At 52.3% G+C, this 268,858-nt stretch overlaps 4 protein-coding genes across 9 annotated transcripts; 1 reads left to right on the top strand and 3 right to left on the bottom strand.

The window, feature by feature from the left end:
• Positions 1-14,047: 14,047 nt before the first annotated feature.
• On the bottom strand, positions 14,048-16,962 carry Egr3 (early growth response 3). Of its 2 annotated transcripts, none has more exons than XM_048330603.1 (2): positions 16,795-16,962; positions 14,048-15,497 (listed from the first exon to the last, which is right to left on the bottom strand). In XM_048330603.1, the coding sequence occupies exons 1-2, from the start codon at positions 16,946-16,948 to the stop codon at positions 14,488-14,490; spliced, it is 1,164 nt and encodes a 387-aa protein (XP_048186560.1). In that variant the 5' UTR covers positions 16,949-16,962; the 3' UTR covers positions 14,048-14,487. The 2 variants fall into 2 exon arrangements, with proteins under 2 accessions (XP_048186560.1, XP_048186561.1); XM_048330604.1 differs by lacking the exon at positions 16,795-16,962 and adding an exon at positions 16,320-16,366.
• An 18,604-nt stretch (positions 16,963-35,566) lies between these two features.
• Pebp4 (phosphatidylethanolamine binding protein 4) lies at positions 35,567-209,582 on the bottom strand. 4 transcript variants are annotated; one of them, XM_048330431.1, is made up of 8 exons: positions 209,514-209,582; positions 200,865-201,078; positions 196,667-196,797; positions 192,599-192,725; positions 126,703-126,801; positions 48,311-48,356; positions 45,835-45,948; positions 35,567-35,809 (listed from the first exon to the last, which is right to left on the bottom strand). In XM_048330431.1, exons 2-8 carry the CDS (start codon positions 200,916-200,918, stop codon positions 35,715-35,717), a joined length of 666 nt encoding a protein of 221 aa, XP_048186388.1. In that variant the 5' UTR covers positions 200,919-201,078; positions 209,514-209,582; the 3' UTR covers positions 35,567-35,714. The 4 variants fall into 4 exon arrangements, with proteins under 4 accessions (XP_048186388.1, XP_048186390.1, XP_048186387.1 ...); XM_048330433.1 differs by lacking the exons at positions 200,865-201,078; positions 209,514-209,582 and adding an exon at positions 201,608-201,679; XM_048330430.1 differs by lacking the exon at positions 209,514-209,582 and having other exon boundaries at positions 200,865-201,427.
• A 6,523-nt stretch (positions 209,583-216,105) lies between these two features.
• LOC125339522 (rho-related BTB domain-containing protein 2) lies at positions 216,106-242,098 on the top strand. 2 transcript variants are annotated; one of them, XM_048330712.1, is made up of 11 exons: positions 216,106-216,236; positions 220,256-220,334; positions 228,506-228,707; positions 229,386-229,489; positions 229,729-229,914; positions 231,025-232,043; positions 232,332-232,450; positions 234,438-234,588; positions 238,167-238,255; positions 238,939-239,044; positions 241,369-242,098. In XM_048330712.1, exons 2-11 carry the CDS (start codon positions 220,279-220,281, stop codon positions 241,584-241,586), a joined length of 2,250 nt encoding a protein of 749 aa, XP_048186669.1. In that variant the 5' UTR covers positions 216,106-216,236; positions 220,256-220,278; the 3' UTR covers positions 241,587-242,098. The 2 variants fall into 2 exon arrangements, with proteins under 2 accessions (XP_048186669.1, XP_048186670.1); XM_048330713.1 differs by lacking the exons at positions 216,106-216,236; positions 220,256-220,334 and adding an exon at positions 224,291-224,635.
• On the bottom strand, positions 241,700-256,584 carry LOC125339733 (tumor necrosis factor receptor superfamily member 10B-like). The gene is made up of 11 exons (XM_048330996.1): positions 256,507-256,584; positions 254,301-254,397; positions 251,632-251,745; positions 250,784-250,895; positions 249,838-250,085; positions 249,073-249,095; positions 248,483-248,653; positions 247,188-247,245; positions 245,936-246,307; positions 243,638-243,754; positions 241,700-242,244 (listed from the first exon to the last, which is right to left on the bottom strand). The coding sequence occupies exons 1-11, from the start codon at positions 256,582-256,584 to the stop codon at positions 241,700-241,702; spliced, it is 1,935 nt and encodes a 644-aa protein (XP_048186953.1).
• Between the last annotated feature and the right edge of the window lie 12,274 nt (positions 256,585-268,858).

Below are 268,858 nucleotides of genomic sequence, written 5' to 3'. Positions count from 1 at the left end.
TCTCGGTGGCACGAGGCAAAGCACTTCACACATATTAGATAATAGATTCTGCACAACAACTCCTCTATTTAATCTCCTTTTTTTTTTTTTTTTTTACAGATAAGAGATATTGAACTAATTGCCCAAGGCCATGAGGCTTGGCCATGGGAAGAACTGGCATTTAAACCCAGGTCGTCTGAACTGCCTTAGAGCAGAAGGTAGAAAAATGCTGCAGAGTGGTAGACACCATGGGGTGGCATTCACGGAAGATCCCCTCCACCTGTCATCTATTAACCTTTGCTGCCCCCCCTTCCCAAGGATGATGCCTTCAGTAGGATGGAGATCTACCCAAAGTTCCTCTTGCCAGGTCAGCTTGCAGCTGGCGTATCCCCTGATAAGAGAATCCAGTGATGGAGGTATGATACCCCCTTTCCCCAGCCGAAGTCATAGGCTGTCTCAGGTGAGCAGGGCTCCCAGGAACCCGTGGCTTTCGTAGGGAATCCTTAAACATCCTTTACATGATGAGCAGGCCAGAGTGTGGGAAGGACTGCCCTAGCCTGACCTCGCTCCAGCCCGGCTGCCCAGTGTCCACCCCCCTGCTACTGTGGCTGAGACAGCCCCCAGACACCGGCAGGACAGGTGGCAATTATGCCCGGGCACTGATTACACCGCAGGGCCAGCAGTGCTCCAAATAGCCCAGTGGCCCGGCCTCATGGAGGGAGTGGGGGAGGAGAAGGGCCTCACTGGGAGGGACAGGGCAGGACTGGGGGGGGGCATGGTGTGTGGATGTGTTGAGAAGGGCTGGGTGGGTGGAGGAGGACCTGGGACCCTCAGGGAAAGAAATGAGGTGGACTCGGAGCGATTGGATGAGGCGCCTGCCACTCAGTGTGTGGTCTCGGAGAAAAGGTGGTGTCCAGCATGAGAGCCCCGTGGAGAGGGCTCATTGCTATAGACCAGGAGCCGCAGTGCCATCTGGTAGCCCCGGCCTGCTGAGTTTATGGATGACCAGGAAGGCGTCCCCCAAAGCAGGCACATAGCAGGGAAGATGAGAGGCTAAGTAAGGATGAGGCGGGCACACAGGACACCAAGTCCTCCTGCCTGGGAGGGCCAGGCCGAGCTACTCCAGTCCTTAGGCCCTCTTCCTGCCTTACCATCCTCAGCTTTGCGTCGGTTGAGCTTTGTGTGGGATTGCAACCGTCCATTCCCAGAGCTTTCCTTCAGGGTCTTCTTCAACCAGATGCAAAGACAGGCAGTTGCAGGTTCATGATTGGGGGTGGAGTTAGGGGTTGGTAGTGGGGCTGGCCAGTAGAGCCAGAGTCTTTTGGACGGATCAGTGCTGGGTCTTGAACTTGGGGCCTCGTTCTGGCTTGGCTGGTGCTTTACTTCTGGAGCCACACTTCCATATCTGTGTTTTGTTTGTTTGAGATAAAGTCTTGCAAACTTTTATGCCTGGGCTGGTTTTGAACCTTGATCTTCCAGCCTCTCAGCCTCTCAAGTAGCTAGGATGACAGTGTCTCGCCTGGCGGAGCATCGTGTGGAAGGACGGTCCTCAGGGCAGTCGCCCTCCATGCCCAACAGCTCTCCCTCTGCAAAGGATCCTTGTGTTCTTGCATCCAGGTTTCCCAGATACAACAGCCAGAAGATACAACGGGGCCAGAAGCTGGCAAGGCCAGAGCCTCTGCAGAGGACCAGAGCGGAGACAGCCCCATTGTTCATCTGAGTTCCTGGCCCCGAAGCCCCTCTGCTGGGGCGAGAGGCAGTTCTACGGGGAACCTCTCCGACTCCCCGCGCTCGTCTTGAAGCTGGCTTCTTCAGAGACTTGCTTTCGGGTGAGCAGCGCCGATGCTCAGAATGGCAGCCAGAAGGCATTGGAGGAGATAAAAAGGGAAACGAAAGACACCCCTTTCACCATGTACCCCACTCTTGTTTTTTCTTAGGCATTGATTTCCCTTCCCGTTGGGGGAGTATACGTCCATAGCGAAACCCTGCCTGTCTGTTGAGGGAGAGGGGCTGAGCTGCTGGACCCCACCTCACCCCAACTTCCCTCCCTGAAGTCACAGCGTCCAGGAAACCAGGGCAGGGGTTGTCTCCACAATCACCAACTTGGGGGAAAAGCAGGGCAGACACTGGTTCTCCAGAGGCTTATGACTGAGGGGTGGCCATGACGCCCGGTGTGACCCCCTGATGCCTGGTGTCTGCACAGTTTCCCTTCCCTCCAGCCAGGGACTGAGTGCCCACCAGGTAGCACCTGCCCAGGAGCCGCCTGTGCGTTCTGGGGACCTGGGTCGGGGCAGGAGGCTGTCAGTGACTCTCAACCACTTCTCCTAGCAGCTCTGCTAATCCAAATAAGATAGGGAAAAGGCAGTGGGAGGAAATGATAGTTTCATGGTTATTTTCAGAAAGGAAACAAAAAAAAAATTGCAAACAGGAGCACACCCTGCATTTTGGTACAAAATCTAGGAGTCTCAGGGAAAAGAACCCACAGTTCTTCCTTCTTCTTGTCCTCTCACCAGATGCTTAGTAGGGGTAGCCTGAGGAGTGGGGGGGGGGCCTCGGAAGGCCTCCCCCCACCCCCTCCCCACGCAGAGAAAGGGAGGGGAGGGGCTGGTGGGAGGCAGGTGTGGGAGAAGCCAGCCGAGACCCTTCCTGCAAGGCTACGGGAGGCATCTTTGTCCTGTGGGCCCCCCCCTTTGTGGGTGGAAGGGCCAGGGGGGCACGGGGAGGGGCTGGGCTGAGGCTTGTAGAGCGCAGGGGCAGGAGTGGGACTGGTGGGTTGGGAGGGTGTGTGTGAGAGGTACAGTGCAGAGAGAGGAGAGAGGGAGAGGGGGGCGGGAGCACGGCGGTGCGTGCTCCCGGCGGAGTAGGGCTGTTGCGTGCTGTGTGCACGCATCGCATCGTGCACGGGGCCTCAGCTCCCGCACACAGAGGCTTCAGAGGGCCTCGTGAACGCAGGCTGGCTGCGGGCCCCCAGGTCCCCCTCCCCCCACACCCCGGGTTTTGCTCTCTCCCCTCTGGGTTTGCCTGGACAGCATGGGGTGGGGTGGAAAATAGGACTGTGTGGCTGTGATTATCTGTGTAACAGTGAACAAGGGGTCCTAAGTGCTATGGGAGGGGGGGCGGCACTGAGGTGAGCAGGACTGCAAGGGTGACCTTCGGAAATTAGCTGGCTCGTTGTCCTGCCCCGAGGGGGGAGAAGTATTATCCCGTTTTATGCATGTGTCATCTGAGGCCAAAGGAGGTCCATTGCTCTGTCCAAGTTCCCACGACTGGTCAGAGAAAGAGGTGAGTAGGGAGATGGACGGAGAGCCAGCTCAGGTAGGCAGTGGGGTGGTCTAGCTGGCGGCAGGGGGCGATTCCAGGGGAAAACCAAGGTAGACTGAATATCCGGGAACTCCTGGTCCCGGGAGGCCCGTGGGCTTGGAGGCTGTCCACACGAAAGGACGAGCCTGCTGAACCAGCCCAGCCCTGGGACCCGGGAGGGCTGGGAGGAGATGGAGGCAGTGACTCAACCCATCCAACACAGACTTGACCTAGGGGAGGTTGGGTAAGCGGGCAGACGCCATAGTGGGGTGAGGGATGGAATAAGTGGCTGATGCTGAAGATAAGGGCACGGAGGGCGTGCCAGCAGGGAGGCGCTGCCCTTCTGCGCAGCTGCCTTTGGGAGGAGCGCACTAGAACTCTGGGGATGGGAAGAATTGATGAGTTTTTGGAACCTCTAGGGAGGCAGTGGTTCAGATGGTGGGTTTGAGACGAGCACCCCAAATCCGAGGTCTCCCTGCAGGAGGAATTCTATACGGGACTCGAGGTGGAAATAATAGACTTTCTGGGTTCCTGATGCTCCCTCACCGGGACAGTGGCTCCATCCAGGAGCCAGCCGCCTCTTGGGGCTTTTCCATCCACATCCTTGGGTCCCATTGCTCAGTACTTCTGGCCTGAGTTTCGGGGGGGGGTGAGTCTAGAGACTTGATTAGTATTCAGTGTCAACTCACTTTACAGGCAAATATGAGAGCAAATGGGTTTAAAAACAAATTCTAAGAAACAACCACAGCCCAGAACATTTCCCCATGGGCTCAGAAAGAACCAGAGTCAGGGAATGAGGCCAAAGGACTCAGAGCTCCAGGAGGCCAGGAGAGGACAGGGAGCGGATACCTCGGAACAGTGGGAGGCAGGGTCTTCAGGTTTGAGCTCTGCCTTCTATTTCTGAGGCTTAGCCCTAGCTGTGAGGTGGAGGGATGGATCTTGTGCTCAGAGTGATAGTCTTGGGACTTTTGCACATTTTAGAGCTGATTGTGCTGTGTGGTTCATTTTGTTTTCTTAAAGAAGGGTACTTCTAGACCAAGAGAGAGACGGTGACCTTGCCAATGTCATCTAGCTTAGTCCTAGTGTCAGAGCCAGGATGAGAAGGGAGGTCTCCTAACGCCTGATGTCATGAAGCCTAGAGGCACACACCTGTTGGCTGACGCTCATTCTCATCGCATGGAGATTTCACGAGATGTCGCAGCTGAAACTTCCGAAGAAGTAGTTTCCACAGAGAAGCAAGGATTGCTTCTGGTCTTGTCACCTCTGAGCCATCTGAATCTTGACTGGTTTGCTCAGCTGACCTGCTGAGTAGTGAGGAAGTTCAGGTTTGCCTTCTAGTTTCCAGAATACCTTTCCAGAATAGTCACAAATAGAAATTTCCATATTTCCCTCTCCTGACCATTATCTGGGTCAAGATAAGTCTTTGCATGTTTTTTTTTTTAATATACTGGTACTGAGGTTTGAACTCTGGGTTTGGACACCATCCTTAGCTTATTTGCTCAAAGCTGGTGTTCTACCACTTGAGCCACAGTTCCACTTTTGGCTTTTTTCTGGTTAATTGGAGATTAAGAGTCTTGAGGATTTATTCTGCCCAGGCTGGCTTTGAACTGTGATCATCAGATCTCAGCATCCTGAATAGCTAGGGTCACAGGTATGAGCCACTGGCACCTGGCAATCTTTGTATAACTTTACATCCCAACTGATCCTTTTCACAAACCCGTGAGTTAGGGTATCAGCTTCCTGGTACACATTTGGTATCGAAGCTCAGTCAAGTGAAGAGATTCATCCTGGTCCAATACAGGAAGAGAGGTAATATTGGCACCGAAATGACACCTTTGCCTTTTGGCAGAGAGGCTAGATGTCTTCCTCTAACAGTGGCAAAGGATGAGCAAGGGAGAGAATAGAGAAGGCTGAGGTCTGTCTGGGTCTGGGGCCCGAGACTCCAAATGCCTGACAGGAGAAGGGTGTGGGTGCCTTTTCCTCCCGTGCTCCCACATCAGGAGCTGTCTTTGGTATCTTAGAGGATACCTGGACCAAGGGACCAAGGGAGTCTGGACACAGAGTCCCCTTCTTCCAGCTCCAGAAAAAGTCTGCCCTGTAGCAGAAAGAAGCAAACCAGAATGTAGCGGAGGGACATGTCATCTGGGTTGGACAACCTCCACCAAGCCAGCTGGGTCTACTTCACAGATGCCAAGCCTCGTGTTGTTCCCTGGTGCCCGCGGCCACTGGGGTAATTCTCTTCTTCCTTCAGGAAAGCAAAAGGAATAGGCAGCCCCCGGGGCTGTCAGAGGAGGACCTGGACTGGCTCCTCTCGATGTGAGTCCGGTGGGGGTGATAGAGGCGGCCTCCTGGCACAGCACCTGGCATGCAGGCAATACTCTGAGGTATAGTAGTTTTGTTACTACGAGAGACCTAGAAGACGACTTTTCAGAGCTGCTCCTGAAGTTTCCCTCCTCTCCTATCCTCCCACCCTTGTCTTCTACACCCCATTCTGCACCTTCCTTCCTTCCACTAGACTCCGCTGTAGGTGCCTTCCAATCAGGGACCATGATGGCCTCAATCTCCGTGTATAGAAACCATCTGTTTATGGGCCCACCTCCTCGGAGAGATCCCTCGGGCAGGGGATATGACTTGTTCAGCTCTGTACAGTGTGATCGGCTTCCCCACTGGCTACCGAGCACCAGGCCTGACTTGATTCAGACCCGAGCGGATGAACGAGTGAACGAGACACGAAGAAGCTCTGGAGGATGCTACATCGTCAGGAAAAGAAGGAGACCAAGGGGAACTGTTGGAGAGACATGAGCTAGAGGACCAGGAGCAGCCAAAGGGGAGGGAGGAAGACATTTTTGTTTTCCCTTTGGAATGAAACTGCTTAGAGGAAGAATTGATAAGAATCTAGGGTCACGGAGAGACTCCCCACTCCTTTTTTCTGCTGTGCTTTCCTCCATCTCCCATGTCCAAGTCAGACAAAACACATATCATTTTATTTCAGACCTGTTCTGCCCTGAGGGAGGTTGAGCTTTGAGAATATAGTACTCTTTGGTTCATAGCTGTATCTCACTGCGTAGAAGAAGGTGTTGCAAGTGGTGGGTTCTGGACAGATAAATATTTACTAAATAAACAGTGAATGCCTTTCCCGGAGACCCTCCATCATTTGGAAGAGGACCTGCAACCCCAGCCCAGTTCTGACTAGATGTGTGAGGAGTTCACGGGTAAATCATGAACTTCCGCAGGCCTCCTTATCTGAAAAGACACGTTGGACTAAGTGACTCTGCATCTAGGGGGACCTGCCCAAGGAGATGGAATGAGGGAAGGGCCCTGAGTTCTGTTGTTCTCTGAGAGGACATCATGCCATTGAAGCTCTAGATGTCATTCTACTTCCAAACTGACTGGGCAGGGGAAGCACTACCAGCCCTTCTGTTGCAAGCTGAGAACTGGCCCGAGGGCTGAGGTCAAAGATGGATGACTAAGAGGCAGCCCGGAATCAAGGGAGAGGGATGCATGGAGCAGAACTTGAGTGGCTGCGTTTTATTCAAATCCTTGATAAGGATCAGGAAGCAGGTAACAGCCCAATGACACATTAATTAACTTCGCAGATGATACTGGATCAGGAAGGTGTTACATCCACCCATCTTGGTGAGAGAGAGGACAAAAGGACCAGGGAAGGGGTCAGGAACCAGGCCAGGAAATGACAACAATGAACCCCAGCTGCAGCCAAGAGGGGAAAGGACCTGAGCTCTCTCAGGGTAGATGAGACAGGCACCGAGGCTCCATGTTCAGAATGGTGGTTTGTAGTGGACAGCAGCGCTTGACGAGGGCGACATGGCCCCCTGGCCATGTTTGAGTGGATGCCTTGATCCCTGAAGGAAACAGAGTCCTTTTTTCTTGACAACTCTGTTTAGAGGATGGGGGCAGGGGACAAGAGTGAAAGATGAGCAAGACAATGTTGATGGGGCACCTATAGTGACTTGGGTACCATATATGCACCCACATGACCTCATTTGAACTCCACAACCAAAAGAGGTGGAAACTAAGCTTCAGGAAGACTAGACTTCATCCTCTGCCCCCCTGCAAGGATGTGACAGAGTGGAGACTCAGATCTAGGATGGAGATCACGATTCCAAAACAGGTTAAAAGCCGCAAGGAACAAGGGATGGCTTCTGAGTTACCCAAGTGCCACTTAACTTTCAGAACTGAGATCAGAGTAAGTAGGAAGTGCCCCAAAGGGAGATATTCTTTGGCTTCTCGGGGTCCCCTGAGCATTGGAAGTTTAGAGGCACTTTAGTTGGGATACCCTGAACTTCCTAAGCAGCGAGAAGTGGGGGAGAGCACAAGGAAAGAAGCCCAATGGAGAAACTTAGAAGGGCAAAATACAAGAGTAGAATGTCCCAGAACTTTTTTAGCTTGGAGGCTCAGCTCTGTTGTGATCTCATTAACCTCTCTCTCTGGTAGGGACAGGGTGCTAATGGGTTCTGGGCCAATGGGTGGTTGGCCGGTGGTGATACAGGCCCACGGACAAGGGGAGTGTGTCCTGAGGACGGAAGCTCCGGCCCTAGGGGTGGCATGTCTCTTCTCTTTCGGAGAGCGCAGACATGGAGGCATTCCTGAGATGTCAGCCTGAACTCAGTGGGCGGCCCCAAGAGCCCGAAAGTCTGCAGCTGAGCAGTTGTTTCTGGGTGGGCCACAGTGCCACAGTGAGAGTTCCAAGGCAGGCAGGGTGAGGGAAGAAAGGCAGCTTGAGGGACTAGCGACCCCACTTCCTGCAGGATGAGAAGGGATTCTGCCACTGTAGCGAGGGGGTCGGGGAGTGGTGGGGGCCCGAGATCCCAGGCACAGGAGGGAGCAGAGAGGAAGGCCTGAGTTTCAGGAAAGGTATCTGAGACCCATTGATGTGTGTGTGTGAATGTGTGTGTGTGTGTGTGTGTGTGTGTGTGTGTGTGTGTGTGTGTGTAATCTAGGGACCTTAGGATCAGAGCAGATCTCAGTTAACCAGGACAGCCATATGCCTTGACCTTGAGAGGACGTTCTGGAGATGTCCCCAGAGGCAAGGACAGGAAGCAGGTTGAACAACGTTAGAAAGCCATCTGGTGGTCTGACTCCCACCTAAGCCTAGCAGTTAAACCTTTTTGTTGACTTTCTTCTTGTTTGCAGCTTTGTGGCTATAACCTGTTTGTATTAGCTCCTTCACACCAGGACACTTTCTTTTCGTCATCTAGAAAGAAATCAAGTTTCTATCCTGGAAACAAAGGCCCCTGGTGGCCAGGAAACGTGACAAGGACTAGCCCAGCTCCAGCCCAGAGATGACCCTGCCATGATGGGAGGGGAAAGAAAGGCAGGCACTCCTCTGTGCAGGAAGACTCAGAGCCTGGTTCCATCCTGGCCAGGTATGGGCATAGCAGTTGGGGAAAGCCTTGCTACACGGTCTCCCCACCTGGCCTGCTCTCAAAATGACCGATCTCAAGAATAGTAGACATGAGGGCAATGGAAACCTTTCAGCCAGACGAAGGGCAAAGCTTCAAGAATGGTGAAGCTGGGAGAAGCCACCGAGGCCATATGACCTCCTGGCCCCTGTGATGATCAGTGGTTTAAGACTTTGTGTCCCTGTTCCAGGGGCTGGGCTGCCTAAGGATCTCTAAGCCTCACTTGGATCTTTCTCCTTCTAGAGATTTCTCTCCTCGCTGTACAAAGGCTGGCTTTTCTGAAGAGACTCATTGGTTCAGATTGAGGATGGTAACTTGTTTTTAAAATCCCAGTGGCACCCACTGTATTTCCCCTTAGTCATTAAGACCTTACCAGTATGGTTTCTAGCCTTTGGGACACACAGAAGCTTCTTGTGTTCCTCGGGCTTACTATTCTAGAACACCAAGAAACACCCCTCAACTAAGGCAGGCAAATTCTGGACTAGGAAAAGGAGCACAGTAACAAGTTGCCATAAATTATGGCTTTCATTCACCAGAATCTATTTCTTTCGAAATACTTATGAACACACACACACACACACACACACACACACACACACACACACACCCCATCCCACATCCACCATACAAAACCACAGTGCTCCTTGCCCCACATTTTGAAGAAGTATCTTATTTATACCTAACCAGAGTTTACCAAGTATAATGTTGCAGATTCTCACTTGCAGTATGCCACTCTAAAGGTGGTACGTGTGTGTCTTTGGGTGAAGTATGTTTTTGTTTACTCCCCCAAACCTCAAGGATTGTTTGGAAAGAGCTCTACCTCTATTCCATCTATACTTTTAGGCCTGCTTTTGCTCCAGGGACTCTTCTTTGCCAAGACTCCATCAAGACTTTGCCAAGACTCCTGGAAGTCCCATCCAGCCCTTTCCTCTACGATCTCTCTCTCATCCTTAAGTTTCAGGGTTGAGTCTCCTCTCTGTGTATTTTCAAAACCCAGGCAGGTTGGGTAGCTGGTATGATGCTATCTGGGACAGCCTTATCTAGCTACAAAGTGTGAATCAGTGATTACACCACAGGGGGCTGGTGCCAGCCAGGCGGGCTGCCATATTGCCAAGTAACCCAGTAGTTGAACCAGGTTGGGTTGAGTAAGACCCACCAATAGGAAATGAGTTTGTTAATCCTGCAACACAGTACACTGTTGACAAAAGTGTAACTCTGAAGGTCTGGTTTGGTTGGAGAAGGTGCAGGTGGGGCGGGATGCTAACTATGAAGACATCAGTGATAGTATCTTCAGCTGATAATATTCACTGGAAAAATGACACTGAAATTTAGAAGGGAACCGTATAGCAGGGATAGATTATAGGTTCAGTTACTAGAACTTTTTGGCCATCTGTGTCTTAAATACTATATGTGGCTGCCCATAAAGCTACAATTTGGAGTTCTTTGTTCTATGAGATGAGAGAAAAGAATTCAAGATGGCAGCCAGTGACCTAGAATTGTGTGGGTGCAAAGATTTAAGCTTCCATATTGCATTCTCTTTATTCATCTCTTCAAAAACATTCTTTCCTAAGGCCACAGCCCACCTCCTCCACCCAAGTCTGGCTTCAACTCCTTGGTAACTATAACCAATCAGGAATATAACTCATATTTCTCACTGTGATAACCCTGTTCTGGGAAAGTGAGCAGGGCAGTCTCAAAGCAGGGACACATTTTTGTGACTTTGGGCTGGTTTGATTGGCATTTTTATAGCCCAGTGTGATACACCAAGGCCCTAGATTTTGGTGAGGCAAATGCTAGACACAAAGCAGAGATGCAGAGGCAGGTTTTCTATTGAGCAGGCAAGAAGAAAGGGAGGGAGGGAAGACTTGGCCAAAGACTGATCTCCTTTTTTTTTTTTTTTTTTTTTTTTTTTTTTTTTTTTTTTGCCAGTCCTGGGGCTTGAACTCAGGGTCTGATCATTGTCCCTGGCTTCTTTTTGCTCAAGGCTAGCACTCTGCCACTTGAGCCACAGTGCTACCTCTGGCTGTTTTCTATATATGTGGTGCTGGGGAATTGAACCCAGGGCTTCATGTATTCAAGGCAAACACTCTTGCCACTAAGCCATATTCCTAGCCCCCAAAGGCTGATCTAGAACTAGCTTCACAAAGACAGCATTCTGAATACTACAGGGAGAAAGGCAAAGGAGGATGGAGATGCAGACAAAAGGAGAAGGACATGTATGTCCCTAAGAGCAATGGAGAGAGTCCTAGGCTGGCCAGTAAGGCCAGTTACAGATAAGGAATGATCTGGGAAAGATAGCTTGCAGGGCAGGGGAAACACTGCCTTTGTGGGAGATAGAAATCATACATAAGATGTGACAAGTTGATTCTGCAAAACTTTCCTTCTGTGTTGTCCTTAAATCCCTCTGGGTCATAAGAGCTGATCTCCCAGCGTAATATTTCCCAGGCACAGACGCGTAGTGAGGCCTAGGAGAGTCCAGTCTAAGTAGAATTAAAGTTGTAGAACTTTAAAACCTGATTCCCTCCCCCTCCCCAAATTATCTGACCACAAAGGAGCTTCAAATCTCTCTGGTTATCTTGCCAACCCTGAGGAACCCCTGTCAAGTCTCCACCTGTTTTTCAGACTTCAAAAGCTTCTTAAGCAAGAGAATTACTCAGTATGGCTGTAGAGGCCCTTCAGGGCCCTGTTCCTGAATACCCTAAGACCATCACAAAATCAGTTTGCGAACCAAGCAATTTACCAATTTGAAACAAGAGAAATTCCAGAAGAGTCTAGAAAAGTCTAGACACTATTAGCCCTGACTCCCACGAATTTATTCAACCTAACCTGTTCACGTAATTCCTCTGGCAGCCTGAGACTCGCAGAATGGATTCCTATTCTCCCAGAGACCCAGAAAGTGCTCAAAACTGGATTTGAACTACCAGAATCTGCACAAAATTCTGACCAACTTCCAGGGACACGGAATTCCACATTTCCACTGAGGTTTTTCAGAGCAAGAACAGCAAAACCAGGCATAACAACCTATCAAACAAGCCACCAGCCAAAACAAAACAAGACAAAAAAACAAACAACAACCACCACAACAAAACCCAAGCCAAACCAAAAATTTTATGCTATGAAAACAGGAAATAAAATAAAGAGATTTAAAGGCCAGCTGAGTGTCAGCAAACACAATATATTTACTGTATTGGCATTTGCTCACAGTGCAAATGGTACAACATTACACCATTTCAATATTTCGGTTTTTAAAAATGCTGTTTTCATTAACTATTATATTGGCATAACAATGTGACAATAGAGCAAATGAAATGTTGGTGAAGAATTTCACCTCTTCACAATATCAAGCATTTTTTAAACCTTAGTATAAGGTACTATAAATCCAAGAAATAAAAACATCCACAAAATATATTACATCTGGTTTGTCTTTTTCTAAGTACTCAACTTTATACAAAAGTCTTTCAAAAAATATCATTCCCCATAGGTTTTTTTCCTGTTTAAAACCTGATTATTTTTTCCCCTCTCAATTCACATAAGTTAGAGTGCATTTTCTTTTGTTGGTTTTTTAAAACATGCAGACATATAAAAAATCTGGATAGCACAACCTTTTGGCAACAAAGTTATTTTTCTCTTAGTTTAGCTTAAATGTCTGAGAACAGTTTTATTAAAACAAAGGAAAACTCAGAGTTATCATGCAGTGACATGCATAATCAAGAAGGAGCAAGGAAAAAAATATTAAAGGATATTTGATTCCTCCTTCCAGTTTTGAAGTGACCAAAATTTGTCTTTTTTTAAATAATCATCACATTATAAAAAGTATTCAGCAAAATACTGTATCTGCAAAGAAAGATTTTACCCTTCCGCTGAAAAAAATATGGGCCCTCCTGGTAAACTTCATCTTCGCTCCTTCTACAAAAAGCCCAAGTACCTGGAAATTCACAATCCCTTGCTCTTTTTCCCCCCTTCCCTTTTCACTAGAGTCCTTTTAGCATTATTTATCCACCACCAAAAAAAAAAAAAATGGTGCTTTTTATTTTTAAAAAAAGTGGGAAATGCATAAAGTGACTTTAAAAACAGACATTCTGTAAACTCCAGACTTTTGTTCCTCCTCCCTGGGCAGCTTACATGCCACAGGAGAAATGACACCTAAAGGGAACAGTACATTCAGTCAGAACTGTGCTGGAAGCCGTGTCACAGAGCACCCTTCCCGACTTCTCCACTTCCAAAGGGGCCACCCTGTGTGAGGAGGGGCTGGGCAGGACTGCTGGGGAAAGAGGGGTGCCTGAGAAGAGGTGAGGTAGGGCCGGGAGAAGGTGAGACTGGATAGAAACGCCTCATTCATCAGCATGGATTAATGCCAACATCCCCACGTATCTTTGAGGACAATTTGGACAGAGATAGGTGAATGCATACATACACACACATACAAGTATGTGTGCCTATATATCCATACGCATACGTAGATATAATCTCATCAGTTAACATCTTCATAAAAAATAAAGCATTTAAAGCTGCATATGCCTACAAATTCTCTTTATTCCAGTGCACCGCACTGGGGAACCGAGTACCTTTAGAGATTTGACTGCTAGGAGTACAAATTGTGTGCAGGTCATATATATATATATATATATGCATGTGTGTGAACATACACATACACATCATAAACATATAACTTCTACCTGTTTGGTTGGTCATGACAGAGGGCCAAAGAACAGAGCCATCTTTCTCAAGAATGGGAGGAAGGAGAAATGGGCAGGAGAGAAAAAGCAGATGGGTGGTTGGCTGAGGCCTGCCTATCTGGGGAAAGATCTTGGGAAACCTTAGGAGAAGCTGAGAGGGGAGAAAGGTAGAAAAGACAGGGTAAACTCAAGAACATAGTTGGGGCAGTGGGGTGGGAAATACTTTTTCTTTTTTTTAAAGGCAGGCTCAGTGATGGTGGCTCTTTCTCCCCAGGTTAAACTGCCCCCCTCCAGGACTAACAGGGAAGCTCTGGGAAAAAGAGGGGCTCTGAGGGGTCAAACCCGGAGCGGCAGTAGCACCGCGGCGGCAGCCTCCGAGGCATTTCTGTAAGAAACATTATTTCGGAGCAGATGGAGGACCATCCACTCCGGCCACGTTCAGGCCCCCAGCCTGGGACATCCCCCATCCCCCCACTGGCGGCTTGGGGACCCGATGTGGGGAAGAGTTTGGGGCAGACACGGCCCAGTTCAGCTCAAGAGTCTCACACACGCGTGCGCACACACATACACGCACGGATACACACATACACGCGAGCACGCACACCACTCGCGCGCATCCCCCCTCCCCCCGCACCCAGGCGCGCGCGCGCGCGCCGGCAGCAAGCTCTGCGCTTTGGTGCGCTCCTTACCCCTCCCCCTCTCCGGTCTTCGAGGGGGAACCCTGGGAGAGACGGGGAAACACTGAGGTGCTTGGGTTGAGCGAGGGTTAGGTGGGCCCCGCCTTCAGCCCCCCGCAGGTTCACGGCGCGGCCCACAGGCCCCTGGATCAAGGCGATCCCAACTGAACAAAGCGGGCTAGACGCCACCTTTCCGCCCCCACGCCTTGGCTAAGGGGGGAGCGGCGAGAGGAAGGCGCCTCCAGCCCCAGCCCCCGACCGCTGGCCGACGAGAAAGGGTGGGAACAGGTGGGCATCGAAGGGAAGCTAGGGGCCGCACGTCCATGGAGAGGCCAGGGCGCGGCCCCTGCGCTTCCGTGGCTGGCTTTCCCGCTGCTTTCAGGCGAGCAGCTAGGAGGCACTGGAAGGGAAAAGAGGGGATCTGGGGCCCGAGCCTCAGGCGCAGGTAGTGACCACAGGGGCCAAGGCCACGGTGGGCGCCGCGGATGCCGAGGGCGCACCCCCCTTCTCCGCCTTCTTCTCCTTTTGCTTGAGGTGGATCTTGGCGTGGCGTTTGCGCTCGTCGCTGCGCGCAAACTTGCGCCCGCAGAACTCGCAGGCAAAGGGCTTCTCGCCCGTGTGCGTACGGATGTGCGTGGTGAGGTGATCGCTCCGGCTGAAGCTCCGCATGCAGATCCGGCACTGGAAGGGCTTGTGGCCCGTGTGGATGCGCAGGTGCCGAGTCAGCTCGTCCGAACGGCTGAAGCGGCGGTCGCAGCCCTCCGCCGGGCACGCGTGGGGCCTCTCGTGGAGCGGGGTCTTGCTGGGCCGGTTGGGGTACTTGCGGGGCCTAATAGGCTTGAGCGTGAGTGGCGGCTGGGGCAGGCTGCCGAAGCCAGGGTGGATCTGCTTGTCTTTGAACGCCTTGATGGTTTCCAGAGGGGTAATTGGGGGTGGATTGACCCGGATGGGGTCCATGCCTTGGAAAGGCTTGTGCTCCGGAATGGAGCTCATGTCGTTGGGGTGGTGGTACAGGTTGTAGTCAGGAATCATTGGGAAGAGATTGCTGTCCAAGGCTGGCTTGGCCGATTGGTAATCCTGGGGGGAATAGGCGAGCCCAGGGTTGCCCTGGGGGTCGTGGAAAGACACGGGCTCCGAGTAAAGGTCGCCGCAGTTGGAATAGGGGGGCAGCGCTGGATACATGGCCTCCACGTCGCCCTGCGGCGGCTGCACCATGCTGGTCGTGGACGTCTGCGTGCTGAGCGCCCCTGAGGCCGGGGGCACCCCCAAGATGCCGGCGCTCATGAGGCTAATGATGTTGTCCTGGCACCAGTTGGAAGGGGAGTCGAAAGCGAACTTTCCCAAGTAGGTCACGGTCTTGTTGCCGGGGGCTGGCTGGAAGGAGCCCGAGTAAGAGAGTTCCGGGTTGGGCTTCTCGTTGGTCAGACCGATGTCCATCACATTCTCTGCGGAGAGCGGGGGGGGGGGGAGAGAGGGGAGGGGTGAGTGAAGCCGAGCCGGCTCGGGCCGCGGCGCCCAGGTCCCGGCCCAGGTGCGGAGGGTGCGGCCGACTGGAGTGCGCGGCGCGCGGGGGGAAGAGGAATGGTGAGGCCGGCGCAAAGCGGGCGGTGCCGCGCTCCCTGGCGCAACCTGGATACAGCAAAAATACTACGGATCGGGGTGTGGAGTGGCTTCGGCACACACACCGCACACGCCGCGCACACACTCACGTACCACACACGCACACACGCGCGCGCGCTCGCGCGAGAAGCATTGTTGTTCCTCGCGAGGTGGGGCGGGCAGGTAGCTGCAGCTACAGGTAGTTTCAGACCCGGAGCGCGCCGGGCTGTCGCTCTCCAGTGCACACAACTCGGCCTCTTCCCCCGGCCCGCTCTCCACTCCGGGACGCCGCGCTCTGACCGCCCCGGCGACGGCCCTCCGCGCGCTGCACCCGGGTCGCCGACCCAGAGCGCTTCGACGCTTTGTCCTCGCTCGGAGCGCGGAAGGGTGCCGCCCGCGAAGGGCGCTCTCCCCGCGCCGCCCCCGGCCCCAGCCTCCTCCGGCCTGGAGGAGCTGGCGGCTTGTGCGCAAGGGGAAAAAAAACCTGCCTCCAACTAGGGAGGGTGGAGGGTGGCGGAAAACCGGCCGGCGTCTCCCATCCCAAGCTCCCGGGGTCCCGGACTCGCAGCCCCCCGCAGCCCCTCCCCGGGCTCATCCCCTCCTTCTCCCCGCCGTCCCCACACCCCCACGGCTTCGCTGAACGCCCTGGAAAGGCAGCGTCGCAGTACCTCTCCCACCGCGGGGACTCCACGCCGCACATGGCTCCATCCCGGGTGGGAGGCTGAGGGAGTAAGGAGGGGGAGAGCGCGGGTGAAAACGACGCTGGGCTCCTCCCGAGAAAGGGGGCGACAGCACCACGCCTTGCGCTCAGCCCCGCGATCGATCGGGTCCCCTGCATGGGGAGGGAGAACCCCGGAGCTGCTCGCACCTACCTCCCCTCCGATCGGCGGCTGCCCCCACCCGGGAGAACCGAAGCCTCCACGGTGGCGTCGCTAACCAAGCCTTCCCGATCGGGGAGGGCGGGAGGAGTGGGTGGGCAAAGCAACTCGCCCCTCGGAAAATTCCAAGTGCGTCCCCCCCCCATCTTTCCATCCATCCATCCATCCACCCATCCATCCATCCATCCACCCATCCATCGCGGCTCGTAGCCGCCTCCTCCTCCTCCTCCCTCTTGCCTTCCCGGTGCCTCCCGGCCGCCCTTACCTGTAGCCATCTGATTGTAATGGGCTACCGAGTCGCTGCTGCCGGAGAAGAGGTTGAGCGCGCTGGGGATCTCCTCGGGGTACAGATTGTCAGGCAGTTGGTTTAGCAAACTGCTCATGGTCACCGGCAGCTTCTCGGCGAGTTTGCCGGTCATAGCCCTCGCGAGCCGCCGCCACCAGCGCCGCCGCCACCGCCGCCGCCGCTCGCCCCTAGCGCAGCAACCAGGCAAGCGGCATCCGAGAGGCGATCCGCGGTGCAGGGGAAAGGCATGCGACGGGGAAAGTTCGGGGGGAGGGGGGAGGGAAGAGGGGAAGGGGTGGGCCCGGGGAGGGGATCTTCTCTCTTTTTTTTGGGGGGGGAGAGGGTGGGTGGGTAAGGGGGGGGCAAAGGGGGTAATCCTCTTGCGTGCCTCTGCTGGTGCCGTGTGAGGCTGGGTCCTGGTGGTGGTGGTGGGGGGGGAGGGTGGGGTGTTGTACGGGGAGGGGGTGGGGGCTGGGCCGGGCTGGGGACGGGGGGGGGGGAAATCTCGGCTCGAGGGGGTCGGATGCGGCCTCTGTATTGATCTCACAAACAGACACACGCTCGCCGCCCCCCCCACCGCCGCCGCCCCCCGAGTTGCCGCCGCCGCCGCCGCCGCTGCCGCCGCCGCCGCTGCCGCCGCCGCCGCCGCTGCCGCTGCCACCACCACCACCACCACCACCACCAGCCCCGCCGCTCGCTAGCGAGCTCACTGCTGCCCAAAAGCTCCCAGCCAGGGAACTCCACCAGTCTATTTATCCGAGCCCCGGGAAAGCTCCGTGACGTAGCTGCCCATATATGGACAGACAAAGCCCAGCCGAAGGGGCGCGACGTCACAATGGAAGCTCCTCACAATGGAACCTTAGAAAGCAGGAAGCGGGCCGCGGCCGGCGGCGAGCAGCGCCCGAACCGCTAGCCAGCCACGCTGGGGAACAGGAAAAAAGAAAAGAAAAAGAAAACAAACAGAAAAGAAAGGAAAAGGGGAGAGAGCAGAGAGGGGCGCAGCGGAACGCGAAGCGCGCGCCGCGCAGTTAAACGCGCGCGCGCACACACGCACACACACACACACACACACACACACACACACACACACAGTAGCCAAGGATGTATGGATGCTGATTCGAGGTTTGCACGCCTTAGCGACTTGGGGTGTGGGGAGTGGGGATTGGGGGGGCTTCATGGTGGAGCTTGCTTGCACTGGCTTTGGGTACCCTCAAGCCAAGAGGTGAGTTGGACACGCGTGGCCCCAAGCCCTTTGACAGCACGGGAACTGACGAGGCACCCCGGAAGGTGTGCGCCCCATTCTGCTCCCGCAGCGCCCCCTGCGCCCAAGACCCTACTGTGACTGACGGGGCGGGGGGTAGAATGTCCCCCTTTGCAGAGGGCCTTTGGGTTCCATACCCCAAGAACTCTTGTGTGACTTCACCCTGACTCTCCGCCCACACCCCGGGCCCCCTCCACGCGCCCACCCGTGACCCTGTGTTGACTCCCGGCTGAACAAAGTAGCCGGTGCCGATTTGTAGCAGCCCAACATTTGCACGGGAGACAGGAAACCCCAGATATCTGGCGGGGTGTGTGTGTGGGGGGGGGTAGGGTCCAAGATGTAAGGCTTTGATGCTGAAGACCAGAGAATAAAGTTTGGGGGGATAGAAAACACGTGCACCAAATAAATCCCTGGTAGATTCCCTCACGGTTCCAAAACAACCCCTTTGGCCACAGGATGGCAGGAGGGCCCAGCGGGCCCGGGCTCCGTCGCTGTGTGTCTGGGGCTGCCTGCTAAGGGCCAGCGGAGTCACAGCGGGCGGGCGCCGAACCCACGGTCTCCCAGCCACCGCGGCGGCCTCCCCGAGTCTCCACCCACCCCCTCGCCGCCTCGGGGCTGTCCTCAGCGCTGCCTGCCGGCGCGCCCCGCAGTCCGGGGCGGCCTGTGCGCCTAGCCCCGAGCGCTGTCGCTGCGCGGAGCTGCCGCGGATCCCGGGGGCGGCCGCTGTGTGCCCCGAGGCCCGCTCCCGAGGCGCGCGCGGCCCGGCCGCAGGCGAGGGGGGAGGTGGGCGAGGGCGAGGGCGCGGAGGCGCGACCCCGAATCACACCGGCGGGGCGGGGGAGGATTCCCTCCTTAGGGGCCGTGTGGGCGCGGTGAATCCCGCGTCCCCCGCTGGCTGCCGACTCGGGCTTGGGGAGGAGCGTGCATCTTGGCGGGGGGGGGGGGTGTTGACAAGGAGGCGGAGAGGATCCCCCGGCCCCGCGCCGTGGGAGGTCCGCGCGGGCCGGGAACGTGTGGGAGGAACTCCGGAGCTGCGCGTCGGGCTGGGGGTGGATGACAGCCTCGCTCCCGCGGCGGGGAGCGGAGGATGGGAGGCCCCAGCCCCCGGAGCCTCTCTAGTTCTTAGGAAAGGAGGGATTCCCGCGGCCCGTGAGCCCCCATGGCGGCTACCCCCGCCTCTTCTCCAGCCAGGCTCCCCGTTCCTGGGCCGGGGAGGCCCAGCGCCCCCGGGCTCTCCTCCGCCCGCGCGGCGCGCGGCAGCGGTCCCGGGCTCCGGCCGGAATCGGGGCGTGCAGAGCTTCCCGCCCCCGGGTCCCTCCCGGCGGCCGGTCGGGGGGGGGGGGCGTGGGCGGCGGTGTGAGCCGGGCCCGGCGCGGGAGGGGCCTGGCGGCTGCTGGGAGGGTCGCGGGGCGGCGGGCCAAGCCGGGAAGAGCCATACAAGGAGCGGATCCGGTGACGCGCCGGCCGCGCCCCTTCTCTTTCTCGATTTGGCTGCCGATTCCGGTCCCTTTCATTTGCATATTTTGGCATCCAGTGGAAAAGGAAAGGGGAACGGAACCCGCAGCCTTTAAAGGAACCGCACAGGCTGTAGCGTCACCCGGAGAGGCGGGGGGAGGGGGGGGAGTGCGCGTGAAAAATTAGCCAGCGCCTCCGGCCTCTGGTCACCGAGCCTGGCAGTAGGGGCGGGGCGGGGAAAGGAGAACCGCCGGTCCCACCCCACCAGCCTCAGCCCCCACCCCTCCCGGGAGCTTCCTGCTGCGCGTGCACCTGGGGGCTGGGGGTGTGTGTAGGGGACTGGGTTCAGTTGTCTCCTCGGGTTCCTGCCCGGGGCCGGGACAGCTGCGAGGTGCTGAAGTCCTGGACCGGCAGCAGGTTCAAGATGAGTGCAGTGCCCTGCTTTCCCCGCGCGAGGCAGAGCTCAGCCTGCCTGCCAGGGTGGTGGGAAGGAAGTGACAGGCCTCCGGCCGGCCGCCCAGCTCAACTCGCGGAGACTCCGGAGCGCACCCTCTTTCCACCTCTTCCCAGGAGGGGACGCCGAGGGAGGAGCTGGAAGCCCTAGCTAGGCCTGTTTCTTGGGGGCCTCCTGCGTTACGAAAGGCAGAGGCAGTGGGAGCACTTTGGGGTCCTTGAAGGCTTTCAGGGTCCCAATGTTAATGTTGCCCTCCAGAGCTGGTGCTGCAGGGGACCCTTTGAGGCTAGCTGGACTTGTTGCTCTTAAGGAGCCAGCTGGTTTGCACCAGGGTCTTATTACCTGCTGGGCAGGATTGCATAGAAGTTTGCAGAGCAAGGCTGCTTCCATCTTCCTTCTTATTAATCGAAAAGAATAGGAGTTTGCAATTCCATTAAATAAAGAAAATGTTCACTGGGCTCACCTGTAATCCTAGCTACTCAGGAGGCTGGGGTTTAAACATCATGGTTAAAAACCAGATAGGCAGAAGAGTTCGTGAGACTCTGATGTCCAACTAACCAACAAAAAAGCCCAAAGTGAAGGTGTGGCTCAAGTGGTAGAAAAAGCTAAGGGTCAGGGCCTAGGCCCTGAGTTCAAGTTCCAGTACTGGCACAAAAAATACAAATGAAACAAGATAAAATATATTTATTAAGCTTCAATGTGACTTTGAGCAGACTTCTGAATTTCTTTGTTTTATTACTAAATTAAGATAACTACTTACCCATAGGAAAAATTAGAGAATCTTCAGAGAGTACTTATGCTAGACCCCTAACAAAAACTCAGCAAATGGCAGCTCTTAGGAAGTTCTGCCACAGAACCACCTTTCTCTCTTGCATGTCCCAGGAATGAATTGAGATGATACAGTAAAACAGGCCTAGTATGGTTCTACATGCCATTCCAGCATGATCATATATATATAAACAAGAAATACTAATGTTTATTATTTACTGAGACTAGGAAGTCCCTATTCGGGTGCCTGGCACCTGCAAGGTACTGTGACCATCTGGAGGTGATTAAGAAATGAACTCTGTTCTGTAGGAACCCAGACACTGGTTGAATTAGGATCTTATTAGCTGGTGGTGATACACAGCAGAGTACAAAGGAGTCACTTGATTGCTTTCTAACATTCTGCAATTTTTTTTAGACTTTCGGAGGTGATTTTTGTCTCCCCAGTATGTGGGGGGTTGGGGGCCGTTGCTCTTCCTCTCTGCCATGGAAAGGATTATGCGTGGAAAAGACCAATACAAGGGTGGGCCCTCCCTGCCTGATTCCTGTTCAGGTTGCAGTGTCATAGGCTTCCGCCACACCTTGAATTCTGGTGGCGGATGGACACAGAGACAACCATGGTTGTGGATGGAATAGTGTGTGGTGTTTAGAGTGGTTTGCAGACTCTTAGCATTCTCCCTTCTGATTGTCAAGACTGGAATTCAGCATTTAAAAATGTTTTTCTAGCCAGGTACCATGGCTCACCGCTGTAATCCTAGCTAGTCAAGAGGCTGAGATCTGAGGATTGAAGTTTGAAGTCACCCTCAGCAGGAAAGTCTGTGACAGTTTCATCTCCAACTAACACGCTAGAAGTAGAGGCATGGCTCAAAGTGGTAAAGCACTAGCTTTGAGCACAAACACTCAGAGACAGTGCTCAGACTTTGAGTTCAGTCTCAAGACTGGCACACCTACGCGTGCTGAGCACACACGTTTTTCTCCTTCCCTCCCCCTGTGTTTCTTCTCTCCCTCCTGGAGAGGGGCTGAGAGTATTTTGGTTTTATTGGCTGGCTCAAATGAGATTGCCCAGGGCCTAATTACCTGAACTCTAAGCCCTGAACTTGTTGGGGAACTAGTAGGCACTAGTTGAGGGCATCCTTTCCTGGAGCTGGTAAAGGCAGCCAGCCTCCGTACAGAAAGGCTGAGGCCACTTGGGCCCTGGTTACTGTCCCACAAACCCAGCTAGCCTCAGTAGCTGCACTTCCAGGGACTGCTACTTCTGAGGAAGAAAAAGGAAGGAGAAAATGTGGTCCTTGAAATCCACCACAGAAAACGGCAAAGTCACAGCTTCACTTGTTCCTTTGTTCTCTACATCCTTCTGCCCTTTGTACTCTAGCTTCTCTATTTGATTAATCAGAGTCTGTCTGTATTGTCTTCCTCTACCCACCCCCCAAATTAACTTAACGTGGAGTGTTAGTTATTCAGAGACTGTTGGCATTTTATTAATTTGTAGTTGGCTGTACTGGGGCTTGAACTCAGAGCCTGAGCCCTGTCTCTTAGCTTTTTTATTTTTTCTGAAGGCTGGTGTTCTGCTACTTGAGCCACAGCTCCACTTCTGGCTTTTTGGTGGCTAATTGGAGATAACAGTTTCATGGAGTTTCCTGCCCAGGCTGGCTTGAAACCTCAGCCCTCAAGTCTTAGTTGTCTTAGTAGCTAGGATTAAAGTTGCCTGGTGCTATTAGCATCTTTATTGAAAATACCCAATGGTAGCATTTAAATGTACAGTAGAGCACTTCACTTAGCATGAACAAGGCCTTGGGTTCTATCTCTAGCAATCAATGGCTCAATCAATAAATCAGTCATAGTATAATGTATAACCTAAAGAAATTAAGTCTAATACTTGGCCTCTGACCTGGAAAACTGTAGGTGCACATCAGTGCCGCTAAAATGGTATTCCTGCGAGGGTTTCATAGTGACCTTGACCTTGGTTCTCAGCTGATATGCAGCTGAGTATGTCTTGGGAGCTACAGGAGACTCTGGCATAAAGAACTTTCTGGCTATAGCCCTAGAAGATGGAGACATTGATAAATGATACCTGCTTTGCCCAGACCCTGTGGATTTACTTTCCTTTCTTCACTTTGTTTGTGTATGTGTGTGTGTGTGTGTGTGTGTGTGTGTGTGTGTGTGTGTTGGTACTGGGGCTTGTGGCAATACGGGGCTTGGTACTATCTCTTAGCTTTTTCGTTCAAGGCTGGTGCTCTACAACTTGACCTTCACTATTACGTTCAGCTTTTTTGGTAGTTAGCTGGAGCTAAGACTATGATCCTCAGGTCTCAGCGTCCTGCGTAGCTACGATTAGAGGCATGAGCCATAACAGTCCTGTGGGAGAGATGTTAGGACCACTCTTCCACACTTATTAAAGTGGGCGATCTGAGTGGTTGGAAGAGTCCGAGTACCTTGTTGGAGGTCATCTAATCACAAAGTGGCTGATCTGATATTTGAACTCACCCTATGTGATTCTGGGGGCGGGGGGAAGCTTTTAATACCACCCTTTCCCCCCTGTGATTGTTGTCTGGGGAAAGGAATGAGATGGTAGACATGAATGAGTAAAAGAATGAATGGGCAGAAAATCCAAGGAGAAAGCAATGAGGGGTAGAAAGACAAGCTGGAATGTGACAGCTCAGCATGCCTTTAGGTCTAGCATGGGGGTGGGGAGGGGGCAGAGGGGGAGCCTTAGCCTAGAGGACAGCACTCACCTCTCCAGGAGGGTCAGGAAGGAGCTGCATTTCTGCCAGGGCCTCTCTGTAGGCGTGAGAGCAACTGTAGCACTCCTCTGGGCCACTGGCTCCTCTCTAAGCCGATCACCCATTTTCCTTTTCAACACCTGATAGTGTCTAAACTCAAATTAACTCACAATTCCCTAGAATCAGGGTGTTTTGGGGTAATCATATTTTAGCTACTTTCCGGGAAAGTCTAGTAACTGAAGAAAGTTTTGTTATAAAGTAACATTGCTGAAAAGTGGCTTGACCCTGACACCCCTCTAAGATAGGAATCTTCCAATGGGTGGTCCAGGAGATGGAGTTCAGGATCCATCTTAGGCTAGGGAAAGGAGGGAAAGAAAGGCTTAGCATGTTAGGCTCAAGAAAAGTATCCTGTGGGTCAATGTCAAGTACTAGCCCAGCGTGGGAGGCAAGGAGTTCTGAATTCCACCAGAGATGAGCTTTGAGCCAGGCCCAGCTTATTAATTCATAGGTTTCTGACTCTGACAGGAGAGATGTGTTAGTTTCTGATCATGTTTCTGGGCCAGAGGCTGAGGACTTGTCATGGGTCATGGAGGGCAAGTGGAGTCATGTGCTCTGGGGTCCTGTCGTTCCCTTGGGACCCCCTGTGGGACAGCCCCATCTCAGCTGGGAGTGATGGTGTCTCTGCAGGAAGGGCTCTCGGGGGGATGGGGCTTTTTGGAAAGAGGAACCTTATGATTCGAAATGAGCCAGAAAAGGCATGTGGGGTGGTAGTGGGAGAGGCAGTCAGGGGGAGCAAAGAGAGGGTGGTGAAGAGCAAAGAGAGCTCAGTGGTAGTGTTGCTTTGAGGCTCTGGGTTCCATCTCCAGCATGGGGTCGGGGGTTGGGGGGAAGAAAAGAGCCAAGAGCAAGTTATCACCTCTGTGTCTTTCCATACAGTCACTTCTGGCTAGACTCAGGCTCTACTTTCCCAGCAGATGCAGAATCTGCTGGTTCTCCCCATCCTTTGGGTTTTTAGAGTGGGTGGTCATTCTTGACTTTCATATGATCCTAGCCTCAGTATCTTCCTTTGCCTAAATCAGCTGGGCCCTTTGCCTCACCCATCTGGGCGAGGAGATGGCTTTGGTGTCTTTGCTGCTCCAGGAGGAGAGGGCTCAGAGCTAGATGGAGCGCCTGGCTGTATTACATTCTCGTTCTTTCACCAGCCTACACAGGGTTTCCTGCCCTTTGCCAGGCTGGAGTTCTAAGAAAGGAAACTTCTTCTGCAGGTACTACTGTGAAGGACAGAGGCTGCCCTGGTCTGGGCCTGACGGGGGAACTATTGGTCCAGCTGGCGCTACTAAAGGCAGGCGCTCTGGTTAGGAAACCTTGACTATGTCACAGATCTCCCTAGTAGGGCTCCATCTCCCTCTTTCCTTTCTCTGATACTACAAACTCCTTTGCTTTGTTCAGAATTATTTGGCCCAGAAACTAACTGAAGATGCTATTCAAGCTTCCAGAGGGCAGTAGCTGAGTCGTATTCATCTTTGTTTTCCTAGTGCTTCGTAAGAGTTTCTTACCCCAATTCCAGATGTTCACAGATCCAAGTTGGTGATTTTTTTTTTTTTTTTTGGCCAGTCGTGGGCCTTGGACTCAGGGCCTGAGCACTGTCCCTGGCTTCTTCCCGCTCAAGGCTAGCACTCTGCCACTTGAGCCACAGTGCCGCTTCTGGCCGTTTTCTGTATATGTGGTGCTGGGGAATCGAATCTAGGGCCTCGTGTATCCGAGGCAGGCACTCTTGCCACTAGGCTATATCCCCAGCCCCAAGTTGGTGATTTTGAAACTAGACTGGCTTGAGGAGTGACAAGACTGCTTCCCCCTTCCCCAACTGGATCCTTTCGTTTCTAGCTTCAGCCCCCAACCAGGGCACACCATGGGATGGAAGGACTTCTCATCCCCCAGAATTTCTTTTTAGGGTGGGGATAGGACTCCTGGTTCTGGGGTGCACTGTCTCTCATGTTAATGAGCCCCCATTCTCCACAATACTTCCTGCTCCGTTCTGGAAGGAAGCAAACTTGTGACTAGAATTCTACTGCCCAGGAACAGGCAGTTCAACGTGAAGTGAGGAGGCTCTGTGGAAATGATCAAATAAGAGGCATGGTATAAATATCCCACAGGAGGTGTAAGTAGGAAGCTCAAGGGGGTGGGGCCCTTCGGGGTTGGAGTAGGTAGCTGTTCAGGGGAAGGTCTATTGTAAGAGGGTAAGGGGTGTAGTCAGAGCCTAGAGGAGGGGCTCAAATCCTGAAAGAGGAGAGGGAGGGAAAAGCAATGGAAGGGAAGAGGAGGGGAGGTTCCTGCAAGGAGCCATGGGTTTGTTTTTTCTTTCTCCTCCTCTTTGGGTTAACTTTATTATTTTCACCTTTAAACCTGGAACCCATTAATGTCATCCTTCCATGACTGGTCCCTTTGGGTTGCTGTTGATCATTGCTGTCTGGATGAATGAAGAGGCCTGAAGGTAGAGGTGGAGACAAGGAAACTCTGATACACACATGATCCTATTTCGACATTTGGCAGCTACCAGAATGTGCACCTGGTGAGGGTTGGCGTTCCTCATGCTCTACCTCAGTAGTTGGTCCCCGGCTCAATGAAAGTTCAATAAATGCCTTTTGAACATGGAATATGTCAAATACTCTCAGGCCTCATTCCTGAAAGGGAGCTAATTCCCAGTGAGAAACTGAAAAAGAAGAAGGAGCCTCAGGTAGAGGGTCCAAGGAACAGATACAAGGGAACAATGTGGATTCCTCAGCTAGGGGCAGGGTGGAGTGGGATAAGATTAATCAGACATAAACTCAAGAGGTAATAGCCTCATTAATTGAGTCGTAATGATCCTTGGCTTTTTTTTTTTAATCTTCAAAGCCAGGCACAAACTGTAATTAATGCTCCCGCCACTGGGAACAGAGTGTGCAGGGCGTGTGTGTGTGTGTGTGTGTGTGTGTGTGTGTGTGTGTGTGTTTAGTGGTGTGGATACTCTTAAGCGACAGCTATTCAGTCAGGGAAACTGAGGCATGTGTGTCTAAGAGAGAGGATATGAAGCTCAACACATAACTCAGGAACTTTGAGGCACCAAGAACCCATCACAAGAGCAGGCATTTGGAGATACAGGTCATAAACAGGGAGGGGATTCTGAAGACGGGCGGGCGCAGACCTGAGTATGGGTGGCAGTTGGGAAATCAGATTAGCTGGGGGACTGGTCCTACAAGAACTGGCTCAGGCCCAGGCTGTTCCCAGGGTAGAGTTGGGGTGTCCCCAGGGGTAGACCGTGTAGCCCCTCCCCCCAACAACAGTGTTCCAGAGGCCACACTGAAGTGGAGCTCAGAGCCAGGAAGGGATGTGGGGGTCCTTGGTGCCCGGCTGCGGGTCACCTTGCTACACTCAGTGACTTGTGACTCACTGGCGGCTCCCAAGGTCTCCTGGTTTCCTCATCGCAGTCTGGCTGCCCCAAGCCCCGAGGGAGTTTTTCATTAGGGTGATTACCCCGCCATCATTAAAAAAGCTGGTAAATCTCACCCAGGCACCCAGGCCAAGCCGCTGTCTCTGAACTGTAGTGTGGGTTCATAGGCCCCCTGGTCCGGGGCGGTGCACCTTGGCCTCCTTGGCGACCAGTTCAAATCTCAGTGTCTGTGTCCAAGGACCAGGGAACCGGGGCAGGAGCTACTGGCCTGGGCCATCGCTGGAACGCCACCCACCCTGAATGCCCCACAGAAGATGTAAGGTCTGTGTCTTGTAGCTTCACACTCCAAGCCTCCTTCCACTCGGCCACCACAACCTGTGCGCTGGTGCCTTCTACCAGATGGTACGCGCCTTCCAGCTTACATGTCTATTTATTGCTGTAATCTTTTGATAAAAATGTCTCTCTTGCCCCCGCCGCCACCCCAATATTTATTCCACAAGGGCACACATGACTTCTCACTTTATAAAAAAAACGAATCATTTATTTTGTGCTGGTACTGGGCCTTGAACTCAAAGCCTAAACATTGTCCCTTCATTTTTGCTGAAGGCTGACACTATACCACTTAAGCTATACCACCACTTGGGGTTTTCTTTTTCTGTGGTTAATTGGTGATAAGAGTCTTAGGAACTCTGAACCTCTACCCGCAGATCTCAGCCTCTTGAGTGGCTAGTATTACAGGCATGAGTTACTGCTCCTGGTTTGATTTTTTGTGCTTCTTTTTCTATTCCACTTCCTATCTCTTTCTTCCTCACCCCATGGCATTGGGTACCAGGCCCTGGGATCTGGTGTATCTAGCAGGCATTAGCATTGTTGTTTTGAATTACTAAGTCCCCTGAGGCACCAGCACTGCTGGGTGACCTCCCCTCCATCTATCCCCCCTCCCACATTTGGTAATTGTTAATTGTATACCTGCCGAGTTGTCCCACCTTAGGGGGAAGGCAGTGATGTGTTATGGGAAATGCGGGTTCCATGAGTGTTCAGGGTGGGGACAGACACAAAACAAATACAGGTGAGGTGTTGATAAGGAGGATGGGGAAAAATAAATTAGGTCGAGGGTGTGGACAGGGATGGGGTGTGCCCTGCCAGCTGGTCCTTCATCTTGGCAGTTGGCGCTACTGTTGGTACCACTGGCTTATGAAAGGATTGAATTCTAGTCTGTGGATCTGAGTTTCAGCCTGCCTAGGTATGGCTTTCTTTACTGGGTGGTCTGAAAAATTCTGCGTGGGATGCTTGTTTAAAAAAAAAAAGAAAAAGAAGAAAGGCATCAAGCTACACTATGGAAGGGCGGAGTCTGGAGGCCAAGTCACCTGCCATTTGACCCCCTTACCCTGGGGAATCAGCCCTTCTTCCTCTGGGTCAATTTCCCCAAGGCCTCCTCAGGGAGGGGGTGGCGGGTCCCCCCAGCCTCAATCCCAGAACCACACTCACGTCTTGCTTGAAGTCTCTCTCAAAGAGGTACGGAAGCTTCTGGCAGACCCCAAATGAAAGAAAAAGTCACTGCAATGGAAACTCAAATGAATCCTCTCCGATCGCCCTACTTCCCTCCCTCGGTCACACTTCCGGCTGCCACCACAGGGTATTTTGAGCTAGAAAACAAAGCGTCAGATCTATTTGAGCAACTTTTGTTCCATTGGAGTAGAAGGCCGGGGGCTTGCGGCTGTCCTGGGCTCGGCCACTTCCCCAGGGAACTGACGTGTTTCCCTTTCTCCGCCGAGGACCAATTTAGTAACTCAGACTGGCCACTTTTAGCTTCTCGTTTCCCTGGCTGGGCAGAGTACAGACGGGGAGGCCAGAGATAGGGCCACTGGGGGGATGGGGATGGGTCTGAGTGCCTGCCTTGTGAACTTCAGGGAAAGGTCTGGTTCTTTTCTTCTGTCAGAACCCTACCCCACCCCAAACCCCACGACAGTCACACAAAAGAAACCTCTCCTATGGCCACCAAAAATTCAGCATCAGGAGACTGGGAAGTGAGAGTTGTGATTTGGCCATGCCTGTGGTTCTCCAGGTGTGATACAAATGGAGGTGGTTCTCTATGACACAGGGGGCCTGGTATGTCTAAGTGTGCGCGCACGGATGGAGATTGCATGTGCACGTAAATCCCACGTGTGCCTTGGCTGGCCTGAACAACACGAGAATGCACAGCTCGCATGGATGTCTAGAAAGAGCTTGGCAGAGTCAATATTGTGGAGTGTCTGGCGGATGCGTGCACCATGTGATTTTGTGTGGGCTGCTGTATTTACAGTATGTGCAGGTTGCGTACAGTAGAGGTGTGTGCGGATGTGAGAGTGTACGCTTGTGGATGTGTGGATGGGCGGGGGGCATGGCTCGCGGAGAGCAGGAAAGACACGTGCGTTCTAGACCACAGTGGTCACTGTCCAGCCAGGCAAAGGCTGAACTGCAGGTCTTGTCCATCGATTGGGGCTTGAAGGCAGGCTAGGAAGTGCAGGTCTTAGTGTGGATGTCCACAGGAGAGCTGGCCAGGGCTCAGAGGCTGTTTGGTGCTCAGAGGTTCTCCGGTTTCCAGCCTCTCTCCTCCTCACAGACGTCTGTATCCCATCCCAGCTTCTGTGCTCACCTCCTCTTTCCGCTCCCCTTGGGACCAATTCTCAGGGGCCTCCCAATCACACAACCTGATTGTCTTGGTCCCTTTCTTTTGCTGTACAAGAAGAATTTTGAGCTAGGCACTGGTGGCTCACACCTGTAATCCTAGTTCTTCAGGAGGCTGAGGTCTGAGGACAGCAGTTCAAAGCCAACCCAGAGGAGATAATTCTATTATTTCCAATTAATTTCCCTCCTCCTCAAAAAAAGAGCTGGAAATGGAGGTGTCATAACGTCATAAAGCACCAGCCCTGAGCAAAAAAAGCCAAGTGAGAGCACAAGGCCTGCCTGAATTCAAGACCCAATATGGACACACACACACACACACACACACACGTACACATACATAACCAACCAACCAACAAAAACAAAACAGAAGAAAAGTCTCCAGGAAGCAGAGATGCTCTGGATAGAAACCCATTTCTTTGGCCGTGCCTGCCATGCCCAGCACAGGGCTGCGCCTCTGTCAAGCCTGAAGAACGGCTTCACAACCACCGTCAGTCATAAAGTGGGAAAGCTCTGCTCTCCTGAGGGTGACATGAAAGTGCACCGAGCCCGTTTCTGTCTGTGTGGGCATGGGTTGGACCTGGCAAGGAGAGGGTATTCGGGCTCTTAGGCTACTGCTCAGGCCCTACAGGAAGTGTGCTCTGCCGGATTACCTGCTGGTATCATGAGACCGGAGATGAACGTGAGACTCTCTGGCCTCGCTGGCTGCCTTTCTGACAGGCCCAGCCTCCTTCCTTTTACGTTTCTACCTCTGCCCAGCTGACTGCTGCTGCTGATGGGACAGAAGGCAGCTTGTGTCCGTGCCCTGCACTCGGTCCTCAAGTGCAGACTCGTGGCCTGTGGGCTCCTCTGTGCCTGGATTCCGATTCCTTAGGCTTGGATCTGGGGCAGATGAGCAAGTGACTTCCCTGTAGTTCTCAGCTCCCCACATTTGTGACCTGAACTTCAATCTGGTTTGCCCACTAGGGTTTTCTGGCTTCTGCAGCCAATGTACCGGCTCTTTTTCCTTCCTTGCTTCCTTCCTTCCTTCCTTCCTTCCTTCCTTCCTTCCTTCCTTCCTTCCTTCCTTCCTTCCTTCCGTGTGTGTGTGTGTGTGTGTGTGTGTGTATGCGTACAGACCTCACATGACTCTCAGCAGCTCTTGGGGGTGTAGGGGAAGTTAATCAGCAGGCACTATTATCAGGCTAGCTAGCAAGGTGGGGCGAGAGGCCCACAGAGGTCCTGGCGGGTACGCAGACCCCAGCCCCACTCCTGCCAAGAGGATCAGATTCTTGGGAAGGCTGGGGGGAGGAATGAAGCATGCTGAGTGAGGGGCTTTGTCTTTATAGGGAAATGCTTGCTAGTTGCTAAGGAACTGGGTGTCTTTCCTGATCCAAGCCTTCCAATGTTTTGCTTGGCTTGGGAGGGGGATTCTGGGACGGGGCTTGAGGCTCCCTTGGCAGTTGGTCCTATCCCTGGGGCTGCTGAGGCTCTGATGGGTCTCCTGGGAAAGACACTCCTGTGGGAGAGGTGCTTCCTTCAGCAGAGCTGAGGAGAGCAGGTGAGGCGGAGGCAGGGAAGGAGAGGAAAGCATACATCTGCTGAACAGCCCGCAGGCCAGGCCATGTGCTCAGGCATCTCCACTGCTAATCTCACCTAAGCATTGTAACCTATGCCTTGGGAGGAAGGCATTTATTTCCATTATACTGTTTATTTCACTCGAAATGGGCCTGAAACAGTTCAGTAAGATGTTCAAGGTCACTAGGCTGCCAAGTGGTAGATATTCCATGTGACTTGAGGACTCTTTGGTGAGAAAATGTGTGCTTTAGAAATATGCTACCAGCCATGCGTGGTGGTGCATGCCTGTAATCGACTCAGGAGATGGAGACAGGAGGATTAGGCTCAAAGACAATTCCAGCCAGTTATCAAGCGCTTATCTCTATAACAAGCTGAGTGTAATGATGCATATCTGTAATCTCAACTACTTGAGAAGAGGAGGAGGGTTTCTTTTGGTCAGTTGTGGGGCTTGAACTCAGGGCTTGGGCAGTGGCCCTGAGCCTCTTTGTGTTCAAGGCTAGTGCTCTACCAACTTGAGCCACAGCACCACTTCCAAGGATGATGATTTCCATCCAAAGCTAGTTGTGAGAAAAAGCGTGAGACGCTGTCTAAAAAAAAAAAAAAAATTAAAAATGAGAGAACTTGGAAGTCTATGGCTCAAGTAGCACAGTGCTTGATTAGTAAAATGAGGTCATAGGTTCATTCCCCAGTTCATTCCTAACCAACTGATTGCCAGAACAAAACATCTACATTAAATTTTCTTCCTATCCCAAGGCTGCTCAGTCCTAACACCTGGACCCATTGCCATCCGTGCTAACCACCATCACCACCATCGCCATTACTCCTACCACACCAATCTACCATCTCCACCATTATCGTCGCCTTTGCCTCTTCCTTGGTGGCTTTCTCTCCATTTCCACCTTTCTTCCTAAAGTAGCACGCAGGTGTGTGTCGGGGTGGGGGGAGGGGGGAGGTGGGAAGAGTGAGTCTGTGGGCTGAGCTGGTGGCCCCAGGTAGCTGTTGACACTGGGCTAACCAAAGCTCTAGCCTTCTACAGAAGTCATACCTGGTCCAGGATGGCTAAAACTTTAAAATCCCCAATGCTCCGCCTTCCCTCTTTGTCCCAGGCCAGCTCCTGAATAAATAAGAGACCTGACTTGTATTTTTATATTGCCCAGAGAGTCACATTAGCGTGTTGTTTACCTCTAAATACTAGTCAGAGGATTTGAGTTTACATCAGATTCCAGCACTACTGCTTAGTAAGCAGGGGATTCATTCCTTAGACTTAAGGGAATCTGTTGCCTTCCTTATCTCTATAGGGAAACCCCTCCTCAGTCTGCATCAGTAGGTTATTGTGACAATTCAATGAGCGAAGAGGTATGAAGAACCAGGTAGACTGTGAATTGGAGTGGGATATATTAAGTGATACGCAAAACTTTGACAGTGCCTGGTAAGGGGAAAGTTCTTGACAAATGGAATTAGATAATGACGATAAAATGTCACTCTTCTTCCTCCTCCCCCTTCTGCTTTTGCTCCTCCTCCTCCTCCTCCTCCTCCTTCTCCTCCTCCTCCTCCTCCTCCTCCTCTTCTTCCTTCTCCTCCTCCTCTTCTTCCTTCTCCTTCTTTTATGGGCTGGGACTGGAACTTGAACTCAGAGCCTGAGCACTGCCCCTTAGCTATTTTGGTCAAGGTTGGTGTTGAGCCACACAGCTCTACTTCTGGCTTTCTGGTGGTTAACTGGAGATAAGTCTCATGGATTTTCTTGCCTGGGCAGACTTTTGGGATGCTCAGATCTCAGCCTACTGAGACTCCAGGGCCTGGCAAAAATATCACTCTTCTTTTTCCTTGAGCAGGGGTCACAATACTCCTTTGTGTTTTTCTTGGCTGCTTCATTAGGGATCTCAAAGCAATTTACATGTTCATTTTGTCTCCTCTTGGAGGTGGTAGTGAAAACAGAAGGAGCAAGGGACCCAAAGGACTCAGCAGGTTAAAAAGTAGTCGAGTGGGTCCCCCAGTTCTCCTCCTGGCCCTCCTCCCTCTGACCCAGGCTGTCCTTTGCCGTGATTTCCAGGGGTGGCCTGACTTCAGACTAGAGCTAGGCCAGCTGTGGGGTTTTTCCCCCCCACTTTTGGGGTCCAGGTCTCTCCTGCAACTAAACTCAAAGCTCCAAACACCAATGCAAAAGAAGGGGTGGTGGTGGTAGGAAAAGCAAGCAAGCTGATAATTTCCTCGAAGGATAAACATCCGATTTTTTTCCCCTACTCAAAATAAACACGCTAGCCACAAGGAATTAAAAGCAGAAGAGGGGAGGATGTGTCTGGAATCGGGGGTGTTTTAAGCAAGCTGACCTTCTATTTATCCTGGCACCGGGTACCAGCCGGAGCTGCCAATTACACGGCACACTGGGTGGGGTGTGGGCAGTGGAGGAAAGTCCCAGGGGATAGGGGACCCAAAAAGTTTCTTCCAAGGCTGCCTTCCATGACAGTGTAAATGGACCCTTTCTTTTGCTTCTTCTCTGAGGTCTGCTCGCAGGCTTTCCCGGTGGGATGGAAGGAGTGGGGGTTCCTTTTGGTCCTGGGCTGGCAATCAATGCCCCTCTAGACGTTTGCTTCTCATATTCGAGATAATACTTGGATCTTAAAGCATGTTGCACACTCAAGTCGCCAATGAGAGTCTCTTTGGCTTACTAACTCTTGGGGGGAGACTAAGTTGTGGGATGGCAGGGAAGGGAGGAAGGGGTTCAGAAGGCGAGAGTGGAAAGAGAAGCTGTGGCTTAAACTCTGCAGAGGGTCAGCGACGGATGTCTCTGGGTGGGAATCCCTGGGTGGGAAAATAAAAAGGGGCACAGAGAAGTTTGTGGGGCTTAGATGCCAATACAAAATGAGATTCCTCCCAGCTCTCTGTGTGTGTACACGCATGTGCGTGCATGCTCACATGCGCGTGCATGCTTGAGCTCACGGCGTGTGCACTGTCTCTTAGTTTTTTGTTTTTTTTTTTCCTGTTCAAGATTTGGTACCACGTGAGCCACGGCAGCACCACTTCTAGATTTTTCTTTCTTTTTTGGTGGTTCATTGGAGATAGGAGTCTGGTGAGCTTTCCTGGTCAGGCCAGGTGCAAATCATGATCCTTAGGTCTCAGTCTCTACAGATGTGAGTGCCTGGCTCCTTGACAGCTTTTATTCCCCCCCCCCTGAGTTTTTTAAAAAGTGATATCATAAAGATGATATACACAGGAATTATAGCTACATAAGTCAGGTAAAGAGTACATTTCTTTTTGGACAATGTTGCCCCCTTCTCTTGCTTTATCCCCGTTTTCCCCTCCCGTCCCCACCCACAATCTGTGTAGCTCATGTTCCGCACGGTGTCTAGTGAGGACCACGGCTGCATTTGTTCACTCTTTGTCCCTCCATGTCTGTGTCCCTCCATTTCTGTGTCAGATAGACAAGCAAACAAGACTAAAAGAAAACAAAAATGACAACCAAGAAACAAACAAACAAAAACCCCTCTTGTTTCCATTTCCTGGAGTTCATTTGGATAACTATTTTCAGAGGTGCACAAGCACGGCGCCTTTGTGTTCCTCCGCTCCGAGTGGCCTCCTTCGGTCTCACGGTGTGTGAACGCCTAGAGTCCTGCATAACTTACCATGTCCCAGTGTCCCTTACAGCTTTTTAAAAGCACCCATCTGCTGGGATGCCTATTTCTTTTCCAGTCTATTGACTGTCTAATGATTTCTCATTGCTGTTTAGGATACAATCCAAAACAGACAGAGCATGGCGTGACTGTTGCCCACCTATCTATCCTATAATGTTTTCATCCTTGCGTATACTTCATTGCAGACTCCACCACTGGCCTTTCCTTTCCTGGAAGATGCCCCTCATGCCTTCACCAGCCAGGGAAGCTTGGCAGAGCTTTGGGGGTGCTCTCTACCCTTGTCTCTGCTCACGGAGTTAACCGTTGTCCTGCTCTGCAGCCCTGACACGAAACATCACTTCTAAGAGGTCTTGCCTGAACCTTCAATTCCCATTAGAAATCAGGCCCCCTCTAGCCCCTCAAGCACGGGTATCGGTTTGTTGGTAAGCTATACATCTCTTCCTACTGTACAGGAAGCTCCACGAGTCCCTATATTGGATGCCGTCTGCCCTGTTCACCCATGCTGGCCCAGAATGGGTGTGAGACTATTCACTGCCTGCCTGCTGTGAATGTCAGAGCCAGGAAGACCTTAGGTGACAAATCAATGGTCCTTGAATGCTTCTTTCTACCTTGATTTCACAGCCGAGGAGACAGAGCCTTAGGAAGGACGAACAACTTGTCAGTTTAGGCCTAGAGCTTTCCACCGCCTTGCTGTCTGACCAGCCCTCAGCCCCATCCGTTTGCATTTATAAGAAACACCCAAATCCCAGGGCTGGATGTTGGCTGATTCCTCCTTGCGGAAGGAAGACGGGTTAGGAAGCAAAACACCAAGACTTGGATGATATTATTTTTAATTTGGAAGAGAAGGGGTGCCTACCGAGAGGGTGTTCCATCCCCAGACCGATGGGTGACGTGGACGCACACCTGGGGTGTCCCCCAAACAGTTATCTCTGCTTGTCCTTCTTGGACTGCACGATGCCGCCTCCTGTTACAATTCCTGAACATTCTGGGTCTTGAACTGGGTGCTTGCTACAGGCTCCTTCAGCTGGTAGCGGGTCACAAAGCTGTCCATTTTCCAGGAGCCTGGGAGAAGGGATAGAACACAGGGAGGCCGTGAGACAGAACTCGTTCTTGAGAACTGGAAGAGGCCTGGCAGGGGACAGCAGGCGACGACTTAGGCCATTGGACTGTGCCTCTTAGCTACTGGTTAGTGGTGGCCCGGGGATGCTCACACAGCCCTCAAGAAGTGGCAGAGGGTTAGGTGCCTGCTTGGGCCATCTTGAGCCTCCTTCTCCAGGGCTCTTTATTTAGCACTTTTGTTTTTATACCTAGGCCGAAAGGAAATGCCAGTCAGTAAACATTTGGCCCTGTCTGCCCCCTACCCTTCTCCCTACAGATCTCCTGACCTGTCATGGCTGAGGACCCGCGACACCTGCTCATCTTGGCTTCTGGGGCTGTGATTGGTGGGGAAATCTATGCTCCACCCACAGACTTCTCCTCTGGACTCCCACTGACCCCTGCCATAGAGCTTCTTCCCCCAGGTGGAGGGAGAGGGGGCAGCCCTTGGATCCTGGAGGAGAAGGGAGAGAGGGAGGCTGGACCTGGAGAAGGCCAGTCACTGTACAGACTGGAGGGGACCTCAGAGGGGAGCCACCCCAATCAGGGTACATCCGGGGCAAGTATGGACACGTAGGGTAAGCGAGGCCCAGCCCTGGGCACTGGGGAAAGGCTGAGGAAAGTGGTCAGAGGCATTTTCCCACGCTCTTGTTTCCCAAACCCTGAGCCTCAGGCGCTCCGCCATGGCGGTTGCCAGGAAAATAAAGGAAGCCCTGGTTAAGTTTGGCTATCAGATAAGCAGCAAATGGCTGGTTGTGCAAGTGTATCCCACCTGTTGCGTGGAGCGTACCTACTACATTTTTATGTTTCGGTTTTTGCGGTTCATCTGGAATTTAAGTGTAACTGGAAGGCACACGTGTCCTGCAGGTTCTTGCGCTTTGGGGGTTTGCTTGCCCTTTATTTGTAAGTCTAGCAAAGGGGTGGAGGAAGCTCTTGGGGAAGGCCTGGAGCAGGGTAGTGGAGAGCAGTCATTTAGTCATTTATTTTCCATTTTATTCTCCTCCCCATCCCCTTTGCTTTTTCTTTACTGTGGAGGGCGGAACCCCAGGGCCTCACACGTGCTAGGCCCACACTCTGCTGCTAAAGCCACACCCCCAGACCATTTTGAGGATCTGTGTCTTAGGCCGAGGGGCGGGGGGCGGGGGGAGGGGCTCTAACTCTTGCTTCCTCTGCCTTAGCCTCTTGAGTAGCTGGGATTACAGGCATCCATTCCTAGCCAAGACCAAGACAGATAGGGTGAAAAGGAGCTAAGAGCCTAGAAGTTTTCTTAGACTCACCTAAGATTCACAGGCTGCTGTGTGTACACCCCCGTGGGTGTACATAAAAAGGGAGAAACTGAGTCTTTCTTAGCATTCCTCTCTCATCCCCAACTCCCCCCCCCCCGCCCTCCCCGCCGCCCAGGGTGATTGGCATGGCAAAGACATGCCAAAGGATAGAACCAATTATTTATTTATTTAGGTGCTGGTACTGGGGCTTGTCCTCAGGGCCTGGACCAATGCTATCCCTGAGCTTTCTTTGCTCAAGGCTAGCACTCTACCACTTGAGAGACAGCTCTGTTTCCAGCTCTTTGGTCGTTAATTGATTATAAGAGTCTCAGGGACTTTCCTACCTGGGCTAGCTTTGAACTGAGATCCTCAGCTCTCAGCGTCCTGAGTAGCTAGGATTAGAGGCGGGAGCCATTGGTACTTAGCTAGGCCAGGACGATTTTATTTTATTTTATTTTATTTGGCCAGTCCTGGGCCTTGGACTCAGGGCCTGAGCACTGTCCCTGGCTTCCTTTTTTCTGCCACTTGAGCCACAGCGCCACTTCTGGCTGTTTTCTAGGTATGTGGTGCTGGAGAATCGAACCCAGGGCTTCTTGTATATGAGGCGAGCTTTCTTGCCACTAGGCCATATCCCCAGCCCCATACCAGGATGATTTTAATCTCAGACTCCAGCAGTGACAAGCACAGGACAATAGTACTCCCCTGTAGGATCCCCTGTGTACCAGGCCGTGCTCCAGGAACAGTGCACACACGAACACTCGTTAAGGTGGGGAACCCTGAGTACCCGAAACCCACAGAGGGGACAGCAGAGGAGCATCCAGAATGAGGTTCTAGTGAGGAAGCTCTTAGAGGGCACCGACGAGGGCGAGGCCCCTTGACATGCCCTCAGTACTGCCTGACCCAGCGGCCGTGGGCTTGGCCAGGCCTTGAGAGCCACAGAGGGAGGGCTTGCAGGAGGCGACGTGGCCCAGGTGCTGAGAACTTGACCTCAGAGGCTAGCTGCGCTAGGTACTTCCATGACGTGGTTCTGTGTCCTTTCTGGTGCCCTTTCTAGATGCTGGGCCTAACCACAACCTCTGTAGCCCAGGATCTGGGCTGGTTGGGAAAGAATTCAGGTATCATGACCCCATGTGTATGCATGTATATGCACTGCAGTGTGTGTGTGTGTGTGTGTGTGTGTGTGCATGCCTGTGCAAGAGATCATGGTGAATTGGTGCATGGCACACCCAAGGGGACAAGGTGGCCTTCCCCATCGAGGAGGGGGAGGGCAGGAAGGAACCTGAGTGACAAGGAAGGAATTGAAACCCATCACGAGATCAGGGCAGGCGGGTGGAAAGAAATCCCCTGTGCCCTGAATGAGCCCTCATTTGCCAGACAGCTAGGCCTCCCCGAGCCTCAAGCTCTTTCTCAGCCCCATTTCCACCCGTCTTGTGGTTCTCAGCAACTTGGGCAGCTGCTGCACCCAGTCAGGGCCCTAGCGTCCGGCCGCCTCCTTCTCTGGCTCATTCAGGATTCCTTACACACCCCCACTAATTTCCTGCCACACAGGGCAAGAGGAACTGACCCCAAGCAAGTTCTAGAAGGAAGAGGGGTGAGTCAGGCCCTCAGGGGTGTGTGGGGAGACATGAGGAGCTGTGGCTTCCGTGGTCACCACTCAGAGGAAAACCCCTTCCTGTATGGCAGTGCTGGGTCCCGGAGCTGCAGGAGGCCGTTGCCTTGCAGGAAGGGGGCGGGAGGGCTGTACCGGTAGCCAGCCAGACTCTTCCTGCCATGGGCCAGAGGATTCCAGGAGGCGGAGGCCTATGGCATCCTGGAGCCGCCTAGCAGGGGCAACACAAGAGGCCTGGCCCCTACCCTTAGAGCCAGCTGCAGCAGCCCTACCTAAAGCTCACCCCCTCATTTACTGGTCAGTGCTGAGGTTAGAGGAGCTAGGGTGAAGTTTTGGGGGAGGGGGTGGTGAAGGGAGAGTTAGGAAAGCTCGTCTAAAGGCTGGGGGGTTCGGAGCCACGCCGTGCGCCTGAGCTGCCGAGCAGGACAGTGTGTGAACAGTTCTCCGAGTTAGAAATAGCCCGGGAACTCGTGTTGACCTTCACTCTCCACCTTCAGGCCCCAAAGCGATGGAGTTGGCTTAGCACGGTTTGGAGGTGGCTATTATATGCTGGTGGCCAGCTTTGTTGGGTCTGTTAGGGCTAAACAGGAAAGTGATGCTCTAACTAGTCTAGTCCTGACCCCCTTGCGGGGCTGAGGAAAATGGGGTGACGGGTTGTAGAGTATGTGCTGTGAGCAGAGGGAGCGGGGCCTGCCGAGGCCTCTGTCAGGAACGGGAGGTGGCAGCTTCTTCATCCAATCTCACGCTTGTCCTCCATGAATTCCTGTGTGTGTGTGTGTGTGTGCGCGTGTGCCAATACTGGGACTTGAACTCAGGGCCTTGTGCCCTTGCTTGGCTTTTTTGCTCAAGGCTGATGCTTGATCACTTGAGCCATACCTCTACCTCCGGCTTTTTGCGGACGGATTGGAGATTGGAGATGAGAGCATCAAATGACTTTCCCGCCTGGGCTGGCCTTGAACTGTGATCCTTGGATCTCAGCCTCCTACGTAGCTAGGATTACAGGCGTGAGCCACTGGTGCCTGGCCTCAAAGAGTTTCTGATAAAGCACAACCCCAGGTGAATTATAAACCAGTCCTTGGAAGGGAGGCCTGGGCCAGGGCACAGATGAGCGGAGTCTCTTTACTAGACTCATTCCTAGCCAGCACAGGACAGCTGCCCAGCCCCGCTCTAGCCAAGGGCCATTTCCCATCTGAATTGCTACTTGGTCCTTCCTTGCTGTCCTTGAAGTCTGTTTTTCTCTCAGTTTGGGATGAAAGGGTGGAGAGGCGGACAGAGGCAGGCCCCCATTCAGGTAGCTAGAGAGCAAGGCCCAGAGGGTTTGAACCCTTGGCAGTTAGTTGGCCTTCTGCTTTGGGCAGCTGCTGCCGTGACCCAGGTTCTGACTCTGAGCTGCCCTATGCTCTCAGACAAGAAAACGTATGGCCGACTAAGGTAGACACCCGTGGTTCCCCTGCCCCCACGCCTCCCCTGCTCTACTTTACCACTTGGCAGGTCACCGCTCCTGGTCCGGGGACAGAAGTGGCCCTGAAGAAAACAAGAGGAATCCAACTCCAACCTAATAACCGCCCCACAGAGAGCCTGGCTCTGGTCTGTAATTTGTCTGGCTCATCGGGGGCCGGCAGCAGTGATGGAACGCTGAGGCCTTTCTGCGGAGATTAATGATGTCCTGGCACTGGTAGGCGGGAGGCCCGAGCCTTTTATTTTTTGTGCCATTAAATGACATCCACAGACTTTCACTGAGGAGCTGGAAAGCCCTCGTTCCATCACATCCAATTACTCCTAGAGAGTATTTGCTGAGTGGCTGGTCCAGCCGACTCGAGAGGCTTTGGGGATGGAAGGACCACTGGGACTTTGGTCTGAGTGAGCCCCGGGGTGGGGGGTGGGGAGAGGGGGGGAGGCCGGGCCATGCCAGGGTAGCAAGGAGCTACCCTGCCTCCTCTGGAGGAGAGAGCCCAGGAGAGCTGGGCTTTTCTGCCAGCTGTGGAAGGGTGACTACTGACTGGCAGGTCTCCTTCCTCCCCTATTTGTGGCTGTGGAGGGAGAAAGTGAGAAGGGAAGGGAGCCCAAGATGCCAAGTTCACTCCCAGTAATGAGCTCCAATCGTTGGGAGTAGCAACTGCGTGCTGAAATGGGGTGCAATTTGGGGACCCTCTGTGGGCTTTCCACCATTTATCTAATATTTGCTTTGGAAGGATGATGTGTTGGCCTTACGGCGTGAAGGGATTTTAGGTAGTTTCTGGCCACAGGCGCCTGTCTGAGGGCTGCCCGGGGTTGGCCCCAGCTGGGTGGCTGTGGATGGTCCTGCCAGGTGGGTGGGACCCTTGGGAGGCAGAGGGGAGCTGCCTAGCACAAGCCTGCTCGGTGATCCTGGGCTGGGCCCTGGGGGATTCTGGGAACCTGGCCAGGTGAACCACCGTGGGAGGTCATGGGGTGGGCTGTGTTTGTGTCTGTGTGTGTGTGCCGGAGGGGGGCAGTCTGAGGATGCAGCTGCTCTGGAGACAGGGCTCCCTTCCTCTGAGGGCTCGTCCCTCCACACTTCCCCACAGCCTGCACTCCTTCCCATGCCTGCCTGGCTCCCTCCCTGCCGTGTTCCTCTCCTCACTGACTCCTGCTGCTGGTGCTACTGCCGGAGGCTCCACTGCTTCCATGCCTGTGGGCCCCCCCGCCCCCCATCCACCCAGGGGTCCTACAGGCGCCACAAGCCGTTTCTGGAGCCAGCTGCCACAAGTTAGCTGTCATCTTGTGGGGCACAGAGAGGAATTCCCTGCCTCACTCATGAGAGAGCACGAGGCCGGCTTGTGTTACTTCTGGGCAAAGTGGCTGAGGTACGGCACCACCTCGGGCTCAAGGCTGCAGGATGCAAATTGTTTCCCCGTCTGTGCCCACAGACGGGGTCCAGAAGTTTAGTGTCTGGGCCGAGGGAGGCACTGTGGGCCAGCTGGGGCGTGTGAACAGCCCTTCCCCAGGGCTCAGAACCATGAACCTGCGGATACCCATGCCTCTCGATGTTGTGGGCCCCCGTGGGCTTCACTCATGCCAGGTGGGGTGGGGATTCTGGGCCCTGTCCTGTCCACCGAGGCGGTGGGCTCAGCAAGGTGAAGGTCGGAATGTAGGGCAGGCTGGCGGAGACATGGCCTTGCCGGCTTGGGGTTGAGACAGGGAGGACGCGAAAGTAGAGAGCATCATGAGCGGGCACAGAGCTTACCGAGGCGGCTGCCTCTTCAGGTGTTGGAGGAAGCTCACAATGGAGGTACAAACTGTATGTGTGTAAATGGCTTGTGAATGTGTGTCTGTGAGACACACACACACACACACACACAGAAATGTCTGGGGTTGGTCTGGCCAGTCAAGCCTGCTCAGTTGTCTGTATTCATGTTCAGAACTCAGGTGCAAGAGCTCAGGAAGGGGACAGCAAATCAGTTCCAGGTCATTCCATGGTAGACCAGCTAGTCCAACCTGTCGTTTTGATGAGGCAGCAATAGGCCCAGAGATGTGAAGTGACTTGTTTAAGTTCTCACAATGAGGGTTTTTGTTTGTTAGTTTGCTTGCGCTGGTACTGGGACTCTCACTCAGGGTTTGGTGCTGTCCCTTGTTCCCCCCTTCAAGTCTGGAGCACTGCCACTTGAGCCACAGCTCTTTTCTCCTGATGGTTTGGTACTTAATAAGAGATGACAGTCATCCTCAGCTGGCTTTGAACCTTGATCCTCAGATCTCAGCCCCCTTCCCCCACCCCGCCCTACCCCACTGAGTAGCTAGGATTACAGGCATGAGCCACTGGTGCCCGGCTTCAGTGAGGGGTTGAATGTCCTCATCTGCTGACCCTTTCTATGCTCTTGTGCTGAGTCACAGGATAAAGAGAGATCCGAGGGCAGGTCTCACCCCTAGGCCCTGAAATGCCACCCATCACCCCCACCCCCCACCCCGGCACAGTCAAGGCAGATTCAGCTACAAGCACCTCAAGCTCTCTTCTCACTCTTTCCTGTCATTCACACACGAGTCTCTAGGGAGGGCAAGTACTCAAATAGGACTGGAACATGATTCCTAAAAGACTGGGTTTTGCCTGGTGCTGGTGGCTCACGCCTGTCATCCTAGCTACTCAGGAGGCTGAGACCTGAGGATCGCAGTTTGAAGCCGGCCTGGACTGGAAAGTCCATGGGACTCTTATCTCCAACGAACCACCAGAACGCTGGAAGTGGTGCTGTGGCTTAAAGTGGTAGAGTGCTAGCCTTGAGCAAAAGAGCTCAGGGACAGCACCCAAGCTCTGAGTTCAAGCCCCATCATCAACAAAAAGGAGAAAGGAAAAGAAAAATGGATGTCCTTCACATGTTTTTATGTTTTTTGTTTTCAGTGACTCGAACCCTGTACCACTTCGGGAGCCTGTAGGGCACTTCAGTTTCAAAACTGCTTTGCAAAAGTTCCTTCTAACTGCCCAGCTGGCTAAGTGAGCTGTCCCCAGGGATCTCCCCGTACCCAGCCTGACCTTTCCCCTTCGGTCTCTAGATACGGTTCCTGCCTGTTTACCTGGGACGTCGGAGCTGGTTATACCACACCTTCCCTCCCGGCTCCATTCCCACGGAGAGAAAATCAGACCAAGGCAAGTCCCTGGCCTGCATTCTCTGGCAAGGCCTTGTGCCCTGGCCTCCTTGAGTCAGCCCAGCCCGCGGCTCCCTGAGTCCCCAAGCATTTACGGTGTGCCAGGCCCTCAGAGCCTGGCATTGTGCAGAGACTGCCGTTTCTGCTTTTGCAATTGCCTTGGGTTCATTCATGCCAGCCCCTCAATGCCTCTAGCTTCCCCCCTCCCCCACCCCGGTTCCGGGAAACTCTTTTTCTTCAATCAAGGACTCAAATCTTCATCCACAGGGCTTAGCCCACATCCCTACCTTCTCCACTGAGCCCCAGGGTCCCAAAGATTTGATCAGCTACAAACGATCACCCCTTCCTTCTCTAGAGAGGAATTTAGGTCCGTGCGGGTTCATTGATTCACCCCGAAGTTATAGCACTAAACAGTAGAAATGCCATTTGCCTATCCTGTGTTAAAAGTACCTTTACTCCCTCCCTAGTTGAAGAGGTTATGCTGTCTGGGACAGAGGGGAACCCCTAACAACAAAAGGGGTTCCTTCAGCACGCCCCCCCCCCTCCGTCATCTTCAGTGACCTCACAGTCAAACGCATGCAAGGGAGCACTTGATGATAAGCTGCTTCGCGTTGTTACTAAATCGGTCCCCAAGTGGATGGTAAGCCCCCTGAGGACAAGGGAAAAAAAAATCCCTGGGCCCTGGGGATTGTATTTCCTCCACAGCCCATGGGGGGGGGGGCACAGCTGCATGGAAGGGCGGCCCCCCTGCCCACCCGCAACCCCCCACCCCCTGCCCCATGGCAAGGCCCGGGCCTCTGCTGAGGCTGCCATGTGGGAGCAAGTGGAGATGGCACGGGAGCCCACGGGATTCTGCCCAGATGCATGCCCACGGTCTCAAATTTTCCCGTAAACGGAAGGTGGGTCATGGGTGTGTTGTGCACTTGTAGTTCTAGCAAAGATCTCAAGAGATTGATAATGGGTTTCGGGTCCCACACATTTCCAGCGTGTCCTGGGCATTGTGATTCCCGGAGGTGAACCTGTGGTTGGATCTCTGGGGCCTCAGGACCCTGCCGTGGCGGGGTTGGGCATTCGAGGTCTCCCTTCACTGCCCTGTCACCCGCGGCTGCTCCTGGCACCAGGGAACGCTTCCCCTTTCCCCTCTCCCTCCTGTAGCAGAAAGCAAGCGTCTGGACAGGTTCCTTGGTGTGACCCTGTCTGAGTGTGATCCTGCCCAGGACAGTGGGTGTTGGGACCCTGGAATCTCACGAGGGTGGGGTACCTGAGACATTGCTTTATTTTGGTGCCAATCTTCAGGTTAGGAAGTGGCGTAGGAGACAGTACGAGTGACAATCCCTGGGCTGATGGAAGGGGCTTCCTGACATCTTTGGTAAGATGGGTACCCAGGATGCTGAAGAAACTTGTTTGGCCTGGGGGAGATACACTTTTTGCTCCTTTCTCTCTTTTGTATCTAAACTTGAAAGTGTGTCTTTGGCAAAGCTGTGAAAGAGTCTTGCAGGTTGGCAAGGGGCTGAGGGCATCCGGGGAGGGTTCATGGGTGGAAAGGTGGCACGGACTCAGTTTCTGTGCCTGGGGCCTTCTGCGATTTGGCGGTCTCTATTTGGCACCCATCTCAAGGGCTCTATCGCTCTGCCAGTACCTACTGCCTCTCTGGGCTCTGGCTCCCCTGCCTTGGGCCTCAAGCATTGGTATGTGACAATACCCGTGCTGGCTTCCCAATGGGTGGAGGTGGGTTGGGGTCACTGGGGGAGAGGAAATGGCAGCTGACACCTGCCCTCCCGTTCCTCTTGCTGACAGCCTGTGGGAGGCACCTTTTGCACCTTCCGATTGCCGCTTGTGCATTCGGCACAACCTTCTCTTTCCTCAAGCTGGGGAGGTGATGGAGTGCATAGGGATTAATTGATTTCCCATTTTCCTGAAGAGAAGTCTAAGGCTAGGGGAAGGGCGTGGCTCACCCAGGTGAGTCACCGCGGGCCTTACAGACAGAATGGAGAGGGCTAAGCCCAGCAGATTGGATTGGCCACCAGGAATCTACTGAAAATGGGTCCTTTCCAGAGTTCATGGAGGGGCTGCCCAGAGAAGCTGGTGGGAGAGGCGTGGCTGGCTGGGGACGTCTTTGCCCCACCGCTGAAGATGTCAGGGCAGACCAAGCAATTAGCCACCAATGAAGACAGACCGGCAGAGTGGCATTCCAGGGCCCTCTAGCACAGATTGGCCTCAATTACAGGGTACAATTACCTGTTGGGATGTTATGGGGTGCTGTCTGTACATGCCATGCAAAGTTTTTGGGGGGTGCTCCTTGGCCTATGGGACTTACTTCTGGGAGGAGCCCCCGTGTGAAGCCAACATCTCCTTTGGAACCCTCATTTTAGTTCACTACCAAGACACACCATCCTTTGACCCCAGTCTTTAAGACTTCTGGGTCGGGGGGTGGTCAAGGCTCTAAGTCCCCCATGAATGCACGAATCTTCAGTTTTGCCCTAGGGCCCACCTTGGCTATGGCATCAAGGATGGGAAGGCCTTACCTCTACTTGTGTTTTCTTTGGGAAGGAGAAAGATGAACTTTTCTTCTTGATGATAGAGGAAGAACTGGTAGCGGTGGAAGCCAGTGTCTACTGGCGGGTTGGGAGGAAGGTAGGCTGCAGGGCGAGAAAAGAATAGGCAGGTGGGCTCAGGGCAGAGGGGTGCTGCTTGTAGCCATCTTTAGCTGCTAAAACAACACAAAACACCCAACAAGAATCATCCCTGTCTTCTATGGTCCCCGCTGATCATCCTGGGGTTCCAGAGGAGTCTCCCCCATTGTACACTACTAGGATTACATCTTTGGTCTCTGGTGAGGGGGGTGGAGGTCGAGGGGAAAGGCTCCAGGCTAACATGAAGGTCTAAGGTGCTGGCATGGTTCCCAGGACTTTCTGGGCCAACGGGTGTTGGTGTTGTCCTGTTTTTGCTTTAGTCTATCCTGCTGTGTTTCCTGTCTCAAGAGAAACCTATCTTCCCTTGTGAGTGTGTTTGGCTGTGGGTTTTTATTTATTTTTTCAGCATTTCCTTATGAACTCAATCCCCAAAGAAGCCAGTTTCTTGGCTGGGTTTGGAAGGTCTGGAAGTGGTTATGGGAGTGGGTGGAACTGGGTTCAAAGGTTTGATCACAGGCCCTGTAGGAGTTGGGAGCTTAGGGCCTTGAGACGCTCATCTCCCTCCCCTTTACTCTTCCTCCATACTGGATTTTGTTTGGGGGCGGGGGGAATGGAGTGGAGACATCACTCACTCTTCCTCCCAAAGTGTACTGAAGAACCCATGGTTTTGCTGGCCCCTTTGGGGGTCTTCCAAGGTGGGTCTCTTTCCAAGAGTGCTTTGCTCCCTCCCACTCCCTTCCCCTCTCTCCATCTCTCCAGCAGGCTGGAGTCAAGAATCTTCCCAGGTTGGGTTTGGAAGGAGTGTTTTCAATGAGGCAGTGGGTGGGTGGGAGGGAGCACGGGTGGGTATCTCTTGGTTGTTCTGTTCCCCTCCTCCTTTCTTCTCCTGATCTTTAAACAAAAGAGCAATCAACTGTTTGGCACTGCTAAAAGTGTTCTTTACAGTGCACTTCCGGCCACGAGGCCTACAGCGTGCCAGCAGCGGGGGAATTCCTGACTCTTCATCTTTCCCATCGATGGTGTGTGTGTGTGTGTGCGTGTGTGTGTATCTGAGGGTTTACAAAGGGACCCGTTTGCTCTGGGTTGTTTTGGAGAGACTGGCTTGGTGTGTGTAAGTTTGGAGAAATCAGTGTTTCTTTTCTAATACTCCCAGTGCTGAATGCCCTGGCACTGGGAGCTGTGTGTGCACAAGTGTGTCAAGGGCAACTTCCCCTTAGTGCGTGGAACACTGGGGTTGCTGAGGACCCTCGAGGTGGGCATCTTCCACACTGCCAAGGACAAGATTCTGTGTGGACAGACCAGAGGTTGGTTCCTCTAGTCCGAGGGTGTTTCATCCATTGGGGATTCATCCCCGGGGGAGCTGGAGACTTTACCCCGTCACTAGGGCTTTGCTTAGAATCACTTTCCTGGTTGTCGGTGTCTCTCTAACCCTAGCCGAGATCTGATGATTGTGGTCCAAAGCCAGTTTGTGTAGGAAAGTCTGTGAGAATCTTCCCTCCAATTAACCATAAAAAAGCCGGAAGTGGAAGTGTGTTTCAAGTGGTCTCAAGTGGTAGAGTGCCAGCCTTGAGTGGAAAAAGCTAAGGGACGGCTCTCAGGCACTTAGGTCAAGCCCCAATCCTGGCATGCACACCAAAAGAACCATCGGGGCAAGGAAGAAGGGGTTCCCACCCATTGAGCCACTTGTTTGACCAGACCCTGGGTTAGGTGCACCACCTTCGCTTACAACTGTTTCCACTTTCTGGATGAGGAAACTGAGGCTCTGGGAGGTGAGACCAGGGCCCCAGGAGCCTGAGCCCGCGCCACTTCACAGACTGAGATATGGCTGTACTTAGACCCTTGTGTGCAGCGAGCTCACCACCTGAGCAGTCCCTTCCCAGGGAGCTGGAGCACACCTTGGGGATGGGGGAGGGGGAGGGAATGGGAGTGAGAGGGTGCTGGGAGGGGGAGAGGGCCTTGAAAGTTACAAGCACTCCCCAGTCCTACAGGCCCCTGTGATCAGACCCCAGCTAGCTCTGTCCCTTCCTCACCCTGTGACATAGGGCAGGCCTACTGGCCCCCAGTTTCATTCTCTTTAAAAGATGACTTGGAAGTGGCGCTGTGGCTCAAAGTGGTAGAGCACTAGCGTTGAGCTGAAGAGCTCAGGGACAGTGCCCAGGCCCAGAGTTCAAGCCCCACAACATACGTATGTATGTATGTATGTATGTATGTATGTATGTATGTATGTATGTATATGAATGACTTGGATGTCAACTGCCTCGCAAAGCAGTTGTGGAAATGACATCCGGCTCTACAGGTGGCCTCAAGAGCTGGTGTTTACACATTATAAAGTAGCTCCCACATCAACAGATGACCTGCCCTTACTTACCTGTTAACTCCTGGCCCTGGACCCTTCCTTTCTTTATGTCACTGCCCTGAAACGAGAGACGGGCAAGGCTTGGGTTACCCTTGGGACAGTGAAGGATGATCTCCCCCCCATTCTTCGGTCCCCCAGCTCTGCTAAGCTGCCTCACCCTCGAGGAGCAAGATGGAGGAGGAAGGGTATAACTGCTCTGGGGACTGGTGGAGAGGAGACAGACCGGGGCGGGGGGGGGGGTGTCCAGGGGATAGCCCTGGGGCATCTGGAAAGCCCTGATAGGATCTGTCTCCAAGGGCTGCACCCTGGGACTGGGCCCAGGACGTAAACTGCCCGTCTGGACCCTTCTCAGCCCATCTTCTCCCTGACGAGGGCCTCTCTCTCTCCCCAGCCTTCGGCACCTGAGGTCCTCTGAGCAAGCAGAGGGGCAGGGAGGGCAGCCGGGCCAGGCCTGCCCCACTCTGTAGTTCAACCCCATGGTTCAAGGGGGTTTCTTTAGCCTCAGTTTCCCTCCTCCTCTTCCTCCCTCCCCTCCTCCCCTCTGCTCAGTGTCTGTGGGATAATGAGGTGCTCCCCCGGGGGTGGGGGGGGGTGGGTGCTAATTACTGTTTGTGCAGAGCCGGGAGATGCTCAGATGAAAGGGACTGGAGCCGGGCCCCTGGGTCCGTGCCATGGCTCAGGGCCCCAGGCCATGCCAGGGAGCCCTGTGGCCCTAGGTGTGGGGTTTTATAGCCTTAATGATGGTGATTAGTGCGACTCTTAATTGATTCTGCCAACACCTAACTGTGCCCTGGCCCCTTTTCTACCCGGCCCTTCCTGGGGGCAGACCCTGCCCCTTGCCTCCTGGATGGGTTCATGGTGGGGGGGGGCGGTAGCAAGTGGAGGAGAAAGCTGGAAGTCTCACTCAAGTGATGAGGGCAGTGGGGACTAAGGATGGAAGAAAGCCAGCCCCGGCCGGCCTCCCACCCTTCCCAGAACCCCTCTGACCTCCTCATCTCTAGTTGGCACAGCCTGACTCTCTTTTTCCTCAGGCTTACTCACCAGGAGCTAGGTCCTGCTCGGTTGGGAGAAAGGGCAGGAGGCTGGAGGGACGGGTCACTTCTCCAGAGCCTTCTGTACTGGGTTTCCTCCACTCTCTTTTCTTCCCATCTTCCTATTCCAGTAGCTCTGGGGCACCCAGGGGGCTATAGATGCCCAAGCCTGCTTGGCCCTTTTCTGGGGGGGGGCGAGGGGGGGCAGGCTCTTGACTCCCCTGCTTTGGGGCCTTGCATTGTCTAGGGCTGGCATTGTGCCTGGGGCCCCGGGATGAGGATAAGAAGGTTCGGGAGCCTGGTTGCCTCTTTTCCCTTAAACTCCCGTTCTTTCCAGGCGACTAGGTCAGGAGTCCACAGGAACCTAGCAGCCACGGTCCCAAAATAGTTCTTGTGCTTACTGTGGCCCCGTGGAGGAGAAAGCTGGGGGCTGAGCCGGCCTGCGGCCCTGTGCCGGCTTCCCCTGCCTCCTCCTCTTTCCCCTCAGAGGCAGCCCAGCCAGCGGTTTGTTTAAACCAAACAATAAGCAACCCAGGTTGGCTGTTGATTTTTCAGTTCCCCACAGGCTTGGGTCCCACCCAGGGTGGTAAACAGGCCTCTCTTCTCCAAGGGTGGGGGCTGGAGCCTGCAGGGTCAGGGAGCAGCTGGTGTGGAGCCAGAGTCTCAGCCTCGTGGAAAGTCTGACTTGCAGCCTTGTTCAGGGTGGGAAGCCTCCCTTCATCCTTTTTGTTTTTTCTCTTATGGTCATGGGGCTTGAACTCTGGGCCTGGGTGCTGTCCCTGAGCTCTTCAGCGCAAGGCTAGCACTCTACTACTTGAGCCACAGCGCCACTTCCAGTTTTCTGGTGGTTAGTTGGAGATAAGAGTCTCACGGACTTTCCTGCCTGGGCTGGCTTTGAACCACCATCCTCAGGTGTCAGCTTCCTGAGTAGCTAGGATGACAGGCGTGAGCCCTGGGCGCCGGGCTTCCCCTTATCCTTTCACCCTGGGAGTGGCTTCTCGCTCATTGTGACCCTGGGGAAAGATGGCAGGCTCACAGAGGCCAGCCACCGGCCCGTTCTGCCTTCCCAGCTCCTCCTCAGCCTCTGTCTCTCTACTTGACTGAAGTTCTGAGGGCATTTAGGCTGTTCAAGCTCAGTCTTGTCCTGTGGACAGATGCTGTTCCTTGTTGGCAGGGAGGGCCAGGTAGCAGAAGGGCTTCTGTAATGAATGGACTGTGGTCTACTGGAATTGAGTTCAGGGTGGCTGCGCCTCTTTGGCTGTCAACCGTTCCTCAGGCTGGTCTTGTAGGGACTGGTCTGCTTACCATAGACTCAGCAATTGCCGTTGTAGGACACTAAATTCTACAGGATGAGAAAGTTGGGATGCAGAGACGTCAAACCAATTGTCCCAAGAGACTAGAGGCATGAGTGGGAAAAGCGAGAATGTTTGGGGAGGAAGGGTCCACGGGCCCTGGACTAGCTGGTCAACTGCTCAGGCCTTTTAGCCCACAGCTCTGCCCCGCGCCTTCCCACAGTGTCTCAGCAAGTCCGTCACTCTTCCCCTAGGCATCATTTTCGGAAGACCACTACTAAAATACAGATATTGACTGGGGATGGAGGCTCAAGTCCTGTGTGCAATCCTCAGCACTCAACCAAGCCTTAAATTGTACACAGCTAGTACCTGCAATGGATACGATTCCCTACCCCCATATATCAGCTCTCTTTAAATATCTTTGTGGGTTAAAAAAAAAAAATCTCCTGTGGGAGCTGAGTGCTGGTGGCTCATGCCTGTGATCCTAGCTACTCAGGAAACCGAGATCCGGAGAATTGTAGTTGGAGGACAGTTGGGTGGAAACGTGTACTAGACTCCATTTCCAAAAACGACCATCTCTCCATCCTCCAAAAAAGAAAGCAGGGCTGAAGGCATGATTCAAGTTGTAGAACACAAATCTAGCAAGTGCGAGGCTCTGAGTTCGAGCCTTAGAACTGCCAAAAGGGGGAAAAATAGCGTATGCAGCGTGATATCACTGTAGGAAGCTGGATGGAGATGAGTGAGGAAACTGAGAGGTGCTAGCACTGCCCAGGAGGCTGAGCCAGGGAGAGGACTTGGTGGGGGAGTTGGGTAGGGGCCCAGTGTTGGATGAATGCAGACCCCCACACCTGTTCTCTGAAAGATCCTGAAGGCAGCAAGGGATTGCTAAGACCACCCCCTGGGCAACCTCTCCTCACCTGCCCCGTCAGCTTCCAGGTGTGCTTGTACCTCTTTAAGATGGGCTGAGCACAGACCAAACCTCCTTTCCCTTCCCTTCCCTTCCTCTAGCTGAAGACAGGTTGACATTTTCCAAAAGAACTTATCTAAATGCTTCAGTTAAAAAAAGGAAATAATTATGGAAATTACAAACAGCGTAGACGCAGTTGGGTTTCTGATCCTCAGAAACATTGAAAAGGCAATTTCTCTTTCATTTCAATTTCTCTTTCATTTCTCCCTATTTCGAATTCATGATTTACCTTAAAAGTTTCATCGTGCATTAACTCCTTTCTTCCACTCCTTTCCTTAGGGTCTCAGCTAAAACACCACTTCCTAAATGAGCCTTCCTGGGCTACCCAATCAAATGTCACAGCCTACTAACACTTCCAACTCTCTTCCCGACCTTGTTTATATCCTTAAACTACAGTATCTATTTACAATCTAGGTATATACCTGGTATATTTCTAAACAATGTATCATGATATACAGATATATGTTAATCTACCCTTCCCTCGATAATGCAAACTGAGAAAGGCCACAATTATTTTTATTCTCTTCACTGCCGTAGTATCAGGACTTAGAACACGCATTGGCCCTAAAGCAAATAGCAATTACACGAAGATCCCATCCCACGTTGGTCTGAATGGCAATCATCAAGAGGACAAATAACAACAGAGGATGTGGGAGGAGTGGTCCTAGGCTGTGGGAATGTAAATTTCGTGCAGCCACTAGGGAAATCAGTATGGAGGTTTCTTAGAAAACTAAAGATAAAACTACCATGCAGTCCCAATCCGCCACTCCCAAGCGTATATCTGAAGGAACGTAAGTCTTCATACAACAGAGATACCTGTACACTCATGTCTCTAAGTTAGTGTTCACTATAGTCTAAGCTGTGTAATTAATGGATAAATGCATAAAGGAAATGTGCGTGGGTATATACCCAATAGACTATTGTTCAGCCATAAGAAAGGAATTTTGTAGAAAAATAGGTGGAATGGGAAGTTACCATGCTACGCACGTGGAATCTAGATTGTAAGAAGATGACATAAATATAAAGGGGGACTATTTGACGAGGAACCAGAGGGAAGGAGAAGGAGGAAGAAGATATTGGGGGTGAATAAGATTCAAGTATATGATATACATATATGAACGTAGAATAATGAATCATGTGAGTAGTGATTAAAAAGTAGGGAGATAAGAAAGGAATAGAGGGAGTGATACAATATGCTCAAAGATTATTATGGACTTGTTTGGAAATATCACCGTGAGATACCTTGGAACAATTAATGTACGCTAATAGAAAAGAACACAAAGAACAGGCATTGTTACATAACAGGTATCATAGTCCATTTGTGTTACAAATTCGTGGTGCAAACTACTTTGGAAGTGAAGAGGTTTATTCTGGTTCATGGTTCTGGAGGGTCAAGCTTGCCATTGATTTGGTGACCACCTTCTTGTGGGCAGAATCCCAAGATGTGTTGGAATTGCAGAGCAGGAGAAGGAAACATGCGTGTTTATACGCCCATGGTGGATTTTATAGAATGGCAGGACAGGTGACCCGGGGGGGGGGGTTGGGGTGGTGTTCATAGCGGGCATTCTGGGACCTTTTATAATCGGAGGCCTGCAGCAGGTAACTTTTTTCCTTGGCAGTGTTCTGTGGGGGCAGGGAGGCTGATTGCCATGATCTTCCTAGAGAGGGCAGGGGAGGAGTGGGAAATTGCTCCGTAGTACCCACCGGCATGCACTCAGGATTTAAGAATAGTAATCGGAGCCAGGAGCTGGGGGCCCATACCTGTGATTCTAGCTATCCAGGAGTCTGAGATCTGAGGATTGTGGTTCAAAGCCAGCCTGGGCAACAAAGTCTGTGAGACTCTTATCTCCAATGAACCACCAGAAAACCAGAAATGGTGCTGTGGTTCAAAGTGTAGAGCGCTAGCCTTGAGCAAAAAGCTTGGGGACAATGGGATAATACCCAGGCCATGAGTTCACGGCCACCCTCCCACCAACAAGAAACCCCAAAGAAACAAAAAAAACAAAGGACTTGCTTCGTTTCTTTTTGAGAACTTAGTCTTAGGGGTGTGTGTGTGTGTGTGTGTGTGTGTGTGTGTGTGTGTGTGTGTGATACTTATTTAGTCCATATTTCTAAGAAGTTTCTAGTGGTTATTCCCAAGGGCACTACCTCATGGTCTGATCTCATAAGACCCCATGCAGGGAAGGGCCAAGAGCAGGATCCTCATCCAACTAGGACTAAAGCAAAGGGGTAGGGGCGGCGTCCTGCCGTCTTTGCATGTCCTGGGTTGCACTGCACACTGTGGCATAGGGAACACTTCTCTCCCTTGCTACCTCGATGGGCAGCAGCGCTGACTGCTACTCTATGCTTCCTGTTTGTATGGGGACATCTGGTTTGTGAACACCAGTGGGTGGGAGGAAGGGGGCTTGGCTGTTGCTGGCCCCAGTAGGGGATACTGGCGGGCTGGTGTCCTCATTCCCTCGCAATTATCTACATGCAACTGCCGTCCACCTGGGCCTTTGCAAAGCCCCGGGTCTCAAGGTTGGCAGATGAGGAGCCGAGGAGCAACAACACATTTCCTATCGGGCTTGGGAGATGATTTAATCTTTTCGCTCACTTCTTTCCATTTGGATTCAATCATTTCTGCCCGAGTAGGAAGTGTCTCTTTTTTTTTTTTTTAAATTTCTGGGACAAAGCGCTCCCTTAACTTAAAAAGTAAGGCACCAAAAGATAAGCGAGGGGAGGATCAATGAGCAGAACAGCCCTTGGATAGAAAATGACAAAAACAAAACAAATACAACAACAACAATAAAAAAGAGCAAGAAAATAGAAACAGAGTCCCAGTCTCCCTGACACTGGCACTCGTCGAGAAAGCTCCTTGCTGTTTTGCACAGCTGCCTGCAAGCTGCCAAGTGGCAAAGGAGCCAGGAAAAGGCACAGCACTGGAAAGTGCTACCCCGCAATCTGTGTATTCTGCAATTAACAGAGGGGAAGCGAGTGGAAGGCCCTGACAGCTCCCAGACTCTGCGATCCCCAGGGGCCGCTGCTGCCAGGCCACCGAATGCCAGCCTGGAGAAGACCCAGCTGGGGAGATGTTGCCTGCTCCAAGAGAAAGGCTTCCATTCAGTTAATCCCACGGCCTGCTCTCCGGCCATGGGGCCTGGGGAAAGGAGGACTGGCCACTGAAGTGGGTGGTATGAGGCCCCCTAAGTAGTGGTAAGAAGGAGCCCACAGATCTGAGCCCAGTAGAAGCGGAGTGCTACCTGACCCGGGGCTGGAGGATGGCCAGTGATTTTCTTGTGCACCTGTTTCCATTAAGAAATGTCAAGATGGAAGTCTTGATGGATCCCCTCCCTGTACCATCATGGGCTCTTGGGAGGGCATGGTGAGTATCGTCACTGGGAATACAACAAGGGGTTGGCAGCAGCTTCGGCTATCTTGGCACCAGTTGGCAACAGGACTCTTGGGTTTTGAATCCAACCTTGGCTTGAAATCCGGAGTTGGTTGCTTCCCTACGTCTCCAGGTGCTAGAGTAGGGTGGAATGGGACGTGGCCTAGCAAGAATGACTGACTTCTTGCTGTTAGCTGCTTAGCCAGGGCGGTAGGACGTTCACTCAGAATTTAGCCACCCTTCATCACACTGAGATCACAGGCAAGATTTCCCAAGGCTAAGGTCAAAGCTGTCTGTGGCTCAAAGGGTGTGTGTTATTAAGCCGTATGAAGTATACATGCATGGTTCCCCAATAACTGTGTGTGTGTGTGTGTGTGTGTGTGTGTGAGAGAGAGAGAGAGAGAGAGAGAGAGAGAGAGAGAGAGAGAGAGAGAGAGAGGTCTGTGGGGTTGACCCTGAGGAAAATGACAGCTAGAGAGATTAGTAGATGAATGGATGTCAGGCCCCATGTTGGTGATGGGAATTTTTTTTATTACTTTATTTTTGACAGTCCTGGTCTTGAACTCAGCGCCTAGGCAGTGTCCCTGTTCAAGGCTAGCACTCTACCACTTGAGTCACCACACCACTTCCAGCTTTTTCTGTTTACGTGGTACTGAAGAATCAAACCCAGGGCTTCATGCATGCTAGGCAAGCACTCTACCGCTAAGCCACCTTCCCAGCCCTGGAAATATTTTTTTTAACTGTACATGTTTTGGTCTTTCCTCTTTTGTTATTGGTGATCGTACCCAGGATGTTGTGCTTGCCAGGCAAGCCCTTTTCCACTGAGCTGTATCCCAGTCCTAGAGATGGAAATATTAATGATACAGCTCATGGTATTGAGAGCTTATGGTCTAGTTGGGAAGATATATCATTAAGAAAACAACCACGCCAGATCTAAATGACTGAGGTCTCCAGGCAATGCTGAAGAGGAGCACAGATGAAAGAAAACATAACTGCTTAGGGCTGGTGATCAGAGAAGAGAGGCTATGCTTTAGGAGTTGAGGGATATGTAGGAGTTGTTTTTTTTCCCACTGGATCAGTAGGGAAGGGAAGGACAGTTTAAATTGAGAAAACGGCATAAGCAATGCCTTGGATGTGTAAGTGAGATAAAAGATTTCACAGGACCGGTCTGCCTGTCAGAGTCAGCCACCAGCGTGCGTATCTGGAAGAGACGCAAGAGAAGGCTGGTAGTGTAGGCAGGAGGTCAGGCTCAAATGTCAGGCAGTGTGTCTGATTTCTGAAAATCTCAGCTCTCCTCAAGCTGAATCCTGAGTCTACAGACCCCAGGCAAGGCCTTTGCACTTCCCGACATGTTCAACAGCTGTGTCCCAGGGGGATCATGGGGCTGCCTTAGCAGTAGGATGAGAAAATAGAGCGATGGGTAGGGTGAGACTTCGAGTCGCTACCTGAGAAACAGGTGGAAAGAATGCTTCTGAAATCTGTCACTGGTAGCTTCACTCAGAGTAGGTGAGTCTCAGGCCCTGACCCAGACACCTTCCCTTTATCAGCAATAACTTTTTGTTCCAGGCTATAACAGGAGTAAATATTTATTTTAGAAAAATTAAAGGAGAGAGAGAGAGAGAATATTTCTGGTTCATAGCACTGCCTTGAGAACATCTTTATTTTCTTTGCATTTGAATCTCAAAATCTCTTTCGTTGTTGTTTTTGCTTATGCCAGCACTAGGGCTTGAACTCTGGGCCTGGGCTCTTTCCCTTAGCTTTTTTCACTCAAGGCTGGTGCTCTACCACTTGAACCACAACTCCACTTTCAGGGTGTTTTTTTTTTTTGGTGCCAGTCCTGGATCTTGAATTCAGAACCTGGGATCTGTCCCTGAGCTTCTTTTGCTCGAAGCGAGTGATCTCCCACTTGAGCCACAGCTCTAGTTCTGGCTTTTTGGTGAGTAATTGGAGATAAGAGTCTCACAGACTTTCCTGCCCAGGCTGGCTTCAAACTCGATCGTCAGCGCTCAGCTTTCTGAGTAGCTAGGACTACAGGCATGAGCCACTGATACCCAGCTCCAAAAACTTCTTGTCATATAGGCTGCAGCTTCAAGGCTTGGTCCCTGTAGAATCTGCATTGTTGGGGACATACCTTGGGGGACTCTCCTGTGTGCTTGACTTGCTCTCAAGCTCTTTAGTCTAGAGTGTGAGCTGAACCCCAGTCAATTGTGGAGCCACCTTTTGCTCTCTGCCTGGTATGAGCCAGTTACCTTCTGGATGAGGCTTGGGCGGGACCAAGAAGATGTGGGAAGAAGGAAGGGAATCCAGCGCACAATGTATAGACTCATGAAACCTGTCCCGCATACGGCAGATGAGAAATACTAAGGCAGGTAGGAAGCAATCCCTGGGAGTGGATAGCTCCATGGGATTACTACGCACCAGTGTCAGTTTGAACAAAAGATAGTCGTTTCTACATACTCAGGACCTAAGTCAAAGTAGTATCAACATCAGTTTGTCCCATTTGTTTTGAATGGTGTAGGCAGCGAGGTATTTCCTCGTAACTCTATTCCCCTGCTGTTTTCTTCCATATTAGATTCTAAAAAGAATTCCCCAACTCCTATTATGGATCACTATCTTTTTTTTTTTTTTTTTTTTGGCCAGTCCAGGGTCATGGGACTCAGGGTCGGGGCACTGTCCCTGGCTTCTCTTTGCTCAAGGCTAGCACTCTACCTCTTGAGTCACCGCGCCACTTCTGGCTTTTTCTGTGTATGTAGTGCTGAGGAATCGAACCCAGGGTTTTCCGCATGCTAGACAAGCACTCTGCCGCTAAGCCACACATTGCCAGCCCGATCGCCATCTTTTTGAAGCACTAGTTCTCATCTTCTTCAACACACACGACACCGATAAGACCTCATGTCATTGTAAACACCCAGTGGTTGCCACCGTGATTTGACACCAACTGCAACATCACGAACTGCAAAGCGAATAGAAAGAAAGGCCCTTCAGACGTCCACCTGCAGACCTCCCTCAGAGCTCATGGTGGCATGTTGATGTCGTTGGTGGTCGCCCTCTAAGGAAGGGGGCCCAACCTCTGTGGAGCGCCTGGCAGGCATGTTGGGAGGGTTTGTTTTTTTTTCTCTTTTGCATTAATTAGCTTATTCCAGTTCCTGCCTTCCACGAAATTCCCTGCTAAAGCGTAGAGAGGTTGGGAGGACCCCCACCGGGAGGGCAAAGGTGCCCAGCTCTGCTTAAGGACTCGCCCTTCTTGATCTGATCTCTGGCAGCCACAAGAGCTAGGGAAATGGAGATGTCAGTCAACGAGCCACTCCGGACCCGGCACAGCCGTTCTGCTGGGGCCATCTGGGCTTCCATCCAATGTCATTACCAATTAGCGGCGTGACTTTGAGCAAGCCACTCCATTTCGAAGTGCTCAACTCTGTACCCATAAAAGTAGTGGTGATAACGACGTAGCCCTGGTTTCCTCAGAGTCGTTGTGCAGATGTAATTAGGAAATGGGGTGCTCTGAAGTCCAAGTGTAAGGGTCATTACCAGCCGAAGCTCCGGGCTGAACCGCGGTGAAGGCCGGTAGAGGGGGGTGGGTGCCCCGAGAACCCGCTCGACAGTGCTCTTGGGCTGTGACAGGCCCAAGACGTCTCTGGGCGGGCAGGGTCAGCTCATGAGGCTAACGGCTAACGCGCTAGGGCTCCTGGGTAACCCAGCCGTGACCGCGGCCCATCCCGCTGGGCCCGCGTGTACCGCATGATGTCTATTAATATGCCTTGATGAGGGGCATTAAGATCTCTTAATGACACCATCATCAGAGCCTGGCCTCTTTGCTTTGCTTGGCCCCTCTAACCTTTCTCTGCCGGCCCAGACCGTGGAGACAGACGCATTGTCACGGCCAAGCGCCTGGGCAGGCCCTCAGGAGGCTCAGAGCGGGGGCTGAGGAAAGGTGACCGGGAGACGGCTGGGGGTGGGGTGGGGTCGGGGCGGGCGTCCAGCAAGACAGACACAGACAGGTTCTGTGGTTGGATGGAAACGTGGCCAGAAATTGCGTGGGGATTGGAGTGAGGAAAGCAAAACAGTGGCAAGAATCTTTCCAGAACTGTTGAGGACAGACTGTTGGGGGACGTGGGGCTGGGGCTGGTAGGGCCCACCTCCTTGCCAGCCGCGGAGGGAGCCTGGGTGCAGGGGAGAGGGCCCGGGCTGGGCTGGGTGATGACTGCTTCTCTCACCCCCACACACATACACACAGACTCACCATTTGTTCACATAGCCAAAGTGCTCACACATCTGTGTGTGTACATTTACACACACCCCCCTATGGATACTGGCATGTACACACTTAAACCAATTTGTTCACACACACACACACACTTATATACATACAAAATGACACCCACACTCTTATCCACATGCAAAAGGGCTCGGCCTACAGGCTTACACGGCACACGCTAACACACTCAACGTGTTCCCACACATGCATTTCCCACAACTCTCACGACATGCTCATGTGCGTGCACACACGGTCACTGACGGCCACTTAGCCCCAGGCACCTACGGTTATATCCATGCGCTCACATACATGTCCACACACGTGCCCTACGCACACGCTCACACACACTGGCAGACGCCCTCTCTGAGGTGGTGTGGTGGAGGCCGGGCGTGAGAGGAGGACCAGAGCAAGATGGCGTTCAGGAAGAGACAAGGGCAGATCTCGGAACATGGGATTCAAAGTGGGTGTGGGAACCCACCACTGGCAGGACACAGAGTGGGACAGACAGACAGCTGACTGGTGCTGAGGTCTGTGGATTGGCCCTGAGCTGGGAGGGAGGGTCTGGGGGCCCGTGGGTGGGAGCTGGGGAGGGTTGCGGGAGAAGCAGCCGCGGGGACCCTGCACCCCTGTCCTGGCTGCATGTAGGAGGCGGCAGGTCTGTCTGCTGGCTCCAGCAACAACAATTAGGAAAGGGTTCAGTTAATCCCTAAAACAAACAGGGCTTGAGAAACTTCAACCCAATGGAGACTAGGAAGCTGCAGGGCTGGCTCCTCAGCCCTTATCATTCCCCATCTCTCACTTCCAGCACCCCATCTTTCTGGCTGGTGGCTGTACCCCCAGGGAAGACAGGAAGAAGAAATAGAAAGGACTTAGTCACTGGGAAGGGGCAACTAGACTAGACCTTTGCTCTATAACTCTGGCCGTAAGAGGGTTCCGGCAGGCTCCTGGCACCCCCCTGGCCTGATCAGGCTAGTGTTGGGAGCCCCCTGAAGGGCTGTGATTTCTGGTTTCTGGATGAGGGCTCTCTAGGTCCACAGAGTATGTCTGACTCGTCACTTTCCTCTTGTCCCTGTCCAGTCAGTCCTCGGTGTCCCCTCTAATTGGCTAAGAGGTGCTGTTTGCTCTCCCCCCCCTCCCCCCCGCCGCCCCTCACATCCTATTCCCAACCAGGAGGTGATCACCTCTCTCTGGCCTGCTCTGCCCTCCTCACTTTGTATTCAGAAGGTGAGGGTCCTCTTTGAGACCTGGTCGCATAGGCTGGGCCGGAGGGAGCCCAACAGTCAGGAACCTCTGTGATTCCTGACATGGTGTCCTCAGAGGTGAAAAGCTGTAGCGGAGCGCATGCCTGGGCTCCCTCTCGGCTTTCCCTCCCTCCTTTCCCATTCTCAGCTCTGGTGGGAAAAGGAAGCACAATCCAGACTTTTTTTTTTTTCCTGCTGTTCTTGGAACTTGAACTCAGGGCCTGGGCTCAGGTCCCTGAGCCTCTCTATGCCCAAGGCCAGTGCTCTACCACTTGAGCCACAGTGCCACTTCCAGCTTTTTCTGAGTTGTTTACTGGAGATAGGAGTGTCATCGACTTTCCTGCCTGGGCTGGCTTTGAACTGCGATCCTCAGATCTCAGCCTCCCGAGTAGCTAGGATTCCAGGTGTGAGCCACCGGCACCACGGCACCCAGCTACAATCCAGACTTGTGAACTTCTCTCCCTCTCTCCACCAATGGGCCTAGATCTGGGTGGGGGGCTGCTTGGTGAACAAGGAGGGAGGGTCAAAGGATAAAAGGAAGGAAGGAAAGAAGGGAGCAAAGTATGAAGGAGGGAGGAAGAGAGGGAGGAAGGAAGGATAACAAAAGGAAAGAGAGAAGGAAGGAAAGAAGAAGGGAGGAAGGAAGGATAAAAGAAAGAAAAGAGAGAAGGAAGAATGGAAGGGAGGGAAGAATGAAGGAGGAAAGAACTGGGAAGGAGAGAGTAAGGAAGGGAATAAGAGAAGGGCTCAATGGTGGGCACTTGAATCTGTCTTTTAACAAGCACCGGAGGTGATTCACATGGATGTTAGCGTCCAGACACCACCTGCCCTAGAATCTTGCTTCTCGGAGGCCTTGGGAACCAGAAAGGGGATTCACGCCTTAATAGACACGGCTTCCATGGAACCCTTTCTGAATCCTTTTTCCCACAATGCCCCCTTTCCCGTCTCTTTCAGACTCTGGCCCTTTGAGATTGCCCTTTCTTTTGTAGGGCCCGGCCAACCTTCGGGTCCTGAGGTGGTCTTCTCTCAGAGTGGCCAATTGGCGTGGGGTGGTCAGGAAAGGTGTCTCACCTTCTCCATCCAGGCCCTCTTGGCCACACCATTTGATGGGTGCGCGGAGGAGGTGCCTGTGGGCTCTTGATGCCCACTGGTGTTATTTCCCCAGACGATGGTCCTTCTACCTGCTCTGTGTGAGGGGATGGATGCTCGATCCCCGGGTGAGCAGGGACCTCAAGGACCCGGGGAAAGGAAGCGGCAGGAAGGCAAGGACAAGGGGCAGTTTCTCTTCCTGCAGTCTGTAGATCAGAGATAGGTGGATGGGGTGCTCAGGCTTGAGGGTCACCATTCTCCCTGGGGCCTTGGTCCTAGCAGACAGTCAACAGCCAAAGCCCTTGCTTAGTTCTCCCTCTTTCCTGATACCCAAACAAGCTGCCATCCCTGGTAAGCCGCCACCCTGCCCTCCTGGCTCCTTGGCTCTTCCCGAGCCTGTGGTTGGCCTTTATGTCTCTTCCTGTTGTGGTTCATTTGGACCCAGGGGAGGGTGAAAGGGGACCAAGAGAGGCCAGCCAGCGTCTGGGGCCAAGCGGTCATCATAAGGCCAAGGGCTTACTCTCATTTTGTTGTGTCACATTTTTTTTATAGTGCCCAGCGGCAAATGCCAAATGAGGAGCTTGGCAATTACAATGGGAAAAACAACCCAGACTAGCCCGGTAAACTCCACCCTGGCCTGACTGTTGGGCTCGTGGGTCTCTGGAACTATTAGGGACTGACATGATCCCGGGAGGGGAGGGGGGAGGAGGAGGTCCCGTATCCCAGGTGACCCTGCGGTTGTTGGTTAAGGGCTGCTCACGCCAGAGGCCCCTGGGTGCTGAGGAAGCCCAGCTGCCTCCTGGGTGCAGGGCAGCTTGTGGGGTTTGGCATCCAGCCCCAGTGGGGAACATCTTCATTCCCCAGGTGTTGAAACGAGTCTTTGCACAACTTTGAGGGCCGGGCCATTCCAGGTGGTGGTGGTGCTGAGGGGCTTGAGGGGATGGGAGGAAAGGGGACCAGGTGACGGCAGAGAGCAACCTCAAAGGGGGACAAGGGACAGGTGCTGACTCCCCAGGCCGGGCGGCCTGCTTGTCCTTCCTGGGGTTCAACCTGCCTCCTTCCAATCAAATCTCACTGCGGTTAGCCTGGAGTGGACTCACCCCGAGGCTGCAGGGCCTCGGAGGCCTTAGTGCAGGGGAGTCTGGGAGTCGGATCGCCTAGGCTAGGCCACAGGGAGCTGGGACAAACTTCTGCACAGAACTTTGTGCTGCGAGCAGTTAATTGCCTGGCGTCTGAGGCTGCAGCGTGCACACAAGCAAGGGGCCTGTAATGAATGCAAATGACAGCTGATTCATCTGCGGGCTCCAGAGGCCTGTGCCTCTCTGTGGGCTCTGGCCACGCTCCATTCAGCTTCCATGCCCCGTCCCAGTGGGTGGGCTCCAACCTACTGCCACGGGGTTTCTGTCTCCCCCCCTCCGGCCCCCCAGATCTTCAGTCCTACCATCCCACCGCACCAGATGGGATCTCGGGGCTCATCCTGGAAGAAGGGGCTTGACCTGGACCTTGTCACTAAGCAACCTCTTACAGGGATGTGCTCTCTTCTCTGGAGACAGAGGGTGAGCCGAGGTCCAAGCAGCGGCTCGGTGATTGATTTGTGGAAAGGGACTACATTGAGGAGGGAACCGGGACACCATCTAGCTTCAGGGCAGTAGCCCTTACGGACTTAGAGTCTTGATTCACACCCTCAGCCTTTAGCCACTTACGGACTGTGGCCATGAGAAGGTAGCCAGGCCATCAAATTCTTTGCCTTATGGGAAAAGACAGAAAGCGAGGCTGGGACAGAGTGCCCCTGTCTCCCAGTTCACAGGCACTGCCCTGGCTCCTGGCTGATGTCAACTCAGTCTGCATGTTTTGTGGGTGCCTGCTGGGTGCTGAGGGCTCTTCCCCTGGCAGGGGAGGCTTCCTGAGGGCTCGCAGTGCACTGAGCATCTGAGAGGAAAAAGATAGTACACCTGTGAACAGTCCTCAGACGAGGCCATGCCCGAGGGCCTCCTGGGGGGGAGGGCAGGGAGGACTTCCTAGAGGAGGCTGATCGATGACAACTTTTCAACTAGAGATGACTGCGGAGGAAGGTGGGGAGAGCCCTGCATTGGAGTGACAATGCCCCTTTCCCCTTGCTCCCAGCCCCCAAACCTGTGTCTACAACGGGATCCTTTCTCCAAGAAGCCACATGCCCTCGGTATACCCTCTAGGAGTTACTCGGCTCTCCCGTGGATTTCCTGGCTGCAGGGTGGAGGAGAGAGGAAAGATAGTGAGAATCAGGCCTGGGACCAAGGCCTCTGGCCTTCTGGATGCCCAAGCGGAACACGGTTTAGGGGAGAAACCCCTCAGTTTCTCCTGTAATCAAGAAGGGCCCTGAGTTCTCACTGTGGCCTCTAATGATGGGGTTGAGGTGTAATGAATATCTATGCGCTCATAAAACAGGCTAATGATGGCCCTCATTTCATGGACCCCTTTTATCCTGACTGTTCCCAAATGGAAAGGGACTGTCCTGGGGGCTGAGCCCCGGAGCCTGATGGCAGCTACAGACCATAGCTGTTTGGAATGGGGCGGGAGGAATCGGTCAAGGAGGCTGCCTTTCCCTCCTTCATCCTTCCCTGACTCAAACAGCCTGAGAATTGAAGCTGACGAGCAACCTTAGGGCATGACCAACCTTAGGAGCTGGGCAGGGGATGGGGAGGAAGGATGAACGCATACGCCGCTGTGAGTCTTAAGAATGGAACCCACGGAGCCCGGGGAAGAAGCCCATGGAGACTGAGAGAGCACAGCCAAGGCCTGCGGCGGCGGCACGCCCCCTTCCTCCCGGCAGGTGCTGATAGGAGCACTGAATCATCCCAGTCCCGTCCAACACCTGAGAGGAGCTAGACTCCGGAGGGAGGAGCTGGCCTGCTGAATCACCCACAACACCTGTGTTTTGCTTGGGAGGTCTCCCACTCGGGGACCAGCCAAGCCTGACCCTGTTTGGCTTCCTGGAGCTTGGTGAGATCACAGCCTTGGGTGTTGTGGCTGCAGGCCAGTGTGGCCTGCTATACAGAGAGGATTTTTTTTTTTTTTAAGAGGGATACTTGCTCCTGTGTTCCCAGGACGCGTTCAGTGAGAGAGACTCAGGCTGTTTTCTGAATCTTTACCCGCTAGGGGATTGTAGAAATTGGTCAAGAGAACCTAAAATCGGTAGGGATAAAACATAGAGTGGAAAGGAATCCAGCCCCGGTTGTCATAGCGACGTACCTGGGGGATGGCTGGGGGTTTTGGGGGGAGCTGCAGCAGCAGAGGGAGTGTGATGAGCACAGTCAGAGCCCCTCCGCCCCCATGTCCTCAGAGGATGGAGACACAGGTCACTTTGTTTCCCCCAAAGTTCTGCAACTGCCTAATTGGCCTTCTGTCCAGAATCTGGATTGGGCCCATGAGCCACCATGGCGGAGTGTGCAAATGGGAAGAGATTCATTGATGAGTCAGCCTGTAGCCTCGGTGTACCCATCCCGAGGCGGGCCCGGCCCTGCCTCCGGGTGACCTATAGATTATTGAGGTTAGCAGAGGGCAAAGGATCCCAAGAATGCTGGTTCCTTGCACTTTAATCCAACCTTCCCTTTGCGAGTCCTCTCCTCTGAGACAACCCCCCCTCCTTACAAGATGGGGCCCGCAAAGCAGTATCTCAGGGTCACACTCAACGTTGTACAGGACACAATAGTAGGGAAAGAACAAGGTCTGGAAAGGGGTAGGTGCTAAGTCCTTGGTGTGGGTGAGTCCCTTGGAGGTGGTGTCATGGCGGTCGCAGGGGGTTGACAACATCACTGATCAGCGCGTCTATTCCAGGGCCTTGTGGCATAGCCCTACCGGCCACGCCTCCCGCACTGGAAGGCAGAGACGGTCACTCCTGACTGGTACCTGCGGAGTGGAGGCTTTGAGAGGTGGTGGTCTCATCGGGGAGCAGCTATGGGGGTGGAATCTGGGTATCCTGGCCCATCTCTACCTCCTCCTGACTCACAACCTCATGCGCTTCTGTTCGCACCTCAGAACAAAGGGACCGTGTCAGGGAGCCAGTTCTGAAGGGGATCGCTGGCGTCCCCCGCTTTACCCGAGTCTCTCTGCGCCCCTGAACGCGTTCACAGCTTCCTCTCCCTTTTTCTGTATCATGCGAATTCCAGGGTGGGAAGATGTCCAGAAGGGACAGGCTACTTCTTGCCATAATTTGCTTAACTTAGGGGACCCTGAGCACCACTGTGGGGAGCACCGAGGGGGGGGGGGATGAGTCAGAGATGCCCCTTGCAACCTGATGTTGGAGACCTCTTGGGACATGGGACAGCCTGTAGGGTCCAGGGGTCCTGGAGTCCAATGGCTGGAGCGACCACCCTTACCTAGCCTGGACAGGAAGCTCTCATGACTTCTCGCTGAGCTTGGCTCTCCTGCTACACCCCAGAATTCCATGTCTGCCGGGCCCTTCATAATCACAACATCCCTGAAAGGTGGGAAACTGAGGCTCGGGGAAGGGCGGGCCTGGTCCAAGGGATGAAGTAGAAGAACCCGAGGGAAAGGCTGGCCGTTCTGACTCCATGGGGGTGGGGGTGGGGGGTGGGGATCTGCTTTTTGCCAGCTCAGCACTGCCTCTTAAATACCTGCTTAGGAAGATGTGGGAGAAAGTGACAAAATGGATTGTGTGCGGAGTCTAGGGAATGGATTCAAAGTATCCCCTGGTTTGATGGCAAGAGAGGCATTTTTATAGCACTGGATTCAGACAAAACAATGAAAAGGACGTGAGGGTTTCCCTGTTAGATGGGAACTCCTGGTGGAAAAGAGCAAAGGGCGTGTCTGCCACCGGGAGCCCAGGCGTGGGCCTGGGAGATGGAGAGAATGATGAGCACTTGGATACAGGTTGGCTCTTTAGGTCTTGCCACCACCCCAGCTCGCCATTGCTTTGCTTTAGCTGGTTGGTGTCTGCGAGTCCAGGCTCTGGGCCTTCTGGAGTAGGAAGGGAGAGGCCAGCTGGTTGGGTCTTGGGCACGCAGAAAGCCTGCGCTCTGAACTCTCTTCCTTCTCTCTTCCTCCTCTCTCTTATTCACCCCTCTCTCCTGTGTCTCTTGGTCTTCTCCCTCCTCTCTTCTTGCATCTGCGACGGTGGGAAAGCGATTCCCAGCCAACCCTGCAAAGGGAGCCGGCGCTACTCCGGGAGGGAATTATAGCAACGGCGACTTCATTTCATTGAGATGAAACGGAGGGAGTCGCTGTAACCGGGAGTGAGGCTCCTGGACATCGGAGCTGTAGGTGGCACCAAGCCTTGAGCCCACCTCTCAGAAGGCCCGGGGTAGGAGTTGCCCTTTACCTTGCCCAGGCTCACTCCCTCTCCCAAGTGGCGTTGCCTGGGCCCAGACACATGAAAGGAAGCAGAGGCCTGGGTAGTGCTTGGGCAAGTCACTTTCCTGTGGGGCACAGTGGCCTTTTCTGTACAATAATGGGTAAAGTTTTCTTTTTCCTTTTCATCTTTCCTTCCTTCCTTCCTTTCCCTCCCTTCCTTCTTTCCTTCTTTCCTTCTTTCCTTCTTTCCTTCCTTCCTTCCTTCCTTCCTTCCTTTTCTTCTTTCTCTTTCTTTCCTTTCTCCCCCCTCCCTCCCTTCCTTTCTTTGACTGGTACTGGGGCTTTAACTTAGGGCCCAGGCACTGTCCCTTAGCTTTTTCACCCAAAATAGGCATGTTGTCCCTGAGAGACACAGCTCCACGTTCAGCTTTTTTTGCTGGTTAACTGGAGATAAGAGCCTCATGGTCTTTCCTGCCTGGGCTGACTTTGAACTTCCAGCCTCAGAATCTCAGCCTCTTGAGTAGCTAAGATTACAGGTGTGACACACAGGTGCCTGGCTGAGGATAATTTCTTTCAAGCCTCTAGGGCCCGTGTTTCTTTGGACAGAAGTTTGTTGTGATCACAGCTTGTGGGACCGTGTGAACAGTGGGGGCAGGCAAGGTGTGCATATGTGTACACGCGTACACACACACGTGAGGCGGAAGATCTAAAAGATCCTCTAAAAGACCCTCTTTTCTGCCTGCCCCACTTCACTGAGCAGCCTGAGTTCGGGGAGAGAGTTCAAGGTTGCAGAGCCGGTGAGGAGGTTGTGGTAAGGCTACTCCTGGCAGGTGTCTGCCCCCACCTGCTGGCTTGGGCTGCCCGGAGAGTGCCCAGACTTCCTCCATGGCCAAAAGAGTCTCCCCAGCCAGGCTTCCCAGAGAGACCTCGGGGGCTTTCTGGGGGAATGTGTGTGTGTGTGTGTGCACCCAGGCTTTGAGCTGTCTGGAGCTGGGGCCTGGGTGGAGGGAGGAGGGACTCAGACTGTGGCTTATGCAATGCTTAGACTCAGTCAACTTGAGGAACTGGGACACACACACACACACACACCCCTCATTTCCTGTGTGGAGGGGCTGTGAGGATGGGAGATTAATCCGCCTTTGCTACTGCTCCCTCTTGCCAGTTCATTCACAGATCTCCCCAGATTTGGAACTGAGCTGGGGCATCCCTGAGATGGGCTGCTTGGACCTGGGCGGCCAAGGAACTGGGGTCCGATGTGCCTTTGAGGGGAGCACCTGAGGGCCAGGGGGGAAGCGCTTTGGTAGCATGCGGCCGTGGTGTGGGGAGCACAGGAAGCCCTCTCTCTCCTTGCCCCAGAAGGTGCCAGGCCGCTGGGCTCCTGGGCCACAGAACCCGCCTGGCAGAGTGTTGCATCAGAGTGAAACTGTGTGCGAGACGCCTCGGGGCAGAGGGCAACGAGGGCTCAGGAGCCCCATTTTCCAAACTCAAGGCGCTCAGGGCCAAAGCCTCGTCCTCCACGGGAAAGCTATTCTCCCCCGCGGCAGCCCCCAGGACACCTGAGTGCGCGTAGCTGGCCGGGGTCTCCCGGGGCGGGGAGCAAAGACTGTGATTCAGAGGTCGCCCGGCTTTCATCAGCCCTGAGTCAGACCTAGGGCAGGGAGGACGGTGGGAACAACTTTAGATGGTCTGGGGGCTCCCTAAGAATAAGAACATCCGAGTGTAAAAGGAGGAAGTCCTCCTGCAAGTTAGGATCCTCAGACCTCAGCTCCCCCTGTGCAGGGGGCTTTTCTCTCTGTGGCCACCCGCCCCTCCCTGCTTCCAGGAGGCTGCCACAGAGCCACGGAGCACAACACAGGTTCTCTTGGGCTTCCTCAGAACCCCACAATTCTACACAGAGGTCTCGCCTCATCGGGTGGGGGGGGGGGACGGTGGACGCGGTGGAGCCCTATTGCCCTGTCTGCATTTGCTCCAGGGCCTGTGCGTCCCTAAAAGGGATGGTTTTAGGGTTATGTAGGGTCTTGGCAAGGAAGCGGCGGGGCGTGTTCCTCTGTCTCCAAGCTGGCAGCGGCCCTGACTTCCTCTACTGCAGGAATAAGGGGGCTGAGGTCTGGCTGTTCTCCGCCTCGGTGGACCTCTTGGGAACTCTTCTTGCTTCCGATGTGAATGCAAAAGGTCCGGGCTCATGACCTCTCCTTACCTGTTAGGGCTGGAGGTCTCGCTCTACTCCAGGCCCTGCCTCTACCTGTTTCCCTCAATAGAGGTGACCCCGCATAGCAGTACGTCATCTCTCCCAGGTGGTCCCCACTTTCTGTGTGTGTGGATAAGGCACTTCCTGCTTTCCTTTGAGCAGACTCCCCGTGCAGGTGGGGCAAACAGGCAGCAGCGCGGGGGCCGGCGGGCCATGCCGTGGTGAGTTGGAGAGAAGAATCAGACTTTCCTGCTAGGGCTGGCTTTGAACTGTGATCTTCAGGTTTCAGCCTTTTGAGTAGCTAGCATTACAGGTATGAGCCACCAGTGCTTGGGAAACTTTTTTTTTTCTAGTCATGGGGCTTGAACTCAGGACCTGGGCCTGTCCCTGAGATTGTTCCCTGCCCCACCCCCGCCCAAGGCTAGTGCTCTACCACTTTGAGCCACAGCTCCTCTTTCTCCTCTTCATCCTCTTCTCCTCTTCCTCCTCCTCCTCCCCCTCCTCCTCTTTTTCCAGTCCTGGGGCTTGAACTCAGGGCCTGAGCACTATCCCTGGCTTCTTTTTGCTCAAGGCCAGCACTCTACCACTTGAGCCACAGCGCCACTTATGGCTTTTTCTGTTTATGTGGTGCTGAGGTATCGAACCCAGGGCTTTGGGCATGCTAGGCAAGTACTCTACCACTAGGTCACATTCCCAGCCCCACAGCTCTACTTCTGATTTTTAGGTGGCTAATTGGAGATAAGAGTCTCATGGACTTATCTGGCTGGGCTGGCTTTGAACCCTGATCCTCAGATCTCAGCCTCCCGAGTAGGTAGGATTATAAGTGTAAACCACCAATGCCTGGCCCAGTGAGGGTTTCTTTCTTTCTTTTCTTTTTAATAAGAAATTTAGGCTTTTATTTTCCTAGGGCTCAGATATGCATAGAATTGGGAAAAATTTACCTGGCAGGATTTTTTTCTTCTTTCACAACCAAGGTGGACAGTTCAGGGCCACACGACAAGTGTTTGATAAACGCCTCTTAGTCTGATGTTCTGGGTGACTCCTGTGTCATCCTTTCTCTTCTCGTTCTGGCCTTTGCCACTCCTGGAGGGCAGGTAACTAGAAAGGAGGATGCCAGGTGACTCAGTCTCCTACCCCTAGGGTCACAAACCTTCTTATCTCCCCTCAGTACTGAGACCTGAGCAAAGGACTAGGTCTGCACTGTGCAGCCATCCTAACTGTTGGAGAAATAAACAAGATGTTATTATGCCAAAGGGAAGGAGTTACATCAAAAGTATCTAAGAAAGGAAGAAAGCCAATTTTTTTCCCCTTATATGAGATGCATGGATAGGGGGAGAGAGGGGAAAAAAATGCCTGGGTAATTAACTTAATAGGTTTCTTCAAGAATGCCCTTGTGAGTGATGTTCAACACATTCAAGTGTTGACAAGAAGGCATTGAACTTGACGCCCACGCAGCGGGCAGAAGCATGCTCTCGGCTCCGAGACACACCTTCTTTGTCTGAAACTTGTAGTAAAACTCAGTGTGGAGTTGTGAAATCCGTCCCAGAGAATCCGTCCTGCGTGGGGGTCCAAGGGCAAGCTCCCTGATCTTAGGGAGGACTTGGGTGGGCGAGGACGGCCACCCTGGTTCAAGATCCTATAAATAGGAATGCGGAAGTGGAGGGCCTTGGCTCAGACGCGCAGAAATGCTCTCATATGTGTGTAACCACCCCAGGACCTCTGAGGGCTTTCAAGGCAGCCTGTGACTTTTTTTTTGGGGGGGGGGTTGGTAGGATGTTGGTGAGATGCGGCCCAGTCCCTTCCCCCCTTCCTTCTAGTTGCCTTGAAGAGTGTCTGATTCTGAGGAACCTATATGAGACCTTAGGGCTTCTGATCATAATGATCTAGTAGAAGAATCAGGAGGGACGTGTGTGTGTGTGTGTGTGCGCGCGCGCGCGTGTGTGTTTATATTTAAAGAGTACATTGGTTGCTCTTGGTTGAAGCCACAGGAGGAACCTAAGTCACTGGGATTCCTGACGTGGAGGAGAGCTCTTCTGCCTCCCAGGCCCTGGGTAAGGCAGGGCCTTGGTCTCGGGGCCTGCTGCACACGGACGGGCCTGCCTTCCTGTCTGCGTGTCTGTCATCCAGCCCTCCTGTCATCACCATCCACTCATCCATCTTCTCCTTTTGTGACGTTAGCTAAGCTCACACTTATCAGATCAGAATTTTCAGGCTGGGACCTGAAAGGCAGGGAACTCCATCACAATGATGGTGGCCGGATTTGGCAAATGGAAAAAAAAAAGGGGGGGGTAGGTGACACGAATGCCTTTGGGAAAGAACTTTTCTTTCTTGGATACTTAGAAAGCCTTTTGAAAATGAAAAGAACCCACATCCACAAGTACCTGGCCACCCAAAGGCAGCTCACCTTGAGGGAGCCATTTAAAACCCAGACGGACTCCTCAGGTCCCGTGGGCTTCTAGACTAGCAGAAAGACCAGCATTGCGCTTCACCTCAACTCCCATGCCAAGACCACCCGTGTTTACCCCGTGACAGGGACCGTGGCTGCCCTGTCATGAGTAGCCCTGGAGGCTACCCCTCATTTGCAAATGGCAGCCGAGAAAGGGAGCCCCACCCCCACCCACAACTGCCAAGACTAGGTTAGCTCTTTGCTTTTGTTCTTGGTACCAGCTCTTGATATGGGGGCTCATTTCTCCCCAGAGAAGCTAGTTCTCATGTACTCAATGCCATCATTCAGGAGGTGCAGGACTCTGGGAGTTTGCGTACACTCCTAACAAGGAAACGACTTCTCCATCTTTCTACCCCCTTTCCCATGCACTGGAACACACAACTGAAGAAAAGGCTGTGGTTGAGTAGAGGAAACCTGATCATTTCACAGTCCAGATACCCATTCCTTCACACACATACCCCATCTCTATTCTCCATCACAGAGACATACTGCTGCTGTTTCTCCTTGTCCTGAGCACTTAAGATGAGTTTCCTAAAGGCATGAAACCCACGGAATGGGTGAATCAGGCCCTGCACTTGCTTGTTTGATTAACCCATGTCAGTAGGTTGGCTTAGCACGCATTTACTGGTACAGTGAGGTCAAGGTTGCCACATGAATCTCAACAAGAAGTCAGCAACCAGTGGGACATCCTTTTGCATTGAATTCTCTTTGAAAATACCTCCTCCCCCTCCCCCCCCCCAAAAAAAACCAAGTGCCAGCGTCTCGTGCCTGTAATCCTAGCTACTCATGAGGCTGAGATCTGAAGATCACAGTTCAAAACCAGCCCGGGCAGGAAAATCTGAGACTCTTATCTCCAATTAACCACTGAAAAGCCAGAAGTAGAGCTGTGGCTCAAGTGGTGGAAGGCTAGCCTTTGAGCAAGAGAACTCGGGGTAGCACTCAGCCACGGGGTTCAAGCCCCAAGACTGACAAAAAATAAAATAGAAAAATTTGTTTTCTTCCCTAGGAGGCACCTGGCACGAGTGAAGTGGACTCCTGAGTCTTGAGACAATCATAAAATCAGATCAGTGATACTGGTGTGCTTTACGTGAACAAAGGGTGCTGGGAGGACTGCCAAGGGGCTGACGGTGAAGTCCAAGGCTTTGTGACAACGCTACCTTGTTGAAGTCCTTCCTCTCAGAGTTGCCACTCCTTGTAGGGGAGCTGGGGAGAGTTAAAAGCCAGAGTCTTGGGCTTTCCTATGCTGGTGGCTGTTTCAATATTGGCTTTTGGACTGAGACAAAAAAAAAAATCTCTGGCCTAGACTTCCCCACCCCTGTGTGGGCAGTGTGAGGGGCTGGAGTAGGGAGGCAGGAAGTGAGTCCAGATGGACGGCCTGGACAGCTGTGTAGGGAACAGAGCACATCTGTCCAAGTAGGAGTCTAGTGGGGCTCCGCCCACAGCCTCTCTATGCAGAGTGTGGGCTGGGCTTGGGTCCCAGATTTGGTGGGGGGAAGGGGGATAAAAATGATAGGAAGGGAAGGCCCAAAGATAGAGGCTGAGGCTGGGGGCTGTTCAGATGGTAACCAAGAATGTGTCTGAGACAAGGGACAAAGAGAAGTTGGTTGGGTGACTCAACGGTTTGGTGGCCGAAACTCACACAAGGTGCTCTATTTTCTATTCTTTCATTTGCTCTAATTGCCTTCCAATATATGCCGGTACAGCTTATCCCTCATAGACACCTGGGAGAGATCTTCGGGAGATAGAAGCAGGATTAGACTTCTCATTGGGAATTTGCCCCCAGGCCCCAGGGGATAAGTTAGCCTTTTTACTCTGTTCTGAGGGGGGGGGGGGCGGGGCGGAGAAAACTGTACACTGGCTTGGCCTCCTTGGGGCACACCTCCGGGTACACAAAGCTGTCCCCTGCCCACTTCACAGCCAGAGAGGCAGGAGGTGCCGAGACCCCGGGGGACTCTGGGGCTGGGAGACAGCCTACACCCGTGCCCTCTGCCACCCTCTCTGGTTTCCAGAGTGCAATGAAAGGAGAGCTCGTAGCCAGCTCAGCCGTGTGGCCCTGGGTGAATCATTCCTCCTCTCTGGGCTTTAGTGTTCTCCACGGACTAATGGGAACGCGAACCCGATGACCCCTGAGACCCCCTTGAATCCAGGAGGACGTAGGGCAGTGGTGGACCCTTTGATGGCCAAGTTGTGATCATGTCCTGAGCATCGGGGCTGAGGCCTTTGCCTTCACTCAGGCTTGGGAAAGAGAGTGTGTAGGGAGGTCCTGACCCCACATGTTGACTGCAGGGCTTACCCACCCGGACCTCGGTGACTCTCCCTGAACTGAGGGAGCCGGGGTCAGGAGGTCAGTGTGACTGATTTCTCACACATGTCTTAAACTCCTGCTGTTGGCTTTCTGTGTTCTAATGGGTGCAACAGAGGTGCCAATAGGCAGGCAAGGGCTGAAGCCCCCGGGGCTTGTGGCCAAACAAGACTGTCCACCTTGCTCTAACATCACCTTCATGGTCACCATCATCATCACCTACTATTAATATCGTTAAACATTTATTGTCCTCTAGCCGGCCAGGGCCGGTTGATGAATAACTGAACAGGAAAATCTGGCCACAAGAAATCAGCCCCATCCCAGGGATCTCTTGGCAGTAGTTGGTGAGCCTGGCCTGTACATAGATGTTAATCCTGACCCTTGGCAGGGGGTGCAGACAGCGGCTCAGTGCTCCCATGTTTGCCAGGGTAGTCTTCTTCACGGGGACTCCAAGTTCCTGCTACTTCCGTGTACCTGTGCCTTGTACGTCTCTGTTACCCAGGGGACAGCAAAAGGTGCTGGCTCGGTGCTGGCGGATAGTAATTATTGGAAGGATGGGATCTGATGCATTCAGCCATGGGAATGCACCTGGGCGCCAAGGGTGCTGTGAGCTGCTATGTCTGGGCCATATTTTGGGCCCATGCCGAGAGCCCTAGAGCCTTAAGTTGTCAGAGGAGTGTGGGATTGCTTTGGAGGTGGAGTGGCACGCCTCAGACAGGAGGTGAACTGCGGGCGCCTCCTCCTGGCCATGCAGGGGAGGGCTCCTGCCTGAGCCTCACCCCCTGGACGTCAGGAACGTGCCCCTCCCTGCCCCCAGACCCTTCCTCCCAGGAGGGAGAGGAGAGCTCCAGCTCTGGAAAGCCAACAGAGGAGAGCGAGGAGAGCGAGGGAGGCTGTTATGTAATCCGCTTCCCTCCTCATCAAAACTGGTGACTAATTCAGACAGTCTTGGCCAGATTGGCTGGGCAGCTTTGCTGTGAGCTAGCTCCGTGGAGCAGCACCAGTGCGAGGCTGGGGCTCACACCCTCTGCTGGAGAGGTCTGTTGCCTTGGTTTCCTTACTAACCGCAGCTCTCCCACACCTAGCCGCTGTCCTACTGCCCCTTATGCCTGGGCAGACCTTTCCTGTGCGGGTCAGTCTGGTTCCCTCCCCCCCCCCCCCCGCCGACCTTCACATCCCTTCCTGCCTTACATAAAGGCACCAAGATGGGCAGAGCTCATCTGTGTTTGTCCCAAGACCCAAGTGCCCCCGGCTCACTGAGGCCAGCCATTTGCCCTCGCGTGAGGCGGAGACACACCGGCCTCCTGCCCCTTAGCCAGTTAACCTGGGGATTTGGGCTTGTGGGGGATTTTATCAGGTAGGCCTGACAAAATCGGGTTCAGAAGTCACAACTCAAGGGGAAGGGATGCTGGAAATCTTTGGCCACCTCCCGTGGTTCGACCTTGCTTGAAGTCGTGGCTCCTTGAATCCAAGTTTCCCTGGGCATGCTGGGGGAACGGCCCACAGCACGGATGCTGTCCCTACTTCTCCTACTCAAAAGCAGGCGCGTGGGGCTCTCAGCCCTTCTCTACCTGTCTGTAAAAGCCGTCCCCAGGGGAGACAGGTGCGGGGCACTGGCACCAAGGTGGAGATAATTAGTGGATGCCAGGCCCACTGTGCATCAAGGGTGGTTTTATGCATTCCTTTGCCAAACAGCTCTCTGTCATTGACGGGCACGATTCTCATTCTACAGGTGAGGAAATGGAGGCCAAAGAGGAGTGGGGTGGTTCATCAGACCTGGTCATCTCAGCTGAGATGGGATTTGAACTTCCAGCTCAGCATCGCAGAGGCCCCCCGCTGCTCCCCGTGCCATTCCCAGGGCCTGTTCGGAGGGCCTGTGAAACGTTCGTTCCCACATCTCAGCCACAGCATGGCAACCGCCCAGCCAGCCCCAGAAGATAATGTAGCCTGTGTTCTTGCTGCTGCTTCCTTCCGCCAAACAGTTCAACAGACATGACCTCATTCTCAATCCCAGATGCCAGGAGGGCCCGGGAGGGTGGAGATCGGACCTAGGCACTTCCCAGAGGCGAGAGGCAGGCACAGAGACGCACAGAGGCCTGCCATTGGTCACACAGCCCGCTAGGAGGAACGCCGGGACTGAAACCAGGCTTCTTAGTCTTCCCCCAGGCAGTTACTTAGCCTGATAGTTGTAGCTGAAATCATCCCCCCACCCCCACCCCACCCCAGATCAGCAAATTGGGGTGCTCCTCTTGGGAGTTGACTCAGCAGCTGAAACAGCTCCAAGAGTTGAGCTTGTGTTAAAAAGGGAAATCTGAGATGAACAGAAATTCAATCCATATGGAGGGAGGGTGTCGCCACCATTGCTCCTTCCTGCACGACTAACTGCAGGCGCCCTTCCTGGGGTGCTCACTGTCTTTCCCTGCCCCCGGCTTCTCTCGCGAGAGGCTCTGGGCGGGCGTCAGAGCAGCTTGGTGTAGATAGAAGCTGGCCTTGAGGTCATGGCATCTGGGCAGGCCACCCACCAGCACTTCTGTTTTTCGCTCCGAAAGCAACCGTGCAAACTCTCTGAAGGAGATATGGCCCTGCCGGTATCATGAAGACATGGTATCGTGAAGGCACAAGAACGACTCCATCACCCATCACAAAACCCTTGCTTTCAGGCCTTTTTTAAAGTGGGTTGAAAAGCAAGAGGGCTGCACCTGGCCTGTCTTCTGGGGTCTGTGGCTCTGCGCCTGTCTCTCACTGCATGTTACCTGGGTGAACTCACTGCTCAGCAAGCTGTCTCACAAAGCCCAGCTAGTAGATGTTTGGGTCCCAGTGGGCCACGCAGAGTATTAGCTACATGTTATTCTTGTTGTTTACTTTCTTCTCTTACAACCTTTGAAAATTGAAAAACTGGTCTTAGCTCACAGCACTTACAAAAATAGGCTGATACGGCGGGGTGACAGTAATCTTAGCTACTCCAGAGGCTGAGAACTGAGGGTCACAGCTCCAAGCCTGTCCTGGCAGGAAAGTCTGTGAGACTCTGATTTCCATTTAGCCACCCAAAAAGTCAAAAGGGGGACTGTGGCTCAAGTGGTAGAGTGCTAGCCTTAATTAAGCAAAAAAGCTCAGGATAGAGCACAGGCCCTGAGTTCAAGCCCCAGGACTGTCACACACACACGCACACACACACACACACACACACACACACACGACTAATAGGGTTTGCAGGCTGTTGTTTGGTGGGGGGGAGGGGGGGAGGAGTTGTTCATCAGTGTAAAGGTGGGTAAGAGACTAGAACTAGACAAGAAAGGCCTAGAACCCAAGATGTGCTTAGCTGTGTGCCTTTGGACTTCTCTTTTAAACTCTGTCAGACTTAACTGTCTGCTCTATGGTTCTAGTAATGGGGACCAGTGCTTTTCATGAGCAATAACATGGACCATATACTGACCAGCCTTTGGGTACCAAGTGCTGTGTCTGGGGCTGTGTGCCCCTGGGCATCCCTCCCTCCAGCCAGCCTGTGCCATGCTGAGAAGCTGAGGCCCTTGATCTGTGGCTTGTGGGGGGCTGGGCCTCACCGTCATGGGTTGAGGGAGAAGCAATGGGTTCCCTGGCACCACCCAGCTGGTGCCATCAAGCAGCTCTTCCTGAAGGGCCCAGGTAGGGCTAGGCTCCCAGGAGACATGGTACCTGTGACTCGGAGAAAAACCAGTGATGTTTTCATCGTTTTCTGCATAACCTGCTTGTTTATTCACTGGTTATGAGCTGGGCACTTAGCTGCATTCATTAGCTTATTTTATGACAATCTGTGAGGAAGATGATCTTACTTCTCTTACAGACAAGGAAACTGAGAGCTGCTAGATACCATGTGCTCCGGGTCACTTAGCTGTTAAGTGATCAAAAATCTGAATCCACCAAGTTTGACTCCAGTGCCTTCCTTCATAATCACTGACTTATACTGCCTCGCTACATTACTTACCATTGCCCTCCCCCTCCCCCAACTACAATGTTCAGTTTATGGATCTGTAAATGTCTTATAAGCAGAACCATAACTTAGTCATCTTGGCTGTCCTCGAATGTGGTGTATGGTATAATACACATAGCAGGTGCCTAATGGATCCTTAACAGAATGAATTAGTAATGAAGAGGCTGGCGGGGGGGCGGGGGGGCTGGAGTGGCATTGCACCTGTTACTTAATGTCAACTGGGGTTTCCATTTGTGGCATGTGTGTAGGACTAATGAGGGACAGAAAGGGGAACTGTCAGGTAAACTGGGATAGAAAGTGGCGGACATAACACATGGCAGATAACTTGTGTTATGTCATGACACCTCTTGTTTCCATAGTGCCTCCTATTTGAGTGGTTCCCACTTCAAATACCCCTTCCCATAATGCCTTAGGTGCCTGCCCTAGAAGAACTGGGGCAGTGCATACAAAAGCCATCAGGCAATCAGTGCCACGCCCCGGGGAGGAGCTATGGGAGGAGCCCCGTGCTATAAAACCACCCTGAGAGTCCTCCACCGGACTCCTCTTTGGGTCCCCTCTCTAATCTGCTCTTAACTACTTTCCTTTCATAGCTTTCCCTTCACTTTCAAATACACTTGCTCTGTTTGCTTTAAGAAAAGAAAAGGTCATTGTGGGGGCTAAAGATACTGAGGAAGAGGGGGTACCTGAGAAAAGGCAGGGGAGGTAGCTGAATAGAGACAGTGTTGAGGGCACTGGAGCCCTGCAGAGGAAGGAGGTGCTGGCAAGGCCCGTCCCCGCCATCTTGGAATCACCAGCCCGGTGAAAGCAACAGAGTCCCTTTCCTGACCACAACTTGAGAAACATTCCCAACAAGCCCGGAAAGCACTTCATGCCTGAGCATCCTAAGCTCGGGATAACCGAGAGCTTGTGTCCCTAGACAGCTCCCGTAGGAAGGGCCTCCATCCTGTTCTTGTAGGATGGACTTGGGCAAAGAAGACTTCCCCTTGAAGGTAGGGCCTGTCCTGAGTGAGCATGATGAACAAGACCCCGAACCTTGTGGGCATTGGTTGAGGTCAGATGTGTACAAGGATGCGTATGCACTTCCTGTGTGCATTAGCCCTCTCTTACTCTAAGGTAAGTGAGGAGATAGCAATCAGATATTCAGTTTCTTCTCGGTCCTCTTGGCCCACGGAAGGTGGGATCTTGCGTGCCTAAGGCTTGGAGTCTGCCGGCAAACTCAGGTGGGCCTGTGAGGTCAGGCGTCCTGCCTGAGAGGAGACAGCCCTCCCACCTCCTGGACGCACCTGCGTGGGTTGCTGAGGGGTGGAAACTCTCTAGCTCTATTCCCAGTTCACTCTGGGGGCCTGGCTGTGTCTCCGGAAGGCAACCGGAAAGTGCCTTGTTTGCCCGGAAGAGACGCAAGGCATGTGTGGTTACAGACATGTCTGTGGGGGGAGGCGGGAGAGCCAGAAGACCCCCCTGCGAGTCGCATTCATACAAAATGCATTTCCCAACGTATCCCTCTGGCCTGCCGAGGCCCTTCTGCTCAGTGCTCTGTTTATACATGATAGACAACTAATTAACAGCCAAACCTCTTGAAAGGTCTTTTCAGAGGTAATGTTCTGACAGATTATGTCAGCAAGGAGCACTGATTTGTCTAAGCATGGATCACATTGTTTCAGATTGAATGAGGTGAATATTAAACTGCTTTAAATGTACTCTTCATAAAGTACTAATTACACACTCCCAAGGGAGAACAGCCAAGGAATACTAAACAGTAGAGAAGTCAACAGAGGGTTCTTTTTATAGTATGTTGCTGGGCTCTGTGTTTTTCTGTCTCCTTCTTTCTCGCTCTCTTCCCCCCCTCCTTTTTTTTTTTTTTACAGTAAAATCACAGCACGCTAAAGAATACACATTTATAGCACAAAGCTTCTCATCTAATTATATGGCAATCATTAGTTTTAAGCTGGATGCATTATATTTTCTTTGATATATTATGCCTGGAGGCATACTCTGCATTTATGGCTGCTACTGGCAGATTTTAGTGCTACCACCTTCTCTTTCCAAGCCCCAATTCCTCTCTACCCACCACCCTTTAACAAATTATTTAACCCCTACTGTTAGTTTGCTTATTGTCTCAAAGAAAAAAAAACTGTACAATTTAGATTGACAAAAGGGGGGTGCGGTAGAGAGAACAATACTTTATGTTAAAGAAAAGGAAATCTGTGTGTTCTGGGGAGGTGTGCAGGTTTTTTTTTTCTTTTTTATTAAGCAGGCAGTGTCCTGAATACACAATTTTTACCTACCCCACCCTAGCAAAATTCCTTTGCAACAAATCCTAGCAGATCACACTGAGTTCCCACTTGGCTAAGTTTCATTGTCCCTCAGGGAAGGAGATATTTATATGTGTATAAATAAATAAATAAATATACAAAGCAACACAGGGGTGGAAAGCCAGGTGGTAGGGGGGAGGAGGGCATGCATTCCTTCAAAATGTCTCTCTACAGATGTTGCCGATGGGTGAGGAAAAGTAAGGACAATGCTGACATGCCAGGGATTCTTAGATTCGAATTCCAGGACGGAGGAAAAGTCCAAGTCCCGTGGAGATGGAATGGCTGCGTGCGTGGTGACCTCCAGTGAGCCTGGCGCTGAGGATAAAGGAGACCGCAGGTCCCACAGGGGTAGAATTATGTCTACATGCATAGCAGAGCGGGGCATGGCGGGGCCATCTCTCTTTGATGGTATTCCTTTTCCTCCTCCACACTTCAATGAAGAACTGGGGAATCAGGAGTTGACGGGGATTCGAGATCTCCTGTGCTTTGTTTTTATAACTGAGGAACCGTGGCCTAGGGGGACCGTACACCTCCTTATCACAAAGCCACGTGCAAGTATGGCTGGACCCCGGGCTTCTGACTGCCGGCCAGTGTCCACTTCCACTGGAGTCATCCCAAGCAATCCATCTTCTATAAGAGAATGGTCCAAGGGCAAAGGACCAAAGGGACAGTTATCTTCTCGGAGCCCAGTGAGGCCACTCCTGCCATGGCTGCTGCTACCATCTACCGCGTCCCCACGTGTGGCCTTGGCCTTGGGTTCCCCTCCCACACAGGGGCCTGTCATGGGTGGAAGTGAATTCTGAAGTGGCCTCTAATCTGGCACCGCCCCTGCCGTTTACCTGACTTGGGTGAGTGATTTCGGTTCTTTTTCCTTTTTGCTTCCCCCCGGCTGTAAAATGAGAAGGATCTCGAGGGCATTTCACAGGATCTTGTGGGGAGGAGGAGAGATGGTGTATGTCACTTGGTGCCCAGCCGGCGAGGCTACCTTGGGTTGGCTGCTATGGTGAGTTCACCCTTGTTGCTGAGCCCTATCTCTGTAAAAGCATGACCTCAGAAGCCATCTCAAGAGCTACCATGGCTGTAGTTCTGCCTGGGCTTTCAAAGATTGAGATGAACTTTTCTCCTACGTGACTCCTTTCAATGATTTCATTCATTCACAGCACAATGTTTGCCAGGCCACCCCTGCACACCAGCCTGCGCTTGAGGAGTTCAAGCCCAGAGGAAGTTAAGAGGCAGTGCTCCTCAGATGGTGCACATGCTTCTCTCACTTAGCGCGATCTCAGACCTTCCCCACCCATTTTCCTTATGTGAAAGCATCCAATGAATGAGACTGGGAACAAAGGAAAATGCCAGTAGATCTGAGTTTTTAAAAATCCAACTGTACCCCCATCGTACTCGTTATTCAAGGGATTGGGGTTTCCCTGGGCTGGAACGGTTCCAGTGAACTTAATACATATAGAGACAGACAGACACACACACACACATGCACGCACACACACACACTCACACACACACACACACACACGCACCTCTTTCATCCTGGGTAAACTGATCCGGCTGCCTTTGTCTCTGCCCTCTTCCTTGGGATTACACTCTTCTCCTTTCCCTTCTATTGTACTGTATCCAGATCCAGGCTCCTCTGTTGAGCTGTCTGCTATGCTGGCTGGCTGATGACATGAATACTTTACAAGCCCTGAGGTGGCTCATGATGTCACTGTTCCCCACAGACACGGGCCCAAACCCAAGCACCACGGTCAGCTTTGGGGATGTGACTACTGTAGTTTCTGAGGGACCTGGGCCTTAAAGGTCTCCCCATGGGGACTTAGTGTGCTGTGTTTGTTGCCTTTGGATTCCTAGTAATTTCCTCCATCTGAGTTTTGGGAATAAGGTCAGATGGCACAATGGCCCACACACCAGGGGTCTGGTGTGTAGCTGGCTGATACTCGGTCCTGTGCTCATTCTTTGGCTGACGCCACCTTCTTGGTGAGCATCTGGGCTCAAGGGACAAGTGATAAATGGTGACCACCCTGTCTCTTCCTGGAAATATTTGGTGAGAGCCTCTTATCCCATCCCCTCTCCCCATGGTGGTTGCAATCTTTGGGGGTGCCCCTGGCCAGGAGGGTGCGTGCGTCAGTGGGAAGTGATGGGTGGCTTCCCCTGCCCTGGGCAGGCCCTGACAGGGACCTAGTGGAGCACTCCTTCATGGCTATGCCCTCCAGGAGTCGCTGGGGGAAGGGGGTTAGATCTTTCTTAAAACGTTATCTCGTAGAGACAAATTCAGCCACACAGGAGCCCAGTCCTGGACCATAGTAACCACCTCTAAGGGATCTGTAGCCTCTACCCTCATCCTTCCTCAGTCGTCACAACAATTTGACCTGGGCATTCTTCTATTGTAAAGCCCCTTGCACAAGACGAACATAGACACGGCATGGTGTGTGTGTAAGTGAGCTGCTTTCCTCTCACAGTCTGCGGATTGCCTCTGATTGGCGGACTTCCTCTCTTCCCTTTTCTACAACTTGAGGCTGAGTTTGTATTTGTATCCAGTCTGTTGTCTCACCACCTAATACAGCCTGGGTCCTGGATATGCGTTTGGAGAACCATGACACCGTGGCCTTCCACATTTAGGACTTAAAGCAAGAGACACATCCCAGTAGAATCGCTCCTCTCAGCAGTGTGGGAGGATTTGGGGGGGAGAGCTGGTGCCCCTCCCCAGCAGATCTAGACAGCCAGCTCCTTGGCCTACTCGGGTGGCCCATTAGCCACGCCCTCCTCCTTCCTGTCATGCTCCTATCTCCTTCCTCACGCTAGGCCTGTTGCAGTGAGGCCTTCCGGTGACGAGGATGTGACGGAAAGGCCATACTTTGGCTGGAGAGCCCCTGTGTGGGTAATGAGAGCCCAGAGGAGGCCATGTGTACTGGAAGGTGCTGCCCGTAGGTGACCAGCTCACAGTTCCAGTCCCTGCCTTTATGGAGTAAGGGGCCTAATGGTGGTTTGTTTAACTTTCTCGTTTACGAAAGGAATCTGGAACACCCATTCCACAGGGTTGCTGCAGAGGTGGAAACCAAACACATCACACTGGATGCACAACAATTGCTCTGCAAAGTTTCCAAGTGGGCGTTCCTGTGCTCCCCAAGATGTTCCCAAAGACACCAGCTCTTTAGGACTGTGACCTTGTGCCTTGACAAATCTCCACTGCTGACCTTGGAGAACGAGTGGAGTGGGTGTTGGTGCTCTTGGCGGGTACCCCAGAGTGTGTGGGACCGCAGTGACTACCTAGGGGACTCTGCTCTTTCCCTCTCTAACACTGGGCCTTACACTTCAGGTGTCACTCCTCAGCATGGCTTCTCTGTCCTTGTCCACAGTTGCTCAAGGTTTCCTGGCCCCTCTCCCCAGGGTGGTCACAGCATAGAGTAAATTGAGAGATTGCCAGTGTCACCTGATAGCTGTGTTGTCTTAGGGGCAAGGGGATAACAGCGCCATCTTCCTTACCCTGCCCAGGGGACGGTGAGAGCCCCACACAGGATCGTGACATGGCATGGGAGTTTTCCATTTCTCTGTAAGTCACGCTAAGGAACGCTGTGGATTCTTTTCCCATCAGAAGCAGTCACATTTTGTTTTTGTATGAGTCCTGGGGCTTGAACTCAGGGCCAGAGCAGGCTCCTCAGCTTTTTTTGGCTCAAGGCTACTGCTCCACCACTCGAGCCACAGCTCCACTTCCAGCTTTTTTTTGCTGGTTAACTGGAGATAAGCGTCCCGTAGGTTTCCCTTCCAAACCTCAGCCTCCTGAGCATTACAGGATCACCGGCGTGAGCCGCTGGCACCTGGCTGAGCGTCATACTTTTAAAGGGGACACTGAGCTGCTTTATGCAGTGCAGTAAACTGACAGGAGTGAAACTTCAGGGGGAAAGCAGTGGGGTGGAGAAGAGAGATATTTTGGGGGCAGGAAGTGGCCTTCCTTTCCTTCTGAAATCACACCACTTAGACTAGCAGTTCTCAGCCTCAAAGCTGTGACACACTGGTGTAGGACCAGCAGTTGTGAGATGTATCACAGACAAATATGTTACTAATAATAAAGTGTCACAGTTTTCGAATAATTCGCCCCCCCCTTTTGTAAATTAGAGGGAATTCGAGGTTATCCTTGTAACGTTGTCTGATCCGCTTTCATTCCCGTGGGATTTCTCAGGCAGGGTAGGAGACGGAGGAGCTGGCAGTTGAGCCAGGCCATATGCGACGCATCTGCTCCTAGGGCTACGGATGGCCTGGAAGAGGCGGCGCTTGCAAGCCCCTGACTGGGAGACAGACTCAAAGACCTCTGAGATGCCGAAACACCCGATCTGACTCACAGGGAGGAAGGTCCACTGCTTCCTACCGCCCCACAGGCAACTCCCATGGTGGACACCAGGAAGGGGCTGGCCACAGACCAACAACACATGATGTCATTCACATCATGCCCAAGAACATGCCCAGCCGGTGGCAACAGCAATCTGAATAATGTCCCCAAAGCACAAGTGGACAGGAAGGAGGCATCATGGGAGGTCTGCTTAGTGTATTGAAAAGAGTCCTACGGTTTGATCTTGGTTGGAGGTTAAAGAGTTAAAAAAAAAAAAAACACACCACAAGGTGTTGACTGAAGTCCTGTGTCCTTGACATATGCACCTGAAACTTCACAGAAATGTTTACCAACCGCCATGGGCTCCTACCCACACATGCCCAGGGAATTTTCCTACAGTACCAGTTGGAAGCTCCCCAAATGCTCTATGGCCTTGGGTGGGGACAGTGGGGGTGATGATGTTACCTTAGGGGTCCTATGACTCTAGGGTTCCCACTTTTCCTGGCAGTGAATGCTCACCCAACCTTCCCTAGCAGCAACTCCATCCGTTCCCTCTACTCATTGACTGTGTGGCTCTTCCAAACTCCCCCTGGCAGACAACTAGCTGTTCGGGGATGACATCTTGGCCGCAGTTTCCAGTGCCTACACAGACGGGACTCGCACCAGACACCTGGTATCTCCTGGTGACACCATAAGAACATGCATACTACGCAGCCATATTGCAAAGTGTTCCTTGCCTAGCGGTTGGGGTGCTCAGGGGAGCTAGCTCCCACCCCCGTAGCAGCCTCAGACCACAAGTCAGAGACCCCAGGACGCGGAGGTGACTGCTCCCAGGCCACTCGTGTGGAGCTCATTTGATTTCCTTTGTGTGTTACTTTTTCATCTACTCCTTCGGTTGCCAAGGAAACAGTGACACAGCCCAGGGTGGAGCCTCTGCTGGTCAATATGGAGTCTTCTGAGGCAGTTTTCAGGGAGGCAGGGCGGGGGTGAGGGAAGGAAGAAGAGATACCTGGGGAGGTCGTTAAGGCAGGCTGGTGGGGGGGAGGGGGGGAGGGGGGTCAGTTCACTGTTGGCCTGCTGGACACCCCAGTCAGGATGCAGCATCCACTTACAGCCTCGGAAGACCCGCCTTGGGCCGTGTCACCAGGAGATACAAGCCGATGGTTCTAGATGGTTCCTGTCTTGGTGTTCGTGTGGCCCGAGACAGTGAGATTCTGGGGGCTCTGCCAGGTCGGGGGGCTCTGCCAGGTCGGAGGCCTCTGCAGGCCACAGTCAAGTGAGGCAGCGGGAAGTGTGTTCCTGAGCACTGAGTGCTTTTGTGGTGGACTGGAGAGGGATTGGATGGAAAGGAAGATTCAGAGGCCCCTTCTCCTGTGTGCTCAGCACTCTCTGATACTCCAGAAAGGGGGTGGGGGGGTCCCTTGCTTCCCATCTTTACATTGCCATCGCCAATGACTTGGCGCCTGTAGGAGCTCCTACCTGTGCATTTTGGCTCCCTATGCCTCACCCTGCTGAGCCTCAGTACTGCCTCAGTCTTGGCTCCTGTTGGTCTGGCTTTCTGGGTGGGCCATTAAGCCATCCTTGCCTTCTGCAGACCTTCTTTGCTCCAGCCACATAGCCTCGGTGCCCAGGCTGGAAAGCTGGGTCTGGTCTTCAGGGCTTTACTTGCGGGGGAGGGGGGGCATTACAATGCTCTGTTCCCTTTTGGAAGCTCTAGCTCAAGCATTTGGATAAAGATAGAACAGTCTGAGGTCTGTCCTTGGCTTTCAGGCAGCAGGGCAGCCTGGGGAGTTGACAAAGGAGCCTCGGCGTGGTTCTTATTTCTGAGAAGTCTTCCTCTTCACAACCTGAGCGCTCTCCATGCTCCCCTCCCCGCCCCCACCCGGGGCATCATGGCCTGCCACAGAGCCCATCTTCTCCCCACCTCGGAGCTCCTGCCTGCCTGAGCCCTGTCATTTCCCTACCACTCAGTCTCAAAACCTTGGAGCTATTTTTGATTCATCTATTTCCTTTATCGCCCCTATCTAGTTACTTATCAAATGCTGTCATTTCTTCCCTCAAAATGTCTGCAGCATATGTCCCTTCCTTTCTTAAAAAAAATAAACTTCATTGTTTTTCTTCATATAAAGGAGAAATATGCTCAGCGTAGAAAATTTAGAAAATACAGCATCCATGCTCAAATTTTTTTATAAGAAAATTACCCACAGTTCCCTCCACTGTAGCTAACTATTCCTATTATTTGGATCCATGCCCAGTTAGTCTCTGGCCCCTGCTTACATGCCTGCTCCCTTCTCTTTCCTTCCATTGCTCTCCATTCCTGTCACCCCATCCCCTCCGGGTCCCAGATTCTCTCCTGTTATATTCCTTCACCATCTTGGCTAGTCTAACCCCTGCAAACACTGCCTTCAAACTCTTCTGTTTCCTATGTGTTGAATCCAGGGCAGCTATAAGCCTGCAGGAAATACGTGCCCCTCTGGGAAGAAGCCTACAGCTTGGCAAGCATATGGCTACTGCCTCTGTGGGAATTAGAAAGAAGGCTCTCCTGTAGGACAGAGGAAGTGAACGCTATGGCTTGAATAAGTCCCTCAAAGTTCCTGTGTTAGAAATTTAATCTCCAGTCCATCCGTTGATGGTGTTTGGAAGTAGTTACCTTTGGGAGGTAATTAGGTAATGAGGTCAGGAGCTATGATGTCACTGATGGCTTTGTAAGAAGGAAAGAGAGAGACCCAAGCTTGCATGCTCACTCTGTTTCTGACCATGTGATGTTGAGACAACAATGCCCTTGTACTGCCCAGACTCCAGGACCATGAACCAAATAAATTTCTTTTTCTTGTAAGTCACCCTTTCTCAGGCATCTTGTTATTGCCACAGACAATACCAGGACTGAGTAGGTGACTTAGTGGGCAGAGGGAAGGCTCCCTTTAGGAATGAACAATTGTAAGAGGTGGCCCTAGTTAAACCTGTCTCTATTGTAAGGTTGGCAAGGCCTATCTTATTAATCACAGCCCCCTCTCTTCTTCAGCCCTCGCTCTCCTTGCTTGGGCTCTCCCTCCTTGGACTCTCTGCTTCCCAGCATGTTCTGTCCATCTTCAATGCATACCACCCCTCTCCAGCCTTGTTTCCCCCTCCTCTCAGATGCTCACCCTTGGATGCCTGGCCCAGGGTCACACCTCAGGGGAGGTCACCCCATGTGCATCTTTGGGTGGGCTGGGGTCTGCGGCAAACAGAAGAAGGCCTGTTTGCCAGATCTTCCAATTATTATTAAATGTTACATCCCAATTTTTCAGTGTTGCCTACTGCAGTGCTCCTTGACCACCATATATGGAAGTTACCATCACCCATTTTATCTACCTAGCATATAGTGCATTACAAGTTTAGCAACGCAGCACGTGGTAGAGATCGTGGGGCTGACTGGAGCTGTGGTTTACCAACATTACAGGTTATCACAAGAGACGTTTATAGCATATATTGCTGGACTAGTTGAAAATCAAAACACAGAATTCTAAGAATGGTTTCTACTGAATGGGGATCATGCCTGTACCACCCTCATATCAAAAAGCCTATGTTGAGCTGGGCACTGGTGGCTCACTCCTGTAATTCTAGCTACTCAGGAGGCTGAGATCTAAGGGTCATGATTCTTAATCATCCAGGACAGGGAAGCCTGTGAGGTTCCAATTAAACACAAGAAAACTGCAAGTGGAGTTGTGGCTCAAAGTGGTAGAGCTCTAGCCTTGAGCAAAAAAGCTCAGGGACAGTGCCGAGGCCCTGAGTTCAAGCCCTACAACCAACAACAATAAAAGCCTACATTGTTAAGCTAGCACAATAACTCAAGACTTCCAAAGACCTTGCTTAAACAACTTGTCCATTCTCCTTGGATGAGTTCTATTCCTTCACCCTGAATCAACCTCTCCTCAACCAATCTGTCTCCTCGCATAGAGGTTGGATCTACCTGCCTGGGCAGTTTAGCATATTTGAGTCTGTGGGAAACATATTTATTTACTTATCCACTCAACAAGTAGGTACAAGGGCCTCTGCAGATTTTGCAGTAAAGACTCAATTCCAGGGTGTTCTTGAGCAAGTCACGTAACTCTTTTGAGCCTTTCTTTCCCACCTGAGAAATGGGAATTAAAGTATTTCTCAGCCCATTCACTTGTGAGAAGGCATTGGAATCATACCTGCGGCAGGCATTTTGTGAAGCCCTACGAACTGTCATGCCTGCCCCCTCCCCATCTTCCTTTGTTCATGGCTTAATAGTCTCATGGTTTTAGGCGGACTGGCTCCTCACGGTACAGAGGATGTGTCAGGCACTTGATAAAATAACTGAGTCACTAATAAACTGGACTGTAGGGCCATATCTACCTCCTTCAAAGGAAGAAATGTAATGACACAATAACATCGTGACACTTGTAATGACAAGTAGCCATGGCAAAGCTCCTACTCTGTGATTGACACGGGACTAGGAGCTGTACAATCACTGCCTTACTCCATCTTCACAGTAGCTACAGGAAGAATAGCCTGATGTTGGCCCCACTGAGGGGATCCAAGACTGAGTGCAATCAAACAACTTCGTCTGGGCTGTGTCACTGGTGAAAAAGCTAGACAGGAGAGGAAGGGAGCAGGGAAGAAAGCAGCACAGCAAGCCAGCAGGTGGCTTTGGGTCCTTAAGACAGAATACCTACAAAGGCATCTGGAAGAGTGTCGGGCAACCCGTAAGCATCCAGGCGCTGTACCTAGCACCCCTGGGCTCTAGCCTGTTAGATAGCTAGTATTATTTAATTCAAAGCTCGCGATAAGACCGTGAGGGAGGTATTGTTGTGCTCATTTTTACAAGAGAGGAAAAGAGCACTCAGACAACTAACTTTTGTGGGTCTGTCCGGGCCACACACTGAGAGACTGGCTCGGGACCCCTTTCCTCTGTGCTAGCTATGGGGTCTACAAAGTCTTCCTCAGATCAACAGGAAAGTCTAGAAATACTGCTGATAGGACTTCCACGGGCCTATTAATGGGAAGGTTCCTGTTAACAGCCTTCAAGGACCCCTCTGCCACAACCTACCTTTCTCTCAGAAGAACACCTCAGGGTGAGGAAGGCTGGGATCTCCAGAGCCAGCACAGGCTGGGTCCTCCTTGCAAATTTCAAGGGAACAAAGACTCCCAGAACCTATCTTGGCCTTCCCCACCCCCCACCCAACTTCTCCCCCCCCACCCAAAGAAAAATGAAAGAATCTGATAATTACTTCTATCTACCACCCAACTGTACTAATTACCAACCTATTTCTTCACAGTGTGACAGACACCAGCTCTGGAAAACACATAGAGATAAATTAGCACTAATTGGTTTTCCTCTGGCTGTTTGAATTAGTATTTAAAGCTCCAATTACAAAGTAGAATAATTGCTATTAATGTCCTATCGCAGTACAAAAGGCAGTTCTCTCGAGAACCAGCCCAGGTGTATGATTATTCTGATTACAGCATATTTAACCTGGCTCGTTAAGAGGGAGACACAGGGACAGAGATTCAATATGGCGGACAGGCAACTTCCGGCGGGGCTGTGGCTGGAGAAAGGCAGGTAGACGAGGAGGGAGGACCAGTACTAGGGGTTCTGGGAGTAGAAGCTGGAGGGGTTTCCCGGCAGGGCTTTGGGGGTGCAACCTGCCTTGTTCCCTTCAGAGCTTCCTGCCCATGCCTAGACCAGTCAAGCCTTCAGCGGGCCTGCTGCCCCCAGAGGTTGCATGGCCTCCGGGTTGACACAGATACCATTCCCTAGGCCTAGTGACTGGGCTTTGCCTCCATTTGCCAGGTGAGGCCTCCCAGTTACATCTTTCTCTCTCCCTGGTGGTCTTTGTTAGGGGGGGTGGCTTCAGGATGGAGGCCTGCTGGCTGCCCCCCCACACACATACACTGGGGGTGTCTTTGCTCTGCCTCTTTCACTCACCCTTCCTGCTAGGGTTTCTTTCCTGTTCCTCTACCGACCACCTTGAGGAGGGACTCTGAGAGGAGGAGGGACAGGGAGCACCGTGAGGACAGCTTGTGCAGAAGTGGAAGCCTCGGGCTCTTCACCTATGGTGAAATGAGGACAATGGCCATGAGGACTGAACGAGCATGGACGTGAATCGCGGCGTGGCATCCCCGAGCAGGGCGGGCGGGGGCCGCGGAGCTATGGCCGCGGCCGCAGCTGCCTGCCGCTGTCTCTCTGTGCACTCTCCTTCCTTTCGCTGGCTTCCCTTCCTGCCGCGTGTCGCCTTCTCCGTTTCCTCCTCGCCCCTTTCCTCCCAGGCTTTCCTCCTCATCTCTGGGATCTTCCCATTCACACTGGGATATTACGATCTCAATGAGTTCTTTCCTAGAGCAGCTGCAGTTAAGAAGGGAGGGCTATGTTTAACCCAAAGAAGTGAGTCACTAATGGTGAACTTTCAGGCAAACTGAGATGATATTTTGTGGGGGAGCGTGGGGATGTCAGAGCTCTCCCTCCAGAGCCCCCCGGCAGCTGTCTACTTGCTGACACACCGGTTTGGCGGGAGCCCGTGCCAGGCGCAGTCTGAGCCAGAGAGAGAAGGAGGAGGCCCACGGGGAGCGGGCAGCAATACAGGAATATGCTCAGCTCACGGGCCACGCCACGGAGGCTCCTGCAAGCCCAGCTGAGGCCGCCCAACCTGAATGTCAAGGTCACAGCAGGAGACTTGGGTGGGGCCCTGGGGGGTGGGGGTGTCTCATTGTGGAGCCGCTGGCAGGAAGTATCTTTAGCCCATCTGTCCCCACCAGTGGTGAGGATCCATCTGCTGGATTTCTGGGCTAGATATCCTCGAGGCTGTCCCAAAGAGTTCAGCCTCCCCCCCCCCCCACCCCAGGCTGGTCATTTTGACCTTTGCTGCCCTCTCCCCAGACTTCCTTCCCTGTTGCCACCTGGGTATCAGATCCCCCGCCTCCCAACAATGTAGGTCTGTTCTACCTTCTGTTGTCTTTTGGAGCCCTCTTTCCTGCTCTCACTGAGGAGCCCTCCCCCTTGGTCCTTCCAGCCTTTTGAGCCGCCTCCTTTGTACTCTGGGAGGGCAAGGGATGGAATGGCCTGTTTGGAGCAGAGGCCTAGGTTCCGCCCAGCTCTGCACTGAGTTATCATGTCATGTATTTCCATGTGTGTGTGTGTCTCTCTCTCTAGCCTCAGTTTCCCCCCAGGACCGTGAGAGATAGGGCTCAAGGTAATATGCTGGCTTTGCTTTTTTTTTTTTTTTTTCCAGCTTCATCTCTCTTCTTCTTCCTTCTCTTCCCACCCTGAGTCTCATATCCTCAAGCAGCCTGTATCTCTGGGCACTGGCCCTTCAAGAATCCTGGAGCCCTAAGAGGTTCGGCGTGGGGTGGGGTGAGGGGACCCCCCCCAAGGTGGGTGTCAGGGCCTGTTCGCCGGGGAGGAGCCCCTGGGTGGTCTCTGCCGGGTGGGCCCCGCTGTAGCAGCCCAGGCAAGGAGTGGTACTGCCAACCAATCCCTCCTTTACAACCATGCTGGGAGGGGCCGCGCAAGGGCCCGTGGGTGGTGTTCACGTATGGGGGGGGGGATTTCTTTTTAAGAGACAAGGTGGGTGGAATGGGGGAAGCCAGCTGGCTGTGGGCTCTATTTCTACTGACAAGGCTTTACCCTGTAGGTGTGAGGAATTCCAATTAAATATGCAGCCTATTTGTCTGTGTGTGGGAGAGGGTTTTCTGGAGGGAGGGGGACGGAGGCAGTGTCTCTGCGGCATACCAGCAAACCAGAAATTAGCTCTGTTCATCACAGGCACACGGGCTTCCCTCAGCCCTCCTGTGCACTCGCCCGAGTCGCGGGGAGGAGACAGACAGAGGAAGCGCGCGAGAGGTTGGGGAGGCGGGTTCCCGGCTGGAAGGGCTTCCGGAATCTCTGAGTGGGCAGGAAGGCTTGCCCGACTCCTTGGCTCTTGGGGTGTGGGGGGGTGGTTTTCTGTGCTGGAGGCACCGGCAGTGAGCTCCCCTGGACCATCTGTCCCCCATCGAGGGGTGGGCATAGTGGTCTGGGCTCACCCCTGGGACCTTGGGAGGGGGGCTCTGATACACCTGGGGGAGGGCTCGGGCTACTCAGGGAAGATGCTCTTACCCTGGTAGGGCCTGCCCTTTCTTCCTGCAGACCCAGGGCGGCCCTTCAGGGAGGGCTCATGTCACGGGGTGCAGGGGGGGGTACGTGGGTCTCTAGGGGGGGCCGTTTCAAACTCTTTTCCCTCCATCTCTCTTTTAGTCATGAATAGGTGGGAAACACCAGCATTCTTCAGGCTACCAAGGGCCATGTAGGAGGGCTCCGCCAGTAGTCGTTGAGTGTGTGTGTGTGTGCGTGTGCGCGTACCCACATGCGTGTGCGCCCCGCAGCTTGAACTCAGAGCCTCGCGCTCTTGCTCAGCCTTTTCGCTCAAAACTGATGCTCTACCACTTGAACAACACCTCTAGTTTGGGATTTTTTTTTTATTTTTTTTGCTGGTGAACTGGACAGAAGAGTCTCTTGGATTTGTCTGCCTTGGCTGATTTTGAACCATGGTACTCAGATCTCAGTCTCCTGAGTAGTTAGGAGCCACTGGTGCCTAGCTTTTTAATTTATTTATTTTGGTGTGTGGGGTGTGGGGGGAGTGGTACAAGGGTTCGAACTCAGAACCACTTGCTCTCACTTGAGTTTTGTTTTTTTTTTACTCACGACTGGCAGTCTACCACCACTTGAGCCACACTTCCATTTGCAATACAGTCTTTGGGCGGGAAAACGGTATGGCTTTGGGAAGAATTCTATGAGAACCCAGCATGTGAGGCCCTTTGATTGTTGGGGGGGGGGGCAGATACAGGCTCTTTGCCCCTGCCCGCTCTCCTGGAGCCATCCACCTTGCTCTTGGCTTTAAAAACCATTGGTCTTCCACCTAGCCTGCCAGGTACCACCGTCAAGCTCTCCATCAACCGAGTCCTCTGTCTTTGCTTATCTTTCCTTGTTGCAAATTCCTCTTCCTATCTGAAAACACCCAGGCCCTAGCTGTAAGTGCACTGCGTGTTAAAACACAGTTCCTTGTCACGCACGGAGCTAAGGAGCTGGCAGACATGGACGGAGAGAAGGAGAGCAGAATCGTTGGGTGGCTATTGTTCCAGTCAAGGTACCCAGGATCGGGGCTGAATCACCCCACTCCAGGCAACGTCTCCTGCTCAGAGTGGTGGCCAAGCGGGACCTGCTGAGCAGGGAGGGGCCTGGCGGGTGCCCTCTTGTCGTCAGTTGGGGTTGCTTCAAGGATGGCAGGTCCCACCGAGTCTGGAGGGAAAGGACCACAGAAGGGGCGACTGAGCAGAGTCGGCCAGGGAGCAGCTGGGATGGACATCCCTCCGGTTGCTCCAGGCGTCCACCCATGTCTCACCCTCCGGCTCCCGCCTTTCTTTTAGCTCCTCTCGGCTTTAGCCTCCCTTTGTGTTCCCTTTCTCCCTCGTGCCTCTCAGCATCCTTCCGTTTGCAAGGTAGGAAAGGAGTGTGTGGGTGTGTGGGTGTGTCGGGGGGACTCCACCAAGGGCCGCCTCTTGCAGAGTCCTGTGCCCCACATTGAAGTGATGGGGCTTGAGATGCGTTGGACAGACAGACAGACAGACCTCCCCCAACAAGCACATCTCTGTTCAGCACATGCACCTCCTGTGTCCGTAGAGAAATGGGACAGATACAGTGACTCCCACGAGAGGGACGGCATGCAGGGGAGCAGGTGGGGATCAGAGGAGGAGAGGCAGAGGACACTAGGGAAGAAGGGGTACATGTGCTTGGGCAGTATTGAGTGTAACGTTGGGCCTATTCCCTGCTAGCCCAATGGGCTGTGTGGCGCTGTACGGAGACTGACTGCCCTGGGCTCTATTCAGCCTGGGCCCTTGTTTTGGACTTGGCTGGATCCCACAGTGGTAGGAACTCCGGACTAGAGAACATCGCCCGGCAGGAAGCAGCACTTCTTTGTCTCTTTCTGCTGCCTGAGATGTGGATAAAACAGGCTCTTTCGACAGAAGTCTGGGCTTCGGGCCTAGAAGAGTGTGAGCAACCCACCACTGAGGTGTTTCCCTACTCCCTGCCTCATCGGTGACAAAAGAGAGGCAAGGTGTGACCCTGTCCCCAGGGGAACCCTCTCCTGGAGGAGGTCGCAGAACAGAAAGGACAGACCTGAGTGCCCACGACGGACCTGGAGACAGACAGACAGACGGGTGCTGGATTGCGGGCGGGGGGAGGAGGCGGTGGGTGGGGGCCTTAGGGGCTGACAGAACGCCCTGGGCCCCAGCCCACCGCGGGCATGGAAGGTGCCGGAATGGAGCTGTCTTCTTTGGGGACAGCCAGACTGTGACGATGAGGAGGTTCTGGCTGGGGCCTCCCTGCTGGCAGATCACTAGGAAGCTCACCCGCCCCGGCCCTGCTACTTCCAGGTCCCACTTGTCGCCTGTCACGGGGCTCCCGTCAGCTCAGAGCTGGGGGTGTCTGGGACACGGGGAAATTATGTGAATGGCAGACTTGTTCTGAAACCTCAGGCTTCCTCTTCCGAGGGAGGAGAGAAGCGGCCATGAGGTATTTTCCTGGCGCTAAGGATAACCTTGTAGGAGGCAGAGGGAATCCAATTAGACATGCAAGGCTGGGAGCCGCGCCGCGCGCGTGGGAAAAGGTTGCTTCTGGCTTTCTGGCTTCCCTGGCTCTCAGTGAGACGTTACAGCCTGGCTCCCTCCCTCCACCGCCGCCCCCCCCCGACCCCCACCCCATGCTCTACTTCTCTCCTCAGGCCATCATCACGCACCGACCACCGCCCCCCCCCCATTGGAGGCTGGGACGGTTCCCACCGAGAGGGATGCTACCAGAGAAGTGGCCATCAGGCTTACTTTCCCCTTCTCCAGTTGTCTCTGGAATTGGGGGGGGCATTGCCTCCCAACCCCCTGGAGCTGGCTATTCATCCCTGCGTGGCTGGCTTGAGTTCATCTGAGCACTGTAGCAAGAGTCCAGCTCTGCCCAGGCTCTATCTCCAACAGCCCGGTCAATGTGTTTTCATTCCAGACTGGATCCTGCTCCCGGGAAGGAGCCCCCCAAGGCTCCTCTCGGGGCGGTTAAGGGGGGCCTCAGGAGCGCGTGCCCTCGGCAGGGTCCTTGCCCCACAGCGAGTAACATCTGCCCCATCCCAGCTACTTCTCCCTTCTTCTCAGCCTGCGGTCCGGGGAGGCCTAAAGTCTGCCCTCCGGAGCTGGGCTGGGCACCACCCTTCTTAGTGAGATCTTCCCAGCCAAGCCTCTGAGGAGAAGGTTCTGGAAGTCCTTTCTGGTTACGTGATAGGCGCTGAGGCCACTTCCCAGCCTCCCTCACTGCCCCGGCCCTTGACTCTGCACTGCCAGGGCCGTTTCCTGCGTTCCTGGACCATCTGAAGGAAAGGGATCCTAGAGAAGGCCAAGCCAGGGCCAGTCTCAGCCCCTGAGGGCTCAGGGCCTGTAGCGGGCCTCCACGGGGCCCCAAGTCCTCTGCCATTCCGTGGCAGGCTGTCCTTGGGGGCGTGGGGAACTCCAATTAAACGTTCAACCCGTCTGCCTGTGTGGGGGGCCGGGGCTGTGGGGGAGGCAGCCTGTGCCGGTGCGTGAGTAATCCTCACAACACTAATTATGAGCCTCTGGGGGAGGAGGTGGGAAGGTGGGAGAGGGAGGCGGGGGAGGTGGGAACGGGGTTTCCTCACCCAGTCAGCTGCCTCGCAGCTCCCTGTGCCAGTGGTGGTGGCCAGGGGTGGGGAGTTTGCTTTCCCAAGAAGGCAGAGTCACGGAGTCCCAGTCTCCTCACGGGGTGGGGGGGGGGGGGGAGGCCCCGAACCCACGCAAGGTCCAAGATTCGCCTCATGTTTTCTGAGGACATAGAGTGTACCCCATGCTCTTGGTCCCACCACCCTGAGGGTAGCTGATAGCGGCTTTAATTTACAGTAAAAGGAAGCTGAGGTACAGAGCAATGGGCGACTGGTCAGGAGTCAAAGGTTACCTGGCTAACCTGGTCCGGCTGAGTGCATGTGCGGCTGCGACTCCAAGACCAAGGGCTCTCACTGTGTCGTGGAGCCACGAGGGCCACCTGCCCCCCATCCTACGGAGAGATGGAGCATCCAGGGAGAGGGCTGCACCCCCATTCTGCCTGCTCACTAAGAGGTAGAGTTCCTGGGCATCTGGGTCTGCCTCCATTGGCAATGTTCAATCATGGAGAAAGCATCTTTCCATTCCTAACCCTGTGCCAGGGACTGGAAAGGGCAGAAATGCCCTCAAAGAAAAGACATTCAGTTAAGCCTTGGAGTTCAACAGAAAGGCAAGAGGTATGAAAGATCCCCAGAGGAAACTGAGTCAGCTCAGATGGGAGCCCCTGTCAGGCAGAGTGACAGAGCTAGCCACCAGGATGGAAGAAGGAGTGGAATGGAGGACAGCAGCCCCTCAAGGCCGTTGGCGGAAATCTGCACCGTTCTCCTTTGCTGGGAGGGAGTCCAGCTCGCTGCTTCCAGGGGAAGGCCAAGTCAGTCCCTCGGGCCCTGGGGACCCTTTCCAGAGCAAGTCCAAAAAAAGTCAGGAAACAGAGCCTAAAAAGGAACGGAGGACCTTTGCCAACCCCTTGGACCTCTGCAAAAATGTTAGGTTGTAGGCCTTGAACCCCAAGCATGTTTTTCTTTGTCTATTAGGCTTCTGAATGTGAACACACGGGAGGTGGCTAGCTGGGTTTCATTTCCAAGGAGGACACACGGGCAGGACAGAGTTTTAACTGCCCATAGGGGATCTGGTCGGTTTGTGGCCGTGCTCGCTCACTTGCTTGTTTGTTCCCTTGCTTGGTAGTGTCTCAGGGACAGCTCTGAGCAGGACCAACCCAGCAGTCTTGCCCTTCTCACCTAGAGGCAGGGGACAGATTACTATTTCCTTCCTCTCTTGGGTCTTGGGAACAGAAGCCCTTGTTCCCCGGGCCCTTCTTTTTCCTGTAAGTGTGACAATATATATATCAGAGGAAATTGGGGGTGGGGGCAGCAAGAGTGCTTGTGGGTTTGGGGGCTACAACACCTCATAGACCCTTTCCTTCGGCGATGCCCACTTCTGGGATGCTCTCAAAAGGACAGTCTGGGACTTAAGATGGAAACCTGAGGGGGGAATTTCAAGGCCCAGGCCCAGCCTGCCATGCGTTTACCAGATGGGTCAGATGCCTAGATTGGGGCTCTTCCTCGACTGAGGATGTGGACAGAGGGTACTGAAGGGCTGGGTAGATTCCTCAGACCCCCAGTGAGCCTCATGTTCAGTGTCAGATTCTTTTTCCCCTTCCAAGAAAGGACCAGATGGGATCTTTGTTCCTTCAGCCTAACAGGAAAGGGACCCAGCATAGGCCCTGCCCTGCCCCAACCCAACCCGTGTCAGCTTTTGCCTGCGATTACACCCAAGGGGTCTTAGGGAAACACCCGCACAGTCAGGCAGGGTGGACACACTGCCCGTGTCCCAGGTCAGGAAATGGCCTCCAGCTTCAGTACCCTCCCCTCCCCCCACCAGTCAGCAAAAAAAAGCGTGTCGGGGTGAGACTCCAGTCCGGACCTCTGTTTTCCAGTGCACCATTCTCGATTGTGAGCTGACAGGTGTCTCTTTGTCCCCCATGGGGCTGACCCTGGGTTCCATGGTCTGGACAGAGGTCCCAGGAGTGTCTTGGGGGCTGGGGACAGTCTCCCGGTCCCCGCAGGGCATGGCAGCCTCCAGCCCATGACTGCCCTTGCCGGTGAGGGCTGGGATGTGGCGGGGGGGGGGGGGGGGGAGGGCTCCCCACAATCTTGTGGAGGAGTAGGGAGTTCCGGGAGAAGGGGGTGGGTGGGGCTGGTGGAAACTCCCAAGGCAGCCGGCAGCAGGCCCCGGCTCAGAACAGGGAGGAGGGACCCGGGGGTAGGTTCCAGGCTTTTCCCCACACTTCCTCAGGGATCGCTTTACATAACCAGGCCTGCTTAGTCACCGCTTTTTTACTTTTTTTTTTTTTTTTTGGAAACAATTTTCTCAGCATCACAGCTCCCAGTCTCCATCCCTTACTAGTCACCGGTGCTAGGGAAGTCCCTTTCCTCCCGTTCCCTAGGCAACCCAGCACATTTGCCTTTCAGATGCTCCGAGGCCTGGGCGGGGGTAGGAGTTCCCTCCCCCTGTACCCAGGCCTCCCACGCAGCCACGCCCACCTCAGCTGGCAATGTCAGGTGGCCAGTCCCCGGAGACGGAGACGTCCCCCGAAAGCTCGGTCCCCATGCTTAGCCTAAGGCCTCGTGCTGGGCCCTCCTATTCTGGGTTCTCGAGTTTGGCTCAGGCTCACAGCTGTAGCCCATGTCTGCAGGTGCCCACGTTGTACTCTGGGCCTGGCTGGGTCTCAGGCCTTTTTTGGGGGCGGGCGGGGTGGGGGGTGGTGAGCAGATCGGGCACCTTGGTCGAGGTGACAAAGTTAGGCCTCTCCCAGCAAGGCTCAGAAAACTTGGAGGTCTGGTCAGGCTGCCGGCACCCGGGTGGCTAGCAAGAGGGTGTGGAGTATGGGGTGGTCCTCCCTTCCTTCCCTTTGGCCCCCCTGCTGTTGCCAACGCCAGCCTTGATGGGGCTTCAGGCCAAGGCTTGGAAGGGGTAAGGGAAGACCTCTCACCGTGGATGCCAGAAACACTGGAGAGAGGACCCAGAAGGCCAGATGCGCCCCCCACCCCACCCCCAGACTTTGTCAAGGCAGTTGCAGTACTAGATTTTAGACTTAGGCCCAGTGCTTTCTCGAAAGGAAGCTAGGACTCTATCACTTGAGTCTATCTCCAGTCTTCCTTTCTTTCCTCTAGGCTTCCTTTCTTTTCTTTCCTCCTTTCTCTGTTTCTTTCTTTCCTTTTCCTTCCTTCCTTCTCTTTCCCTCTCTCCCTTCCCCCACCTCTCTGTCTGTCTGTCTGTCTCTCTCTTTCTTGTGCCATTACTGGGGCTTAAAAACTCAGGGCCTGGGCGCTGACCTTTAGCTTTTTTTTCTGCTCAAGGCACATGCTCTACCACTTGAGCCATACCCCCACTTTCCCGGTTTTTTTGTTGTTGTTGTTTGTTTGTTTGTTTGTTTTCTGACTGATTGGAGATAAAGAGCCTCACTGAGGGCTGGGTTTGAACCATGATTCTGAGATCTCAGCCTCTTGAGCATCTAGGATCACAGGCATGAGCTACTGGTGACTAGCTTCCAGTCTTCTTTTGTTTTAATTAGTTCTCAGGTAGGGTCTTGTGCTTTTTCCCTCAGGCTGTGATCCTCCTATGAAAGAACTCTTACAGAACTAGGATAACAGGCATGCACCACTATGCCTAGCTTATTGATTGAGATGGGGGAGGGTCTCATTAACTTTTCACCTGGACTTGCCATTGAACAGTGATGCTCATAACCTACTGCTTCTTGAGTAACTGTGTTTAGAAACTATACTATACTATACTATACTATACTATACTATACTATACTATACTATACTATATTAAAAGGCTGGGGCATTGGCCTTATTGATATAAGGCAATTGACCAGTGGGCTCAACGTTAAGAATTAACTGGGCACTCAAATGGGCTATATACATAGAGTAGTACAAAAAAAAAATCACAGAGCACATGGGAACCTTTTACTTATTCATGAAATATGTATTTGTGGATCGCTTACTATGTGCTAAACAGGCTGCCAGTCCTTGAAAAAAAACACCTTGGAGACCTCTTCTCCAGGGATGTGAGATCACCTAACCCATCCATCCGAGTTTTAGAGAACTGTAATTTTCAGTCAGGAACTGACTGTGGACCACACAGAGACACAGGGCGATACTGGTTGAGAGAAAAGCCCCTTCCGATGGCTTCTTCACGCAGGGGTTCTTAACCTAGAACTCACGAACAGGCTTCAAGAGGTCGTTGAATGACCAGAAAACCGAACACCTCAGTGTATGTCTGCATGAGCATTTCTCTAGGGAGAGAGAGGCCTGTTGCCTTCATCCAGATGAAGGTGTCAGGACCCTTTTATGGGAGGCGGGCCCAACTTCAGAAGCATCTGGGTATCTGGAGAATGCAAACCTCTCCCTCTCCCTCTACACGCGATCACAGTTGGAGATCAGCAGCCACAGTGGTAACCTGGTAACCAACCTCCCAGGAATCCTGGCGTTTGCTTTTGCCAGGGTCAGAGGAGAGACCTCCAGGATCTAGAAGGGGCAGCAGCAACCCCGGCTCCAACCTTAGCCCGGTGTCTCTTCTTCAGGAAGAAGCACACCCGGCTAAGTGCTCCTGCCATCCTCAGCTCGGGCTGCGGAGCGCGCGAGAAGGCTCCTGGGGGAAGAGTGGGTAACCTGGTACTTTTCAAGACTCTGTGTCCCCCATTCTCCTCTGCCCCTCTCCTTTAACAGGATTCGGGGCCTCCTGACTGCTAGGCAAGCACTCTGCCACTTGGGGTATACCCCCAGTCCTTTTGCTTTTAGTTTCAGATAGAATTTCAGACTCCACCCCCCACCCCCCTTCCAAATCCTCCTACCACTGCCTCCCAACTACCTGGGACTTGGCTTACTCTTTCCACTCTCTTTGTGCCACTTTCCCTCTGAGGAGGCATGGGTGTGGTCACCCAAGGCAAGTGGCAGGTATCTAGGGACACCTGCCCCGTGAATTCCCCGGTGGCCAGCCCCTCGACTCTGGCTCCAGGCTGGTTGGTTCACCTCCCATGGCCTTAAAGTCTGCACTTGTAGTGGGAGGTCACAGGCTAACACGAGGATCACGGAAGGGGCCTCTGGCCGGCGGCAGGTACCCCATATTGGTTGGTAGTTTTTGGTCCCTGCTCCCGTTGCCTTTGGCACCAAGGCAGGGTATTGCGGTGCTATTCAAGTGGAGACGGGTGCCCAGTGGGGGTGCTGAGGGGACCCAGGAAGGTTTAGGGATGAAAACAGTTTCGACAATAATACGAGGAAATTTGGGTTCGGGAATTTGAGGCAGAAAAAGAACTAGAACAGGCAGAAAGAGACAGAACAGGCAGAAAGAGGGTGCTTCTCTCCTGGTTGTTTCTGGTTTTTGTTTTTCAATCTGTCACTGAAGTCTGGACTTTTAAGGAAACTGAGGCAGAGGGGTGACCTGTACAACCTTTCTGGCCTTGAGTTCCGACCCTGTTGCCAACCTCCCGACCTCCCATCCCGGGAGGCAGTGCTAGGCTGGGTGCTGCCAGCCAGGAGCCTGATTTAGCTCATGCCTTGTTAAGAGAAGCTAATTAACAAACCTGCATTTAAATAAGCAGCCGCCTGGGTGTTTGTAACCACCGCCTTATTGAATTGTGACAAGTTATTAGCCCTTGCATGTTAAATGAAACAGAAGCAGCCAGGAAAAACCCCTAAATCCAATCTGCATAAAGCAGATTCCTGTGGAGAAAATGACGGCAGCAAACCTGGTTCACTCGCTGTCGCTTTGGGGAGAACTCCAGGCCTCCCTTCCTTCCAGGTTACATAACCCTCTGTCAACAGCGCAACACCAGTAGGAAGGCAGGGAGCGGAGGGGAGGACCGACCGTCACAGAGGCTCTGGGCCCCGTTCTGAGGAGGCCGGGGACACAGCCCATGTCCAGGCAGCACCTGTGTGTGCTGTAGGTGGGGGCCGAGCCCCCAGCGTCCACGGGTTCACGCATCCACGGGTCCACGCGTCCACAGACAGCTTTGCCATTCAGCTCAGCTCGTCCCAGGTCTAGAGGTCGTTCTTCCTGCTGCTGTGGGGGGTGACAGAGCAGCTCGGCCCAGACTCCTCCGAGGACCCTAGGTTGGTGACACCAGTGATTTCAGCTTGAGGGGGGAAAATTGGGTCTCCTACTGAGGACAGCAGGCCTTTGGAAATGGATCTGAGAATTCCCTGGCTTTGGGGGGCACCAGCTGGAATGGGGTCCTGACCCTCCCACCCCTCTCCTGCCCGGTGCCCAGATCCACCTGGCCACACCTGTTACTGATCAGGGGAGGAAGTCAGCCATAGCCAGGCGGGGGGTGGAGGGGGGGCAATTAGGAGTGCTGGGATCAGACCGACCTCATTCTGCTGTGCATCTTCTCTGAGCCTGCTTCCTTCTTAGAAATGGCAACGACGGCAGAGGACCCCGTGGTTCACGCCTGCAATCCTAGCTGAAAATCTAAGGATATTGGTTCAAAGCCAGCCCAAGCAGGAACTCTGTGAGACTCTTATCTAATTAACTACCAAAAGAGAGAGGGGGAAAAAAAGCACTGGAAGTGGAGATATAACTCAAGTGATAGAGCACTAGCCTTGAGCAAAAGTGCTCAGGGACAGGGCCTAGGCCATGAGTTCAAGCTCCAGAAATGGCACAAAAAAAAAAAAGAAAGAGACAGACAGACAGACAAAGAAAGGAAAGAAGGGAGGGAAGGAAAGAAAGGAACAAAGATAGAGAGAGGGGGAGAGAGAAAGGAAGGGAGGAAGGAAGGAAGGAAAAGGAAGGAAGACAGACAATAGCTAGCAGGCAGCATCCTGGGGCCTGTCCCAGGAGCAGTTCTAGAGAGTGCTATCAGGAGCAAGAGAGATGGGCCAATGGACACGCGTGGAGCTGTTTCCTCCAGGGAAGAACATGGCACTGGAGACAAGTGACAAAGGCTGAGTTTAAATCCCAGCCCTGCTCCATCCTAGACCTGGGACCCTGGATCAGCAAATGAACTTTCCTGAACCAGCCACCTTGGTGTAGCAGTGGGAGTGTGAGAGGAGGCGCGTGTGAAAAAGCACCCCATTGTGTATTCTGGCACACACTGTCCACAGAACGAGGAGAGGAGCTACGGCAAGAGGCTGGACATGGTTCTGCACTTTGCAAACTCATCTCTTCATGGCTTAAAAAGAAAGAAAACCTGCTAGGAAAGGGATGAAAGAGGATGAATTCCATTTAAGTAGATGGTTTCCAGCTTCTGAGAATAGAACAACAAAATCTGTGGAAATTGTTTTAGGAAGGGAGAGTAACAGAGGGGTGGAGATTAATTGGGGTATATTATGAACAGGTATGGAAGAGTATCAGCGAAATTTCTCCCGTATAACTAATGTAAGACAACAACAACAACTACAACTCGGCAGGGAAGCTTGAGAGTGTAGAAAAAGAATAAAAGTTGAGTAAGCTGACAGAAGGCAGCTCACGAGAGTATAATATGGGACAGCTTCCTTCAGGGCTATGGGGAAGGGAACTAATAGAGACTTTCAAGGGTCCATGTCTCTGGGTCCTATGCATGGAAGAGGAATGCTCTTTGATTGGAATTCTAATGTTGAAGGGTCTTGGGGAGTGGGTCTCTCCAGGAATATACTCCTAGTTCTAGAGCTTGAACTTGGGGCCTTGCATTCTTTTTTTTTTTTTTTTTTGCCAGTCCTGGGCCTTGGACTCAGGGCCTGAGCACTGTCCCTGGCTTCTTCCCGCTCAAGGCTAGCACTCTGCCACTTGAGCCACAGCGCCGCTTCTGGCCGTTTTCTGTATATGTGGTGCTGGAGAATCGAACCTAGGGCCTCGTGTATCCGAGGCAGGCACTCTTGCCACTAGGCTATATCCCCAGCCCAGGGGCCTTGCATTCTTGCATGGCTTTCCCCACCCCGCCCCACCCCCGCTTAAAGCCGGCATTCTACCACTTGAGCCACAGCTCCCTTTCTAGCGTTTTGCTGGTTAAATGGACATGCGAGTCTCATGGACTTTCCTGCATGGCCGGCTTTGAACTGCAATCACGAGATCTCAGTGTTTAGACATGGGAAGCTGTGCGAAGGGGGCTATCAGCATTCTTTTTTTTTGGGGGGGGGGCCAGTCCTGGGGCTTGGACTCAGGGCCTGAATACTGTCCCTGGCTTCTTTTTGCTCAAGGCTAGCACTCTGCCACTTGAGCCGCAGCGCCACTTCTGGCCATTTTCTGTATATGTGGTGCTGGGGAATTGAACCCAGGGCCTCATGTATACGAGGCAGGCACTCTTGCCACTAGGCCATATCCCCAGCCCCGGCTATCAGCATTCTGATGGGTGATTTTTGTCTTTATGGTACCCATCCCCTCTCCTTATAGTCAGGAACAACTCAGTGCAGGTTCCTAGCTGGCCACAGATGGCGGAGGGAAAAGGAGCATGTAACGAGTTAATATTTGTTTTTCTCCCCTGCTGCCATTCGGGTTCGGACATTGAGGTTACAGCTACTCAGGGCCGGAGTCAGTGACTTCTAAGCGCTTCCCCTTGCGTTCCCAACGGGGGAATGTGCCGGCTAAGGTGGCTTGCTAGACTGGAGGGGACTTCCAGGAAGGCCAGGCAAGATGGGATATTTAGACTCACCCTTAAAGGATGCCCTAGGCAGGGGAGGGGTGAGGAGAGAGCTTAACCGGGGCTGCTGTCTTCCTTGCAGAGCCTGCAGCAGCGAAAGACATTTCCATCTAGAGGTCCCGAGAGGGGGAGCACATGGGGAAAAGATGAATGGAGTAGGGGTGGGGGGTTGACAAAGGGAAAGTTGCCATGGTAGCGACTCTTGGAGGCAGTATGGCTGAGAAAGGCCTGTGGGTGAGAGAGAGGGGTAGGAGGAAGTTTCCAGAAGCCTTGGGTTACAGCAATGGGATGGGAACGGAGGTGGACTGCCCAAGGGGCAGGGATAACAGAGTGGGTGGCTTCTCGGCTGCATTCACTCTCGTAAACCTGCTCGTGGCTGGTCCCAGCCCCATCCTGCCTCAGTTTCCTCACCCGTAAAATGGAGGGCCACGGCTCTGTTCTGTCTCTCCTCAAACCCCAAATAGGATTGTCCTGGGGACTTCACATGCTATTGGTAGGAATCTAAATTGGTGGAAATTCTAAGTTAGGGATGGCATTTTAGTAACAGGAGCCTTTGAATGTGCGTTCTTGTGACGGTACTAGGGTTTGAACTCTCGGTTCCACGTTCGTTAGGTAAGTGCTTTACCACTTGAGCCACACCCCTGGCCCCTTCTGCTCTCGCTTGTTTTTCAGATAAGGGTCTCCTGCCTTTGCCTTGGCTGGCTTGGACTGTGGTTTCCCTGCTTGGATCTCTCTAGTGGCTTGATTACAGGCATGAATGACTCTCTCTGGTTCAGTCTTTGGCCTCTAAGGATTTCTCCTAAGAAAGTTACCATGGAGGTGAATGGAGAGCTGTGTATTCACAACTTTGCTCATTGTAGCCTTGGTGATAACATATATAAGGGGGGGAGGGGGAGGAGAAGCGCTACAACCTAATGTCCAACAGCAAAAGGATTGGCTGAGTAAATTTTAGTACATCCATATGGTAAACTACTTCTGCAGGAAAAATCATGGTTTGCAAGATTATGTGTTGACATGGGAAAATGTTAATGATATATTGCTAAGTAAAAAAGCAGACTACATTACAGAATGTACAGTATGATACATTCATTTTCAAAATTTTTGATTAGGATACAGACCAAATCTTTAATTAATGTCATTTTTTTCCCCTCCCTTTCTCTTGGCAAGCAAAGGAGTATTATCTGGAATAATGTAACTAGAAAATGAAGCGGAGAGACAGAGTTGCACACCAAGTGTGTGCTTGGAAATTTTCAAGTCATTGGGATGGGGAACAGGCTGTCAGTGAATGGAGGGAGTGGAGAATTTGTGAAACGCGGACTTTAGAAGTGGAAATCATGTTGGATTCATGGAACCCCGCTTCCCGGCTTCACAAATAAAGGAAGCTAAGCGGGTTGGAAGTCTAGGGTGTGGAAGGAGTGTGGGTGCCAGGTAGGCCTCTCCCAACTTTCCTCTTCGGTGCTAACTGTCTGCCTGGAGGCAGGCTTTGTCTTCCCCCAGGAGGCCGCACATGAGCTGCTGTGCTTCCCATTCCCCCCTCTCCTGCGAGAGAGGGTCCTATGCAGGGCCTGGACCCCTGCAGTGGCTCCTAACACATCTCCTTTTCCTACCCTGTGCCCCAAGCAGCCACAAGAACGCACCCCTCTTGCTCATGTCCCAGCCGCTGCAATACATGCAGAGGTAAACCCGGAGCCCTGGCCAGGCCTGCCTGCACCCACGAGATCCCTGGCTCGCTCGCTCGCTCTCCTCTGCGCTAGCCCTGGTCTGGACTCCCTCGTTGAGTCCATACCAGCCTCCCAGCGCCTCCCGGGGCCCCCAGGCAAGTGCCTGTCTCAGGCTCTTTGCACTGGCAGCTCCTGCCTTTGAGTTCTCTTCTCCCGGCTGAGCCCCGTTCCCTCAGCAACCCCCAAGTCCTCATTCTAATATCACCAGTGACCCACAGACCGCCTCACCCCAAGTCCTGTTCCCGAGTACGGAGATTTTACATTGCATCGCTTAAAAAAAAAAATAGAACTGGAGTTTCAACTCAGAGTCTCACTAGACAAGCACTCTATCATTTGGGCCACATCCTGATTTCTTTTTTTTTAAACTTACTTTTCAGATCGAGTCTCTCGCTTTTGCCTCAGATGGCGATTCTCCCCGTTCTTCCTCCTGGACGGCTGGAATTACAGGTATGTACTTCCACCGCCGTCCCTATGTGTCCTCCTCCTCTACCCAAAGCGGCCAGGATAGAGGGGGTAGAGAACAACCACTCCAACACATTTGTTGAATGAATAGGAAATAGGCAAAAAAAATTTTAAAAAATACCAAAAACTTGGAAGCATTCCCCCAGTCAGCAGCACAGCATGCAGAGAAGTTTAAAGATAGTGCTCAGTAGCAGGGACCTCGGTGCTCGGGAATAAGAATGGAGATGAGAGTCTCCAGGGAAGCTTGGCTTTCCATCGCTAACTCTCGGTCCTCATTCCCCTACACCCTTGAGCCTCCCTTTTTAGCCTTGTGGGGGCTGGTTGCCGATGCATTCACTCATTCATTTCTTCATATCACACACACACACACACACACACACACACACACACACACACACACACACACACGCTCAGAGCTAGATGCAATTTTGACCTTAAGGAGACGGTAGATTGGCAGGATGTGGACGAAGCTCCAAGATGGTGAAAACGTTTCCTAACCAGGCAGACGCCACCCGTCAAGGGAGGAGACACCCCGGGATGGAGGGAGAACAGGAAGTCAGCATGAATTGAATTGTGGGTGGGGTGAGAGGAGACCGTGGAAGGCAGGCCTGTGGAGAAGGCACGGAATACGGCGAAGGCTGAGACGTAGCAGGGAACTCTAGAAATATCCAGAGGTTGCCGCAGCTGGCCGAGGGCCATGGAAAGGCTGGGCCCAGGAATGACCTTCAGGGGTCTCGTGGCTTCCTTGGAGGCCTTGGTGTTCTAGTTTCAGATTTGTACATTTTTCAGGCTGCTGGAGAAACGGAGAGCTTGGCTCCTTTCTTAGCAAACAGACGGGGTTTAATTGCTGTTTCTGTCAGTGTAGTTGCAAATACCATATAAAAAGGGCTTTTTGGCTAATTGTTTTTAGAAGAAAAATTCAAGAACTATGTATAGATATTATGCATCCAGGGTTCTTTAAAGATCAAACTGTTTCTATTACCCTTACACAAAGTGTTTAGCGTGAAGCTCTGGAGTGGGAGAGAGCTGGGGACACGCAGCCGTTCCCCCGGGGCTCAGGGATGCTGGGGCCCTGTGACAGCAGTAACTTTGTTCCTCAGAGAGAGGAAGAAGTGGAGACAGCCAGGCCCTTGGGTTGGCCCGAGGCCCAGAAGCATGGATGCTTAAGCTGGGTAATTTCAAAAGGCACCATTAGCCTCAAAAGCAGACCACCATCCTCTACATGCATGTAAGGGGAGGCTGGATTGTGGAGGGGTTCCTGGGGTCAGACTGCTAGGAGCTGCATGATTTGAGGGGCTGGTGGTTGGGGAGAGGGGAGAGCAGGAGGCAGCCTGTGCAAGGGAGACTCAGCGCTTCCGGCTTGTCTCCCCCGCCCCCCCCCCCCCCCCGCCCAGCTCTCTTTCCTTACCCTGAAATGGTACAGAGAGGATTTTTAGGCTGCACAAATAAAGCAAATTCATATCTATTCCTTGCCATCCTGTCTTCGTGTTCAAGCCTCCCAGATTTTAATTTGGGAGCTTTTAGAAAGGCAAATTTATTTGTGACACCATCCAAAGTCTATTTTATTGGAATTCTATTCTCAAAGGATGCATTTGACTCCTGAGAAAGCGGCGGGCTTCTCCCTTTGATATTTTCCCAAATGCTTGTGTGTGTGTGTGTGTGTGTGTGTGTGTGTGTGTGTGTGAACACAGGCATGAACATTCAGTTTTTGGATCTTCCACATAGCTTATGTATAAACACATAATGCATATTCACTAGGCAACCACAGAAGTGTGTGTGTGTGTGTGTGTGTGTGTGTATTCATCTCATCACATATATGTGCAATACACCACAGGCTCCTGTGAGCCAATATTTAAGTTTTGTGCATTTAATGTATTCAGCAAATATTTAATAAGCCCTCATGATTCACTAAATAGCATCCTAGGCCCTGGGCACTAGTAATGAACAAATCAGACAACGTCCCTGCTCACATTTAAATTCGCTTTTTTGTTTTCATGGCTGTTGTTGGTGGGGAGAGAGGGGTGTGGGTTGTGCCAGTACTGGGAGTTGAAACCACGACCTTAGGTCTTCACTCAGCTCCTCCGCTCATGGCTTCATTTTACTACTTGAACCAAAGCTCTTCTTCGGTCTTTTTTTGCTGGTTAATTGGCGACAAACGTCTTTTGAGACCTTTCTGTCCCGGCCGGCTTTGAAACTGGATCCTCAGATCTCAGCCTCCCAAGTAGCTAGGCTTACAGGGTGTGAGCCACCAGTGCTGCCTTTCCATTTCTGTTTCGAGGACATGTCTGCGCATGCTCCCTCCTGTACTTGCACATGGTTGCAATTTCCTAACACTTATTAATACCTGGACTTGAAACTGTCTCCCTTGCCTTAGTCCGCATTAGTCCTCTTGTAAAATTTTCTTCAACATTCTTTGTGGGTCATTTTTCTCCTTCTTAGGGTGCACTTTGGAATAGCATTAAGAGCCAATAAAATCAGTTTATCAAGTTCCAATAAAAAAAGTCCCTTTTTATCAGCAACAAGCATATGTGAAAATTAATTTAGGGAACATCAATGCATGAACTTACGATCTGTCTATACATGCAGGTCTTTCACTCTCGTGAAATGCTTCACATCTATGGGGTAATAGTTTTTCCAGCCTTAATTAGCATAAATCTAAATAGATTTATCATATTTTCTGAACCCCGCATCCACATTGATAAGATGGTGTGTGGGTGTGTAGGTGTGTGTGTGTGCGCGCACTTCTAAGCATCCAGAACAATTTAGGAGGTATAGTTTGTATTCTGAATGTAGACAGATCACTTCTGTGGTTATGAGGGCCACAGGTGGGAATATGTAAGGTGGACACCGTACTGGACAGATCCCAAAGGGGCAGTCTCCCACCCAAAGTCCTCCATACAGTCTCCGGCAACATGGCGGGCACTGGGTTACCACGGATGGGAAGGAATTAAGAGTGTGATCCTGGTTCTCTGCAGTGGGGATGGCCAGCTGTGACTCAAGTTGGTACGAACACCATGCTCTTCAGCCAGTGGGTTCTCCCTGTTCCTCTGGCAGTTCTCCAAGGGTGTGTGTGTGTGTGTGTGTGTGTGTGTGTGTGTGTGCGCGCGCGCACGCGCGCGCCTCATTTCCCCATGGAGATTCTGAGTTCCCGAGGGCAGGAATTTAATCTTAGCCTTTTAGAGCTTCCCACAACACTCAGCAGAGAGCTGAGCTCAGAGAAGGTGCTCAGTAAATCCTGGCTGGGTTGGAACTGTCTTGCTATTCCTGCTATCGACAGCATGGGCCACAGTAAGCAGTCAAGAAGGAATCTTCTAGACAAGCCCTCTGTGTTGACTGTGGGGTGGGGGTGGGGGGGGGGAGAGGATATGCCAACCACAATGGCTCCAATCTCTGCATACCTGTTGCCTGAGAAGACATTTTTACCACAGACCAAGGAATAAGCCTGGTAAAGAAAGTCAGCTCCCCAGACGTTGACTGCCCAAAGGACCCTGCACGTAAGTTATGCTACCAACTCTTCCTTTTACCTGGGAGCTCACTGAGGCCCAGGGAGAAGAGTCATGAAGTCACCAGAGTCAATGAACTCGTGGCATTGGCTTCAGTGTAACTTCGAAGGTCATGTGGTGTCCTTCAAGCCAAGTTTGGGTAACTGGAGAGGACTCTGTTTTGGAAGAGAGTATTTTGGGGCCGGGGGGGGGGGGGGGACGGGGAGAGAGGAGGTTCACGGGAGAGAAGGAAGTTGCTAGTGGCAAGTGGTGGTCGGTCCCTTGGAGGAGGCTGCTTTTGGAAGATCATCTTGACCTGAATGCACAATGCCTGTATTGTCACTGCCTGGCCAGGAGAAGAAAGTGTGCAAGGTGATGTGGCCATAGTGAGAACTCGTGGCCAGGATGGTGGTCAGGAAGAGCTGGTGCTTCTGCACGCAGGGCTGGACAGACACCGGTGCACGAGGGAGGTGAGCCAAGCCTTCCCAAGGGGCTGAGAAACTGGGCTAAGCGCCCCGGGACAACTAGGAAACAAGCCAGCGTGGAATCGGGTGCTAAATTGTGCATCACGAGGCTGAGTGCTAAGTGGGAGGAATGGGGTGGGTCTTGGAGTTGGTGAGGAAAGTCACGCTAGAGGAGATGATTTTGAGCAGAACTAGTTAGAAAGAGCAGAGTTCAGAGAGGAGGGATTTTTAGGTGTATCACTTGTGCCTTTTATTTTCTGCAGTTTATGATGCTTCAACACCCCCCTGAGGTACACTAATTCTGGGGAGACTGCCCATCCAGGGCTCATTCCTGTGCCCTGTTAGCAACCTGTCTGCCTTCCACACACATACACACCAGTCCTGAGCCCTTCCCTCATCCCTCTGCAATATTCCCCCTGCCCTAAACCGCCCCATGGCCTGGAATCAAACAGCCAAAGATGGCCCCCTGTGTCCACCCCATGGCCATCGGCCCTATGCTGACCGGCCCACATCCTAAGCTTGCTCAAGCTTGCTTGGCCCGCCTGTGTCGGGGGCCATACTCTCCACCGACCCCTCTGCTTCCCCACCCACCCAGAGCGTCCGCACCTGGCCTTGTGGGGTGTGGCACCCGGGCCTCTTTCTCTTGACCCTGTAACAAAAACTTCTTCAAGGGCAGTGGTCTCTCCACATCATTATTCACTCACAGTTACCAGGTGAAACCTGGGAACTCTCAGGACATTGGGGGAGCGAGCAGTCATCACATCTGGGGGTCACTGGGATAGAGGAAGGAACCGACTTTGCAGGGAGCTAATTCCCTGCTCTGTTCCCTGAGTGGCCGGGACGGTATTCTGATATTATCACTGCTTTGAGTTTGGGGTCCCCCCCCCCCGCCCCCGCCAGCCCATCACCTCTGTCCTCCTAGGCTGAACTTCAATTGTGTTACGACACTTTCCCAGCTATTAAAGAACTAAAGCCAATGAAAGAGGGAAGCGTTGGGGATGGGGCTGGCATTGAATGGGGTGGGAGAACATTTCTAGAATCTCTGATTATGTTTCTCAGGGGCCACCTGAGTCTCCAAGGAAGGGAGAGATTTAGGAGGTGAGAGCAAAGGAAAACCAAGTAGCCCAGGGCAAATGCCCCCCCCCCATTCTTCTCCATTACAGTGAGATCTGAAAGGTGCTTCCTGGGCCTCGCTGTCCCTGGAGAAACCACCCCAGGACTATCAACTACGGGCAGGATACAGTAACCAGAAAGACAGGGAGGACTAAAGGTTAGCCCCCCTTGATTCTGGCCCTCCATCTGCACTGAGAAGTTTGAATGGCCACTGGCTTTAGAGGTGACTTCCAGGAGCCTTCTTGCTCAGGAGACCTAGGAATCTATGAAGCAGGAAAGAGTCCCTCCTCTTTGCAGCCAACCTCGTTCCAGCTTCAAGCACACCTGTGTCTCTCTACTCTTCACAGGGAGGGAAATAAAAGCCTTCCCAGAGACTTGTGGGAAGGCTGGCTCCAGCCCATCTACCTGGGCAGATGGTGCCTCCGGCTGCAAGGTCTCATGGGAAGATTCATCAGTGCCCTTGGGTGGGGAGTTCCAGGTTATTCATTGGAATGGGATCTGAACCCGGGCCAGGGGTGTGTCAGCTGTGCATGGGGGGAGGGGGAGCTGTACTGCCAAGGACAAGGACTGCAGAGGGTAGCAGTGCTGCTCAGAGCCAGCGTCCATGGCTCCAGTACCTTGAGGGAGAGTTCCCATTTTGGACCTCCCTTTTGTAACCTAGGAATAGTCTAGAATTTGGCTATCACAGCCTCAGGAGGTAAATGTGCACATCTTTTCTTGGTCACTCTCCTCCTTGCCCATCCCAATCCTATTTACCTTCAGAGAGACCCCTAACACCCCTCTTTCCAGCCCACCCAAATCTCTCTGAGGGTAGGTCTTTGTCCTGACCTTCCTCTTCACCCCTGCAGCCTAGCAGAACACAGGACTTGTGGCAGATACTAAGGTGGGGGGGAGGGGGCTGTTGGTCCATGAGATCGTACTAGGAGAAAGATTCATCTTGGATCTGAGAAGACAGAGCCCTTTGCCCCAGCCAGGAGGTGGGAAACAGGGGAGAGATGGGGGTACACACTAAGGCTATGTATGGACTCTCTGGAGCCTTGCATCTGCCCTGTGAGGTGCAGGCTGCATTTGCTGTTTAGAGATTGGGGGTCCTGGAAGGAAATAACAGACCCAGGCCCATGTGTGGTCCTATCTTGGTCCCACCACTGTATCTCGCTCCCTTCTGGAGCAACGTTGGCCTGCTTACTGACACCTCTTCCTGATGGGCAGCTGGTGGGTGGGGCCCCTTGTCATCACGGGAGAGCTAAGGGTCACAGCCAGAACGGTTGGCCCCTGACACCTTAGGACTGCTTCCAATGAGGTGCACATTTCTTTGGGGGGAAAAGAATATTTCTTAGGAAAAAGCAGAACCTGAGCTCACCTCCTGAAATGGCTTTTCAGAGGCACGTGTAGACGGGCATCTGCACACATGCACTAAATACACATACACACACACACACACACACACCCCTCCCCACCCAGAGCCACAGCCCACAGCTCCCAGCCACCTCGACCCTCCCCCCCACCCCCCACAAGCCCCGCTCTCCCTCCTACCCTATATGTGCAATCTTGTGAAAACTCCACCACTCTTAAGGTTAATAAGGCTCATTTGCTTAAGATAGCACCTGTTTCTATGGTGACTCCTGCCACCCAGAATCTGTTCATCAACTGCGACAAGAAAACAGTGACTTCCACCCTCTTGGAAAAGGAAAAGAGTGAATTCTTAGCCCCAAAGCCTGACAGGCCAGCCGCCGAGGAGCTCTGGGTATCCAAGTCCCATCCCCAGCCCACTCTACCTCCACAGCCGCTGCCCTCCCGAGCTCTGGCCCCCCTCCCTCCTCCTCTTTCTCAGAACTGGAGCCTGTGGTGGACCCCCCCCCACACCTGCCTCCAGCCACAGGGCATGACCTCCCCCCAGGGTGGGCAGGAGGTCACTGCTTCTCTCCCACAAGATCAGAACGGTTCAGGCCTCGTGCCTGCTCAATGGTCCACTCCGGCCCTCTGTCATGTAGTTGAGCTTTTGCCACTCTGACCCAACACGAGTCCCAACTGTGGGTCACAAATCACTAGGGAAGTGGGTTCCCCAGCAGGTGTGACTAATAATAAAGCTCTCGCGAGCGATTCGCCTTTTAGAAGAAATGAGAGCAGCCTTGGCCTTCTCCCTCTAATCCTGCCACGCTCGCTGGTGTGCACAGAGGCTTTGTGGATGGGGGAGAGCGAGTGTGGGGAATTGCGTAGAACTTACAGCTTGCTTTTGTGGGTTCCGAGGCCCAGGGGAGCTAGCGATGCGTATGGGTAACATCTTAGCCCAAAGAAGGGGGCGAGGGCTGCTAAGTGGAGGAACCTTAGCCTAGCAGATAAGTGTTCTGAATTTTAGCTGAACCCACTCCTCCCAGCCACCCGCACCCCCCCCCTTCGGGAATGGCATCCCACCCCATGGAAGTAGAGTAGGGGCAGATGGCATTTGAGTCTTACCATCTGACAGCCAGTCTAGCCTCGTGCCCATGCTCTGACCGCGGGCTCTCCTTATAAATGAGCGGAGAGAGCTCCGTTACTGCCCCCAAGAGGCAGAAACCCCTGCCCGTCACCACCATGCCCTCAGAGCGAAGCCAGGCTGCTGTCCGGGGGCCACTCCTGGAGTTCTGGACTCGGTTCAATCTCCTACTCGAAAGCTCCACTTGGTTTTTGTGTCTACTACAGATGTTTCGATCCTCTTGTCTCCCACCCTGCCTGCACTCCAAGGTCTCCATGTCAGCAAAGACACCAAGCCTAGCTGTCACCCCGGGGCTTGCCCACCACTCTCTACCTAACCCACCAGCAGATCCGCCTTTGGGCTGGGCAGCTGTCATTCCCAAAGTCCCCACCACTACCCTATACACGACAGTCAAAGAACACTTCCAAAAGACACTGCTTTCTGCTTCTCCTTGCTTTTCTTTTCCTTTTCCTTCCATTTTCTTTCTTTTTCTTTTTTTCTTGAAGTCTTGCTATGTCATCTAGGCTGTTCTTGAATTCTGGGCTTAAGCCACCCCCTCCTCAACCACATCTCCAGGAAATGTAGGCATCCACCACTGAACCCCAGGTGAGCTTCTCCCCTGTTCACAGGCCTCGGCCTCTGGAAAGCCCTGCCCCGTACTTCCTGCTCATCTCCCATAGTTTTCTGGGCTGAACTACATCCCGACACGTGCCTCCCCACGTGGTGGTCATTGACTTTTCTCTTCTGTTTCTTTTACCAAACAGCGAGCCCCTTAACGGAATCAAAGATCTTGATCGTATAAGCTTTTGGTCTACGGTGATGTGTTGAGTACATGCTGAATGAATGAATGAACAAATGAACAGAGGTGCTCTGACAGAGGCAGAGAAAGGCAAGCCAAGATTCTTCAATGATCTAAAGCTGCTACTTCTACTGATGTGGCCTAAGAATATATCAACTGTCTTAACTCCTGCATTATGCTTTGACATTCTATTATTAGCTTAAAATTTGGATTTAAATTAGCTTAAGAATTAACAAAAAACCCTTCTTGATCTCTTCCCTTCATGAACCTCTGACATGCCAAATCTTTCCCATTCTGTATGCATGTAATTGATTTGGAATCTAAATATAGAACTTTAGATCAATCCCCATTAAATTTAATTTTTGCAATGCAGGCCCAACTTTCTGATTTGCCAAAATTAGCTGAGGGATTTTTTTTTGTTACCCATCCTATTAACTATTCCTTAAACTTTGTGTGACCTATAAATTTGGTGAGCATGTTACCCATTAAAATATGGAAGAGCCAGGTGCTGGTGGCTCATGCCTATAATCCTAGCCATTCAGGAGGCTGAGAGCTGAGGAGGGTGGTTACAAAGCCAGCCCAGGCAGAAAAGTCCATGAAACTCTTCTATCCAATGAACCAGCCAGAAGTGGAGGTATGGGCTCCAGTGATAGAGGGTCAGCATTGAGTAAAAAGCCCAACAAGAGCCTCAGTATTGAGGAAAACAATATGGAACAAGGTGAAACTCATGATTAGTTTCTTGTGGGAGTCACCAGTGACCAATTTGAAGACTGATAATAGTTCAATTGTCAGGACTGGCACAGTAACAAGGCCCAAACCCGTCTTAGACAGTAGCCACTAAGAGCAAGTCGCTTGCCTTTGTGCACAGGTTGCCATGATTGACATAACCCGATGCTTAGAGTCGCTTCCTCGTCCTGAGGAACAATGCATGGTCCCATGAGAAATCTGAATGGTTCAGAAGCAACTGGTTTTTTGTGAACCAATGAAGACTCCAGCTGTTCACTGTTTTCTTCTGCATTGTCTCAGATCATCTGCTGATTAAATTGCCTTTTCCTTCTTGATGAGGACTGATATTACACTGATTTCAGGAATCTACGTTTCCTTCCCTATTCCTGGAGATGATTTCATGATCACAAATCTCAGCTTTCTCTGGATCTTGATGGTGTAATTCATCTAAAGATCTGGAGCTGTTGGAAGTAACTGGTATTTGCAGGTTGCAGGAGTGGTTTCAGGAAGAGGGACCGAGCAAGTCATGGTGCACAGGACTTACTTCCACGGCAGAGCAGGGTTGGGGAGATCACAGAAAAGCCAGAAGGAAGCTGGGGGCTGGATTTCAGACAGGAAGATGACGTGTTCATATTTAGATTTTCAGTAAAATTGTTCCTCGAGGGAAAGATGGATACTCTCATTTTGGTGAGACCCAAGAAGTACTAGTCAACAGACTTTTGCAATAATAACCCAGACACAGTAGGTAGTATCACCTTCCTGAGATACAGTCTCTTGTACCCTTTGACCTTTTCAGGCTTATTAATAACTCAAGGTCAGCTCAATTCCTATCTCCCTCATGAAGTCATCACAATGATGTCACCTCTGCCTATCTCTACACCTACCCAATTTTATTGATCCATCAGTCCATCTACCTATACATTCATCCATCCATCCATCTACCTACCCAGCAGCAATTATCCATCTACATACACATCCATCCATTCTCCTATTCAACATCCATTGATCCATTGATTCATCCATTTATCTACTTATCCATTCATCCACCCAACTATTCAGTATCCATCATACATACATACATACATTTATCGACTCAACACCCATAGATCCATCCACATATCCATCCACTCATTCATCCATCTACCCACTACTCATCATCCCTCCGTCCATCCATTCAGCCAGCCGGCCAGCTAGCCACACTTCCTTCCATTCATCATCATCTCCTTAATACCCATCCACCTACTCAATATCCATCTGTCCATCCATCATGAATATACCTATCTACTTATACATCTGCCCATCCCTTCCTTCATGCTTTTGTTCATTCGACATTTATGAAGGTGTGTTTATGTTCTGAGTACCATTATAAGTGTTGAGGATATGAGTAAAAGACACAGTTTCTGCTCTCTGGGAACTCATGGTCTAAGTGGAAAAAGAGGTTCAAATAATAAATAACTCTTGTGACGAAGAGTGTGGTAGAGCCTGGACAGAACTGGCTTAGTCTGGGAGCACCAGGGCAAGCCATTCACTGAGCTGAGTCTTGAGGAAAGCTGTATGGTGGCCTTGTTCTTCTACCGGAGCCTCAGAAAAACCATGCTTTAAATTCCTCACATGGATTCATCCAATACTTAACTTTTATTTAATTTTAATTTTTAAAATAGCCACAGTGCTGAGCACGGTTCAGGTTGAACAGCTGGTCCTAACCTCTCCCTATTAAAGCCTGATGCTGATGTCTCTTCTCTGTCAAGGTCTTTCAAGCTGTCACCACGTGGATAGCTCATTCTCCTGGTCAGGCCCTGTCCTATCTCTTAGAAGGAAAATATGCTCCTTGCCATCAAAGGCTTCTTGTGGAGAATTCTGAGTGATTGAAGATGAAACAAACAGAGTGCCCTCGGTGTACATGGGTACTACTAAGTGTCGAGTGCTGTGTGCTGGGCATGTTACAAATTCCATCGCCCTGAATCCCTGCATGAAGATGCTGTTCTCTTACACCGATGGGGAGACAAACTCACGCCGATCCATCACTGCATGTCAGAGCAATATCAGAGAATCCATCTCCTGGGTCCGTGTGGCACTAGAAGTCCCAGGTCGGGGGTTGTACTATGGCTGAGGTGGGGACAGCCAAGGGGAGAAGGGAGCCCAACCCCAAAGTGTGCGACTCACGCCAGCACCCCACCCACACTGGCCCTGGTGGTGGGTGTGGGGCCTACCTAAATTCTGGAATGGTGATGTGGTTTGTCCCAGTGCAGTGGTGGTAATGGGAGGTAGTTAGGTCACTGGGACACTGTTCTTCGAGGGGACTTGTGTAATTTACTCAAGAACTGAGTTCTTACCAGAGCCCGCTGTTACCAAAAAAAAAAAAAAAAGAGTGAGCCTGGCCCTGAACCTCTGGCTTCCTGACTGGCCATGTGATCCCTTTGGCATAAATTCCCGCCACGATGACGCCGCGTACCTTGAGGCCCTCACCAGATCGTGGGCTGATCGTGGGCTGATCGTGGGCTGATCGTGGGCTTTTAGGCTCCAAAACTGTGAGCTGAGGAAACCTCTTCTCTTTATAAAGCATCTAAGCTTGGGTATTTCGTTGTGTCAGCATAAAGTGGACTAATAATACAGGCAGTACGGCCTCGTCAGTGTGCCCCGGTTTTGGACTCACACCCCGCCGCTTGCTGGCTGTGACACCTTGAGCGTGCTGCTTACCTTCTCCAGGCTTTGATTTTCTTCCCTCTGTTACCTTCCTCTCGGGTCTTTTGTGAGGGTTAAATGAGATGCTAATGTAAAAGCACAGCACTTAGTACCGCATACCAAGTGTGAGAACGGTTTCTCCTATTTTCCTCCTTCCTCTTCCCTCTCCATTTTCTTCTTCCTTACTCTTTTTTTTTTTAATCATTATTATATAGGTGCTGTGCAAATGGGGGGTTACAGGTAACAGAAGTCAGGCAAAGAGTACATCTCGCTTTGGACAATGTCACCCCTCTCCTTATCCTTGTCTTCTCAATTGTTCTTGGGGTTCATTTATACGGAGAGAAGCGCTAAGAAGAACATGGCTGGCGGGACAGGAAATACGGTGGTGCCGCCATTGTTCCGAGGGGCCACCGAGCACATGGAGACCGCCCTGCATTTGGCACCTGCCTCCCACTTTCCCGGGTCACCTACAAATACTTGCAGCATCAGCTCTCGGCCCTTCAGGGCGCAGACGCAGCTCAGATTCTTAGGTTTGCTATTCAACTTTGCCTTGTGTCCAACTTCACCCACCATGCTGACTCTGCCCAGGGCACCCTCCTGCTAACTGTGGTGGCTCCGGGAGCCATCTTTGTGCGGCAGCTGACCCGGTTCCGGCCCTCCACAGCCTCGCAGGGCCAGCCGCTGTCAGCACGGGCAGGGCAGCCTGAGGTGCAGCTTCCACCGTGACAACGGGCAGAACTTTCCAGAAATCAGGAGTGGGTCACTGTGCTCCGAAGATTCTGCCACAGCCTCTCCCACCCAACCAGTCTCGTCCTAAGACTATCATCTGTGTGTGTGTGTGTGTGTGTGTGTGTGTGTGTGTGTGTGTGTGTGTGACAGGGACAAGGCCGGGCTGGCTCCTGAGGTTGGGACAGAAGTAGGTTGGGGATTTGGTGACAGGCGGAGGGGAACCAGGGAGCCTTGCCTGTCACAACCAAGTGCTGAGCTGGGATGGCGAGAGAGAGAGAGAGAGAGAGAGAGAGAGAGAGAGAGAGAGAGAGAGAGAGAGAGAGAGAGATTTTTTCTGCCGGATCCAGGAATTCTCCTGGATGGCAGAACTGGTTTCCATAACGACTTTCTGATATAAACATATTTGATAAAAATAAGTTAACAGCAGAGCTGTGGTGGAGCAGATTCTCAGAGTGCAGTGAGAGAGAGAGAGAAAGAGAGAGAGAGAGACCACCTCGAAGAACAGCATTTTATTTTCTCCCCTCCCTGCCTCTTGCTTGCCGTAAACCCATAAAAAGCTTTGTTTATCACATTCATGTATACATAGGCTTGCTTTCTCCCTGTGAGCCTTATTCTTATTCTATATTCTCTCTCTCTCTTTCTCCACCCCTTAGATACCTGAAGCAATACAGTATGTATGGGATAATATGATAAATTCATTTCCAATTCACTGCATTATCCCTTGAATATTTTAATGACTCATTGAATGGAGTAAAAAAAAAAGCTATTTCAAATGAACAATTATGCTGCATTAGTCTAAGGGCTGATTATATTTAAACACTGCTCACATGGATTACAGGACACGGCGACCTCAGGATAGGAGAGCTAATTTGGCTCTTATCTCCAAATAATTTTACACCGCAAATTACCATGAAAACCTAAAGGGCTTGAAAAACATTCATCAAAAGATAATATTCCACTTTGTAGCGACATTTTATTTAAACGCTTTTGAATGAGAGTGAAGGCATCTGTGGGCTGGGGCGGTAGTGACAATGGAGCCTGGAGAGGTGCGACTGGTCGGTGAGAAAGGTAAAGGGGGAGCAGGTTGGGGAGGAAGGGTCTGGGAGAGTTGGATCTGGCCCAGGAGGTCACAGGGCCATCCCCAGAGACCTAGTGACATGAGTGACTGCTCGCCTCCTTCACTTCCTGCGCCAAACCTTCACTTCCTGCCGGAGCCAGCCTGGGTGGTGACCCGGCGACACTTGAGAAGCGAAGGTGTGAGCTGTGTTGGACACTGTGCCCAACTTTGGCTTTGCATGACCTAAGTTTAGTTGAAGCGAATTTGCCACGTCCTCTGTGACCGTGCCTGTTGGAGGTCCTGGTCTTCTGCGACTACGACTTGTTCTTTTGGAAGCACTGGGGTTTGCGCTCGCTCGAGCCATACCCTAATCCTTTTCGTTTTCCTTACTCCACCCGTCCCTATCATTCACCTGGTTCCGTTTTCACCGATGTACATGGAATCCAGTATGATGGCTGCATTTGCCCACTCTTCCTCGGAGTTCTTGCCTCGGCTGGTGTGTCTCAGATTCTTCTGTCTCCGCTTCCAACAGAGCTGGGACTACAGGTGTGCACCATCATGCCTTGCTTGATAACCTCTCCTGTAGGCTGGCCTTGCACTGAGGCACTCCTATCTCCTGTCTTCCACGTAGCACAAGTGTGAGCAGCTATAGCTAGCTCTGTGACGGGAGTCATAATCCCACAAGGAACGCGGGTATTGTTGTACCCAGTTTCATGCTGTGGAAGCCAAGGCTCCGAGACTTTCATCCTGCAGCAGCTGGGTCCTCCACTGCCCCATCTGACGCCCAAGTCCGCGCCTTGTCCCTCTAGGATAGCCACAAATATGCCTGGCTTTTAACCAAGGCCACCTCTGCGCTGTCCACACCAGTGACTGCTTTTTATGTCCCATGGATGGAACTGCACATCTTAGGGCATGCGAGCCGTGCTCCTTAGGTGTCCACTATGAACGCAGACCCTCACCATGTACAAACAGGTAGCACGTGGGAAGTGCAGGCCTCCAGAAAGAAGCAATGGCCAACTCCATTTTCCTGGCCTTGTTGTTCTTTGTCTCAACTGGTGGTCCTGCTAACAATAGTTTGTTCTGCTTATTCCCACTAGCGGGGTGCTGGGGTATATTCAAAACAAAAACCCTGAATGATGGAATGACATATTCACACATGCAAATATCTACAGAATCTGCTCCCTGGTTGATTAGGAGGGAGGAGAAAGTACCACGTTCTGTGACGCCTCTCTAGAAGCCATCTCCTCATTGCCCGTGTAATTTCCTTTGTCCTTGCCCTAGAGAGGTCAAGTAACTTGCCTGAGGTCACCCCCAAAATGCACTGATCACAGAAATAAAAAGCAGGGATCTCTAAGCTTTGCCTTGCTGCTCATTGGGTTTCCCATTTAGCTTATTCACCTAGCACACTTAGAGGTCCTTAAAATAATATTAAAAAGTCTAATTATGGGGAAAAAAATCCGACCTTACAGAAAAGTAGACAGAATAATGACCCCTTAGAGGCCCTTTTAATTCAACCCAGAATTGGTTGCGTTTTCAGCTGCCAAAGGCGGGGAACCCCGGATGAGAGACAGAGGTGAACTTGCCAGTTCCTTTTCTTCTTTAAAACACACACACACACACACACACACACACACACACACACACACACACACACAGATCCTCAGGGCAAATGTTTAGAATCATTGATGGTTTCTAGGAAGATTTTCTTTTTTGGAAGATTAAAAAATAAAAAGGCTCTCTTGTCTCCTTCATTGTTCTTCGTGTTCTCTGTCACCAATCACGAGATGGCATGTTGAAGGCATTCACACACCGGCTTCCTGTGCTCGGTATTCCATTAACAATAATAATTTTTTTTTAAAAAAGTCTAATGAAAATGTCTACATGAAAAGCCCTGAGCACTAATTTCAGAGACAAATAGAAGAGGAACCAATAAGTGTTTCTTCGGAACTGAAAGCTGCATATTAATTGATATCTTAATTAGGCTTCACCGTGAAGACTTATTCGTTAGATTGAATCAGAACGGAGAAGTAGCTGGAAGGAAAACAGAGGATCCACACAGGGCAGGAAAAAAAAATGCTATCTGTCCACACTCGGTGGAGAGTGCCCGAGAGATGGCTTGACAGGTGTACACAGCCAGCGGAAACCCACGGGTCTAGAATGTTCCACGCAAGCCTGCTCCCGGACCCGCATCACCCCACCGTGAGTGGGACAGTGCGCCTTTCTCGATTTTGTTTGTTTGTAACTCCGGAGCTTGAGAGGGACTTACATAAGGTTCTTACATAACCGAACAGCCAGCGATGGTATAGCGCTGATGATGTGTGCTGAGGCTTAGAATCGAAGTACTTTACCCAAAATAACTCGGCTAAGCTGCAGACCAGCGGCGCGCGGTGGAGAGTACCTTCACGAGCAGCGTGCGGAGCCGCAGAGGAGCTCAACCACCAGCCCGGGGCCACCCAGACAATCACCGTGGGCCTGCCATCCGAAGCCCAGCTCCGGAGGCACGGCCCTTCACCACGGGGAATGAAAGAAGGCCCAATCCCTTCTGCTGGATTCGAATTCCTAGCCTTGATTTAAGTGATTGGCAGGTCTAGAGCCTTATCCGGTCCTATCTAGAATCCCTCTCTGTGGGAAGGAGTAGGGAGCTTTGAGTTGTTTCCTGTATTTCTAAGTATTGTTTTCTGGTCTGGTCTGGGCTAGACAGTCTTTCCAAAAAAATAATCACCCACATGCCTGTGGCTCGTGCCTGTAACCCTAGCTACTCAGGAGGCTGCAACCTAAGGGCCACAGTTTAAACCGGCGGGGGCAGTTAAGTCTGAGACGCTTATCTCCAATTAACCACCAAAAAGTCAGAAGTGGGACTGTGGCTCAAGTGGTAGAGTGCCAGCCTTGAGCAAAAAAGTTGAGGGACAGTGCCTGAGTCCTGAGTTCAAGTCCCAAGTATCGGCGCAAGTGCACGTGCATGCACACACACACACACACACACACACACACACACACACACTTGTCCCCACTGAACTGCTCTCCTAGCTATGGTCTGACCCCCGTTTCAAGGCCATCCTTACCATCCTTGCGACCTGCAGGGACTTTACAGCATGCTTTGCTGTAGGGGGTGCAGGCCTCATGATGCAATGCGGGGTGTAGTTTTGTGGGGTTCAAAATGCACGGCAGTTGTGCCTTATTTACCAAGCCTGCATTCTTTGGAAGTCGGGGCTATGGGAGACCACAGAGGTCACACTGCCTGTCTTAGGAAGGGGAAGGACTGGCCTTCGCCACAGTGGGGCTCTGTGGGAGCGGTGTTGGGGGGACCCACATGCCTGGCATGGCCTGCGTGGTTTGGAGCCAGGGCCATGCATCCAAGACATGCCGCTTCCACCCACGAGCAGAGACTGCGCTGTCCAACTCCTCCAGCCTGGGTAAAATGGGTTCATGCTAGTGCATTGAAGATAGTGAGCTCTTCCCCCTGAAAACGACCACCCACGAGCGAGCACGGGTAACCACCCAAGCTGCCAGCCCTTCCCAGGGCTTGTCCACTACAGAGGCCACATGGAATGGGAGGTCTGGGTTGGTCTTGGGCCCAGGAATCTGCATTTTCCCCAGCTGCCAGGCGGGGCAGGTGCACCCTGCTGCATGGAACCCCCAGCCCCCCACCCCCGGCACCGACACAGAGGAAGTACTCCCGGGTCTGCCAGAGCCCTCGCTTCCTTTGGCGGAGGTCAGGCCCCCGAGACCTGAACCCCTCTGGCTGACACTCTGTGGCTGGTGGAATGTGGGCAGGTGGTGGGCTAAGTGGACATACCCGGGAGGGCTGGCGCTTCCTGCTGGGCACTGAGACCAGGGAAAGTGGGTGGAAACGCCACTGACACCGGAGCCGCCTCCTGCCTGAGCGGGAAGTGAGGGCGCTGCACCGGGCAGGTGGCCTGGTCCTAAGCTCCGTGGCTTAGCAGCCTGGCCCGACAGCTGCCACCTGCCACCTGCCACCTGCTGTGCCTCTAAGCAGGGCAGCTGCAGCTCAGCCCTTGTTTGCAGCCCAGAGTGAGTACAGGGGTGAAGGGACTGTCCAGGCTGGGCTGGGGGCTGCAGGCCTCAAAAACCTGTGGACGAGAATGCCATTCTGTCCCCGGCTGCTGGCGCTCTGGTCTCAGGAGTCCTCTGATGGGAAGCCCTTCCTAGCAAGTCTTTTCCCTGTCTATCCCTTTTGTGACCTCCGCTGGCCCTGGCACGAACCTAACCCGGTGCTGCCCATTGGCGAGTTTGTAGACCTTTCCTCAGCCTCACCAGGAAACGGGGTTCCTGCCACCAAGGCAGGTTTGGGCACTGCCCAAGAAACTGCCTTGGCCAGGCCACGGCTGAACTCTCCCCCCCCCGCCCCCCGCCCCGAGTTTGCCCAGGAGTCAATGGCTGGCTGGCTGGCTGCCCTTCCTGTGCCCTGAGGCCAGCAGGAAAGGCTGGTGCCCTTGCTGATGGCTCTCTGGGCGCCCAGAGCTCTCGTGGGCTAGCAGACCATGAGGATGACGTCATAAAGTGGCAAGTGTGACCCGCACGTGACACCTAAGGAATTCTGAGGATCCAAGAGGTCATTGTGCAGGTGACCAGCCAAGATCCCGACCACATTCAAACTTGGCTCTCCTACTTCTGGGTTCCTGCTGTCTTCTGTTTATGGCCGGTTTTCTAGGTGCAGATGCGTGAATGCGACAGGCCGGTGTCGGTGCGGGTTTCTTCAAAGCGCCCTGCCTGGTGTTGGTGAATAAGAGATTTTTTTTTCTTTTGCCAGTCTTGGGGCTTGGACTCGGGGCCTGAGCACTGTCCCTGGCTTCTTTTTGCTCAAGGCTAGCACTCTGCCACTTGAGCCACAGCGCCACTTCTGGCCATTTTCTATATATGTGATGCTGAGGAATCGAACCCAGGGCTTCATGCATGCTAGGCAAGCACTCTACCACAAAGACACATTTCAAGCCCCCCGAATAAGAGATTTTATGATCACTCGAGGCTAGGAAACAAATGCATATTCTATACAGTCGGCCCTGTGTGTGCATCTAGGCTCTGTACCCTTGGATTCAACTAGTGGCAAGTCGGAAAAACACATAATTGCTTCTATGAGGATCATGTATATTTTTTTCTTGTCACCTGTCTTCAATACAGAATAATAACCATTCATGTAACATTTGTGTTGTATTAGGAATTATAAGTAATTGAGATCTGATTTGGAGTATACAGCAGGATGTACATAGCTTTTGCTTTTTTGGGGGGAGGGGCCTGCTGTCCCTTAGCTTTTTTGCTGAAGGCTAATACTCTTGTCACTTGAGTCATACCTCCACTTCTGGCTTTTTGGTGGGTAATTAGAGGTAAGTTTCACAGACTTGTGAGTCCGGAATGGCTTCAAACTTTGATCCTTAGATCTCAGCCTCCTGAATAGCCAGGATTATGGGTGTGGGGCCACCCGCGTGTAGCTGCATATAGCTTTTATGCAAATATGACATCACTTTCTGTAAGGTCAGGTTTTGGTATCCAGGGTAGAGTGGCGCAGACGGGTCCTGAAACCTGCCCTGTCCCGAGGAGGCTGAGCAATGCCCCCGGCGCCTGTCCAGATGGTAAATCTAAAAGGTGAGGGATAAGAGCCATTTTGTTTGACCCAGACTCTCAAAGACTTGTTTGGCAACAGAGCCTTTTATTCTCTGCACCGAGTGCCTTCCCTTTATCCAGCAAATGTGAGCTCCTCACACTCATGCTGGAGAGGATGAGCAAGGCCAGCATCAGAGCAAATCACTTGGCTTCCTCCACACCCCTCGCTCAGCAGGGGGAGGGTCCCCAACAGGACACCCCTGTCCTAACCGCACCGTGGCACCCAATCCAGTGGGCACTGGCACTAACTGAAATCAACACCTTGAAATCCATCATGGTGGAAGGAGTTACACCACAAAAATCAGCAAACACTACAAAGTAGGGCTTTCCTCTATTCATCCTGACAACTGGTTTACCACCGAACCTGCTGCCTCCAGTCCTTTGACTTGGTTTAAAGCTGTTTGAAAACTTGGGGATTGGGGGGTCTTTTTTTTTTTTTTTTTTTTTTTTTGGCCAGTCCTGGGCCTTGGACTCAGGGCCTGAGCACTGTCCCTGGCTTCTTCCCGCTCAAGGCTAGCACTCTGCCACTTGAGCCACAGCGCCGCTTCTGGCCGTTTTCTGTATATGTGGTGCTGGGGAATCGAACCTAGGGCCTCGTGTATCCGAGGCAGGCACTCTTGCCACTAGGCTATATCCCCAGCCCGATTGGGGGGTCTTGACACAGAAATTCTGCTTACCCCACACAATGACAACGATCTGAGCACCACACCGACCAGTTATCTTCCAGGTATAATTGCAAATGAGTCTAAAAGTGCCTCGTGGCCTTCTTACCTTGATGTCTGCCACCAGCCAGTGTCTCCAGAATCTTGCTTTGGGATTGAGCCTGCTGGGGGCGTCTGGATCCACCATCACCAGGATGTACTTGGCACCCTGCAATACAATGCACCGTAAAGCCAAGTGGCATCAGGACTGAACTGGACAGAATCCCAAGCAAGGGAGGAGACACTACCTCTGTTCCATCCGAGATGGTGGGGGGTTCCCTACAGCGCCCTATCCAGTTCACGCTAGCTCTCCTGATGTTTCTCTCCTGTCATGTGTTGGTTCTCAGAGAAATAAAGTCTGTGGAGTAGATGGCAGGTCTCTATGCCTTGATGAAGACACAAACCCAACAAGGTATATTTACTAAGTACCCCAGGCCCCAGCACCAGGCCAAGCGAGGGCAACTTGCTCTGTGTCAGCACCACTGGGATTAGTACATCTGTCACCATGCATGAACTGAATAGCTGCTATGTACACAGGTGACTATGGACCAGTGCAATGAGAGCCACGCTTTGAGGACGTTTCTATCTGTCAGTCGTGGGGCTTGAAGTCTGGGCCTGCGTGCTGTCCCTGAGCTCTTCAGCTCAAGGCGAGTGCTCTACCATGTGAGTCACAGAGCCACTTCTGGTTTCCCGATGGTTAATTGGAGATAAGAAGTCTCATGGACTTTCCTGCCCAGGCTGGCTTTGAACTGTGATCCGCAGATCTCAGCCTCCTGAGTTGACTAGGATTACAGGCGTGAGCCATCAGCGCCTGGCTCTTAGGAAGTTTTAAGATGCGGATAATAAAATAAATAGACACACACATAGACACAGATAGGGATATGTTTCGTTGTGGTCAGGGCTCTGATGAAAGTGACAGAGTGTAGCCAAGGAGTAAGCAATCTGGGGAAAGAAACAGTGACAAGGCCTTCAGCGGGGCCAGAGACAGGAAAGCAGTGTGTCCAGAGGTGGACAAAGGAGTGGGGTAGACATGGTGGGGTGAGAGGTGGCTGGTCCCGGGCCCAGATTTTCTAGGCCCCTAGCAAGGAGTGAGATATGACACTGAGAGCAGCGGAACCACTAGAGGGTGTCCAGATTGAACTCAAGGCCCTGTGCTTGCCAGACAGACACTCTTGACACGCCTTGACACGCGAGCCGTGTTCCCAGACCCCGAGCTTTCAGTTTGTGTTTTTCAGATTAGCATCTCAAGAACTTTGCCTGGGCTTGAATGGTGATTCTCCTGTCTCCACCTTTGAAGTAACTGGGACTACAGGTGTGTGTGGTGGTACACACTTTTTTAGAAGATCATTTGGGTTGCTGGGTGGCAAATGGGTGGTGGGCAGTAGGCACTACAGGAAGCTTGAGGCTCGGTAGGGGGCAGAGCAGTACATTAGTGAAGGATGATGGTGTCTTTGAATAGTGGCAATGGAGGGAGTGTTGGCAGTGGTAGTTGGGTTTCTCTTGGGCAGGTAGGGACCTCTACTGGGAAGGAAGGAAGGGAGGCGAGCAACAGAGTAAGGACTGAAAGGACTTGACCTGGACCCACAGATCCAGTAGAAGGGAACTTAGCAACTCCAGAGGGAACAAGTTAAGAGGAAGCCTAAATCTCTCCATCTTAAGAATATAGGGAAGCCTCATGGAATTGTCTTTTGAACTTGACCCTGAAACAATAGGAAAAGCTCACTATAGGGCAAAAGGGATGGTGAGGGCAAAGATAGAAAGAAGCCCGGCGACTCTGAGCTTCTTCTATCCTGGGCAGGGCGGGGGGAATGTGTCCTGGAAGACAGAGTGCCCATGGGTTTGGCACTGAGACATTTCAAGCAGAGGTGTCCTTTCCACGAGCTCTGAGGAGGGGCAGCAACTGTGGACTGGAATCCAAAGGGACTTCTGGTTGTGACTGTGAGACCACTGGAAACTTTCCAAAGGCAAGAAGTCTAAAGATTCCAGAAGCACTGATGGTTGAATGCTGAAATCCCAAAGCAGCAGAGAACCACGTACTCGAGGTTAACAGGAAATGAAATCAGAAAAAATGTGAAAACAGCCCCCGAAAGTTTTCCAGCACTCAGAATAAAAAGACAAAGAGAGGAAAACGTGCGTATGATACAAGAAAGGGAACCTTGTATATCTGATACATGTAAGAATTGGTTCTAGCTAAAGCAACAAGAAAGTACAAAGAAACTGTAGATACAGTAAAAAGAATAAAACTATTTTTCCTCCTTTTCTTTTCTTTCTCTCTCTCTTTTTTTTGAACAAATGACATGCTTGTCTACATGAGAAATCCATAAAAGCTAAAACCAACTAGGCTAATATTCCATAAAGTAAGCTGCCACCAAATGTATACCAAGCCTGTAGTTTGCTATATACTAATAATAGTCATGAAATGTACTTTAAAAATTCCACTTACAGTGATAACAAAAATGTAAACTATCCCAGAATAAACATGATGAAAATGTAAGACTTATACAGACTAAACAAACATTACTGATGTTCATAAGAAAAACTGAATAGATGCAGAGGCAATAATTTGCTTTTAAATTAATATAATTATTTTGTAAAAAGTCAATAAAGCTTTAGTTAATTTTTAATGCAACACAAATTTAATGAAAAAATAAAAATCATTAGTAGTTATAGGAACTTCACAAATAATTCTAAAGCTCACAATTAAATGCAAAAAAATAAGTAAACATAATAAAAAGAATTAGCCAAGACACTATTTAAAAAGAAATAGGAGTTGGTGTTCATTTTACAGATACTAAAATATGTTATAAAGCTACAATAATTAGAGCAATGTGACACTAAAAAGTAAATAAACACAAGAAAATAGAAGATCAATGGAGAAACTCAAGTTCTTTCTCAACATTTAATGTATGACACTAATCATTTAATATGATAATGTGACAGTTATTTCAAATCAGAGAACAAAAGAGACTCATAAATGCTATGGAATAATTGGCTCACAAGCTGGAGGCATGGATCAAGGTGCTGAGTTCAAACTCTAGCATGGGAGAAAAAAAGAATAAACTTAGGTCTCTCTCTCTTTTCGTGGTGCTGAAGACTGAACTCAGGGTCTTGTGTTTGTTAAGCAAGTGATCTTCTATTGAGCTAAATCCTCAACCTGAAACTTAGTTCTCTATTTCTTTCAGACACCAAAAAACTTCCATATGTAAATATGAAGAATAAAATTTAAAAACTGGTTTAGGAACACAATGTTGAGTTCATACAATGGAACACTGTTGAAGATAGATCTTTACATTATTAGGGAAATATCTACAATAGTCTCATATGTAAAAAAAGTATAGGTAATAGTAAAAGAAGAAATAAAACTATGTTTCTTCTTTACACACACAGAAGAATGTGCATGATATTTCAAATGTGCAGGAAAACTATATCACTTACTATGTATATTTATAGACAGATACACATATGCAGGGAAAATGTCTGGGAAAATATATATACCAAACTGTTAGCAGTAAATGGCATGAAGGAAAAGATTGATATTATCCAACTAGATATAATTTTAAAATCTTTTATATGGCAAGAAAAATAGTAAAATTCAAAGGCAATAAACTGAATATACATGTATTCAAGATCTATGAAAAAAGTTACTATGTGGATCACTGTTTAAATCAACAAAAGACTCATAACCCATTGGAAGATTCGATTAAAATATTAAAAGGTCATTTGTAAAATAAGAAATACAAATTACCAATAGACAAAATAGTCCATTTCACCAACTATGAAAGACATGCAAAAACTAAAATCAAATCCCATCTTTTATGCATTTTTATGTTTACCCGGAGTATATAGAACCAAAGGTTAGGTTACAAGATCTGGTGCCCCCTTAACCTCTTGTTTGTGTCTTTTTGAAAAGTTCTTCAAATAAGAAAGGAAAACAGCCATCACATGCTAAATATTCATGATGAGAACGCTGGTGTCTCACACTTGTAATCCTGGCTACTTAGAAGGCTGGGATCGGGAGATCAAGTGCTAAAGCCAGCCGGAGCAGACAAATCAAACTTTCATCTCCAATTAACCAGCAAAAGGCCGGAAGTGGAGCTATGGCTTAAGTGATAGAGCATCAGCCTTGGGTAAAAAAAGCCAAGCAAGAGCTCAAGCCCTACTGCTGGCACAAAAAGAAGAAGGAGGGGGGAGAAGGAGGAGGAAGAGAAGGGAGAAAAAGAGGGAAGGGGGGGGGGAGGAGGAAAAGGAGGAGGCCAAAGAGGAGGAGGAGAAATGACTGGTACTCTCTGACTGATAGGATAATTGTGACAGGGTGGAGTTCCATAGTCTTCTAGAATCTGAAACTCTTTTGTGGCCCTGAAGGCCCATCCTCGGAGCACAGCAAAGAAAGAGAAATGCAATCAACGCTTTCAACTAGGAAAGCAGGCTGGAGATGTAGCTCAGTGGTATACGGCTCACCTTGCATGCCAGAGGTGCTGAGTTTGAACCTTAACATGACAAAACACCATCGCCGCCACCACCGTCATCAACAGCAGCAAGAATAACAAATAACGTGGTTGTTTCCAGGGGTTTTCATACTTGCTACATGCTTCTTGCCTGGATCTGCGAATGCTGTAACTCCTCTGTCATGTAGATTACAATGCCAGGCCTGGAATAGGTATCACGACCTGGGGATATTGGCTAAGTCTTTCTCCCTTCTGGCTTGTTCTTGAACGCTGAAGAGGCTGAGCTAGATGACCAACTTTCCCTGGGGTGCTCAGACCTGTCTGGTGGATTCTGAGATGTAGACATAGTGAGTGTAAAGGTTGGCCTGCCCAGACAATCCAGCAATCCTGCTTTCAGAAGATGCTTGAAAGTACTGCAATCGGGACTGCAAGGAGCAATGTGACCCCGACGCTCATTGCAGCACTAGTCACAGTAGCCAGGTTACAGAATCAACCTAAATGTCTTTCAAATGATGAATGAATGTTTTTAAATGGTCTATGCCAATGCCTCTTGACTTACAGTGGGGTTGCCGCAAGATAAATCCACAGTAAGCTGAGCATGCTATAGGCGGAACATGCATTTATTTGGAAGTAGTTGACCAAATATCATGGCTTGCCCTAACCTACCTGGAATATACCCAGAGTGCATACATTAATCCATAGTCCACTATCATATCACTAGACTGGGAAAAGATCCAAATTGTGAGGTTATAAAATTGTGACTCAAACCTTCATAAACCAGGTACCTAAACCAGCTGTAAACCAACTGTACCTGAAAGGGAATACCATCAACCTGTAAAAAAAAGGGAGAGGGGGAAATACTGTGTTATGTGACGTGGGTGGCCTTAGATGCAGCAAAATAAACCAGTCCCATGAAGACAAATACTGCGTGATTCCACCCAAATGTGGACTTGGGGCGTTGAACAGAGAGCAGAATAGAGGACCCAGTGGGGCAGAGCGGGGAGGTGAGGAGCTGTCGTCAGGGGCTAGATAGAAACTTTCCGTAGCAAGTTCCAGACATCTGGTGCAGCCTGCTCTTCACACTGTATTGTGCCTTAAAAGTCTCTTGAGAGTGGATCTCATCGTTAAGTGGACGAGTGTTCTTAGCACAGAAAAAAAGAAAAAAATCCAAGTCGACAGGAAGTAGTTGCGCCTGAAGAAGTGGCAAATCCTGAAGCACGGCGGCGTGCTTTCCTGGCGAGGTCTGCGGGTGTCTAATGGGGCAGTGGGCAACCCCACTTGGGTGACTCCCCCCTCCTAAGCTTAGGAGGGAAGGCTGGGTGCTGGTGACTCACGCCTGTAACCCCAGCTGCTCAGGAGGCTGAGATCTGAGGCTTGCGATTTGAGGCCAGCTGGAGCAGGCAAGTCCACGAAACTCTTACCTCCAGTGACCCACCAAAAAGCCTGTAGTAGAGCTGGGGTTCGAGTGGTAGAGCACTAGCCTTGAACAGAAAAAGCTCAGGGATAGCGCCCAGGCACTGAGTTCAAGCTCCAGGATGAGCACACGCACACACACACGCACACACACACACACACGCACACACACACACACACACTATCTGCAAAAGACAGAAATAACTCGTGCCCATCAGCTGGAGGATTGGTTAGTAAACAGTGATACATGCTCACAATGGGAAGCTTTAGAGCTGTTCAGAAAAGAAAAAAAAACAACAACAAAGAATTCTCAGATTGATATTTTAAAAAAAAAGCTCTCCAGGATAAATTAAGTAGGAAAAAAATTGTAAAACACTGTTTCTGGTACCTTGCTTTGATTCAAGAATGAGAAAATAAGGTATCCCTTCGAAAGGATTCCTTTATGCTTGTACTTGCATAAACGAACCATGGTGGGATTTTTTTTTTAATCGTTGGAGCTGGGGGGGGGGGGTGGCAGTGTTTGGGTGGTTGGGACAGAGGTGGTGGCAAGAAGCTTCTTAGCTGGTTCTATCACTTTGATCTTTGAATCCTGTGCGCGTATTACCTGCTAAAAATAAACTGAAAATGATGACACAAAGTGGATAGTAATCACGTAGCATTATCTTGGAGATAATGCTTCTATCTCCCCCTCACCGAAGCTGAGGGGTGACGAGGGGCGCCCCGTGACAGACAGCTCAGGGAATTCTCCCGCCATTTTGAAGGGCATCTGTGGGGGATAGGAAAAGTGCCAGATCTGAACCCAGATCACCACAGAACGGGGCCTGAGCCAGGTGTCTCCGGGGCCCTTGATAGGCAGGCCATCCCTTCCTTAGCAAAAGGCCTCCTGCCCTTGACTTGTGTGATTGGGGCTATTTTTCTTCCCCAAAGTTTCTTTTTCAGAACGGGGTCCTGGGCACTCTTCCTTTTTCTATCGTGTGTGTGTGTGTGTGTGTGTGTGTGTGTGTGTGTGTGTGTGTGTGTGTGTTTTAAAGAAGACGGGAAGCGGCCTAGGAAACCACCCGAGCTGTCTCCTCACTCCACTCGGCCGCGGGGCCGGGCCTGGTGGTTCGTGAGTGGCCCTTGACCGTACCCCGTGGCTCCCGGGCCTGCGAGTCCAAACCTCTCCCTCCATCACTGCCACTTCCACCTGCGCGTTCGCCCTTCCCGGTTAAAACAAACCCAGGATGCGCGTGAGAGCAAGTCCCCGGACTCGGTCACGTCCGGACGTCCGTCGAGGCCACGCGGGCCCTGCAGGAGCGGCTAGCATTGCACGCGCGTTCTCCAATAGGACTGTGTGTGTGGCTTATTGTCTACAGTGCTCACTTGTCTCCTTGGAGACTGAGCTGACCACGTTGAGTGTGTTCTCCAACACAAGGGTGCTTACCCCTCGTCTGCATTTGAGAATGGTTAGGGGTACACTTCAGAGCTCCCAAGGCTGACCCCAAGCCAGAGGTCTGCATTCCTCCTGGGTGTGCATCGAGACCCTAAAGTCTAGCGCCTCACAAGTCCTGGCCAGCAACATGGCTTTCTTCGTGCTCCACCCACCTGGCCCGGGAGAGATCCTGTGTCCTCTCTCTAAGGCCTCATCCGGGGCCTCTGTGCCTTGGCCCCAGAGAAGGGCCCGGGCATCCGTGGAGAAGCTAAAGGCACAAACACGGTCGCCCCAGGCTCCCCCTGTTCGTGAGGATGTTGGTTGAAGTACAAATTTAGCCTGCCGGTGGGTGGAGGTTTGAGCCTCCCCCACAAAGTTGTGCATGGGAAATCTAGTTAAGAGCCTTCTTCCTGCGAAGCTATGGGGGAACAGCTGCTCCCTGCCAGGGCCGAGCAGTCCCCCACAGGAAGCCATCTGGGTGCTGCCCCCTTGAGCCCAAAGCCTTTCATCCCTGTGGACTGGCCCTGGGTTCGGGCTGGTGTCCGTCCAGCAGAGCCGCCTCTCTTTGCACACTGCCAGCCAAGGCCCACCCAGGAACTGGGGCTCTTGGCACGCTTCGATGTGCTTTGGAAAGAGGTGCGGCGCAGCCATGGTGGATTGGCTGTCCTTTCTCCTCCCTGACTGGACCGGAAGCTGGGAGGCTAAGAGAACTGGATTTCCCAGCCTCTTCTGTGCTGAAGAGAGGCCTTATTCCGACCAGGATATAGGACAAAAGTTTCCAGGAGAAGAGATCTCTTCCTGAAAAGTCACTAGGAGAAAAAATCCAAGGTGGTTCTTTTTGTTTTGTGTTGTTTTCTTTTCTTTTCTGTTGGGTAAGATGTTGGCTGTGTTGCAAGCTATCATGGGACCAAGAAGGGACAAGAGTCAAGCTAAAGGCCTACTATGAGAAAAGGCCTGTGATAAAGCAAAAAGGGTACTTGAGCTGCTGAATTGGGTCAAGATTGTTTCATGAAGCAAGCCCCTTAAGCTCTGGTACTGTGTGACTTCTTTTCCTCTTGTATCTAAGCACATTCCTAATGACAGGTGTGTCATTTTTCCATGCTTGCTTGGGCCTGTCTCAGAAGCGTGCTTCTGGCCTCGGTGGCAGAGCGACTCTTCTGGAAGTCTCCTGATAGAGTGAAAATGCTGGGCGGCCTGACCTCTAGTCCCCAGTTCTTTGATGGCTAAGCTGTGAGTTTAAGGAGTCATTTTCGCTTGCCAAGCTGTGGTTTACTCATCTGTAAGATGGCGATGATAACCTGTCTTCCCACAAGGAGGAGCTGAAGGTGTAAGCGTGTTTTTGAGAGTGGAGCCGGGGTGTAGGAGTCCAGCTGCTTTATCACTGACCAGGGAATTGATGTTTGTTCTCAGAGATGGCCGGCGTAGCTGTGACCTTGACAGCAGGAAGACCTGCCCCCAATGGTGCTGCCCAGCGGCCCCAAGCTGTGCAGAGTCCCCCGTGGGTCTGGGAAGAGGTGGCCTGAGGACAGGAAGCTCCCCTAGGAATGGGGGCAGAGCAAGGATGTTGGATGGGATAGGCCAGTGTTTCCTTCATGGGAAACCTAGCACGAATGGACCAGAATCTTCTGTGGCCTCCTGCCCTTAGCATCCCTCGCTGACCTGAGAAGACCATAGAGTCAGGTTCGGCCCAGATCCTTAGAAAGGACCACAGCTCACCAAGTTTAAAAAAAAAAAAAAAAGCCTCCGTCAAACTCATGCAGTCTTCAAGAATGATCTTAGAACTAGCCCTCAACTTCCTGTCCACGCACCTGCAGACATCCTAAGACAAGGATCACAGCCTCCAGTTGCCTTCCCCGTGGGTGCAAGGGCCCCGTGCCTTCCACTCCATCAGCTGCGTGAGCCCCCTGACACCCTGCCCAAGCTAGGCAAGAAGACAGGGGTGCCGACAACGGCAGGACCCCCCCAAGACATAGCCCGGCCCAGAATCCAAACCCAATCGAAGGGCCGTGGAGGGGTGGGGGTGGCCCTCATCTACAAAGTGATATTTGGTGTTTTATCTGTGGTGCTGGAGACGGGGGGCCAGGGCCTTGTGCGTGCTAGGCACACACCGAGCCCCCCCCACCCCCCACCCCCCAGCCAGCAGGGGCTGCCCACCTCGGCCTCTGGACACCTGGGTCCTTGAAGACATCCAGTGTGCGCAGAGCCCCTGCACCAAGTGCCTCCTGCCACCACGATGCCCGGTCCTCTGGGGGCGGCAGTCCTGCGTGGCATCTGCCCACTCAAGATGTCCGGGGGGGGAAGGAATGTTCTCGCCTGGCTCACGTGGCTGTGTGCCAAGAGGCCGCTGGCGTGCCAAGCGGTGAGTTCAAGTCCTGACGTGCTCGCCGTCCTTTCCTCGGAGCCCACGCGGTCTGGCCCGCCCTGGGCTGCTTTCGCCTCTCTTTCCTGGGAAAGTTGAGGGACTTATTTAAAGGATCCTCACTCTGCCCGCAGCCGCGCAGGCAGCGAGAAGCCACTCCACGTCGGATGAAGAGGGGGGACGCCGCGTGCACTGAGCAGGGGACACTGAAGGGAGGGAGAGGAGAGCCCCAAGTGGCAGGACGGGTGGGCCGCTTCTGTAATCACACAAGTAAGGGCGGCCCCACGTGAATGGTACCACCCCAGGGTCAGCCCCGAGCTCACAGGGCAGCTCATCTCTGGACTCCCCCCGCCCCCGCCCGGTGCCTGCACCCCGGTATGATCCGTGGGAGCTCCTGCTCCATTCGACAGAACCCTAAGGCCTTCTGACCGGGACCCTTCCTCCCAGCCATTTGGTGCTGACTGGCTGGAAGTTAGTAAGCTAGCCATGTCTTGGTCAATTGACTCTCATTAAAAAAAAAAAAAGGCTCTGGTGCAGAACTGGTTCTGGCAGCTTTTGCCTGGCCGCGTTCCCCAGGCAGGGCTCACTGAGGACGTCGGGGGGTCGCTCTGAACTGCAGGGCCCAGTCCGTGAGGGAGGGAGTACGCGCGCGACCTGCCCCAGCCATCCCTCCAGAGGCCCCCAGGCTGAGGACGCGTCTGCGCCCCCACGGGCTGCTCGCTCCCCCGCCTCTGCTCTCTCTGCCCAGGCCTCAGCCGCCTGTGAAGAACTGCTCTGAGCCCCGGGAGCTGGTGGCGTGCTCATCCTTGCATCTCGGTCATCTTTCGTGGGCACCCTTGCCGCAGAGCTTCTCTGTGCCCTAAGCATGTGGTCCTTCTTATTCCAGAGTGAGGTTTTCATAGCCAGACATAATTCTTTTTTATTTTTTTTATTTTTGCCAATCCTGGGGGTTACACTCAGGGCCTGAGCACTGTCCCTAAGCTTTTGCTCAAGGCTAGTAGCACTCTACCACTTGAGCCACAGCGCCACTTATGGCTTTTCCTGTTTATGTGGTACTGAGGAATCGAACCCAGGGCTTCATGCATGCTAGCCGAGCACTCTACCACGAAGCTACATTCCCAGCCCCCAGACATGATTCTTGAGATAAAACATTGCTCTGTGTGTGTGTGTGTGTGTGTGTGTGTGTGTGTGTGTGTGTGTGTGTGCCAGCCATACTGGAGCTTGATCTCTGGGCCTGGGTGCTATCACTTAGCTTTTTTTTTGCTCAATGCTGGTGTTTTACCCCTTGACTCATGGCTCCACTTTTGGCTTTTTGGTGGTTACTTGGAGATAAGAGTCTCATAGACTAGCTTTGACCCAGGACCCTCAGAGCTCAGGGTCCTGGGTAGCTGAGATTGCAGGTGTGAACTACAAGAGTCCCAGCAAGGCATTGCATTCTCGAATTCTGGAAGGAAGAGCAGGTTTTCTGGCCACAGAGCTGGACAGACCCATTGCACTACCGACCTCAACTCTGGGCTGCTTGCTGCCGGGCCTTCTCCTCAGCCTCGACAGCCCAAAGCCCCTGTCTTCTCACCCTACCTGACTCCTGGAAAGGCAAAAAACAGCTGCACCCATCCCCAAAGCGCAACCATGGGGAGAAAGGGTTTGGGTGGGGCCAGCAAGTTTAGCGTGGGCCTAAAAGCCAGCCCTGGGCCTCAGGAGACCCGGGACACGTTGGTGGCTGGGCCCGAGCCTGAGCCTGAGTCATCTGAGAGACCCGTGGTGTGCGCGGCCTCCTCGGCTCGGGGCCTGAGCTCCTGCAATGGCCAGGGCCCCGAGTGTGAAGGAATTTAGTGCTAACTTTAGGTGGCTACGTGGCTGATGGCTGTGTGTTGTGAATATCTCATTCCTACTTTGGTCGCCCAGCTGGTGGGAACAGAACGGGTAGTCATGGGACTGTCATCATGTGCTGTCCAGGTTAACATGTAGCATTTCTATTACTATTAACAGACTTTCTGCTCCTCACTCCATCTGTTCTCTGAAATCACTGCAGTTGTACAGACCATGCCTTCGCTACAGGCAAGCTCTGGGGAAGGGATAGTGCTTTTATGAGAGGGGGGAAAAAAGTGTTAAAAAATAACAGCAAACACGAGAGGAGAGTGGGAATGAAGCTAGCAGCAGGTTTCTCGTTTCTTCTCGGATTCCGGCCTGGAATGGAGACGCACGCTCGCCGCGCTGGTTCCGGGTGAACGAGCCCAGCTTGGTGGGAGTGAATGGTGGGGCCGGGGCAGGCGGCTCCGGGTGCTGACAGGTTTGCCCACCGAGGTTTGGTCCACCCGGACCTTGGTCAGGCTGTCCGACGGGAGGTGCCAGGGAGGCGCAGCAGGGCCCTGGGTGTTCTTGCTCAGGGGGCTGGAAGGTGCCATGGTACAAGGAAAGGCTGCCCCTCTTTTTCCCCCCCATACAAAATGGGTAAGGTGAGTCTCAGCATGGCACTTCCTTGAAGAGAACTATCGGGAGGCGGGAGGGTCACTAGAAAACATTCCCGACGCGTCCACGGAGAAGCTAGGGGGCGCTCTACGGGCCCGGGGAGTGTGAAACGCACTTAACACGCAACACACAAAGTGGGCCCAGGCAGGTGGGACGGGCTTTGGCTTGGGAATGTATTGTGGGGCTTTCCAGTCTTCCCACTGGGGTGTGAAGCCAGGTGGGGAGGCCCCCGGTGACCTGCTCTAGGCACTGCCCCCTCTCCCACGGGTGGGCTCCCGCGTGGCGTGCCCCAGCTCACCCGAGGAGGCTGAACACGAGGCTCTCACCCTCCCTCCGCCCAAGCCCTGCCTGGGATGACCAGGCCTCTCGGGGCACCTGATGGAGCCCAGCCTTGGGTTTTATGTCTTCTCTGAAATTCAAAGGAACCCATGGGCTTCTGAGCAAATCCTGGTACTTTTATTAAGGAATTGGGAGGAAGAGGATTTTGAGTGACTCTTGCCTGTTGACCAATCTTTATTTTATTTTACTTTTTGCCAGTCCTGGGGCTTGGACTCAGGGCCTGAGCACTGTCCCTGGCTTCTTTTTGCTCAAGGCTAGCACTCTGCCACTTGAGCCACAGCGCCACTTCTGGCCGTTTTCTGTATATGTGGTGCTGGGGAATCGAACCCAGGGCCTCATGTATACGAGGCAAGCACTCTACCACTGGGCCGTATTCCCAGCCCCACTGACCAATTTTCAGAGTCATGGTTCCTCCAAAAGATCTACCTGTTCTCCTTTAGCCAAAGACTCGACTGCACAGAATGTGGCTCAGCCCCTCGAGACCGTGTCTGTATTGTGGAGGTGTTACACTGTAGTGGGCTGTTGGTGGGCTTGCTTCCACCTGAACTTTGTGAGCTCCCCTCTACCCTGACACCCCCAGCTGCCTCTCAGTGGACTCTACTGAATAGAGCCGCACGCTGAATAATGATGTTTCTGTCGGAGATGGGTTAAATATATGACAGTGGGTCCCCTGAGATTACATCGGGCTGAAAAGTAACTATGGCCCAGGGATGTCACCGCTAGAAAGTTGCAGTCAGTCATGTGACTGCATGTTTCCTGGTGCTACCGGGCCTAGAAGAGGACAATGCAGACGACTGTGGACTGTCCCGAATCTCACCGGTGGGAACACATGACTGTGCTGCTGCTTTCCGAATGTACTTTTTCTTGTTCTTTTAGGGTGGGTGCTGTATACAGTATGCTGGGCTGTGCTGGCAGCAGCCTCCCATAGCTCTCGCTATCTCCTCCTTGTATGAGGAGGCCGTGTAGAGTGACCGGCCCGCATCTTCTCGGTGTGCAGGTGTGCGTGAACACCTGACAATGCTCAGACAACCACGACCTAGGCCACCGGTGCATTTCCCAGCATGTGCTCCCGTCACCAAGTGTCACCACTACTTCCACACAGAACCTGACACACACGGGCTGCACAAGGAGTGCTCAAGCTGAGTGCACGCATGAAGCGCATGAACTATATATAATCAACGAATGGTACTCATTCATTTACCAAAAAGCGATGCTGTTGACCGCATTTTATAGCAAGGCGAGATGCACTGCCAAATAAGAAGTGAATGTTGGAAGTATAAATTGGTGCAATCAGTCATGAAAGATTATCAGACAAAATACTGGCTGTCGTGCATCGAACCTGTTTATACCAGGTGGCAAATGCTTCCTATGCCCTTGCTGGACTTGTTTGCCTCTGCACAGCACCTTCTCATTCACACCTTGAAGAGAAACCTGCCGCTTTGGGAGGCACGTCACCTGGCAAGGCCCAAGAGTCAACCTGTTCTTCCTGCCTGTGGGGAGGGGCTCTCAAGGGCCTCTTCTGCGGCCCCCCAAGAGGGCAGAAGCTGGGTTTCTATATAGGAATTTGCACCTCATTAGTCTGGTGAGTCTTTGGGGTGAAGAGCTTCATGGGGAAGGAAATGGTAGTCTTTCAAGTTTTCGACGGGGTGACTGTCAAGATCAAGAGCCTTCAAGCCCGTCACGGCGAGTCATGGTCATCATCCCAGCTGCTTGTAAGGTAGAGACGGAGAGGACTTCTGTTTGAGGCCTGCCCAGGCAATAAAGCTCACGAGAACCCAGCTCAACAGTAACAAAAGACAACTTGGCACATTGGTACACCCCTGCCGTCCCAGCTATAAATAGGAGGATCGGGATCCAGGTTGGCCTAGACATAAAGACAAAACCTTATCTGAAAAATAATGAGCGCATGAGGGTCGAGAGGCACGGCTGGGGTGATAGAGCACTTACCTAACAAGTGGTAAGGCCCTGAGGGCAAACCCCAGTGCCACCATAAAGAAAAGAAACTTCTCGTCATTGACACTGAGGACATTGACATTGAGGAGCTGAAAGACAGCAAGGAGGCGAGCAAAGTGACAAGTGGGTTTCTTCTCATCTAGATCACGTTCTTTGGGGGTCAATCCCAGGCCTTTCTATTCCATGCCTTTATCTAAACGAAGAGAGAGTGGGTGTGGAGACACTCGTGGAATCAGATGACCACAGAACCCTCCCACTGTGGAAATGCCACCCTGTGGACCTAAGTCTACATCTGCCCAAGGGGCCTGGAAGCCGGGCCAAGCCTGGGCAGCTAGAATCTTGCAGGTACTTCTGAGAGGACAACTCTAAAAAGGGTGCGCGTGGCTGCAGAGTAGCTGAAGATGTCAGCCCTCGGGGGCCCTGGAGCACAGGGGGACAGGTCAGGCTTAAGTGGGAAGGAACCCCACGGTACACTGGCTTAGTGCGGAACTGCTAGTGGCCAGCTGGTGGCGCTGTGCTCTGTGCCCAGTGGAGAGGGGCCACCCACAAGGTCAAATCCAAGCATCGGGAAAGGCCTTGCCTGGCCCAAGACCAGGGACCAGAGTGTGTCTCATTCCCCGTGCAACTGTTCTCTCCTGTCTTGGTCACTGAATCCTGGAAGGAGGGGCTGGAGTGCAAATCCTGACGCTTGAAATGGAAGCAATGAGCACAGATAAAAGGAACTGCTCACTTAACACAGCGGGTAATAAATTCCTCTAATTCATTAGCCCGGAGGTGAGACAGACTGAACATACAAATTGCTCTTTAAAAGGTTTGGGGAACCCTGTGGGTGATCAATTCACCATAGATTCGTAGTGACTTTTAGGAGGAGGTCCCTAAGGACTGAGAGCAAAGAGAAATGTTGCTGTGCAAAGTCTCTAGGTAGAGTGACCAGAGGCTGCACTGGCAGTCACAGGAACCGGGATGCTCTCGTAGGGCTAACGGATGTAGGAAGTATACGCTCGCGCTTTGTACAGAGGAGCTATGCGTTGCAAGAGGTAGTTCCTGGTCCCTAGAAACATCAGAGCCTGCTCTTACATAGAAAAGACATGGCTTACAAGAGTTAGTTCCTGGTCCCTAGAAATGTAAGAGCCCTGCTTTTAAATATCAAGTGAGTCCCTCCTCCTTCCTCCCTCCTTCCCTCCTTCCCTCCCTCCCTCCCTCCTTCCCTCCTTCCCTCCCACCTTCCCTCCCTCCCTCCTTCCCTCCCTCCCTCCTTCCCTCCCTCCCTTCCTTCCTTCCTTCTTTCCTTCGTTCCTTCCTATCTTTCCTTCCTCTTCCTACCTCCCTCACTCCCTTCCAGTGCTGGGGCTTGAACTCAGGGCCTGAGCACTTGCCATTAGGTGTTTTTTTGTTATTGTTTTCATTGTTTGTTTTTACTCAAAGCTAGAGCTCTACTACTTTAGCCACAGCTCCACTTCTGGCTTTTTGCTGGCTCATTGGAGATGAGAGTCTCACAAGCTTTCCCTGCCTAGGCTGGCTTCAAACCACAATCTTCAGATCTCAGCCCCTTGAGTTGCTAGGATTACAGGCGTGAGCCACCAGTGCCTGGTGCTGAGGTCTTAAAACCCTGAGGGTCAAGCATGTGGAGCCTTGAACAGCCACCAGGAAAAAATGAAAGGAACACCCAGCGCCACCAGTCCCAGCGCCACCAGATTAGGATCCCAACCGTCCTGCAGTCTCAGGAAGGATGGACAGGGCAGTTCTGGCTGATACTAGGAGCTAGGGGAGCTTCATGGGTGTCTGGCCTGTGCAAGTGCACAGGACCCCACATTTTGAAGGGCCAGTACCCGTTTTAATAAGCTGTTACCATCTTGATAGTCTCAATCATTTTTGAACCAAGGACCCTGTGTTTTTGCTTTGCACTGGGCCCCACACATGAAGCTGGCCTGGTCAGGAGCACTTAGCTGTCATAAAAATGGGGGAGAGGGGTCAACGGAGGACCAAGGAAGAAGGCCAATTGAGGCAGCTGGATCTGAATGGTACAGGCAGTGGAGCATGTATAGAGCGAGCAGTTTCCTAGGTAACTGGTTGTTCCATCTAAGTGTCATGCACATGCTTTGCTAAAAAACATTTCCTAATGGCTGGGAATAAAATAAGAGAAACGCAGCCATGGGAACTTGGGGAACAGAGGACAGTGCTCAGTGTCCTGCCACATGGCCAACCCATGGATAGATCGTTGAGAAATTCCCAGAATCCTCTAGTCTCAGGTTAAATGTCAGTCTCCCCACAGGTGCATGCATTGTTCACCAACATTCTGAAGAAACAGCTTTGTTTATGACAAGGGCCACTCCTCGGTCCTTCAGGAAGCTTGAAGAAGCCTGGATTTTGGACCACAGTTGAAGATGATGCCAAGAAAGAGGAGCAGAAAACAAACAAGACGCTCGAGGAGCCCCAGTTCAGGCTGGGCCTCTGGCTCCTCGCATCCATCCCAGCATTTCTAACCACCATGTCACTGTTTTGGGGAGGGGGACGTGGCACCCCCATCTTCTGAGCAAGTTCTCAGACCCTCCCTAGAAAGTAAACAGGTGCTGACTTCCGTTTGAGGCTGGGAAGAAAAAGAAATACTCCTCAAATAATTAATGGGAGTGCTCAGAATGTCCCAGAAATGATTTCAAAGAAAAACCAAGATGGGGACCAGATGCTTATACAGATATAAACTTGACATTATCCTAAATTATAATGAGACCTTTCTACAAGGAGATCTCAGATCACAAGGCTTTGGTCATGAGACTTCCAGGGTCCGCAGAGTTTCCCTGAGGACTTGTAACGGTATTCTACCCCCTCTCTTCTCTCTTTAGAGAATGGGATCTGAAGGGGGCCATGTAGGTTCTGAGTAGATAGGGAGAAACTTATTCTCAAGTTGAGGCTGCCAGAAGCATGGCCCCATCCCTACTTAGAGAAAGCCTTAGCAACGGGGACCTGACTCTGACCATTTTTCTGGTCCTTAGTTCATTGAATCACGACAGAGAAAATACCTGGGATAGCCATTCTATAACCTTGTGCAGGTCCTGCCTCGAGGCAAGAACAGCTGGGCCGGGTCCATCCTGTACCGGCTTTGGCACTTTTTAACCAGGGCTGAAAGCCGGGTGGAGAAGAGGAGGCGCAGGGTCACGACAGGCCAAAACACAGCAAGGGTGAGACTTCAGGGAGCCACCTGACCCAGCGTCCCAGGGAGAGTAAGGCAGTAGACAAACTTCAGTTCCCAGGAAGCCCCGGGGCCTGCAGGCCCCGGGTTCCAGCCTGGAACTCGCTGCTGACTCCCCCTTGTGGTCTTTCCTCAAATGGCAGGAGCAGGCTCCTTAGCAGAAGATGAAGAGATTGTCAGTGGGACGGAACCCCAAGGGGACTTCCCTAAGTCAGCTCTGAGCAGCCAGGGGACTGAGTGCTTGGAAGCCAAGAGTGAGGAGGAAAATCCGTTTATCACTGCATGCTGTGGATGTGGTAGAGAAGCTGTGCGCCTCCTCTGGTCCCGCCACCCCAGGAGTCTCCATACTCAGGAAGGCTAGTTGGCTCTGCAGTTAGCTCCGTAGCCATGGGAAAATGCTTCACCATCCTCAGTCAGAGGAACCGCAGTGTCCCACTCCAGATTCATCCGGATTCATCCTGCTCCCTTCCCTGTAGGCACGCTGAAACCATGGGCAGCCATTATTTCTTTAAAAATCTGTCCTTGACCAACTATGTGGTTTGCCTGCCTTCCTGCCTGCCTGTCCACCCTCCCTCCTTCCTTTTTCTTTCTTTCTTTTCTCCATCTCTCCCTCCTCCTCCTCCTCCTCCTCCGCCTCCTCCTCCTTCTCCTCCTCTTCCTCATCCTTCTCCTCTTCTTTCTCTCTCTCTCTCTCTCTCTCTCTCTCTCTCTCTCTCTCTCTCTCTTTTTCTGGCTGCCTCTGTAGTACTGAGGATTGAACTCAGGGACTCATAGTTGCTAGACGGGATCTCTACTATTTGAACCACAGCCCCAGCTCTTTTTGCCGTCATGATTTTCACACAGGGTCTCCTGCTTTTTTTCCTATGGCTGGCCTCAGGCAGAGATCTTCCTTCCCTATGCGTCCCATCGAGTAACTGTGATGATTGATAACCATGTACCACCATGCCCAGCTTACTGTTTCAGATAGGATCTCACTAACTTATTTTTATTTTTGGTCTGGGCTAGCCTTGACTGCGATCCTCCTATCTCTGCCTCCCAAGTAAATAGGATTATAGCAGGCTTCTCCGTTGTGCTCATGATTTCACACATGGCTGGCCAGGCAGGAAGTAATTATGAATAGGAAAGAGCCTGGGACAGCAGGCTCTTGTGTTTGGATTGGACCTGCCTGAGGGATAAGTTGGATACAGGGGGATAGGAATGTGTATATTAGACACGGCTAGAGGGACTGAGGATGTGGCTCAGTAGCCACAGGGCCCTGGGTTTGAGACCCAGAACCGAAGAGAAAACAAGAAAATAGGAAGAAAGGTGTAGAAATGTCTGGAGGAATCTCTGAATGGAGCTTGCTACGGTTTTCCTAAGTGGAGCCCCACCTCTGGGCAGGTGCTAGACGCCTCTTCTCCTTTCTGTGTCCTCAGAATGCCGCACACCCTGTTCAAACACACTGGAGCTCACCAATCACCTGCTGGCCACTCAGGTGGGGGCAGGGGCCGCATGGGTGGAACCTGATTGGTGCAGAGCACCGGATCCTGTGTAGGGAGCGCTGCCCCGTCCGTGGAAAGGGAAATGGGTCTTTTAGAAAGGGGGAGGGGCTGCTGCTCCTAAAGAACTGTGTGGACTGGGAGAGAAGGTGGTGACCTTCTCCGGCCCACGCAGCCTCCCCACAGTCCTGTTCTGAGGACCCTAACCCGTTGCCCTGCCCCACCCTACCATCTCCTCCGGCCGCTGGGTAACCTGAGTGTCCATGCCGAGCCCCCTTCCTTCTCTCAGGAAGGGGAGGCAAGGGAGCCAAGGGCCCTGCCGCCGGGCCACACAAGAAAGGCTGGCGGCCCATTTCCAAGCAGCTGGGCCCTGCTTCCCATTAAGGGCGGAGCCCACTGGGCCTGGGGATTCTGTTCTCTGCTCTGGCCTGAGGGGGAGGGAGGGTCCCCAAGAGTCAGAGCTGGAACCTGGGGCTTATGGTTCCTCTCCTGCCACAGGGAGGGGATGCATGCCCGCCCCCCCCCCCCCCGTCCATGCCGTGGGTGGCTGTCACCTTTCCATCACTGTCCCCTTCTATGAGGGTACTGCCCCTGGAGGCCCCATCAGGGAAGAGAGTGATGGTGAGAAGCAGAAGGCCCTGTCTGTGATGGACAGCTTGAGTGCCCGCCTGCCCGGCCCCCAAGCTCAAGGGCAGGGCGAGACACCTGGGCCTGCGGTGGCTGCCTGGGGGGCTGGGGGGGGCGCTCAGAACCTGAGCCCACCCCTGTCCTCCTGGTAATTGCTGAACTCTGCGAGCCCAACACCTCCAAAGAGCTAAAATGACTTTAAATGCCTAAACATTTTAAAACAAACCTTACAACACAAGGCTTTTAATCCCCCCCCCACCTTTTTTTTAACCCTAGTGCTAAAGCTCTTTCTTGTCTCTCTCTGTGCTTTTCTCTTTTGGGGGAAATTCAAAAGCCGTTTTCCGCCTCATTACCTCCACACTGTGAGTGATGTCTGTCGGTCCGTGCGCTGTAAATACCTTAAATCATGCTTCATTAAGAATATCTATGGTGCTATTAAAGAGCTATAATAGACAACGAGTTAACAGATGATTAAAGATGAATTCCATTTGTGTCAGTCAGCAGACACACACACACACACACACACACACACACACACACACGCGGGAGGCTGGAAGTTCTCATCTCAACTCATTATCCAGCAGCTCTCCCTGCCCCTGCCCGGGATCCATGCCGCTGGGGAGGGCACGGGAAGGCTGTCTGCTCAAGGGAGGGTGACTGGGGCACCCCGGGGGTGACAGGGGGTGAGGGGGGGGCCTGGGCTGTGGCAGAATGGATGCGCAGGACCAGCCAATGGGGATGCAGGAGAGGGAGCCCTGGGGTGGGTGGGGGAGGGCGATCAGAAGAGGGGAGGTGTGCGCGTGTGGGTGTGGGCACGTGTACGTGTGCCCCCTCGCCCGGCTACTGGATGCACTGCCAGCCCTGCCCGGCTTTTCCACACCCGGAGTCAAAGTCCACCTGTGGCCACGAGAAACTCGTCGATGATGTCGCCTGCCTGGGTCACCACGGGGGGGGGGGTTGGGGGGGTAGAAAGGAGACCTTGGATGGTGGTGCCCCCCCGCCCCCCCCGTGACAAGAAGGAAGAAGGAGACACATGTCCCTCACTGTGTGCTCAGGGAAGACGAGACCAGTGTCACCCTGGGAGACAAAGGGCTTGGGCAGAAAGGTGGAAGACCCCAGGGAGCGGAATTGCTTCCCTTTGGGGAAGGCGGGCAATCCCTTTTTACAAGTGCAAACCAGAGAGCCAGATACCCTGCTTCTTCCCCCTAGTAGAGGCCAGGGATCTAGATCTGAGATCTTCCCCCCAGTAGAGGCCAGGGATCTAGATCTGAGATCTTCCCCCCAATAGAGACGGGGGAATCTAGATCTGAGATCTTCCCCCCAGTAGAGGCCAGGGATCTAGATCTGAGATCTTCCCCCATAGTAGAGATGGGGGCTCTAGATCTGAGATCTTCCCCCATAGTAGAGGCCAGGGATCTAGATCTGAGATCTTCCCCCTAGTTGAGGCCAGGGATCTAGATCTGAGATCTTCCTCCCAGTAGAGGCCAGGGATCTAGATCTGAGATCTTCCTCCCAGTAGAGGCCAGGGATCTAGATCTGAGATCTTCCCCCATAGTAGAGACGGGGGATCTAGATCTGAGATCTTCCCCCTAGTTGAGGCCAGGGATCTAGAAGCGAGATCTTCCCCCCAGTAGAGGCCAGGGATCTAGATCTGAGATCTTCCCCCCAGTAGAGGCCAGGGATCTAGATCTGAGATCTTCCCCCCAGTAGAGGCCAGGGATCTAGATCTGAGATCTTCCCCCTAGTTGAGATCAGGGATCTAGATCTGAGATCTTCCCCCATAGTAGAGACGGGGGAATCTAGATCTGACCACAAGGCTTCCTCAGGAATGAACAGGTAAGGTCATGATCTGAAGTGAATACAACGTTATCCTAATAGGTGGCGTCAGCATTCTCCATGAATATAACATGTTTTCTTACCTTTCTTTCAGAAGATACAGGATTATTTTCTCCCATGGAGAAGCTGAGGCACTGAATGAAGATACATTGGCTACTGATGGGTTAGCAGATGCTAACTGCCTTCTATCTGAATGCCGTTTAAAATCAGATCCTCAGGGGCTGGGGATATAGCCTAGTGGCAAGAGTGCCTGCCTCGGATACACGAAGCCCTAGGTTCGATTCCCCAGCACCACATATACAGAAAACGGCCAGAAGCGGCGCTGTGGCTCAAGTGGCAGAGTGCTAGCCTTGAGCGGGAAGAAGCCAGGGACAGTGCTCAGGCCCTGAGTCCAAGGCCCAGGACTGGCCAAAAAAAAATATATATATATATAAAATCGGATCCTCCTTTTGAGTGTGTTTGTGGTACTGGAATTTGAACTCAGGGCCTTGTACTTGCTGCTTGCCAGGCAGACACTCTACCACTTGAACCACATCCTTATCCGTTTTTGCTTTAGTTTTTGAGCTAGGCTCTCACACGTTTTGCTCAGGCTGGCCTTGGGTCTTGATCCTCCTCCCCACGCTTCCCACATAGCTTGGATGATAAGTACGAACCATCACGCCCGGCTCATTGGTTGAGTCCAGGGTCTCGCTAACTTCTTGCCTGGACCAGCTTCAAGCCTTGGTTCTCCCCGGGTCTCTGTCTCCTGAGTAGCTGGGATGATAGGCATGAGCCACCGTGCTGAGCGTTGGATTTGATCCTGTTGGGGCACTTCACAGTGTAGATGGGAAGGGGAGAATCCCACTCTACGTGCCAGGGGTGGGTGGGGGGTGGGGGGTGGGGTAGAAGAGCCGCCGACCTGAGGTCAGCCGGAGGGCAGGGAGAAGGCTGGAAGACAGCAACATGGTGTCAGCAGACTTGGTGGCGGCTGTGTGTGGCTCGTATTAATGATAACACACCAGCTCATATTGGCATCTCCTGACCCAGACGGTGTTTCTATGCCTCCTGCCAACTTATCCTGGCTCTGCCAGCGATGCCGATGCGTGGCATTATGCTATTCGTGTCCCTGGCGCTTCTGTCACGTTCTCTGACATCCTGGGTGTCACCTGCCATGCCGTCTCGAATGCCTACTTGACCTGGGCGTTGCTACACTCTATCTTCTTCACAGCTATTTTATGCAGAGGGAAGGAAGGAAGGAAGGAAGGAAGGAAGGAAGGAAGGAAGGAAGGAAGGAAGGAAGGAGAAAAGGGAGGGAGGAAGGGAGGGAGGGAGGGAGGAAGGAAGGAAGGAAGGAACGAACAAAGGAAGGAAGGAAGGAAGGAAGGAAAGAAGGACAGAAAAAAGGGAGGGAGGGAGGGAAGAAGGAAGGAAGGAAGGAAAGAAGGAAGGAAGGAAGGAAGGAAGGAAGGAAGGAAGGAAGGAAGGAAAGAAGGAAGGAAGGAAGGCAACTAAAAGATGTAGAAATTGGCCGTAGAGGAAGCTGGGAGCGAGGATTTCAGCATGATCTGAGAAAAGCATGACATGTGCGCGTGGGCATTTGATCAATGCTGGGCAGAAAGAAATAGCCAGCAGGATGGGGGAAGCGGGCCCAGTCGGACTTTGTGTCTGACCTGGTGGCCTATAGCTCGCCAAGTCTGTTCATTTATATTGATTCATTGGCTGCCCTGGGAGAGAAGGAGGTATTAATATCATATGCTTTTAAGATTTAAAAAAAAAAAAAAAGCTGGGCACTGGTGGTTCGTATCCGCCATGCTCATGGGGCTGAGATCTAAGGGCTGAGGTTCCTGAAGCCAGTCTGAGCAGGAAAGTCTGTGAGACGCTTGTCTCTAATTAATCACCGGAAAGCCAGAAATGGTGCTGTGGCTGGTTCGAGGGACAGAGTGCTAGCTAGCCTTGGGCAAAAGCAGCTTGGAGTCAGTGCCACCCAGGCCCTGAGTTCAAGCCCCAGGAACAGCAAGAAATAAATATTAGGTTTTTATGATTAAAACTTTGGAAGAGGGGCTGGGAATATGGCCTAGTGGCAAGAGCGCTTGCCTCCTACACATGAAGCTCTCGGTTCGATTCCCCAGCACCACATATACAGAAAACGGCCAGAAGGGGCGCTGTGGCTCAGGTGGCAGAGTGCTAGCCTTGAGCAAAAAGAAGCCAGGGACAGTGCTCAGGCCCTAAATACAAGGCCCAGGACTGGCCAAAAAGAAAAAAAAAAAACTTTGGAAGAGGTCAATGATGGGCTGTGGGGCCTGGGCTGGCGAGGGGTAGAGCTCTTGGGGCTGGAGGGACCCTCTTGAAAACCATGGAGACAGCGGGCAGGCAAGACTGACCGGGGGCGGGGGGGGGGCTCCTGCCCAGTGCCCATCACGGCTGGCTCACTCCTATTACCCCAGCTACTCAGGAGGCTGAGGTCTGAGGACTGTGGCTCAAAGCCAGCCACGGCAGAAAAGTCCAGAAGACTCTTATTTCCAAGGAACCAACCCAAAGCCGGAAGTGAAACTGTGGCTCGAGCGGCAGAACACCAGCTTTGGGTGGGAAAAAGCATAAGCATGAGGCTCTGAGTTCAAGCCCCCAGTGCTGGCATAAAAATAAAATAAATACAATGGCCAGATCCCAGCAGGGAGCCCCAGTAGTGGGAAGGGGCCCGGGGAGCCAGCCAGGAGAGCTGTTCCAGTAGGAGGTGAGCCGGTGGAGGCTGCGGCTCTGTGCGGGCGGGGACGGCACCACGGGGTGGAATTTAGTGTTAGGTCTCAACAGGGCACATCTTCATGACAAACGCGTGCTCGGAGAATGGAGCCTGCCATTCAGAGCTCTTTGTTTGTTTTTAGGTCTAGGCCTTGGACTTGAACTCAGTACCTGATGATTTTTCACTCATTGGCTTTTGAGCTACCAACTAAGCCACGCCTCCAACCGCCCTTCCCAGCTTCTAGTCATTGCTCGCCTGTGGGTTTGGAGACAATGGGGCCCGTGAGAACCGAGGCGCTGCATGCTGTATACAGTCGGCGCTTACTAGCAGCCACGGCCTCCGGGCCTGTCACAGCAGTGCGATCCAGGCTTAGCAAGGAATTGGAACGGGCCCCGGTTCAGTCTCCACGGGCTCCCCGCCACATTCCACTTCCAGGAAAAGAAACGGGCTTGTTGGAAAAAGCAAACAGGCCCAGAAAGCATCTTGGGAAACAGCATTTGGGCGAACATCATCGAAGCAGCAACACTTGGCCTCCCTTTCCGCTGACAGCCTCGCAAGAGGAAGGGGGAGGCATGGGGGGCCTGGAAGGCAACCCCTCAGTGAACGATCCAAAGGGGGATTCTGGGAACCGTCTCCACTTCCTGAAGTCCACGCGTGTCTTTCACCTCGCACCCCATCAGGTGCTTCACAAAAGTTCCGCCAGGCCCGTTACTATGTTCACTCTGGACTAACACTAGGGCTGGGAATGTGGCCTACTGGTAGACTGCTTGCTTAGCATGCGTGAAGCCCTGGGTTCGATTCCTCAGCACCACATATACAGAAAAGGCCAGAAGTGGCGCTGTGGCTCACGTGGTAAAGGGCTAGCAAAAAAGAAGCCAGGGACGGTGCTCAGACCTCAGACTCCTGAGTAGCGAGGATGACAGGTGTGAGCACCAGCTCCCCACTCCCCGCTTTCTGTTATTGTGTGGCGGGCGGGGGGTGGGGGGGGAGGGTAAGGGAGGCTCAGACTTGTCTGTGGAGACACAACTAAAAGGAGCGGAGCTTCTTCTCACACTCCAGGTTGCTGCCGCCATCAGAGTGACTCAGGTCAGAGGCGACAATGGGCAGAGAACGCCCCTCTCCTAGCTTGTGGGAATCCCAATCACCCCCAACTGCCAGGAGAAAGAGGAGCCTGAACACCTCCCCAGAAGGCACAGGTAAGGACTGGAGGAAGGCATTACACACACACACACACACACACACACACACACACACACACGCACCCTCCAGCGCTGATAATTGAATCTTGATGTGCAGAGATGGCTCCGCGCAAGGCAATTGAGTGGAGTGGAAAATGTGATTTCCGAATTGTTAGACGCCTCCTCGGCCCAACACGCACTCCACCACCACCCCCCCCCCCAACTCCAATCATTTACTCCCAGTACCCGGTCGCCTGGCGCGTCTGACCCCGGCGCCCAGCAGAGCCAGGGACCAGCTGGGATCAGCGCGTGGGGCAGGGGAGGAAATTGATTTTCAGTTCCCAGGGGGCTGTAGTTGGGCGCTCAGAGGCCGAGGACCCGCACAAGCAGAGAGAGAGAGAGATTGGAGCAGCATCCCTGGGGGTGGGGGAGGGTGGAGGGAGGGAGGGAGGGAGGGAGGGAGGGAGGAAGAGGAGGAAGGATGGCGGCCACACTCTTCATTGGAAATCCCATCACTGGGGTTTAATGGACATTCTCTCACTGGAGATTTTGCCTCTTTCTGATTTCTCTTCCGAATATTTAATTTCAAACTTCTGCCCTCCACCTCCGAAGCATGAACCCCTAGAAATGAGAAGAGCTGAACTTCTTCTTTCCCTCCCCACCCCACCCCACCCCCACCAACTCCCAGCCACCTTCCTACCTGTTTTAAGCAGGCAAGAAATTGCTTTGGTGGGGACGGCCTGGCTCTGGGTACACGAATGAACCTGTGTGTTCCCGTTCCTCCCAGATTCACAGAGCGTCGACGGACACAGCCATCCCCATTTCGTGTCTGCACCTATGCAGAAACCTCTTTCCATTTTCCCACCAAACCCACCTTTCTGAGTCATTGATAAATGAACAGCAATTTAAAGCACCACAACACCCCACCAGAAAGAGTCTAGAGAAAAAAAAAAAAATCTGTTTCCCAACACAAACTCGGTTCCAGCAGTCTTTTGTGAGTGTGAAGAAAATATGAATTATAGTTCCTGGCCGTGCAAAGTCCTCACTAAAAAGAAAAAAAGAAAATGCTACATCTGTTTCTGTCTCACTTGTTCACATGTTTAAATACACGAACGAAGCAGGGCTCTAAATTTACCAGGTCCTGAGCAATTAACAACTTTAAAAAAAAGGAAGAAGGAAGAGCCAGGTACCAGTGGCTCACGCCCGCCTGGCATCCTAGGTACTCAGGAGCCTGAGATCCGAGGATCACAGTTTGAAGACGGCTTGGGCGGGAAAGTCGGTGAGACTTCTAGCTCTAAAAAGCAAAAGGCCGGAAGTGGAGCTGTGGCTCAATAGGTGAAGTGCTAGCCCCGACTGAAAAAGCTAAGGTACAGCACCCCTCCCCTCCAAAAAGGAAAGAAGGCAGGAAGAGAGGTAGAGGACGATGGTATATTGGGAAGATGTGAAATGCTAAGGTGGTTGTATAAATGTTTTCATTTCCTCTCTCTGCAATCTTGGTCCACCATGAACAATGGAGTGAGCCCCTCCCACTCGCCCCTCCCACTACCCCCCCCCCCCAGGAACAGGTCATCATTAACTCTTCAGAGCCCTGTCTCAGCCTGCAGCAATTACCACCTGGTGGTATACAGGCTTCGAGAAGCTTCTTTCATTACTGGGGAGAAAGAGGTTGCTTACCTGGAGGCCCCCCCCCCCATCTTGGGTTAAAAACAAGCATTTTCTACACTGAGCTTTCCATCTTCGTTTAAATCCTTAATCGCTTTGATTTTTGTAGGTATGGGGGCACTGAGATTCATGACTGAGAATTACATTAGTAGATAAGTGTGCTGCTTTTATGAATCGTTAGTCAGCCCTCATTCCAGCCCTTTCCCACACTGAACTGAACCGGTGTGGAGGATTTCTTTTGCTTCCGGGGAAATTGCCCCTCAGGGGCGACCTGTTCCGGGGATAATTGGTTTCTTCAGGTCAGAGGTGGGATTGAAATCAGTGGATGAAACACAGCTTTTCCTCCTATTTCTATTCCCTGCTAAAAGAGGCCAGTGCTCGACACTGGAAATTCGAGTTTATTGCAAAGCTATTGGAAGTGTGTGTGTGTGTGTGTGTGTGTGTGTGTGTGTGTGTGTGATACTGGAGTTTGAAGTCGAAGCTGTACACCTGCTAGGTGGGTGCTGTACTGCTGAGCCACACCTCCAGCCATGCTTTTGGGTGGTTATTTTTGAGGTAGGGTCTTGATTCCTACCTGAGCCTGGATGTGATCTATGTACACCAGGCTTTCTGTCTTGGCTAGGAGAACACATACTCAGCATCGTCTCCAGCTCTCCAATGAGAAGGGCTCTCAAGAACTTTTCTGCCTGGGCTGGTCTCGAACAGTGATCCTTCCCACTCTTTTTTTTTAATGCCTTTCACACCTGTTAGCTCAAGGCCTTAGGAAGTGACTAGGAAAAGACACTTTTCCCCAGAGAGAAGATCACAAAACTGCTAGCTGGGGACAGACGGGAATAGAGCAAACACACTTCCCATCCCTGTTCTTGCAATATTTCAATTACCTCAGAGGAACCCTTGTGCAGTGTGCCATTGCTGTGTCCCTTTGGAGATTCAGCGTCCACGTCCTGGACTCCATTTCTATGACTGATTCCTCATAACCCAGTGCTCTTACTCAAGACTAAACAAATGATGACCTGATTCTGTAGAAAGTTCTGCCAGGATTTTTTTTTTGGTCAGGCGAAAGTAAAGCAGCACTTTTTTTTCCCTAGGTCTTAGAAGGTATTGTGACTGATGGATGAACAGATAACCAGCGATCTACCTCATCTGGGCAATAATTAAGCCCATTGCTGACCTGGCTCCAGGTCCTAGACAGCAAGCAACACTGGAATGCAGACAGCATGAGACCATAACAGATTTTCACACCCAAGAAGAGAATAGAAGAGAAAGCAATAGAGAAAATTATCCTGAGCAAAAGATAATATATGCATGTCTGAAATACCATAGTGAAACTCGGTGCAATTAACACACACACACACACACACACACACACACACACACACAGAATAGCAGGAATGTAAAAGAGGCTCTGTTGGAAGGGTGGGTGCCAGAAGGAGGGGCTGGCTAACAAAGAGGATGAATGGAATGAATGTGGTCAAAGTAGCTTATTTGCATATATGAAAATAGAACAATGAAGCCTGCTGAAATTTTCTTTAAAAGGGAGTAGTAGTATTGGTAGACAGAGGGGGTGAGGGCATATATGCATGATGTATGTATGTGTATAGAAGTATGCATGTATGTATGTATATATGTGTGTATTCATATGTAAATGTCACAATGAAACCCTCCCTTGTACAACTGTTATCTACTAATAAAAAATAAGAAAATATGCTGGGCACCAGTGGCTCACGCCTATAATCCTAATTACTCAGGAGGCTGAGATTTGAGGATGGTGGTTTGAAGCCAGCCCTGACAGGAAAAATCCATAAAACTCTTATCTCCAACTAACCAGCAAAAAGCTGGAAGTCGGGCTGGGAATATGGCCTAGTGACAAAAGAGCTCGCCTTGTATACATGAAGCCCTGGGTTCGATTCTCCAGCACCACATATCTAGAAAACAGCCAGAAGTGGCGCTGTGGCTCAAGTGGCAGAGTGCTAGCCTTGAGCAAAAAGGAAGCCAGGGACAGTGCTCAGGCTCTGAGTCCAAGCCCCGGGACTGGCCAAAACAAAAACAAAAACAAAAACAAAAGCTGGAAGTGGAGCTATGGTTCAAGTGATAGAAAGCCAGTGTCTTGAGTAGAAAAGCCAAGCGTGAACATGAGCCCCTGAGTTCAAGCCCCAGTACTGGCACAAAAAGGGGGGAAGTGGGAGGGGGAGAGGGAGAAAGAGGAGGAGATCACCCAACATAATAAATGCAAGCAGTGCCACACTCAGACCAATGGTATCATAGCTTCATTAGGAAAAAATCCTAACGCGTGACTCCACATCCTGGAGGGCTGGACCGGGCTCTCCCTTTGGGAATTGGAGAGGTTAGCATGTGGCTTTGCGGTGACCAGCAGCCTCTGAGGAAGAGAGACACCTCTATGGTGCTCATGACTAAGGCAGATTTACCCGGAGGGGCCAGTGTGCATAAGAGGTGGAGGGTGACTGGCAGCTTTCTTGGCACTTGCCCACATATCCTGGGATAACTGTTGTCCCCGAGGGCTTGCCAAGGCCCTGTGCACCAGCCATCTGAACCTGCCTCAGGGCCTGCCACGCCTCCTCACACCCAGCCGGCAGCCGTGGCCTTCGAGGGAAAAGGACACGCATCAGCAGTGCGGCCTAAGGGACCCGGCTCAGGAACGTGCCTGGTGCAATGAGCTCCTCACTGTGCCTCCAACACACTCGGGACACACAGCACCATCCAACTGCCCGGGAAAGGCCAGGAATCCCAGCCGCCCGGCCATCCAGGAGGCAGAGGGGTTAATGTCTTCCTGCTCAGCCTTCGCTTTGTGAATTTGAATTCTTGATCAAGCGATTTGTCAGGATTGTTGTGTATTTACTGTAATTATAGAACATCAAATGCACATTGACGTAATTACCATAAATATGTGTAAAGACATTATAACGTGTAATTATGTCATATAATTCTTTAATAAAGCATGCAGCAGAAAAAAAATTCTTCTGCACATGCTCACTTCTTTATCTGACTATTGCTACTGCGGGTGTTATATGCTCTCCCCCCACCCCCCCTCCAGCCTCCCCCTCTGCAAATGGCAGAGATAGTCTCTCCCATTTAAGACTAATGAGCAGCAGAGTGGGGTTAGACTCGTGTGTGTGTGTGTGTGTGTGTGTGAGAGAGAGAGAGAGAGAGAGAGAGAGAGAGCTTTTGTGAGTATGGACCTGTGTTATGGGAGATCATGCATGCGTGCACACACTTAGACCTGTACTTGCACACACATGTGCACACATGCACACACACTACACACAGAGAAAAGACATTTCCTGACCCTGGAAGAGGTGTCACAGTCCAGGGGTGACTACCACACCAGTGCTGTGGCCAGTGTGTGTTCTCCTTGCTGGAATGGATAAATTCACCGGCTTGGATCAACCCCTTCTCTCTCTCTCTGCGCCTCTGTCACCTGTAACTGGTGGGGATGGTGGCGTCAGTGCACAGGTCACCCGGTGTGATGACACAGGACTCCTGGGGGAAGGACACTGGGCATGACACAGGTGTGACTCTGAACCCGGGAAACCTCGGTAAGGACTGGAACAATGGCTCCGGGTAGGCTCAGCATGAGTGTCCACGCAGGGCCTCCACTGGGTCTGCTAGCCCCTGAGACTGGGACCCGTGAAGTCCTTTGCCGCAGGCTGTCGTGAGATCCACGTCTGCAGTCCTCGTCTCCTGTGTGAGCTCTGGACCCCAGCGCGCAGGCTCAGTGTGGAGCAAGGGTGCTCAGCGCCAGTTTGCTAAGGCAGAACTTAGTTTGACGTGCTGGGCTTCTTGGCTTCTAAGCTGATGAGACAAGCTAGAGGCAGTGTCCACTCAGTCACTGCTAAGGCCGTTACCTGAGCCAGGTTCCCAGGCTGTCAGTTTTGGATTCAAATCCCCAGCACTACTTTATAAAGGCTATTTACACCGGGTGCCAGTGGCTCATGCCTGTAATTCTAGCTACTTGGGAGGCTGAGATCTGAGGATCATGGTTCAAAGCCAGCCCAGGAAGAAAAGTCTTGTGAGACTGTTATCCCCAATGAGCCACTCAAAAACTGGAAGTAGAGCTGTGGCTCAAGTGGTAGAGTGCTAGCCTTGAACACCAAGAGGCTCAGGGACAGTGCCCAGGCCCTGAGTTCAAGGCCCACAACCACCAACAACAAAAATGTAGTTTACTTTGGGGGGACTGAGATCAGCAGGTACAGAGAGAGGGGGGGAGTTCACCCCAGCAATAGCTCATGATGGCAGCTAGCGTACATCGTGCTGAGGTTCTCCTCAGGCTCACTGAACCCCCTTGATACTCCCACAGATTTGTTTTCGAATCAAGGAAACATTGACTATTGTCCCGTCTCACAAATGAGGAAACTGAGGCACAGAGAGGCAAAATAGCTTACCTATACATCTAACAGACAATGACGAGATGGGGTCAGAATGTAAACCCAGGGGGGCAAGCTCACCACCCCACGCTTCCAGAGCCCAGGCGCTGGCAAGGCTGGATGTAGATTGCGTTTAGCAGGACTCATTTGTGAATCCCTTCACCACATTAAAAGGGGGTTTGACTGGGCTGTCTCATGTCAGGGATCTATTTTCTGTTTTGGCTCTCGTCTGGAGTCTTGCAGCCCATCTGGGTTCTGAATTTCCTTAGGTCTAAAGGATGTCAACTTGATTAAAAAGAAATAGGAAGAACTAAGAACTCCTCGACAGAAGGGTGGGGGGGGGTGGGGTGGGGGTGGACAGAAAGGAACAAAAAGGAACAGGAGGAAATGGTTTCTGTGGCCATTTTTATTTTATGGGGTGTGTGTGTGTGTGTGTGTGTGTGTGTGTGTGTGGTAGTAGAGCTTGAACTCAGGTCCTGGTCACTGTCCCTTAGGCTAGGGCTCTACGGATTGAGCCACAGCTCTACATCAGGCTTTTTGCTGGTCAATTGGAGATAAAGAGTCTCACGGACTTTCCGGCTTGGGCTGGCTTTGTACCACAATCCTCAGATCTCAGCTTCTTGAGATCCATACCAGATGGAGCAGGTTGTGAAGGAGTTCTGCGACCATGATCTGACCGGGGGCCAACTCCCTGTGCAAGCCCTGTGGAGGGCAGAAGGCATGTAGGCTCCATCGGCCCTTGACTATGATGCTTTACATGCTGCCAACAAAATTGGGGACCTCTCAGGGCAGCTGAAAAATTCCAAATCCACCACTCTTGGTATGGCTGGGAAAGTATTGCTTTTTTCCAGTCCTGGGGCTTGAACTCAGGGCCTCAGCACTGTCCCTGAGCTTCTTTTTGCTCAAGGCTGGCACTCTACCTCTTGAGCCACAGCGCCAGTTCTGGTAGTAAGGAATCGAACCCAGAGTATCATGCATGCTAGACAAGCACTCTCCCTCTAAGCCTCATTCCCAACTCCTAGGAAGGTGTTTTGTAGAGTTGATCACTGCCCTTAACCAGTTGACTGTAATCAGGATAGTCCAGGTGGCCTTGATTCAGTCAGGTGGATTTTCCTGGAAGCAGAAATTCTGCCCAGGGATGGCAGGTCAGTTCCTGCCTGGGTAGTTCCCTGCAGCCAGCTCTTCCTGTCTACTCCCCACCCCACCCCCACCCCATGTCAGTCTCCTCCTCTCTGCCTCCTAGATGCCCTGTGGTCTCAGGCTGAACGACTTGTGATGGCTTGGGGCCCGGCATGAGGCCATTTGATTAGAAATATTAATGGCACTATGGTTTGCATCATGTCCCCCAAGAAAGGTCCACCACGTGCTGATGATCTGGTCCCCGGGGTGACACTGGTGAGAAACAGCAGAGCCTTTAGCAGGTTCGGCCTGGTGGGAGGTCCTTGGGCAATTAGGAGTGTGAAGTTGAGGGGGATTATGGGACATCAGCTCCTCCCTCTTTCTTTTTTGCTTCCTGGCCACAAGGTGAGCAATTTTACCCTATGCTCCTTGCCACTACTATTTGCAACTTCCACAAGAGACTCAAAACAGTGGGTCCACCTCATCTCCAGAACTGTGAGCCTAAACAAACCTTCTGTCTTTATGAATTAATCGCCTCAGGTATTTCATCATAGCAGTGGACAGCTGACTGAGGCGGATGAGGAGAGGGGAGGAGAGGAAGACACAAAGGGCTCAGGTTGGAGTTCGAGCAGAGCCAGGGCCAGCTGAGCAGGGGGTGAGCAAGAGGTGGCAGGGGTAAGAGGCCTGGGGCCCCACCCTCTGCCTCAAGGTAATCATCTGCCGGTCATGGAAGAGTGGAAGCCTGGCTATGGACTGAGATGTCTCTTGGCTACAGCCGTCTATGATCCCATCCCTTCACCAGTTCTCTACAGGAGTACTTCAGCTTCAGTTGTAAGTGGGGCTTTTCTCCTACACGGAGGATATTTTCTTGTCCCTGTAGAGTGGCTTTGTGGGCTGGTTCTCTTCAGAAGTACTGAGGAATTAAAGGAAGACGCGACTTCACAGGATTCTAACACAGGGACTGGAGCTGGCCACCTGGAGGGGCGCTGGAGCTACCATCATGCCCCGTTTGGGTCGGGGGGGCCTCTTGGACAGTGTTGATGGTTATGAATATTCATTCAGGGCTTGCCCTGGACTGCACATCATTCTAAATCTTTTAAACCCCCTAAGAACTGTAACATAAACCCAAGCAATAGACAAGGAAACCCAGGTTTCAAACAGCATTTCTCTAAGGTGACATAGCTTGGGGGAGGGAAAAGCCAAGCCTTCGCTAGTGTACTGCATACAACCAGGGATTTGATCCTGGAATGATCACCGGAGAAAGCCAGGCGAAGAGAAGGGAAACCTGGATTCTCTAGGGGAGGCTGCAGACCCAAAGGCCCATCACCCCCAATGAAGGCTGGGCGGCATCCTTCTGTGTCCCTCACTGTTGCTCTTGGGCGTTTTAGGGGCCCATCCTGCTCCAATGGAGACACATTTCAAGTGCTCCAAGGACAGCTCTACAGGCTTGACTGGCAAGCAGGGCCCTAAAACTGGCCGAGAGGACCCTGCACTTCTCAAAGTGGGATTCCAGCAGAGCCGCGCTTTACTGGAAGGCTGGGAGAGGAGGATGCATCGAGGGAAGGCGCCTGCCTGCCTTCACCCTCTGCATTACCGGATCCCATCAGCCCGCCATTCATTCAACAAGCATTCAGAAAATCACAAGGGCCCCACTGGTTGCCATGGCAGAGACGGAGTGGGTTGGGGGGGGGGGGGGTCTGCCTGCCTGGAGCTCCAAGCATCCGGCTCAGAAGGGAAGACCGCTTCACCTGGGTGTTGAGCCTGGCTGAGGTCCCGGGGAGAAGTTTGCCTGCGGGGCCTGGGAGAAGCGGCAGCTTCACCTCCCTCCAGCGAAGTCCCCGGCCTGGATGACTCTCCCTGGCGCCCGGTGCTCTCCCCAGCACCGGGCCCAGATCATCTACTACTTGGACGACCTGGAGAGCTCCTCCCCGTCCCCGCCGGGGCCCTCCAAACCCACCTTCCTCCCGCACACTCCATTCCCACGTGCCGCCTCGGAAGCTGCGCTTTCCTCCCCGCGGTGGGTTGGGTGCTCATTGCGCCCTGGTGCGTCTCGGGGCTGGGTGAACCCCAGTCCGCGGTCACACCGCCTTCTCCAGGAAGCCCTGCCTGATTGTGAAGGAGCCCGGCCGGCACGGCAGCCTCCCCCCTGCCTCCCCGCCCGGCAGGCGGAGCCGTCGGAGCTCCAGTCACATTTTCAGTTCGGAGCAGCTGGGGCGGAGGGGGGGCGGTGGGGGGGGGTATCTGTACAGAGGCATCTGTTTCCGGGCTCCTTGAGGACAGATCCCGCCTGACCCCTGAACTTGAACACAGACCCACCCCGCTGTCCGAAGGAAATGGAGGGGGCGGGGAGCGGTCCGAGCCACGAATGGATTCCCGCGATGCGGGGTGGAGGTGGGGTGCGGGCGGGACGGGGGGGGGGGGGCCCTCGCCCACCCGGGCTCTAGGTCTCAGTTTCCAGCGATGGGCAGGAGGAAGGGGAGAGGCCCGGGGGGACGGGGGGGTGGGGGACGCGAGCGTTTCCATTCATTAGCATTTGTAAAAGGCTCTGCGCTCCGCAGATGGAAGCGATCCCGGCAGGCAGCTTGTTGGGACTAAAAATAGAGCCGTGTAGCACCTTCCAGCGGGGCGCACAGGCCGGGAGACAGGTAGCCCGGGGAGGGCGCGGCCGGCCGGGGCCCCGGGCGCAGTGCCCGCCGGCACCGCCGCGCGCCCCGGGCCACGGCCGGGCGCTGGGCCCCGCGCCCTCGGCCTGGACGGTCGGGGGCGGGGCGGGCCTGGAGGGGGGGGGCAGGCCAGGATTGCTGGGCTGAGGAGGGTGGGGGGCGGCCTCGGCAGGGCCGGGCCCCCCATACCCGTCGTGGGCAGGTAGAGAGGGGGTGGGGAAGGGGCGGAGCCCGGTGGGTGGGGAGGGGGAGGGCCGGGACCCACGGGTCGCCGGTGACTCAGGTCTGACTCAACGCCATCGCTGCGACAGAGGGGAGGGGGAGGGTTTGCACAGTGACACAACAACAACTTGCGGCAGGCTGCCCGGCTAGGAGTCACCCCGGCCCCGCCCCGACACCCCCTCCACCACCAGGGGCTCCCCGGCCCCAGCGCCCTCCCGCCCCTCCTCGGGGTCCCGTGAGGTGAGGGCTGGGTGGAGCACCCCGAAGGTGGAGAGCTAAAAAGGGGAGGGGGAGACGTTACCTCCAGCACCCCCCCCCCACCCTGCTCAGGAAACCCGGGGTACGGGGGTATCGCAACCCAGGTGCTGGTAGAGGACTTGACAACAGCCGTCCACCTCCTGCGGCCAGCCGGGGAGGAGGGGGGTAGAGCCTTCCTGCAGGATCGGGTACCCCAAGAAAGGGAGAAGGGAGGCTGGAGGGGGCGCACGCTCAGACCCAGAGGGGTCCCAGCCTAGGGCGCACCCCACCGGGACGCGGGGGCGCAGGGGCTTCTGGATGGATCTCCCCGTCCATCGCTCACAGCTCTCCAGCTCCAGACCCACGGCCCGAGGTCCTGCCCGGCGCTGAGGGAGGCCAGGCGTGAGCTTCAGCGGTGCCCAGCCCGCCCCGTGCCCAGCCTGCCCGGTGCCCACTCCGTCCCGTGCCCAGCCTGCCCCGTGCCCTCTGCGGCCACCGGCATCCCCCGCACGCGGAACCCAACACGAGTCCCCGTGAAATGACCACCACCGCACCTGCCACGAGCACCGCCGTTGTGTGCATCTGGAGCAGACTGCTTTTCCTGCAGTCACCCCGACTCTGCTGCGTGGCAAGGGAGAAATGGGAGGGAGCCCCGGCAAACTTAACTCACTGGTGGGCTGTAACTAAGGAGTGGACAGAAGGCTGGGAGACCAAGTTCTGGGTCCTCCCTTCCCGGGGTCCCTAAGCTACCGGCATTGTTTTTGGGGGGGGGGGGCGGGGAGGAGGGGGGAGGGCTGGGGAGGAGGGGGGAGGGCTATGCACTCAGCAGGGTTGGGGTGGCTGTTAGGTACCCAGAGAGATGCTAGAACAGAAGATAAACAAGTCTCCCTCTGACCTCAAGGAACAGACAGCCAAGCCAGAAAGAGAGAACAAAATTACAGAGAAAAACAAACAAGCAAAGCACACCGTTCTAAACACGGGAGCAAAGTTCACTGTGAACCCCCTCAGTACTGCCCCTGTGCCTAGGATCTGAACCCAGACAATCCGACTCCAGCACCCACCCACACCTAACCACTCTGCTAAGCTGCCTGAGTCTTGCTTAACTATGTAGCCTAAAGCAAGACCAAAAGAAAAAAAAAAAAAGAGGAACTAGCATAATAGTATATAAAGCATGCTCCTAATTAAGCACTTGTTACGGGGAGGGGGAGGGAGAGGGAGACATACGATCAGGATAAACACGACAAAGTGATCGGTGGATTTTATTTTCTGCGCTGAACATGAATCTTAGGAATCAAGAAAGCAATCGGTGTTACGAATGTGCAATTTGAAGGCAAAGCTTCCAAAAGATGGTAATGTTTGAGCTTGCCCTGGTGGTCTATGGGAGAGAATTTTGTGCCTCCGGAGGCCAAAAAATAAATTAAATAAATAAATAAAATGGCAAGAAGAACCCTGTTGGAAGGAATTGGAGGGAAGGAGCTCAGGTGAAGGGTCGTCATGTGGGCTAAGGATGAAGACTCGGAGAGTAGAGGTGCGGTGGAGGCCCCAGACACATTACTGAAGGGACCCCTCGGCTAGGGAATTCCAGACCCTTACTGTGAGCTTGCAGTCTGTCCTGTGAGAGGAATTCTCTTGAGGACCTAAGAGCGAGTTCTAGAAAGGGTTTGAGAATCCTGAAGGTTATTATTGTGTTATAACTCCTCTCCCATCTCTGTTGGACATTAGACTGTCCACATATTTGGGTCAGGGATGCCAAGTAGCGGGTAGGGATAATGGTGGAAGGGTTGCTCCTTTGCACGTTTTCATCAATCAGGCCCCATTTCATAAGTCCGCTGTACTTGTGCTCATTCGGGAGCCGGTAAAGGCATGCCATCAATAACCCCCACTTGGCCATTCTGCCCAGCTCTCCAAGGTCTCCTCTGTGTGCCATCACTAATATCAGCCTTGGCTTATTAAAGCACTAGATTTTCAGGTGATAAATGTCCCTTACTCCCACCCCACACCCCAGCTTCTCAAAGTGCCCTGGCTCCCGCTACAGATCTGGAGGCAAAGGCCGGTTTGTGGTCCCTCCCTTCCTGGTCCCAGCCCAGTGGGCTCCGCCCACTCTCAGCCCAGCGTTGCAGCCTTCAATGCACCAAATACAGACAGCAGCTTCTTTGCAGACTCTGAGCTCCGGGCTGGAAATAGAGGGGCCTTTGCTCACGTCATCGCATGAAATTCACCATCTGCCACTTGAACAAGAGAGTCAGGGATGTTTAATGTGAAAACACGGCTCTTGCCTGGGCAAGTTGGGTGGATTTCAGAGTAAGAACCACATCAGGCAAGCTAGACCAGCACCCGAATTACCACGTTTGCCTAAAGCTGGGCTAACAAGCGGTCAGTCTAGAGTCATACACAGCCACCTGTGTGCACGAGCAGACCCCAGGCTTCTTCTGCCTGATGCTGGATGGGAACCCAGCCTTCATGTCTTCCTGTACCTGGCTTGTGGGTGAAGAGCCCCAATGGAAAATCTAAAAATGCACACTGTCTACCTCCCTGCTGCTGGGGAACGGGAAAACACTACACACCCTGACTTCCCCTTTTCACTCGTTTTAACAGTGAGTGCTCGAGGTGATAATGGGGTTTGTCTTTTATCTGGTTGCTAAAGTGGAGGCTTGGGTAGCTGGAATTGGTTTGCCTGCCTTCTGCTTCTTTTGGTTGGGCCTGTTTTATATTGCTTTCCTGAATTCTCTCCACCTCCCCCAGTAAATCCTGGGCAAAGCTAGGGGTGGAAGGAACTGAGTTTTATTATTCTCTTCCTCCCCACCCCCCATCTCTAAGCATTAACTGCAACATCTGCATGATGGCTCCAGGAAGATATACCACACAGTGGGGGGAGCAGGTGCCTTGGGCAAGTCCTGACCTCTACCTGGGCCTGACCCTCAGAAGCCCCCGGCCCTGCCCTCGGAAGCCCTGCCCATCTGGTACCTGACTTCTTCCTTCCAGTGGCTAGGGCCCAAGACCTTGGTGAGGTGATTTGTCTTTCTCTCACCCCACTTCGAATCCAGCAGAAATCTCCCGGGCTCTGCCCTCAGATATGAGTCCCATCTGAACACACCCAAAGCGATTGATTTCTCTTCCCCAGGTCCTCTTGCTGGGCAGCACTGACTCGCTTCCACTGCGTCTCCACAGCCAGGTGCCATCCCTCTTCCCTCAAGCATTCTCCTTCTTCCCTCCCTCGGGTCCCCTCCAGCCCCTTTGGGGTCAAGACCCTCAGCAACACCAAGAACTCTCCTGGGCCTGACTGCTCTGCCATTTCCGCTCATCTCTCCCCCAGTCACCTCTGCTTAAATTACATGTAGCTCACGAAGCCCACTCTGCTACCATAGTCAGGTTAAGAACGTCCCCCATGCCCACACCTTCAATCCTTCTTGTTCTGCTAGGGTATTAGACTTAGGTCTACTATAATGCTATACGCTATTAATTAATTGTGTGTGTGTGTGTGTGTGTGTGTGTGTGTCAGGATGGGACTTGAACTCTGGGTCTTAGGCTCTAACTCAGCTGTATTGTTTTCCTCATGGCTGGTACTCTACCATTTTTGAGCCCTCTCTCAAATGTGGCTTTTTTTGCCAGTCAGTTAGACACAAGTTTCTCACAGACTTTCCTGTCTGAGCTGGCTTTGAATCCCAGTCCTCAGGTCTCAGCCTCCTGAGTAGCTGGGATTACAGCCACTGGTACCTGGCTCTATGTTTTATTTTTTTAAATATATACTAAAGCCAGAAAGCTTGCTTTCTAGTTTCGTTTTGTTCAAGCGTGTGGTTCAGTGTAGGTGTTTAAGGAATGGAGAAGTGTGTGGATTTGAAAGGAATGGCAGCCACAGGCCCATGGGCTTTTCCCTGGGCTGGGGATGTAGCTCAGTGATAGAGCACTTGCCTAGCATGCCTAAGGCCCTAGGTTTTATCCCCAGCAATGCAAACAAGACAAGAAAAAAAATTGATATACCACTACACATTTGTTAAAATGATCAAGGAGAACGAGACTGCAGCAGGAGTCCTCATATACTGCTGATGAAAGACAGCTTGGCTACGTCTAATAAAATACACTATTACCATACAATCAACACTGTGCCTCTTGATATTTGGTTAAGGGAGTTGCAAACTGATCTCCTCATAAAGACTGGTACACAGCTGTTTATTCATAACCTTGGAGGCAATCAAGATGTCCTTCAGTAGATGAAAGGATAAATGCCCTGTGGTATATCCACGCAATGGAATATTATTCAGCAGTAACAGGAAATGAACTCTGCCTCACTTATGTGACTGGAACCCCTCTGTTCTTAGCATTTTTGGATAAAAATAAAAATCAAGGGCTGGGAATGTGGCTTAGCCGTAGAGTGCTGGCCTAGCATTCACAAAGCCCTGGGTTCGATTCCTCAGCACCACATAAACAGAAAAGGCCACAAGTGGCGCTGTGGCTCAAGAGGCAGAGCAAAGAGAAGCCAGGGACAGTGCTCAGGCCCTGAGTTCAAGCCCCAGGACTGGCAAAAAAGAAACTAAAAAAAAAAATTTTTTTTTAAGGGAATGAACTACCAACCCATGAAAAGCCATGGCAAAATCTGAAATGGATATTATGAAGTGGGAGCAGCCAGTGTGGAAAAGCTGCAGGATTGTATGACATTCTGGGAAAGATGAAACTTTGGGCCTGGCCAAGAAGTGAGTGGTACCCAGAGCTCAGGGATGAACAGGAGGCCCACGGAGTCTGTCTAGGGTGGCCACCGTGCTCTCTGTGCTCACTGCAATGGTGGATTGTGCTATTACACATTTTGTCCAAACCCCAGGTGTTTTACACAGAATGAACCCCCATTTTTTTTTAAAATGATAGACCGTGGGAGGTGCCTTGTCACACAGCAAATGGGCCCCTCGGTGGGAGATGCTGGAGAGAGCTCTGTGTGGTAGGAGCTCAGGCCAGTGGGTCAGGGGGCATATGAGAACTTTCTGTGCTTTCTAATCATTGTTGCTCCCAACCGGAAATGCCTCTTAAAAAAAGAAAAAAAAAACGAAGAAGATATCATTTAAAAAAGTTGAACGGGGGCACAGTTCTTGTCAAGCAGGAAATTTGCAGGTTCTGCATAACTATCCAAACAAGGCCCCAGCCTCTCTGCCAGAGATAGGCTTTGTTCTAGAATGTTCTTCAAATTCTCAGGATCGTAATCCCAGCAACTTGGGACAGAGAGGCAGGAAGATCTCAAGTTTAAAGCCAGTTTGGGCTACATAGTGTGATGCTTTGTCAGAAAGGAACGACAAATCCTCAGGACCAAATGAACCTGAGGAGAGAATGTTCTAGAAGATGCTCTGCTTATGCCCTGGGCTTGTGCCATTCTGCTCACTTGGGGTGGGGGGCAGGGAGGGAAGATGGGTGAGTCCACTGACTTGCTGGGGATAAACAGAGACTTAAGGACAGCTGGGATAAAAGACTCGGGAGCCAGGGTCTGACCTTTGTCTAGAAGCAAAGGCCAAACTCATCACCTCCAGTTTTCTCCCCCTTAGCAATACTGTCCTCATCCCTGTTGTTGGAAATGGAATCTGATACCTGCCCAGGGGCACTAAAGAACCAAAGATGGGGGGCGGGGGGCAGCAGGAATGTGTTAGAGATGTAAGACCCAGGGACTACTGGGAATAAAATCAAGCTACTTGCCCAAGACAATGTGGCAGAATCAGAATTTGAACGTGTGTGTGTGTGTGTGTGTGTGTGTGTGTGTGTGTTAGTACTAGGACTTGAACTTAGGGCGTGGACACTGTCCCTTAGCTTTTGCACTCAAGGTTGGCGCTTTACCACTTGACACAAACCTCTACTTTCAGCTTTTTGGAGGTTAACTGGAGAAAAGAGTCTCACAGACTTTCCTTCCCAGGCTGGCTTTAAATCTCGATCCTCAGATCTCAGCCTCCTGAGTAGCAGGATTACAGGTGTGAGCCCTGGGGCCCAGTTTGAACCTGGGTCTTTTAAACTCAAAAGCTACATCTACTGGCAGTAGGCTCTCAGACAAGAGGATGACTGAGCTCCACTGTCTGACTCCTTGCTAAGCTGTGCTGGGGAAAGAAAGCGAAAATCAGGACTAAGCCAGGACTCCTGGTAGCATGCACCAGGGCCATCGGTGAACTTTCTATTCGGATGGGAGAAAGGGAATGAAGGTTAACAGCTTCTTAAAAACAATAAAGAAGAACACTCTCCTTTTTTGTTGCTGTTCTTGGTGGTGGTGGTGGAGGACTCTGGCTGGCCACACCTCTTTTCTTTATGGCCATGCCTCTTTTCTTTACAAAGCACCCCGCCTTTGGCACTTTAGCCACAGAAAACAGACCGAGTCATTAGGGATGAAGCCATTGCCTTTGATGTTGGGAGTTTTCTTGATCGTTTCCTCTGCTCCTGCTTTGATTTCCTGGCTAAGACAGTTTCCAAATCCCGATTCCTCCATACCAGATCAGGGAAGGCTGGGCCTAGAGACAGGAGAATTCCTATAGGCAAAGTTCAGTGCCTGCCTAGAGCAAGCAAGGTCTCACCCAAACTCTCCCCCTGCCTGGACTGGTAGAAAGATAAAGAGCCTAGAGAGTCCCCAGGAGCTGGAGCAGCCGCCAGGGAGGCTGCCTCCCCATTGTTCTCCAAGCTGTCACAGCCTCAGTTATGACTTTCATCTCGCTCTTCCTTGTCAGCCATGAAGGAAATGGTAAGAGGAAAAGACGTCTTAGGAGACAACTTTTTTCAGTTCAAGTTAAGTTCACCAAGAAAGCCTTGAAAGCAAGCCTGCTAGCAGAGCCGCAGATTCGATCCATGTGCTCAGCTACCACCATCACTGCCTGCCTTAGCCCTCCTTGGTTTTATACTTGAGAAATAAACCCAGAGGCGGGAGCCAGAGGCTCGTGCCTGGAAGCCTAGCAACTCAGGACGCGGAGATGTGAGCATCTCCATTTCAAGCCAGCCAGGACAGGAAAGGCCATGAGATTTTTTTTTTTAATCTCCAATTAGCCCCAAATCCAGAAGTGGAGTTGTGACACAAGTGATAGAGCACTAGCTTGGAGCAAGAAAAAGCCAAGGTTACAAAGCCCAGGCTCTGAGTTCAAGCTTCAGTAATAGCACACAAGAAGAAGGGAGGGAGGGAGGGAGGGAGGGAGGGAGGGAGGGAGGGAGGGAGGGAGGGAGGAAGGAAGGAAGGAAGGAAGGAAGGAAGGAAAGAAAGAAGGAAGGAAGGAAGGAAGGAAAGAAGGAAGGAAGGAAGAGAGGGAGGAAGGAGGAAGGAGGAAGGATGGGGGAGTGGGTGGAGGGAGGAGAGAGCGAGAGAAAGAAGTGAACCCGGTGTTCTACATTCTGGCCTTACAGATTTCTTTGAAGGATGAGATTTCTCGCATGGAGGGAGGTTTGTGTGCAGTAGAGAGGGGCAGTCTCAGTTTTTAGCCAGGGCAGTGTTTGAAGGTAGATTTTTATTGGGGGGGGGGGGGGAAGTGTTGCTTCAAGAATTGCTGGTCCTATCTGGCTAACCCCACCCTACCCAGACACCAAATACCATAGCTTTCCCCATTTCACCAATTGTTTGCTGGGAATAAGTCCCGGCCTTGCTCTCTCTAGCTCCCTCATTAGCTCTGTGTGTTTGGAGGCATCCGGTGGCTTCCAACTTACAGGAAGTGTGCAGGTCAGGGGACACAGAGCTCATAGGCACAGTGCAGCCCAGGAGAGAAAGGAATTTTTACAGGAAAATAAATAATAAATATGAGGTTCAGGACAGGGGAAGGAAGTCAAAAGCCACCCTGCCTCTTTTGTACTAGTCCTGGGGCTTGAACTCATGACCTATACTTTCCCTTAGCCTTTTTACTCAAGGCTGGACACTTTACCACTTGAACCATGGCTCTACTTTTGACTTTTTTGGTAGTTAGCTGGAGGTAGAGTCGCAAGGACTTTCCTACCAGGGCTGGCTTCAAACCATGATCCTCAAATCTCAAGCTCCTGAGTAGCTAGGATTACAGGTGTGACCTAAGCCACTGGTGCATGAACAAGCAAAAAATAAAAAATAAAAGTACCTGGGAAAATGGGGGGGGGAGGGGCGCAAAAAATTATTATTTCAATTACTATGAAAATGTACTTTATTAAAAGATGGAGATTCATCATTGACACTCAAAAGCCTGGAAAGCAATATACAACACGACAATACCCTTGTCTCCAGGCAGGGAGAAGGAGTTATTAAATCGGAAGATGAATGTTTTGCAGCTCGGTTAACTGCATCTTTTCAAGAAGAAATCGTTATAAACTAGCTGGGAGCTGGGGAACTTTGACCCCTTCCTGCCAAAGCTGCCTCTTGCCAGCCCCCAACCCTTTGTATCTTCAAGGATGTCCATTCCCCCCACCCCCCTTTCCCATTTCTGTGGCATCTCAGAATTCAAGAGTACGTAAAAATTCCTAGCAAATTAAATGCAAACCGGGGATTTTTATTATTATTTTTAAAAAATCCAGTTGTATATAGTTCAATTGTGGTGGAGTGCAACAATGTAAATGGGGTGCATTCTTATGTATAACAGCTTTTCCTTCCCTTCCCGCAGCAGCCTCAATAACTCTGCGATTCTGCTCTGCATGAATAAATATGTAGAAAATGCAACACTCCAAAGAAATAAAATCCGATGGCTGAAAGATACCATTTCTGAGATTCCAAGAGCAATTCGAGGCACCAGCTTTTCCGCTTTTTTAGTATTTATGTGGAAGCGCCATTGAAATGATAATGTGGAATTTATTATTATTATTTTCCCCCAGGGGCAAGTAATTTCCAGGTACTCATCGAGGCTTTGAGACTTAGAGGTGCTGGGGATCTAGCCACCTTCCGGGTTTATTTCCTGGGTGGGGTCTGTGACCATAGGCCTGTTTCCCCATTCAGACCTACCACCTGCCCGCAGCCTCGGAAATCCTGCTACTGCCTTGGGAGCCTGCCTCCCCAAGAGAAATAATGAATGGACCTTTTGCAGGCGGCTGTACGCAGCCTTCTGCACTACTGTGAATCCTGAGCTAGGTGAGTAGAAACTCACCCCGGGTGAGAGGTGAGGGGTAAGCGGAGACTCCTGATTCTGCCCAGCTCCCTGCTCTCCCAAAGAAAGGGTTTGTCACCCTCTTCCTCGCTTAAGTCATGAGATCTTCTAGGGTTGTACTTCAGCAACGATCTCCAAGATGAACCAATTGTCTATGTGCCAATAGGTGCACATCAGTACTGTTGCTTCAACTCTGGGCCTCCTCCTCTTGCTCATGGCTGAGACTCTACTACTTGAGCCATGCCACCAGTGTCAGCTTTGTGCTGGTTGGTTAGCAATAAGAGAATCTGCGTGCTTGGTTCTGCTCTAAGCCATGATCCTCAGATCTCTGACTCCACTCAAGGAGGGTTCTAGATACGAGCGTCTCTCTGTGCCAAGGGACCTACCACAAACAGGATTCCCTGATGACAGTGTGTGTTTTTAGAGCTGGGGTTGTATAAACAAACCGTACTTGAAGTAGAAAGTTCTACCGAAATAAGCGAGCTAGAAATAGTTTTCTCCTCTCTTTGAACAAAGCTGTTTCTCAGCTGAGGTGTTGGCTTCACCTTAGCTTCTTCTGGTTTGGTTAGCAAGAAACTGGTAGACAAATTCCTACTGATGTTACGAATGAAAAGGAAGACAGGCTTTTATGCATACCCCTACTGGAGTTTGAACTCCGGGCCTTGCACTTGGAAGGAAAGTGTCCCACCTCGGAACCACAGCTCCAGCCCTGTTTAATGTGCTGATCATTTTTCACTTAGGGCCTTGCTTCCTGCCTGGGTTCTCACTGGACAGCAACCAACGTGTTTCAGGCTTCCCATTTCAGCTGAGATGGTAGGTAAGGGCTACCACACTTGCCATTCTTATTTCTTAAAAATTGTTTTGTTTTGTTTTTTAATTTTTTCCAGTCCTGGGGCTTGAATGCAGGGCCTGAGCACTGTTCCTGAGCTTCTTTTGCTCAAGGCTAGCGCTCTACCACTTGAGCCACAGCGCCACTTACGGCTTTTTCTGTGTAGTTAGTCCTGAGGAATCGAACCCAGGGCTTCATGCATGTTAGGCAAGTGCTCTACTACAAAGCCACATTCCCGTCATTCTTCTGATGAGACGGAATCTTGTGGATTTTTCTACCAGGCTGGCTTTGAAGTGAGCTCATCCATCCATACTTCATAGTCAAGTTGATAGGACTACAGTCACGAACCACTGAACTCCCACAGGACTGAGTTTTAGCTTCTGTGTGACCTGAACCAGTCATTTAACCTGCCTGGGCCCTGGCTGCTTACCTTTCCAATGTGGATAATGAAACGTGGACTATAGGTTCTCACCTATAATCCTAGCTACTCAGAAGCTGAGATCTGAGGACCCAGTTCAAAGCCAGCCCCAGGGAGCATAGTCCGAGATACTCTCAACCTCAATAAACTCCTAAAACAATAAACAACCACAGAAACTGGAAGTGGGGCTGTGGTTCAAGTGATAGAGCACTAGCCTTGAGGAAAAGAAGCTCAGGGATAGCACCCTAGCCCTGAGTTCAAGCCCTAGGATGGGTAATGAATAGTGGCTCCTTCACTAAGTCCTAGCCAGAATCGAAATGCAATTTATACCGTGTGATGCCTGCAAGAGAGAAACGATTTCACACAGCAGCTATTTTAGCTACGGCTTGGCTCTCGGCGGAGTTTATTTTGTCCTTATGAGCGTACGGAGTGGACGTCAGCTTTGGGGCTCTCTCGGAAGGAGCCAGACGCAGGGGTCTAGGGGCAGCTGAGCTAAGATGAGCCTCGGGGCTGGGTGGCAAGAATCCTGGCTTCCCCAACCACTCAACACGCTAAGTCCCAGGTCACCTGGGGAGGCTGGCCTGCTTGGGAATAAAGAGACTCTGAGAACATTAGCTCTTTCCCCTCAGGGCCAGCCGTCACCTGCCCCTGGGTGGAGAGATGGCCGGTGACACTTCTGCACCATCATGGGGGTCAAGTGAACTGCCCTTAGGGGAGCCCAGAATAACACAAGTAGTGGTTCACACTGAGCCAGAATCCTCCCCGGACCCTCTCCCCACCTCCCTGGCCTGTTACGAAACCTGCACACACTTGCGGGCAGCTGAGCTTTGCCGTCCTTCCGCCTGGCAGGGACCACAGCTTCTTGGCGGCTCGGCAGGGCTGTGCTTACATAAACACTGCCTCAGGCCGCTTGCAGAACTGGAGCAAGTGCCCCGAGGGTGTTGGGAGCAGGACCTGCTCTCCTCTACCCCACCTAGAGGAGGGGACTACACGCCCAAAGGGCACACCCAGGGACACACACACACACACACACACACACACACACACACACACACACACACCAGGCTGTCCCTTTCTCAGCCAAAAACCACAGGCCGGAAAGAAGGCAAGCCAGGAAGGAACAGTCCTGTTGTTTACAGATGCCACTCCCTGCCTCCTCCAAACTAACTTGGCTGGAACAAGAAACCTCAGCCCGTGTAGGCTCCCAGCACGTCCAGCTGGGTACTTGCAGGCCCGGCCTAGAGCAGCTCCTGGAGGGGGTGTGTGGGGGGGGACTCCCTAGAATTTCAGGCCATAGAAAGTAATGTATAAGGGCTGGGAATATGGCCTAGTGGCAAGAGTGCTTGCCTCCTATACAGGAAGCCCTGGGTTCCATTCCTCAGTACCACATATACAAAAAAAAAAGGCCAGAAGGGGCGCTGTGTCTCAAGTGGCAGAGTGCTAGCCTTGAGCAAAAAGAAGCCAGGGACAGTGCTCAGTCCTGAGTTCAAGGCCCAGGACTGGCCAAAAAACAAAACAAACAAAAAAAATAAGCTGTGGGCTTGTGTGAGTTATGCATAGAAAGTAAGAAGGAGGCTGGGCACCCATGGCTCATACCAGTGAGGCTGAGCTCTGGGAATGGCAGTTCAAAGCCAGCCCTAGCAGGAATGTTTGTGAAACTCTTATCTCCAATTAACCACCGAGAAGTGGGAACTTGGCTCATGTTGATAGAGTGCTAGTAAAAAGAAAGCAAAAGGGAAGAGAAGGGAGGGAGGGAAAGAAGAGATTTGTAAAATGGTATTTGGGGGTCTTCACTGAAAATTTCTTTGCAGGCCCTGAGACTTTAATGAATTTCCTTAATTATTCCTGATCAACTACCATCATCACCTTTGGTTCTGTGCTCATTACCCTGAGACCCCACCCCCACCCTCAGTGCCTCCCCAGAGGGTCTGCCGGTCCCCAGGAAGGACACACAGCCAGACGTCAAATGCCGACCCTGCAGCCATTCCTCTCCAGGGAGAGTTGTAGCCACACACTGAAAATATAAAATAATATTTTAAAAAAAAACCCATTGAGCCAACGGGCAGGCCCAAAATTAGTTCCTTCAACAGACACATTTGCTCCTGAAACACGCTGCCAACCTGCTAATGAGTCGTCTTGAACCTTGCGCAGTGTTACCTCTCATTTTGCAGCCTGCTCGGGTTTGAGTGCCGTGGACAGCCTCGCATTTGGTTCAGAATTACAGGCTGAATCCCGGCTCGCTCCTATTATTGTGCTGTCAATCTTGCATTAGCACATTAGAATATGGTACGCTGACTGCATCTGTTCCTTATAGCGAGGAGTGGCATTGTTGCTTGTTGAATCATTTTGCCTTATATGATTGTTAAGCAATTATTTCATCTCGGGCGGCTGAAACGTTGATGAGCATATGGGGAGGATAGGAAAAGACAGGAGACTTCCACCTTCGGCACCGGTGTTCACGCATTTTTTTACACAGGCGTGCAAAGGTTTATCCACCCCTGGACATGTGTCTCTGACACTCACACCTCTTGACTCAAGGGCTGGGCTTTGGGGGCAACATCAAAAATGACGCTCTGTCTGTCCCCACTGATGGTTTCCCTGGCTCTGCTACTTTAGGGGGGACGCATGCAGATTTCAGCCTGAGACCCCTTCAACACAAACCCAAAATGTACCCGGCTCTAGTGCCTAGGTAGAAGTCAGTGCAAAGGTTGAAGAGCTGCACTGAGTGAGCGAGATAGACTCTCCTAATTAGGAAGACGAGGAAGCTGCTAAAGCTACCTGGCAGGACTGGGAGTCCGCTGTCACCACCGCCATGACACAGTTGCCCGCTCTGCTCAGCCTGTCACGTGCCCGGTTGGGCCTGCTCCTCTCCTCTTGGGATGGGGGGGGGGAAATACGTCGGCTACTGGGTGAAGCCTTTGTGTGTCATGATGGAGGCTGCTGGAGGAAGCTCAGTGGCCAGGATTTGCTCGGCTCACACCAGCCAACATGACCAAAAGTCAACATTCACACACACACACACACACACACACACACACGCTTGCACACAACCAGGCTCACCCTTCCCACGGCAGCAGGCTCTGTGTTCTTCCACTCATCACTACCACCCCCGCTAAAAACCTATCGTATCCCATTTTCTGTTACTATAGTTAAATGCCTGAGACGGAGTACTTTATAAAGGATGGAGGTTGAGCCGAGGATTAGGTGGTTCACGTCTCTAATCTTAGCTACTCGGGAAGCTGAGATCTGACATTGTGGTTCAAAGGAAGCCTGGGAAGGAAAGTCCATGAGACTTATATCTCAAAAACAAACAAACAAACAGAAAAGCTGTTCAAGTGACAGAGTGCTAGCCTGGAGCAAAGAAAAAGCTCTGGGGACTGTGCCTGAGTTCAAGCCCCAAGACCAGGACAAATAAATAAGCAAGTAAGTAAATAGGCTTTTGTTTTGTTTTATTTTGGCTAATCTGGAAGTTGGAAAAATCTAGCTACCCTAGAACTTGGCAGAAGGCACCACACAGGGAGGTAGTAGCTGGCTAGCTCAGACTTCTCTTCCTCTTCTTCTTCTTTTTGTGTCAGTTGTGGGGCTTGAACTCAGGGCCTGGGCACTGTCCCTGAGCCTCTTTGTGCTCAAGGCTAGCGCTCTCCTGTTTGAACCACAGCACCACTTCCAGTTTTTGAGTGCTTAGAGATAAGAGTCTCTCAGGACTTTCCTGCCCAGGCTGGCTTTGAACTGTGATCCTCCGATCTCAGCCTTCTGAGTAGCAAGGATTACGGGCGTGAGCCACTGATGTGCCTGGCTTCTCTTCCTCCTCTTACAAAGCCGATAATGCCCTTGGTGGGGGCTTCTCCCCGGATCCTGCCCGCCTCCCAGAGGCCTCACCTCCAGATATGAACACTGGGCCACCTGGCTCCTGCCCCTCTGCACCCCCACTCCTTCCGACGCCCCACCCATGTGCATCATCTTTAACCAGTGCTTCCTGTAGTATCGGTTCTGCTTTCCCCCACAGAATCCCCGGCCCACACGCCAGGCTGCTTCTGCATTCTCAACACTGAGGGTTTACAGCCAGGCACATCTTCAGGCCTCAAGGGTGCCTTGATTTGATTTGAATCAGAACTAAGCTTGATCTCCTGGAGCCTGAAGTCTACGTAGCTATAATGCTCTTACTACACGGGATGACTGGAGCCAGGGTTCAGGGGTTCAAGTGATCTTGGAACAGGGAAGGAGAGGGAAAGAGGGCACAGAGGCTGGACAGCACCAGAGACTGTGAGGAGAGGCCCAGCCTCCGTTGGGAGATGCTACCGCCTTCTCCATTCTTGAAGCTTAGAGTTTAGGAAGATGGCAGGTGGGAGAGAAAAAGAAAGGCAAGGAAAAAAAAATCTAAGGAAGTCGTCAAAGCACAGCCAGATGAACAGAACCCTGGGAGAAAGAAGAAAAAAAAAAAAGGAGGTAAAAAGTAATGCTGTAAATTACAGCTTAAAAGCCTCGTTCTGGGCAAATTGCTTTTTAACAAGTAGACAAGCTCTATCAATAGCATCTACCGTATGTTTTTATAAAGTGCAGAAATATGTTTTTAAAAGGCCAGTAAATAAAGTTCCTATCGATTTGAACTCAAGTGTAATCTGTTTTTCTGTCTGCCACCAGCACTGGTAATAAAGCAGAATCATGTAATACGGTATTTCAGCTAATGTGACTATACATCACGGCTGGGCCGCCCCGCGCTTTGGCCATCTATCATTTTCTATTGGTATTGCTTAGCTGCAGAATTTATAAACTTGCTCCAAATTGATGCAATGTTCAATTTTCTTTTCCAATTTATTTTTGGTTGAGCCAAGCAATATCGAGGTCTCCGAGCAAGGCGGTGGGCATCCCCAGATGTTCCTCGGGAGGAGCGTGAAGAACCTCAGCTGGACCTCGCCACCCTCCAAGGCCTGGCAGACAGACAAACCATGAAGGAGAGGGAGCTCCTGGCCCGGGACCCCAGGGTCCGGAGGCAAACGTGATGTCACCACCATGGGGTGGGACTGTCTCCTACTCCTGGGCGCAGGTCGTTACAAGACTGTTGGGGTTCTGGGACTCCAGCATTGGTGTCAAGTTCATGGGTGTGAGGAGGAAGATGTGGCAGGTGAGAGACATCCCGGCTCTGTGTTCGGATGTCTAGTCCCCAGCTTCATGGAAGTTAGCCTTTTCTTGTGTGTGCCAGTACTGGGGCTTAAACTCGGGGCCTGGGTGCTGTCCTTGAGCTTTTTCACTCAAGGCTACCACTCTACCATTTGAATCACAGCTCTACTTCTGTTTGTTTTTGGGGTTTTGGTGGGGGTGTTTTTTTTTTTTTTTTGGTCATTGATTAGAGATAACTTTCACAAACTTTCCTACCAGGGTCAGCTTCAAACTGTGATCTTCATATCTCAGCCTCCTGAGCAGCTGGGATTACAAGTGCGAGCCACCCGTACTCGGCTAGTTCAAAGGTTCTTGAGGCGGGATGGCTAGAGACTGGCGGGCTTGGGAAGGCATTAGCCACAGTTCCAGCCTCCTTTCTGGGGCACAGACAGTAAGCTCCTCGGGTTGGCCTGTGGGGTGGGTTTGTTCCTGGTAGACTCGTGGCTAGCTAACGGCCTAAGCTAAACCCATCACCAAGCCCAGCTCCTAACGTCATAAGCGTTGAGTTTCCTCTATGTAGTACTTTTCTGTTTAAAATACCTAGGATGTGGCCAGGTACCAGTGGCTCACTCCTGTAATCCTAGCGACTCAGGAGGCTGAGGTATGAGGGTTGCAGTTCAAAGCCAGCCAGAGCCGAAAACTCCCAATGGGACTCTCATCCCCAATTAACCACTCAAAAACGGAAAGTGACGCTTTGGCTCAAAGTGGTAGAGCGCTAGCCTGAGCTAAAGAGTTCGGGGACGGTGACAATGAATAACCTAGCATGCACTCCATATTTTCTGCAACTTAGTCCTGATTGACTCCGTGTCCGGAGGCTGGGGGCAGTGGGTCCTCCTACTTCAGATTGGTTATTTGACGGCTCAGATTTGAGTGTTTTCTGGTTCCATCCAAGAGCAGTTGTCATGGATTAGATTTAGTCTAAAGCCTGTGACCACAAAACAGTGGGGAAAAAATACACACTTTAAACCTCGGGTGGTTAGAGACAGCAACCAATGAGAGAGGGGAAAGGAATGGTGGGGGCGGGACATCCTACACCTGCCCCAGGCTACTGCCTGAGGAGTTTCTAGCCTGCCCTACAAGGTGGGGATCCAGGGAGGAGACAGAGCTGGCCCCAAAAGCCAAGGTGTCCAGAATTCACCCGGCAGACGGAGGGCTCTGGAAGTGGCAGAAGGCCCTTTCCAATCTCCAGCCAAGTTCCAGTCAGAGTATGCATGCGAGGACACTATTTGAGTGTAGGAAAAGAAGTCTCTAAATGAACAGAAGGACCAATCTTGAGTCCCCTGCACGGGTCTGTGTACCCTCACCAGGTCCAGAAAAAGCCTCAGAAGAAGGCTGTTCTGGTCACCCCCAAAGCTTCAAGGCAAGCCCTAAAAGAACCAGAGTTCTCTGTGCTGAGCCAAGCTCAATATTTACAAGAATAGAATCATATTTCATACCTAACACAGTAGATACGTAATGTCTGACACCTGAGGAAAAAAAAAAAAATACTAGGCATGCTGGGTGCCAGTGGCTCACGCCTGTAATCCTAGCTACTGAGGAGGCTGAGATCTGAGGATCGCGGTTCAAAGCCAGCCCAGGCAGGGAAGGCTGTGAGACTCTTATCTCCCATTAACCACCAGAAAACCGGAAGTGGTGCTGTGGCTCAAAGTGGTAGAGTGCAAGCCTTGAGCTGAAGAGCTTAGGCGCAGCGCCCAGGCCCTGAGTTCAAGCCCCATGACTGACAGCCCCCCCCCAAAAAAAAACTAGGCATGCAAAAAAAAATAAACCAGGAAACCATAATGAGGACGAAAGTCGATCCACAGGAAGGGACCCAGATCATATCATGTCCAAATCCATCAGAACAGTGATCCCAAGTATCCTTGCTGGCCCCCCGGCCTCCACTCACCCCACCTCCCTCCTCCTGCCGGACTCTAAAGCCCGGCTTCAGCAGGCCCCAGAAACCCGAGCACCAAACCCTAGACGCCAAAACACCTGCTGCGTGGCTCGTTCTACTCAACTGGCAGTAATCCGAGAAATATATAGCGGAGTGCCAGATCAGAGTGAAAAGGCGATGATATTTTCGAGCCAAGACTAAGACTTGAACTTGGTACCTGACTCATTGCCTAGTGTTTTTGCTCATTGCCTAGTGTTTTACCAACTGAGTCATGCCCCCAGTGCCAAGAAGATACTTTTTGATTGGGATATACTAACCAAGATGGATTCTAGACCCCAACATGACCTGGGGGTGATTCTGTCAGCCCAGTGGGTGATCTGTCTGACTCTACCTGCACTTTGTGTATCCTACTTGAAGCTGGGGGACAGAAATTCCTCAACAGAACATTAAAAAATGACTTAAATACTGGGAGCTTGGGACATGTCAGAGGAGGGTTACAGATGCGTGCCGTGCGGAGAACGTAGCCCTTCCAGGAATGTTTAGGGAGATGTGCAAGGTGAGGTCCAGCCTGCCTTTTGCCCACCTTCTCCCATTGTTGTCTTTAGAGATTTTGTTTTTCTCTCCAGTCCTAGAGCTTGGACTCAGGACCTGGGCACTGTCCCTGAGCTTCCTTTTGCTCCAAGCTAGCACTCTGCCACTTGAGTCACAGCTCCACGTCTGGCCTTTTCTGTGTGTATGTGGTGCTGAGGAATCAAACCCAGGGCTTCATGCACGCTAGGCAAGCACTCTACCGCTGAGCCACAGCCCCAGGCCCCAGAGATTAGCTTTTGTTTTCAGCAATTTGGCTCTGACCTCTAAGTGCTTTTTTTTTTTTTTCAGTTCTGATTACAGGTGTGAGCCGCTGAGCCCTGCCATACATTACCAGCAGGCCGGCATGAAGCAAAAGCATCCATCGGGCTGCCCGCACGCCACACGTTAGAACAGCAAGGGTCCCGAGGCCGCGTCTTCCACAGCCCAGCTGAGCATCAGGAAGAGTCAGTGGAGAAGTGGGATGTGTCACGCCATGTTACTGGAACATTTGCTACGGGAAAAGCTTCAGGCCCTCCAACTAGTTCTCCGGAACATATTTTCTCTGTCTATCCTCTTAGCACTCTACAAACTAGGTTTTTTGTTTTTTGTTTTTTCTGTCTGGTGTGTGTGTGTGTGTGTGTGTGTGTGTGTGTGTGTGTGTGTGTGTGTGTGTGTGTGTGTCCTGGGGCTTCAACTCAAAAGCCTGAGCGCTATCCAAGGCTGGCTTTAACCCTTTGAGCCACTTCCTCCCTTTGGTGGTTCATTGAAGTTAAGAGTCACATGGACTTTACTACCCAAGCTGGCTTCGAACCCGCAATCCTCAGATCTCAGCCTCCTGAGTAGCTAGGATGATTTTTCCTCCTGGATTAGGGATGGAACCCGGGGCCTCAAGCATGCTGGCCAAGGGCTCCCCCTCTCCAGTGATCCCCGCCAGCCATAAAGACATCCACTTAAGGAATGTAGGGATGCTAGCTAAACACACAGCTGGAACTCAACTCAGACCTGCCCCTCTCTGAGGATTCTGTGTGGCCTCCCTGATCCCCGCCTCCCAAAGAGCCCTACGGAATGTATCTTCCACGTATCTTCCGCGAGTTCCTGGGCCCGTGGCCCACAATCCAGCCCTCGCATCTCATCCTCACTTTGAGCCCACTTGCTCTTAGTTTAGACATAATTCTGACATTCTTGTTATTAGGTTTCCCCATCCTGTCACAAAGTAGAAGGACCATAAGGACACGGATCATCTTTGACAACAGCAAGAAGTGACAGCTGACGGGAGGAAAATAAATTTTACAATCATTTTTTTTAGCAGTCCTGGGTGGGTTTTGTGCAGAAGCAAATTGGCCCTACAAATTTCCTTGATCTCCACAGATAACTGCTGGGGGTCATCTAAGGAAAACAATGCCTTCTTCAGGAAGATCACCAGGCCACCAGGCAGGCCTTAAGGAAGCCTCACGCCAAGTGCAAGGCTAGACCTCAGGAAGCCCTCAGTCCTGCCCCCCCCCCCCCCCCCCCCCGCCAAGAACCACTCTGTCCCTCTTAGGGTCTGGGCTCTATGACTGTCTTCAGTACCCCCAGAATCAAGGAATGCGATATATGTCTATTGAAGATGTAGAGGCAGAGGAGGAGCAAATGAGGAGAAGGACATGAAGTCAGGTGGTCTGTTACCAAACAGCCATTGGTTTATTATTTACAATGACTGTGGTTCAAGACCTGCTAGGGGCCTTCAGAATTTCTCTCTCTCTCTCGCTCTCTCTCGCTCTCTCTCTCCTCTCTCTCTCTCTCTCTCTCTCTCTCTCTCTCTCTCTCTCTCTCTCTCTCAATTTTGCCCCTTTATTTATTTGCCAGTCCTGGGGCTTGAACTCAGGGCCTGAGCACTGTCCCTGGCTTCTTTTTGCTCAAGGCTAGCACTCTACCACTTGAGCCACAGCGCCCCTTCTGGCCTTTTCTGTTTATGTAGCATTGGGGAATCTAACCCAGAGCTTCATGCATGCTAGGCAAGTGCTCTACCACTCAGCCACGTTCCCGTCCCTGCCCCCGTATTTTTATTTTACTTTTATTTCGTGATGGTACTGGGGCTTCAACTCAGGGCTTTGATAGTCTCACTTGGCTTTCTCACTCAAGGCTGGCCCTCTACCACTTGACCCACAGCTCCATTTCTATGTCTTTGGTGGTTATTTGGGATAAGAGTCTCAAAGACTTTCCTGTCCAGGGTGGCTTTGAACCATGATCCTCAGATCTCAGTCACCCGAGTAGGTAGGATGACAAGGTGTGAGCCCATGGCGCCTGGCCCCCTCTGCCTCTTTGGAACTGTGCGTGCCCCAAAGGGGGCGTGGCCTTAGCCAGGCAGGAGCACACCCACAGAACCCCATCAGAGCACGAGCCAGCTGCTTCTCCCACCACAGAAAAGGACTGGGGCCTCAGTAAGGGCACTGTGTGGTGACATTGACACGGATGACACACGTAACCAATGCTCAATCACGTTCTTTCAACTGTTCAAGAAGACAAGGCCATATGCAACCACTTTAGAAAGGCTGCCTAAAAGTGACTAGAATAAAACAACTTAGACAAAACAACTCATTCCCATGGGTGGTCCTATTGTATTGCCATTTTAGATAATAATTTAAGAACCAAAGCTCTCCCGGGCTCTGACTCTCTTGTCACCTCCACACAGGACCACATTCAAGCGCGTCCCTAAGGGCGCATGGGACCTCATCAGATCAGAGCGTGATTAGCCTAGGCCGCTTCCTCTGCCATCGGGGGCCTTTTCCCGCCTGTCCCTCACTGCCTGGGTGGCCCAGACACCTGGACCCCGTCACCAGCGAGCACAGAGAACACAGAGCCCCCTCCCTCCCCTTCCCCCCCATCTCTGTCCAGCTTCTGAAGTTGCAGACATCCCTAGGGTCAGAAGCAGTAGTAGGGTTCCAACACTTCACAGAGGATCAAAGGGCTTCATGGGCTCCCGCTGTGTAAATAGGGACATTCTGTCAGGAGGCCGAGCGGAGCTGTGTGGGGCAGGAAGCTCCTCCAGCCTCGGCCTCGCCCCTCCTGTCAGGACCGGCCATCTTGGTTTTTCACGTACCTCGTGCAGGGGTGCAGGTGAGCTCTGGACCTTCCTTCTAGCATTGCCCGTACTCTACCAACAGAGGGCTTTGCAGCCTGGGCCTGGAGGAAGGATCCCATCTCATTCTGATGGTACCTGGTCTTCCTACAGTTTGGGGAAGAATCACCCCAGGACCCCTAAAATACTAACAGCAGCATTCCTTTACTAGCTACAACCACACAGCTGTGACTAACCACACAAAATTTGGGAACCAGACAGCTTACATTGAAATCCAGATGCTGGACGCCAGCCCCAGCTGTGCGACCTCTCGGGAAGTTGCTTAACCTGTGAGTGCCTCAATTTCCTCATCTGTAAAATGGGGGGGTGGGGAACCACACCCATGACAAATGTCTGACTGAGCTCTCATTGCTACGAGTGCTTGGAAGTAGAGTCTGGCACACACCGGCATGTGACAAATCAAACACAATCCCTGCGCAGAGGCAGGGGGTGCAGAAGACAAGTTTCCAAGAAAAGCCTCCAGTGATAGCCTCTCTCTTACCCCCAACCCCTGCAGCCCAGAGGCAGCAGTTCCTGAATGGGGCACCCAGGGAGGGAGGGGGTGTGTGTGTGAAGGGTTAACCACCACCCCCACCCCAAGTGCACAGAAAAACAAGTTCCATCTGGTCCCCGGGACAAAGCAACAGCCTGCAAAGCCCCCAGCCCGGGCTCCTGCTCAAAGGACACATTGCTTTTGAAAAATCCAACTTGTGGCTGCTTCCATCTCCCCAATCAACCCGCTTCCCAGCAGGACCTTGCAAAAGGCAGCAAGGCCCTCGTGCTGACCTTAGAGAAGGCACGATTCCACCGGGGCGGGCCCGGAGCCCAGCCTGGGCTTTCCTGAGTGCCTCATCCCTGCCTCCCCTTCAAGGGGGAGAAACACAAAGCGCAGGGTAGATGGGGAGGCAGGGGCAGGGGCCGGGGCCCCACGGAACTGAAGCTGCCCCTGGTGCTCCCAGGGCCTTCACCTCCCAGGGCGAAGCCACGAGCGCCCCCTGGTGGCCAGGGGCTGCAGGCAGCGCCCCCCCCTCCTCCTCCCCCCACCCCGCCCCCCACGCCTGTCAGGAGATGGCTGGATCCAGCACAGACCCTAACCCCGCAGAGCAGGGAAGTAATTCACAAAAAGTTGGGCGATTCAAAGTTATGTTTCCACAGCAACCAGCACTCAAGACCATTTGGGTGGCTGAAGCCTTTCCCTTTCAGCATTCGCTTTTTCTTTTTTTTTTTCCTTCTTCCCCAAATAGCATCTTTTTCCTTATTATTAAAGTAATTCGTGTTCACTGGAGAACATACAGGAATGACGGACAGGCGTAAGGAAGAAAATAAAAGTCACCGTTAATCTCACACCAGGGAGGTCAAGCCAATGTTAACATTTCAATATAGTCTCCATTTGCCTGGTCTTTTTTTTTTTTTAATGCTTTGCATGCATAAATAGATACCGTTTTTTGAAAATTGAGACAAAAAGTGAAATTACTGTTTCATCATTTGATTTCACTTAAAAATACATTGTGAAAGCTGGGCGGCTCACGCCTGCAATCCTAAGTACTCAGGAGGCTGAGATCTGAGGATCACAGTTCAAAGCCCGCATGGGCAGGAGAGTCTGCGAGACTATTAATCTCCAATTAAATCGCAGGAAAAAAAAAAAACTGGAAGTGGTGACATGGCTCAAGTGGTAGAGCACTAGCTTTGCGCAAAAGGAGCTCAGAGACAGTGGCCAGGCCCAGAGTTCAAGCCTCAGGACTGGCAAAAATTAAAAAAAAAAAAATACATTGTGAAATTTTCCAATGGCCAAACATATATTCTTTAGGAACATGATTCCTCCTGGTTTCCTGGTGCTTTTTCATATGGTTACAGGGCATTCTATTTAGCCCATTTATTGGTTCCATATTTCCACAATGGTTTTCCTTTTCTCTGCTACTTTAAATAACACTACAATGAACATCGTTTTGCATCCATTTTCACCTATGTGTCTGATTAAGTAATCCAATTAAAATGAACTCTCAGAACTAAAATTGCTACCCAGATACAATGAGTGTGAAAATTATTCTATACATACTCTCCAATCACCTTCCTGAGTGGCTAAAGGATATATACTTTTATTTGTAACATCTATTTTCCTTTTAGAAAGGGTTGCCATCTGGGTGGTTTTATGGAAAGTCAATACCATTTCTAAAAATTATATTCTTTCAATCATAAAATTCAACATTATTATTAACAAACTCTCTTCTTTCTTTCCTCTGGGGTCCATGTTTTCTTACGATGCATAAAGATAACAATCCTTTGTGTTCTCCTAGTTGGTCATTAGATTTTTGTTTATTTATTGGTGGTACTAGGGTTTGAACTCGGGGTTTTAGGCTTCCTAGGCCGTGGGGCACACCTGGAAGTCAACTAGCTGGCCCCGCCTGTTTCTCAGTCTTGGGGCCACCTGTGGCTAAGATGGCGGCGCCTAACAACGACCCGCAGCTGCTACAAGTGTCTTTGGTGATAACCCGGAGGCGGTTCTGTGGGCGGTGACGCCCCCCCCTTCGGCCCTTGATGGACAGCTCACCCCTCCCCTTCCTGCCCATCTTAGACCTGATTGGCTCCCGTGCCTTATATTAGTGGCACGCACTTTCTCAATAGACGAGATCTTGCGCTGACATGACTCCCAGGCCGTCTGATTGTCCTCCGGTGAGGGAGGGCTGGGTGCGGGCGGCCTGCCGACCCTTCTCCTTGCTTGGCTCATCCGGTCGGGGTGTGCCTTCCCCATCTCTCCCGCGGGTTAGGGGAGCGCGGGAGGCCAGAGACCCCGACACTAGGCAAGTGCTGTTACCATCAAACCACATCTCTATTCCTGTTTCTTTTCTTGTTTGTTTGTTTGTTTGCCAGATCTGGGCCTTGGACTCAGGGCCTGAGCACTGTCCCTGGCTTCTTTCTGCTCAAGGCTAGCACTCTACCTCTGGAGCCACAGAGGCATTTCTGGCCATTTTCTATATATGTGGTGCTGAGGAATCGAACCCAGGGCTTCATGTGTAGGAGGTGAGCACTTTACCACTCTGCCATATTCCCAGCCCCCTCTATTCCTGTTTCTCACTGGTTATTTCTTAGATAAGTTCTTCCCTCCCCTCTGCATGTCTGCATGCGTGCCTGGGTGAAATCCAGTTGTGTTAGGCTTTCTGTGGTAATAAGTCCCAAGGCCCAGCTCTTGACTGATAATAGTTATTATGACCTTTTCTGCTCAGACTAGCCTTAAATTGTCACCCTCCCCACATCAGCCTCCCAAATGTCTAGGATGACGGTGCGAGCCACCAGTACGCGGCTCAGGGGAAGTTTCCAATGCTGTTGTGCCTCATCTCTGTCCTTGCTCTCTGTGGCTCCCTCAAGAGTCTGTGAGGTCAGACACCTCTAACCTGCTGGTCCTGGAGGCGGAGCCTGGCTGGTGGGGTCAGGGGTCAGTGCCGGACAGGCCCAGGGGCTGACCCGCCTGCTGTCGCCACCCGCCTGTGCGCACTGAATGAAGCCCGTTAGCCTGGCGTGGCCCTGGCCTCCATCCGAGATGGGGGCGGCGGAGGCCGGGGCGGAGGCTGCTGCTGCTGTGTGTCATCGGACACGTTCTTCCGCGCAGACTTGCAGGGACTGAGGAACCAAGCAAGGAGGGGAGGAGAGAGACACCCAGCCGCGTCTCTGGGGCGAGGCCCTGAGCACACTGAGTCGAGGGACAGCGAGAGAAGCAGTGGAGGTCGGATGGGAAGTGGGGGCCCCCGTCAAGGCCCAGGGTCAGCCCCCCCCCCGCGTCTCCGTGGAGAGCAGTGTGGAGCAGGGTTGTGAAAGCACCTGTTTAAGGGCCGCTGTGGGCAGGCAGGGTGACCCCGGGTGACCCCGGGCCAGGAGGGCGGTGACCCCAGCCAGGCCTGGGCCAGGAGCAGAAGCACCTGCAGGGCCCTGCGCCCAGCAGTGCTGGGCCGGAGAGCGGTGCGCTCGCGCCCCCTAGTGTCCATGCTTGCGACCGCAGCCCCGGGAGGCGGCCAGAGGGCGGACGTCCACCTGCCCTGAGCAGGACCCGAGCCGCACCCCAACGGCCGGTTCCTCCTCCTCTCCCCGGGCCCCCTGCATGCCCGGCGGGAAGAACACAGGCCTGGGAGCTCCAAGGTCCTGTGCGGTGTCCTGACCCTACCGTGGGCTGGTGGCGTAGACCTGATCGGCAAGGAAGACGTAGCCCTGGGCACAGAGGAAGGCACAGCAGACATAGCAAGGGGCTGCTGGGAGTGGAGGAGGCTGTATGGAGGGCCGGAAGGCACATGGCGGCGCCCGGCACTCTCTGTTTAATTCCGCTGGGGATCCAAAACTGATCTACAAAAGGAAAGCTCCTTAAAAATAATTTCACCGGGCGCCGGTGGCTCACGCCTGTAACCCTAGCTGCTCAGGAGGCTGAGATCTGAGGATCGCAGTTCAAAGCCAGCCTGTGCAGGAAAATCCACGAGACTCTTTTTTTTTTTTTTTGCCAGTCCTGGGGCTTGAACTCAGGGCCTGAGCACTGTCCCTGGCTTCTTTTTGCTCAAAGCTAGCACTCTGCCACTTGAGCCACAGCGCCACTTCCGGCTATTTTCTACATACGTGGTGCTGAGGAATTGAACCCAGGGCTTCATGTATATGAGGCAAGCACTCTTGCCACTAGGCCATATTCCCAGCCCCACGAGACTCTTATCTCCAATTGTCCACCAGAAAATGGGAAGTGGCGCTGTGGCTCAAAGTGGTAGAGTGTTAGCCTTGAGCTGAAGAGCTCAGGGACAGTGCCCAGGCCCAGAGTTCAAGACCCATGACCAACATACATACATACATACATACATACATACATACATACATTTCCAGGAGGGGGTAGGGTGGGGGAGAGGCCAATGCTGGAGGGGCTGAGGCTGATTGGAATAGATTCTATATGTATGTGGAAATGCTGCAATCACCCCGCCCCTTGTACAACCAATGCATACGAATAAAAATATCATGATTAGCCAGATGCTGGTGGCTCATGCCTGTAATTCTAGCTACTCAGGAGGCTGGGATCTGAGGATCGAAGTTCAAAGCCAGCCCAGACAGGAAAACTGATAAGTTCTTATCTCCAACTAACCAGCAAAAATCCAGACTAGAACTGGGGCTCAATAGTAGTTCAGTTGCCTTGAGTGTAAAAACTAAGGGACAGTGCCCAAGCCCTGAGTTCAAATCTCAAAACAGGCACCCAAAACAACAAAACCAAACAACCTAGGATCGTGGGCGCCCATGGCTCACGCCTATAATCCTCACTACTCAGGAGGCTGAGATCTGAGGTTCTCGGTTCAAAGCCAGCCTAGAGAGGAAAGTCCATGAGATCTTATCTTTGATGAAATTACCAAAAAGGTCACAAGTGGAGCTGTGGCTGGAATGGTAAAGTGCTAGCCTTGAGCAAAGAAGCTCAGGGACAGCACCCAGGCCATGGGTTCAAGCCCTGGGACCAGCCAAAACAAACAAGAAAAGGTAATCACTCCAGGGCTATCATTTCCCATTGGTAAGCTAGCTTAATGATACCCGGGAAACTGCGATTGGGCTCAGGAAAACTCCATAAAGTACAAACGACTTCCAACGTGCCAGGGGACACTGGCCCTGGGATGGAGATCAAAGTCTGGTGGTGACACACACAGGCTCTCACCCATCCACCTCCAGGCGGGGCGCAGTGGCAAGTCCCTGTTAGCCCAGCTACCTGGGAAGTAGGGACAGGAGGATCTTGGTCCAGGATGGCCAGAGCCAAAGAAGACCTCGTCTCAGAGAATAACAAATGCAAGAAGGACTGAAGGAGTAAGGCGAGTGGTAGAGCACCTGCCGAGCCAAGGGCCAGGCCCTGCGTTCAAACTCCAGCTCAGCAGACGCAAAAAGGTGACGCGATATTTTGTTTTGGTTTTTTTTCCTTCAGAAAATCTGCCAACCCATTGCCAGGCATGGGTGGTTCACACCTATAATCTTAGCTACTCAGGAGGCTGAGATCCAAACGATCGCTGTTTGAAGCCAGTCCAGGCAGGGGAGTCTGTGAGACTCTTATCTCCATTTAACTACCCCCAAATCCAGAAGTGGAGCTATGGCTCACAGGGTAGAGTTCTAGCCCTTGAGCAATAAAATAAAATAAGTGAGAGTAAGATCCTGAATTCAAGCCACAAGTACTAGCACAAGTACACACACACACACACACACACACACACACACACACACACACACACACTTGCTTGGGGACTTTTTCCAAATAGATGCAAACCCACGGAACTCTCTTTTCCAGGCACGGCCCTCCCTCTGCGCAGCAACCCACACAGTTTTGTTTCTCTTCAGAGAGACATCATTTGATCTGAGAAACATCTGGAACTCTTTCCGCAGCCCTGGGACTGGAAGCTTTGGCCAACATCAGACCCTCCGTTGCTGAGCCGGCACTGGCTGCCCTCACGTCTAGTTGTTCCCTTTGCATTGACCACTTTCTGAAAGGCCAAATCGTCCCATGGGAAAGAGCAGGGGGCTGGGAGGTGGTTGGCCGGCCGGCCAGGCTCGCTCCACCAGGGGCTGGCTGGGACCAGTGTGAGCCCAACAGCACTGTTCACCTGTGGCTTTGCAGCCAAGGTGCCCTGAAGGTCGGTCACATCCTGCGCACAAAGTTCCTGATCATCATTCCTCCCCCTTTGACCTGGTCCTGCTGTGCCCGGAGGTGCCCTTGCCCAACAGATGGCCAGGGAGCTGTGAAAGAAGAGGGAATGGAAGGGAACAGGCGGGAATGGAAGGAAATGGAAGGACAGAGGAGGGCCACCCTGGAACATTGCAGGCAAGGACGCGGCCACTAGGGGGCAGCAGCGCGGGGGTCACCCGCTCTCCAGAGCCTGTTTGCAAACCTGAGGGGCAGCAGGAAAAGCGTTGCGGCTTTCGTTCCTTGCCTCTACTGCCATGCCTCATTCCCACTTTGAAAGGCAATTTCTTCCCTTCAAAAGGATTCCGGCTGGTTACGTGTCCAGTGAGGAGTAAGCCCCAGCCAAGGCTGCGCAGAGCAGTTGCAGCTGGGAGGCTGGGAGGGCTGAATGAGTTGAATGAGCCGTCACGGTGCAAAGGAGGAGGCGCAAGGACGCAAACACCCACTTAGATTGTAGGGGATGTTGGTAGCCTTCCCCCGGCCTCCCCCTCCCTCTCCCTTACAGCCCTCGCCAGAGGCCCAGTGGCAGAGCCAGAGCCTGCAGGCTCCGCAGCGGGGTAGACGTGGGTTTGAAGGCTGGCACTGCCACTGGACAGCCCCGGTCCTCGGGAGCGAGAGCAGAGTCCTCAGTCCTTGCAATGAATGGGTCTGTTTGGATTGAGGAGGATGAGCTGGTGACCCAGGCAAGACAAACCAGGGACTTTGAGGACACAAAAATCCTTGTCTTTTTTTCCCCAATAGAGTAAGAAACTAGCCAGACATAAACTTGAAGCTATTGGTGTCATCTTGGTTAAAACAAGGAAAGAGTCTGCTTACAAAAGAAAACCAGGCACAGAGAAATGCTCGGCCCAGGGACAGATTTCTGGTTGCATTGTTGGAGCACCGGGGTCTAGACAGGCCTGAAGTTATCCTTGTGTTTTCCGTTTTATGAACCAATATAGCTCCTTCCTTCCTTCCTTCCTTCCTTTCCTCCTTCCTTCCTTTGCTCTCTCCTTCCCTCCTTCCAGTAGCACAGTACTCTTCTTTCTATTTTTATTTTTTTAATTTTCCCCTGCCCATCGTTTCAAGGAAAACTTCCTTCTCCAAGTGTCCGTTCTCCTTGGCCTTCTTGGTCACAGCCCTGTGTCTTTCATTAAACCTCACCCGTGAGTGAGGCGGTGGCAGTTTTCAGGGAAATGATGTGTTACTCTAGGGCACATCAGCACCCAGTAAATCAGCCAGATCTTCCCAAGTCTCCCAGGAGAGACTCCGGGTTAGGAAAGTCGATGCTGCCACCTAGTGGGTGTCATCAGCAATCGCGGCACCGGGAAGGAGCCAGTGTAAGCCCTTAAACCTCTGTCCCCCCCTCCTCCCTCGCAAGTAAATGAATGGTGACACCGAGAGTCCCGTCCCTTGGGGAAGCATTTATTGTCCCTCAGGGACCGAGGGGCTGCCCTGCATCTGTGACCCTCCGCCTCCCATCCCTACAGTAGGAATCCCAGCTGCCAGTCTCTTGTCTGTTCGTGGATGTGACACAGCTGAGGGTCTCTCGAGAGGAGGACCTGTGCGTGTGTGCCTGTGTGTGTGTGTGTGTGTGCGTGTGTGTGTGTGTGTGTGCATGTGTGTTCCTTACTCGGCTTCCCAGAGGAAATCCTTTGTCGCCGTTTCAAACAGGACAATCTGGCTTTTCATATCAGCCACATACATTGCCACACATATCACGGTGCATTTGTTCTCTAACAGACACACTGGGCGCCGGTGGCCCACGCCCGCCATCCTCGCTACTCAGGAGGCTGAGATCTGAGGATCATGGTTCTAAGCCAGCCTGGGCAGGAAAGTCCACCGCAACTCTCATCTCCAGTGAACTTCCCCAAGGCTGGAAGTGGAGCTGTGGCTCCTGGGGGAGAGCGCAACAAAACCAAAACCCGTGAAACACATTCAGAGGGAGACAAACTGACCCCACCCGTCTCGGTGACCCAGGCGACACTGCTTGGTTCCTGGAGCTGGCCCCCTCTCACTATCCTGAGACAGCAAGATCCCGGGGGCCTCCCCCAGCCCTGTCACACAGAAAGAACTAGAAGTCCCATCCAGACCACGGCTCATCCATTTGTGACGTGGCTGGTGTGATCTCAGCATCGAGGGAGCGGCGGCCTCTACCCCCTCCCCGGGGCGGGGGGGGGGGGGCTTTAGCCCCTGGGTCTGGCCCAGGAGTCGAGGAACAAGGAAACTGGCAACCAGAAGGAAGCTTCTGCCACCGCCCCGCTTCACTCCCATGATCCTTTCCTCGGCAGGATGGCCAGGTCTCCAAGCCCAGGGAAGATTCCAGAACAGGATCATACTGAACGCTTCCCAGGAAAAGACACAGATAGCTCCCAATTCCCGACACGGTCTGATGGACTTTAATTGACGCTGAGCACAAGAAGAACTCATCTGGACCTCGGAATGCTTGGCCACTCCCCCCACCATCCCCCGCCAGCCACCCACCACCTCCCTGAGGCCTGGGCCACGCTGGGAGAAGCTCAACCTTCCATCAACAGCCACCTGGGACCTGCAGACCCGCCCCCAGGCGCTCTGCACACGTGCCTCGAGTCCCTAGAAGCCGAGGTGAGCATTCCCCGGCTCTCTTCAGCCAGCCCCCCGAATCTCACCTCGGAGGCGCCTGGGAACTTGACCAGTGGCTCGGTCCATCTGGTGATCTTCTTTCTGAAGTTGTTGCATTTGGGAATAACCATGCAGCCGACATTCCCCAGCTCTGGGTAGAGCACTTCAAGGCCCCTTCAAGGAGAGAGGGAAGGGGGATCACCTGGGGCAGGATTTCAGCTGAGCCCCCGGGCACTGGAAGGCTCCTGTCCGAGCAAAGATTCCAACAAGCTGGTCATGAGGCCCAAGAGCAGTTGGCCTCCGTCTCCTTACCGGTGGAATGGGGACACAGGGACTGGCCTCCCGGGGTTAGCGGGAGGCGCCAGGCCCTGGGCAGCTTTGAGAGGGGAGCCTGGCACTCTGTAAGTGGACCAGTCGCCACCTGTGTTGACTTCCTAAGAACAGAGCGGCGTCTCTCGGCCGCGCCGAAAAGGCTCCCCACACCCCCCGTGGATACACAACTCTTAGATGCTCCGGCCGTGGGTCTGAAGGACCATAGTGACTGCATGGAGCCTGGGCAGCCCTCCTGGGTCCTTCATGTTTGGACTGACCAAGGAAGCGCTCTCCATCACTGCGCTCCACCCCCAACGCGCCCGTGGAAGTTCAGTCAGCTCAGCTCACTTAAGACAACGCGAACGCCGTGCGTAGCGTCGTTATAACGCTGAATGGATCTGCAGAAGGGGCTCTGCACGTGTCCAGCACCCATGCGATGAGTTCCCCCCCCCGCCCCCCAAGTATTTTCTTTCTGTCTGTGCTTGATTGGATCCATGGGGTAGAGGCAGGGCTGCGGCTCCAGTGGGCTGATTGTGTATAATCAGGTGAACTTGGGCACGCCTCATCGTTAACTACGCGTGGTGGGAGGAGGAGGCCAAAGCCAGCTTCCTGGTGGGGAGCCCTGCCCTGACCCCCTGCTCTCCGCCTCTACCCTGGCTGCAGAGGTCCGTCCGAGGGCACAGGCAGCCGCACCAGCAGTGGGCAGCAGACCCCGGATGCTTTGTACCCCAGGGCCCATGGACTGGGTGATATTTTGTTCAACTCGTCACACAGTGACAGCTTGACAAAGGCAGACAAGGGTCCCTGTGTGGGTAGAGAGACCATGCCCAAGCACACCTGGGGGGAAGTTGAGGCTCAGGGACGAGGCTCAGAGGATGGACGGCCTCCCCATCTCCATAGCAGTCCCTCCCCCTCTCTCAATCTCAGTAGGAATGCTGCAGATGTTGACACAGTTAAATAACCAAGCTGGGCAGGGTGGCATACGCCTGTAACACTGTCTATTCAGGAGGCAGGAGGAAGAGGATGGTGAGTTTGAGGCCAGTCTGAGTGATGTCAGTGAAACACACACACACACACACACACACACACACACACACACACACACCTGTCTCAAAAGTAAAAACAAAAGGACTGAGGATGTGGCTTAAGCAATAGGACTGTTGCCTAAGAAGACCAAGGCCCTGGGTTCTGTCCCCAGCACCACCCCCACACAGGCACACACGTGCACACACGCACATGTACATGCCCACACATGTGCACATTAAACAACGGAAATCAGCAAACTGTCTGGTGACTGGGCCCCAGAGAGCATGCACCAGGGGACCGGCGATGGAGGTCCCTGTCCCCTGCCCCACTGCACACATGGGGCACGACAGCCCTTGCTCTGTGTGGGAGGAGCTGGAGGAGACAGGCAGCCCCTGGCCTGTCTGGCAGCCTCATCAAAGGCAATGTTTATTAGATTTGCAAATGGCCCAGAGCTGCTGACCACCAATGCTGAGGATCAAGCTGACCTATGAGAAGATCTGCGTAAGCCTGGGATGGCCTGAATCACAAGTTAAATCGAGCGCCCAAGCACATGAAAACTTGGGCTCGACGAGACAAGCCTAGAACACAGAAAACAAAGGGGCATGATCCCCCTGATATATGGCTGTTAAGATGGGGTGACGGAGAGACAGTAGAGACCAGGTCTGTGAAACCAAAAACTGCTTGTCAAATGGTATTTCCCACAGGATTGGGGCAGCGACCCAACAGTGTGTAACTAAAACCAAACAACTACTCAACATATAAAGATCAAAAATTGACCTCTCAGTGGAATACAATAGCTCAAAAGCTATGTATGTACGTTCATATAAGACTACTGTCGACATATTGTCTAATGTCAACATTACATTTAAAGTCCTAGGTGAATTTCCTTTGGCGTAGGCCACGTGGCTACTGTATATGTTGTTGGTACACTGTGTATTGTATATATGTCTACCTGACCTAGGGAAGGGAAAGAAAAACAGGGTGTAAGATATCACAAGAAATGTACACACTGCCCTACTATGTAACTGTACCCTTTTTGCACAACACCTTGTCAAAAAATTTTTGTTTAATTAATAAATAAATTACAAAAAAAAAAACCTTGGGCTCGAGTCCAAGGGAACCTACCTGCTCAGGCACCTTTGCTGTACCTGGTTTTCCCCCATACAGGACTCTTTCTAAATTCCATCCTGAGATCTGAGGGGCCACTCCTACTCCCCTTGATAGATTTGGGGAAGCCCTAGAGAATAGAGCAAGAACAGCAGGGCCCTGTGTTGCATAAAAGATGGGAGGAAATGCAGGAAATGGAAACTCTGGGGCCATTCACACAGATCAGGCATGTAACGCACTTATGCTAAGACAGTGACAATTCAAAGCAGCTATCTCCCAAATGAGTAAACTGAGGCCCAGAGAAAAGCGAGTGATTAGCACAGGGTCTCCTGGAAGGTGAGCTGAGAAGGAAGAAGACTGGCCTTCCTTCCTTCCTTCCTTCCTTCCTTCCTTCCTTCCTTCCTTCCTTCCTTCCTCCCTTCCTTCCTTCCTTCCTTCCCACCTTTCTTCCTTCTCTCCTTTTGAAATATGGATACTGAGTCTAACAGGCACCATCTTGGCCTCTTGGTGGATGATGGGGACTTTCTGAAAGCTCTACAGGTAGAATCCTCACCCCTAGGTGACAGGTGTCGAATTAGAAGTAGATGGGGCAGAGACTTGGACAACAGGTTTCTGGACCAGCCAGACCTGAACCATGAACTCAGGAGACTCTCTCTTTAAGCTCCCGAGCTCCCTGTGACCCTGACCCCTAGCCATGACCCATGACCCTGTTTAGGACCTTCTACCCCTGTAGCCATTATGCCATGCCTGGTGTCTCCTTCTCTCCTCGGGTCACCATGGCATCCCTCTTCAACTCTCTATTAGAGTTGATCTAGTTCATTGAGATTGTTTTCTGCTCTTTCTTTACTGTACTACCCTTGTGGCTCTGTTTCCTAACAGTGCTAAGTACATTGAAGTATGCAAGTTGGTGTGGTTTTTTTTTGGGGGGGGGCGGGGGGGGGGTCATGAGCTGGCTCGCAGTCGCTGGCTTTCTAATAAAGACTCCTGATTCAACCTTTCAAAATATGGCTTCCCTGTATTTCATGATTAAATCCCCATATAACAGTTCCTCCCTCCCTTCCTCCCTCCCTCCCATCCCTCCCTACTTTCTCCATTAGCAAAGTTAGCAGTGCAAGGGGAGGTTTCATTGTGACATTTCTACACATGCATGCAATGTATCCCAATTCACCTCACTCCTTCTATTATTCTCTCCCATCCCTACCCCCCCTTCTTAAAACAATGTTAACACTTTCCATTGTTCTATTTTCATACATGCAAATAAACTAGGGAAGACTAGCTTCCCTAACCAAGGGTGGATGGGCGAGAGGGGCTGAGCCACAGATTCCCTGGCTGCCGGCAGCCAAGAGTGGGAGGGATGGAAGCTAGTTTGGTTCCATGGGGACAGACTACCTGACCCATTAGAGCGGCTCTGGCTACAGTCAGCTTCCAAATTTTGCAAAGCACTCTGGACTACAGGGAACAGGGGCCTCTCTTCTAGGTCCCAGTGGACGCTGCCCCCACCCAGCCCCCGCCATGTTTACAGGCCTCTGGAAGGCAAGACAAAGCCTATTTCAAAGGCTGTGGTTGCCACCCTCTGAGTGAACGCCACGACACACAGGCACTCCCTGCCTGTCCCACAGTGCTCCTGGGCCCCCTCCCCAGGCCTCCTCCCCATGCCCACCCCTCCTTACTTGCATAGCCCAGTGTCTTCATCCACCAGCGCCTCATAGACACATGGGTCCTCCTTGTAACCGGTGGCCACCATCACCAGACCCAGCCACAGGGCTGCTGCCACCAGCCTCATTGTCCAACTTGCCGGCACCTACAACAAAAGCAGTGGCTAGAGTGGCCTTGCTCAAGCAGGCCTCGGCCCGGGGGTGAGACCTGACCTGTCCTCTCCCAGGAAGAGCGACAGGTGAGCCCCAAGGCAGTCGGCCAGCCGTGCAGCCCCAGCAGCCAGTAACCACCCACTTCCCTGGCCTGGACCAAGTCAGTGAGATCCTATTTCAAAAACAAAATACAGGAAGTGGGACTGTAGCTCAAAGTGGAAGAGTATTAGCTTTGAGCAAAAGACTTGGGAACAGCACCCAGGGCCTGAGTTCAAGCCCCACAACCAACCAAAAACAAAATATACAAGCAAAAGGGCTGGGGGTGTAAGTGGTGGAGTATTTGCCTAATATGTGCAAAGCCCGGGGTTCAAACCTCAGTACAGAGAGAGAGACAGATGACAGACACAGGGACAGAGATAGACAGACATAGGGACAGACAGGACAAGACCTATTTGGGGCTACAAATTTAGTTTCTTCTGAGTCATCAGCTGCCCCTGCTCCCCAGGAACCTACCCTACCACCTCCCCAGTGAGTGGAACTTGCCTGACGGCAGCCTCCTTCCTGGGAGAATGCAACGAACTGTGTAAAACACAGTCTGCCCTTGGTAACTTCCTGCTCATCCGAGTACTTCACGTGTCACCTGGTCTCAGGTCAGCCCCCCCCTGCAAGCCAGGTCCTCAGGCAGCTCCCAGGTCTGCCAGAGCCAGCAGCAGGCAACTCCCAAGACAGCCCCAGCCAGCGGCGGAGCTGCCAAAACGAGTGCCCAAGGCCGAGAGCTGCTGCTGACACAGCCACTCCCAAAGCCAGTGCTCTAGCTCTCAGCCAGGATGTAAACCAGCTGTCTGGCATAGAGCAGTCCTCGGCGGGGGTCACTCCTGCCAGGCCCACTGGCCAGAGCGAGTCCCCTTGGCCATGTGGCTACACATAGGTCATCCGGGAGACTGAGGCACAGAGAGGTTAGCTAACCTGACTTTGGTCACACAGTTAGATAAAAGGGTGGAGCTGGGATTTGAACCCAGGTAGTCTAGCCCTAGAGTCCACACTTTTAGCCTTTCTTTTAGAAGACTGAACTCAGTGCCTGGTGCTTGCCAGGCAGGCCCTCTACACTTTAGTCACATGCTCTTAATCCTTTCCTACTGCCTCCTGCCACTCTGCTATCCTCCCATTTATACCCCTATAGTTCCCTTGGTCATGGGAGAAGGACTGGAAGCCTCCATGTGGCCCACAATGCCCTACACCATCTGGCTCTTCCTGCCTCTCTAGCCACTCATGCATCAACTCTACCTGGTCTCTTGAGACTCTCTCACACCAGAGCCTTAAAGGCACTGCTCTCCATGTCCATGCTCTCTGATGGGTAGCCAAGTGTCATTTCCTCAGGAGACTCGCTCTGACTCCCAGGTTCCATTGGACAATGCCTGGAATCGTACGCATGCACCACCATGTCCAGCTTTCGGTACTCTACGTTGAAATATGGGTAGACTAACCCGAAAACCAATAAGGAAACAGAGGAACCAAACAACACTGGGAACCAGATGGACCTAGCAGACATGTGCAGGTCAGTCCACTCAGCGGCAGAACATAGAAGGCGTGTTTCCTAATGTGCATGCTACTCTATGTCCTGGTCGGTTCCCACATCAGAGTGAACATTAGGTCACAGCAATCCTTCATAAACTTAAAAGATTGAAGCCATTAAAAAAAAATAGATGTGCATCTGTCATCCCAGCTACGCAGAAGGCATAAAATAGTTATTTCAGTCAAGGCTGGCCCAGGCAAGAAAAGCCTGGGGAAAAAAAACTAAAGCAAAAAAGGACTGGAGGTAGGTGTAGCTCAAGTGGTAGAGCCTTTTGCCTAGCAAGTTCTGAGTCTCACCAAAGGGAGCAGGGAGGGAGGGAAAGAGGAAGAAGTTGTTCCTAAATAAAACAGAGAACAGATAAACAATAGGGAAAATCAACAAGACCCAAAGGTGGCTCTTTGAAAAACATCGACAAAACTGACCAACTTTAGAAAACTCAAATTACTAAAAATCAGAAGTGAGAGCTGGGGCCCGTCAACACAGGTTTCAGAAATGAAGGAATGAAAGAAACGCCATTTTACAGAGCTGAAAAGGTTTATAAAAGATTGGTATGAACAATTTGACAAAGCCATTGGATATTTAACAAATTGGATGGCCTAGGTAATATGGACCAATTCCCAGACATGTAACACTTACTGAAGACTAAACCATGAAGGACTCGGGAAACAGGAATAGACCTGTGTCTAGTGAGGAGACTGAAGCAGTAACCAAAAACCTTCCAACCGTGAACTTAGCACCTGCCTGTGGAGCAGGAGCACTCAGTACCAGTATGAGGGAAGGAAGGAGGGAGGGAGGGAGGGAGGGAGGGAGGGAGGGAGGGCTTGAGTGCTCAGTACAAGGAAGAGGAGGGAGGAAGTAGGGAAAGAAAGAAGGGAGGGAAGAAGGAAGAGAAGGAAGGAAGGAAGGAAGGAAGGAAGGAAGGAAGGAAGGAAGGAAGGAAGGAAGGAAGGAAGGAAGGAAGGAAGGAAGGGAGGAAGAAAGGGAGGGAGGGAGGGAAAAAGATTCCAAATTAGAAGGGAAGAAATACAATGATTTCTGTCGACTGAGGAAATTATCTTAGATTGCAAAGATCCTAATAATTCAAAAGGAAAAAGGAGAAAAACTGTGCTAAGCTAATAAGCAAATTCAACAAAGCTGAATACAAAATCAACATTCAAAAATCAAATGCATTTCAGCTCTCTAACAATAAAGAAACTCAAGAGGAAATTAGTGAAACAACTCTATCTACAATAGCATCAAAAATAACACACCAGGGATAAACTTAACCAAGGAAGTAAAAGACTTGCATATTACAAACTACCAAGTGTTGCTGAAAGAAAGAGATAAATGTAAAGATAAACCATGTCCATGGCTTGGGAGACAATTTTGTTAAAGATGACATATTACCCATAGAGGTTCCTAGATGCAAGCACTATCAAATTCCCAGTGGTTTGTTACAAAGATAGAAAAGCCTATCCTAAAATTTACAAGTAATCTCAAGGATTTCAAGTAGCCAAACAGTCATGAAAAGAACATAATTGGAGGTTGGCTGGGCATGTAGCTCAGTGGTACCTGCCTAGCAGGAGCACTGAAGAAAAAGAAAGAAGAAAAAGAACGTCCTTGGAAGATAAACATTTCTTGATTTCAAAATTTCTGACAAACCTGAAGTAATCAATGTGATACTAACAAAAAGACAAAGAGGCCCTTGGAATAGGACAGAAAACCCAGATATAAACTTGTTTTATATATTACGTTCAAAAGATTTTCATTAGCCAGGCCCTAGTGGCTCACGCCTGCAATCCTAGCTACTCAGGAGGCTGAGATCTGAGGATTGTGGTTCGAAACCAGCCCGGGTAGGAAAGTCCATGAAACTCTGATTTTCAATTAACCACTAGAAAACCAGAAGTGGCTCTGTGGCTCAAGTGCTAGAGTGCTATCCTTGAACTGAAATGCTCAGGGACAGCACTCAGCACTCAAGCCCAGAGTTCAAGCCCCACCATCATCAACAACAACAACAACAACAAAAATAGATTTTAAAAAATGATCGAAGGGGGCTGGGGATATAGCCTAGTGGCAAGAGTGCCTGCCTCGGATACACGAGGCCCTAGGTTCGATTCCCCAGCACCACATATACAGAAAACGGCCAGAAGCGGCGCTGTGGCTCAAGTGGCAGAGTGCTAGCCTTGAGCGGGAAGAAGCCAGGGACAGTGCTCAGGCCCTCAGTCCAAGGCCCAGGACTGGCCAAAAAAAAAAAAAAAAAATGATCGAAGGCCTGCGAAGGTCAGCAATGCCCAGTCCAGCCTAGTGCCCCACAAAGGTTTTCTTCCCAGAGACAAGCACCCAGAAATGCCATGATAATGCCTCACGTTATTAGAGTGGAGATGGAATTGTCACCCCAACACTAGCTCCTGCCAGCTCCCTGGGCTGAGGTCTCTCTCCCTCCCTCCCTCCCTCCCGCCCAATCCTTGGTTCACATCACTGGCAGGAAGAGCCCTTGTCTCTTCTCACCCAGGGCAGGTTGGGAGCTGGTGGCTGGCGTCTGGCGTCCGGGCTGGAGGCCATAGGAGCCTTTCCTCCAGGGCGCCCCACAGCGTGGGCCTTTATGGCAGTCAGGGTTTGCTGGTGTTGTGAGTCTGGGAGTGTTAGGGACTGTTCCTGGAGTGCAGGAGAGGGGAAGGCAGTTGGCTGTTGGGAAGGCAGTTGGAGAAAGTTCCAGAAAGTTCTAGGGAGGAGTACATAGACAGGGCGGGAGAGAATCAGAGAAGAAGGACGGGAGGATTTCCCAGCATTCCTCTTTTGCATTCTGAATGCAAGCGTAGAGCCGCAAAGCCGTTCTCTTCCTGTCCCTCTTGCTTTCCAAGGGACAAGGTAAGGTTGGCAGGCAGAAAGGACAGGGAAGACGCCACAGAGACAAAGCCCCGGGGCGAGTTTCAGGAGATGGATCTCCAGGATTTGAGCTCCTGGATAAGGATGATCGTCTTTCCCAGAGTTCCCAGTCTGGGAGAATTTGGAGCCTTCCCCCGCCCCTCCCCCCAACTAGTGTGGCCTGGGCCACAACAGGACAGCTGGGCCGAGCTCAGGCCCAGGTCTGCCGTTCCGGCCAGCACCAGGCTCAGGTTTCCGCAGAGAAGGTTCCACCCACACGGACAAGGTTGCTGCAGCAGGTGAGCAACCCCTGGACGTGCTCCTGGATTCAGGGCCTGGAGCTCCTGCTGTGTTTTCACTAACCACCCCTGGACCCCCTGACTTGCCTTTCCCTTTAGACAACTCCTCCAGAGGGAAAGAGCAAGGAAGCCATGGAAATGCTCGCAGTTAGTTGCTCAGGACCCGTCACGCAGTCTCTGGAAATAGCAGCACTGGCCTCACCCCAGGTGACTCCGGTCCGGCTCTGAGGCCTAGCTGTCTCCGCGCTTTTTCAGTGCTTCCCCAGGGAGTCTGATGAGCCACCAGGCCTGACAGCCCCCGTGTTATAAACACAGATGAGTGACAGGCACCGGCCAGGGGCCAAAGGCACAAAGATGACAAGGTGAGCGCTTACTGCCAGGAGCTCACTGAGGTTAGCAGCCAGATCCGCCCCTACCATCCATCCAGCCTGGCAGTCGGTCCCAGGGGCGGTCCCGGGGTGGTGAGGAGGGCGTGCCGATCGTGCTGCTTCTTCTCTGTCTCCAGCTTCTCCCTGGTGGTGGTGGAGTTTGAACTCGGGGCTTTGTATTCAATAGGCCGCTGGCTCTACAAAAACCTAGGAGTGGAGGTGTGGCTCAAATGGTAGAGTGCCAGCCTTGAGTGAAAAAGCTAAAGAACAGCACCCAGGCCCTGAGTTCAAATCTCACTGCTTGCACACACACACACACATACACCAAAACAGAAACAAAACCAGGAAAAGTCTTAACTGTACTGAGACCCAAGCTACCTAAGACACACGTTCCTTCCATACTGCAGAGTGTAGCTGGGCGTGGTACTTGAGTTCAATCCTTAGCTCCCCAAGAAGAATAAAATAGAACTCCAAGATGGCAGGCAGCTCATGAGGTGCCAGTGGGATCCAGTACAGTAGGGAAGAGCCTCTCTTCAGGACACTTCCAGCCATCCAGGAGACCTTGGGGCTGCAGGTCCGCAGAGGTGCCGTGATAGCACTTGCCACACTCAGGTGAGCAGGTAGCCTGCACTAGGCCTTCTGTCCACCTGGGTCCCCTTGCCCCTGCCTTACAGCTGAAGCTCAGTGCGGCTGAGGCGGAACACCCTCCAAGGCCACAAAGGAGCGAAAGGAAGAGCTGGGTCCTAGCCCGACCGCTCTGCCACCTAAGCCTGGGGTGTTCTTCGTCCTCGCAGTAGCGTTCGCGGAGCCTTTGCTCAAAGGCCTGTGGACACAGGTGACTCCTCCATGCAGAAAGCTCTCTCTGTTCGTCGTGGCTCCTCTGCACCGCGGTCGTCACAGCTCATTGGGCCCCACCCTCTTGACGCTCTCGGACAGTACCCGGTCTCGCAGCCCATCCGTTCATTCACTCAACCAATGGATAGATCATCCCTGGAGTTCTTTCTATTCATTAATCCATTGAGATACGAGCTGCAATAAAGGAATAAACTAAGTAGTAGGTAATAGGCCTGTATATCATGGTGTGACATAGGATTGGGTTAAACCAAACACACACACACACACACACACACACACACACTATTATATAATACATATCCATCATTGAGCATGTTGTTATCCCAGTGTTGAAAATTCCCTTGGAAGGTATAGCTGCGTGGGAGACTCTGCACTGTTGGTTTGTGTTTCTGGCCTGTCAGGGGGCTGCTGGAAATAGGGTGCATGGACGTGTAAGCTCCTAAAGAAACAGCTTTTCAAAAGGTAATATGTGTATATGTTAAAAATCTTCATTTAATTCATTCCCTCAAAAATTAAAAATTAAATAAGAGTTCCCCAATTTGAGAGATGTCAGGGTATGTGCCCAGGAGGATAATGATGTAAGAATCCCAGCAAAGAGGCAGCCATGTGTAAGCCACCGAGAGAGACCGAGGGAGATGCCGCCATGACAACAACCTGGCGAAACTTATACATGATAATAAATGTTGATTGTTTGAACCCCTTCAGAAAAGAAGGAAAAAATTAGCTGGGCACTGATGGCTCATGCCTGTCATCCTAGCTACTCAGGAGGCTGAGATCTGAGGATCAGAGTTCAAAGCCAGCCCAGGCAGAAAAGTCCATGAGATTCTTATTTCCAATTAACCAGCAGAACACTGGAAATGGAGCTGTGGCTCAAAGTGGTAGAACACTAGCCTTGAGCAAAAGAGCTCAGGGGTAGTGCCCAGGCCTTGAGTTCAAGCCCCATGCCTGACCAAAAAAAAAAAATTAGATAGTTGACTTAAGAAGATGAAATTAAAGATCCTGAATACAAACAATTAATATAGTTACAGAGATTGCTTTTGAGTTCTGGAGCGCTGAGTGATTATTTCAGGGGAATGTTAGGGTCTTGTTTTGGTGTTTGCTTCTTTATTCTTTTCCTTCAAAATGTTCTAAAACTAACATGTTTTGCTATCGTAAGTCAGAAGATATAACAGCTTAAGTAGATTGGGAAGACAGGGAGCCATAAGACAAAGAAAAAGAAGAGACACTAAGAATGACTCTCTCTATGTGGCTACAATCTCCTTTGTGGGGCTGTCATCCTCTGCCCAGCCATATTTATTTGCAGATTCCGTGCAGCTCTGTAGTAAAATGACACAACATTTTCTCAGGCTCACATTGTTCTAAAGTTCCTTTTAAAGAAGAAACACCATTCTTATCTTGAAGACCTTGTAAGGTGAACCAACACATGACTTAAGCAAGGGAAGTGTGAATGTAGAGGAAGGCAAAGTCACCTTCCTCCGGCATAGCCATTACAGCTGACATGAAAGGCCTTGTTCCAGCCTTTGTCCCGAAGACCCAGGGCAAGGTAATCGATGCACCACTCTTAGGGCCCTCTACAGTCCTCTTGATCCCACTTCTTCATTCCCCCACGATTTTGAGACTCAATTAAAGTCCCCACGTAGAGAGCTCCTGACTCCATCTTCTTTACTCAGATACCAGCATCCTCTATCACAGCTAGAGAACCTTCACCCTGTGGGCTGTAGAAGGCCAATCAAATCGTTGGGTAGGAATAGAACCCAGCACTTCCTGCATGCTAGGCAAGCACTCTACCAATAAGCCACATTCCCAGCCCTTCATATCGCCTGCTTTTTCTCATCTTTTGTGCTAGCTGTTCTTCCTTAGCTCATCCTGTCCAGGTCACTGCCCCTATGGGTGCCTGTTGTAGAAGGATCTCCAGTGGAAATCGTAATAAAGGCTGTTGGTCACACGGACTCCTCACTTCTGCAGCCTACACAGGTGTAGCTAGGTTCCTGCGTCTCGAGCTGCCACCTGGACATTCCCACGTGGATGTGCCTCAGGCACCTTGAACGTGAACTTGGTTTCAGTGGCTCAGTGCCCCAAGCCCAGAGGCCACAGGTCAGCCATGACACCTCCTTGCCTCCATTCAGCCCCAAGCCAGGTCCTGCTCTATCTTCCACCTGAGCATTCAGGAATCACATTTCACAAGACAGTGTGGAGGTGTCACAAAGCTTTTCGGAGCCCCCAGAAATGTTTCCATTTCTTTTTTAAATTAAAAGGAAAATGAACATATTCCAGAGTGTGTTCATACTTCTACCCAAAGTAGTCATCAAACGTGTGTGTGTGTGTGTGTGTGGTTGTGTGTGTGTGTGTGTGTGTGTTAAACAGCATCTTTCCATGTAGGTCAGGCAGGCCTTGAACTCCTGACCTTCTTGCCACTACTTTCCCAGTGCTGAGATTACTGTCATGGTTCAAACATAACCACACACCTGGTTCAAACATAATTTTTTTTGGTTGATCATGGGGCTTGAACTCAGGGCCTAGGCACTATCCCTGAGCTTTTTTGCTCAAGGCTAGCATTCTACCTCTTTGAGCTACAACACCACTTCCAGTTTTCTGGTGGTTAATTGAAGATAAGAGTTTCATTGACTTTCCTGCCTGGGCTGGCTTTGAACCATGATTCTCATATCTCAGCCCCCTGAATAGCTAGGATTACAGGCGTGAGCCACCAGTGCTAAGCTAATTTTGAGGGAGCTCAAACAACCAAAATTTATTATCGTGTATAAGTTTTGCCAGATTGTTGTCATGGCGGCATCTCCCTCGGTCTCTCTCGGTGGCTTACACATGGCTGCCTCTTTGCTGGGATTCTTACATAATTATCCCCCTGGGCACATATCCCTGATATCTCTCAATTTGGGGAACCCTAATTTAATTTTTAATTTTTGTGTGTATAGGCTAGAACTGTGGCTTGAACTCAGAACCTTATCTTATTCAGCTTTTTTTGCTCAAAGTGACGCTTTCCCACTGGAGCTATTCTTCCACCTGTAGCTTTTTTTCTTTCTGATTTATTGGAAATGAGAGTCTCATGCACTTTTCTGCTCAAGCTAACTTGGAACCATGATTCCCAGTCTCCTGAATAGCTAGGATTACGGGAGGGAGGGAGCAATCAGCACCTGGCTGTGTGTGTGTGTGTGTGTGTGTGTGTGTGTGTGTGTGTGTGTGTGTGTGTGTGTGTGTGGTCCTTGGGCTTGAACTCAGGGCTTGAATTTGAGTTGTTTGGCTCCAGGGTAATGCTCTATCACTTTAGGCCTTTTAGTGGTTAGTTAGACATAAGAGTCTCACAGACTTACCTGCTTGTGCTGGCTTTGAACCTCGATCCTCAGATCTCAGCCTCCTAAGCAGCTAGGATTGCAAGTGTGAGCTACTGATACTGAGTCGTCGTTGTCGTCATCATCATCATCATCATCATCATTATTTTGCCAGTCCTGGGGTTTGAACTCAGGGCCTGAGCACTCTCCCTTGGCTTCCTTTTGCTCAAGACTAGCACTCTACCACGTGAGCCACAACGCCACTTCTGGCTTTTTCAATATATGTGGTGTGAAGAATCGAACCCAGGGCTTCATGTATATGAGGCAAGCACGGCTAAGCCATATTCCCAGCCCCTAGTATTATTATTATTGACAGAATCTATATAGCACAGGCTGACCTTGAACTTGAGAGCCTCCTGCCTTAGCCTCCTCAGTGCTGGAATTACAGCTGTGACTCATCAAGCCTGCGGTAAAGTGACTCAGGAAGTCAAGAGTATTCAGGGCCCCCCAAAGCCATCATGCCTTCATCCTAGTGCTTCTCAAGGTGGGTGCTTTGGGCCATTCCCACACTCCCTTGGGTGTTGGCAGCTCCCGGGGCACCCTTAGACCTGCCCTGGGTCCAGTCTTCCTCTTATCCAAAGCATTATCTGCCCTGTGGTCAGAGAGATCTTTCTAGGCCGCCGGTCTCTAGACAAGCTTCTGCACAGAGGCTGTCATACACTTACGCGGATCCGAAGCACTCCGAGGGACCGTGAACGCAAAGCACCGCAGTCACACCCAGACTCGCTGGTACAATGAACCTGAGGTGGGGCTGCAAATGTGCTTTTTCTAGCCTGCTCCTGCCTTTTAAGATTGCTTTTAAGATTGCCTTGTCTTCGCTACGTCTCAGTGCTAGGAGTCTGGAGTGCTGGCTTCCCTGAAAAGCCCTTCTGGATGAGACTTGCGTTACGCTATCAGCTCTGTCCCCGCCGCCCCCTTGCGCGATCCGGGTCAGCCATCCTGCAGGAACCGCAGGTTTTCATGAAGGCATACGGTCCATTTGGCCCCCGGGTCTTTGCGCATACTTTCTCTCCTTCGTCTGGACCATCTACACAGCCTTTGCTCCCTTCCTCTAACCTAGCTGCCTTCTTTTCAACTTTCCTATCTGTCCTTCCACGTGATGTCTTCAGGAAGGGCATCTTGATCCTGCACCTGCCCCCTTAGAGATGCCCCATGCCTCCGCTTGGGGCTTCCGCCCCACCCCGCACACTCACGGGGTCGTCTTTACTGTCCTGAACTCTACCTCCTGCATCCTTGACTTCCCCCGCTCCTTGCTAAGGTCAGAGACCCTGCGGGTAAGAAGTGTGTCTCCTTCACAGCCAGGCCCACCGTGCTCAGCGAGAGGCCTGGCCCCAGGGCAGCCCGCAGAACTGAGTGACGGCAGATCGGGGACGCTCTAGTCACCGAGACCCCCTCCTGCTTGTGGCAAAGATGAAGAAGGCAGAGGAAGTGGCAGCCACGGGGCTCCTGCCCCCAGACGTCCTCTGGCCTTGCAGTTGTCCACCTTGTCCCCTCTCTCCTCCCCTCCTGCGCCCCCCCCCATCCATCCCTAGGGTCAGATGCAATCCGCTCTGGGAGCCATGTGATCTCTCAGGCACTGCGGGATGAGCTGGGGGGCAGGGGAGACGCGGGGAGGGGTGACCTTGGGGTGTGAGGAGGTAGGTCCTGGAGAAGGGGGGGGTGTGCTGAGGGAGGGGCGGGGCAGGCTTGCTTCCCTCCAGCCGCAGATTTCCGGCCCCAGTTTTCCCAGCCTGGGTTACGTAACACCTGAGGAGAAGTAGGCTCCCGTGTCACCAGCACACTTCCCTTCTGGTGGCGCTTCACAGCTGCAGCTGCCTCTTGGAGCACGTCTATTTTGGGAGTTGTTTTCATTTGGCCTAAATTAAGCACAGTCACAAGGCAGAGGCAAGGTGCGGGTGCAGGGTAGCCCGTGGGCTCTTTGTGCCTCTTTTAGTGTCAAGGGTGAGACAGCCCGGCAAGGGGGGAGGGAGGGGGCCGTAGCTCTAGAGCTGAGACTCCAGTGGCCCGTGGCTCTCTTGCCACTGGCCAAATGACAACAGAAATTTGAAAGCGGGGTGACTTCCCTTTAGTCATGGCAGGGCTGCGCGCCTGTCATCCTAGCTACTCAGGGGGGCTGAGATCTGAGGATCGTGGTTTGAGTCTAGTCCCCGCAGGAATGTTGGTGAGACTCTTATCACCAGTTAACCACCAAAAAGCTGGAAGTGGAATTGTGGCTCAAGTGGTAGAGCACCAGCTTTAAGCAAAGAAAGCTAAGGGATCGCTTGAAGTTCAAGCCCCAGTACAAGACGTGGGGAAAAATGAACAGGCCCATGACTCCACCCGATTTATTTCGCAGTCCTTATTCTTCTCCCCCCTGAGGCTCTGTTTAAAGATAAGAGAGGGAGTTAGGTTTCCCCCAAGGCCTAGAAGCTAAAAGGCCAGGCCAAGAAAAGGCCAGTCTGTGCAGTGTTAGTAGCGGGGTTTGAACTTGCCTTCCACCACCGGCAAGGGGAGAGAAAGGGCAGGTGAGAGCCATCTGACCCAGGTTCCTGCACGGACTAACCACTAACTAACCGGTGCCCAACCACTTTGAAGACCTCTGGATAACATGGCCACGTAGGGGCTGAGGATATGGCCTAGTGGCAACAGTGCTTGCCTCGTATACATGAGGCCCTGGGTTCAATTCCCCAGCACCACATGTGCAGAAAATGGCCAGAAGTGGCACTGTGGCTCAAGTGGCAGAGTGCTAGCCTTAAGCAAAAAGAAGCCAGGGACAGTGCTCAGGCCCTGAGTCCAAGCCCCAGGGCTGGCCAAAAAAAAAAAAGATGGCCAAGTAGCTGGATCCCCTGTTAAGTGAACCTGATACAGCTCTTCAGTTGGGGTATCTCAATTTTATCTCTCTCCACCCCAGTCCCAGGGCTTGAACTCAGGGCCTGAGCACTATCCCTGAGCTTCTTTTGCTCAAGGCTAGTGCTCTACCACTTGAGCCACAGCGCCACTTCTGGCCATTTTCTGCACATGTGGTGCTGGGGAATTGAACCCAGGACCTCATGCTTTTTTGTTGTTGTTAGTTTATTGGGGATTTGAGTCTTACAGACTTTCCTGACTGGACTGGCTTCAAACTGTGGTCCTCAGATCTCCTGTCTCCCCAGTAGCTAGGAGAGTAGCTAGGATTACAGGCATGAGCCACCAGCGCCTGGCTCATTTTTGCCTCTCATGCCTCTCTCTACGGGGTCCCTAAGTAGTAGGCTTCACCTTTCCTGGGTCCAAACATCAGCCTCCAGGATGCTGACCCCAAAATCTACATCTCTGGTGCTTTCCCCCTCTGAGAGTCCAGCCCCTGCTAATCCCCAGGGGGAGCTGGAAACTCCCTCCCCACCCAGATGCCGGGCTATGGGCTACAATGCTACCAGAGCCAGGCCCTTCCATCGGCCCCACCGGGTCCACCTTAAAAGGGCAGAACAAGGACTTCTCCAGCCCTTGGGGAGAATCTGGAGTCACATTGCCTGGGCCCTGCCAGGAAAGACTGCAGGCAGAAGGCATCGGCTTTGGTGCATGGCTGGCATGGAGAGACTGAGTTTGTCATGCATACCAAATCAGCCATGTGACTTCCAGCAGGGCTGCTGCTGCGGGCTGGAAGCACCCCAGGAAGTGGGGTGTGGGTTGGTGTGGGTTTTCTATGATGCCAGTGCTGGCAGGCTGAGGTGGAAGGGGACCAGGAGGGTGAGGGGGTGTCACCTCAAGTGGCAGAGCACCTGCCTAGCAAGGGGCCGGGGGGAGGGGGGCGGCAGACTGAGTTCAAACCAGAAGAAGAAAGAAAAAGTGAGAGGAGATCAAAAGCACTAGCACTTGAGCTTGGCCTTGAGCTTGGCAACCCTGAGCTGGGAGCAGGGGATGGGCAGAGCACCGTGGCAGGGACGCAGCTCCAGGCCGGGCAGGGCAAAGCCCGGGGCACGGGGAGGAGGGACAGTAGTGCCCCTATTGGTGGTTCATTTTCACAGTGCGTGTTACCTTAGGTCAGCCATTGGGGGAGGGCGGGCGGGGGGTGAGGTCGCTGCTGCCTCTCAAGGCATCCTCCTTCAGCGACACAAAATACTTCTGCTTGAGAGAATGTGAGCACTGAAAACAAATGGCAACCTGCTGTTGAAATCAAGGAGGATTTGCATGTGTGTTAGCGGTCCTGGGCTTAGCGCCTGGGCACTGTCCCTGAGCTGCTTCTTGCTCAGAGCTAGTACTCTACCACTCGAGCCACAGCACCCCTTCCAGCATTTTCTGAGTTGTTTATTGGAGGTAAGAGACTCATAAACGTTCCCACCTGGGCTGGGTTTGAACCTAGATCCTTATATCTCAGCTTCCTCAGTAGCTAAGATTACAGGTGTGAGCCAACCAGCACCCAGCTAAGGAGAAATAGTTTAAAGACTCAACTTCTGGTTATGTTCTCTTATCTTTGAAAAGCATGTGTAAAGTTATTTATGAGTAATTCACTGCCTCACTCCCTTTATATCATAGATAGACCCGATCTATGCAAAATATCTATATTTCATCACACATCACATGACACGCCAGCCACCAGCAGACCCCATGCGTGACAGTGGTCCCAGGGGACTGCAATGGAGTTGAAACATCCCTATTGCCTAATGATGTCATAGCTGTTGTTGCATCATAAAGCAGCCTGCTGCTCACTTGCACCCTGGCTCTGTAATCCCAGCTACCCAGGAAGCCCTGCAAGATGGAGGTTCAAAGCCATCCTGGACAGAAAAGTCCAACAGATTCCATCTCCATTATAACTAGCAAAAAATTGAGCTGGAGGCATGGCTCAAGTGGTAGAGTGCCAGGTGAGCAAGTGAGCTGAACAAATTCAAGGCCCTGACTTGAAGTCCCAATACTGGCATGTGCATAGACGTGCAGACACGCACACGTGCACACACACACACACCATTTTGTTACTTAGCATACATAAAGTCCCAGGTTCAACTTACATTATGGCAGAGAGGGCTGGGAATAAATATGGCCTAGTGGCAAGAGTGCTCGCCTCATATACATGAAGCCCTGGGTTTGATTCCCCAGCACCACATATATAGAAAATGACCAGAGGTGGCGCTGTGGCTCAAGTGGCAGAGTGCTAGCCTTGAGCAAAAAGAAGCCAGGGACAGTGCTCAGGCCCTGAGTCCAAGGCCCAGGACTGGCCAAAAAAAAAAAAAAAAAAAGAAAGGAACATTGTGGCAGAGATTCTTATTCATTTGATGTGCTAGAAGTTATCTAATTTCTACCTTTTTGTTTCTAAGTAAGGGAACGTTTACTGCCTTTTTCAGTAATTATATCTGCCTGTACTTTGCCTATTTGTATTTGGTAAAGTAGTTTACTAGTAAATGCAAATCTCTCAGATTTTAAATGCTCAGTTGCCACATTAGAATATCAACCAGGAAAAGCAAAACAAAACTTGAGTGTTGATCTTAGCAGCATGGAGAAAAAAAAGGAATTCATTTAATCGCCAAATTCCTCACTAATTTTGAAAAAACAGAAGGGTCAGTTCACTTAATCAGGACAATCTGGATTGTTATCCTAACTATCTTCAAAGTGAAATTTTCGAGCCAATGTTCAATACCAAGTTGTTTTACAAAACAAACTCTGTGGATATTTAAAATTAGAACTCTACATTCCAAAGAATCTCATCTCCCCACAGCTATTGTGTCATGTCCCAAATACTTCAGAAATCCCAAATTATAACTCCATCCTTCAACTCTGATTACATTAAATGCATCTAGCCCCAAAGCCATGACAATATTCTTAAATGTGTTCATAGCTCTGATATTTAACTTTCCTTTGCAGTGACAGCCAATCAAGAAAACGAACAAAAAAAAAACCCACTCAATTGCTCTGGTCCCCTTTTGTGATTTCTTATCTGTTTTAATAGAAATTAAAGCAAAAGAATTGAGCTGAGCAACTGGTGGGCCACATCTGTAGTGCTAGTTACTCCCAAGGCTGTGATCTAAAGATGGTGGTTTGAAGTTTCCAAGCAGCAAAGGCTGTGAGACTCTCGCCAAAAAGCCAGAAGTGGAGCTGAGGCTCAAGTGGCAGAGTACCAGCCTTGAGTAAAAAAAAAAAAAAAACCTAAGGGCTATCACCCAGGCCCTGAGTTCAAACCCCAGTACTGTGAACAAAAATTGCTCACAACTTTTGCAGTTGCAAATCTCCTGCTGACGTTTCTCAGTGCTTTCCAAATGCGCTTTCTGAAATTCTACTTCACAGTACATGATAGATGGGCTGGTGAGATTAGATTTGGTTTTCCCCACTTGCAATCTTATTTCCCATTCTAGAGCAAATCGCCAGGGCCTGGGGCCTGGCATGGGGCCTCCTGGCACCCCCTGCAGTACACTCTTCTTGACAAGGAGAGGTCAATAAGGCTTGTGGTGACAATGACTTATAAACGCAGGCCGAGTTTTGTTGCTGTCTTAAAGAATGACAGCTCATTGTGCGTTCAGCAAGTCGCCAAGTGCGGGACCCTCCAGATCGGCGGGGCTCCCTCCCCCCTCGGCTGGCCCCCCATCTGCCCTTCTTTGCTGCCATGGAGCCCAGAGACCATCTGACTAGGACAGGCCCCTGGAGACTGTTCCAAGTAGGCTGCTTTGAAGAGCCGAGTCTTTCACCAACCCGTCATTTGAATACGCCACCGGGTCCCTGCCGGGAATCGGCAGGCAGGGGCAGCCAGTGCTGGCTTCTTCTGTGAGGCCTCGAGGGGGAGGACCTGCAAGGGGGCCCCAGGAGCCCCCCCTCCCCTGCCCATCCAACAGCCGTGGGCGGCTCTAGCTTCACCCTGCAGAGGGAGGACCCGTGTCGGTGGCAGCGCAGGGCTTCAGCCTGGCCCAAAGCCCCGGTCAGCTGAGCGCCAGCTGCGGGCTGCATCACTACCACGGCCCAGTGTGGGCACCGCTTCCCGCCCAGGTGGCGCTGGCCCTCGGCCTGCCCCTCCCCAGTGGGGGGCTTCGGCCCCCAGTGGATGAGAGGAAGTGGCTTTTTCAGCGGGCTAGGGGACAGCATTCCATGGCTTGAGCGATCTGGGCCCCGCCCTTCTGCGACCCCCGCTCACTGGAGTACAGAAAGGCCCCCGGGTCATGGGCCAGGGCATCAACCAGGAACCAGCGCACAGGCCCTGGGCGGCCCTGGGCTGAGTGGCAGTGCTGGCTTTGAAACCTCCTTCCTCCCATCTCCTGGGCTTGGAACCTACTCTTGAGGTCTCGGCTCCACCCTTTCCTTCTAACCATTCACTGCCCCTCTTGTCATTCGTGTGTGTTTTTTAATTATTTACTTGATTGTTATTAAAGAGGTGATATACAGAGGGGCTACATTGACATGCGTCTGGTAAGAAGTACATTTCCTTTCATACAGTGTCATCTTTCCCTTCATTCTCTTCATTTCCTCTCCCATCTCTACCCATGCCTCTGGACATTCCTTTAAAAAAAAAAAAGACAATGCCAAAACGGGGGCTTGAACTCAGGGCCTCACATTCTCCCCTAGCTTTTCCGCTCAAGGCTGGAGCTCTACCACTTGAGCCCCAGCTCCACTCCCGCTTTGTGTGGGTTAATTGGAGATAAGAGTCTCAAAGACTCTTCTGCCCGGGTTGGCCTCCAGTTGAGATCCTCGGATTTCAGCCTCCTAAGAAGCTGGATGACGGGAGTGAACCACCAGGTCCCTTGTCATTCTCACCGACTGGCTTAGTGCATCTGGGCTGCTGTAACAAAATACTTAGACTGGGTAACTTATAAACCATACAGAGTCATCGCTCAAGCTTCTGGGGCTGCAAAGTCCACAATCAAGGCATTTGTGGGTTTGGTGTCTGGGGAGGGCCGGGTCCTTTGAGCTGGAGGAAGGGCAAGCAAGCTCCCTCCAGCATCTTTAATGAGGGCACTGATCCCATTCGTAAGGGTGGACTCGTGACCTAGTTAATCCCCTGTCTCAAGTTCAAGTGTTCCCTCCCACACTGGGATTTGAACTCATGATCTCTCACTTGCCGGGAAGGTAACTCCCCTTGAGCCACATTCCCAGCCCTTGGGCTTCAACTTTTAATACCACCACATCACAGATGATGACATTTCAACACATGCACTGGGGAGGGACGCGTTTGAATCTCAGTGTGTACCCAGGAGGAATTCTCTAGCCAGCCGGATTTCAGCTTTGTGGGAACTCTGGTCTATTGGCACAAGCTCTGTCTTGAATGTTGGCTAGCTTTGGGGGCCCATTAACAAAAATGGGGTTGTGGTTGATGGGCTCTGCCTGCCACGTATGGGAGCCACGGTGCCAGTGTGGAAATGAGCTTGCGCTGATGGGCAGACTGCTTTTCACCCATGCAATGAAACAGTACAAAAGAACTAGCTAAAAAAGAACAAGAAGAAAAATTTAAGTCTGGCAGTTTAGCCATAATAAAGCATAGCCAACAACGACTTAAAGAACATTGGGGGGGGTGGGTTGGCCGGCCCTGGGGGGAGGGGTGTGAACTCAGGGCCTGAGCACTGTCCCTGGCTTCTTTTTGCTCAAGGCTAGCACTCTGCCAACCTGAGCCATAGTGCCACTTCTGGCCTTTTCTATATATATATATATATATATATATATATATATATATATAGTGCTGAGGAATCGAACTCAGGGCTTCATGTACACAAGGCAAGCATTCTTGCCGCTAGGCCATATTCCCAGCCCTACTTAAAGAATATTTTTATACAAGGCAAGAACTCTTGCCACTAGGCCATATTCCCAGCCTTAAAGAATATTTTTTAAATAAATAAATAAAATTAATAAGGCATGGCTAAAATGTGGGGATAAACCATTCGGTTTTGGTAATGGTAGCCATAACCTAAATTGTCGTTGTCTTTTCTTTTGTCAGTCATGGGGTTTAAACCCAGGGCCTGGACTCTGTCCCAGAGCTCTGCTGCTCAAGGCTGGCGCTCTACCCCTTTGAGCCACAGCGCCACTTCTGGTTTTCTGGTGGTTAATTGGAGATGAGAGTCTCACAGACTTTCCTGTTTGGTCTAGCTTCAAACTGCAATCCTCAGGTCTCAGCCTTCTGGGTAGCTAGGATTATAGGCGTGAGCCACCAGCACCTGACTATATTTTTATTTCCTAACTTAAGGAAGAGACGGGAATGTTTTAGTGTGCAGAAGAAATAGAAGCATGGCTTTTAATTGTTTAAATGCCTGATTTCAGGCTAGAGGCGTGGCTCACACAGTAAAGCATCTATCTAGCAAGCATGATGCCCTAAGTTCAAACCCCAGTACCACCAAACAAATAATAAACAACTTCATATATTTTGTATGGCTCCATTAACTATTCAACACTGTGAGATTTTTTTTTTTCCTTCTGGCATTTGAATGGGACTGTTTAGAATTACATTGGGATACAGCGGTCCCCTCATGAAATGCTCAAGTACAGAGTCTCTTCTTCATCAAGCACGTGGCTAGAAGGTCTGTGAACTGAAGGTCTAGAATCTTCTCCTCTCCTCACTGGAAGCTCAGTGGTCTGTCTAGGTTTCAGATCCTGGGGCTCCCTGTTCTTATGTTTCTTGATGTTCACTTTCTTCCTGTGTGCAGGTAAGCCAAAGCACACCCAAAGCCTCTCTGCTCCCTGCCTCTCTTCTTGGGCCTGCCTTCCCTCTCCCCAGTCTCAGGGGCCTGCAGCTCAGGTAGCCCAAACGGATCACGGGGCGCAACAGAGCAGCTCGCTGGCTCCAGCCCAAGCTCTCGGGATGTGCGTCAGAAAACACCAGTGAGTGAAATTCCAAAGCAGTGTGAGTCACCAGAGACCAGAGAAGGGCAGGCCGGGGCCCGAGTGGGAAAAGGAACCCGAGGGCGGCAAAAATGCCAGCTCGCTCCAGAGAGCAGGGCTGGGCCAAGCGTGCAGAACGTTCACCTGCACAAACAGGAGGACAGGTTGCTGACCGAGGGCTTCTGCGCAGTCCTGGGGACAGGGAGGGGCTGGCCATGTGGCCACACCCCTGGAAACAGTATCCAAGGCACTCACCTGTTCCCTATAGGCTGGGCTTTGATTCCAGCCTTAAAATCTGCCTGCTACTTCCTCCCACCTCCCCTCCCGCACACTCCTTCTCACCAACCTGGCTCTGGACGCCGACTCTGACCAGGGAATTGTAACACACCCCTGGGCCCCAAAGAAGAGACCCAGGTAAGTGTGTGACCCCCGGGCCTTTGCTCCGCACCTGGGGGAAAGAGAGAGCGTTCCTTGCCCTGGCTGCCCCTGCCCTTACCACCCTCCTTGTGGGTCTCCGTGGCCAAGCTCTTCTGAAGAGTGACATGTGCGGCAGGACAAGGAGTGGGAGGCTGAGGGGGCCCAAGAAGATGCCACATCCCCCCCCACCCCCAGTCCTGCCCACTGAATTCTCTTATTTCTTTTGTGCTGGTACTGAGGCTTGAACTCAGCATCTGGGTGCTGTCCCTGTGCTTTTTATTGCTCAAGGCTAGCACTCTCCCACTTGAGCCACAGCTCCTCTTCTGGTGTCTTTGGGGGGGCGGGGGGTGGTGATTAACTGGGCATAAGACTTTCATGGACTTTCCTGCCCGGAGTTGGCTTTGAACCTCGGTCCTCAGGTCTCAGTCTCCTGGGTAGCTAGGGTTATAGGCGTGAGCCACTGGCACCTGGCTCAAGTTCCTTCTTGATGACATGGATGTCTGTTATTTCCTTGTCCCTCGTCACAGTGGGGCGAGACCTTTGTGGATTATCCACCAGTTCCTGCATGTATCCTCCATTTTTAAGGTAGGCTCTTTCGTGGAATTGAGGTTGGGGGTACCAGGGGCCTGAAGCCTTCCCCCAGCTTCAGGTGCCCGAAGTCCATTTTACAAGGTATTTATTGAATAGGGTACAGGGGTAGGTGTGCAGAAAGTGAGGTTACAATATTCTTGGAGTCACAAGCACCAATCCTGTAATACAATCTTATTCAAGTGATAAATAACCTCCTTAGGAAGTAGAGGTAAGCAGTAAACGACTTACCGTTTGCGTAAGTTTCTGTCTATACCTAGGCTCCCAGAAAGTTTGGGATGGAATTAGTCTACACCCAGGATAGAAATCTGAATTCTTATCGAGCCAGGACTTTTGAGGAAACGCTCAGCGATCTGAGTTTATGCCGGGAGAAGGCCTTCCCAACTCCTAATCCCTTCTGCTCTCACCGCTCGGCTTTTGGGGGCTCTCACAAAGAAACCTGATTGTTCTCCGGCAGTGCGAGCTGAGTTGCCCAGGCAGGTCATGTGTCTTGGGCTCTGCAGGGCTGGTAGTGTCCCTGCACTGCATCTGCCTGTAATGCCACCAATCTCTGGGCCTTCCCAGGCGGCCTGTGGCCACAAACCCGACTCCAGCATCCAGCTCCGCGTGCCCGGACTCTGGGTCTGTAAAACATCCAAGCACAAGCGACTCCTTGTAGGGGGTCGACACTGGCAGGGTAGCCTCCTCTCTGGCCTCCCTCCTCCCTCCCGGGCTGCCTTTAGCCCTAGGCCGTCCACGCACAGCGAAGACGCCCCCAGGAGGAAGAGGAGGAGAGGTGGGGGGAAGAGAAGTCACGTGACCAATCACAAACCTGGCAGCAACTGAAGTTGAGTCATCCATCCATTCAGTGGACTTTGAGGGTCCCCCAAACAAAATGGATGGTCCAGCACCCCAAATCCCTGCTCTCTCTCTGGGTACCATCTATAGAGCCTATCTTCCTGCCTGTCCCATGGAGAGCTGCCTCGACCCTGGGTCCTTGTGGCTGGGCAGATGGGGGCAGTAGGTTAGGCATGACCACACCCACGTGAAAGTGGACTCAGCATTCTCTGTCAAAGTCCGTGTCAAAGTGGACTCAGCATTCTCTGCCCAGTCTTCCTCCCACCCACCCACCCTTCTTTTTAAAAAGCCATTTGAACATCAGACTCTGGTAAAGGTTACGATTCACCTGGCCAGCCGAGTGTCCCTGGAAATGGCTGTTACTTGGCTGGAAACTGGGAGAGGGCCCCGGGGTCCTGAAGAGACCCAGAAGGACGCAGGTGCCCCGATGGGCCCCATCACCACTTCCAGAAACTTCTAGTCAGCATCCCCTGCCCCACCACTTGAGGACCTTCTGGGTTGAATAACACCTGTTAAATCCCAGGAGTCCTCATGGGTCATTACTAGGATGGGCTTTTTTTTTTTTTTTTAAGTCCACTAAGCTGTAGCCATGTGTGTTAGTTTTATAGAATCTCAGGCCAGAAATGAGGGAAAGGGATAGAAAAGAACAGGGAAGGTAAAGGGAGGAGAGGGAGGAGGAAGGGGGAAGTGTCCATAAAGGTGGATGAAGCAAGTCTTTGATGGGTCCAGGGTGTAATTCGGCAGACCTGGGGAAATTTTCTTCTCCTAGCTGTCAAAAGCCCGAGCCAGGAACCCCTCAGAAAGGACTAACCTCTTTACTTTCCCAAGGACCCTCTTTGCCCAAGGAAACTCCATTCCTGAGGGCATGAGGGCCGTTTCTGCCAAGCCATCCTGGTTTGTATGTTTAGGGTTTTTGTTTTTGTTTTTTCATCTTTCAAGGTTCTGGCACAAAAAGAAGGCTCTCAGGGCCGGAGCAAAGCTATTCAGATGGGGTTCAGCCCAGAGCACCATAGCAGAAACACAGGTGAAGAGAACTAGACCCCTCCTGGGGAGCCCCTGACTGTCCTGTTAGGCCAAAAGCAGCTGTAAGCTTAAGCGTGTACTGATCAGTGACATGTAGCAGGGCCTAGGGGATTCAGGTTGAGGTTAAGATGACCTTGGCGGGAAAGTGGAAGGCAGGCTAATTGAGACTATCCTGGCAGCCCTGTGGGTCTGTGTGAAGATGGTCCTGACCATGGCCATGACTTTATCTGGAAGCAGACTGCAGGAGTGCACACACACACACACACACACACACACACACACGTGCCACAGAGAGGGAGCCTGGGGGCTCCCCGATTCACACTGCCTCTGCTCCCCACAAACACTGCAGCCACACCGGCACCGTGGGGGGGAACAGTTGGGGCTTTTTATAATCTTTATTTGTTAACAGTTCAGGCTATTTTTTCCCCCCATGCTGCAAAAGATGTCGCTATCTCATGAAAACTTGTGAAAAACACAAGTCTATTTTGGGACGATCAGCCTCCTCAAAGCCTCATACCCCCACCTCTGCCAAGTTCAAGGTGGCGGGGGTGGGGGGGTGGGTTCTGCCCTTGCTCCTGCGGTCTGCAGCTTGCTGGAGGCCAAGGATTCTTGGGCTGCGAAGTACTGTCTTGTATTTTCGTGCCCCTCTGCTACCTCCTCAGTCTAGGAAACAGGACGGAAGCAACGCCATCCAGTTCTTTCTGCTGTAGGCCTGCCTGACGGTTGCTGTGATCTGTGGGTCTCTGCCCCGGGAAATCTACCTCCCAGGAGGCTTGGGCCCTATCCACTCCATGCCTAGGCCTTGGGCATTGCCTTGGTGTGTACTGTCATCCTGGCATTGATGTGGTACTTGCAGCTCCTTTACATACATACACGGAATGTTTCAAGGGGGCCTGGGCTGGCTTCCTAGCTTCCTGGGGGTGAGGTTCGGGTAGAGAAGATTGGGGGAGTGGGAAAAGGCTCTTTCCTCTTCTGGCAGACTCAGTCTAGGAAGATGGGATTCTGACCATCTAACCCTCCTGGATGGAAGAATCACAGGTCCATATAGCTTCGATGCCCTGGGGCTCACTTGAGAAAATGAAGTTGACACTGGGGAGGACAGGACAAAGAACACACAGGAGAGAATTCTTGTGGGGATTGTCAAGGTCAGCTGATATTTGCTGGGTCCTCATTTGGATCAAGAATCACTCTGATGAGAGGGATGACCAATAAAATCAAGCCCTTCCATGTCAGTGGTGGAAGGGACCTTGAAGGTCACCTGAACAGAACTGTTGCGCAGGATAAAATGAGCCCAAAGAGGAGGGGGATGTGAGGACAAGAATGCAAGCCACCTATGGACATATGACTGTTGTGTTCCAAGTTCCCCAGCCACAGAGTGTGTAGCCCCTCCATCCCGAGCGGGGACCATGGCCTAAGTGTCTGCCTCTTAGGTTGCAGCCCAGCCCTCTGAGGTTGGACAGCAGAAGTCATCTTCTTGCCCTCGTGTAGGCTGATGGACCTTGGAGTATCCCAGGGTGGTTTCATCCCCCTCCTCATCTTCCCTCCTTCCCTCTGTCCACCCCAACCAGGAGCCTGGAGGAAACACAAGGCCATGGAAGGTCGAAGAAAAGGCTGGTACAGCCCCTGGAAGACCTCTCACAACAGCCTGTAAGTAGGCACTCTGTGGGCCTGTCTCCCCGCTCCCCCATCTTCTCCCAGACACTCATTCCTGCATCCACCAAGAGCTTGTTGAGACTCTGTCTTGTGCTTGTTGAGCAAAGGACTACAGGCACCAGACTAGCACAGCAAGTATTCCTTTGAAGGGGTATTACCCCTCCCCTAAAGGAATTCTCCTACTGCAAGGGAGAGAGAGAGAGAGAGAGAGAGAGAGAGAGAGAGAGAGAGAGAGAGTCCCAACCAGAGACTCATGTGACTGGTATCAGATTTCACAGGGGGGGCGGTGTTCATGGAAGGCTTCCTGGAGGAAGTGATGTCTGAACTGGCTGACAGATGGCTAATCGTTTTGGAGAAGGGGGTGGGAATGGCAAGTACGTTCATACTGAGAGGACGTGGAGTAAAGGCCCAGAGGCGTCCTTTCTCCTTGTGGAGACATGGTGGCACCACATGGGTTCTGGCAGGGAGGCCGACAGCCGCTAGGCCTTTCACAACTTCCAAACCTCCCAGATTCTCTGCATCTTCAAATGTCTCTGATTTTGCTCAGGGTTGGGTCTGAACTTTGCCCCCCCCCCCCCAGTGCAAGGTGGGCAGGGATGTTGCCTGGCCCCAGACTGCACACTCCTGGGGAAAGTGTGTGTGTGTGTGTGTGTGTGTGTGTGTATGCATGAGTGTGTGTGTGAGAGGGAGCCACCCCGAAGCACCTGGAATGAGTGGGGGGGGGGGGCGCAGGGGACAGAGAAGTCTGCACAGGTCCTGGGTGAGGCTGGCAGAACCACAGGAAGTGCTGCAGGGCTGGTGGTCACAACCTGAGAACCAGGGCGGATGCTTCTATTCCCAGACTAAGCCTCCTGCTCCCGGCAGCTATCTGTCTGTCTGGCATCGGGAAAACAGCAGCTACAGGACAGCCCGGAGGACCTGGAGGGCAGGAGGCATCTTTGAAGGAGCGGCTCAAGAGGTTCACGTCTCAGACAGAGCTGCTATGGGAGAGAGGCTGGCGTTCCTACTCTAGTATCAAGCCTACTTGCGAGCCAGCAGAAGCACCTTAGCCAGGCACTGCCCCTCCCTCCGTGAGTAACCCAGCCCGGGCCAGGCCAGTGCCCAGGACGCTTGGCAGGGTGGCATAGATGCCCACATCGTCAGCGAGATGGTGGAATGACAGTTCGTTCTGAAGCCTTCCTTGGCCACATGGAGGTGGGAGGGGGGAGAGACAGACAGGCTGACCCCACGAGCCTTTCAATTTCACATCCAGATCTGGACTGAGAAGTAACCGAAACCAAAGAAATCAAGCTCCCTGGGGCTGGGCAGCCCCGAGTGAGTGGGGTGAGGGGGGCTGGGGACTCTGAGGGGGACAGGGACAACATGAATGGGCCACTAGCAGCCCCTTGCTTTCAGCTGCCTCTGGAATGGCTGTTTCTGGGATCTGGTGATAGAGCTGGACAAAGGTGGAGGAAGTGTGGTAGGAGATCTCAGCCCCAGACTGGGTGGGGGACTGATGTGGGCAGCAGGGAGAATGGAGGTGAGTGGCCTAAAATCAGCCCCAGTGGGGGCTCAGTGAGGGCCAGGGGCTTGAGGATGTGCAAGCCGGGAGCTGGTATGTGGGGGCCCAGTTTCCGAGGGGAGTGAGGGGGCTTGCAGGCCCTGGCAGGCCGCTCTGATAGAAAGGGCTGCGGAAACTCCTTGACAGCAGGGGGATGAAATGCAGGTAGGGCAGCTTGACAGGGGCCAGGAGCCTGAGCATAAGGGAGCCTCGGCTTCTCAGAAGGCTGGGACTAGGGAGAAGATCGCTACGACTGGTCAAGAGTGCCTGAGAGCCGAAAGAGTGGATAGACTTGGGCTTGAAGGAAAGCTGAAGGAAGGGACCGGTGCAGAGGCAGAGCTGAGAATCAAGAGCATCTCTTGAACCAAGGGCCTGCCTCTGCTCAAGCCACTTCGGGTAGTATGAGTATACAGCTTCATTTGACACCTGTACTGCTTCCAAGATCTCTTCCCCCCCCAACCCCACCCCCCCTCCCAAAGCAGTACCTTAGCATCAGGCTGGTTGCTTTCCTTAGGCTGAACTTCCTTCACAGAAGGGAAAAGGCAATTGTTTCAGAGATAAAGTCTGAATGACATCCTCTTTTCCCCAGCCTCTCAGTGACTATGGGAGCTTTATTCATTTATTTTTCATTCTGCAAGGCATTGAGTCTGTACTGCTGTCAGGATGCATGACGATTATACCATTAAGAACCCTGCGGGCATCCAGTGCCCAGGTGGCTGTCGATCCGGGTGAAGAGAAGAGGATATGGTCAGGAAAGGCCTGGTCATGAGAACACTGAGCGATCTCATGTGGTGCTTGGCTTTGGTGTGGGTCATTCTTCGGCACAAGAAAGGTGTGGCTTATTCTTGTTCCTTTGCAGAATATGTATTTGAAGTATCACTTTGTTCTACAGAGTGTGAGTCCTAACTAGAAGCATGAAGTGGGCACCCTTGGTCATTATCAACCTCCGCTCCAGCTCGGGATGGATTGAACAAGCAGAATGCATGTATCGTGAATACCTGCATTCCAGTCACCTGCATTAACAGGGGAGAAGTGTTCTTCCAAGAAGATGAAACTGATTTTTTGTTTGGCAATGCACTGATACTACAGTGAATTTGAGTCCTCAGAACATGAGCTGGAGATGGGACAGCAGGGGGGGGGGGGTGAGATGGGAGCCGAGGTAGACCGGGCTTTAAAAAACTGTCTAGCCAGCCACCCATGGCTCACCCTGTAATTCGATAGACTCTGGGGTCTGAGATCTGAGAATCAAGATTTACAGACAGATAAATCCAAGACATTCTTAATTCTCCAATTAACCAGTAACCCCCCCCAAAACAAACAAACAAAACAAAACCACCATAAAGTGAGGTGTGGCTCAAGTGGAAGAGCACCATCCTTGGGCAAAAAAACTCAAGCAAGAACAAGGACCTGAGTTCAAGTGCCCTAGTACTGGTGTGTGTGCACACACAGGTCCAGAGGTAATTAACAGAATGGATAAAAACAGAGGAGCCTAGCTGTCCAGGATCAGCGCAAAATAAACGGGCCTTGAATATGGAAGCTTCTTTCTGAGGGTCACTCTGTGACAGATGTTAAAAGTCACCTTCTTCCGGGACAAAGGCACTCTCTGTGGCTGCTGTTTGGTCAGAGATCTTAGTGAAGGCCTGAGGGCCACCCGATGGGGTGGGGGACCGGTGAGGAAGGCCCAGACTGGGGTACAGGTAAGAAAGTACAGGTAACTGCCAGAAGCTCACAAGGACCACAGGCAGCCCAGAGAGGTACAGGATGAAGAGATCAGAGCCCTCAAATGCCAGGATGGTGCAGGGGCTAGAGGCCTGGGTCTAAGGGGAGAGATAGGATGTCCTCCATTCATTCGCACCCTTCCAGGGCGCACTAGCATGCATGCCTCTGAATTCCCTCTCGACAAAGGGAGAAAGCTGCATTGGAGGCCCGGCCAGGTGGCTGGGCGGCGGGACAGACCAGCCTAAGACCCACGCAGGGCTCCCCGAGGCCAGAGGGGGGAGGTGGGCGTGGCCTGGAGGGGGCGTGCACGGGCGCGGCCTGGGGGCGCCCAATCCGCGTCCTTCCCCACCCTTGCCCCGCCCCCTCCCCCTGTCCACCAATGGCGCGCCGCGGTGGGCGGGTCCCGGCGGCGGCCGCCGTTCTGGGGTGCGAGTTCTCTCCCTCCTTTTTTTTTTCCCCCTCCCCCTCCTTTTTCCTTTTTTTTTTTTTTGTGAATGAAAATAGGAGGTCGCCAGCGGTCCCCGGGACTGCAGCGCCTGGCGTCTCCTTGGCAGCGCCGGCGCCGCGGGCTCGCGTAGCGGCGGCGGCGGCGGCGGCGGCCTCGCCCCGCGCCTCGCACTCCCCGCGCGCGCCGCCCGTCCGCCCGTCCGCCCGCCCGCCCGCCGCGTCCGCCGCGTCCGGAGCCCGGCGCGGCCCAGCCGCCTCCATGACATTGGGCGCCCGGGGCGCGGGGCGATGCTGATCCGGAAGAGGCCGCGGCGGCGGTGCGGCGGTGGAGGCTGCTCGGGGCCGGCCGGCCGGCCTGGGCGGAGCGGGCCGAGTTTCTAATCCCACCCGGGGTGGGGAGGGGGGCGGGCAGGGAAAGGGGAAGGACCCGGCCGGGGAGGCTGGAGCCCTCGGCGCTGCGCGCGACGGCACCGGCGTCGGGCCAACTTGCAGGCGCGGAGTGACCGCCCGACATCCTACTAAAATGAGCGTGCTCAGCAGGAAGAGATGTGCTCCTCACGCTCGAAATCACCCCGTCACACGTAGTGGTGTAAGTAAACGATGAATTTCTACGAGGGCCCGGGCACGGCCAGCCGCCGCCTCGCCCTCCCGCACCCCGCCGCCCGGCCCTGCCCGCGCCCCTCCTCGCCTCCCCCCCTCCCCCCGGGGCCCCCACTCGTGGATGGGTTCCTGCTGCCTGGCTGGGTCTGGAGGGGTCGGGGAGTGGGGCGGGGGGGGGGGGGACTAACCTTTGCCGGTATTTCTAAGGCTGGGAAGATGACTCGCCTGGCGCGCCGTGCCCCTCCCCCTTCCCTGTTTTATTTATTATTATTATTATTATTATTTTATTGTATGTCGCTTGTGCAGAGCAGTGTGTCTGGGAGGAGGGAAAGAGCCCCGGAGTGATGGAAGCCTATCTGCTCCTGCAGGGCTTGTTGTTGTTGTTGCTTTGGTTATCCGTGGAATCTGGGCGTTTTGCTTGCGCTAGAGATGTTCCTTTGAAGTCAACTCCATTGCAGTCAGGCCAGCCGAGTTGGGAAGACTAGCGGTGGGTGGGGATCCTAAGCTTTGCGAATGTTGCGGCGTCGGAGGCTCGAGCCGGCTCGTGTTTTGGGTTTAACCTGGAGGTTATTTTTGTTAATAGGACCGTTCCCCCATCCCTTTGGGCCTAGCCTTCCATTGGGTCTGCGTGGGGGCTCCATCCTTCCACCTTCTCCCGTGACAATGTCAGGGGGGGCTCCTTTAGGGGAGCCCTCCCCCTCGCCCTTCCCCCGAACCTCCCCTCCTATCCATCCTCCTTGCCGAACCTCCCTTCCCATCCATCCTCCTTGCTTTTTACCTTCATTTTCTGGGTTTTCCTCCCTTTCACGTTTTTCGGAAGATGCAGGATGTGGGATATTGGTTGCTAGGAGACAAGCCAGGCTCCCAGGGAGATTCTGTCGTTTCCCTGACAACCAGACTAGTGCAGCCACAGATGAACAAGCCTCCTATCAGCTGTGGGAGGGAAAGGGGGCCTTTTTGAGCTCGCAAAGAGTGTGTGTAGGGGTATGGGGGTGGGAACGGGAGCCCTTGAGATCTGTAGCTAGTCGGAGCGCACCTTTGGGTCCCGCCTGGACTTACATTAGCAGTTGGGAAGCAGACTGGTTTTGAAGAGGGGAAGGTGATCTTGGGACACGAGTTGGGGGAGGATACATCCGCCACTTTGGGCTTACCACAGGAGAGCAGTGAATTGCCATACCCAGGGCAGAGTGGCAAAGAAATCAGTTTGTAGATGGTGGTTGGGAGGATCTGAAGGAAGAGGAGATGAGGCAATTTGGCAGAAAAGTCTAGAGAGATTGAAGAGGGGGTGCCAGAAAGAAAGAGGAAGTTGAGGAGCTTCATGAATTGTATTATCTGGCATCAGCACTGATCCAGAAAAGGGACAGTATTCTAGAGCAGAAATTATATTATTGCTGGCATGCTGTCTCCAGGACAATATTCTCATTTAAAACAGGCCTGATTAGACTAGGAGTCCTGTTGGCTTAATTGGGCCAGTCTGTATCTTAAAGAGAGATATAATTACACATATAGATATGCAATCTAGCATTATATAATACTACATTACATAAGAAGACAAATACCTCCTTCCACCCAGGCTCACTTGGCATGAATTAACAGAAATTCAAGCAAGTTGTTTTCCAGCGCCTTTATACCCATTTTCCAGAGGGGGAGACTGATGCCCACAAAAAAAAAATGGAGTGGTTTTCTCTTTGCTGGTTGGGAAATGAAATTTACCACTCAGTTGGATGGAATGGGCAAGGGTAATTTTTTAAATCTGGAGACAGGGGACACAGAGAAACCTGGGAATTAATAGGAAGGGACAGTTCATTGTGAGTACCATTCCAGCCAGTCTGGTATTTGAAACTCATGGTCCTGCACGGATCCCTTTCTGACTTGTTGGTTGGCTGGAGGGAGCATAACAGGGCATTCAGGAGTATGCTCATACTAAAGCGGTGAGCTTGGTTGTTGTTCTGCTGGTGTCCTGGTTTCATCCCCACTATCAAGATAAGGTGCTCCTGGATTTAAGAACTGTGGGCCCTTCTCTGTGCCTCCTCTCCTCTCTGCCCTGCAGACCTATATAGCTGCCACCAGAATTTAAGCTTAAGAGAGTTTCTGTCTTTATTTTACAGGTGCACAGACAATCGAGGTGGGGAATTATTTTCTTGTGGGGTTTGTTGTTATCTATTTGATAAACCACACCCAGATTGCTCCTGTGGTACCCACATATCCTACAGCTTGAGTTGGGACCAGAAACCATAGAAATGGGATTCCTAGTTCTCCGATCAGAAGAGAGAAGGAGGAACAGGAAGTTGGTGATTAGAATGGTTGCCTGGTAGAAAGGACCAGAAGGAGCAGAGGGTGACAAGTTCATTGTCCTGAGAATTGGGGCAGGAGACCCTTTGTAGTTGAAGGGTCCAGATCTCCTAAGATTCCAAAGAGGAAGAGGAGAAGGAGGAGGAGGAGGAGGAGGAGGGGGAGGCTTTCTCTTTGAAAAGACTTTCCTGCACTTCTTTGCTTAGGTTGCCGGAGTTGTGCAAATCCCAGTTGCCACCATTACTTGGCTATTTCACTTCTGCGTTCCTGCATGCTGGCATCCGGTTACAGCCCGGCAGGAATGGAGTTCCTGTGCTGCTGCTGGTGGCCTGGCTCAGCAGTAGGGTGACCGGGCACCCTCCAGGACAGCTCCGCGCCCTCCAGGCTGGGATGGTCCACTCTACGTTGTCCTAGCCTCCCCACCCCACCCCCAGGCTGATGACCTGCTCTGCCCCTACTCCCTTCCTTCTCCTTAACCCTTCTAGAAGAGTGGGTGCCAACAGGGAGGATGGCAGCCAAAGCCCCCTCAAGCCCGGGGCCTTCTGGTAACAGCTTTATAAACACTGCCATGACATTTTGACTGCAGAACACCCTTCTGTTTATTCATTTGAGCCATCCTTCTCTGGAGGTGGACAAGCTGTTTCCTCTCTGCCCAGCATTGAAGGAAACTGAGGCAGAAATTCAGGCAGAAGCTTTCACCTTCTGCTGCCTTGAGCAACTCAGTTCCCAAGCTTCTCCTCGGAGCCTCAGTGGGCACCCCTGCGAGGTTCAGAGGAGGTAGATGGGCACGGGAAGGCCTGTGGCCTGTGGAGTGTAGGGCCACGGTCCGTGGTTCTCTCCACGCGCATCTCAAAGTGGGCTTTCAGCTGAGCAAGGCGCGTGGACAACGTGCCAGAATGAGCGTGGGGGGGGGGGGCAAGGGTTGGGCTCAGGCACCTAGAAGCTTCCTCTCCCGTCTCATAAAGGGGGGCTGAGGTGAGGGGATGGGCATGAGCAGCCTGGGACTTGGAAATTCACCACTAGAGAGGACTAGGGGGGAAAGAAGAAGGGAGTCTGGGAGAGCTGCCACCCAGCCCTGACAAGTCCATTAAATTTTAAAGTGGCCCTGCCCTGGGGCATGCTGGGAAGGGGTGGGGACCTGGCCCTAACTGTGCTTGGGTCAGCTGTTTGTTCTGCTGCTGCCACAGCCCGAGGGAGGAGGGGGAGCAGAGCTGGAGTGAGCTCTCGGGCAGAGGCTCCCCCCTCTCGGGGTGTGGGGACAGGCCAGGCCCCAGGCAGGCTCCGCCTTGGGCTTTCTTACAGGTCTGCTCCACTCACACAGTGGGGCCTGAAGGGAGATATGCAACCCACCTGGCGGCAGTGCCCATCGCAGTCTGAGAGGGATCTGCCTCCCAGGGGTCCCTGCACAGCTTCTGCCCCCCCAGAGCGGCCCCCGTCTCTCTCCTCCTGGCAGCCCCGATGCTTGATGTGAGCATGGCCTCAGCCGAGAAAGGCCGTCTGCTCTGGCCCGGGTCCTTGCCAGGCCAGCATGCCAAGCCGTCCTGACTGCTTCCTTCCTGGCCCTCAGGTCCCAATTAATGGATTCTGACATGGATTATGAAAGGCCAAACGTAGAGACCATCAAGTGCGTGGTGGTGGGGGACAACGCAGTGGGCAAGACCAGGCTCATCTGTGCCCGGGCCTGCAATGCCACCCTCACCCAGTACCAGCTGCTCGCCACCCATGTGCCCACAGTGTGGGCCATCGACCAGTATCGCGTGTGCCAGGAGGTAAGGCTTGCGAGGCTGGGAAGGTTCATGCATCCGCGGCTTCTTCCTTTCCTGGACTTGGTGTGTGTGTGTGTGTGTGTGTGTGTGTGTGTGTGTGTGTGTGTGTGCGCGTGTGCGTGCGTGCGCCCGCAGAGCTCAGGGGAGCCCCCTAGGGGTGGGGTTAGAGTGGCAGAAGGAGCCTCTGGAGGGAAGTCTGCAGGGAGCTCACCCTTGGGGGGGGGGGTACCTCTGATCATTTGTGATTTCAGTGAGCTAACTCCTGGGACCCCAGCTTTGTGTGGACAGTGCATCTTGTGCAATCATCGCCCTAAGTATTAGGGGGCTGTGGGGCACGGCCAGGATTGAGAAAAGGGTAAGAACTAAGTGGGGGTAGGGAGAGCTAATAGCAAGAGATCAGAGGCTCATAAATAAATGAAGCTAGGAAAGCTGGGAGCAAGGGCGAGCTTCTGAAGAAATCCCTTCTGTACTAGGAGCAGACTCCCCCTTAGGGTGCGTCTTAGGCTTCCTCTCAGCTTGTCGGCCCTCTTGTTATTGATTCACCAGAGATTTCATGTGGTGGAATGGTACACAATGAGACCAGTCCTGCCCCTCCATACCCCACAGCTACCATGGATTCTCAGAGCCATGAGCTGGCACCCTCCCTAAGAATTGTTGCCCTTCTCTCCCCCTCCCCCTCAGGTGTTGGAACGCTCCCGGGATGTGGTAGATGATGTCAGCGTCTCCCTGCGCCTCTGGGACACCTTTGGAGACCACCACAAAGACCGCCGCTTTGCTTACGGGAGGTAGGAAAGGCCGGGGCTACTGCTCTCCCGAGGAACTGAGCAGCTCCCCGTGGCTGAAGCCAGGAGGAAGCATGGTGGGCGCTCTGGGTGGCCCAGGGCCCTCTGAGCTTGGGAGTTTGGGGGCCTGATTTGTTTCCCAGGCGTGTTGCAGGCATGCTGGCTCGCTTCCTTTTGTTCCGGGGCCAGGTAACCTCCCAGCTTTCTCTCCCCATACGTAACTCCTCTCTGTCACCCCCCAGATCAGATGTGGTGGTTCTGTGTTTCTCCATCGCCAACCCCAATTCCCTCCACCATGTCAAGACCATGTGGTACCCCGAAATCAAGCACTTCTGCCCTCGAGCGCCTGTCATCCTGGTGGGCTGCCAGCTGGACCTGCGCTATGCTGACCTGGAGGCTGTCAACCGGGCCCGGAGGCCCTTGGCTAGGTAAGGGTGTGGCTGCCTGGAGACAGGGCTCCCGCACAGCCCTGAGCGAGCCTCACCCCTCCCTCTGCGGGGTGCAAGCTCACGTCAGAGCTGACAAGTGTGCTCATTCATTCATTCCTTGAGTCAGCCCTCCATGGACTGACTGTACGCTTCGTGTGAACGGTACTGCGCTAGACGCTGTGGGGGAAAGCCAGGGAGAGGAAGGTGATATTTGCATGGAAACGGTCATCATTTTGTCGGGGAGAGGCAGGTGGCTCTTTGGATCCGTAGCTTCCGACTCTAGATCCAACCCAGTGCAAATGGGAAAATACCTCCTTAAAAATCCCATCTGCAGTGAATGCATACAGACTTTTCCTCTTGCCATTTTTCCAACAAGATACTGTAACAACCGTGGACGTAGTATCACATTGTGTTAGGTATCATAGGCAGTCTAGAGATGACTTAAGGAATGAGGAGGAGGACGCCTATACGTTTTGTATAGACTCTAGGACATTTTATTTTTATTTATTTATTTATTTTGGCCAGTCCTGGGGCTTGGACTCAGGGCCTGAGCACTGTCCCTGGCTTCTTTTTGCTAGCACTCTGCCACTTGAGCCACAGCGCCACTTCTGGCCATTTTCTGTATATGTGGTGCTGGGGAATCGAACCCAGGGCCTCATGTATATGAAGCAGGCACTCTTGCCACTAGGCCATATCCCCAGCCCTAGGACATTTTATTTAAGGGGCTTGAGCTTCGATGGATTTTGGTATCTGAGGGGTGGTCTTAGGGCCAACCCCCTTGGATTCTGAGGGATCGCTGTACGTGATCAGGTTAAATTCCAACATGAAGCATTGCATGCTAACTTCATTCAACTGCATGCAAATAGAAAGGCACTGCTACCACCGGTTTATTCAATTTATAGCGTTTATAAATTCATATGGGGAGGCTCCTGGGGCCTGGCATAGATAAGGACGTCTTCCTGAAAGACCTCACAGGTTTGTCTGGCATCGTAGAAAAGGCAGGGCAGAGGGGGCCCAGGGCATTGCTTCTGAACAGAGCCCCTCTTTCGTGGGGAAGCATGAGCAGCTCCCCTCACCAGCCGTACGCGTGTCCTCTCTTAAACTCCCCAGGCCCATCAAGCCCAATGAGATCCTTCCCCCAGAGAAGGGCCGGGAGGTGGCCAAGGAGCTGGGCATCCCTTACTACGAGACCAGCGTGGTGGCCCAGTTTGGCATCAAGGACGTCTTTGACAACGCTATCAGGGCTGCCCTCATCTCCCGCCGCCACCTGCAGTTCTGGAAGTCTCATCTCCGCAACGTGCAGCGGCCCCTGCTGCAGGCTCCCTTCCTGCCTCCCAAGCCACCGCCTCCCATCATCGTGGTGCCCGACCCCCCGTCCAGCAGTGAGGAGTGCCCCGCCCACCTCCTGGAGGACCCGCTCTGCGCGGACGTCATCCTGGTGCTGCAGGAGCGGGTGCGCATCTTTGCGCACAAGATCTACCTCTCCACCTCCTCCTCCAAGTTCTATGACCTGTTCCTCATGGACCTGAGTGAGGGGGAGCTGGGAGGCCCCTCGGGGCCAGGAGGCCCCCGCCCTGAGGACCACCGGGGCCACCCCGATCAACACCACCACCATCACCACCACCATCACGGGCGGGACTTCCTGCTACGGGCAGCCAGCTTCGACGTGTGTGAGAGTGTGGATGAGGCGGGGGGTGCCGGTCCTGCCGGCCTCCGGGCCTCCACCAGTGACGGGATCTTACGGGGCAACGGGACAGGGTACCTGCCGGGCAGGGGTCGAGTGCTGTCTTCCTGGAGCCGAGCTTTCGTGAGCATCCAGGAAGAGATGGCGGAAGACCCTCTGACCTTCAAATCTCGGCTGATGGTGGTCGTGAAGATGGACAACTCCATCCAGCCGGGGCCCTTCCGGGCTGTTCTCAAGTACCTGTACACGGGAGAGCTGGGTGAGAACGAGCGGGATCTCATGCACATCGCCCACATCGCTGAGCTGCTGGAGGTCTTCGATCTGCGCATGATGGTGGCCAACATTCTCAACAACGAGGCCTTCATGAACCAGGAGATCACCAAGGCCTTCCACGTTCGCCGAACTAATCGGGTCAAGGAATGCTTGGCAAAAGGCACCTTCTCAGGTACGGGGCGTGCTTAGAAGGCGGGGGCCTCTTTCCAGGTAGCTTTCAGAGGGGGTTGGGCTGGTCCCGATGGCATTCCCAGTTGGTCTCAGCTCCTGCTCTCTTGGTGGTACATACGGCCAGCCACCCTGCTCCCCAAACCGAGAGCTCGGCTATCTCATGCTCTGCCGTGTGCTTCAGAAGGAGGTGGGTAGCGGGGGGCGGGGGGGGGGGGGGACACTCAGTGACCACCCTCGGGGCCCGCACACCCACTGTATTCTCACATGCTGCCTCTTTTCTCCTGGACAGATGTGACCTTCATCCTGGACGATGGTACCATCAGCGCCCACAAGCCCCTGTTGATTTCCAGCTGTGACTGGATGGCCGCCATGTTTGGGGGGCCATTTGTGGAGAGTTCTACCAGGGAGGTGAGAACTGCCTCGCTGAGCAGGGGAAGGGTGGGGCAGAAGAGGCGTCTACGCCATTGGCAATGCCATTCCCATGTTGTGTGTAGGAAACGGAGACCCTAAGAAATTGTCTGAATGGGAAAGACAGGTTAGGGTGGGAACTCGGGCTGGCTGACATTTTGAGCTCTTTACATTGTACCCGTTGGCCGCCCTGAAACACTCGAAACAGCTAGAAGAAAGCCAGGGATTCCAAATCAAACGTACCAGTGTCTTCAGAGGTAGGTTTTATTATTGTGGGCTATGGTAATAAACCGAGAGATGACTGCTGTTGAAAAGCAGTCCCTGCTAGGTGCTGGAGGCTCACGCCTGTCGTCCCAGCTACTCACAAGGCTGAGATCTGAGGATCACGGTTCAAAGCCAGCCTGGGCAGGAAAGTCCGGCAGACTCTGATCTCCAGTTAAACACTCAAAAGCCAGGAACAGAGCTGTGGCTCAAGAGTGCCTCAGAGTGCTCGAGTGTAGTAGAGTGCTAGCCTTGAGCAAAAAGTTAAGGGGCGGCACTCAGGCCCTCCGTTCGAGCCCCAGGAGAGATGCGTACTTGAGGGGCCGCACAGGGAAACCCCAGGGTTGGCCAGGAGGCTGACGGATTCTCTGGGAGAGGGCAGCTGAGGCAGGGTAGTCCGGTTTACGATTGGCTGGCTTAGGCAGTCTCTGAGGGCTGGGATACCTGGCCCTGGCTGTCCCCGCACTTGGCTCTGGGATGTGGGCGGGGGAAATAAGGGCCTGGGAGGGAGGTGAGAGCCATCAAGGAGGCCGCTGGCTCTGATTGGTTGGTCTGTGTGTGCAAAGGTCACTTAAGGGCCACTCGTTTGCTGTTTGCAGGAAAGATGAGGAAGTCTGCCGAAGGCCAGCAGGGGTCTAGGTGTCAGGGAACCAGGATGCAGAACATGTTAGCATGCCGAGTCCTGCCAGCTTTCCCTCCACTCTGTGCCTCACCCGCCCTTCTCCTTCACCTTCCGCTTTCTCGGGCTCCTAGACGGGAAATGGAGACTGGGACGAGGCCTATCCATAGGTTCTTAGGAATGGTCTTCCACGTGCGCGCTCTCTTTTTCCTTCCCCTAGACAAGTGGAGTAGCCCAGGCCTCAGGCCTTGGTGTTCCCCATCAACTCTGAGTCCAGGAACATCAGTGGCTCATCACTCCCCCTTGTAGTTAACCACGTTCTGCTTTGCATCGATGCAGGAAGTTCTGAGCGTCTTGACAGCCAGCTAGCCTGTAATTGCTTTTGAGTGGGGGGATAAGGTCGCTGACTTGCCGTGCATTCCCTCTAAGGGCCTGCCTCTTAGTAAGTGCTCTCCAGCCTTGCTTCCCGTGCTCTAGAATGTGCGCTCCCCGTGGTTTCTGGGAAGTGCTTATGAGCGGCAGCGTTGGGATTGGTCCCTGCAGGATGTAGATATACAGTAAGAGTCTAGGATTCTCCGAAGGTCCAGAGGCCAGCCCGCTCTGGAACTTGAAAGCTCCAGCTAATTCCCAGCAAGCCTCATGAGAGTTACATCTGATGAGAAAGCAGTTTTTGTGGCAGTTCTGCACTGAAGAGATCCCAAGGGCTCAAAGCAGCCGCTCTAAGCAGCGGGCCGGTTTTCCCTTTGCTCATTCTCTATCCCATTTTGGTGGCTGCCTGGCAGGACACGGTGGGGCTGGTGCTGTGTACTTGACCGAAATAACTCCTTCAGGCGTCCCGTAGCTTTAGGAGGAGATCAGGAAGTACCCAGGTCTCTTCAAAGGATAGTGTCAGCAAAACTGGGGCTCGGCGCCAATTGTTACAGTGAAGAGGCCAGGACTTTGGGGTTGGGGGGGGGGGTGTCTCCTAAATAGGTACAGCTAGGTGCTGAGAAAGGCTATCCTCTGGAGACTCGCTGTGCGGATCGGGTGTTTTCAGCGTCTGGGGATGGAGTGACCCTTGCCCTTCGCTGGACCTCAGGGCCGCCGGCCCTTTTCTTCCCACCGCAGGTGGTGTTTCCCTACACCAGCAAGAGCTGCATGAGGGCCGTGCTGGAGTACCTGTACACCGGCGTGTTCACCTCCAGCCCCGACCTGGACGACATGAAGCTCATCATCCTGGCCAACCGCCTCTGCCTGCCACACTTGGTTGCCCTCACAGGTAACTGACCGAGTGCTCGGGCACCTCCCTGGGGAACGAACCATCAGAAAGCCCCTGGGGGGGGGGGTGACGACATGTCCTCGGTCCCCTCTGTCCTCCGGGGACAGGCTCTGCTGCTGGTGTAGACAGAGGTTGTGATGAGGACGAGGATGAGAAGTGAAATGTGTTTGGTAGATCGCCTGAGGGGTCACTGCCGCCTCAGAAGGAACAGAACGTCCTTCTGTGTTTCTGCTCCCTCTCGGTCTTCTCCTCATCCGCCTCTTCCTCCTTTTCCTTCATCTCTTTGTTTTCTTCTCCTCTGCTTGGGATTTTACCTTCTCTTCCTTCTTCCAGAAACACCCAGCAAACACAGTTAGGCCACTCATCATTTTTTGAAAGGGCTGTAAGAGAAGGAGCTTAGCTTTTAGATCAAACCAATCCCAGAAGCCCCTTGGAGTGGAAGAAGATCCAGGCAGGAGGGGTTTGGGACCTAGAACCTCGTGCTCTAGCCACGAAGGAAGACTGGGGGCCAGTGACCAGGCAGACAGCTGTTGATGCTGGAGTTGGCGTCTGTGTTGTTGTTGACATTGGTACCCGTGGTGATACTGAGAGAGGAGATCCTCGAGTACTGAGTTGGGGTACAAAGGCCAACGTCATAGTACTGGGGCCCTCGGAAAATGATCAAGACTGAGACACAGACATGAGAAGAAAAGAATTAGGAAGAATGCGGAAATACTCGGGCAGAACCAGAATATTAAGATGGTAGTGGGACTCCAGGGTCCCGTGTTGTGGGTAAAAGAGCTGTAGCGTGGGAAATGGAGCGGCATCGCAGGATGACAGCTATAACTGTGCGTCATTCTTTGATGCCAGGAGAGATGGTCCTCCCAGAGCACATAAAACTTCACCTTCTTAGAGCAGGTAATTCTATTTTTAAAAGACCAGTCACCAAAGGAAGACACCCCCCCACCACCAAGGAAAATCCCATCACCAAATAGAATTTCAGTAAATTGATTTCATTAGAGTAAGCAATTGGAAGCTAGTCAAAGAGGTTAGGTCCACACAGGCCATTTCCTATGGCAGCCATGGAAATGGCTTGACTAGAAAGCCTTACAGAAAATAACATTAGATAACTTTCCCATTCCCTTACAGAAAATAACATTAAATAACTTTCCCGGAAATGGTCCGTACACACTAGAAAGCAGGTGCAAAGATATGCAGACCAGCCCTGTGAAGAATCTATGGAGAGGGCTGGGAATGTGGCTTAGCGAGAGAGTGCTTGCCTAGCATGCATGAAGCCCTGGGTTTGATTCCTCAGCACCACATAAGCAGAAAAAGCCAGAAGTGGTGCTGTGACTCAAGAGGTAGAGTGCTAGCATTGAGCAAAAGAAGCCAGGGACAGTGCTCAGGCCTGAGTCTCAAGCCCCAGGACTGGCAACAACAACAACCAAAAAAATCTATAGAGAGCATCGGATACCAGATGCCAGTAGCTCACACCTGTAATCCAGCTACTCAGGAGGCTGAGATCTGAGGATTGCAGTTCAAAGCCAGCCTGGTCAGGGAAGTCCATGAGGTTCTTATCTCCAGTTAATCACCAGAAAAACCGGAAGTGGAACTGTGTGGCTCAAAGTGGTAAAACACTAGCCTTGAGTGAGAAAGCCCAGGGAAAGTACCTAGACCCTGAATTCAAGCCCCGCAACCGACCAAAAAAGAAGAAGAAGAAGAAGAAGGAGAAGGAGAAGGAGAAGAATCGTCTGTGGCAAGATCAAGTTCTATGTGATGCTTTAAGTCCTGTGAGCCACGCTTCCTCCAAGACTGCTCATTCGGACTCCACACATGTTTATTGTTAAACATAACACGAATGAATACAAGTACATGAAACTAGGTTTAGGAAAATGCTTTTCCAGTGTGAGTCAATGCCAGAAGCTGGGACTTACTCAGTCACTCCAGAAGTTTCCACCTGCCCATCTCCGTTACAGACCCCTTTCTTCCCAGAGGAATCTGTTCTGCCATTTTCTTTCTATAGATTCATGTCTGCTCATCCTTTACAGTTGTATCAGCCAAGTGTATGTGGTTTTGTTCTTTGCATATCTTTTAAGTTTCTTTTGACCAATGAGTACCTTACAAAAACAATTTCTGTTGAAATTTTTTGTTAAAAAAAAAAAAAGAAAACAGACGCTGATCTTTTACTCCTATAGAGTTCTCCATGGTCTGGATTTTTGCTGATTGCATTTTTTAATGGCGTAGTTCAATATATAGCCCCCTGTCTGCCCGTGTTTTCTATAAACTGGTAGCTGGACCAAGAGGCAGGACCAGATGCACAGTGTTTTGTGTAAAACTCTTCATAGGCGTGTCTTGTGCTTTCCTCCCTTCTTCCCATATTAGCAGCCATTGAGTATCATTGCTTGGATCCATCAGCTTGTTAGGTGCTACAACTCATTCCTTCTTTCTAGCCTAGAGGAACTTCCTCACCTTCTGTTTGGTTACCCAGGGGTACAGTTTGGTATAGGTGCTTGATTCTTTCCTTTTATTTACCTGGTTTCAATGCATTACCCTGGTCCGTATTACTGTACTTTTAGCCAGGAAGATTGTCTGCATGTCTCTAGACTCTTGGGCCCTCCTTGTTAGCTGGGATGATGGGATGCTGTAGCTTCCTCTGCTGCATTTCCTGCACCACACCTGGAGTTCTCCATTTCCCCAAGTCCTGCTGTCTCAGAGCTGGCAATGGCAGCATGTGCTGGGAGTGTCCATCGCTCCTGGTCTGGTCTGTGGATGGAGCTGGGAAACGCATTCATCTTTTGAAAGATCAAATGCCTTGTGAGTTAATTACTGGCATTCCTAATTCAAACTCAGAACCAAGGCTATTTACTTCTTCACTGTAAATGTTTTTATGTAAAATGCACGGTCAGTACACAATTTATTACAAGACTCACTACAAACAAGGAAGTTTGAAACCCATTGTTCAGTTCATAGACTCCATAGTTTTTAGCCTCGTGTGGTTTTGTTTCAATAAACATGTAGCTTTACACCCTTTTACTTCCTTTCCTTTGTTCTCCTTTCCTCCCTCCCTCCTTTCCCTCCTTCTCTTCCTCACTTCCTCCCTTTCTCTCTTTCTTTCTCTCTCTGTTTCTTCTTACTGAGACCTCACACTCTTCCTTAGCATTTTCACTTAAGACTGGCACTCTACCACTCGATCCATGCTTTCACTTCTGGCATTTTGCTAGCCAACTGAAGATGAGAGTTCCCCAGATGTATCTGCCCAGGCTGGCTTTCAACATTGATTCGCTCGAGCAGCTAGCATTACAGGTGTGAGGCACCGGTGCGGGGCCAGGCCCTCTTTCTGTGTCCGTGGCTAATCCTGTTCAGGACTGAGACTCGACATCAGATTTACGCAGTGAGACAGATTTAGTTTGGGGAGGAAAGAAAGTCTTCTCGGGGAGTTTAGCATCCTTCTTCACTGCCGCCTTCCTGAGAAGGTTTTGCCCCGACTTCAGTCACCTGTGGCCTCTCCCTGCCCTCGTGGAGAGCCCCTGCTGTGGGCGTGAGAAGCGTGGCACTTTCCTGTGGTTCCTCAGCTGATGGCTGCTGTGTGTGTATCACAGAGCAGTACACAGTGACCGGGCTGATGGAGGCAACCCAGATGATGGTGGACATTGACGGGGACGTCCTTGTGTTCCTGGAGCTGGCGCAGGTACCGTGACAGAAGAGGGGAGGGACAACGGGCTCTGTGGGTAGCAAGGCGCGGGCGAGGAGGTGGGGGTAGGAAAGGACCCCGTTGGCTGGCGTGGCTGCCTCGCTGGGCGGGCCCACCCCCATCCTGTCATCTCCACACCAGGAAGCAGCTGGAGAACTGCCAGGCATCCGCGGGGCACAAGGGGGACAGATCGTAGTTACCACTGGGCAGCACAGGGAAGCCCAGGCTCAGGCAGAGGACAGGGTCATCTAAGGAGCACTGAAATCAACGGACCAACCCCTTCTTGCCAAACAAAACGTGCCGGCAGGTGCACCCACCGCGTTTCCGTCTCTGTTCATCTATGGCTGGTGCCAGGCCTATAGACCGACCTGGGAAGCTCGGTTCTGTGTGCCCCGATGCCCACAGTGTGGTGCAGACGGCTGTAGATACTGACGGGAGGAGATGTGGGGTGAGAGCAGAGGAGGGCAGAGGCCCAGCAGCCGTACAGAGCTGTGGGCGCCAGGGGCAGGACCGGGGTGAGCCCGTGGAGGGCTTGGGACTGATGCTCCCGAGCCCAGATCAGGTACGGATGGGCTTTCTCACCTCTGGGCGAGCACTGGCCTGCCCGGCCCCTCCGAGCTGCAGTTCCGAGGGTGACCACAGGCGTCGCCGCAGCTCACCCGTGTCTCCCTCCCTCCCAGTTCCACTGTGCCTACCAGCTGGCTGACTGGTGTCTCCACCACATCTGCACCAACTACAACAACGTGTGCCGCAAGTTCCCCCGAGACATGAAGGCCATGTCCCCAGGTGAGCAGGGCCGGCGCGGGGACCCTGGGACCCCAGCCCCTGCGGGAGGGACCTCAGCTTGGTCCCCAGCGCTGGCGGAACCCCAGGGACCTAAAAGCTGCCAGAGATCCTTGGACCTCATTGGCCTCTGCCAAGGCGACTCCAGCCAAGCAGAGGGGGCCCAGGACGAGCCCTGGGGGGACAGCCGGGAGGTGGGCCTGGGGCTGCGCACTCTACCCATCCGGAAGGGGTGTCCTGTTAGCATGTTCACTCATGAGTAGGACATTGCAGATAGATCCATTTGATCCATTGATCTGGCCTAGGGCACGCACTGCGGGAAAGAAAGCACTGAGCAGTGTTAGATGGCCACCCGCTAAATGGATTTTCCCGCCTCAGAATGGGCACAGTCCACAGCTTGGCCTGCCAGTCTGGATGTCCTCCCTGGTCCAGTGTCATCCTTCCTCCTCTTAATGAACCTCTCAGGTGACCCCCACAGGCTCCAGGGAGAGATGCCCCTCAGGGCTCCATGGGGCTCCCCCCCACACTCCGCTCCAACCCTTGTCCCCTCTGTAGGGCTGCACTGCACCCTCCCTGTCCTCTCCCTGTCTTCTTTCCTTTTCTCCCCATTTGCTACAACCCTCCCAGAATTCCCCTCACTGAAGTCCTGGTGCCTTCATACTGCACTCTTTTGTTTGTTTGTTTTTGCCAGTCCTGGGCCTTGGACTCAGGGCCTGAGCACTGTCCTTGGCTTCTTTTTGCTCAAGGCTGGCACTCTGCCACTTGAGCCACAGCGCCACTTCTGGACATTTTCTGCATATGTGGTGCTGGGGAATTGAACCCAGGGCCTCATATATACAAGGCAAGCAAGCACTCTTGCCACTAGGCCATATCCCCAGCCCCATACTGCACTCTTGGTTCTATGCTTTGCATGGCTTCCCAAGTCTTCCAGACTCAGACCAAGCCTTCCTCTGAGCTGGCCATCTCCTGACTGCCTGTATCTCTGGATTTCCAGAAGAAGTTCTGCTCTGTCTGGAAACTCCAATTCTATGGGCGCTCTGCTGGCTTTGCTGGCCTTTCCTTTTGTGGGGGGGACTTGGAGGGGTGTTGGTCGTGGGACTTGAACTCCGGGCCTGGGCATTGTCCCTGAGCTCTTCAGCTCAAGGCTAGCCCTCTACCATTTTGAGCCACAGTGCCACTTCCAGTTTTCTGGAGGTTAATTGGAGATAAGAGTCTCACGGACTTTCTTGCCTGGGCTGGATTTGAACCGTGATCCTGAGATCTCAGCCTCCTGTAGCTAGTATTATAGACGTGAGCCACCAGTGCCTGGCTGCTCCTTTCCTTTCTGCTGTGTCTTTGCCCTTTCCCTTTCCCTTTCCCTTTCCCTTTCTCTTTCCCTTTCCCTCCCTCCCTCCCTTCCTTCCTTTCTTCCTTCCTCTGTACCAGTACTGGGACTTGAACTTAGCACCTGAGTGCTGTTCCTTCGTTTTTCTCACTCCAGGCTCATGCTCCGCCACTTGTGCCGCCCCTCCATCTGTGGCCTTTTGCTTGTTAATTGGAGATAAAGAGTCTTGGGGACTTTGCTGCTCAGCTGGCTTTGACCGTCAGGTCTCAGCGTCTCGAGTACCTCGGGTTGCAGGCGTGAGTTGCTAGTGCCTGGCAACCTGCCTCGTCCTTAATGCCAAGGTCCCCATGGTGCGCAAGCACTGAGTTGAGTGGAGACTGTGCTTTGAATTTGGATCTTTTCCCAGGCTGCCCTGTGGGGTCTGATCCTCTCTGGTGATGCTGGGTTGAAGCCACGGCTCCCACGGGGCTCCTGGGATCCCAGGAGAATCCAGGGATGCTCTCGAGGGAACTGTCCTAAGCCAGGGTGCGCATGGGCGAGGGGAGCGCTGCGTGGCCTTCTCTTCTGTCTTTGGTACTGGGGATTGCTAGGTGAGCGCCCTGCCCCAGTACCTCTGTGTTGGGGTTGTTGTTCGGATAGGATCTTGACCACGCTTGCTGAGGCCCAGGTTTGGACTGAGCTCCTCCTGGCTCTGCCTCCTGATTTGCTGGCAGTGATGACCATGCCTGGTTTCAGCGCATGTTCCACCGCGGATGGGCTGCGGGCATGACCCAGGGCAGAGGTTACCTGGCGGGCAGCGGTGTAAGGTGCACAGCCCCGTGGAGAGCGTGCCTCCCGCTTCCCGACATCCTTTGCAGGCCTGGATCGGGGTAGGGTCGGCTCCGGGCCAGCCCGGGGTCCCGCGGCAGGGCCGCCGCGCAGCGCGCGTCCGCATCCGGTGCTCTTCCTCCCCGCCCCTCCTCCTCCGGTCCTCCTGACCGATCCCCCTGCCTCCCGCCCCCAGAAAACCAGGAGTACTTCGAGAAGCACCGGTGGCCGCCCGTCTGGTACCTGAAAGAGGAGGACCACTACCAGCGGGCGCGGAGGGAGCGGGAGAAGGAGGACTACTTGCACCTGAGGCGGCAGCCCAAGCGGCGCTGGCTGTTCTGGAACAGTCCCTCCTCGCCATCCTCCGCCGCCGCCAGCGCGGCGTCCCCGTCGTCCTCCTCGGCGGTGGTCTGAGGCGCCGCCCCCTCCTCCGGACCCCGCGGCTGCTGTCCTCGTCCGCCCCCGCCCCGGCCCTCTGCTCTTCTGCATCAGCCCTTCCACCCGACGGCAAGGGCCCAACCGGGACCCTAGGGGCCGAGCCGTCCTCGCCAGCCAGCGGGGAGCCGGATCCCAACAGCGCTGCCTGCGCAGCCCCCAGATCCAGGCCGGGGAGCCGCCTGCCGGGAAGCGGGGTGCGGGAACGAGCCCGGAGCGCTGGCGCCCTGCCGCAGCCGTCGCGGGGAGAGGGGGAGAGCTCCGGCCGGCGGCGGCTGCGCTGTTTGGATCTCTGCTTGGTGCAGGGGGGCCGGGCCCCTTCCCCGTGAGCAGCGACCATCCGGCCCGTCCCCCCGCCGTGTCTCTCCGTCCGTGGACGTGAGGGTCGGGAAGGTTCCGCGAGCACGTCCACGCAGTCGGCGAGAGGTGAAGGCGTCTGAGCTCGAGGCGGAGCCCCGCGTGCTGGAGAATGGCGGCCGGAGGACACGGGAAGACTCGCCTTCGGCTTTCCCAGCGGCGGCTCCGGCAGGCCGGGGGAGGTGGTGGGCATGGGCAGAGCACCAGGCCCGGGGTATGAGGGGGTATGGGGGGTATAGGGGGGTACTGTTACCCCCCGGTGCAGTGTCCCCCTCCTGCACTGCTCACATGTGGACAGGATGGCGGCAGGAATCAGCTGGGGTGGAGAGGAAGAAGGGTGGGGTCTGCACAGCAATCCCAGGCTCCTCCGGGCCCTTCCTACACCTCGGCCCACCGCCCCCCCTTAGGAGGTGGGGGAAAATGAGCAAAAAAACCACAATTCCCAAGGACAGACAAATGAAAACCAAACACAAAATCACCACCAACCCAACCGCTCTGCCCTCTGTTTCCGCAAAGAAGGAAGACCCAGTCTAGCTCACGAGTTTACCAAGCCCATCAGAGGCCTCGATGAGGGCAGCTGCTCCCTGCGGGATGGACTTGTCACCCCTGGGGCCTGCGGCAGGCCTAGCCCTCAGGCACTTCCAGATCCGGGCCTCAGCCTCCTGGGGCACCAGGTCGGCAAGGGGCAATGGGAGGCTTGACTTCCGGGCTCAGAGCAGCAGAACAACCCTTGTCTGCTCATCTTGCTGCAGGCTCAGCCCCCCCACCCCCCATCCCCACTCCCACCCCCGCTTCCAGTGATCCCACAAGGCTTGTGGGGCATACACCTCGGGGCAAGGGTCAGATGTCAGCAGAAAGGACATAGCTGGGCAGGAGGAAAAGGAAAGCAAGGTTAGTCTGAAGAGGAGGCAGGGTGGGACTGGAAGGTCAGAACGGGAGCTTGAGCCATCGAAGGACACAAAGGGGGCTAAAGTTGACCTTTCCCTCGTTTCCTAAGCCACACCTTACCACCCAGCATCCTTTGAGACACAGGAGACGGAGCCCCCGCCAGCAGTGGGTACCAGCCCAGGAGGCCCACTAGGCTGGATCCTAGACCTGGATCGGCTGGTCTAGGAAGAGCAGACTGAGAAACACAAGAAGCATGTAGTGCCAAGACCTGGAGGTCAGAGGTTAAAGCCTTGTCGGGAGAAGGACTAGGTGGTGGTTGGTTAAGCAGGTGGCAGTGGCTGTGCAGGGAACTCTGCAAGGCTTACAGCTGCCTCCCCAGTCCGGAGCTGGCTGGCTGCGGAGCTGGTTGTGTGCTGCCCTCTGCTGGCTGGTCAGCCTCCCTGCGGGTGTACTTTGCCCATGGCTTCAAGGAGACCCAAGGCAGGGGACAGGACCTTGGGGGAAGGAAGGAGACCAGTGCAGCACCCATGCCTTCCCGGGGGGGGGGGGGGAGGACTTGGGGACACATCTGGCCTCCAGGAGTTGTGAGTGGAGGTTGGTCTCAGGTGCTTGCAGGACTGAGCAACCTGGCACCACTGATGAAGATGGAGACTCACCGGCTGTCAGCACGGTTGACAGGAGCCAAAGAGGCCATAAAACTCCCCATCCACCCAGCAACCGGGGCCAGCTCGCCCCCTCAGGAACCCACTACCCTCTTCCCCCCCGCCCCCAGCTCCAGAGCCAACCTGCACCTCGGGGAGCCAGAGCGGGGAGAGAGGAGGTGCGGAACTCTATCTCCCCCGGCAATGGGTGCTCCGATTCCAGGGAGGCAGACACAGAAGATGCCCCGGTGCAGGGCAAGGCTGAGGGACACAAGGGACAAAGGGGCGAGGGGGGGGGAGGAGCAGTAGCCACCAGGACACCGGCTCCCCCAGACTCTGTGCTGGGGGAAAAATTTAACAAAAAACACACCTCTTTTTATATAAGGTTTCATATTTAATTTGGTCATGACTTCATAAATACATGAGTATTTTTTAACGAATGGCCTCCTTTGTATTGTGTGGCATCCTGGACATGTTCCCAAGGGAAACACGAGGCTTGATCAGGCATGAACAACGACGGAGGCGAATACTGTTTCATGGTCGCATCTTGTCGGCCCTTTCCAGCTTGGGCCAGGCTTTGAACACTTGGGTTTGGGAAGGTTCCTCAAGCCCTGGGAAGGCATCTCCAGGAAACTGAGTAAGACCACGAGAACGGCTGGTATACCGAACGCAGATTTCATTTTCAGAGAATGATACTAGGGTTTGAATCCGGAGTTGAATTCTCTAGGCCGACTCTCTGCTCTCTACCAATTGAGCCACAAGTATACACCACTATGTCCGGCTTCTTACCACCTGAGATGAAGTCTTGCTCATTTCATTGCTTGCCTGGGCTAGCCTCAAGCAACCATCCTGTCCTGATCTGTCTCCAGAGTACAAGGACTCCAGGTAGTGCTGAATGAGATGTAAAAATAGAAGTGAGAGCCAGGGCCTCGTGGCTCACAAATCTTAGCGTTCTAAAGACTGAGACTTGAAGATTGAGGTTCAAAGCCAGCCTAGACATGAAAGTCAGAATCTGCAATTAATCATACACAAAAAGGAGGGGCTGAAATTAAGAGTTCTGGCTCTTAAAACAAAAAAAAAAAAAGGACTGAAATTAGAGTTCTGGTTCAAAAAGAGGGGGGGCTGAAATTAGAGTTCTGAGTTCTGGTTCAAGTAGTATAGTGCTAACTTTGAGCAAAAGAAAGCTCAGGGATAATGCTCAGGTCCTGAGTTCAAGCCCTAGGATCGGCACAAATAAAAGGAGAAAGCAAAACTGGTCAGTATCTGAACACGTGCACCATTCTGAGTCCTCCTGTCAGAGCAGTTAAGAATTGGTGTTTCAGTGTTCACAGAGTTTCATGATTACAGAGGGCTATGATCCCCTCACATATGGCTCTAGGGTTCAGATGGGAGGCACCATCCTAGTCCTGTATTGGCAAATGCTTCACATTGACAAGGCTTCTCCGTTGAGACCGAGGCAGTTGTGGGAGCCCAGAGAGGACTGAGTTCACTAACGAGCATTAGAAACAGCAGGTAACGGAGTTTCCTTAGCACCTGTGATCAATCATTCTCCCAGCTCAGCAACAAAGGAGGGGTGGAAGTTCAAGTTACGTCAGCTCCCTCTGGGGTAGTGAACCAATAGCACACCATGTTTTGTGGAATGGTGATGCACACCTGTAATCCCAGCACACCTGCGAGGCTGAGGTAGGAAGAACATGAGCACTGGCACCCCCAACCCAGAAGAAATACAATACAAAACTGTCAGGCTTGTAAACACTGCACTCCAGTCATCGGCCTAGCTGAGACACAGGAGAAACCAGACGAAGGCAGTAAGATATTCCAGAGGAGCCATCTTCCCTTTGTACTTTTTGTTTCTATGTTACTTCACTCAGCAAATTAACCACGTAAACAACGTAGCAATAATAATAGCATTCATTAAAAAACATGTAACCCGGGCTGGGGATATGGCCTAGTGGCAAGAGTGCCTGCCTCGGATACACGAGGCCCTAGGTTCGATTCCCCAGCACCACATATACAGAAAACCGCCAGAAGCAGTGCTGTGGCTCAAGCGGCAGAGTGTTATGTTAGCCTTGAGCGAGAAGAAGCCAGGGACAGTGCTCAGGCCCTGAGTCCAAGGCCCAGGACTGGCAAAAAAAAAAAAAAATGTAACCCTTTCAACAGTAAATATATTAAATTTACATACAAATATATATACACCTGTATATAAATATAAATAAGTGCTTATAGTGGTTTTGGTTTATCCAAGGGGAAAAAAAGGCAAACTAGAGAGTGTGCTTAAGAAATTCTATCACCTCTGTGACTTTGCATAGCTGGCCACATCATGGTTTTTAGTTTGTTTTATTTTTGTCGGTTGTGGGGCTTAAACTCTGGTAGCCCTCTACCACTTGAGCCACAGCGCCATTCCAGGTTTCTGGTGGTTCATTGGAGATAAGAATCTCACGGGCTTTCCTGCCTGGGCTGGCTTTGAACCGTGGTCCTCAGCTCTCAGCTGGGAGCACGGGTGGGAGCCCCCGGCCCTGGGCCCAGCCACATCATCTTCGTAGACGAACTTCCCAGAGTGCACCACGTGGTCCTCAATTTTGTCCCTGGCGCATCTCTCCCCCAGGGTTTCCAAGGCGTCGAGCAGGGTGTTGAGGGAGGCATGCCGTCCTGTCTTCTGCAGCCACCTGAGCAGCATTTCGTACAGAGCGTCGTGCGGTGCTACCGCTCGGGCTAGGAGGATGTCGTTGTCGGACAGGCCCATCTGCCTCATGAGCTTGTCCCACGACTTCAAGGGAATGACAGATTGAAAGTAGATGAAGGACAGCTTCAGGGCTAGGAGAAACACACAGGTGAGCTGGAATCACATCTAAGGGTGGGTGGAGGGTGCTAAATCAGGTGCCGTGAGACACTGAACCTATTGTCCCATGACACGACCTCTTCCCCAGCTACACCTGCACCCAACCCCTGAGGAGATGGCGCCCGAGATTCATGGACAACATTAAAAAGGAAAAAACACACATACAAAAAGCGCTGTGTATCCAGACACCGGTGGCTCAGGCCTACCTAATCAAGAGGTTGAGATCTGAGGATTGTAGTTCAAAGCCAGCCCAGGCAGGAAAGTCCATGAGAGAGTTATCTCCAAGTTACCAGCAAAAAGCTGAAGTGGAGCTGTGACTAAAGTGGTAGAGTGCCGGCCTTGACTGAAAAAGCTAAGGAACAGCGCCCAGGCCCTGAGTTCGAGCCCCTGGTTGAGTGGTCCGCTTAGTTTGGAATCATGAGGCACTCAATGTGGAGGAAAGAGACTCGGAGGAAGTCAGAAACCCCTGGGGGTATGGACACAAAGCTGACATCTTCCCACAGCCTCCCGGAACCAGGGCCAGGCAACAAGTGGCATTCATCTGAATCTGACACCTTCCTTTTCTCAACAGTGCAAAGGGTGATCATTCCATCCTAGGAGCAGCACTGTGACCCAGGGGGTAGTTTTTCTTTCTTTCTTTTTGGGGGTTACCTTGCAGCTCTTAAACTGGGCCTGGCCACAGGTTTGGAGGGGCCAGAAAGAGGAGGACAGGAGACTTTTGGTTCCCAAAGTCCAGCACGGGACCCTCACACCAGCACTGACTGTCATGGAGGGCCCTGTCAGCCATGGGCATGAGGGCTGGGAAACTTCTTATTCCCTGGACTCCTGCTCTACTGTCCCAGGCAGAACACTTACTCTCAATGGGGTCTACACCATCCACCGGAACAAGCAACCTTTTCTTTGCAGGTCCCTCCCGTAACCAACAGCAGAGATGGTCTGGTTAGTCACGTGACCTGGGGCCCAGGCCTGCCCCTGAGAGCCAGCAAGCCGGGAGATCTGGAATATGAACTTCCTCTCCAATGGCTCCTTGGAGTCAGAGATAAACGTTCTGCCCAGTAGCTTTCAAAAAAATCCCCAAAGTTGGGCTAGGAATATGGCCTAGGGGTAGAGTGCTCGCCTCATATACATGAAGGCCTGGGTTCGATTCCTCAGTAACACATATCTAGAAAAGGCCAGAAGGGGCGCTGTGGCTCAAGTGGCAGAGTGCTAGCCTTGAGCAAAAAGAAGCCAGGGACAGTGCTCAGGCCCTGAGTCCAAGGCCCAGGACTGGCAACAGAAACAAAACAAATAAAGCCAGCCCAGGAAGGTAAGTTTGGGAGACGTTTATCTCCAATGAACCACCAAAAAGCCAGAAGTAGACCTATAGCTCAAATGGTTGAGTAGAAAACGTTAAGGGGCAGCACCCCAGTTGCTGGCAACAAAAGGAAGTTATACAATAAATACAGAAAAAAAGTGTCAAGGAAAAATGACTTATGTATAGAAAAAAAACAATTTGTAATTTTATTCTTTAAATGCTGTCTTCTGAGATAAGAAAAATATTAAAAATGGATAAGAGCCCTCTGCTTCCTACACTACTTTTTCTTACATTGAAGTCAATGTCAATAAAAATTCTAATTATTATTATGGAGAAAACCTTATGAGTAAATTGTAAACGTGGAGTAAACTTCTGAGTTGCGGCCAGGCACGGTGGTTCATGCATTGCCCCTCTGGAGGCTGAGATCAAGAGGATCTCAGTTTAAAGCACGTGCCGGCAGAGAAGTCCCAGATTGCATCTCCAAATAAGCAGCAAAATGCTGGGCTGTAGGTGTGACTCAAGGGGTAGAGCTTCAGCCTGGCAAGAGTGTTAGGTTCTGAGTTCAAGACCTGGTACCAGCACGCGCACACCCCAAAATATATATCTAGCCTTATAAGGTAGGGTTCACTGAGTTGGAAGACAAATACTCAAGCGTTAATGAACTGATTAACAAACACCCAGAGCTACTGCATGTGTGCACTGCTCTAGGCGTGGGACAAACCGGAGGTGGATGGTCCTGCAGAGCTGCTGGGCCGCCCGCTACGCCGCCTGCAGCCGCCCTGGCGAGTCAGGAGACCCGGTGATCGCGTCCCTCCCCTGCCTACAAACAAGCCAGCACCTCCTGTCCCCCACCTACCAGCAGACACTGGGCCTCCCCTGGGGACCGCGCGTCGGCACGTGTCGCCCGGTTTGGTCTTCCTGTTTCTTGTTCCACGTGCACGGTAGAGGGGAGAGGTCCGAGACTCAGAGTCTCATTGTGGTTATTGTCCTGAACCTCAGCCGGTCTTGTGCAACACTTGGAGAAGGCCTTGGGAAGGCAAAGGGGTGACTCAGAAGTCCACATCCCGGCTCCCTGCAGGGTCCCCACCCGTCCCCACGGCAGCCACAATCTGCTGCTGGCACGGGGACCCCGGGGGCTGTGCCAAGGGGAGCCAGCACCCCTCCCTCCCCTACTCCCAGGGGCAAGGTTGTGTCCCAGTGTCTCCCCCATCACAAGAGGACAGGACCACAGCCGCTGGGAGCTCAAAATGGCGCTGGGAGGCTCCCGAGCTTCAGGCCACGCGAGACAGGGGTGGCATGGCGCCGGCATTAGGCCCTCCTCGGAGCCGAGGCTGGAGCTGCAGAGTCTAGGGCTTTTCCCGCAGGGCTGACTGTGCTATGTATGGCGGGAAGCGGTTCCTGAGCCCCACACCCCAGATGCAGGATTAGATGCATAGACAAACTCACCGTTTTGAGGGCTGCTAAACCACCTGCAACAGAAGGGGTGGGGGAAAGAAGAAGGGCTTAGCAAGTGGGCGGGGCTTCGGCAGACCCCGCCCCCCTCCCTAGACAGAGTCCATTGGGGGGGTGGGGTTGGAGAATACAAGGCCCTGAATTCAAGCCCCAGTAGATCTACAGTTGGGCACTGGTTGCTCACACCTATAATCCTAGCTACTCAGGAAGCTGAGATCTGAGGATTTAGGTTCAAAGTCAGCCCCGGGCAAGAAAGTCTGTGAGACTCTTACTTCCAGTTAACCACCAGAAAAGTGGAAGTGGAGCTGTGTCCCCAAGTGGTACAGTGCTAGATTTGAGTAAAAATAAGCTCAGGGATGGCACCTAGGCCCTGAGTTCAAGCCCCACGACTGACAAACGAACAAAGAAATAAATGATAAATAAACACATGCCCAATCTATACTTGGAGCAAAACTGCCTTATCTATTGACCACTTTTCTGACCTGGCTGGGGTCTGCCCCCCCCCCCCAAAGTCCTGGCTGAAAGACAAGGAGCTGCAGGCCCTGAGAGGGGGTCTGGTGAGATTCTGGTGTTGGTACAGTGTCTCCTGGGTAGTGATTATGTGCCAATCATGGAGAAAAGAGAGGCTGAGAGGACATAGGTTTGAGACAAAAGAGAGGATATTTATGGGGGAGACAGGGAGCAGGAAAGAGGGGCAAAGAAGAGGAAGAGAGAGAGAGAAAGAGAGAGAGAGAGAGAGAGCACTTCAGCAACACTTACCTGGACCTGGACAGATGCTGGACAGATTCCGGTTCGTACAAACAACATACCTAACACAGAACCCTATCATAACTAAGCCGAGGATGCCTCCTATCACCCATTCCAGATGAGAAGAAGTAGAAGTAGGAGGCTCCGTGGTGGTGTTCACTGGCTTTTCAGGAGCTCCGGTCCCCCCAGCAGCCTTGGGCACACACTTGCGGTCATGCCAGGAGTCACAAGAGACCACCTCAACCTCGCCCTCGGGACACCTGGGGACACACAGGGAGGAAATGGTGAGATTCCACGAGCAAAGATTAGCCAAGTGGGACAGAAGAGAACGTCACCCTCCCTGCCCAATGTCCATAAGAGGAGGGGCAGACTCCTCCTGTCTGCAGGGTGCCCCGACCCCCAAGTCTCAGGAAGCAGGGTCTGAGTTCCTCGGGTCTTTGTCGCCACGGGTTCCTAAGCTTTGGTTCCTTCTCTGCAGCACACTCGAAGCTGCGCGCACGCGCATGTGCACTTATCCTGGGAGTTAAACTCAGAGACTGAGCATAGTCCTTGAGCTTTACTGCTCAAGGCTAGCACTCTACCACACGAGCCACAGCTCCACTTCTGGCTTTTGTGAATTGGAGGTTAGAGTTAATGGACTTTCCTGCTGGGGCTGGCTTCAAACCACAATCCTCAGATCTCAGCCTCCTGAATAGCTAAGACTACAGGTGGTGCCCAGCTCTACGCATTCTGTTTAGAAAGCAATTAAACCACGTCTGAGGGTCCATCAACGCTCAGGGGGCCTTAAGTCCTAGCCTCTTGTAGCTAAGGAACAAGTCACTTGGCCTAGAGGGAAATGGCAGGTGGGTGGGTTCTAGGCTCAGAAGAACTCCATGGGGTTAGGGAAAGGGGTACAAGGAGATGTGAGTCTTATAGGATTCCGCTGGGCTGCTGGGAACTCCCAGCTCCATCATCTTACCTATCTCTACATCGCTGGCAGAACTCGGGGGCTTCTGTCGTCCGGAAAGTATCATTTTTACACTGGCACACTGTATTCGAGGTTGTGGTACAGGCAGTCTTCACTACCTGATCTGGAGACAGAGCAAAGCAGGGAGGATGAGTTTCTCTGGTTGCCTCGATGGCCCTCCTCACGGCAGAGAGCCTGGCAACCACTAGCCTTCAACCACTAGAGCCACAGTTCCACTTCGGCTTTTCTCTAGTCAGTTCAAGCTAAGAGTCGCATAGACGTTCCTGCCTGGGCTGGATTTGAACTGCAATCTTCAGATCTTAGCTTCCTGAGGAGCTAGGATTGTAAGGCACGAGCCACCAGCGCCAGCCAAGAGCCTGATCCCACAGAGAAAGAAAAGGTAGTATCCACTGAGAACTTGGAGGCTGATGGCGGGGACAGAGGAGAGGCAGTGACTCCCTCTGGCCTCTATCACCCTCTGACCTCCCCTCTTCGTCCAAAGGGATTGGGGTCAAATGCAAAGCAGACCAATGTTGGAGGTGACTTGGAATCTGTCAATGGATCCCAAATCCCTGGCAGAGTGCGGCAGACTCGTGGCAGATCCAGAATCGAGCCCCGTGGGCATGGCTTCTGAATGCCCTGATCCATCGAGCTGTCCTTCCACCGCAGCCTGCCTTGGCCACGTTGGACGGCGTCCCTCCACGTTAACCCACGCCGCGGCTGCCTCCGTCCTTACACAGCCGGGTCCCCCTGGGGTGCTGCCTGCCTGCCTGCCCTGTGGTAAGCTGGAACCCAGGCCTCTGAGAACACATCAGATGAGATTCCCACTCCCACCATGCCCCGGGGCCTCCAGTTCTTACCTTCTCGACACTCCGAGCAATGCATGCAGGTAGGCAGGGAGTTCGTGTAACTGGTGTACTCTATGCCAGCCTCACAGCGCAAGCAGCACTTGCACTCCACTGAGAGGTAGAACCCTGAAAAGCAAGGGAAAACCAGCGAGTGAGCGGATTATGGCTTCTGCACCTACTCTACACCTGACGAAAGCACTGCAGACCAGAAAACAAAGCAAGAGACACATGAAGTTCAAATTCCTAGTGTCTGTAGCAACATGTGCGCATGCGCGCACACACGCGTGCACACACACACACACGCACAAAATGCCAAGTTCACTTCACAATGTATTGTTTGACCTAAAATCTCCCAAATGCTACCATGTCAACATACAGTCAGTTAAACACTGGGGGTTTTTCTTTCAACTCTATAAATTTTCAAAATTGAATCTACTCATGATATTGTCAACTAAGAATTAGTGTAACACAGTGAAAAAATAAGCAAAGACTCGATGCAGTGAAAAAGGAAATAACCCAGACTGGAGCAGAAATTAACAAAGGAGAGACTAGGAAAACAACGAAGAAAACTAATGAAACCAAAAGTTAGCTTCCTGGGGCTGGGGATATGGCCTAGTGGCAAGAGTGCCTGCCTCATATATATGAGGCCCTGGGTTCGATTCCCCAGCACCACATATACAGAAAATGGACAGAAGGGGTGCTGTGGCTCAAGTGGCAGAGTGCTAGCCTTGAGCAAAAAGAAGCCAGGGACAGTGTTCAGGCCCTGAGTCCAAGCCCCAGGACTGGCCAAAAAAAAAAAAAAAAAAAAAAAGTTAGCTTCCTGACCAGATCAACAAACTGACATCAGCCAAAATTTTGAAAGATCCAAGTTTTTAGAATCAGAAATAAGAGGAAGGCCATCACTACCGAATCACAAAAATGAAAGGCTGCACAGTATTATGAAATACTATCCATACAGATATCTAGGATCTGATCAAGGGAGATGGAAACTTAAGTGACCATAATTAGCCTATTCAGTGCCCCATCCAATTAAGGACGGCCATCTGTAATCTAAACTATAACTGCATTAAACTTCCTAGAACATACCTAGTTTTTTAAAAAACAATATTTTCTGACCAGTGCCAGGGGCTCACACCTGTAAAATCAGTCACTGTAACTATGTAGCAACTTCTTGCTAAAAAGGATCAGGTAGTGGGGTGCCAATGGCTCACAATGTAATCCTAGCCCCTCAGGAAGCTGAGATCAAAGCCCGCCTGAGCAGGAAAGTCCATGAGGCCCTGAGCTCCAAGTAACTAGCAAAAAGCTGGACATGGAGCTGTGGCTGACTCAAACGGTAGAGTGCTAGCGTTGAACAGAAATAAAAAACTCAGACACTGCACCCAGGCCCTGAGGTCAAGCCTCTGCCTGGGTTTGGGGGATGGGGGGAGACACACTTATGTTTGATCTGGTAGAACTCTGATTACAATTTACATGCTGAAGAGAGAATAATCTTAGGGTGGTGGTGGCAGTCACTTTTTTATTTGGATAGTTTTTTTTCCTGTGTTTTTTCTTTGCCTTAGAATGAGTTATTAGGGGGCTGGGAATGTGGCCTAGTAGTAGAGTGCTTGCCTACCATACATGAAGCCCCGGGTTCAATTCCTCAGTACTATATGCACAGAAAAGGCTGGAAGTGGCGCTATGGCTCAAGAGGTAGAATACTAGCCTTGAGCAAAAAGAAGCGCATAGACAGTGCCCCAGCCCTGAGTTCAAGCCCCAGGACTGGCAAAATAAATAAGTTTTTTAAAAAATGAGCTATTAGATGAAGCTTATTATTTGGTTCATGAAACAACTTGAATTATCGATTACAATAGTAAAAAGTTTCCTGAGTTCACCAATTCCTAGAATGGAACAAACTAACCTTTGATAAGGATAAAAAATCGCTGTCTCCTGATGTTTTGCCTAAGTAGCAGAGCAAGCAGACAGGATGGACTACTTCATTCAAGAACCAAAACCCTTACCAAGCAGTCTCTTTAGTACACTGTTTTCCTTGAAAAGGTATGCATGGAACAGACACTGCCTGTAGTCCTAGCTACTCAGGAGGTTGAAATCTGAGGATCACAGTTTGAAGCTAGCCCAGGCAGAAAAGTCTGTGAGACTCTTCTCTCCAGTTAACCACCAGAAAACTGGAAGTGGCTCTGTGGCTCAAAGGGGTAGAGCACTAGCCTTGAACAAAAAGAGCCCAGGGACAGTGCCTAGACCCTGAGTTCAAGGCCCATGACTGACAAAAATAAAAGAATAAAAATTTTAAAAAGCTGGAAGTAGAACTGTGGCTCAAGTAGTACAGTGCCAGCCTTGAGCTTAAAAAGTGAAGGGACAGTACCCAGACCTTGAGTTCAAGCCTCAGTTCAACCACTAGCATGCTCATACACACACACACACACACACACACACACACAGGAATTAAGATTAAAGTATTTTAAAAAGTTCTAGACTCTTAGCTGATACTACACCTGCACACACAAAAGTTCAAAATAGATGAATCTTAGCAGAAGACATGGAGATAAGTCTTCATAAACCTGGATTTGACATTGGATCCATAAATGCCAGTTGAACAAAGGAGATGGGAACCGCTGGGAACAGAGACTGGAAGAACATGGAGTCAGAGTAGCGTAGAAGAACTGGGGGTCAGAGTTAGGATGCACCTGGTTTACACGACACTTCGGCAGGTCTCTGCTTCATGTCTTGCAGGGCAGCTGGTTGACGGGACAGTGTAACAGCTGAGGCTGGGCCGGGCTGTATCTGTGGAGAAAACACAGAGCCTGGTGTTAGCATCTTCCAGGCCTCCCCTCATAACCTCCACCTCACAACATGGCTGCCCTCACCCTCACCCCGCCCCCAGCCTTCAAAACCATCTCAGAGAACTTGACTTTCAGTCATTTATTTGTCTCTTTGCCTCTCTAGGTTTAATCAATTTATAGACACTCCCCTTTATTATTTTCTCTTCTCATTTGAAAAATAATTCTTGGCCAGGCACCAGTGTCTCACACCTGTAATCCTAGCTACTCAGGAGGCTGAGATGTGAGGACCATGGTTCAAAGCTAGCCAAGGTAGGAGAGTCCAAGAGACTCTCATCTCTAATTAACTACCAGAAAACTCAAGGTGAAGCTGTGGCTCCAAGTGGTAGAATATTAGCCTTGAACAAAAGAGCGGTGGCTAGGCCCTTAGTTCAAGTCCCACAATCAACAAAATAAATTAATAAGTAAATACTAACAACCAAAACGACAAGGGCATAGCATAAGTGCTAGAGTCCCAGGCCCTGAGTTCAATCTCCAGTATCACAAATGAAATTTCATTTTATGGAGTATTATCATATATAGTTCTACTAGCTGACCACACGTGGTTGTCTCTCTGTGTCAAACAAATACACTTAAAAAGAAAACTTGCAGTCAAATATACACTAGACAAAACTCCCATCTAAATCATTATAAATATATGGTACATTCACATATTAATGAAAACACAATATCTGGATTGCCGTTTTGTTATGTGAAACTGAAAGTGTACATTCATTAAATGACTGTTTCTTCACACCGTGGGCCCAAAGCTTACTTTCTATTATCTCATATAGTGGAAAGTGTTCATGCAGTTACGGCTGGTGTTTTATTCCTCAGACTAGTTTTGGGCTTGAGACAAGTTCTCAGGGGGGCCTGGTTCGTTCTAGGAAAAGTAATCAAGAGAGGGATCCTTGTTTGTGTGCACTGACTGGAAGGCCTGATGCCTCATTTCTACTTGCAAAATCACAAGTCTCTGGTCACCAGATTGCCAGTCCCCACCCTGCCCTAACCAGTGATAAGATGGCCGAACCCCCAGTGCATTCCAGTGCCTCTGGGGTTCACTTGTGTCCCCTCCCCACAGTCCAGACCTTTCCTTCCGGGTTTTGGGGGGGCGGAGGCAAGTTTAAAAGTTTTTTGAGAAAGTTTTAATTGTCCAAGGTGACTTCGATTCAACGTGTCAATTTATGAAGACAATTCACTGGTTAATTTTTTTTAAAGAGACAAAAACAAAACCTAGCCAAGGTGTTGGTGGCTCACCGCTCTAATGACAGAATCTAAAGATCAGGCTCAAAGCCAGCTGGATAGACAAGGCCTCCAGGTGACTGGGACCTCAAAGCAACTAGCAAACAGCCAGAGGAGAAGGGGCACGGATCCTGAGTGACAAAGCAAGCGCCCCAGGGCCCCAGTCCTGGCATAAGAAAGAAAAACCAACAAACCAAGCTGAGGTATGGGTGGATGGGTGGGTGGATAGATGGATGTCCATGGATACATGGAGGAGAGGCCAGGACCCCCTAACTCTCTCCACTTTACAATAGGCAAGAAGCCTTCCATGGAGGGTGACACACACACACACAGGCACGGGCCCTTCACGCTCCCCGCCCCCACAGGGCCTCCCTCCCCGGGCTTTGCTGGTAGCAAGCAACGGGAGGGGGGGGGGGGACGGAGGAGGGGAGACAGGAAGGGAGGGGAGAGGAGGCTGTGAAATCCGCGGGCGCCCGCGGGGAGGCGGGGTGAGGGAGGCTGTGACGTCGGCGGGCTGGCAGGACGGGGGAGGGGGAGGGGAGGCTGTGAAATCCGCGGCCAGGCGGGAAGCCCGCGCACAGGTGGGGGGGGGGTCAGGGTGCCCCTGCGCCCCTGCGCCCCTCGTCCTCCCCGCTGGGCTGTTCTCCTCCCCCCCTCCCCCCGGCACCCTTCGACGGCCGTCTCCCTCCGCGCTGCGCGGACATGCCTGGCGGACATGCCTGGCGGTCGCGGGCACCGCGGGCCCGGCGCTCCCCGGTCCCCGCTCCGCGCCCGCCTCGCGGCCCCCACTGCGCCCCCCACGGCGGCGGGGCCGCTCCCGAGCCAGACTCACCAGCAGCGGGGTGGAGGCGACCGAGACCCAGGCCAGGAGCCCCAGGGCGGCGCGGGCAAGGATGGCAAAGGAATTCATTTTGAATCTGGAGCCCTGGGAGAGCCCGCCTTTATAGCCGGAGGGAGGGGCGGAGACAGGGAAGTGTGGGAACAATCTGGAAAGTTGGTAGCACTTCTGCCACAGGAAGCACTTCCTGCGCGCCTCCCCCCCCCCCCTTGCCACCCTCCCTCCACCCTCGCCACTCCCAGCACACTAGGCCTGGGCGCTGTCCCGTCCAGTTTTCTCATCAAGGCCATTGCTGAAGTAGCCAGGGCTCCACTTGTGGCATTTTGCAGCTGGCTTTGAACCCCCATCCTTGGATCTCAGCCTCCCGAGTAGGGAATAGAGAATCTCAAGGCCTGAGCCACAGGCTACCAGCCCTGGGACTGACTCTCTCTCTCTCTGTCTCTCCTCTCTCTCATGTCTGTCTCCATCCACCCACCCACCCATCCATCCATCCATCCCTACATGAAAACAACCACACAACCTGTTCAACTTGATCAGAATCCATTGTGTGTCTAGATAAAAATAGAAACATGAAAACCCCTCTTGCACAACTTGTACATGTTCTCAGGTCAGTCCCGGGAGAGCTCCCTACAGGAGCACCCCACCTCATTAAAGTCTCCACCCAGTTACCTGGGTAACCAGCAGACATGGAGGAATTTACCTCCCCTTTTCCTGAGGTCACATCCTAGTCCACCTGGCCACACCACCCACCCAAGCCCTAGATAAGGCAGGGCAGGTTGGTCCCTAATCTTAGGCCAGGCATCATCTTGGCCACAGGCCAGCAGTTCGGTAATAAGCTTTTCTCTCTTGCCTGAACACCTCGGGGTGCTCTCCTTTATAGGCTACCTATTTTAAAAACCTAATACATCTTGGGGATATGGCCTTGTGGTAGAATGCCTGCCTCATATACATGAAGCCCTGCTTTCAATTCCCCAGCACCACATATACAGAAAATGGCCAGAAGGGGCGCTGTGGCTCAAGAAGTGGCAGAGTGCTAGCCTTGAGCAAAAGGAAGCCTGGGACAGTGCTCAGGTCCTGAGTCTATTGATGATATTCTTGTATCACCTACCTGTGGTTGTACCTATACTATCTCTGTAATCTTATCTGAGTATATTGGAAACCGTGTATACTGGTATTGGAACTAGGAAATTGAAAGGGAATACCAAAATTGAGAGACACAGGATAAAAAAAGTCAATACTTTCAAAACTGTTTGGTGTAAGTGAACTGAACACCTCAGGGGGGGAAAGGGTAAGGGGGAGGGGGGAGGGGGGTATGGGGGACAAGGTAACAAACAGTACAGGAAATGTATCCAATGCCTAAAGTATGAAACTGTGACCTCTCCGTACATCAGTTTGATAATAAAAATTTGAAAAAAAATAGTAATAACACATGTCAATTACATCTTTTAAACAACTCGTGTAACTGTAACCACTCTGTACACCATCACCTTCGTAGTGACGATTTTCAACATGATTACACCTGTCGCCCAGCTACTCAGGAATCAGATCTATGGCTCAGGATCTGAGGTCAGCCCTACAGGGAAGGCCCAGACTCTTGGCACTGGTCAGCAAAGTTCAACAAGTGGATCTGTGGCTAAAGTGGTAGGGTGCCAGATTGTGAGAAGGAGGAAAACCAAGGCAGTCGAGAGCACACATCTTAGCACACATGCACACCCAGGCCCGCACACACACCTGCAGCACCACAAAAACCCTTGCACGGCCTTCCTTCCTGGGGCTTGAACTCAGGGCCTGAGCACTGTCCCTGGCTTCTTTTTGCTCAAAGCTTGCCCTCTACCACTTGAGCCACAGTGCCATATCTAGCTTTTTGGTAGTTAGTGGGAGATACAAGTCTCATGGACTTTACTGCCCAGGCTGGCTTCACACCATCCTCAGATGTTGCCTCCGGGTAGCTAAGATTCCAGGTGTGAACTGCTGCATTTGGTTCTTTATTTTTCTTTAGTTTTGGGTTTGAGGCAAGTTCTCAGGGTGGCCTGGGCTCGTTCTAGGAAAAGTAATCAAGAGAGTGATCCTTGTTTGTGTGCACTGACTGGAAGGCCTGACGACTCATTTCTGCCCACAAAACCACAAGTCTTCTTCTGGTCACCAGATTGCCAGTCCCCACCCTGCCCTCACCAGTGATAAGATGGCAGAACCCCCCAGCGCATTCCAGTGCCTCTGGGGTTCACTTGTGTCCCTCCCCCCCAGGACAGACCTTTCCTTCAGCTTTTACCAGGGTCTGGCCTCCATGACATTAGTCACATGTGCTGATCCCTCCGTCTCTTCACTGTCATTGACCTTGAGGTCGTTTATGGGCACCCCACCTGCTTGTAAATAGTTTCCCCCTATGACTGAAGTAGGGCTGCAGGAACTGCTGTGTCTTGTATCTGATCCATAGACAACCAAGGAATATCCAGGTTCTAAGACGCCTGTTCTAATCGGGCGCCGTGATTCACACAGTTACCCCTAGCTACTCAGGAGGCTAAGAAGCCCAGGCTCCCGGTTTGAACCCAGCCTAGGCAGGAAAAGTCCGCAGGGAGACCCTTATCTCTAATTTAACCAGCAAAAAGCCAGAAGTACAGCGGTAGCTCAAGTAGCAGAATGCTACCCCTGAGCAGAAAAGGCAAAGGGACAGTGTCCTGGCCCTGAGTTCAAGCTCCACAACCAGCAAATAAAACACAAAACGAAGAGGAAGGTACATTAACCATAATAAGGCTAAGTGTTCTTTGGCAATGAATTTAGTTTATGTTAAGAAAGAAGGGGAGGGATGCGTGCACACTTACGGCCGTATGTGTAACTGCACATGCAGAGTCGGGCATACACGGATCGTTTTATGAGTAAAAGTCGAATCATGTATTTTCTCATGTCGAATTTTAACGTTTGCTTAGCACCTTTGTGCAAGTACCTGTTCTTTAGGGGAAATGTCTTTCAAACAAGATAAGCTTTGTAGTTTCTCTCTGTCACTTCTGTGTCTCTCCCATTTAAAAAGAAAAAAAAACCACCCTCTTGTGTTTCCCGTGTGGAACTTGAGCCACGTGTGGCGTGAAGCTGCTCAATGCAGGAGCCCCTGTCTACTCAAATAAAGCTGATAGAATTAAAAAATAAAAATATTAAACAAAGCATTGTGTCTCCCCCAAAAGTCAACAATCCCACAATCAAGCACGTCTGTGATGGCAAAGAAGAAGAAAGTTCAAACAACAAATTCAGTAAAATAATATGATAAAATAATAAGAAAGCAATGTATAAACATCTGAATTAATTAAAACAGGATAACAAATGAGAAAACTCAACACATCGCTGAACAGCATAAATACAATGTCTGGTATGGAAGAGGAATTCAATGAAAATGTACAATCTTGGGATAAAACTGAAATCCTGTTTGGATGACTCTAGTCCTTGATGTTGGAACAGTTTTCTGATCCTATTTTGTGTACTTGTTTTGTGTGATACTTGGGCTTGAACTCAGAACCTGGGAGCTGTCCCTGGGCTTTTGTTTGGTTAAGGCTGATGTTCTACCACTTTCACCACTGCTCTACTTCTGGCTTTGCTGATGAATTGCAGATAAAAGTCTCATGGACTTTCTTGGGCTAGCTTTGAACCACAGTCATCAGCTGTCAACCTCCTGAGTAGGAGGATTGCAGGTGTGAGTCACTGGCAGTTGCTGACTCACAGATAATTTAAAAAGTAACTCCATAACTACTGAGGTTATATTATACTAATGGTGTCCTGAATTGAGTTGTTAAAACAAAAGGTCTAAAAATTGAATGCAGGTCTGGGAATGTAGCCTAGTGGTAGAGTGCTTGCCTAGCATGCATGAAGACCTGGGTTCGATTCCTCAGTACCACATACATAGAAAATGGCCAGAAGCGGCGCTGTGGCTCAAGAGGCAGAGTGCTAGCCTTGAGCAAAAAGAAGCCAGGGACAGTGCTCAGGCCCTGAGTTCAAGGCCCAGAACTGGAAAAAAACAAAACGAAACCAAAACACCACTGACACATTCCTTGGATCTAAAACTTAAGTAAAAGCCTGGCATCTCTACCTCTACTTTGCCTTTCTCTCCTTTGCTGTCGTCTCCCTTATACCTGGGACACCAGGAACTGATGGGGGGGGGGGAAGGAGTTTGAAAAGTTTTTTGAGAAAGTTTTAATTGTCCATTCAACATGTCAATTTATGAGTACAATTCACTGGTTAATTTTTTTTTTTCTTTTTTGCCAGTCCTGGGGCTTGGACTCAGGGCCTGAGCACTGTCCCTGGCTTCTTTTTGCTCAAGGCTAGCACTCTGCCACTTGAGCCACAGCGCCACTTCTGGCCATTTTCTGTATATGTGGTGCTGGGGAATCGAACCCAGGGCTTCAAGTATACGAGGCAAGCACTCTTGCCACTAGGCCATATCCCCAGCCCTGGTTAATTTTTTTTAAAGAGACAAAAATAAAACCTAGCCAAGGTGTTGGTGGCTCACCTCTCTAATGACAAAATGTAAAGTTCCCGCTCAAAGCCAGCTGGATAGACAAGTCCTCCAGGTGACTGGGACCTCAAAGCAACTAGCAAACAGCCAGAGGACGTGGGGCACGGATCCTGAGTGACAAAGCAAGCACACCAGGGGCCAGGTTCGCCCCAGTCATGGCAAAAAAAAGAAAAACCAACAAACCAAGCTGAGCTCTGGAGGGAGGGAGGGAGGGAGGGAGGGAGGGAGGGAGGGAGGGAGGGAGGGAGGGAGGGGTGGGTGGGTGGATGGATGGATAGGTGGGTGGCTGGATAGATGGATGTCCAAATCTTGTCGGGAGGAGAGGCCAGGACCCCCTATCTCTCTCCACTTTACAAAACGCAAGAAGCCTTCCGTGGAGGTGCATGGCGCGCGCGCGCACACACACACACACACACACACACACACACTCACACGGGCCCTTCACGCTCCCCGCCACCACGGGGCCTCCCCTGCAGGGAGGACTGGCCAGGGGGGAGGGGAGGCTGTGAAATCCGCGGCCAGGCGGGGAGCCAGCGCACAGGCCGGGGTGTCAGGGTGCCCCCAGCCCCTGCGCCCCTCGTCTTGTCCGCTAGGCTGTTCTCCCTCCCCCCCCCCCCCCCGGGCACCCTTCGACGGCCGTCTCCCTCCGCGCTGCGCGGACATGCCTGGCGGTCGCGGGCACCGCCGGCCCAGCGCTTCCCGGTCCCCGCTCCGCGCTCGCCTCGCGCCCCCCACGGCGGCGGGGCCGCTCCCGAGCCAGACTCACCAGCAGCGGGGTGGAGGCGACCGAGACCAAGTCCACACATCCACACATCCACACATACATACATTTATACATTCATCCATCCATCCATCCATCCATCCATCCACACGTACATACATTTATACATCCATCCATTCATCCATCCATCCATCCATCCATCCACCCATACATACATTTATCCATCCATCCATCCATCCATCCATCCATCCATCCATCCACAGGATCACACCCGTCGCCCCAGCTACTCAGGAAGCAGATCTGAGGTCAGACCCTACCGGGAAGCCCCAGACTCTTAGTGCTGATCAGCAAAATTCCAGAGGTGGATTTGTGGTTCAAGTGGTAGAGCGCCAGATTGTGAGGAGGAGGAGGAAAAGCAAGGCAACCAGGAGCACACATCTTAGCACACATGCACACACACATGCCACACCAAAAACCCTTGAATGGCCTTCCTGCCTCTTTCAAACACCCACCCCTGTTGTCCTCTTGGCTGGGCTGGCAGTGGCCAGACTTTGCTAGGACGCCTCCTCCAGGGAAGAAGAGGCTCTGATCTCAGTGGAGCCGCTTCCAAGGAAGAAGAGGCTCTGATCTCAGCGGAGCCATCCCCTTCCTCCTTACCCTGCCAGGTTGGCCAGTCGCTGGAAGGACCATCAGAGGGCCTTCCCCGAGCCCTGTGGGTCGCCCACGCCCTGGGGTCGGCGTCATCTTCACACAGATTGCCAGTGGAGTCTTCACAAGAAAACCCCCGTTTTCTGAGGGCTCTTTTTCTTGCAGCTCTATTACTTCATGTTTTGGCGATGCCGGGGTTTGCTGGCGCTCTACCAGGGGCTGATCCCGATGGACTTGGGCGGAGGATCAAGGCACACAGCCCTGGCTCTTGCTGGGCCCCTCCCGAGAAGGCCCTGGGTTGATGACAAAGGAGGGGGGAATGGGCACTAGGAAGGGGTGGGGCTAGGGCGAGCCCAAGAAGGGGAGGGGAGGGGCCCCCAGGAAGGGATGCCAACCACAGCATGCAGGTCCACAAGTCACACACATCCCATGTGCACAGGGGGCCAGGTTAGGGTTCACACTTTTCTTCCAACACATTACCCAGTTCTTGTCACAGTGCTGAAAAAGGGGAAGAAAAATCCAAACACCACTCTCTCCTCTGCACCCCCCCCCCCAACCTTCCTGCTGTCCTCCCTGGCCCTGTGGTCCCTGTCAGCACCTGGCCCAGTCCCGTGCATCTTCTCCAAGTCCCCCCCACCCCCAGGTTTCTGGAGATTGATAGTCATTATTGAAGTAGGCAGTTAGGGCCCTTCACTCCTTTCCTGTAGTTTGTATTTCCATATACAATTCATTTCTTATCAAGAATATTGTATTGTGTTCAAATTGTAAACGCCTATTGGGTTGTTCATATATAGGGTGCCAGTACTGGGGCTTGAGCTCCCGGGGTGTCCATTTTAGTTCTCCCCCTCAAAGCTGGCTCTCAACCCCTGGTGCCACACCTCCACTTCCGGTTTGGGGGAGATAAGAGTCTCATGTCTTGGGCTTCCCTGCTGGGCTGTCATCTAACCTGCAGTCCTCAGATCTCAGCCTTCTGAGTAGCTGGGATTATAGGTGTGAACCTCTGGCACGGGTCCTCCTGGGATTTTTCATTGGGATTGTGTGAAATGTAGAAATCCTTGGGAGGAATTAACATCTTCACCATATTGAGCCTTCCAGATCATCAAATGGATGTATTTAGATTCTCTCAAGCTTCAAGATAGATTTGCAAATGTTTGCAGTTTTGTAAAGACACCCCTCAATACTTCTGATTAGTAGAATTGAATGAAATTTATTTACAAAGTGTGTCTTGCTCAGAAATCCTTCACTGTTGTTACTTAAAAAAACCATAGTTTACATACAGAATTTTAAACAATATACAAAACAACTAAATATAAACAAGAGAAAAAACAAACAGTGCACTAAACTGCATTGTATTTCCATGTAGCAGAGACAAAACAGAGGCCGGGAATGTGGCTCAAGAGGTAGAGTGCTAGCCCTGAGCAAAAGGAAGCCAAAGTCCAAGCCCTAGGACTGGCAAGGTGGGCAAAGCAGAATGCTTATCTGACTCTTGACCTTAGGAGGAAAATATGACAATTGGATACAAAGTTCATAGTAGTTTTTCCTCAAGCAAGCTTTATCAGATTAAATTTCTGGTTTCATTTCTAGTTTGCTAAGAATTCTTACCAAGAAAGCTGGTTAAAATTTGTCAAAATATTGTATGGATTTTCCTTTTCCTGTGTGCTATTAAAATAATAAATTTGACCTTCAAATATTAAATGAATTCTTAGGCTATATTTCACTTGTCATACTGGATTATTTTCTTTCATAATGTTGGATTTGGTTTGGCTGGCAAACTTTCCTTCCTTCCTTCCTTCCTTCCTTCCTTCCTCCCTCCCTCCCTTCCTCCCTCCCTCCTTTCCTTCCTCTTTTTCTTTTTTTTATTTCTGTGGTCTAGGGACTTGAACTCAAGGACTGGATGCTGTCCAAAGCTAGGGCTTTGCTCAAGGCTAGGGCTCTATCATTTGAGCCACAGCTCCACTTACTTTTTTGGTGGTTAGTTGGGGATAAGAGTCTCATAGACTTTTCTGCCCAAGGTGGGCTTCAAACCACAATTCTCAGATCCCAGCCTCCTGAGCAGCTAGGATTATAAATATTACTCACTACCACCCAGATGGTATTTGTAAGGTCCTCTCCCTGAGGGCTCCATGTAGCTGCCCCCACCTCATTAAGTCTCCACCCAGTTACCTGGGTAACCTGCAGACCTGGATGAAGTTACCTCCCCTTTCCTTGAGGTCACATCCTAATCCACCTGGCCACACCCCTTGCCCCTGCCCTAGATATAAGGCAGGGCTGGGTGGGGGTCTCCCTCTCCCTCTCCCTCTCCCTCTCCCTCTCCCTCTCCCTCTCCCTCTCCCTCTCCCTCTCCCTCTCCCTCTCCCTCTCCCTCTCCCTCTCCCTCTCCCTCTCCCTCTCCCTCTCCCTCTCCCTCTCCCTCTCCCTCTCCCTCTCCCTCTCCCTCTCCCTCTCCCTCTCCCTCTCCCTCTCCTCTCCCTCTCCCTCTCCCTCTCCCTCTCCCTCTCCCTCTCCCTCTCCCTCTCCCTCTCCCTCTCCCTCTCCCTCTCCCTCTCCCTCTCCCTCTCCCTCTCCCTCTCCCTCTCCCTCTCCCTCTCCCTCTCCCCTCTCCCTCTCCCTCTCCCTCTCCCTCTCCCTCTCTCTCTCTCGCCATGGATCACCTTGGCCACAGGCCAGCAGTTCGGTGAGAAACTTTCTTTCCTGCCTGAATACCGCATGGCATTCTCCTTTACCGGATACCTACTTTAAAAACCTAACAGTATTCAGTTCTTAATATTGTGTGTCTATATTCACCAGACTTTGGCCTATGATTTTCTTTTTCTGTAATATCTCTGTACAGTCCATATATTACCGTTATACAGACTTTTGTTAAATAAATTCCATTTTCTGGAGAGTTGTACAAAATCAGTAATACTTGTGTACGTGTTTCATAGAATTTACCATTATCACCTACACTTAAGAGGTGATGTTTTTATTTGGGGTGTATGTGTCTCTATGAAGGTTTTTGGTAATCATTCACTCGGTAGATACTGTGGTCAGGGGCCGGTGGCTCACACCTGTAATCTTGGTTACTCAGGAAGCTGAGATCTGAGGATTGCAGTTCAAAGCCACACCAGACAGAAAAGTCCCTAAGACTATTTCCAATGAACCACCCAAAGGACGGAAGTGGAGATGTGGCCCAAGCAGTAGAGCTCCAACCTTGAGTGGAAAAAGGTAAAGGAGAGTGCAGGCTCAAAGAGATAGAATGCACATTCCTTACATAAATGTATACTAAGTGAAGATGGTTATTTTTTCTGATAATCTATTATTTCTGGCTATTTTAAAAAGTCTTTTTATTTGGCTAGTTTTTCTATTGACTGGTCCTCAAAAGTTGTTGAAACGTGCTGGGCGCTGGCTCACGCCTATTATCCTCCTCAGGAGGCTGAGAACTGAGGATCACAGTTCAAAGCCAGCTCAGACAGGAAAGGCCAGAAGACTCTTATCCTCAATTAACCACCTGAAAACCAGAAGTGCCATGGCTCAAAGTAGTAGAACAAAAATGCTCAGAGACAGTGCCCAAGGCCCAGGCCCTGGGGGAAAATGGGGGTAGAAGTTGTTCAAATGCTTTATTTTCTTTAGTTGTACAAAGGGGTTTGAATTCATAATGCAATGTATGTGTACAGTGCATCTTTATCATCTTTACATGGCGGTCGGGGTGTCAGTTCAACAAGTCCATTTCTGAATACATCTGATCAGCATCATCCTATCACTCCACCCACCCATCCCCACGTACGTCTCCTAGCTCCATTTTCACACACGTGCATCGTGTATGGTGACTGTGGCCACCCATCCTTCCTCTCTCCACTCACCCACTGCCTCCCCTTATCCTTATCCTTGCCAAGCTTCCGAGCACTCAGAAAAGCTCTGTGATGGTAAATTTGTCTATTTCTCTCCTGAATTCTGCCAGTTTTTCTTCATTTTGAAGTTCTGCTAATAGGTATACACTTTTGTTTTTAGGGTCATGTCATTCTGATAAATTGGGCTGTCATGAATGACATGGTCTTACTTCTTGCTAATACATCTTATCTCTAATCTCCTCCCTCAAATGCTTGTTCAAGCTAATGACTCATAACATCTAGTGTACCACACCCTACATATTAGGAAGTACAGTAGTCTTGAAAACGTTACAGGTTGATTGTGGTCACAGTCAGTGGTGGCATAAAGACTAGTATTTAACTATAGAATTTAAGTATAATTTAAGTATAGAATTACTTCAACTCAAAAAGTGCTACCTTTCACAATCCAGATAAAGAAAAGACAATGTAAACACACTGACAAACTATCATTGCAAGTTTGAAATTGTGTTTCAAATGTGCTGGTTTTAGTCTATGTGTCTAGTTTCTTAGTGTTACTTTAATAAAAGGCCCGTTTACCTAACAAGGCTGAGATTTCAGACCTTTCAAAGCAACTCATCATGGATTCTACTTTCAAAAAGTCTTTAGTTTAGGGCTGGGAATATGGCCTAGTGGCAAGAGTGCTTGGCTCGTATACATGAAGCCCTGGGTTCAATTCCCCAGCACCACATATGTAGAAAATGGCCAGAAGTGGCGCTGTGGCTCAAGTGGCAGAGTGCTAGCCTTGAGCAAAAAGAAGCCAGGGACAGTGCTCAGGCCCTGAGTCCAAGGCCCAGGACTGGCAAAAGAAAAAAAAAAAAAAAAAACGCCTTTAGTTTAGTGTGACTAAATACTTCATTTCTCAGTTACCTAAGTGTATTTTGTAATTTGGAGGTCAGATCTGGCCAGCGCCATCATTGGCTGTTGAGTGGTGTCAGGTTGACTCATCTCAGATTAGTTAAAGAGAGCAGAAGCCGGCTCCATCTTCACTAAGATCTTCCCCGCCCTATCCAGGGAAGTTCCCCTTCGCTGAGATAAGATTGTGTAAACTGCTTGACTACCTCTGTAGTGGAACGCTGAAGGTTGAACCTGTGCCCTCCCCTGAGGAGGCCTATCCACCTGCCTCATGTGAGCCCCGCCAAATCCACGCGCCAATTTCTAACTAGAATGATAGGTTGGTTCAGACAGTTGCTATGAGGCAGACTGTAACCTCATTGGCCACCTGCGTGTGGCCTGGCATGCTCTGTCAATGTTGTACCCTCACTGGCCACCTGCGTGTGGCAGGCTTGACCATGTGGTGTTTGCCTTTATAACCAGACCCTGAGTGTGGCCTGCGTCGCGCGGTTCCAGCTCCCGAGTCTGGGCCGTGACCCTGGCAGGTCAGTATACTTTTTACTTCCCCAATAAATCCATCTTTTTACTCGAGACTGTCTCTGAGTGGTGAACTCTTGGAGGGATGGGGGATCCCCCACCCTCGGACCCCATTACATTGTGGTCCCCTCCCTTGCGGGGACCCCAGTACATTTGGTGCATGAGCCAGGGAGAGTCCTTAACCACCTTGTTTTTTGGGGGAAGACGCCCTGGTGAAGAAAAGAAACCCCTGGAGGTGTAGGTGTGTATGTCTGACCTTGGTGGACCAATCTGTGTCTGTGTCTGTGTCTGTGTCTGTGTCTGTGTCTGTATCCGTGTCTGTGTCTGTGTCTGTAGGCCATCTGGGGGCCGGCTGGGGGCCCATCTGAAAGGTGCACTGGAATGTGCACCATCTGCAAAGGCCATCTGTGGGGCCACCTGAGTGGGCCCGTGTTGGGGTCCAGCTTTATGGACTTCAGGGTGAAGGGCATTGGAGAGCATACCCGAGACGCCGCCCTTCCCCCCCAGCCCTGGGGGAATGCGGAAGCAGGCTAAGATTCTCTGGGTCTGGAACCAGAAGAACCGGCTTTGCACCCAGCCCCCAACTTTCTCGCCAGCCCCGGCGCCCCCCAGTCTCTCCCTGGCGCTTTGAGTGACGTTAGCTCATGAGGGGGTCATGTGATAAGCTCCCAGCCTATCGGCGTCCTGGTCGATCACCTTCCCTCCCTATCACTTCCCTTTACCCCCGCCTTAATAAATCAGATAGCTCTGGAAGCTTCTCCGAGACTCGCGTATGCCTGGCTTTCTTTTCTGGTAGGAGGTGGGTAAGCGTTCTCGGCCGACCGCGTGCACGTGAGGTCAGTGCTGGCTTCCCCGCCCCATCCTGGCCTTACCTGCCGGCCGGGTGACCAGGAGAGAGGGTGAGAAAGGGAGTGGTGAGAAACGTAGCTGAGCCTTGATCCCCACGCCAGGGAAGGCGACCCGAGCCCGACAGGCCCGTCTGTAAAAAGTGTGCTGGGAAGTGCACTATCTGGGGCCGGACTGGGTAGGCCCGCCTGTGTAAAAGTGCAATGGAAAGCACTGAGTGGGCCCGTGTGAATCTGAAAGGTGCACCGTCTGTAGGCCTGAGACAGAGAGAAGCTGGACGCAGCAGAGCTCTCTAAGGCTGGGGCGATCAAGGAACGCCTTGACCCCCTTCTGAAGTCCTCATAGGTGGGGCGTGCCCGGATGCCTTGTGTCAGAAAGAGGAAGTCCCAGCTGGCCCCG

Source organism: Perognathus longimembris, chromosome 21 (assembly GCF_023159225.1).
Source record: "Perognathus longimembris pacificus isolate PPM17 chromosome 21, ASM2315922v1, whole genome shotgun sequence".
In the NCBI taxonomy this organism is placed as follows: domain Eukaryota; kingdom Metazoa; phylum Chordata; class Mammalia; order Rodentia; family Heteromyidae; genus Perognathus; species Perognathus longimembris.
This window is presented reverse-complemented; position numbering and strand designations above follow the sequence as displayed.

What these genes read in the sequence shown, in the direction of transcription:
- Pebp4 (XM_048330430.1), bottom strand. Translation starts at nt 201,158, where the DNA reads ATGCAAAAGAGGAATGCTGGGAAATCCTCCCGTCCTTCTTCTCTGATT. An exon ending in GAAGACACTGGGCTATGCAA is followed by an intron (nt 192,726 to 196,666) that starts GTAAGGAGGGGT and finishes CTCTCCTTGAAG; the next exon opens with GGGCCTTGAAGTGCTCTACC. An exon ending in GGCTGGTGGCAGACATCAAG is followed by an intron (nt 48,357 to 126,702) that starts GTAAGAAGGCCA and finishes CTCTCGTTTCAG; the next exon opens with GGCAGTGACATAAAGAAAGG.
- Egr3 (XM_048330603.1), bottom strand. Translation starts at nt 16,948, where the DNA reads ATGACCGGCAAACTCGCCGAGAAGCTGCCGGTGACCATGAGCAGTTTG. An exon ending in TTACAATCAGATGGCTACAG is followed by an intron (nt 15,498 to 16,794) that starts GTAAGGGCGGCC and finishes CGCTCTCCGCAG; the next exon opens with AGAATGTGATGGACATCGGT.
- LOC125339733 (XM_048330996.1), bottom strand. Translation starts at nt 256,584, where the DNA reads ATGAATTCCTTTGCCATCCTTGCCCGCGCCGCCCTGGGGCTCCTGGCC. An exon ending in GGGAGGCCCAGTGTCTGCTG is followed by an intron (nt 247,246 to 248,482) that starts GTAGGTGGGGGA and finishes TGTTGGTTACGG; the next exon opens with GAGGGACCTGCAAAGAAAAG. An exon ending in TCTGGCTCCCCGAGGTGCAG is followed by an intron (nt 242,245 to 243,637) that starts GTTGGCTCTGGA and finishes ACATGTGAGCAG; the next exon opens with TGCAGGAGGGGGACACTGCA.
- LOC125339522 (XM_048330712.1), top strand. Translation starts at nt 220,279, where the DNA reads ATGGAAGGTCGAAGAAAAGGCTGGTACAGCCCCTGGAAGACCTCTCAC. An exon ending in AGTATCGCGTGTGCCAGGAG is followed by an intron (nt 228,708 to 229,385) that starts GTAAGGCTTGCG and finishes CCTCCCCCTCAG; the next exon opens with GTGTTGGAACGCTCCCGGGA. An exon ending in CGCCGCTTTGCTTACGGGAG is followed by an intron (nt 229,490 to 229,728) that starts GTAGGAAAGGCC and finishes GTCACCCCCCAG; the next exon opens with ATCAGATGTGGTGGTTCTGT.